At 41.3% G+C, this 288,358-nt stretch overlaps 10 protein-coding genes and 1 long non-coding RNA gene across 22 annotated transcripts; 4 read left to right on the top strand and 7 right to left on the bottom strand.

Moving 5' to 3' along the window:
• Positions 1-84,047: 84,047 nt before the first annotated feature.
• Positions 84,048-94,848, bottom strand: tmem200b (transmembrane protein 200B). Of its 2 annotated transcripts, XM_046418282.1 has the most exons (3): positions 94,811-94,848; positions 94,384-94,567; positions 84,048-88,407 (listed from the first exon to the last, which is right to left on the bottom strand). In XM_046418282.1, exon 3 carries the CDS (start codon positions 88,366-88,368, stop codon positions 87,133-87,135), a length of 1,236 nt encoding a protein of 411 aa, XP_046274238.1. In that variant the 5' UTR covers positions 88,369-88,407; positions 94,384-94,567; positions 94,811-94,848; the 3' UTR covers positions 84,048-87,132. The 2 variants fall into 2 exon arrangements, 1 of the variants encoding a protein (XP_046274238.1); XR_006845939.1 differs by lacking the exon at positions 84,048-88,407 and adding an exon at positions 92,227-92,659 and having other exon boundaries at positions 94,384-94,842.
• Positions 94,849-102,838: 7,990 nt separating this feature from the next.
• LOC124074986 (tRNA selenocysteine 1-associated protein 1-like) lies at positions 102,839-107,789 on the bottom strand. 2 transcript variants are annotated; one of them, XM_046418364.1, is made up of 9 exons: positions 107,619-107,789; positions 106,189-106,286; positions 106,014-106,113; positions 105,844-105,893; positions 105,611-105,742; positions 104,029-104,145; positions 103,738-103,933; positions 103,620-103,653; positions 102,839-103,285 (listed from the first exon to the last, which is right to left on the bottom strand). In XM_046418364.1, exons 1-9 carry the CDS (start codon positions 107,640-107,642, stop codon positions 103,125-103,127), a joined length of 912 nt encoding a protein of 303 aa, XP_046274320.1. In that variant the 5' UTR covers positions 107,643-107,789; the 3' UTR covers positions 102,839-103,124. The 2 variants fall into 2 exon arrangements, with proteins under 2 accessions (XP_046274320.1, XP_046274319.1); XM_046418363.1 differs by having other exon boundaries at positions 103,738-103,939; positions 107,619-107,788.
• A 6,251-nt stretch (positions 107,790-114,040) lies between these two features.
• On the bottom strand, positions 114,041-133,025 carry LOC124074702 (phosphatidylinositol-3-phosphatase SAC1-A-like). The gene is made up of 20 exons (XM_046417875.1): positions 132,877-133,025; positions 130,116-130,213; positions 127,394-127,468; positions 127,182-127,309; positions 124,458-124,607; positions 123,359-123,418; positions 123,213-123,246; positions 122,974-123,075; positions 119,814-119,899; positions 119,560-119,646; positions 119,400-119,468; positions 119,220-119,299; positions 118,398-118,496; positions 118,186-118,324; positions 117,186-117,255; positions 117,021-117,093; positions 116,817-116,910; positions 115,547-115,639; positions 115,386-115,443; positions 114,041-114,348 (listed from the first exon to the last, which is right to left on the bottom strand). Exons 1-20 carry the CDS (start codon positions 132,903-132,905, stop codon positions 114,212-114,214), a joined length of 1,761 nt encoding a protein of 586 aa, XP_046273831.1. The 5' UTR covers positions 132,906-133,025; the 3' UTR covers positions 114,041-114,211.
• Positions 133,026-135,764: 2,739 nt separating this feature from the next.
• Positions 135,765-141,804, bottom strand: chtopa (chromatin target of PRMT1a). The gene is made up of 6 exons (XM_046417580.1): positions 141,667-141,804; positions 140,577-140,666; positions 139,305-139,455; positions 138,082-138,256; positions 137,804-137,950; positions 135,765-137,624 (listed from the first exon to the last, which is right to left on the bottom strand). The coding sequence occupies exons 2-6, from the start codon at positions 140,639-140,641 to the stop codon at positions 137,422-137,424; spliced, it is 741 nt and encodes a 246-aa protein (XP_046273536.1). The 5' UTR covers positions 140,642-140,666; positions 141,667-141,804; the 3' UTR covers positions 135,765-137,421.
• A 187-nt stretch (positions 141,805-141,991) lies between these two features.
• On the top strand, positions 141,992-145,532 carry snapin (SNAP associated protein). The gene is made up of 4 exons (XM_046417581.1): positions 141,992-142,129; positions 142,542-142,588; positions 142,740-142,858; positions 144,007-145,532. The coding sequence occupies exons 1-4, from the start codon at positions 142,014-142,016 to the stop codon at positions 144,112-144,114; spliced, it is 390 nt and encodes a 129-aa protein (XP_046273537.1). The 5' UTR covers positions 141,992-142,013; the 3' UTR covers positions 144,115-145,532.
• A 2,543-nt stretch (positions 145,533-148,075) lies between these two features.
• smad10a (SMAD family member 10a) lies at positions 148,076-171,950 on the top strand. Of its 7 annotated transcripts, none has more exons than XM_046418030.1 (13): positions 148,076-148,511; positions 150,204-150,279; positions 152,855-153,095; positions 157,370-157,544; positions 157,761-157,784; positions 159,997-160,209; positions 160,616-160,864; positions 165,235-165,336; positions 166,297-166,350; positions 166,677-166,860; positions 167,236-167,404; positions 167,626-167,764; positions 170,845-171,950. In XM_046418030.1, the coding sequence occupies exons 1-13, from the start codon at positions 148,508-148,510 to the stop codon at positions 171,054-171,056; spliced, it is 1,842 nt and encodes a 613-aa protein (XP_046273986.1). In that variant the 5' UTR covers positions 148,076-148,507; the 3' UTR covers positions 171,057-171,950. The 7 variants fall into 7 exon arrangements, with proteins under 7 accessions (XP_046273986.1, XP_046273982.1, XP_046273981.1 ...); XM_046418026.1 differs by having other exon boundaries at positions 157,370-157,589; positions 159,994-160,209; XM_046418025.1 differs by having other exon boundaries at positions 152,852-153,095; positions 157,370-157,589.
• A 15,623-nt stretch (positions 171,951-187,573) lies between these two features.
• pex11b (peroxisomal biogenesis factor 11 beta) lies at positions 187,574-192,070 on the top strand. 2 transcript variants are annotated; one of them, XM_046417848.1, is made up of 4 exons: positions 187,574-187,913; positions 188,995-189,110; positions 189,192-189,393; positions 190,932-192,070. In XM_046417848.1, exons 1-4 carry the CDS (start codon positions 187,858-187,860, stop codon positions 191,344-191,346), a joined length of 789 nt encoding a protein of 262 aa, XP_046273804.1. In that variant the 5' UTR covers positions 187,574-187,857; the 3' UTR covers positions 191,347-192,070. The 2 variants fall into 2 exon arrangements, with proteins under 2 accessions (XP_046273804.1, XP_046273806.1); XM_046417850.1 differs by lacking the exon at positions 187,574-187,913 and adding an exon at positions 187,937-188,669.
• A 512-nt stretch (positions 192,071-192,582) lies between these two features.
• On the bottom strand, positions 192,583-204,106 carry ilf2 (interleukin enhancer binding factor 2). The gene is made up of 15 exons (XM_046417847.1): positions 203,965-204,106; positions 203,464-203,523; positions 203,063-203,105; positions 202,356-202,460; positions 201,945-202,022; positions 197,724-197,826; positions 196,666-196,731; positions 195,647-195,763; positions 194,678-194,756; positions 194,466-194,553; positions 194,224-194,285; positions 194,010-194,124; positions 193,630-193,720; positions 193,209-193,369; positions 192,583-192,804 (listed from the first exon to the last, which is right to left on the bottom strand). The coding sequence occupies exons 1-14, from the start codon at positions 203,967-203,969 to the stop codon at positions 193,218-193,220; spliced, it is 1,164 nt and encodes a 387-aa protein (XP_046273803.1). The 5' UTR covers positions 203,970-204,106; the 3' UTR covers positions 192,583-192,804; positions 193,209-193,217.
• Positions 204,107-213,105: 8,999 nt separating this feature from the next.
• Positions 213,106-215,672, top strand: LOC124074853. The gene is made up of 3 exons (XR_006845928.1): positions 213,106-213,305; positions 213,477-213,562; positions 215,228-215,672. It is a non-coding gene; the product is annotated as an uncharacterized LOC124074853 (long non-coding RNA).
• Positions 215,673-227,450: 11,778 nt separating this feature from the next.
• si:dkey-81h8.1 (uncharacterized protein LOC100034657 homolog) lies at positions 227,451-240,695 on the bottom strand. Of its 2 annotated transcripts, XM_046418376.1 has the most exons (9): positions 240,144-240,695; positions 238,893-238,995; positions 238,542-238,655; positions 238,297-238,353; positions 233,972-234,109; positions 230,665-230,712; positions 230,377-230,487; positions 229,446-229,535; positions 227,451-228,945 (listed from the first exon to the last, which is right to left on the bottom strand). In XM_046418376.1, the coding sequence occupies exons 2-9, from the start codon at positions 238,986-238,988 to the stop codon at positions 228,838-228,840; spliced, it is 762 nt and encodes a 253-aa protein (XP_046274332.1). In that variant the 5' UTR covers positions 238,989-238,995; positions 240,144-240,695; the 3' UTR covers positions 227,451-228,837. The 2 variants fall into 2 exon arrangements, with proteins under 2 accessions (XP_046274332.1, XP_046274333.1); XM_046418377.1 differs by lacking the exon at positions 230,665-230,712.
• An 8,492-nt stretch (positions 240,696-249,187) lies between these two features.
• sema4ab (sema domain, immunoglobulin domain (Ig), transmembrane domain (TM) and short cytoplasmic domain, (semaphorin) 4Ab) lies at positions 249,188-273,328 on the bottom strand. Of its 2 annotated transcripts, XM_046417981.1 has the most exons (16): positions 273,097-273,328; positions 272,943-273,010; positions 270,078-270,304; positions 268,116-268,276; positions 267,299-267,358; positions 266,849-266,947; positions 265,505-265,598; positions 262,584-262,706; positions 261,384-261,511; positions 260,143-260,324; positions 259,046-259,190; positions 257,669-257,858; positions 253,949-254,064; positions 253,075-253,238; positions 251,490-251,584; positions 249,188-250,692 (listed from the first exon to the last, which is right to left on the bottom strand). In XM_046417981.1, exons 3-16 carry the CDS (start codon positions 270,172-270,174, stop codon positions 249,863-249,865), a joined length of 2,484 nt encoding a protein of 827 aa, XP_046273937.1. In that variant the 5' UTR covers positions 270,175-270,304; positions 272,943-273,010; positions 273,097-273,328; the 3' UTR covers positions 249,188-249,862. The 2 variants fall into 2 exon arrangements, with proteins under 2 accessions (XP_046273937.1, XP_046273938.1); XM_046417982.1 differs by lacking the exon at positions 272,943-273,010.
• Positions 273,329-288,358: the final 15,030 nt, after the last annotated feature.

Raw genomic sequence — 288,358 nt, 5'->3', positions numbered from 1 at the left:
GAGGTCTAACAATGCAAGTACAGAGACAAGACCCTTGTCTGATGTAAGTAAAAGATCATTTGTGACTTAAACCAGTGCTGTCTCTTGTGTTGTGATGAGCTCTAAAACCAGGCCGGAAGTCCTCAAATAAAGTATTATTAAGTAGGACGTCCCATAGCTCATTAGCAACTGCTTTCTCAATGATCTTGGGGAGTAAGGGAAGAGGTTCGATTACAACTGCTTTAAACCACTGTTTATAGCCATCATGTCTCATAGAGTGGTGCTAAGTAGGGGTAAAATGTCTTTGAGTAACTTATTTGGGATGGAGTCTAAAAGGCATGTTGTTGGTTTAGATGAAGAGATCAGTGAATTTAGTTGATGAAGGTCAATGGGAGAAAAGCAGTTTGGATAATTATCTGGTTCTACAGCTGTTTCAAAGGCTTCTGCATTTGAAGGTAGGTCAGTACCAGTTGAAAATTTAAAAATGTTATCATTAAAAAGGTCATAAAATCATTACTCCTAAGGGTTACAGGAATACAAGGCTCAATATCACTATGACCCTCTGTCAGCCTGGCTACAGGGCTGAAGAGAAACCTGGGGTTGTTCTTGTTTTCTTCAATTAACGCTGAGTAATAGGCTGCTCTAATATCCTGTGGTGCCTTTTTGTATGATTTGACACCATCGTGCCAGATCAGGTGAAATTCTTCTAGTTTGGTGGAACGCCATTTCCTTTCATGCCATATGTCAGAACAAGGTCAAGAGTGTGATTAAAACCATGAGTTGATTAAAACAACATTTTTCTTCCTTCCTACCACACACCAAGGAGAGTTGTGGGTCTTTCTGTGTTTTGTACGTCGCTGAACAATTCCTTTCAGCGTGGTGAAGCAACTCCTCGTTGCCCGCGTTGTTTACACTTGGAATCAGCTGCTGGACCCGAAACCCACCACTGCACCAGAGAAAACACTTTCAACACTATACAGCCTGTGCTGCTGAGGGACAAGTTGGAGCACTTGGGGTGGACCAGCATCTTAATAATATGGCTACTGGACTTCCTCACCAGCCACCCACAGTATGTGAGGGCATGGAACTGTGTGTCTGATATGTTGGTCTGTAGGACAGGTGCTCCACAGGGAAAGATCCTGACTCCATTCCTTTTCACCATGTACACTGCAGACTTCAGACATAACTCAATTTCAATAAATCATTGTGCAATAATCCCCCATATCCAAGTGCAATATGGTGACATTTTTTTTTACTACCAATAATTTAAAAATCAAGAAATGCTCTAAATATCGTGGGGGTTTTTTGTTTGTTTGTTTTTCTTTTCTTTTCTTTTCTTTTTTTGTATAATTTCTTTTTAAAAAGTGTAAATATGCTCATAGTTTTTACTTTGTATGTTTTTACTCAACCTATCTGCACTTTTATCTTGCTATACTTGTGCAACTGCAACAATGAGAAATATTACATGAAATATTGGGAGTCATGAGAAAACATTTTGAAATCCCTAAGCATGGATTCAGAGCTCGACTCCACTGATGTGAGGGTCTTCTATGCTATGGGGCCAGCCCCCTCAAGCACCTTGTCCCAAGGGGAATATACTATCTAGAGAATGTAGTTATCCTGAAGCCCATTGACAGATATGTTAAGATGGATGAATACTCTAAATTCAGCAAACCACTTAATATGCAACAGTAGATCCACATAGAAGGGCCCAGACCAGGATTCGAACCTGGAACCCTCTTACTATGAGGCTACAGTGCTAACCACTGCACCACCCACACATAGGTCTGAACTCCTAAAATTCAAAATGAGAGAGAGCATCAGCTACACAAGTTTCATGAGCAAGCACTTAAGTAGCTCACAAGAAAAAATTATTCAGAACGTATGAGTAAGTAAAACATCGCTTGAGACTACTTATTAGTGGTATTTTTGAGCAGCCCTTATTGAATATTTCTACAGTAGCAGAATTGTCACAGAACACCATAATCTGTTTTCTGGTCCATTTGCTTCCCCGTAGCAAGCATGTGACAATGAATGGGTAAAGCTGTATTTCAGTTGGCCAGACATCTGCAAACCCCTCATTATTATAGACCTCCCCCCCAACACCAAAGCAAGGTACAGCATCTGTAGAAAAACTGGAGGAAATCATAAAAGAACAAAATATCGTTCTATTCGTTACAAAGCAAGGACTAGAACTGCACATCCTAGCGACAGCCTGCGTCAAATGAACAATACAATACGAGAACAAAACGATACGAATGAACGACTGTGGAAAATGATGCACATTGCAAGATTAAGGTGGTCTAACAGAGATAACAGATCTTTTTTAGATAGAATGGCAGCAATGGACACGGACTTGATGGCTGTTCTGATGCGAGGCTGCTTCCCTTGTGGCAGTGAAGCTTGCATCAACATGCTATCAAGAGTTATGCAGAGAAATTCCAAACATGTGGAAAGGCCTATTGTTTTTCTTCTGAAAGAGGTACACCTAACTCATGGAAAAGACTTTTGACCATGAAAATCCTGGGGATGGAGGAGATGAAGGAAAATCAACCACTAAAAAAATCATCAAAAAGATCCAAGACAAAAGGGAGCTTGCAGGTGTTTTAGAGAATGATTAGGTTATTATAGCTACGATAAAGAGGCAGATTGTATCAAAAACTTCCCGAAAGAGATGTGATGACATAATGTCTAAGGGACAATAGGTGGGATTCAAGTGTGAGACTAACTCAGACAGCTGAGAGGACAACACTGATAGAAGCTGCTGGAGGAGACCAACTGGATGACATTATTCTGAGGCATCAGAGTCTGGGGATGAGATATATTTAGTTCTCAGCTGGTAGTGGGAGCATTTAATAACATCAGCAGAGGAAGGGTTTGAGTAGTATTTTCATGCTGTGGGCATTTTTATTAATTTGCATTTTTCTTAATTAGTTTGGTCTAATACTGTGCCTTAACATAGAAGAGCTTAAGTTGGGGCAACTAGACTTCAGTTTAAAAGTGAAGACATTTCGCCTATAATCCAAAAGAGGTAAGATGGTGACGTTCTGAGTCACCACAGCCTTCCTTTCTTGTGGAGTAACATTGGATGGTGGCGATTTGGCACTGGAAAGCACTGCTGAGACTTCAAATGTCAGAGTTGTTTGGCTTCTGGTTGTGGGAGATTGTTCTTCTTGATGGCAGATTCTGTAGCTGTTCTGAGGTCAACAATTGGTAGTTGTTTCGGATATCCTTTTCCGGTTGGGTGAGAACCCTGTCAGAAAGGTTTCTGACCCATTTGATCTGATTGGACAGGGAAGACAGATGGCTAGAGAGTGGTGTTACAAGTCACATGATGAAAGGGTGGGTTGATGACCCATTTAAAGAGCCACACTATCGCTATGGGGGGCAAGCAAGTCATTCACACATGGACACATGAGACTCCACCAAGTCACATGATGGCTGTGTACAAAGACCCATTCAACACCCTTGCAGTCATATGTTGGCTAGGCAGGTCTCCCATCCAGGTTTAATACCTGGGACTCCTTTACAGTTAATCAGAACTGAAGAAGCCTTTTGGATGCGGGGTGAAACATCACTTTTAAACATCCAGTTACCCCAGCTTAAGCTCTTTTATGCAAGATGACCTGGATGACTGAGAATCTACACAGGCACATTGTTCCTTAACTGTCTTCAGAGACTTTTGATAGCTTTAAACAATCTCTAAAAATTCTGTATGAGACTGGGACTTTTTTCTGTCTGCGCTCTGTCCTTCCACAATCTTCGAGCACAGTCTGCAAGCACAGGTAAAGTCATTCAGTATGTACTTGCATAGCTGCTTTACCTGTATATTTAACCAGCCATCTGCAGCAGCAGTGTAACTAGTTATCCTTCACATTTGCTGTTTTAACTCCTGTTACATTTTTCTGCTCTGATGGCTTTCAAACACAGACTCCACCATTTCCTCTCCTCCTGCTAATTCACTGCATTGTTGATCTTCCTCCCTCCGTTCCCCTTTCGTCCTCAGGCTTTCCTTCCCCCTGGCTGCCACTATCCTCTGCTCTGATTAGGATTGACATATTCCCTGAAGATATGCTATTTGTCTCTGTAACTGAGATGCTGGCTGCTTCGTCCTAACCTGGCCATTTACACCAGTCAGGACAACCATTACAAAGCTTACTGATCACTGCCATGAGGAAATTGGTGTGCAAACCTCACGCCTTGGTGGCTTGGTGTGCAGTATCTTAATGTTTTGCATTGTCACACCCCCCCTTTTTAGAGATGGGCACGTGACCTGATTCAGAGAATGATATGACCCAAAATATCATGAATAAAGCATGCAGTCCCTGGCAGAAAGATCTTTAGTGTATGTTATTATGAGCTCCCCTGATGGTATGAATAAATTAAATCCATTTTCATAGCTTTCTGAGAAATTAAAAGACGCATTCAAAGATGCAATATATGGGCCACATGTTTAATGACCTCCCAGCAACACTGTCGCAATAGCTTTGAGAGCAATTAGTTAATTGCCAATGCAAAACCTCCCTATGGAAAACATCTGACTATAAAACCAGAATATGTATCAAGCATAAAGTGATTTATTCTAATTTATCGCACCTGTTTAACTCTGACTGCTTGATAGGTGGGGTTTTTAGTGCATTCATTCAGCACTATCAGTGACTATGTTTAGTATTCGCCTGTGTTTTCATTTATCCCCACCGTGCAGCTCAGGTAGCAGCAGGTGGTGTTTTCAAGTCTAAACAAAAGCATAACTGGCTCAAACCCTAATCTACAAAAAAAAACAGATGGTCTGATTTGTCTCAGAACAAGGCATATGTATGCCTTTTTGTAAAGGCTTATGAGTTCAAAAACTAAGTATTTCAAACATTCTATTTTTAGCTGTTGGTTAGAGAAGAGAGCAGTTTTATACTGTGCGTAGGCATGGCTGATGGTTCAAAGACAAATCCCTGTATACAGTATGCTGTCAGCTGCCAGACACACAAGCTAAAACTAGTGTAGTCTAATACAACAGTCCTGCAACCCAAATCCTCCCTCATGAAGGTTTGTAATGTTCAGTTTTTGTTGTTTTAGTCGTGATTGAACTTTAAGGAGAATAAGTTGGAGGATGTAGTTTGTGGTGCTGTTTAACTGTATGGCTTTACACAGAGAAGTATTTCTGTTATAAGATAAGATAAACCTTTATTAGTCCTGCAGTGGGGAAATTCCCATTGTTACAGCAGCACAAAGATAGCAAAATAAAGGTGCAGATAGGTTGAGTAAAGAATCTACAAATTAAAAAATACAGGGATATTTACACTTTTTAAAAAAAAGAAATTATACAAAAACACAATATTTATAGTATTTCACTATTTTTAAATTATTAGCAGTAGAAAAGTCATTGTATTGCACTAGGAGATGGGGGAGTATTGCACAATAATTTATTGAAATTCAGTTTGTGGTGTGTAAGGGTTCAGCCAGGAGCAGCACTGGTTGTACTGTCTTACAGCAGCAGGGAGGAAGGACCTGCGGCACACATCACTTAGGGTGAAGCAGCCTGCCTCTGAAAGAGGTGCTCAGTGCTTTCAGAGTCTCGTGCAGGGGTGAGAGTCGTTCTCCAGCAGTGAGGATAGCTTGGTTATCATCCATCTCCAGGTGAGAGAGAACCTTGTGCAGGAGGAATGTGACCAGAGAGGACCCTCAATGGGCTCTTCAAATGTACAAGGACCCACCTCTCCAGAGTCTTCATGAGGTGGGATGTCAGTGCCACCGACCTGTATCGGTTGAGGTCCTTAAGGCATGGCGTCTCTGGCACTGGTACCTTACAGGATGTTTTCCACAGCTGTGGCACTCTACCTTCAGGCTCATGGTGAAGATGTACTACACCACATGTGTCAAACTCAAGGCCTGCGGGACACATCCAGCATATAATTATATCCGGCCCGCGAACTCATTTCATATAGATCTATTATTGTTGTTACTAATGGCCCGCCAATATGAAGCACTGATAACACACAAACTACAGATCCCATAATGCAGCACAACTGCCGCCTTGTCTTACTATTAGCTACCTGGGAACATTCCCGCGTCAATCAAGTCAAGCTCTGCTGCTGTATACAACCGAGGCTGTTGATTTTGTTGGCCTAGCTTGCTCTTTTAGGATTCCTATCGGTACAACAACGTCTCTACTTGCGCAATTAGCGCACTGCTCCCTCCTGTTGGAAAGCGGTCACGACCCGCTCATCTGTGTCGCCCCAGACTCGAAAGGGTGATGTAACGGAGTGGGAAAACATTGCATTGTGGGCTTTTCGAGCAACTGAAAAGTGTGTTTACGCCGGCTGCTTGCATGATGCTATTCTTGTGTTCTGTTGTTTTGTTTCAGCAAGTTAAAACATGGTGCGAACGTACATTGGTGGCAGCAGTGGGATTTTCCCTTGCTCAGACAACTGTCGTACAAAAAACAAAAAAAAATTGCAAGAAACAAATGTGAAGACCGCCAAAGTTTTAGCCAATTAATTAGCAATGGACAGCAGGGGTTACCCTAGAAGCTAACATGTGGAAATATGAGGAAGACCCACCAGAGTACCGAGATCGTTTGCTAGCAGAGTCAGGATGGAACTGCTGCCACCCTTCACTGGCGAGGACAAACAAAGTTTCGCTGACTGGGCCGGACAGTACAAGGTGGCCATGAGAGCGCTGGTGGGAGGCACCAGCAGTGACTACGACTATGAGCTGGTGAGGATTTTGCCCAAACAGCTGACCAAGGCTGCTTTTTTTTAGAGCAAATATCTCTGTCTGCCCCCGTGCCCCAGGGGAGAGCTTGGATTTGTATGCTGCAGACCTAAGCAAGTTAGTGTAAAAAGCCTTCCTGGTCAAAGAGACTATGAAAATGGACTGTGTCAATGCTCAGGTACGCCACACTTGTGGTGCAGCTCCTTTGGTGAAAAACTGCCTTCCCGGGCATTCTACAAGGATAGAGCTGCTTCTCCGAATTGGTGGGACTCTGGACCTTCCCAAACCTCCTTCAATGAGGATACAATGCAACAACGAGGAGTGCGGTTCTTCTCCCCCAAGAGGGAGGACACAGCCAGCCAGTCAGGAAAAGAGATGTAGCTCATGTAGGGGCCCAGACATCAGCTACATTCCCCATGGGCCCCCTGGAGGAAGAAGTAATTATTCCCTCAGCAACTAATGCACTAATACAGGACGCTATAGAACCGACATGCACTTTCTATGTGAGGGGGAACATTGAGGGAACTGAAATCGACATATTAGTGGATTCAGGGGCAACAGAATTTTTCATCACTGCTGATTTTCGCAATTCTGTCCCAGTTTTGCACAGACAGCCCCTAAAGGCTGATTTTGTCGCTGTACGGGCAGTGAATAGACAGATGCTGGACAACAACCACTCTGCATCTAGGGAGTAACTCCTGCCAGCATGTCCTCCATGGACTTCCTTGTGCCTAACCATGCCCTCTTGGATTATGCTCTTGGTACCCTGCAGTTGTGGGATGCAGTCATCCCACTTCTGAGTAGCCAGCACTTAACCCTGTAAAGCCCACTGTTGCAGAATTACAACATCACTTTTAACAATTCTTTAAAAAGTTCTGCAAATGTTTTTTTTTTTTTTCAAGATCACATTTACATAGTTAGTGGGTCCTATTGTTTGTCCTCACAATGCTATTGGATCAAAGAAGTGTTCATAGGTCCGGTCTTCTGGCCATGAACTCACCTTACCTGCAAAGTTTGCGTTGTGCTTATCTCCCTTGTTTTGCATTACTGAATTTGTCAAGATTCAACTAAGTAAAATTCCTTAATTTTTTTTGTGTGTGTGTTTATTACAATGTTTAGAACACACATATTTAGTTGTTTTGAAAAACATTCATCAAATTTGATTTAGAGCTTGTTATGTCTATGTTATTCTACAACGTTGAGCCAGAGTGGTAGTCAAAATAGCCTGTGCTCCTTACACAATACATAAGGACACTGCACTTCTCACATGGTCACAAATTGAAAAAAAATGTAGCAGAAATTTAACGTGTTAGATGATGCATTGTAACTTGGTTTTAAATGTGTTTTTCTGTTAGTTTTTTACTTAGTTTAGCTTAGACCATAATTAAACACAGGAATAAATTGTATGTGGTATTTGAAACTACATCATCTATAACAGTATCTGAAACTCCCTGTATCTTTGTAGTTTCTCCTAAATGATCCTGAGATTTTTTTTATGAGTGTTGCCCGAGTAGCAGTTTGTAGCATTAGGAGATAGACAAACAGGCTCTGAATGTTCTGGATTTTTTGGGGGGATTCCATTTGCACCTGTAAGGGACAGGTGCGAATGATCTTGAATGTGAACCTATAAGTGCTCTGAGGGAATGCATGTGTTCTTTTTAGTATGTTAAGTAGAGAGCATAATAGGCCAGCCAGGCAGTATTGCTTGAATGTAGTAGAATTTTGATTAGCATTTGCATTGAAATGATTATATTTTGATGGATAATACTTAGATCTCTACCCTCGACACATGGTCTAACACCTAGTCTGTTCTTTCAGTTTATCTACTACAATATAAGACCCATATGTATTATTCACATATTTAATTTAATTTTTTTTTTTTTTTTTTTTTTTTTACTTTTGCCATTGCAGAATGCCACCAGTGCAAAAAGGTACAGGATGTGATTGCTGCAGTCTGAAATGGAGAGAACAATTATGAAATGGACTCAGATGACACTGATGCAAGTGAATCAGCAAGAATCAGCTTTATTGACAGTATATATATTTTTACATACATACACTGAATTCGGCTTCTGCATTTGACCCATCCTTAGTTGAACACACACATGCAACACCCGACCTTGATGTGCTCAAGAGCACATCAGCCGGGGGGAGCATTTTTTCACATTAATCACTCCACCACACCCAAATTTTTCCTGCCCGTCCGGTGGGGGAACCAAATCGGTGACCCTCCGATCACAAGCCACTTCTCACCTCTAGGCCACAGCTGCCCCCCAGAGAATGAAGATGCAGGTGACTGCCCAGCCAATGATGATGTGGACATCAAGCCCCAACCAAAAAAACACACCATGCCCCGTGACAGGTTTCGCTGTCAGAATTTCCCTTTGCACGCTCAGAATTGTGGCATGAATATAATTCCATAGAAAAAGGAGTTCTGTGACTTTGATGTGTACCAAGGGAGTGTAGATGGAATACGACAAGCCAAGCCATCTGAACTTGGACTGTCAGGTGATGTTGTGATGAAGCTCACCTCCACACTTCCAGAGGGTCAAAACTACAAGATCTACGCAGACAATACTTCACCTGTGTCCCATTGGTAGTCAAGCTCCTTGAGCATGGAATCCATTATGTGGGATACAATTTTTTTCGAATATTTTGATTAATAAATACTTATGGGGCTAAGTAAGCAATCAAGCCTGCAAATGAATGCTTAAATGTTGTGTATATCTGTTCAGACAAAGTCAGTACAAATACAGAAATGCTGCTCACAACTAGGCCCAACTTTGCAATATTAAAACATTTCCCTAAAAACTTACTAAAATGGAAAAAATTAGAAAAATCTTTCATTTCTACATCAAAGGCATGATGATATCTGAGAGGTAAAAAAAAAATGCACATTTTTTTCTATATTTGGGTCTTGCAGGGTTAATTCCAGAGTGTTGTAATGTGTCCATCACCACTGCCATGACACTGTCGTCCCTCAGTGAAATGCTGTGTAATGTGTATCACCGGCTGAGCCCATTGATCAGCCCCCAGACTTTGTGGGCTACCTAGAGCCTAACCTCCAAAACAAATGTGAGTGTTGTGGCTCACACAGTGACATCTGTGAAGAATGGTGTTACAGTGGCCTATGTGTTAAATCCTACACACAAAAACATTACATTGAGAGAAGGTGCACATCTGGGGGAGTTTTTCCTCTATGGATGAATCAGAGATTGTGCCACTCACATGTGCTCCAGTCAACACAGTCTCTACATCCACTGAACTGCCACTGGTATCCCTAGAAGACTCCCCTGCTAGTCCGCAACAAAAGACACAGTTGGCCGCCCTGCTGGTAGAACACCAGGAGATCTTCAACATGTCAAAGGTAGTAGCTGGTGTGGCAGTACGAGGGAGATACCATTTTATCATAACAATTTAAACTTGTGAAATCTGGAAGAAAAACCGACAAGGCCACTCTGGGAATTTCGCCCAGATTTTAAAGAAATATACGTGTCATTGTGAGGCATGCAGGTAAGTGTTACAAGGAAGGGCAGGGTTCAAAGTACCAAATATGTGGTTCAAAGTACCAAATATTTGAGACGTTTATTTAACTGCTGTTCATGAGGCAAAAGTTAAAAAATTATATTGACATAGCACCCAAAATACAAACTACTCCTGTGGCTGAGGCTTACGAACTGTGAGGGTAATATGGGGTGAGGGAATCCAAAATAACGAAAGCAAACCACTCCTACGTGACACACACACACATGCCAAAAAGGTGAAGTGCAAAAGAAATCAAACCCTGGGGACACGGCACATGAGGGAGAAACCACCACCTGCTCACAGCAGCTGTAGGGAGAGGGAGAACCACTAGTGGTTTTAGGCATGGGCGAACCCGAGGCGGCATTTTTCATGACACAAGGGGGGGCGGCACGAGCGCTTGGAAAAAAAACAAAAAAACATGGTTACATGGTTTTCTATTATTTGTGATATCACAGTGTGAATTGGCAAATTGGCGCCCCCTGCAGCTGCAGGTGTACCTGCATGCTGCGAAGGTGCCATGCACTGAAGCTGTGTGTGTGACAAAGGGAAAGGGGAGGGAGGTGGGGGACAGTTCACCTCTGGGTTTCTCCCAAATTGAATGGGCAGGGGGAATCCACTGTATGAAACAGCTAAAGTCAGTCACACCTTGACTTTTTTCCATATAACACATTTCATTCATAATATTATAAATACAGGCATATAATTCCTGCACATTTTTGTTTTTCTGAATTGTGTGCAATAGATGAACAAAAATAGGTAATACAAAACGATTATGTGGTCACCAAGGTGAATTGGTTTAGTCGACTCCTGGTCCTGAGTGACAGCGTTGGGAAATTTGTTGATTGTCGAGTGCCGAGTAAACGCAGAGATGGACAGAAAAAGGTCAAAGCCATCAGGTACCCATAGGGAAAAAAAGAAAAGAAGGAGAGGTGAAACGAGCAAAAGATGAAGGTTTGCTATGTTCTCTCTGTATGATTACAGTATCCATGTCATGTCAGGCATTACTATACAACAGTAATTCGTGTTAACGAACACCAGATCTAATTTCACCATAAGATTGTGCTTTGCAACAAAACTGTTACAAGTTGAGTTATTATTTATTTCCATCACGTTGGGTCCTGTAATTAGCTAATGGAATTTTCATATATGTAGGTAGTTTCAAAGATGAACATTTGCTACAACTCTGTTTTGTGACAAAACATAGTTTAACGAGTCATAACTCAAAGTGTGCCAAGCACAGACGTGGAGGATTGGAGAATTGGATTTGGGCGTGGGGGTGGGGGGCTCAGAGGGGGTCTCGCCCAGGGAGTAATTCAATGTAGAATGTAGAATGTAGAACCACCACTGGGGGAGAACACAGTTAAACCACCCACTAAACCCACTATTACTAATCCCTTAAAATGTACACAGTTATGAAAACAAAGAAGAAAGATATCAACAGCCTAGGATGAATGTTCAGATTATAAAAGATTAAAGATTATAAGACAAGAATCACTAAATCATTTCATCCCCAGCAACTTAACAAATGAACAAAACAAACAAAAAAAAAAAACAACCAATCACCCAACCCACTTGGTCCTCGCAACCACTCACACACACACACACACACAGTTGTGACTGGGCAACTGCCGCTAAAGCCAGCCACAAAGGGACAAGGCTGGGTGCCGGAAGACCAAGATCTGAACAGTAATGTGAAGAACACAGTCTCAATTTCAGCAAAGCAGGAGGCAGCAAGCAAAGCAGAGAGCAGTGAGCTAGGAAACTGCATGCACAGTGATTAAAGTCCATGGAGCAGGGTGACAGTGTCCCATACAAAACAGCCGCCGCACACTGAGGGTAAGCAAAGCAGCAGTGGTCCTACGTCCAGAGTTCAACCACAGGTCCCGATCAGCAGGCGTCCTCCTGGGGAGGATCAAGACGAGGAGGCTCTGCACGGTTCCGTGTTACCCAGGGCATTCGGGATGTGCCAATGATGCTTCCAGGATCCGCTATAAAAACCAGGCAGGTGAGCTGTTTAGTGCCTGAGCTAATAAAGCTACAGTTGGAACTGAACATAAACACTACGGTGTCTGTACCTTGTCCTTTTAGTGCCTATGGCGGACAAAGATAATCGCCGCCGTTTCCTGAACCACAATGGATGACTAAAAGAAAAAAACAAATTAAATCATTTAATACGATGGCTAATGGAAGCTAAAAACAATCTGCAGACAATGCAGCCGCATACCTATCTGCATGCAAAGAAGGAAGCGGAAGGCCGGGAAAGAGCATACAGCCACAGCAGCATGTCGTACTGCTACATCGGCAAGTGAAGCACCATATTGAGACTGACAGTCATCCCACCATAAGACAGTGGGCCTAATGTACCTTTCCAGAAAAGAAAGAAGAGATGGATAGGCGGTCGAAGCTGTATTGCCAAACGGGGTGATTGAGGACAGCTGCAGCTCATGGGCGTCACCTGTTGTGCTGGTGAGAAAGAAGAATGTGAAGTGTTGATCGCCGCATAAACAGTATCACGGTGAAGGACTGTCATCCCCTCCCCAGAGTTGATGACACCTTGGATGCACTAAGCGGCTCCCTTTGGTTTAGCACGTCAGACTTCTCGAATGGCTATTGGCTGCAGAGGCTGCAGAGGAAGTCAGAGAAGACAGCCTTCACAACCGGCAGGGGTCTCTACCAATGGTGTTCCATGCAAATGGGCCTCACCAACACACCTGCCACATTTCAGGGTATGATGGAGCTGGTGCTGAGGGGACTTCCCTGACAGGTGAACTATGTTCTTACTACCGCCATTTTGTTAAAGATTTTGCACTGTGAGCCCCTCCCCTGCACCGCTTAACTTGTAAGGATGCATCTTTTGAATGGTCGGCAGAGTGTAATGCAGGCTTTGAGTACTTAAAAGGGGTGCTCTCAGCTATGGGCTATTGTGTGGGCTGTGCAGCAGTTCAGGCATTATCTTGCTGCTGTTGCCTTCACTATTATAACTGACCATAAGCTTCTGTTGGGTTTGCATGGCATATCCATTGACAATGATCCCACAGGAAGGAGAGCAAGATGGATACTGGAACTTGACCCTTTTAAATGGGTCATTAAGCATAAACATGGACAACAGCATGCCAATGCCAACACCCTGTCCCTCTGATCGTCGGAGCCTGAGACAGAAGTCACCCTTGGCAGGTTGCAGGAAGTAACCACTCAAGTAAACACCATAGACTCAGCCCACAAGTCAAATGTTTTCCCATCAGACCCCCCTTTGTCTCAGTTGCCAGCTGAAAAACCCCAGGCCTCTGATATCTCCCTAGGGAAGCAGTGTATGGAGATGGACATCAAGTCGGATGATTTGTCTTTTATACATGCAGAGTTGCAGCGGGCTGGTCCTGATATTAGCTGGGTGCTGGACTGAATCAAGAAGACTAGATCGAGAAGAATGGCTCCCGGGGGGGTTTCTCAGGGGCTGCAGAAACTATGGACTGAATATCCTTGTCTTTCTGTTGAGGATGGGCTGCTTTGCTGGACTGTGACGTCTCCCATGGAGGGTGCTATATGTCAAGTAGTTGTACCCTCCTCACTTGTGCCTGATGTACTTCAACATTTTCACGGAGGGACCATCTCAGCCCATTTTGCAGTGGACAGAGTATGGGAACAAGCAAGACAGACTTGTTATTGGCCCTCTATGTTCAAAGATCTTCAGAAGCGCTGTGAGCAGTGCATCCCATGTCAAGCCCGAAGGGCCCATGTGCCTAAGCTTTGTGCGCCAATGGGGGTGTCTCTGGTAAGTCAACCCTTCCAGAGAGTTGCCACCGACATTCTAGAGCTATCCATGACTAGATATGTGTTAGTTGTTGAGGACTACACAAAGCCAGATCCTGGCTGTGTTGTGCTTACAGGGATATCCAGGACTTACCTTTCGTATTGGCTATCCCTCGGACACTAATGGACAAGGGCTAGTAGTCCATTATGACAGACTGAAACCCTACACCCTGCCTGTGCCTGCTGGTCCTTCGAGCAGCCTCCCAGATTCCACTCCACGTGCTCTCTCACTGCAGGACAACGAACTGTCATGTGAGGGGTTGATGGCTGAAGAATCTCTCCTCACTAGGAGTACAGGGACAGGCACCGCTGCAAACACTAATGAGTCACAGCAACTTGTGTCTCATTTTGGAAGGACTGTGAGACAGCCGGTTCATTTCAAGGACACTCAATATATGTGTTTAGTGTTGGCACTGTGTTGTATTGGTTTGTCTGGCGCACTGAGTCAGTGTTGCATTCTTTATCCCAGTTGGACCTTTGTGAAAACTGCAGCTGGTTCCAGGAAGAACACCACCAAGGTGGTTGAGGAGGAAAAACAGGACAAAAGAAATAACATAGTCATCCCATATGTATCTGGGATATCAGAAAAACTCAGGAGGATCTTCAGGAAGCACCGTATCCCTGTGTATTTCAAACCCAGCAACACACTCAGACAGAGACTGGTACATCCCAAAGACAGAACACCACACACTCAGAAAAGCAATCTGGTGTATGCTGTCCAATGCAATGAGGAATGCACCGCTACATTGGGGAGACAAAACAACCACTACACAAGCGCATGTATCAGCACAGGAGGCCCAACTCCTCAGGCCTAGATTCTGCCGTCTACCTACACCTGAAGGAGAAAACTCACTCCTTTGAGGATAACAATGTTCACATCCTGGACAGAGAGGATAGATGGTTTGAAAGAGGAGTAAAAGAAGCCATCTATATGAAATTAGAAAAACCATCTCTCAACAGAGGAGGAGGTCTGCGACACCACCTATCTCCAATTTACAATGCTGCCCTTTCATCCCTTCCCAGGAGATTCAACAACTTAGCTTCTAAGAACAACTGCCATTCACAAAGGACCACATGTGACTCTAACAACTGTCGTTATAACACAATAGAGCATTAACGAAGTCGAAACCAACTTCACCATCCCCAACGACTGTCTCTCAACGACTGTCGTTTGTCACAATGGGGCACTAAACGAGCCTATGACACCACTGGCCATGTGAATGCCTCCACAGAGGTTAAATACCTGGATCTCCACACCAGCTAGTTGGACTAGTCCCAGCCTACTCAAGCGAGCATGAACTGATGAAGCCTCTTGGATGAGAGGTGAAACATCTTCAAAGACAAATAACTAAGTCCAGTTGCATTCGATTGAATTTCCTTGAGATAACCATGACCTGGATGAATGAGAATGTTCACAGGCTTATTCTTTACGAGGATAATGGGCATATTGGTTGATTTTCATCTTCATTGTCATGTCAGTTCAGCATCTGTGTAGAATAGCTAGATGTCTGTGTGTTCGCAGTTTGGTGTGTTATTGCAGGCTCATCACAGTGCTATTGTGTATTGGGGAGACTGATATATTGTTTTTTTTTACTGTTATTCTTTACTGTATGAACGACACACCTGTTGCATCTCTACTGTCTATTGGTACTGTTTATGTTAGGAAACAAGGACGTTTCTTTTAGGAAGAGGGGAGGTATGTAATGTTGTGCACTAGTAGGAGCAATTTGGTTATTGGCAAGAAGATCAATGGTTATAGGGAATAATCATTGAAATCAATTGATCAGTTATTCAATAAATTGTATTATTTACACGTATAGAATCGGGGCACCACCCTGTCATCAGGGACCAATAGCCAAATTAACAAGTGGGGAAAAACAGTCTCTTAATCTTGGGAAGGGTAAACTCGAGCACTGTCATGAATCCAGCTGTTGTCATTAGTACCTTTCACAATAAACACAGACCACGACGGATTAAAATTATAATAGAATTTATTAAAAGCAACAAGCATCCAAAGATATATCACTTCACAACAAAAGCTATTATAATCCAAGTTAATGAGTGCACACTACTAGCTACAATAGGTATACAGGTACAGCAGCAAAAGATATTCGGTGTGTGTGTGTGTATGTGTGTGTATGTGTGCATAAGAGAGAGAGAGAATTAAAAATGATGGCAGACAACAAACAAGATGGAGGCTAACAAGCTAGCGAGATGGTGGCTAACAAGCTAGCGGCTAACAACAAACAAGATGGAGGCTAACAAGCTAGCGAGATGGCGGCTAACAAGCTAGCAGCTAATAACAAACAAGATGGTGGCAGACTACAACTAAGATGGTGGCTGACTACAATTAAGATGGCGACAGACTACAACCAAGATGGCAGCTGATCACGTGAGTGGGGAGACTACAAACAAAATACGTTTACGCTTACGTGTCCACAGAGGAGAACAATGGGCGAAAGCCTTTGGACGGTTCGTGATCGTGTGTCCGGGCTTTTCGCCTCACTGTTCAGAAAGAGGAGCGTGAGGAAGAAAGAAAGAAATAGAAGAACAAGAAACACACCCAAATAGAAAAATAATCCACTCCAATTCTTTGGAAACCCGTGTGTCACACAATAGCGTAGTCAGTAAACCGGAGTTTATCTGCTCAGCTGTTGGTCCTTGAACTGGTGACGCGCGGGCTCGCTGAGCTGGCGGAAGTCCCAACATTCCCCACTGATCTGAAGAATGGAAAAAGGGTCACAGTCTTTAGATCAACTCTGACATTGAATAGTCCATGTGTGCTAGAGGTGGTAATCCTTCCTGTTGGGTGAACAGAACATGGTGATCAACAGTCCAAAAGTTCACAGTCTCTAGAGCAGGGGTCTCAAACTCATTTGACCTGGGGGCCGCTGGAGGCAAAGCCTGGGTGAGGCTGGGCCGCATCAGGATTTCCACAAGAAAAGCGCTGATAAAACATTCCAATGTTCTCAAATACCTTTATTTTTAACACAAAATAATGAATTAAATAAATAAATGAAAATGATCATACAGCAAATACAGACGACTGAAGAAACCACATATTAACTGACTGACTGGCTGATTAGAGAAATTAATTATTTTTATTTAGTTTCAAATGTCTGTATTGATAGTTATTTAACCTTAAACTTTCTGAACATGAATATAACATTAAACCTGAACTGTTCTGAACAAGGCTTCTCTTGCCTACTTCTTGCTGCTAGAGACCTGGCAGCGCTTCTTCTCACATAGCCGAGCCACATTTGGCACTGCAAGTCAATGAGCTCCATTTGAAGCACAGGAGGGGCATCTTGCACATCAAAGGAGAAGGGGTCCGCAAAAAATTGAAATGTGGCTCTGTGTGTCTTGAAGTCTGCAAATCTGTGATCAAATTCCTCCTGTAGCTTCAAAATGGCCTCAACATACTTCTCTCCACTGAATAATGTGCCTGCATCCACAAGTGCCTTGCATGCTGGGAAATGGCAAAGGTTTGTCTGAGAGAGCTGGGCTTTCCATAACACAAGTTTTGTGCAGAATGCTCTCATGTTGTCATAGGCAGCACTGACAAGTTGCCCCTGGCCTTGTAGCTTCTTGTTCAGTACATTAAGCTCATGTGTGATATCAACAAGAAAAGCGAAGTCCATGAGCCATTTGGGATCACTTAGCACAGGAACAGCCATCCCTTCCTTCTCCATGATGTCTTTTATTTCTGCTCTCAACTCAAAAAATCTCTTCAGTACGTTTCCCCTGCTGAGCCAACGTACCTCTGTGAAGTAGAGCACATCCCCATATTCTGACTCCATTTCCTCTAAAAAAGCACGGAACATTCTGTGCTTTAAGCCCCTGGATCTGATTTGGTTGATGCATTTCACAACGACAGGCATCACATTGTCAAACTTAAGGCATCTGCTGCAAAGGGCCTGCTGATGGATAATGCAGTGCAGAGCTATGGCCTCCTCCACACCCTCCTCTTCCAGTTTTTTTTTAACAAGTGCTACCAGTCCATTTCTCCTCCCTGTCATTGATGGGGCTCCATCGATTGTTATTCCCACAAAACTCTTCCATGGCAAACCAGCATTCTCAATGGCATGACACAGCTGGTGAAATATTTCTTGAGCGGTGGTCTGGCCATGCATTGGAATTACTGTCAGCAACTCCTCAATCACTTCAAAATTGTCATCAACACCACGGACATATATTGCGAGCTGGGCAGTGTCTGATGTCTGTGGTCTCATCAAGGGCCACTGAATATACACTGAAACATTTTGCTTTTTCATGCAGTTGATCATAAATGTCACTTGACAGGTCAGAAATGCGCACTGCTACGGTGTCGGCAGAAAGGCTGATGTTTTTAAACTGCCCTTTCTTTTCTGGACAGACAATATGTGCAGCCTGTATTAAGCACATTTTGACAAATTCACCTTCTGTGAATGGCTTTCCTGCTTTAGCAATCATCTCACTAACGACGTAGCTAGCTTCGACTGCTGCATCATTCTCTTTGGTTGCTTTCTTAAAGAAATCTTCATGCCTCATTAAACATGTTTTAAGACTGGCAGCCTGGTTGACTCTCTCATCTCCCTGGTATTTTTCGTACTCCTCAGCATGTCTAGTTGTGTAATGACGTCTCAAATTGTATTCCTTGTGCACTGCAACTTTTTCAGTGCAAATAAGACATGTTGGGGCGCCCCTGTGCTCAACAAAGAAATATTGCGCTTCCCATTTCTCCTGAAATTGTCTGTGCTCATCACCGACCTTTGTCTTCACTGCAGGCTTTGAAAAAGACATCTTTGGGGCTCTGTAATATGTGATTCCACTTGGAGTCAGTCTCAAGTTTAACTTCGCGGGTTTAACTTCGCGCATGTCTGTATTGGTCCGGTTGAGTCCAGCATGTCCTGAGGAGCTGTCATGCTCATGTTCAAACACAGAGAACAAGACATGAAAGTCCGCTCCGTTTATTATTCACCACGTAGTTCAAGCATGCGCAAGTCGGATACTTTAACAGACAGGAGCATTTTCTGAGCGATTCACTCGTACAGTGTGAGCAGTAGCTTTTGCCGCGACTGAAAAAAATCGCACAGTGTATACCCGGCTTTACTGTTTCAGTTTGACTCGCGACGCGCCTACAATGAGTAGGTCGAAGTTTCTGAGAAGAACAAACACACAGCAGCTCTCTGAGCGCGATCGGCCATGATGGAGATGGCTACAGACACAGACGAAGGCTGGATCATAGATTACAGCGCCTCCTTCCTTTCTGAGCTGAGAGCAGCGTGGACTGAGGGCGCCGAGCGGAGTGAGGGGCTTCACGGCTTCTCCTCCGCGCAGCTGATTGGAGGAATGAATGAATGAGCGAGCGAGGCACCGGACAGCCCGGCCGATGTCCCGCCCACCAGAGCCATATACCTAACCGTGATTGGTTCATTCAGCTCCGCACACAACAGGTGTCATTCATATCAATTTTGCGGGCCGCACTAACATTAATCTTTCATATTAAGACGGGCCGCAAATTATCATCCCGGGGACCGCAGTTGGCCCGGTGGCTGCGAGTCTGAGACCCCTGCTCTAGAGGCTTTCATGTCTGGGCAGAGTTGAGGCACAGTCTGGGCAGAGACGACTAATAAACTAGCTAGCTATATTACAGTGGTTTGGCACTTCAACAACACATTCAAACATTTCTAATACATAGCTTTCATGAAGATACCCGAGACAGGAAAGGAGAGGAAAGAGGAGGAAGAGTGTGTCAGTGAACTGTTATACGCTGGAGCGTGGAGTGATGAAGAGGAGGGAGTCTAACTTAGCCTGCAGCTGTTGGATGTATTTATACATCATGTGGGCTACAAGGGCTGTGATAATCCAACCACCAAGCAAGAGCCCAAGAGTGACTAGACCGATGGGGATCTCTAAGTAAGAGTGTGACTGATCATCAGTGCGCATGCGTCGATACGTGTGCAGTCTGTTACAGACGCTCCCGATCTTTCTCACTGTTTTCTACTATTTTATTATTATTTCGTGACTCCTTTTACTTTCTTTTACTCTGGACTACACTGTTTTTCTATCTACCACACACCAGGAAAGTTGTGGGTCTTTTTGGTGTTTTTGTTCGTCGCTGAACTACACTTTTCGGAGCGGCGATGCAACTCCTCGCTGCCCACATTGTTTACACTCGGGATCAGCTGATGGACCTGAAGCCGGCCACCGCTCCAGGGAAAACACCGAGAGTAATCCCTGCTGAATGCTGGATTAAAACTCACAGGGGATGCAGGGGAAATAAAAAGTTACGGAGGAAGAGGGAAGCTTTGAAACAGCGGAGGCTTATGACTAGGAAGTTTAAGCCGTGTCTCCCCTCTATCGTCATGGGAAATGTGAGGTCACTCGGGAATAAGATGGACGAACTGACGGCACTGTCGCAGAGTCAGAGGGAATACCGGGAGTGCAGCTTGATGTGCTTTACAGAGACATGGCAGCACCAGGACATAACCGACGAGAATGTGACGGTAACGGGCTTCTATACGGTCCGTGCGGACAGAGACTGCGCTACCAGCGGTAAGCACAAAGGGGGGGGGGGGGGGCTTGCCGTGCTCGTTAACAACCGGTGGTGTAATCCAGCTCACATCACGGTGAAGGAGCGCATCTGCAGCCCGGATGTGGAACTGTGTGCCGTTGGACTACACAGGTTATGGGCCAAATAGCGGAGGAGTTGATGGGCAGAGTGGAACGGGCGAATGAGCTGAATCAGTTTTTTAACAGATTCGACACTGGGACCCCAATTCACGCTTCAAACGACTCCTCAGCAGTACGGTTGCAGCAACCAGCCACTCCAGCCTCTCTCCCTCCCCCCACATTCCATCTGGATGGCCTCGCTCACACCTCGTCCCCAGAAGCCTGGGTGGACCACTCTCACCTGGGTACCACATGCACTCCTCCCCCACCCATCACCCCAACGATGACCTTCACAGCTGATCAGGTGAGAAGACAGCTGCAGAGACTCCGTGCAGGCAAAGCTGCAGGCCCAGATGGCGTGAGCCCCAGGGTCCTGAAAGCCTGTGCCCCCCAGCTAAGCGGAGTACTTCATCATGTTTTCAACCTGAGTCTGAGTCTTCAGAGGGTTCCCGTGGTGTGGAAGACGTCATGCCTCGTTCCTGTCCCGAAGACGCCGCGTCCCAGCGACCCCAAGGACTACAGGCCTGTGGCCCTGACATCACACATCATGAAGACCCTAGAAAGACTCGTCCTGGAACAGCTCCGGCCCATGGTCCAAGCACTTCAGGATCCCCTTCAGTTCGCCTACCAGCCCCGCCTTGGAGTGGACGATGCCATCATCTACCTGCTGAGCAGAGTCTACACTCACCTGGACAAGCCGGCAAGCACTGTGAGAATCACGTTCTTTGATTTCTCGAGTGCGTTTGACACCATCAGGCCGGCTCTGCTGGCAGAGAAGCTGACAGCGATGCAGGTGGATGCCCCACTGGTGTCCTGGATCGCAGACTATCTAACTGAAGTGCTGCCTGTCAGATGAAGTGATCAGCAACACCGGGGCTCCACAGGGGACTGTCCTCTCTCCCTTCCTCTTCACAATCTAGACCACAGACTTTACGCACTGCACAGAGTCCTGCCATCTTCAGAAATTTTCTGATGACTCTGCAGTGGTTGGGTGTATTACTGGGGGGGATGAGAGAGAGTACAGGACGGTAGTGGACAACTTTGTCACATGGAGCGGGAAAAACCACCTACAGCTCAATGTGACAAAGACCAAGGAACTGGTGGTGGACCTGAGGAGGACTAAGGCTCCAGTGACCCCTATCAACATCAAAGGGGACACTGTGGAGGTGGTGGAGGAGTACAAATACCTGGGGGTGTACTTAGACCACAAACTGGACTGGTGCAAGAACGTGGACATGGTCTACAGAAAGGGAGGTGGCTGAGGTCCTTCAACATCTGCAGGACGATGCTGAGGATGTTCTACGAGTCGGTGGTGTCCAGTGCCATCACATATGCCGTTGCCTGCTGGGGCAGCTGCCTGAGGGTGAGGGACACCAACACAATGGGCCAATGGAATCATCAAGAAGGCCAGCCATGTTGTGGGAGAGGAACTGGACTCTCTGACAGTGGTGTCTGAGAGGAGGATGTTGTCCAAAATAAGGACGATACTGGACTTTCCCTCTAACCCTCTCCACAATGTGCTGATCGGCTACAGGAGCTCGTTCAGCAACAGACTCATACTGCCACGATGCACCACAGAGCGACACAGGAAATCATTCCTGCCTGTCGCCATCAAACTGTTAAACTCAGCACTGTGACGGACACACTCACTTATATATACAATGTACATATTGGCTTTTTTACACATGTACATACCTGTATTTTAAATTTTCTTAAAAATTTGAATACAGTTTTTGTAAATACCTGTACGTTGAGATTTTAGTTTTGTTTATCCTATCTTTATTAAGTTTATCCTATTTTTTATACTCTGCACTTTTCTCCTTTCTTGGTCGGGAATACTGCATGTGCAACATCTGTAAAAACAAGAATTTCCCTCCAGGGATAAATAAAGGAATTCTGATTCTGATTATCATGTCTGAAGAAAGTAGTCATAAGTCCCGTTGGCTTCACACTACACTTAACCAATTTAGTCCCTTCGGCCAATAGTTGTTGGTGCAGGGAGGTGCCAATTGTGAAATTTTGGCCCTTAAATGCATCCAGAATTTAAATCTCCACGTCGTGATGCTCTGAGTCGAGATAATGAAGGATGACATTGTCAATGTGTACTGTGGCTCCTTGTGGAACCGTCAAAAACATTGTTTGGTTTGGCAGGGTCAACTTAGTGGTTGTATCATTGCGGTCGTAGGCTAATAAAGCTTCCGTGGCGATCGTGTTCACGTGCCAACGGTGGCCAATGCGCTCCACTCGGGTCCCGATTTCTTCCGTTCTCGCAGACACATGGTACCCTGGCATTTTTGCTCGGGTGAGTCAGCTCTCAGACCGCATAGGTATCCACCTACATCCCTGATGAATGGGTTGCTAGAGCAGACCCAGTGAATATCTCTCATTCAAGTACATGCATTAAGATTTGGCACTAGATACAGTGAAGGGTCTTCATCGTGGTATGCTAGTATGGATGGTGTGTCAAGACGTACATGTGTTTTGTTCTGCCAAAACCCTACATTCAAAATGGACTTAAGTCTGTACACATTCTGTCTTTCTATGATAGGTAGATTTATAATAAAACCTATCTCTAGTTTCTGGGGATCTACGGCAATTGGAATGGCGCTGTCCAAGTTGTAGGCCAGGTGTACCTGAGCAGTACTTACTATAGTGGGGGTAGCGGATTGGAGGATCTGTTTCACTTGATCTAAAGAGACTAGGTAGGCTGGGATCTTTCCTCCACTCAAGCTATTGACAGAGGACCTCACTTCCCTGATCAGATCATGCATTAAGTCTCCAACTACTTGTACATATTTGATGTCATCTCTTACTACTTCAGTGAGGGTTTCTAAAGCGTGTAACGTATTGTTTAGGATAGCAGAATGGAGGTTAACTGTTAGTATGGTGCCTTGGATCGTCTGATCCAGGTTCTGCAATTGTTCTTGTTGAAGGAGTTTCTGTTGGATCTCCGGCATATCTCCCTCTATTTCATTCACATGTTTGCGTAACGTGCTGATGCTAACAGAATTAGCAGCAGATATGCCCACAGAGACCCTGTCCCTAACTTCGTACTCACGGCTGGAAGCTTTCTTGTCATAGTATGCCTTGGCTCCTTCGGCCTGGGCTTCAAGGCTTTTCTGGGCGAATGCAAAGGTGGCTCGGAGGTGCTCACGCAGGTCAGCCACATACTGGTGTGCTGTGTAAGCAGTCGCCATGCTGACATCCTCAGGGTGGTACAAGAGGTGCAGTGGGAGTGTCATTTTCCTCCTCAAAGGGTGTTATCCCCATGGTGCGATGTGGAGTGGCTCTAATGGCCATCAGGACTAATGGAAGCTTGACATCCCAATCTTTACAATTGTTACTCACATATTTCTTGAGCATGTGCACGATGGTGTGGTACTTGACCCGATGACTGGGGATGGTGAGAAATGTGAAATTTCACCTCAACACCCAGGATGTGATATAGGGTCGCTAGTTTAGCTCCTGCTCCAGAGAGTTGGGACAGGACATGGTGGAGCTCTTCCAGATGTTTTTCAAAAGTTTGGCTCCTCATGAGGATGTCGTCCACGTAGATGAGGTTATCGTGTGCCGCGGCATCGCTCATTGCCTTGTGAAGGAAGATGTTGAATTCGGCTGGGGAATTAGCATATCCAAATAGGCAACGGTTCCATGTGTATTGGGGGTTGCCGAAGGAGAAGGCTAATTTGTACTGATTGGTTGGATCAACTCTCATGGTCCAGAAGCCATTGGACACATCCACAGTTAAGAAGAAGCAAGCTCCTTTCACTTTAGCCAACTCTTGATCTAAGTGGATCATTGGCCAACGTGAGAGTGGGACCTGCTTATTTAACGACCGGTAATCAATGGTGAGGCGCCATTTGCCATTTGGCTTCAGCACTGGCCAGATCGGAGAGTTGTATGTGGAGATACACTCTCGGATGATCTCCTTTTTCAGGAGTGTGTCAAGGATCTCTTGGATGGAGTCATAAGCTGCCAGTGGGATTTTGTACTGGCGCACGAAGGTGGGTGGTGCTTTTGGATCCGTCGGGATACGCACCGTATGCAGATCTGTGACTCCACAGTCATTCGAGTCCTTTGAAAAAATGTGGTGGAATTCTCTGAACAAAGCCCGGACGGCGTCCCTCTGCTCATCCGTCGTGAGAGCATCGGCCTTTGTCAGTTGTTCTTCGACCTCTGATTCAAAGTTTAGCTGAGGCTCCTTTGGTGAGATGCGGTTATCTTCACCACTGTCAGGAGCGGTAGGCCCATCGTTAGTCGTGATTGAACATACGACCATATCACCTTGAGTCCTGAGGGAGGCGCTGCAGTAACCTACTTTTTGAAAGTAGTCAATTTATGTTCTTCTGGCATATGATGTATAGGTGGTGCTTTTATTTTGAAGGAAGAATCTGGTAATGCTGTTGCTGTTGTTATGCAGACGTTTTTGATTTTGACGTTGTTCCATACAATGAACCTGGTTTCTGGAGGACATCTGTTGTCTTCATTTCATTCACCTTGTATTTTAATGGGCTTTAATGGGTTCGGGAACTAGATAAGATAATGACCACAGTCAGGAAAAGATGTGCTGTACAATACAAAAGTGTGGTGGCTGAGTAGGAGTGTCGTCCTCCTACTCGATTTTTTGAGCTTCAGGAGGAAATAGCTCTTTTTATGCAAAATAAAAGGAAACTCTTGCTTGAACTATTTGCTCTGTGTGTGATTTTGCCATGTAGCGTGATATAATGGAGTATCTCACCCAGCTGAATCAGAGGCTGCGGAGCCGCAAACAAGTCATAACGGGGATGTACAATGAGATCACAGCTTTTTCACCTTAAATTCCATTTATGGAAGTTGCAGCTGGAACAGAAAAATCTCACTTTCCTGTCTGTCAGAGCACCTCGGCCTCTGAACCAGGTGCTTTTTCATGTACTCGATTGGCTATCAAAGTGAACCGGTTGAATTTGATCAGCACTTAACAGCACTTAACTAAGCTACTTAAGCTATCTTTACCAGTCCATACACCACCGACGTTGTGCGCCATATCAACTTTAGATGCAGTTAATAGAACTACAAAACAATAGTAGCCTCAGAGTGAAGTTCTTGCTTTGTTGCCACAGCTCTGGCTTCAAACTGCCCATGTTCTGTCCATGTGTGGAAGCACCTGTGCAAGCAGGTGTTTTCAGTCATGAATTCACCCGTCCGACTATCAGCAGGATAGTTCTCCTTTGCAAGCCGGGTCCTGCTCAAGGTTTCTTCCTGTTAAAAGGGAGTTTTTCCTTGCCACTGTCTGCTTGCTCGGGGGTTCAGGCTCTGGGTTTCTGTGAAGCATCTAGAGACAATTTTGATTGTATAAGGTGCTATATAAATAAATTGAAATTGAATTAAAAGTTAAGCATTTCTAAAAACCTCCAGGTACATACAACATAAAGACATTTATTTTAACCAAGAATAGATATGGTGTAATGTGTGTGCATTGCATTATGTTTGTGTTTGTTATATGCAGCGATTGATCAATGGATGGAGGATGGTGTGTGGTATGGTGTCTCAGGGTTAGGAGGGACCTTCTTGGTGTATTCAGGGCCAGGCTGCATCGACTCATCAATTTCAACCAGAACTTGGCCTGTGTGTAGTTATGAGCTGAAACAACCCATATTGTTATTTTGACTTTATTACGTATACTACTTTGTATATGTAATGATGTATTCAGTGTATGTGTAGGTGTATGTGTTCATACAGCCATATGCTGACTATAGTGAAAACCATTTTTCATTAGTTGGGGTTATGCCCACTGCAAGGCAATCTGTAGCCATTTGTTTCATAAAATGCAACACAACTGTTGGGATCTCTGGTCATGTGCTCTGGAGAACAATAGAGAGGCCTACATGTGACCCATAAAGCCTGACTTAGAGTGACTAACCATTAGAAATCTATTTTATGGCGTACGCCTAGTCATAAATTCCTGAGTTCGAACCCCGAACGAGCACAGACATTGGCTGTGTGCCAGCCATCCCTAAGGAATCTACGGTGACGTCACTCAGGTAATAAAAGGTCACTGCAACCATCACACGCCGCTTTTTCCCGTGCGTGCTGTGACAGTGAGAGCTTCTCCAGGCTCTCCAAATGTCCAAACCGCCAAAAGGGAGCAACAATCAAACATTTTGATTATCATCATTTTAGATCCCGGGTCACAGTTCTGCAACTCGCAGGCCGAGAAACAGACTGCTGTATTTTTTCTGTAACGTTTCCTTTTTTCCTTCATCCGACGTGGATCGCTGGGCAATCAGCTGATCGCACGTTAACGAGCCACGCGTGCCGACTTTGTTAACTTTTTCACCGGTGATTTTCTCCGCTGCCGGCGAGAGATCAACACTCCGCATCATCTGAGTAACGGACCGCCAGCATCCCGCCGAGGACGACGCGGCGAACGTTTAAGCGGATCATTATTTCAAACTCCGAAAGATCGGAGCTACGCAAAGTAAGAGGCTTATGTCTGGGCAGAGATAGCGTAAAATAGAGTTTGTTTACACATGCTTTGTAACTTTTAAGTGCTGCATTTATTGATTTTGGTTTCCGGTCGGTCATTTCCGCCGTTTCAGCGAGACCGCGCGTCACCAGTTAAAGGACCAATAGCTGAGTAGATTTGCTCCGGTTTACTGACTCCGCTATTGTGTGGTGACACGCGAGTTTCTAAAGAATTAGAGTGGATTATTTTATTGGGTTGTGTTTCTTGTATTTTCTTTTCTATCTTTCCTCACACTCTTCTTTCTGAACGGTGAGGCGAAAGTCCGAGCACGCGATCACGAACCGTGTCGCACAACACAACTATCGCACAACACAACTATCATCTATCAAACATGATCTTAGCAGGTTAGCAACAGCTAACAGTTAGCAACTGCTAACTTATTTTTGTACCACAGTTTGCCCCTCTCAACTGTGACAAAAGGTTAAACAAAATTGAAGTAATAAATAGAGTTTGATTATATTTGTCTGATGGTTAAAAAAAGAACTTTGTTATTCACTTGAAAATTGATTGTGCACTTGATCTTTGATAGATAAGTAAGGTTGAGGGTTGCTAAATCTGATAAATTAATAGGATTTATGTTGTAATATACATCGATATACACAATTCGATATGCACAAGCGTATGTATTTGTTACACAACTCATTTTTTAATAAACTGCACAATACTTCTTCACTTGAATATCTGCTTGCCATTACTTTTTCCCAGACTTCTACTTTCAAAGCTAGTTATTCATTATTTTTTTTTAAATCAATCAATATTAATCGAAGAGGAAATTGTGCAGTAATATGAGAAGGCACAGATACAGTTATATAGTCCTAAAGTTCAACCGGCCCTTTGAAATCAACCATAATGCTGACGTGGCCCACGATGAAAATGAGTTTGACATCCCTGCTTTAGATCTTCTTTCACCTGTACTCAGCCATATTATTATGTGTAGTTAGAAACAAAACAATTGTCTTGTAAACCTAAAGTAATTTAACAGTAATTCTACTAGCCATCCATGTGTTCTTAAATTTACCCTTTTTTCTGCCTTGTGAATTGTGAATATTACAGATCATGAAGAGTGTTAATCTACCACATAAGCTTCATAGTACATTACAAGGGTCAGATGTATTTGCTTTTTGCACTACAATTGCAAGATATAATAACATATATCCATTTTGTAAACATCATATATTTTAAAATAAAGTGCTTCATGAAGAATTCTGTTTTGTACCAATAAAACAGTCACATACAAATAATAACACAGCAGTTGTTCAATTCAGGTAAGAAAGGAAGACACACCTAAGCAACTGTTTAGCATACCGTAACTTATTATTCAAGATTGTTTGGTGTTTGGCCATGGTTGCCATCAGCGCTGCTGCATATTATCTTCACCTGACTTTCACACATATGCTACTTATATGTACCACTGGATGTCGAGTCAAACAAAGCTGTTTGACATCAGGCACACTTTTTGATACCAACTACAAGTGCCTACTCTTGTCTAGTTGCAAGACAAGAAAGACTATGACGATGCAGTGAGTCTGACAAAGCTGAGGTCTGAGCAAAAACGTCTTTATTTAAACGAGGCAAAAACTCAAAGAAAGCACACTTACTGTGGCATGGGATCTAAGAAAACTGTGGCACAAAAACTCCTGGGGCCCGTTTCATGAAGCAGGTTATGTGGAAACTCTGAGTATGTTAAGCCTGAAATCAGCGAAACCCTGAGTTAAGCGTTTCAATAAGCGAGGTAACTCATACTCAGAGTCTGTTACCGTGGCAACTTAGTCTGTGAACATAACCTGGTCGGGAGCAGGTTTTATCCAAGAAACCCCGAGTTTGTCTCTGACTCCTCCCCTTTACAGAACATAAGCCTGAACCGTTTCCTTATTCACTGAGTATCCGTCGAACCTGCTAAGTTTATGAAAATCGAATGTCCGTTTCTGGAGGACCCTTTGGACGAAGAAGCAATACTGATTCGCAGAGAAATGTGATTGCATTGGGCGAGGATTTTCCGAGCACGTCTGGATAATTTTTCATACTGTCCCGACCTTTTATTTGAGCGTTATCGTTTTTCGTTACAGTCACCGCAATACATTCACAACCTCATCCGTCCTCTCGTCATCCACCGTGGCCGTGAACTCACCACCGAACAAATACTTTGTGTTGCTCTACGTTTCTGCAAGCGGGAGTGTTTTATACAACACTGGAGATGCAGAGCACATAAGTAAAGCAACTGTTTGCAGAGCTGTCAGAAAGGTGAACCTCGCTCTGAAACGGTTGTCTTGTTTTTCCTGGCCACCAGCCTGTGAGAGCCATCAAATGGGACTGCGGGTAAATAATTTCGAAAGAATAATAATTTTTCTGTTAACATGTTGCTGTCACCTCTGGGAGCAAAAATTCGAATGTCTTTTAGAATTTCCAAATGTGATTGGCTGCATTGATGGCACTCACATTCCTATCACTGCTCCTTCACAAAATGAATATTATGTGAATAGGAAGTCCTCCCACAATATTAATGTGCAGGTACACACATTGACTACTACCTTCAAATGTCAGAGCACAAACATTTCAACTAACCTGTCTCATTTTCTGTACTGTTAAAATCATTTGTGATGCAGCATCACAAATGTAGAAGCCAAGTGGCCTGAATCTGTGCATGACTCCTGTATATATCGAGGGTCTACTCTGTGCAACATACTGAAATGTGGCACGTGGCCTGAAACATTGCACTGGTGGCTCTTTGTCACTGTAAAGATCTTTGTTTGGTTAGTCTGTGAAAAATATCAGTACTAAATAAATGTAACTTTACTTGCAGGAGAGATTGAAGGATTCCTTCTGGGTGACAGGGGTTACCCCTGCCAACCCACTCTCATAACCCCTTACCCAGACCCTCAACCAGGCCCCCAGCAGCACTTCAATGTGGCACACTGCAGGACAAGAGCCAGGGCAGAGATGACTACAGGTCTGTTGAAAGCCCGTTTCCAGTGCTTACATCATCTCAGAATAACCCCTGAGAGAGCCTGTGACGTGTGACAAGTGTGGCATGTGTTAGTCTCCATAATATTGCGACTATTAGAGGAGAGCAACACCCTGCCCTACAAATAGAAGACCATGAGGAAGACTCCATCCACCTCCCAGAAAACCAGGATGGAAGAGCAATCAGAGATCTCATATGCAATAATCATTTTCCAGGTTAAATTAATAAAGGCACAACCACACTGTCATACATTGATTTTATTTTATCCTACAGACAGACAGAGAGAGACAAAGAACATTTTTCTGTTAGTTTTTCATATTGTTCCAATTATAAATTAAATTTACCTGTGACTGCACACCCACCTCTACCTTGTATTTAAGTATCTCGATTTCTAGATCTGCCTTTTGTATCTGGAGGTCCAAGTATACCATTTCCTTGTCTGTTTTTTAAAATCAGTTTAAGGAGATGGATTCTGTATAACTGGTAACTGGAAGTCCAAAGAATGACATTAAGTCATATTGTTCTACATGTACAATTGTACCGAATTAAACTGTGTTGTTTATTGAAACTCTCACTGTGTTCATTGGTGCTGCAGAATTTGATGGGCCCTCTTCATGCTGTCCAGTTACGTTGTTAAAAAATAACAATGTCAGCTTCCATGTCAATGTAAATCCATACAAGAATGTCACATGTACATGTAAAGCTGATCTAATATGATGCCTCTGTAGGCCTTTCTGTGACAGCAGACACAGTGTCTTCATCTTCATTATCCTTTGAAGACAAGCATTTTATTCTGTGAACTTTATACCACTATTGGTTATGAGATTTGGTGTGTTGAGTTACATGCAACAAGTTGGAGTTGGGCTACGTGAAGCTCCAATAGGTGGAAACGTCCCTCAGAGTCTATATGATTCAAGAACAAACATCCTGTCTCTAAAAGAGGCTTCATAAATGAACAATATGGAGGTGTGGACTTCTTACATGTTATGAAGACACTTGTAAAGTAACAAGTTAAATAGTTTGACATGTCAAACGTTAGCAAAGTGAGATACAACCAGGCATGTTATGTTTCCGCCTCACCTGATTGAATTTTATTTCAATATATAGTTTCATTTTCAACTGCCTCCAAGTCCTTTTTTCACCCCCTGGGTTGCACCTACATGAACAGAATGTCAGTACCATTTTGTACATGCAATATTTTATGACAAAACTTACGCATTGACTCGAACAGTGATTTGTTACCACGCGTTTTGTCTTTCTTTGGCCACTGCTGCCGTGTTACTTTTTTTTTGGAATATATCTTCATATTCACCGTACGCCTCCATCAGAATTTCCAGCTCCACAGGTGTAAAATATGTTCTGCGCTTTCTTTCCCCTCCGGTATCCACGGTGAATCAGTGAATCAGGGCTCCATTGATGACACCATAATCTATTGCTATGGATCATCCCCTACCAAAGCTGTTGAATCACGCCAGAAGGCTTTTAATTCAATTCAATTCAATTCAGTTTATTTATATAGCACCAATTCACAACAAAAGTTATGTTATGACACTTTCCAATTTGAGCAGGTCTAGACCAAACCCAAATTGTAAATAGAGAGAGCCCAACATTCCCCCTTGAGCAAGCACTTGGCGACAGTGGTGAGGAAAAACTGCCTTTTAGAAGGCAGAAACCTCGGAGCAGACCCCGGCTCAAGATGGGCGGCCATCTGCCTTGACCGGTTGGGTTGAGAGAGAGAGAGAGCGAGAGCGAGAGCAAGCAGGAGAGCAAGGGAGAGAGGCAATGTATCAGAAATCCGATGTATCCGATTTCCGATGTATCGGAAATGTAGATAATGATAATGACAATGAAGTATACAGAAGGTATTATGGTGATTTTGATAACAATAGTAGTAACAATAATGGTAGTAGCTGTACTGAGTCGTAACAGATTTAAATCAGATTATGACTAAACAGTAGTAATTGCAGTAGGTTTTTAGCAGGATGACAGCAGGACCGCAGCAGGAGGTCCAGTCATGATCGATAGGAATCTGCAGGACAAGAAAGCACAGGGACTCCAGGGAAGAAGCTGTGTTAGTAATATGCATTAATGGGAAATTAATGTGTGCAGAAGGAGAGAGAGAGGAAGAAAGAGCTCAGTGCATCATGGGAGGGCCCACAGTAGTCTAAGCCTATAGCAGCATAACTAGGGGCCGGCCTAGGCCAGCCCTAACTATAAGCTTTATCAAAGAGGAAAGTTTTTAGTCTACTCTTAAATATAGAGAGGGTGTCCGCCTCCCGGACCGAAACCGGAAGATGGTTCCATAGTAGAGGAGCTTGATAACTAAAGGCTCTGGTTCCCAATCTACTTTTGAGGACTCTGGGAAAATGTCAGAGTAGCCCTGCATTTTGGGAACGCAAAGTTCTGGTGGGATAATAGGGTACTATTAACTCTTTAAGATAGGATGGTGCCTGACCGTTCAGGGCTTTATAAGTGAGGAGGAGAATTTTAAAATCTATCCTGAATTTTACAGGTAGCCAATGTAGAGAAGCCAGAACAGGAGAAATATGATCTCTCTGGCTGGAGAGTCTTTACGGATTTATTGGGGCAGCCTGATAGAAGGGAGTTACAGTAATCCAGTCTAGATGTAATGAATGCATGGACTAATTTTTCTGCATCTTTCTGACTCAGGATGTACCTAATCTTTGCGATATTGCGGAGGTGAAAGAATGCAGTCTTTGAAATATTTGCTATGTGCGAGTTAAAGGACATGTCCTGGTCAAAGATAACTCCTAAATTTCTTACAGTGGAACTTGAGGCCACGGCTAAGCCATCTGGCAATGCAGTATCACTGCATAATTTGTTTCTAAGGTGTTCGGGGCCCAGAACAATAACTTCAGTTTTGTCTGAATTTAGAAGTAGGAAGTTGCTGGTCATCCAGGTTTTTATGTCTTTAAGACATGCCTGAAGCTTGACTAGCTGATTTGTTTCATCTGGTTTCACTGATAAGTACAATTGTGTGTCATCCGCATAACAATGAAAATGTATGGAGTGTTTCCTAATATCACCAATGGGGAGCATATACAGGCTGAATAATATTAGCCCAAGGACAGAACCTTGGGGAACTCCATGACTAACTGTGTGGACGATGTATCATTAACATGAACAAATTGAAATCGATCTGATAAATAAGAGGGGATCAATAGGTGAAAAGCAGTCAAGATGATTATCTGTTTCTACTGTTGGTTCTAAGACACTAGTGTTTGATGTTACATCAGTATCAGCTGAGGTCAGCAGGTGCTGAATTTTGTCTCTAATGTTTAAGATCTTGTCTTTATAAAAGGTTATAAAGTCATTGCTGCTGAGGGTCACAGGGATACAAGGCTCGATAGCACTATGGCTCTCTGTCAGCCTGGCTACAGTGCTGAAGAGAAACCTGAGATTATGCTTGTTATCCTCAATTAATTTTGAGTAATAGGCTGCTCTGGCAGTCCATAGGGCCTTCCTATATAATCTAAGACTGTCTTGCCAGATTGAGCGAGATTCATTAAGTTTGGAGGAACGCCATTTCCTCTCAAGTTTTTGCACATTTTGCTTTAATTTGCGAACCTCTGTATTATACCAGGGTGCAAGTTTCTTTTGCTTTATGAGTTTCTTTTTTAGCGGAGCAACAGAGTCTAAAGTCGTCCTTAGTAAACTTGCAGCACTGGCCACGAAATGGTTGATTTGAGAGGGATTATTGTATTGTTCACTTGTATGGGGACATGATACTGAAGTTAATGACAATAGAACTGTTTCTTTAAATTTAGCCACAGCACTATCAGACAGGTACCTAGTGTAGGAGTTTTTTCTTGGTGGTATGAAGTCAAATAGTATAAACTCAAAAGTTATTAAACAATGGTCAGGCAGAAGAGGATTTTGTTCAGAGACAGTTAAATGTTCTACATCTATACCATATGTCAGAACAAGGTCAAGAGTGTGATTGAAGCAATGAGTGAGTTTATGTACACACTGACAGAAGCCGATTGAATCTAAATGAGATCCAGTATAAATTTCTACAGCTAAAATTAGTACTCAATGCTGGAAAGACTAAGCAAATGTTGTTCTCAAAGCCAAGAAAAGGACTGATAAACATCCCCAGTGTTCACCCTTGACGGAAATGAAATTGAGGTGGTACATCTGAATAAATATCTCTGTATTCTGCTTGATGACACCCTCACATTCAAAGCCCACATTGAAAACCTTGTCAAGAAACTTAAATTGAAACTGGGTTTTTTTATTTAGAAATAAATTTGGTTTTTCTTTTAATATCAAAAAGCGCCTTGTCTCAGCAACTCTTGTACCCATTTTAGACTATGGAGACCTGCTGTATATGAATGCTTCAGCTCAATGTTTGAATAAAATTATCATGCTGCCCTGAGGTTCATCACTAACTGTAGGGCTCTGACCCATCACTGTGAATTATACTCCAGAGTACAATGGCCCTCACTCGCTACCAGGAGACTGACTCACTGGTACACCTTCATATACAAGGCAATACTTGGACTACTGACCGCCTACATCTGCAGCCTCAACACACTGAGGAACGTTGACTCTTATGGTCTGCGCTCCAACAACCAACTGCTGCTCTCTGTCCCAACTGTTTGCACAGAGCAGGGAAAAAGGGCCTTTGTTTTCTCTGTTGCCACCTCATGGAACAAACTGCAAAAGAATATGAAGCTAACAGAACTGATTCCATTGAGCGATTTTAATTCCAGGATGAGAACACTTGAGACTGACTCCCCGATTTGCATCTGTTTTAATTGATTTGTTATTTTAATCAAATCAAAATTTTAAACTTTGTAACTTGTGCTGCCACTTAGCCAGGACACCCTTAGAAAAGAGATTTTTAATCTCAATGGGTCAATTCTCCTGCTAAAATAAAAATTAAATAAAAAAAAATAATGAAATAAAAAATTGATGAGGGCTTTTTTAGAGTCGTGCTTGAGTCAATATTCTCAGAGTTAACATACTCAGAGTCGACAAAACTAATGCGAATCTGCTTTGTTGAAACGGGAAACTCTGAGTTTTTCATCTCAAGGTTTGTCAACTCAGAGTTAACATACATACTAAGAGTTTGTTTAACCTGCTTCATGAAACGGACCCATGGCGATACATGGCATGGCAAGATAAACGGTTTCCTGACATGAACACGCAGACATACAAAAACACTCTGACAAAGGTGACTGGGAACACGAGGATTAAGTAGACAAGACAACGAGACACAGGTGACACACATTAGGAGGGAGAAAGCAATCAGGAAAACCAAAAGCAAAGCTACATGAAAACAGGACACACAGGGGAAGTGACACCTTCAAAATAAAACAGGACATGACAAAAACCTTGAATCTAATACATGGAAACACAAGACACATATGAAGCATGACACAAGGACTCAAGAACCAAAAGACAGAGAACCAGGACGTGACAGAAACCTGAACTTAAAACATGAAAACACATGAGAAACAAACATGAAACATGGCACGTGGACTCCAAAATCTAAAAACAGAACCAGGACATGACATTCTCATTGCCCACTGCCCATTGTAGTAAGTCAAACTCAGAGAACCGTGTGGTCAAGACAATTCACTTTTGCTGTTATAAATCAAAGGCATATTTCAGTGCACTGAAAATATGTCTATGTGTAAGTGTAATCTGTAAGTGCTCTCAGGCCTCTTAGCACTATGACACAATGAGCTACTAGTTACAGTAATTTGCATTTTCCTGCTTGTCAGCGTGAGTTATATAAGCCTTTCTCTCGCAATATGCCGATTCATACATCTGCTCTCCTTGCTTGCACTTAATTGGCTCTGTAAAGCCTTTATCAACCCCTCCAGCCAAATTCTTCATAATCATGACACTATGTTGTTTCCTGAAGCAGGCCTAGGAGAAATCCTGATGGCTGCTGAGGTAAACATCTGAATTGTCTTCATGTTTTGTAGTACAGCTCTGCTCTCTGTGAAGATAAATCACCCGTCTTATTTCATTATAGAGTGTGAAGTCGTTCCTATTGTCCATCTGTTTCTCCAAGAAGCAGCTCCATTTAAAAGCTTAACACCAAAACAGTCACTCAGACTGTCTTTGAAGTTTTTGAAGCTTCTGTTTCTCAAGAAGTTTCTAAATCTTCTGATTTTACTGAGAGCTTTGGAGAGGATGCATGGTAATTTATTCCCTGGAGAGTTGACACATGAAAGTATCAAGCTCTCAAGAGTCTTAAATAATATGTGCAATGTGTGAATGTCCTTTCTGTCTGTTGGACAGGTTAAACCAAGAAAGCATGGCAAATCAATTAGTCAACCTTTATTTGAATAGCACCTTTCATACAAGAGTAATGAAAAAAATACAGAAATAACGGATGGGATATCAAAAGGAAAATAAAGTTAAAGATAATGATAAAATACTACTAAAGAAAGGAGAGTGAGAAAAATCTGAAATAAATAGTTAGATATTAAAAGTAAAGCAGTCCAGAAAATAATAATAGAATCAAAATAAAAATAAAAAATAGACTCCCTCTGGAGGCTGGTAACATGGGTGGAATTGCCCAAAAGACTGGTGACAATTCTGGAGATCAGGGTAGGAAAAAGGTGACAGGGCAGCAGGACTGGAGGCCGACTCCAGGGCAGTAGGACTGGAGGCTGGCAACACAGCTTCTAGCAAGGAAACCAGTGAAGCCTGGACAACCAGACACTGCTGCTGCCCCTGCCCTGGAGCTGGTAGCTAGGCTGTCAACTGAGGACCGGGAGCAGAGGACGGTCAGGTTGCCAACTGAGGACCAGGAGCACGTGTTGGCTGGCCCACTGACTGAGGACCAAAACCAGACCACTGAGTGAAGACTAGAGGCAGATATCTGCAAAATGACAACCAGGGCAAGAAGATAGCTTCTTGATGGTACTGAGCAGCAGAAGCCAGCGACACAGCTCCCACCCTGGAAACCAGTGAAACCTGGACAACCAGAGACTGCTACTGGTGCTGCTGTCCTGGAGTGTTGGGGCTGTGGACTGAGGACCAGGAGCAGATGTCAGCTGGGCCACTGACTGAAGACCAGAAGCAAATGAATAACAGAAATTGAGCAAACATTCAAAGAATATATATTGAACTACTAGTCAACAATCACAGTGAGTGAGTGAGGATTATCAAATAAAGAAAAACACTTTGCCCTTAAATAAACAATATCTTGGCAAAGCAGATATTTTTATGCTATAACACAAAATGAGGTCACTTCTATGTAAAGATATCTGAAACAAAACCTAAATACCTCCATGCCAATGTGGCTGGGTGTGTCATCTCCTCCCCACCACTGTATGGCACTGTTTAGTGGTCCTAGTGTGCTGATTGCGGGGCGGTGCCGTGTCTATTTAAGCTGGCAAGTAGCTGCACTCCTGCCTCTCTTCTTCCTCCTTTGTGTGACAGTAGCCTGCAGCGGTAACTTACTGCGGTAGCTGTGGTGGACATGGGTGCCATGGTGTCCTTGCATCTCGGTATGCACTTTGTTCAGTTCTGTCTGTGCACCAAGGTACACTGAAGTCACTGCTGCTGTGATTTTTTTTCGCAGTGTGCATTGTGGCAGTGTGTGTGCGGTGGGGTCACTGTCTTCTTTTTTCTTGGATCTCGCCTGTGGTGTTGGCATGGTAGGTTGCTGCATTGGTGCGCTAGTTGGATCTCCCTGTGCTGACGCTTCTTTCTGATCTGAAAGCAGTGGTGGCGAATGGAACGGCTCACCTGATATTAGCGTGGCTGCACAGCGTGGTGTGGCATCCTCTCCTCTTCATCATTGTACCAAGGGAGTGCTGCTGTTCTGGTCCTGAGCTGTGTTTTTTGTGAGTTGATACTTTTACACGATCAACTCCTTCCGGGGATTCCGGGCCTGCTAGTTTTAATGCAGGAGCAGCCACATTTTAGTGAGACTGTGTTGATTTCGGTTTGGGTTGTTTTCTTGTATTTTGTTTATCTGACTACTTGTTATTTTGATTTATTGTGTAGGCTTAAGTCTAATTTTTGAAAACAACCCCATCAAGTATCTGGGAAGTGTTGTGTGGACTCAGAGCCGAGGCTCAAGGCCACAAAACATTACATTCTAAGTTTTAGCTGTGTCTAATTGTACAGGAAAAAATCTTCCCTTGAAGTCCAGTAGAATCATCAACAGGAGGCAGGATTCTGAGCAGCAAAGACTTTGTCGACAAAAAAAGGAAAACCGTTAACAGTATACACTGAGTACACATGAAGGGCTCTGAATAAAATGGCTGGTGGCTTCTCTTTATATACCTTAGGGTCTGGACCTTTCCACACCTATTGTCCATCCCTTTACCATCTTTTTCTTTTTACACCATTAAGTCACCTGCTTGCCCTGGGTCAGTTGGGGACTTTTTTACACCATTAGGTCATCTTGCCCTAAGTTACATGGGAACTTTCCACAGGCTCTATGTTGATTTATTTTGCACCTGCTTGTCTTATCCCAGGGAATCTTCCACTTATTTATTTATTTTTTAATTACTTCTTAAGCACAATTTACACCAATGTTTCTCTGAAGGAGAAGAGAAACATTGGTGAAGGAGACTGAAGGAGAAGCATTCTTGGATGTATGAAAATCACAATTTGTATTGGGGTTGGGTTATATTATTTTGTGTGACTTGTACTTACTTAGAGAATGTTGGGCTCTCTATATTACAATTTAATTAAAGAGTTTGGTCTACACCTGCTCTAATTGGAAAGTGTCATGAGATAACTTTTGTTGTGAATTGGCGCTATATAAATAAACTGAATTGAATTGAATTGAGTTTCCTTGGATTACTTTCATTTTCTAGGTTAAATTTAGAAACAAATTCAGGTAGTTATTGGTTTATTTCTTTATTTCCTTCTTCGGGTTGTTTGTGTTGGTGTTTTTTTTTATTTCTTTTTATTGTTTAGTTGGAGGGTGTGTGTGTGGGTGGATGTGTGTTTTTATGTTGCCACGTTGTTGATGTTGTGGGTCCCTGTGATCTGTGATTAGTTTTCTTTTGTTTTGCTGTGCAGGAACTGTGGCCCAGTGGTGGTGGTCCCCTAATGGCGGGTTTTCTTCACGTCCTTATTTCATTGGATTGTAGTGTCACGGGTGTGTAGGTTGCTCCCTTTTTGGTTTGGTCCTCCGCCCTTGGTAAGCCACAGCCTTATCAGTTGTTAGCAATGTTGTGTGTAACACGTTGACGTAACTGCTTTTTTCATGTAGAAACCAGTGTAACGCACTACTACTGAAAATTTGGTAACGAAATGTAGTTCCTTTTTTAATTCGACGCAACGTTAGCCTACGTTTCCCAGGGACATATTTGACAGTGACGCTGCCTTCTCAGCTGCGCGCTTGCACAATAGTCCAGAGCTCTCATTCTACACGGTATGTGACAGAGGCTGATAGCATGAAGAGAGATAGAAGCAGCTAGAAGGAGGTCCTCCGCAGTCCTGCTTGAAACCTACTGCAATTGCTATTGTTTAGTCATAATTTATTTTAATTCTCTTACTACTCTGTACAGCTACTACCATTATTATTGTTACTACTATTGTTATCGTAATCACCATGGTACCTCCTGTATTTCCCAGTGTGGCAGAAAGTAGTTAGTTGCCTCGGTAACGGTCAGCTGTGTGGCTCTCTTACAGCCAATCGCTGCAGAAGCCTGCCATATAAAGGCGGGCATAGAGCACCTGTCGGCCTGTTGCTGGCTGGAGGCTGGGTCACGTTACTCCCTGGTGTCCTCTACTTCCGCTTCCGTGGGGTGACAGGTAGGCTGTTGGCGGTGGCTGCACTTTTCTTGCTCGTGTCCAGCTTGTGCTAACTCCGGTGATTGTCTCAGGGTCCCGCTTGGGTGCTGCTGGTCCGTGCTGGTTTATCAGGTGGTGTCAAAACCTCTGCTTCCGCTGCATTGTCCCGGACTGCCTGATCGTTAGGTAGCGTAGTGGCCTCAGCTTCCTCCTCCCACCAGTATAAGCTGCTCATGCATATTTGCTTGTCTGTTTTGATTGTAGGGCAGGGGTGGGCAATTAATTTTTATCAGGGGCCGGATGAGAAACCTGAATTGTGTCAGAGGGCCACCAACTTTCTTTCATTGTAAAATGCTCAAATTAAATATTTTGAATAGCTGATACTGATAATCAGAAGAATAAAGCACTCTGTAAATATTTATATTAGGTTATGTGAAATTGTGGTGTATTGGTTAAATAAGAAAAACAATCATTGAACCAGTGCAATTTATTTTTAACTTGTTAATCTCCACAAACAATAACTTGTAATGTTTTCCACCTCATGTTACCTCTTCAGTGAGAATAATCCAGTCTGTTCTGGGCTTGAACAAGGGCATTGAAATCTGGCGGAATGTCTGAAGTGGCTATGCGAAGGACAGCTGAGAGGTGGTCATCAGTCATAGAGGATCTGTGTTTGGATTTGTTGAACTTCATAACTGAGAATGTCTGTTCACAATGATAGGTAGATCCAAAGAGGACTAGGATCCTCTGAGCATGCTTCCTCAGGTGTGGAAAGTTCTCCTCTTTGAGGGAGGAGTAAAAGTCCAGCAGTGAGACTGACTTGAAGTGATCTGCCAGAAGTGTGTCAGACTGCAGATCTATGAGTTCCATCTGAACTTCACTTGGCGCATCATCCACACTGCAGTTGAAGGGAGAAGAGACCATGTGCATTTCACTCTCAAGAGTTTTGAAATCTTGAAATCGCCTTGAAAACTCTGCATGCAATGTTTCTAACATGGTTGAGTACTTTTGGAGGTGATCGCCTGATCTTTTGGCTTCCTTAAGTGTTGGCAAGTGGGTCAGAATGTTGTCCTTCACTTGGCTTGAGAGAAGCTGCAGTTTTCTCATAAAAGCCTTCACTGCATTGTACATCTCATGCACAAAAAGGCCCTTGCACTGCAGTTTGACATTAAGTTCGTTCATTAGTGCAGTCACATCCACAGCGAATCCGAGGTCTGCCAACCAGTCTTCATCTGAAAGTTCTGAGACGTCATGACCTTTCTGAACACAGAACTCCTGAATCTGGCCTCTCAGGTCCCAGACACTTTTCAGAATCTTGCCAAGGCTGAGCCACCTAACAGTGCAGTGATAGCTTATGTCACCATGTTCAGCCTCATTTTCCTCCAACAAAGCAACAAACTGTCTGTGATTTAAAGCTCTCGCTCTGATGAAGTTAACTATTTTAGTGACAGAATCAACAACATGTTTCATTTTTAACACTGTCTTACACAACACTTCCTGATGTATGATACAATGCAAAAATGTCAATTTCTGATCAGGGTTCATTTCTGTCACTTTATCCTGCATTCTCTTTAAAAGTCCAACATTTTTCCCAGTCAGATTTGGACAACCATCTGTTGTCACACCTGCAAGCTTGTCCCATTTCAGTCCTAACTTGTCCATACATGCATTTACTTCTCTGAACAAGTCATTACCTGTGGTTGTCCCTTTTATTGACTGCATGGCTGCCAACTCCTCCGTGATTTGAAAGTCTGCGGTTATCCCACGTAAAAAGATGAGCAGCTGGGCGGTGTCACGTACATCGCAGCTCTCATCCAAAGCCAGAGAAAAAAAGTCAAAGTCGGCCACTCTGTTCTTCAGCTGAAGCTCTAAATTTCCCGCGATGTCCTCAATCCGCCTCGTTACAGTGCGTCGGGAGAGTGAAATGTTCTCAAACGCGCCCTTTTTCTCTGGGCACATCAGCGCAGCAGAGTCCAATAAACACTCCTTAATAAACTCTCCTTCGGAAAATGCCTTGCTTTTTCTGGCGATTTTATGAGAAATGACATAACTTGTCCTGACGGCTGCATCTCTGGGAGTGTGAAGTTTAGTGAAAAATCCTTGTTGGGTTTGTAGTTTTGCAAGCAATGCATCAGACTCCCTTGCACGCTCTTCACCAGACAGGTTTCTGTATTTATCTTCATGCTTGGTCGTGTAGTGGCGATTCAAATTATATTCTTTAAACACAGCAACCTGTGTACCACAGACTAAGCACACTGCTTTACCTTTAATTTCTGTAAAGAAATATTTGGCAGTCCATGTCTTGTTGAAAATACGGCATTCGTTATCAACTTTTCTTTTCATGGGGTGTGCCGACATCTTGAGGGTACCCTGGCGAACAGCATCACCTTCACTCACTCAGGTGTATACGCGCGTGAAGGCGCTACGTCTACGACGTGTATAGGTAGTCAAAATAAAATTTCAAAATAAAAGTTAAAAAAAAAAATGTTTAATTTATGGTGTTTATGATTGGCCTCACGCGGGCCGGACAGGGACGTACAAAGGGCCAGATGTGGCCCGCGGGCCGTAATTTGCCCAGGTCTGTTGTAGGGTGACTGCAACTGACTTTAGGCTAATCCTCCCATAAGAGTACATGTGTGTTTGTGTCCCCGTGTGTGACAGAGAACAGTGTGGAAATTTATTTTACTTTTGTTTTCTTGTTTTTCTTGTGTGTGTAATAATTGGTTTGGTTTACTCTAATTAGTTTTGATTATTTTGTACGCTTGATCCTTTTTTTCTTTTTGTTGTGTGTTTTTTGGAGTTATTGTTTGCTGTATTTCCTTAGGGTTGGGCTTAATTTGCCATTATATTTAAGTACCATATATTTTGTAGGTGATTTTGATTCTGTTATTGAAGATTATTTTGTTCATTATTTCCCTAACTGGTGGTTCTCTGGTTCTGTTCCTCCATTCAGGTGCTGAGCCTACGGTGGTGGATTGGTGTCCAGGTGGTGATGTCCCCTTTGTATTGCTCTGCACTTGGTTGATTTCTTTTGTTTGCTTTTACTTTTAATTGCTTCACGTTTGGTGTCCCTGGAATCCCCCTTCTTTTGGACCCTTCAGTCCCAGTAGGGCTCAGCCCTGTTTGGCTCCTCTTGTCTCTCCCCCCAGTGAGAGATTTTAGTTCCGGAGTATTTCCTGTAATATCGTATCTTGTTATTAATAAATCCTTATTTTTTGTGTAACTTCGAACCACGGTCTCTGTGTCTCTTGCAACAAACCTTATTGCCTTTCTTTCCTTGGTCTTCTGCTAGTGTACTTATAAGAAATCCCTGGGTGAAATTGTCAGGGTGGCATTGTCCGGCAACTGCTAAATTTAATTTAAAACTAATTCCCTCATATCATTCACATAGCCTCGTGCCGCCACACCAGTAATAGGACTAATAAAGGATTATCTTATCTTATACTTCATCATTATCATTATCTATAGTTCCAGTACTTCTGTTATTATTGCTGTTGTTATGCATCTCTGTTCATGTGCTCCCTCACTCGCCACTCCCACCCCTCTCTCTCTGTCTCTCTCTCAACCCAACCATTAAGGCAGATGGCCGCCCACCTAGAGCCGGGGTCTGCTCTAAGGTTTCTGCCTTCTGAAATGTGGTTTTTCCTCGCCACTGTTGCCAAGTGCCTGATCATGGGGGAATGTTGGGTTCGCTGTGTTACAGAATTTATTTGAAGAGCATGGTCTAGACCTCCAATTGGAAAGTGTCATGAGATAACTTTGATTGTGAATTGGCACTATTTAAATAATTGAATCTTTACCTTTAATGAGTATGTTGTCAACTGTTATTGCACAGGGATATCCAGCAAATGGCCCAGGTTCCATGGAGCACTGGAAGACCTCACTTGCTTAGTTGAGTCCAAAAGGCATGCATAGAAATCTCTATCGACCAAAACAAGTGCTGAAGGTGGTTAACACTGAAGATTTGTGGTAGAGTGGAACCTGCCAGAACGAGCTCTTTGCATCCAGAACTGAAAATACAGTTGCATTTGAAATGTGTGCAGCCACTTCTTCTACAGTGGGCATGGGCTGGTGTGGACTGGACAACTGGACTTCCATTCATCTGTACACTAACAAAAGCTTCATTATCTTCATCTACGAGTGCATCAATGTTATGCCATCAACATAGAATGTATCATCAGCAATGTTTTCAGCTTGGTCAGGTTCAATCTGATGAACAGTTCTCCTGGCATTTAGCCTGTTGTGGATCTGCTGCACAGACCTGCAACATCTTTTAAAGCAGGGGTCTCAAACTCATTTGACCTGAGGGCCGCTGGAGGCAAAGCCTGGGTGAGGCTGGGCCGCATCAGGATTTCCACTAGAAAAGCGCTGATAAAACATTCCAATGTTCTCAAATACCTTTATTTTTAACACAAAATAATGAATTAAATAAATAAATGAAAATGATCATACAGCAAATACAGACGACTGAAGAAACCACATATTAACTGACTGACTGGCTGATTAGAGAAATTAATTATTTTTATTCAGTTTCAAATGTCAGCATTTTCTGAGCGATTCACTCGTAGCCCGGCCGATGTCCCGCCCACCAGAGCCATATACCTAACCGTGATTGGTTCATTCAGCTCCGCACGCAACAGGTGTCATTCATATCAATTTTGCGGGCCGCACTAACATTAATCTTTCATATAAAGACGGGCCACAAATTATCGTCCCGGGGGCCGCAGTTGGCCCGGGGGCCGCGAGTCTGAGACCCCTGTTTTAAAGTGATTCAATTTTTTACAGGAGTTACACTGTTGACTAAAAGCTGGGCAGTTAGCAATGCTCTGTTTGCCATGTTTTTCCGACTGCTTGTCCACCGTATTTGTAGCATGTTTTGTTTTTTTGTTTTTTTTTTTTAAATCCTTAAGAACTTTGGTTGGACTGCATCAACATTTGGGTCATATTCCTGTTAAAAGATCCTCGAATTTTCACCGGGGTGGAGCAAGCAATGAAAATTGGAGGGAAAATAACAAACACAGGAAATGTAAAGCAAGAAACACTAAGATACCTGGAAGTCAACTTTATTTGTATAGCCCATTTTTACAAGCAGTTTGTCTCAAAGGGCTTAGCATAACATCAGCAACATCCTCTGCCCTTCGACCCTCACATCGACTAAGGAAAAACTCCCAGAAAAACCTTTAACAGGAAAAAATGGAAGAAACCTCAGGGTGAGCAACAGAGGAGGGATCCCTCACCCAGGACGGGCAGACGTGCAATGGATGTTGTACAGGCAGGAAAGCAATTAACAACATGAGAAATGACTTTACTAAAAAGACAAGTAAAACAAAATCTCAACTGTTTAGTTTCACTTTTTGCTACCACCTCAATATGATTTTAACATTTCACAAGTTATAAGAAAATTATAGTAATGAAAATTATAATGAACTGATGTAACATTCATGTATTCTTTTTTTATGTGATGTTGAGAATCACTATACTATCAGTTCGATTTCGACCCGTAGGGAGAACCACCCTGCCGATAGTCGGTACACAGAGGAATGACAGGCAGATGTCAACAATACACATTGGGTTGGTCATAGAGCCGGCTACAGTTCAACTTGAAGATCTGGATGGAGAGATACCTGCAGAAAGATGCAGAGAGAGAGAGAGAGAAAGGGAGGGAGACACACAAGACTACAAGGAGAACTGGACACACAGTTAGTGACATAAAATAATGAACTGCATGTTAATCTGACGAGGGGAGAGGATAGAAGAGGAAAAGGAGGAGGGGAAACTGCTTGGTGGATCATGTTTGTGTCCCCCGGCAGCATAGGTCTATAGCAGCTTAGCTATGATAGAGATTTAAAGATTAACAGTTAGTCAGACCTATTCTACCTGTGGCTATATAGCATGAGGTGAGTGAAACTATGCCTACTAGCCCTACACACTTTATTTGGTGCTAACCCTATGCTTTACTAAACAGAAAGGTTTTAAGTTTAGTCTTAAAAGTGAAGGTGGTGTCTGCCTGTCGAACCCAGATTGGCAACTGGTTCCACAGCAGGGGTGCCTGATAGCTAAAGGCTCGTCCTCCCGTTCTACTTTTATGAATTCTGGGAACTGTAAGTAAACCTGCACTCTGTGATCTGAGTGATCTATTGGGAATATATGGGACTATTAGATCCTGCAGGTATGATGGGGCTAGTCCATTTAGGGCCTTATATGTAAGTAGGGGAATTTTAAAGTCTATTCTGAATTTTACTGGAAGCCAGTGAAGAGAAGCTAAGATGGGGGAGATATGATCCCTTTTAGTGATTCCTGTTAAAACTCTAGCTGCTGCATTCTGGATCAGCTGCAGGTTATTAATAGAGTAATTTGGACATCCTGACAATAGTGAGTTGCAGTAGTCCAGCCTAGAAGTAATGAAAGCATGGACAAGTTTTTCAGCATCACTCTGAGAGAGGACACTCCTAATCTTAGCAATATTATGGAGGTGAAAGAAGGCGGTCTTAGAGGTCTGTTTAATGTGATGAATAAATGACACGTCCTGATCGAAGATAACGCCGAGGTTCCTCGCAGTCGTACTGGAGGCCAAAGTAATGCCGTCCAGAGAGAGAATATTATCAGCTATTTTATTTCTAAGGTGTTTGGGGCCTAGAACAATGATCTCAGTTTTGTCTGAGTTTAATAATAAAAAAATGGAGGTCATCCAGTCCTTTATGTCCTTAAGACATGCCTGGAGTCTGGCTAACAGCTCTGTTTCTTCAGGCTTTAAGGATAGGTACAGCTGAGTGTCATCAGCATAACAATGAAAGTTTATGCCATGTTTCTGAATAATATTTCCTAGAGGGAGCATGTATAAAGTGAACAGGATCGGCCCAAGCACTGAACCTTGTGGAACACCGAGGCTAACCCTTATATATGAAGAGGAAACATTATTAACTTGAGCAAAGTGAAATTTATCTGTTAAATATGATTTGAACCAGCGTAGCGCAGTCCCTGTGATCCTAGTCTCATGTTCTAATCTGTGTAATAATATGCTGTGATCTACAGTGTCGAAAGCAGCACTGAGATCTAGCAAAACAAGTATGGAGACAAGCCCGCGGTCTGATGCCATGAGGAGGTCATTTGTGACTTTAACCAGTGCTGTTTCTGTGCTGTGATGGGCTCTGAAACCAGACTGAAACATCTCAAAGAGACTTCCTGTGTAGGTGATCAATCAACTGATTTGCAACCACTCTTTCAAGTATTTTAGATAAGAACGGGAGGTTGGATATCGGCCTATAGTTTGCTAAGATGTCTGGGTCAAGTGAAGGTTTTTTAAGTAAAGGTCTAATGACAGCGGTTTTAAACGCCTGTGGTACATAACCTGTTGTTAAGGATAAGTTGATCTGATCTAAGAAGGAAACACCAATCGAGGGAAAGACGTCCTTGAGGAGCTTAGTTGGGATGGGGTCTAAGAGACATGTAGTTGGGTTAGATTTGTTAATGCTGGAGGTCAGCTCGGGGAGGTCTATGGGCAGGAACCTGTGGGAAAGAGCAAAAGTACACCAAATACACATACATACAGATAAATTTGTAATACCCTTGATGTTGAACTGTCCTAGAAGTGGCAATGTACCAGTGTAAGATAAACTAAATTGAGAAAATAAACCCCCTATCTCTAGGTTTGTGAGTCAAGGAGTCTGATAAAACTGAAGCCCAGGCAACACACGCACACACACATACACACTCTTACAATCTGTTGTGGTATAAAAAGGGATGTCATATTTTGAAACGTTGGAAGATTCTGTGACTACGCTGTCAGTAGAGCCGCTGTGAATAAAGAGATCTCCCCACTAAGGACACCTGTGTCTCCGTCATCTGATTTCTCTGATCCCTCTCTTCCTGCCACAGCAAAGATTGTACTTTATTAATCACAAGCTGGGAAATTACTTTTCTGCATTTAACCTATCACTGATTGAAACACACACACATGCAACATGCAGTGAAACACACAGGAGCAGTGGGCTGCATCAAGCACCCGGGGAGCATATTAGGAGTTAAGTGCTTTGCTCAAGGGCACATCAGTCGGCTAATGAGGGGTGGGGACATTATCACTCCACCACACTCAAATTTTTCCTGCCCGTCTGGTGGGGGAATTGCAACCTCTAGGCCACGGCTGCCCCAAAAGTAGACTCCCAAGCCGTATCAGGGATCTGTTTACTCACACTGTGTGCCACTTTACTTTGTCATGCTGTCATCTATGTCAGTTATATTTAAAGCAGAGAGTAGTTTTTCCCGAGGCTTAACTGAACAGTGGGATATGAGAAGGGCTGGCTGTGTGCAGCAATGGACTTTTTGAACAGTAACCACAGCTGAGCTCTCTGATCTATCCCCCACAGGGAAGCTGCTCTGCTCACAGCATTACAAAGTCATTCAGTTACTTCTATCAGGTCCCACGCCTGCAGCCCCAGCCTAACAGCAGCAATGCGGCATTCAGTCACATGTGAAACAATGTTATTTTGATTGATCCCATTGTGCTGCTCCCCAAAAAGTCAACATGTCACTGAACACACTGCTGTCTCTCTAAAATTTAACAAAAGCCTTCATTTGAATCATACATAATCATAGGTTATATCAATCCAGAAACCATTTGAGCACAGAAGTGCGGTGGAGTGGAGTGAGATATTACACAGCGTAGTGCAAAGCTATTGTGTATTCGTATACAGATTATATCCAAAGTTAATGTGAGTCACACTGGGAGTTAGAAATTTTCTAGTCTTTTTCATTTACTGCATTAAATCAGTTTCTTCTTCCATTTATACTCCTTATACATAAAGTATATCTATAAATGTAGTTGCCCTCAAAATATTTGAATGTGCACCTAGATGATCTAACAATAAAACATTATTTGTATCTTCGAAAATGAAAAAAAGTCTACGTTGAGTGTGAATAAATCTTGCTGTCCAGGTGGAAACCAGTGGTGAAGACAGAATGAGAGATTAGAGGAAAAATACTAATCAGAATCACACATACTGGATGATTTTACATATGAAATTGGAGGTGGTGTATATAATGGGTGGAGGCTCATGTAAAGTTTGTCAGAGGCAACACGTTATCACTGCCAGTTTTTCAATCAGATTTTTGTCCCTCCCCTCAGCATCTGCCAGAGAGCCTCTGTAACATAGTAAACATTATGAAACAGTCACAGCCATGGTTCATAGGCTCAAGAGTGAAACATCTGTGGATGAAGAAGGGTGTCTGTCAGTTTCAAAGATGGATAAGCAAAAAGAAGAAAGAGGGGTGGGGAGAAGTTAGAGAAAAAAAGAAAAAAACCTACATGTGCAAAAATGATGTTTGCTGCAGTGGCTGCAGTAGGGATGAAAGAGAAGAGTGTAGTTCAGGCAATGAACAGGACTCTCAGGGAGGGTGCAGGTGTGTGTGCTGTGCCATGACAGTGATGATGATGAATGATGATTAATGAAATTAGCGAAGATGAAATTAACGTAAAATGACATAATTGTAAAGCAAGTTCTATTTAAGTGATATACTCAGCTACTGCTGGCGCTTACTCAGTCATTCAGTTACGAAATAGCATAGCATAACCTAATAAGCATGTGTCACTTCCCTGATACTCAGCTGATCAAAATGGATTTAATGTGCAAAGTTATTGTTATACAGAAATAATTGCAGGACGAAACTTTCAGTTGATTGGCATCTGTCCAAAGCCAACAAGTCCTCTTAAATAAATAACAAGTGATTATACCGACTATCGGCGGGGTGGTTCTCCTTTGCGGACCGAAATTGAACTGAATTGAATAGAATTGATAGGATAGTGGTTTTCAACAGAACATGAAAAATACATGAATGATACAGCAGTTCATTATAATTTCATTATTATAATTTCAGTCTTGTGAAATGTTAAAGTTATATTGAGGTGGTATGGAAAGTGAAACTGAACGAATGAATGACATGAAAATTTTAAATCTTTATAAGTTGAGATTTTGTTTTATTTGTCTTTTTAGTAATGTTGTTCTCATGTTGTTAACTGCTTTCCTGCCTGTACAACATCCATTGCACGTCTGCCCATCCTGGGTGAGGGATCCCTCCTCTGTTGCTCACCCTGAGGTTTCTTCCATTTTTTCCTGGTAAAGGTTTTTCTGGGAGTTTTTCCTTAGTTGATGTGAGGCTCTGTCACCCGGGAGGAGCTCAGGGTAGAGCTGAGTAGAGCCGCTGCTCCTCCACATCGACAGGAGCCAGTTGAGGTGGCTCGGGCATCTGTTTCGGATACCTCCTGGACGCCTTCCTGGTGTTCCGGGCATGCCCCACTGGGAGGAGGCCCCAAGGAAGACCCAGGAGGGACTATGTCACTTGGCTGGCCTGGGAACACCCGGAAGAACTGGATGAAGTGTCTGGGGAGAGGGAAGTCTGGGCATCCCTGCTCAAGCTGCTGACCCCGCACCCCGGTTCCAGATGAAGCAGAAGAAGATGGATGGATGAATGGATGGAAAACGCAAGATCTGGTATGGACATTCATCTTCTTTTGCCTGTGTTAAACCACATCCCCGTGGTGCATCAGTAGCCTTTTGATTATGTTTGGTTTAAAATTTCATTTGTTTTTTCTGGACAAATGGCCTCTATATATAGATTTATTTATCCTGTCTAGCCAAAACCCGACTTCGTTCAGAAGAATATGTCAGCCTTAATGAATCCACACTCCCCAGTCATATTGATACTCACATTTCTCAAGACACCAGCCGAGGAGGTGGAGACGCGGCCATTTTTGACCCAAACCTATCATTTAAAGCCTAAACTCAACTATCATTCATTTGAGAGTCTTATTCTTAGTCTTTCATGCCCAACCTGGAAAACAGCACAACCCATTTTTATTGTTGACGTGTATCGTGCTCCTGGCCAATACTCTGAATTTCTGCTGGAGTTTCTATCGAGTCCAGTCCTTAAAACAAATAAAGTAATTATTATCAGTGATTTCAATATCCATGTGGAAGATGATAATGAAAGCCTTTGCACAGCATTTATCTCAGTATTAGATTCAATCGGCTTCTCTCAGTGTGTACATAAACCCACTCACTGTGCGCATGCGTCGATACGTGTGCAGCCTGTTACAGACGTTACAGACGCTGCCGATCTTTTTCACTGTTTTCTACTGTTTTTATTATATTTTCGCGACTCTTTTTACTTTCTTTTACTCTGAACTACACTGTTTTCTATCTACCACACACCAGGAAAGTTGTGGGTATTTTTGCTGTTTTTGTTCGTCGCTGAACTACACTTTTCGGAGCGGCGATGCAACTCCTCGCTGCCCGCATTGTTTACACTCAGGATCAGCTGATGGACCTGAAGCCGGTCACCGCTCCAGGGAAAACACAGAGAGTAATCCCTGCTGAATGCTGGACCAAAACTCACAGGGGATGCAGGGGAAATAAAAAGTTACAGAGGAAGAGGGAAGCTTTGAAACAACGGAGGCTTATGACTAGGAAGTTTAAGCCGTGTCTCCCCTCTATCATCATGGGAAATGTGATGTCACTCGCGAATAAGATGGACGAACTGACGGCACTGTCTCAGAGTCAGAGGGAATACCGGGAGTGCAGTTTGATGTGCTTTACGGAGACATGGCTGCACCAGGATATACCTGATGACAATGTGACAGTAACGGGCTTCCATACGGTCCGTGCGGACAGAGACTGCGCTACCAGCGGTAAGCACAAAGGGGGAGGGCTTGTCGTGCTCGTTAACAACTGGCGGTGTAATCCAGCTCACATCACAGAGAAGAAGCGCATCTGCAGCCCGGATGTGGAACTGTGTGCCGTTGGACTACGTCCATATTACCTGCCCAGGGAGTTTTCACAAGTTGGTGACTGTTTATGTTCCCCCCTCTGCAAACCCCAGCAGGACATGTGACACTATTCACTCTGCAATAGCCCGGATACAGACTCAGCACCCGAGTGCATTCATTGCAATCTCGGATGATTTCAACCACACTAACCTGGACAAAACACTGCCCACTTTCTCTCAGTTTGTGAACTGTCCTACCAGAGAGGGAAGAACAATAGACCTGCTGTATGCTAATGCAAGGGATTGCTACAGCTCTTCCCCCCTCCCCCCACTAGGCAGGTCAGATCACAACCTGATCCACCTCTCCCCCCTGCTATGTGCCTCTCGAAAAGCATCCCGCAACTTCAAGGACTGTGAGGAGATGGACAGACGAGGCCAATGAGACACTCCAGGGCTGTTTTGAGGTGACAGACTGGCAGGCACTCTGTGAGCCCCACGGCGAGGACATTGATGGGCTCACTGAGTGCATCACTGCCTACATAAACTTCTGTGTGGACACCAGGGGCAGTCGTGGATCAGCGGTTAGGGTGTCGGACCCGTAACCGGTGGATCGCTGGTTCGATTCGCCGTACCGGTGTCCATGGCTGAGGTACCCTTGAGCAAGGTACCTAAACCCCACTGCTCCCCGGGCGCTGCACGAGGTGTGTGTGTGTGTGTGCGTGTGCACGTCACTTGGGTGGGTTAAATGCAGAGCACGAATTTCGTTGGAGTAAGGCAAAGGAGAGGTACCGGAGGAAGCTGGAGTGGAAACTCCAGCAGAACAACACGAGAGAGGTGTGGAGTGGCATGAGGACCATCACAGGTTACGGGCCAAACAGCGGAGGAGTTGATGACGGTGTGAACGGGCGAATGAGCTGAATCAGTTTTTTAACAGATTCAACACTGGGACCCCAATTCACGCTTCAAACGACTCCTCAGCAGTACGGTTGCAGCAACCAGCCACTCCAGCCTCTCTCCCTCCCCCCACCTTCCATCTGGATGGACTCGCTCACACCTCGTCCCCAGAAGCCTGGGTGGACCACTCTCACCTGGGTACCACATGCACTCCTCCCTCACCCATCACCCCAACGATGACCTTCACAGCTGACCAGGTGAGAAGACAGCTGCAGAGACTCCGTGCAGGCAAAGCTGCAGGCCCAGATGGTGTGAGCCCCAGGGTCCTGAAAGCCTGTGCGCCCCAGCTAAGCGGAGTACTTCATCATGTCTTCAACCTGAGTCTGAGTCTTCAGAAGGTCCCCGTGGTGTGAAAGACGTCATGCCTCGTTCCTGTCCCAAAGACGCCGCATCCCAGCGACCCCAAGGACTACAGGCCTGTGGCCCTGACGTCACACATCATGAAGATCCTGGAAAGACTCGTCCTGGAACAGCTCCGGCCAATGGTCCAACCACTTCAGGATCCCCTTCAGTTTGCCTACCAGCCCCGCCTTGGAGTGGACGATGCCATCATCTACCTGCTGAACAGAGTCTACACTCACCTGGACAAGCCGGCAAGCACTGTGAGAATCACGTTCTTTGATTTCTCGAGTGCGTTTGACACCATCAGCCCGGCTCTGCTGGCGGAGCAGCTGACAGCGATGCAGGTGGATGCCCCACTGGTGTCCTGGATCTGACGGGCAGACCGCAGTACGTACGCCTGAAGTGCTGCCTGTCAGATGAAGTGATCAGCAACACCGGGGCTCCACAGGGGACCGTCCTCTCTCCCTTCCTCTTCACGATCTACACCACTGACTTTACGCACTGCACAGAGTCCTGCCATCTTCAGAAATTTTCTGATGACTCTGCAGTGGTTGGGTGTATTACTGGGGGGGATGAGAGAGAGTACAGGACGGTAGTGGACAACTTTGTCACATGGAGCAGGAAAAACCACCTACAGCTCAATATGACAAAGACCAAGGAACTGGTGGTGGACCTGAGGAGGACTAAGGCTCCAGTGACCCCTATCAACATCAAAGGGGCCACTGTGGAGGTGGTGGAAGAATACAAATACCTGGGGGTGTACTTAGACCACAAATTAGACTGGTGCAAGAACGTGAACATGGTCTACAGAAAGGGCCAGAGCCGTCTCTACTTTCTGAGGCGGCTGAGGTCCTTCAACATCTGCAGGACGATGCTGAGGATGTTCTCTGAGTCGGTGGTGTCCAGTGCCATCACATATGCTGTAGCCTGCTGGGGCAGCTGCCTGAGGGTGAGGGACACTAACAGACTCAACAGAGTCATTAAGAAGGCCAGCCATGTTGTGGGAGAGGAACTGGACTCTCTGACAGTGGTGTCTGAGAGGAAGATGTTGTCCAAAATAAGAACTATACTGGACTTTCCCTCTCACCCTCTCCACAATGTGCTGATCATCCACAGGAGCTCGTTCAGCAAAAGACTCTTACTGCCACGATGCACCACAGAGCAACACAGGAAATCATTCCTGCCTGTCGCCATCAAACTGTTAAACTCAGCACTGTGACGGACACACTCACTCACTTTATATATACAATGTATATATTGGTTTTTTGACACATGTACATACCTGTATTTTTAATTTTTTTAAATTTTCTTAAAAAAATTGAACACATTTGTCAATACCTGTACTTTGAGATTTTAGTTTTTGTTTATCCTATTTTTATTGTTTATCCTATTTTTATACTCCTCACTTTTCACCTTTCTTGGTCAGGAATACTGCATGTGCAATGTCTGTAAGAACAAGAATTTCCCTTCAGGGATAAATAAAGGAATTCTGATTCTGATTCTGATTCTGAATCACACTCTTGACCTTGTTTTGACACATGCCATTGACATTGAACAATTAATAGGCTTTCCACAAATTCCTCTTCTATTTGACCATTACTTAATAATGGAAAATGTTAATTCAAGCTGTAAGGATGACTTGCTGTGTATTGCAGCACATTTTAATACAACTGTGCAGAAGCATGGCCTTAAGAAGGAAATTAATTCAATTAATTTATTTCAACTTATTTATTTATATAGCACCTTATACAATCAAAATTTTCTCTAAATGCTTTACAGAGACCCAGAGCCTGAACCCTCAAGCAAGCAGGCAGTGGCAAGGAAAAACTCCCTTTTAACAGGAAGAAACCTTCAGCAGGACCTGGCTCACAAGAGAGAACTATCCTGTCCCGCGGTCTGATGCCATGAAGAGGTCATTTGTAACTTTAACCAGTGCTGTTTCTGTGCTGTGATGGGCTCTGAAACCAGACTGAAACACTTCAAACAGACTGTTCCTGTGTAGGTGATCAGTTAACTGACTTTCAACCACTCTTTCAAGTATTTTAGACAAAAATGGGAGGTTGGATATCGGTCTATAGTTTGCTAAGATGTCTGGGTCAAGTGAAGGTTTTTTAAGTAAGGGTATGATAACAGCAGTTTTAAAAGCCTGTTATTAAAGACAAGTTGATCTGAACTAAGAAGGAAACCCCAATCAAGGGAAAGACGTCCTTGAGGAGCTTAGTTGGGATGGGGTTTAAGAGACATGTAGTTGGGTTATATTTATTATGCTGGAAGTCAGCTCAGGGAGGTCTATGGGCGGGAAGCTGTCCAGAGATTAGGACTAAAAGAGGTTTCTAAAGATGGCAGTATATTAGCTATTCTGGGGAGATCTTTATTGATTTTTTTCTCTAATGTTTGTGATTTTATTGGTGAAGAAACTCATGAGGTCTTCTCTACTAAGAGCTGCATGAATACAAGGCTCAACAGAGCTGTGTGTATTTCAGCCTGGCTACGGCGTTAAAGAATTCTTGTTTTGCTCTATTAATGATGAATAATAATCTGTTCTGGCTTTACGAATGGACTTTTTATATGCCAATAGACTGTCTTTCCAAGCCCTCTGGGATTCAACTGATTTGGAGGAGTACCACTTCCTCTCCATCCATCTTGATATTTGCTTCAGTGTTCGTATATTTGAATTATACCAAGGAGCTAGTCTCCTATGATTTGTAACCTTCATTCTCAGTGGGGCAACCATATCTAAATCTGGTAGAGTAGACCTTTTAGTTGTGTACTGTAAAGTCTGTTAGAGTTAGCTCAAAAGTTAGAAGTGAATGGTCTGAAAGGAGAGGGTTTTGAGGGACAACTAACAGGTTTTAGTTTCTAGGCCATAGGTGAGAACCAGATCGAGGGTCTGATTATGACATTGTGTTGATTCATTTACTATCTGAAGGAAACCTATTGAATCTAAGAGTGAGTTAAAGGCTATCTTAAGTCAGAGTCAACATCCATACCATCCATCCATAACATCCAAACCCAATGTCTACTGTCAACATCTGCCCATGTCGTTCTTCTATGTAGTGCTATTATAACTAACTTATCAGATAAAAACAACATATCAGCTAAAAAACAAATACATACAATACATAGTCTTCAGAATTCCAATCATAACAACCTGTCATGTTTGTCCTTTGTAATTTATGATGTTTATTGCATGTATGTTTCTTTCTCTCTCTCTCTCTCTCTCTCTCTCTCTTTCATCCTCTCTGTCCTGTGTACCCCCTTTTACCCAGCAGACTATCAGCATGATAGTTCTCCCTTGCGAGTCGGGTCCTGCTCAAGGTTTATTCCTGTTAAAAGGAAGTTTTTCCTTGCCACTGTCTGCTTGCTCGGGATTCAGGCTCTGGGTCTCTGTAAAGCATTTAGAGACAATTTTGATTGTATAAGGTGCTATATAAATAAATTGAAAATAAAAATTGAATTAAATATGTGTGTTAAAGCCACCCACTGTAATGATTTTATCTGTACTGAGCACTAATCTAGATAAGAAGTCTGAAAGCTTAGGAACTCAGGAACAGGAACTCTGAGTAAGCAGCAGCAGCAACAAAGTGGTAGGAAATCAGAATCAGAATCAGAATCAGAATCAGAAAAGACTTTATTGCCATGTAAGTGAAGAGGTTTCACATTACTAGGAATTTGTCTTGGTGATTGGTGCATACATAGAACATAACAGTAACATATAATTGAAGAATAAAATAAAATAAAAAAAATAAAAATAAAAATAAAATAGAATAAGGTAACACAAAATCAAGTGATGATTGATGGTGATGATGGTCAGCTCCCACTTGATGTCCCTGGTGATGGTGGTACCCAGGAAGCGGAAGGAGTCCACTGTGGAGATGGGGGTGTCTGTCAGGGTGAGGGGGAGCGATGGAGCTGGCACTTTCCGAAAGTCAATGATCATCTCCACCATCTTCTGGACGTTCAGCTCCAGGTGGTTGTTACCGCACCAGGACACCAGACGGTCCACCTCCCTCCTGTAGGCGGACTCATCCCCGTCCGAGATGAGACCGATGACGGGGGTGTCGTCTGCAAACTTAATCAGCTTGACATACTGGTGGTCGGAGGTGCAGCAGTTGGTGTAGATGGAAAAGAGCAAAGGGGAAAGTACACAGCCCTGGGGGGTACCGGTGCTGATGGTCCGGGTGTCCGAGACATTCTTCCCCAGCCTCACATGCTGTTTCCTGTCTGTCAGGAAGTCAGTGATCCACCGGCAGATGGGGTCAGGCACATTCAGCAGGGACAGCTTGTCCTGGAGGAGAGCTGGGCGGATCGTGTTGAAGGCAGAGCTGAAGTCCACAAACAAGATCCTAACGTAGGTTCCCGGGGAGTGCAGATGCTGCAGGATGAAGTGTAGTGTCAGGTTGACTGCATCGTCTACAGACCTGTTGGCTCTGTAGGCAAACTGCAGGGGGTCCAGGAGGGGGGTTGTGATGGACTTGAGGTGGGACAGAACCAGGCGCTCAAATGACTTCATGACTACAGATGTCAGAGCCACAGGTCTGTAGTCATTAAGTCCAGTGATCCTTGACTTCTTGGGGACTGGGACTATGGTGGAGGCTTTGAAGCAGACTGGCACATGGCATGACTCCAGGGAGGTGTTGAAAATATCTGTGAAAACTGGAGTCAGCTCATCCGCACAGTGTCTCAGGGTGGAGGGGGACACACCGTCTGGTCCAGCCTTGTGAGGGTTCAGTTTCCTGAACAGCTTGTTAACGTCCTCCTTCTGGAGAAAGAGGGCTGTGGTGGAGGAGGGGGGGTCCGAGGTGGATACTGGTGGAATGACTTCAGATAGACCAAGAGTGGCGTGGGGCACTGCACGATATGCCCCGCTTATTGCGGTGTAACAATGATCCAGTGTGTTCTCCTCTCTGGTCGGGCATTTGATCAGCTGATTGTATTTGGGTAACTCTTGGCTCAGATTTCCTTTATTAAAGTTACCAAGGACAATAATTAAGGAGTCTGGGTATGTTTGCTCCACACACAGTACCTGATCCGCGAGTACGCGCTGAGCTTCGTGCATGTCCGCACTCGGCGGGATGTAAACAGCGGCCAGAATGAATGAAGCAAACTCACGCGGAGAGTAAAACGGCTTACAGTGTATGAACAAGTATTCCAGAGCAGGAGAACAGTGCTGGGAGATCACAGTCACATCGGTACACCAGCCGCTGTTGATGTGAAAACAGACACCTCCACCTTTAGTTTTGCCGGAAAGTTCCTTGTGACGATCCGCTCAGAGAAGTTGGAATCCCTCAAGCTGCAGCGCGCAGTCCGGTATCTGTTCACAAAGCCACGTCTCCATGAAGCACAAAACAAAAGATGCAGAAAAGTCCCTGTTATTTCTCATCAGCAGTGCCAGCTCATCCATTTTGTTGCAGAGTGAGCGTGCGTTAGAGAGAAAGATCCCAGGTAACGGTGTGCGCGTTCCGCGTCTGCGGAGGCACACGAGTGCACCCACTCGCTTTCCTCTGCGTCACTTTTTTTGACTAAAATGCGGATTAAATCCGCAGCAGATGCTAAAAAAACTGGAGATAAGTCAACGGGTGTGGAGTATCTGATGTTCATGAGCTCTTCTCTGGTGTAAGAGCATGCGGACACACAATAATTACACAAAAACAGACAAGACAGAGCGCACCAAAACACCAGGGCGTCCGTCCTTGGCGCAATCTTGGTTAAGATGTTACTAACTAGTTGAGTTAAAAGTCCTTACAGTTCCTTTTGACCATGTCCAGTTTGAAGCAGGGGAAAATATTGCTTTAGCTGTTTTAAGTGCTTCTGGTAGTAAAAGGGAAGGGATCACAGAGGCTACTACCCTTAGTGGCGCAGTTGACAGTGAGGGTCCACCTCCTACTCTGTTTTGACCCTTTTTCTCCTGGTTCATCTAGATCAAGTTGAGAAGCTTGGCTTAAGGTTGGTCTAGCTCGCCTGCAGCTTGAGGCACAGGAAAAAGAGAGAGCATATGAAGCAGATTATGATCTCAAGCTACAGGTGCGCAAGCTAGAGATAGAGACTGACAAGGAAATTAAGCTATGACAGGTTGATTTGGAGGCCATGAGGATCTCTTCTGGGCAGGGAGCAGCAAAAACCTTTGATAATTTTGCATCTTCTGTGGCCTCATTCAAACTAAGTTTTGATGTAAGTAAGCATATTGCCTTGGTGCCAACATTTAGGGAGTCAGAAATTGACTCCTACTTTAATACATTTGAGAGGATCGCTACTGCACTAAATTGGCCTAAGGATATGTGGCCTGTTCTGCTTCATTGTAACCTGGTAGGTAAAGCTCAGGAGGTTGTGTCCTCCCTTTAATTAGAGGAAAGCTTGCAGTATGATATACTTAAAGAGTCTATCCTTCGTGCTTATGAGCTTGTGCCAGAGGCCTACAGGCAAAGATTTAGGAGTCACAAAAAATCTAGTGGTCAAACATTTGTTGAGTTTGCACGAGAAAAAGGGGTTCCCTTTGACAAGTGGTGCACTTCTAGTGTTGTCAATGGTGACTGAATCTCTTTGTCAGTTAATGTTGTTGGAGGATTTTAAGAATGCTTTACCAGATAAAGTGGTAGTATTCCTCAATGAGCAGAAAGTGACTTCATTGCAAAAAGTGGCCGTATTGGCTGATGAATTTGTGTTGACACATAAAAATGTGCTTGTGTCTTCTTCACGCTCAGACTAAGGTGTTTAGGGCCCAGAACAGTATATTCAGTTTGAAGTAGAAATTGGGAATCATACAGGTTTTTCTGTCTTAAAGACATGCCTGAAGTTTGACTAGCAGATTTGTTTCATCTAGTTTCAATGACAAGTATATCAAGTGAGTCCTCCTGCTCCTCTCCATCCAATTCCTGTGATGGGGGAGTCATTCAAAAAAGTGATTGTTGATTGTGTTGGGCCATTGCCAAAGACTAAAGCTGGGAACCAGTTTCTGTTAACTGTTATATGTGCTTCCACTAGAAGCACTAGAAGCAGTGCCGCTACGGAAGATCACCACTCCAGTTGTCACCACAGCCTTGGTAAATTCCAATCTCTCTCTCCCAACATTGTGGAGAAGAAGCTCAGTGACACAAACTACGTTATTTAAACCCCTGATCGCAGACGAGGAACTAGCGTGTGTCATGTCAACGTGTTGAAGCCAATTCATAGCAGAGTTATCTCAAGACACTTTACAGGTGTGTAAACAACACTTTCAAAAAAAAAAAAAAAAAAAAAAAAAAAAAAAAAAAGAGAATCAGAAAAAACAGGTCCCAGCACAAGGGTTCTCTAATGTTGCTTCTTGTGATTAATGATGCAACAGCATTCTGGATTAGCTAGAGTCTTTAGATATTTATTGGGGCAACCTGATAAAAGGGAGTTACAATAATCCAGCCTGGAAGTAATAAATGCATGAACTAATATTTCTGTATCTTTCTGACTCAGAATGTGTCTAATGTTTGCAATATTGTGGAAGTGAAAGAATGCAGTCTTTGAAATGTGTGTTATGTGTGAGATAAAGGACATGTCCTGATCAAAAATAACTCCTAGATTCCTTACAGTGGAGCTTGAGGCCAAGGCCACCAAGAGTTGCTGAATCATTGAATAATTTATTTCTAAGGTGTTTAGGGCCCAGAACAGTATATTCAGTTTGAAGTAGAAGTTGGGAATCATACAGGTTTTTATGTCTTAAAGACATGCCTGAAGTTCTCTTGCCCCCCACCCACACCCTTCTCTCTCTATCTCTAAAAGGCAGTTTTTCCTCACCACTTTCTCAAAGTGCTTGCTCATGGGGAAATGTTGGGTTCTCTGTATTACAAAATTTAATTAACGACTGTTTACTGGTGTTTACAAACCTACTGGCACTTTACATACAGGGAACTATATAGTTTCACTTTAACTAACTTATAGTAAATCCAACATGAACATAAACACATTATTTTTTATCTTGACTGCTTTATGTAATTAGAGAATTAGAGAAATAATTAAGTACAGATTTTGCATTAAAATGTAACATTTTGACTTTTGATTTTTATGACTTTTATTTATTGACTTATAACCTACATATATGATATTGACCTATATATCTATATATATATATGTATGTATATGAATTGGAGAGAGATCCAAATTCATTATTCGACTGAATGTGTCACATCGCGGTGAGGTATTGCCTTGTTTGGGGTTTATGTCTCATCACTTCCTGTTTTATTTTGAAAAGTAACTCTCCTCTCGTTTCAGGTCACTTGCCCTTCCTCAATAAAGTCTTAATAAGACTTAATAAAGACTTCTTAATAAAGTCTGAACTTTTGACTGTCGAATCTCTGCATCTGAGTCCTGTTTTGAGCCCAGCGTGACATGCTCCAGATAACTCTATGACTGGCTTAAATATTAAATTAAAAATCCATATGAATTATTTATTCTAAAAAAGCGTTATGAAAACAGTTCACAAGCAGTTCACACACACACTGTGTTTGTGAAAATCTAGACAAATAAAATCTGAAATATGGTCATACACCATTGTTATTAGTGTGAATTTACCCTTAAACATTATGTGCTGAAAGCAGCTGTCTGCTTGAGTATGAATTGATGGCATTCCTGCATGTATGTGACTTTCCTTTTAATCTGGAGCTGGGTCAGGTCAGATCAGTGTTAGCCTCAGGAGGACTTCCTGCTGAGCATGTTCTTTATTCATACATTCATAAACCAGCCTCGGTGCTAGACCAGTCCACTGTGTCAGAGGTGCTCTCTGACTGAGTTCTTGTAAACATGCTGAAGTTGTATTGCTGAGAAAATTATGTGTTGAGCTGTGTTTATGTTTGCAATTGTTGAGCCAGAGTAGATGTTTACAGCTGAGCATATTTGTCCATTTATAGGTTTTCGTTTGTGGTGCATGTGTGAACTTTGTGAAGAAGCTGTGAGTGGCTCCCTGATTTGTTTACCAGTTGTCTGGTAAACAAATCAGGGAGGGAATCTACTCCAGAGCTGCCAATGCAGAATGGGCGTTTTTCTGCCATTGTGTCAGGTTCAGGCTCAAGCAGGACTCAGACGCAGAGATGATGGTAAAAAGTGCTGATTTATTAAACAATCTCAGCTTACTGAAACCTCACACAGAGTGATAAATCAAATGGCTATGAAATTACCTGGGCTCGTCTTCAAACGAAGGAGCACGGCTATGAAAGCTATAGGTCTCCGAAGAGAGAAAACAAAAGAGCTATGAAAGATTACCAAGGTAATATACTAAACTAACTACAACTAAAAATCACTCCAACAGGAGGAAAAATAATGAAGGAAGGAATATTAAACAAGAAACCAAAAATTTCAATCTACAAAATAAACTTACAATAGAACGAAAAATCTCTCCTACGGAGGAAGAAGAAAACAAAAGACCAAATCCTGACGCTATTCTAAGGGAAAAACCTGAACTATGAAACTACAACTGAAAATCACCCTGGATCAGAGGCAAGAAAAGAAAGAAGCTCAAGGTACAAATGCTAAGCTGTGGCTAGGAAAAAGACTTGAGCGCACGTTCACGGACGAAACACACTGGCACAAGACAAGGGAAACGCAGACTATTTGAACACATGAGGGTAATGGGAAACAGGTGGAAACAATCAGATAATCTGGAAGACAATCAGACTGGAGACACGAGGAAGGGCAAGTGGCCTGAAACGAGAGGAGAGTTACTCTTCAAAATAAAACAGGAAATGACGAGACAAAAAAAAAACAAAACAAGACAATACCTCACCGCGGTGTGACAAAACTATGCATGACAGCAGTTCTGTTGATATTTGACAGATAGTTGACAAGATTGATTCGGAAAATTGAGTCATCACTTTAAGTCTTTAAGTGCTCAGTCATCTGCTAGCTGGGAATCCTCCCTGCTGGAAGCTGGTTTATCAGCCATGAAGTCATAAGGGAACAGGAGCAGCTGCAAACTTCAGTATGAGAAGCCTGCAATTTTTTAAGCAGTCTGGCAAGCAAAAGATAAACACCCTGCGTTTATGTATAATGACCTGCAATAAAAATTCAACTTAGATAACAGTGTTATAGGAGGACACTGTGGTTAGCACTGTCACCTCTCAGCAAGAGGGTTGCAGGTTTGAGCCCAGGTCTGGGTCCTGCTGTACTGAGTTTGTATGTTCTCCCTGTGATTGCGGGTACTCTGGTTTCCTCCCACAGTCACAAAAACATGTACATTAGGTTAGTTGGGTACTGTATGTTGTCCCCAGGTGTCAGTATGTGAGTTTGTGTAATTGTCTGTCTTTGTGTGTTGGCCCTGTGTTTGCCCTGTGATCAACTGGTGAGTCCAGGGTGTACCCCACCTATATAATGGTGGGTGTAGAAAATAGACAGATGGAGAGAAGGAGCACACAAGCAGAGATGCATAGCAGCAGTATTGGAACTGTAGATAATGATAATGAAGTATACTGAAGGTACTATGGTGATTATGATAGCAATATTAGTAACAATAATAATGGTAGTAGCTATACAGAGTAGTAACAGAACTAAAATAGATTATGACTAAGCAGTAGTAATCGCAGTAAGTTTCGAGCAGGACCACAGCAGGAGGTCCAACCACGATCCATGGGAACCTGTGACACGAGAAAGCACAAGGACTCCAGGGAAGAAGTTGAATTAGTGATATGCATTAATGGGACATGAATGTGTGCAGAAGGAGAGGGAGAGGAAGAAAGAGCTCAGTGCATCATGGGAGGACCCCCGGTAGTCTAAGCCTATAGCAGCATAACTAGGGGCCGGCTCAGGCCAGCCCTAACTAGATAAGTAGTATACACTATACTTGCATGTATCGTGCATTACACTACTGCATCCCAAAAGTCAGTTAGAGGTGCAAATCATGTCACAAACAAATTCATAGCAATTCCTTGCTACTTAGGAAATCACTTAGAATTAGAGGTGTAAATCTTAAATCAATTTGAAGATTCAAATCATTTCATTCAATTCAACACAAGCTATGTAATTTCTGCCAATATGGAGTTTCTCAGGGCGGCACGGTCATGCAGTGGTTAGCACTGTCGCCTCATAGCAAGAGGGTTCCAGGTTCGAATCCCAGTCTGGGCCCTTCTATGTGGAGTTTGCATGTTCTCCCTGTGCCTGTGTGGGTTTTCTCCGGGGCAGAAGAAGGTCACTGAGTATGTGGTGTGTACAGTCCACACACCGTGTACGCTCCTGTTGACCTGTATTTTTCTGTTTTGCAGGTAAGCTGGGTTGTAAATAAAACATAAACACTAGATAACAGTAGTGATAGACCATAAGCGCCTTAGAGTGTAACCAATGTGGAGCTAAAGAGTAAATTTGCGAGTGTATGGGTTTTTAAAGGCAACCCGCCATACCGTGTATATAAAAGGGAAGACTCGTATTCCGCGGCGATCGCGTTGATAAACTAGAAAACTGTTGTATATCTATATGAGTTCTTATGAAATAAACTACAGACTAAGAGATGCACATAACGCTTGTGCAAGCATGAGTGTTCTGGCTTTGCCGGTTATTCAGTGTTCTCTAGCGACTCCTGTTGGTTATTTACTGTAGTGCAGTGTTTGAGCACTGACTTTTTTTTCTTTTTAAGTATTTCAAACATTACAAATTGCAATATTCCATAGTCAGAACAATGACCATGAACAGTACAAGGAGTCAGGCATCAAGAAAATATAAACATCTTATATAACATCCTCTTCAGGATGTCGGCGTTGCGTGATTCTCTCCAGATCTTGGTCCTGAAGGTCCGCATGTTGAACTGGGTGATGACTGGCCGCGGTTTGTTGTCATCCCTCGGGCGTCCCACTCTGTGTACCGTGTCAACCAGGAATCCCATTTTACTTTTTTCATCCGGTGCAATCTGGCTCAGTATTTTGAGGACTTCGTGTCTCGCATCTTCGTTTTCCTTTTCTGGGAGGTTGATGAGACGCAGATTCCATCTTCTGCTGTATCGTTCCCCTTCTTCATTTTTTTCCTTCAGTTCATCCATTCTTTTATCCAGCGTTGTCACTTTGTCCTCCGTTACTTTTTCTTGAAAACTGAGCCCTTTCGTTACTTCTTTTGCCTCTTTGATGTCCGCAGTATTTTGTTTCATTTGCTGTTCAAAGGCGGAAAAGCTCCATTTTAACTCACATATGGCTTGGAGGATGTTGGAATTAGAAACCGTGTCCTTCTCCTTGTTTTCTCCGCAGTTTCTTCGGGTTTGGACTTTTGCTGGGAGTCTCGGGAAGAGGAGAGCACAAGCCGTAGAAACCCTCCTCTGGCTCCATGTCCATCATGAGATTACCTTTACTAAACTTTTTTGCGTCCCTCTTAGTCATTTCGGTTCACTGAAGCAATGTTGATGTTAGCTTCGTAGGCTAGCTTGTAACTTTGTCGCACATGTCGAAGAGTTAATAAAGTTCGTAGGAAGTCAGAATCTTCAACTATTATCAAAACTCTCCTGTCCTTGTTCAGTTGGTGTCTAGCCTTTCAACGAACCGTTTAAACTGTTGGCCTCGTCAAATTATCATCAGATACTCGTTTAATGCTGCAGAGCTTAGCACTCAGACGTCTGCTACAGTCGCCATCTTGCGCGACCCCCCTATACTGACTTTGTACTTCCGGTGTAACAGGAAGTTAGTCCAAACAAACTGAAAATGGCCTGTGTTCTCTAGTGAAGCTGATGTGTGTTCATCTGTTGCCATCCTTCGTTCATAGCCCTTGAGAAGGCATTACCAGTTAGTTCATACATTGTGAGATGATGTATCTTTGAAATGAGCACATTTTCTTGACCATATTTATGTTACGATGTCTGTGAATTTAGTGATTTACTTGGGGTAGCCTTTTTTGGTTTATGTATATATTATGTATTAACAGATTAGTTAATTAATGCTCCATTAATCCTGTAACACTTATTTTGTTTAATACTTACCTGCTGGTCATGCTCATGTTATATGATATGATGTAAGTGAAATTTACCAATATTGTTGTTTATGTATTTTTCAGTTTCACACTGCTCATACAAGTAAAGCATCTCAACATCACTTCCTGGTCCTGAGAGTTAATGTATGGACGTGTTTAACTTGCTGGATAACTGAAAGGGAGAAAATTCAGTGAGGCCAGTAAAATGAGTTTATGGCCAAGACACATGTTAATTGTAGTAAATGTGTCATGTGTGTTGTTTGTGGAGACGGAAATACAGAGTTAAGCTAGGTGAAGAGTTAAGCTACAGAGCCCATGTGTGATCCTGTACTAGTGGTAGCTGCACTGAGCGATTTATTTGTAAACAGAGAAGGTGTACACTATGTTTGGGTCATTTCAATAATGGTGAATACAGTGAGAATACAGTAAAATGTTTCAGTTTAAAAATAGATTTTAATAAAGTGTGAGATAAGGAAAGTGAGACAGAGTTTAGTAAATTTAGTTCATAAGAGTAATAAATAACAGGTTAAAAACAGTGATTAAAAACTGGTTAAAAGAAGTAAAAAAAACTTTATTGTAAGTTCATTAAAGTATTGGTTCCCACATTAAAGGCATATGATGAATCGAATGATATAAATATTGAAATAGTCATAGTAATGTGTCTGACAGTACAAGTGTATTGTGTTCTGCTTATTATAAGATTGATAAGAAGTTCAGTGAGTAGATGATGCAGTTTCCAAAAAAATAAATATGTCACATGGGAGATGAGTTGGCCCATCATTTCCTGCAGTGTAACACAAGCAGTATGTCAGGGCAGGGCAGGTTGTACAGTCTCACAGCAGCAGGGAGGAAGGACCTACAGTAACATACTTGGGGTGAAGCTGCCTACCACTGAAGGAGCTTCCCAGCAGTGGAGTCTCATGCAGGGAGTGGGAGACATTCTCCATCAGAGAGGAGCTCAGCACATGCTTTTGAGGAGCACAGAGTAAGAGAAAAGCAGACTGGGGGGGGGGGGGGGGGGGGGGGGCAAGTGAAGAGGCAAGATAGAGGCAGTGAACCTGGGGCACAAGAGGATGATATTAGAAAGCAAATAAAAGAATACTAGGATTAAGCAATAGCTGGCCTGAACCATATACAAAAATGACTGTGTAATATGGAAGAGAAGTAATGAATGAACCTTTCCTTAAATAATGTTGGCTTGGGGTGGAGTTGATTGCGGTAGGTGAGTTGCAGCTGTACCGATGGGAAGAAAGTAAGTCAGCCTGGCCAAGCTCTGCTGAGCACATATAGAACACACAACCACACATATGGAGAACAAATGCAGACTAAACAAAGACAGGGAAAGGGGGAAAATACTGGAGGACATGAGGAGACATAACACAACACACAATTGGCTGAGAATTCAGGCTTATACTGAGATACATGGAAAGAGGGGTGAACCCTAGGTGGTAACTTGAATCTGACAACAGATGCAGAGAGCCAAACCCTTTGACTTACTGGATAGTTGGGTGCTGCTTTTCTGTGATGGTAAGCTTATCTCTGGTTGGTTTCTGTGGTCCAGAGTAGATCTAATCAGTGCTGAACAGAGGGCACAGCCAATCTGGACGCCTGGGAGGGAAACAGTGGAGGAGAGTATCCCAAGGATGCCACAAAAGGAATTAGTCCATTGGTGGAGGGGCTCAAGGAGTTGTGGGTACACTTGATCCAGTCCAGATGAGAGCTCCTGCAAGTGGGGTTGGAGGACAGACGGAGTGCAGACTCCTGGTGTGAGTGTCCCTCTCTCTGTGGCTGCTGGACTGGTGGTGGAAAGCGGAGGACAAATGGACTGTTACTCCAGGGGCTGTATAGCACAGTCTCCACACCTGAGAGGTGAATTGGGATCCCCTGTCAGACACAATATGTAACGGTATCCCATGTAAGTGGAAAAGGCACATCCAGAATACCAAGAAGATGCTGATGCTGGGCTTCCCAACCCACGGGCTTGATCTCACAGGAAATGGATGCCACCACTCTACCTGGGGACAAAAATAGCCTCCTGACTATTTGTAGAAGTCACTAAGTTTTGTGTTTGGTGTTTAAGAGTAATATGGAGGTTTATGTTCGACACTGAGGAAACGCCCGTAAACTCCGCTGTGAAGCTGAAAGAAAGGTAAAGGAGGTGCCTATGGATAAGCCGTGGTTTCTCTTGCCCAACGTTTCAATTTGAATGAAATGCGGAAGCCGTTTCAGGTACTAGAAAACCCGCGATATTTGTGAATGAATTAATTAATTAATGGGGAAAAAAACATAGGCCCCCCGTGACATAAAGGATCATGTGAAAACCCGTGCAAACCCCGTAAGATGATGAAGTCCGCTGATTAGTGCGAACATTCTGAAATTCAAAAGATTATAAACAATAAAATGTCAAAATGAGTATTCATGAAAAAGATGAAAATGTTGCTGTGGTGGAAAAGGAAATGAATGAAGAAATAGCGAAATGTAATACAGATGGAGAAACAGGCAAAAAGAAAAAAAGAGAACGTAAAATGACACCAAAGGGGGTTATGTATTTGACGAACATGCTGCAAAAAATCTGAAAATCCAAACTGAAACAAATAAAAGACATAGAACAAAAGGTGGAAAATGTTATGTCTTTGGAAACCGCAACAAAAACTTTTAAAGGATTATATTAACCTCTGTGATGATGTTGCTGATGCTCATTTTTCGTTCTTGGAAATACCTCTGCCTGAAGAGGAATATAAAAAGCAACAATTGTAGTATGAAAAGAAATGTCAAGGTCATGAAAAATTCAAACACTTTGCCACGACACCATGGCTCCTGGACATTGAACAATCTGCTCATCAAGAGGAAGATGTGGAGATGGCATTTGAATATGATGGAGTTGGACCAGAGGACTGTCACATCCTGGTTCTCTGTCTTTTTGTTTTTGAGTCAATGTGTCATGTCTCTTGTGTTTCCATGTTTTATGTTCAAGGGTTCTGCATGTCCTGGTTCTGTCTTTTGTTTTTGAGTCCATGTGTCATGTTTCTTGTGTTTTCATGTTTTATGTTCAAGGTGTCTGTCACGTCCTGGTTTTGAGTCTATGTGTCATGCTTCATGTGTGTCTTGTGTTTCCATGTGTTATGTTCAAGGTTTTTGTCATGTCCTGTTTTATTTTGAAAGTGTCACATCCCCTGTGTGTCCTGTTTCTTGTAGCTTTGCTTTTGTTATCCTGATAGCTTTCTCCCTCCTAATGTGTGTCACCTGCATCTCGTTGTCTTGTCTATTTAGTCCTTGTGTTCCCAGTCACCTTTGTCAGAGCATTTCTACATTGTCTTATGTTCCGTGCCAGGATTTATATTGTCTTTTGTCCATGCCAGGATTTATATATTTTGTTTTTTCATGCCAGGAATTTTTATTGAATTGCCTTGCCTTACCATGACACGATTCAAGCCACAGTTTTTGGTTGATCCCTTGCCACAGTAAGTGTGTGCTTTTTAAGTTTTGCTTTGTTTAAATAAAGACATTAGTTTAGACCTCTGCCTCGCCTGCCTGCCCATTTTGACGGAAGTGCAACCCCACAACTCTCGCAGAGACAAAATCATGATAAAATCATTGAATAAAGACAGAAGCTGTCCTACTGTGGCTGCAGTTAACACTTCAGAGAAGCAGTCTTCAGAGCAGCAGGCCAGCGCTTCCACCACTCCATTCAATGACACAGTTGGTTTTTGCTGTGCATGTTAAGGTAAGCATGCTCTGGAGCAGTGTTCAAAGCTCAAAATCATGACACATCGTGAAAAGATTAACCTCTTCAGAGAGAACGGAATTTGTTTTGGCTGTTTGAAATCTGGACACTTCAGCAAACATTGCAAAAACCAAATCACAAGTGCTGTGTGCAGCCTGAAACATCCCACAGTACTCCACATTACAGCTAAACCTCCAACATCCGAACAACCACCAGGAAACAGCGCTGTTATATCCAAGCAGATGTGTGGTCGTACTGGGGCCGGAAAACAAGACTATGTTCTTTCCATTGTGCCGGTGCAAGTTAAAGCAAAAGGTGGAAATAAACTCGTGAAAACGTATGCGTTTCTGGATCCTGGCAGTGATGCAACCTTCTGCACAGAACATTTTATGAGAAAGCTAAATCTAAATGGAAATAGAACCAGCATATTTCTTCACACCATGGGGCATGAGAACACAGTGAACATTGGTGCCTTGTCAGGGTTGGAGATCGCTAGTTATAGCGGTGAAAATTTTTATGATCTCCCTGACCTCTATACACAAAGAAGCCTGCCTGTCACTAAGAACAACATAGTGACTCAGGAAAACATTCAACGATGGCCTTATCTTGAAAGGATCTCAGCTCCCAGTCTAGATGCTGAGGTGGATTTATTGATTGGCACTGATGCACCAAAGTGTCACACCGCGGTGAGGTATTGTCTTGTTTTGGGTTTTTGTCTCGTCATTTCCTGTTTTATTTTGAAGTATAACTCTCCTCTCGTTTCAGGTCACTTGCCCTTCCTCGTGTCTCCAGTCTGATTGTCTTCCCGATTACCTGAGTGTTTCCACCTGTTTCCCATTACCCTCGTGTGTTCAAATAGTCTGCATTTCCCTTGTCTTGTGCCAGTGTGTTTCGTCTTCGTGTGATCACGCCAGCGTACCTTGCCACAGTCATAGAAATCGTGTTAAGAATCTCTTTGTTGAATCCTCTGCCTTGAGTGAGTTTTGTTCAACTAAGCCGTGGGTTCTCTTCTAGAGAGGATCTCACGACAGGTAATTTTTCATAGCCTCTCTGTTATTTCACTCTGCTTAGAGGATTTGTCACAGACATTCACATTAAAGATTGTTGTTGCTACACGAGTCTCTGCATCTGAGTCCTGTTCCGAGCCCCAGCCTGACAGTGGCCAGTGTGTACCTGTCGTGGGATCCTCTCTAGAAGAGAACCCACGGCTATGAAACGTAAACAAAACAACGAGAAAACGAAAGCAGGCTATAAGAATTAACGAACAGAAAACACTCCCTAAGGAGGAATAATATTACTTACAAGAACGAAAAATCACTCCAAAGGAGGAAAAACGAAATCACACTATAAAGATCTACAACAAAAAATCACTCAAAATAGAGGAATAGCTATGTCAAAATACTAACTAGAAACTAAGCTGTGCTATGAAAAGGTTAAACAAAACTCACTCAAGACAGAGGATTCAACAAAGAGATTCTTAACACGATTTCTATGACTGTGGCAAGGTACGCTGGCGTGATCATACGAAGACGAAACACACTGACACAAGACAAGGGAAACGCAGACTATTTGAACACACGAGGGTAATGGGAAACAGGTGGAAACACTCAGGTAATCGGGAAGACAATCAGACTGGAGACACGAGGAAGGGCAAGTGACCTGAAACGAGAGGAGAGTTATACTTCAAAATAAAACAGGAAATGACGAGACAAAAAACCCAAAACAAGACAATACCTCACCGCGGTGTGACACAAAGCTTCTTGCACCGTGGGAAATTATTAATAGCCGTTATGGTAATGGGCCGTACGCTGTTCGCACCCTATTGGGATGGGTTGTAAATGGTCCATTAAGAGGAAGGAAAGAATGGCTTTCCTGCAGTTACTGCTAACAGAATTTCGCTTTCCAGATTGGAGGATCTACTGATCACTCAGTATAACTTTAACGAGAAGTCTTCAGAAGAAACTGGAATGTCAAGGGAGGACTTAAGGTTCCTGCAAATTGTTGAAGAATCCATCCAACTCAAAGAAAATCACTATTGCTTTGACCTGCCATTCAAGACTGACAACAAAAAAAATCAAGCTGTAGTTGAACAGAGAGCCATGAGTTTGAAAAGGAAGTTCAAAGCAAAACAAAGAGTATCAACAGGAATATACACACTTCCTTGCTGATATCATTAAAAATGATTACGTTGAGCAGGTACCTCAGTATCAGCTGAAGCATGTTGATGGACAGGTATGGTAGATCATGGTACATCATCCTCATCATGGTGTGTATCACCTGAGAAAGAAAAAATTGAGAGTTGTGTTTCATTGTGGATCAAGTTTTAGAGGAATATCCCTGAACAATCAACTACTTCAAGGACCTGATTTAACCATTTCTTTGTTTGATGTCCTCACAAGGTTCAGGCAGAAACCAGTTGCCCTGATGGCAGACATCACAGCAATGTTCCACCAAGTACGAGTTTCGGAGAAACATGTCAACTTCCTGAGATTCCTCTGGTGGTGTAATGGTAATGTGACATAGAATCTGGTGGACTATAGGATGAAGGTTCATCTGTTTGGGGCGAGCGCTTCACCAAGCTGCACTAACTACACTCTGAGGAGAAACGGACAACAAGACTCACTTTCACCATGAAGTACTTAATACTATCCAACAGAATTTCTATGTCAATGCCTGTTTGAAGTCCGTACCCTCAGTCACAGATGCAATAAACCTGGTAAAAAACCTCACTGCTGCATGTGCCAAAGGGGGTTTTCAACTTGCTAAGTGGATGAGTAACAGCCGTGCAGTCCTTGCAAGCATGCCTGAGGAGCACAGGTCAAAAGCCACTAAAGACCTTGACTTGGACAAAGATCGCTTACCTGTCGAAAGAGCTCTTGGTCTCCACTGGTGTGCAGAAGCTGATGTCTTCATCTTCAAAATCACAGTGGAGGATCGCCCTTACACAAGAAGAACCACCATTAATTCTTCCTCCGAAGTGTAGGAACACTGCTGCTTCGCTTACCCTCAGTGTGCGGTGGCCGCTTTGTATATGACTGATCTGTCGCCGTGCTGCATGGATTCTAGCCACTGTGCATGTGGTCTTCTAGCTTGCTGCTTTCCGCTCTGCTTGTCGCCTCTGCTTCGCCGCTATTGAGACTGTTTTCTTTACGTTATTGTTTGGGCCTCGGTTTTCCGGCACCCGGCCTCGTCCCTTAGCGGCCGGTTTCAGCGGTAGTGGCTCAGTTCAGATTATGTGTGTGTGTGTGTGTGTGTCACATGGGGATCCGGTAATTGTGTTTTGGATGTATTGGCTTCTTTTTATGAATTGGTTGGTTATGTATTATTTAGTTTCTTGCGTTAATTAAACAACTTTGTTAACTTGTGGATTTAATAACTCTGGCCAGAGGTTTTCTTTTTTTTTTCTTTCTTTCTGTTTGTATGTTTATTTGTTAAGTTGCTGTGATGTACTGATTTAGTGACTTTTGTCCTATAATCCTTGTCAAACACCCACCCTGTCCTGTTAACATCTTTCTTTTTCTCCATTGTCTATATATATTTTCATGGCTTAGTGGTGGCAATTATTGGGTGGCTAAATTGGGTGTGAAAGTTGATAAAATGCTCAGGAAAGAGCTACAACTGGATTTACCACCATCCATTTTCTGGACTGACAGTATGACTGTGCTGAGCTATGTGGCAAATGAAACCTAGAGATTTCATACATTTGTAGCAAACAGAGTGGCTGTGATCCGGGAAGCTACAAATGTTGCTCAATGAAGGAACTAAGTTGAATCCAGCTGATGAGGCCTCAAGGGGATTATCAGTAAAGGACTTCATGGAGAATGCACGCTGGTTAAGTGGACCAGAACTTCTTCTTGATAAGGAAGAAGATTGGCCAAAGTCCAGCACAGACCAGCAGTTCGTTTAGGTGGATGATCCTGAGGTCAAGCGGGACTTTGTTGTTAATTTGACCATCTGCGAAGATGCACATTGTGCTACTAGCAAGTTGCTGCATTACTTCTTGGACTGGATGAAACTGAAAATTTCAGTGGCATGGTTTTTAAAACTTAAGAATATACTTCTGGAACTGAGAATGCAAAGAAAGTCTCTTCAAGTCTCTTTTTGCAAAGGCAAGAATAACAGTGCGCTGTCAGACAAAGTTGAAGAGGAGATGCAAAAAATAAGGTGAAGGTGCATGCATTGACTCCAGACGATCTTTCCAAGCCAGAGACAGCCATCATTCACTTTTGCCAACAGGAGAGATTTCAAAAGGAAATCTTCGCTCTTGAAAATGGGAAATCTGTGGAAACAAGCAGTGGGATTCCCAAGCTGGATCCAGTGCTCCAAGATGGATTGCTACAGGTTGGGAGGGCAACTAAGAAAATTATCTATGCCTGAGGAGGTTAAACATCCAATCATTTTCTCTAAAGAAACAGCCCATAGCTAAACTCATCTTACAGCACATTCATGAACAAACAGGACATGGAGGACGGAATTATATATCTGATCTTTGTAAGAAATACTGGATCACTAATGCCAACTCAGCCAGCAGAAAAAACATCTCCATGTGTGTCAGGTCCTCCAAGGAATGCCTGGGGAGCAAAAAATGGCTGATTTACCTGTAGAAAGGATTCTGCCAGATCTCCCACGGTTTACCATGGTAGGAGTGGATTACTTTGGACCAATCGAGATAAAACAAGGTCGCAGTCTGGTAAAAAGATATGGAGTGATTTTTCCATGCATGACCTGCAGGGCAGGACATCTGGAGGTAGCCTACTCTTGCATAAACACTATTCGTCGGTTTATGTTTTGCCATGGTCAAGTCACGCATCTAAGATCAGATAATGGAATGGATCTGAAAGAGAATTAAGAGAAGCATTTGAGAACTGAAACAACAGCAAAATACAAAAAACTCTGTTACACAAGGGGATAGAATTTATCCTTTTCTTATTGTATATAGTATCTTCTGTGTTCTTACTGCTAGGTGTCTGTTTTGTACTAACCGGAGTCAAACTCCTTGTTTGTACACACAAACTTGGCCAATAAAGTTGATTCTGATTCTGATTCAATCCTCCCGCGGCCTCCCACTTTGTTAAGAAGGTGCTATATTCAGTTCTCAAACAGCAATCTTTGGACGAGTCCATTCTGAATGGCCGTTGAGTCCATTCTGAATGGCCGTCAAATCACAAAACAGTCTGATCATCCAAACGATTTGGAAGCACTCACTCCCAGTCACATTCTTTTGTTAAAATCTAAGCCACTTTTTCCACCCAGACTTTTCCAGCAGAGTGATCTATATGTCAAAAGAAGATGGAGACAGGTCCAATACTTATCTGACTCATTCTGGAAGCAATGGGTCAGAGAGTATTTTCCTCTGCTTCAGGAGAGGCAGAAGTGGACAAGACCTCAAAGTAATTTCACTGAAGGTGATATTGTAATCATCATGGAACCCAGTGCGCCACATGGTTCGTGGCTGCTGGGAAAGGTAACTGCAACCTATCCTGACAAAAAGGGTCTGGTACGGTCAGTGCAACTTAAGATTAAAACAGGTTACTTGGCAAGGCCTGTAACAAAACTTTGCCTACTGGGAACACATGGGAAAAGGACACAGTTTTTACCGTGACGGCGATTCACAACTTTTTGGTTTTCCTTTATTTTTCGTAATTGATTTCACCACCAGTAGATATCATCCTTATCAATAAGATCAACTGTTTTTTTGTCATCTGCAATACTGAACACCTTCAATAAATGGAAACGGATCTAATCAAAGGCAAGTTTTTAGACTTTCTATTTAGATTATTGCTTAAACCCATGCTGCAGGTGACTCATTTTTTGTTTTGACAGTCACCATTCACCACCAGTCACTACTTTCCTTTTCTTTCAAAGAGAACTGACAAGACAGAGCAACTGGCTTGATCAGAGTCCGGACAGCAGGTAAGGGTGAACTTTAAACAACACTGAGCTAATAAACAAAAGTAGATATTTGTTCTTGATGGTGATGTGATTCAAACCCCGGAAGTCAATACAGGTTCTCAATGTCTTGTCCTTTTTGACCACGAAGAAAAAGTCTCCCTCTAGTGGCAAGGAGGATGAATGGATTATCTCCACCAGTAGGGAATCCCTTATATAACTCTCCATAGCTTCTCTTTTGTCATTGGAGAGATTATATAAATGACTAAACAGGAATGGCACACTGGGAAGCAAGCTGATAACACAGTCATATGGCCTATGTGGTGGCAAAAGGATTTCTCTTCACTGAACGCTTTGGCTAAATTGTGATATTCGGGGTGGGAATAGAGGCCGGATTTAATTCTACTACTGACTGATTTATGTGGGGATTGCATATTTTTAGCTACACATTGTCACGCCGTGTTGGTCTTGCTTGTGCCTGTTTTCTGAGGCTCCGGTCGTCCGCCATTTTGAGTTCCAGTGCTTCGATACCTTCACCACGGGCCAGGCCATTTGCCGCCGTGGTCCACAACCACTCCAGTGCCGACTCCAAGGGTTTGCCGTCTGCCGTCTCAGGTCTCCGCACCACAGTGGACGGGCCGCAGCTCATTGTTAAAGGGCTGGGTCTGCCTGTACTCCATGCCACAGCATTCCCTCACCACAGCAGACCTCCACGTCACAGCATTTTCTCGCCTTGGCAGACCTTTTTGCCATGCCTTGTCAGGATGCCTTGTCTCACTAGGCCTCCACACCATGTCTCGTCAGGTCTCGTCACATCTCATCAGGCCACCTCGTCACGCCAGGCTGCCACGCCACACCTGGCCACCTCACTAAGTCAGGCTGCCACAGAGCCCAGTCTTCAGCCTACAGGGGACCCAGCAGCGACTCTGGGATTGGTGGTTCACCCAGGCCCTGCACTCAGGCAGACCTCCTGAGACCTCATGTCGGGTTCAGGCCCAGTATTTGGGTAGACCGCCTGAGACGTCAAACCCCACTTTTTCCTTCTTGTTGCTCCTTGTTTTTCCCTCTTTCCTGGACCCCCTCCACTCGCCCAGGCTGGTTGATTTTGGGCTGAACATTTTATTTTGTAGGAACATTTTTGGTTATTTGTGAAGAGACATCTGGGATCTGTCCCTTAATGGGGGGTTCTGTCACACTGTGTTGGTCTCGGTTGTGCCTGTTTTCTGGTCCACATGTTGTGTTTCATGTTTGTCTCATCTTGTGTATTTGTTTCCATGTGTTATGTTCCAGATTTTTGTCATGTCCTGTTTTATTTTGAAAGCGTCACTGTGTGTCTCTGTTTCATGTAGTTTTACTTCAGTTTCCCTTGATTGCTTTCTCCTCCCTAATGTGTTTTACCTGTGTCTTGTTATATTGTCTATTTAGTCCTCATCTTCCCCATCACTGTTGTCAGTTCGTTACTTGTGTTTGGTGTTTGTCTTCATGCCAGGAATTCCTTTGTCTGATCATTCCATGTTTTTTCATCACCACAGTTTTCATGATCCCTTTTCCACAGTGTGTGATTTTGAGTTTTCTTTTTTTTTTTTAATCATTAAAAACATTATTCTGGACTCTTCCTCCCTGTCTCTCTTTGAGACTCGGCATCGGGGTTCAGCCCTCTGTGTTAGCGACCCGTCGTGACACATATAACCCTGAATCAGTGGAATCTCCTGAGCAAAGATGGTCTTCAGGGAGAGAGTCAGATACGATGGAACAATGCAATTAGACACCTTTGCCGACAGATGGCCATCTAAGGCTGTAGCTGAGAGCTGAGTGGGTGATTGAAGGGTGATTGAAGTTGAAGAGCCACCTCCCTATCTAAAAAGTTATCCTGAGCTCCAGAATCAATTAGGGCTAGTAAGGGTAGAGATAATCATTGCAATGTGGGGCAGATGACATATCAATGTCAGTTTGGCTCATTAGTATCCCCACCTTTACTGATGAGCCTGGACTTTTGGTCGAATAGGCTAGAAGTGTCCCTTCTGATCACAATTAATGCACTCGCTCACGGCATAGTGGCCTTCTCCCTCCTCTGGAGTTAAGCGAGATCTTACAAGTTGTATGGCTTTTTCTTAAGTCTGAGGGACAGTGGGGGAGGAAGCAGGTAACACCTGACAGCCGGACAGCAGAGGAACAGAAAGACAGGGAAGCCACAGGATGAGGATGTGGATATGCAGCCTTTTCTCTCTTCCACTGAAGAAGCCTATTATCTAGGCAAATGGCAAGAGAAACAAGAGAGTTTAAATTTCAGAGTCATCTTGGGTGAATAACTCATCCTTAAGCTGTTCACTCAGCCCTTTAAAGAATGCTCCTTGCAAAACTTTGTTCCAGCAGGAGTCAACATCCTAAGTCCAAAACTCAGTCTAAGTCCCCGCTGTATGATGATTATCCGAAAGCTGGCTACACAACTCATCCCCAACTCCGCTATGCAGCTAGTGGGCCACACTAGCTACTGGCAGAATAGGGGTAGTGAGTTTGAGTAAGAGCAAAGGAGAGGGACTCTGCATCTACATTCACAATGACAGACGCATGAACAGCAGGACTGTGACCAGACATGGTGTGAAGCCCTCTTTATGTTGTGTAGACCCTATTTGTTTCGAGATCTTCAAGAAGTGTTGTTACCATCACTGCTGTTTATATCCCTCCCAGTGCTAATGTCAGCATTGGACAGCTACTAGCCATGGTGAACAAACAGCAGCGAGCCTACCCTGATGGTATGCACATTTTAGCAAGGGAATTCAATCAAGCTAGTTTAAAAATGGTACTCCCCAAGTTTTTTTTAACATGTGACCTGTGTGACTAGGAGTAATACCCTGGACCATGTTTACTCCAACATCCAGCATACATACAGGACTGTGCTCAGGAGAAGTGGCCAGTTGCCCAGTTGCCCACTGGAACACCTTGACACACCATGTTACCTCTACCTATTTATTATGTCTTTGAGAACATCCTGACCTGAGTTTTTACGGTGGAATACACCACTTGAGTTGCTGCTAACAATTTCATTGTATGCACCTATACAATGACAATAAAGACTTCTGATTCTGATTTTGGTTATGTTCCTGTTTCCCTGCTTTGAACTTAAAAGTCAATTGGATGCATTACCAAGGTGATCAGGGTGGTAAAAAGGAACAAAACAATTTAAATCTCTCAAAAAAGGCATCAAATGAGTTAACATGTTAACTCAGACTTGAACAAACTACCTCTGCCGTATCCAAGGCCCTGCCTTTTAAAAGTCCAAAAATTCTGTTTACTTTTGACTGATTCCTGGGAAAGGTCAGCAGCTTTTACTTAAAAATCATAGAAAGTTATTGAAGGAATCCACGATAAGCCAGTTCCCCAGGAAACGGGATAGGTTAAGTGGTAATCACCAAGACCTGAGTGAGTTGTCACCTGATCAGATGTTGTCGGGGTTGGTCTCAACATGGCAGGAACTGGAAGACCTGCCAATGAGAGATAACTGCCTGGTTAGCTAAGATATTTGTGAAGCTATTACCTGAATATTTTCTAGAACATAATGAATTAACTGGTTATGCTTGCCTAATGTGGATCCCTGGGTGGAGAGACCCTTCTGAAAATTTGTTTGCTTGGGTAGAATGTCTTTGGGGTCCAGATCATTCTGTTATGATTACTATTGCTTAGAACATGTGAGCAGAATGACTCAAATGTGCAAGAAGGAGAAGCAGAGCTGGGCAGGGCCAGGAGAGACAGAGGCAGTCAAACTAAAGGAAGCAAAAATTTAGCTAAATGCTGGTCCGAACCACATAACCCAAAGGTGATTGTATGATCTGGTAGAGATGACTTGAATGAACTGGTCCTTAAATACTGATGCTTGGAGTGGAGTTGATTGTGGTGGAAGAGCTGCAGCTGTGTAGGTGAGTTGGTGGGAAAAAAGTAGGTCAGCAAGGCCCAGCTCTGCTCAACACAGATACAAACACACAAACACACACATCTGGAGAACAGATGGAGACAAAACAAAGACACGGGACAAAGGGAGAAACACAGAAGGACATAAGGAAATACAGGGGACAGTAACCACAACCCTGCAGCTGCTTGTGGTCTGTCATGGATGTACAAGAGCTTCAGGTCTGTTTGACAAAGGGCAATGTTTCATTACGCACACATGCAGTGTAGAGAGCCAGCAGACAGGATTAAGTATATGCTTCTTGTGCTTCAGAACAACAGAGAATAACATTTTATTTCTCTGATTCACTGCTGATGACACTCCCTCTCTTTGATCACTTTCAAACATTTCTGTCACTACTGCTCTTCTCTCTCTGTATCTTCCTCTATCTTTTTCTCATCTGTTGACCTGGGGAAGTATAGTTGACTTTGAATGGTGTGTTTGCAGACAGCAACTGATGTATCCTGCTTTGCATATCTTAAAATCATGATAGGTTTTTTTTTCCACAATAAAGACAACAATGGTAATTAAGTCCCTGCGTACCTTAAATTTAACATGGTCACTGGTATCAGCCTTCCATGTTTCAACGGCAGACAAGTTCTTAAACAGAGAAAATGTGAATGGAAAGTATATCTTATTGTAATGTTTGTCAGCATCGCTGAACATTTGATGATTCATCTTCATAATTGTAAATTCATACTGTATAAAGTCAATACTACACAGCAGTGGTCAGTTGCTGTTCGTACACACATCATTTGGCAGTTCTAGGGAAAGATAGTTGGTTGTTGAGCCTCGTTCCCAGGTTGTCAAATCACCACAAACCCAAAATGTCAGCATTTGACAACTGGGGAAATTACTGCATTACAACAGCAAGAACAAGAACAGCACTGGAAATATAAAAATACAAAAATACACATAAACATAAAATAGCATCTACCTACTTAACTCAACTAGAGCTCTGCATAAATAATAAATTCTTATGTACAGTGAATTCTAGTGTACAGTGATGACTGACAGTAAGTGACTAAAGTATTGCACAAGATGACTGCAGATGGACGACAGAGCTAACAATGTTCATTGTAGAGCCTGACAGCAGCAGGATGGAAAGGCCTGCGGAATCTCTCCTTCACACAGCGAGGGTGAATCAGTCTGTCACTGAAGCTGCTCTGCAGAGCAGACAGGGTGCCCTGCAGGGGGTGAGACTCATGGTCCAGGATAGATGTTAGTTTAGCCAGGAACCTTTTGTCCCCCACCTCCTGCACTGAGTCCAGAGGACCGCCCAGGACCAAGCTGGACTTTTTGATGATCTTGTCCAGCTTCTTCCTCTCCCTCTCTGTGATGCTGCTGCTCCAGCAGAAAACACCGTACATGGTGGCGGATGCCACCACAGAGGCATAGAAGATCTTCAGGAGTGGCCCTCTCACTCCAAAAGACCGCAGTTAGCATCATGTCCTGGTACTCCAGAGCATTCCAATACTGAAGAAGTCTTATGCCAATTGTAGTCACTCTCAAATTGACCAATTTGTTGATAGTGACTCTATTGCCCCGCTAAAAAAGAAACACTTAAAGCAAAAGAGACTAGGGCCATGGTATAATACTGAGGTTTGCATATTATATTAAAGCTAAATGCCCCCCCCCCACACACACACACACATTTCTGTTCAGCCCTGTAGCCAGGCTGACAGAGAGCCATAGTGCTGCCGAGCCTTGTATCCCTGTAACCCTCAGGAGCACTGACTTCATTAGAGACAAAATTCAACACCTGTTGACCTCAGTTGGTACAGATCTACCTTCAAACACAGAAGCCTTAGAAACAGCAGGAGAACACACTTGACCCAGAAGTTTTAAGCAACTATAGACCAATATCTAATCTTCCATTTTTCTCCAAGATCCTTGAGAGAACAGTTGCCAATCAGCTATGTGACTTTCTACATAGTAATAGTTTATTTGATTTAGATTTTCAATCTGACGTTAGAGTTCATCATAGTACAGAGGCAGCATTGGTCAAAGTCACAACTGACCTTCTACTGGCATCAAACGAGGGACTTATCTCTGTCCTGTTAGACCTTAGCGCTGCATTTGACCCCAATGACCATCCCATCTTATTATACAGATTGGAACACTTGGCAACTGGCATTAAAAGAACTGTGTTAAGCTGGTTCCAGTCCTATTTACCAGACTGATCTCAGTTTGTTCATGTTAATCATGCATTGTCCATACTCACAAAAGTTAGTCACGGAGTTCCCCAAGGTTCTGTGCTTGGGCCAATACTATTCATCCTTTATATGCTCCCCATCAGTGATTAGGTTATTAGGAAACACTCCATACATTTTCACTGTTGTGCAAATGACACACAATTGTACTTCAGGCATGTCTTAAAGACATAAAAATCTGTATGACAATTTTCTGCTTCTAAATTCAGACAAAACTGAAGTTGTTGTTCTGGGCCCTAAACACCTTAGAAACAAATTATCCAATGATATAGAAACTCTAGAGGGCTTAACCTTGGCCTCAAGCTCCACTGTAAGGAATCTAGGAGTTATTTTTCTGCACACATTTATATCCTATTAATGCATGTTGTGCTTTCTCGTCTCGCAGATTCCCATGGATCGTGGTTGGACCTCCTGCTGTGGTCCTGCTTGAAACCCACTGCAATTACTACTATTTAGTCAGAATTTATTTTAATTCCGTTACTGATTACTATGACTACAGCTGCTATCATTATTACTGTTACCACTATTGTCATCATAATCACCATAGTACTTTCTGTATACTTGATCATTATCATTATCTACAGTTCCAATACTTCTTTTATTATTGCTGCTACGCATCTCTAATTGTGTGCTCCTTCTCCCGCCCCCACCCTCACCCTTCTCTTTCTCTCTCTCAACCCAACCAGTCAAGGCAGATGGCCACCCACCTTGAGCCGCGGTCGCTCCAAGGTTTCTGCCTTCTAAAAGGCAGTTTTTCCTCGCCACTGTCGCCAAGTGCTTGCTCATGGGGGAATGTTGGGTTCTCTGTATTAGATAATTTAATTAAAGAGTTTGGTGTAGACCTGATCTAATTGGAAAGTGTCATGAGATAACTTTTGTTGTGAATTGGCGCTATATAAATAAACTGAATTGAATTGAATTAAGATATAGATTTTTCCAAACTGTGTCTGAGTCACCTAAATTTGCACCTGCCCATTATCTGATGGGAAATTACAATTGCAGACTACAGACTACTACCCCCAAATAATAAGCTTACCTACTATTAACACCATAATGTGTCAAATGTACTTGCCTCCTAAGTACTCTTATATTCTTGGATTAAAAATAATAATTGAATTTTAGCTTACAATTAATTTTAATTGAATGGAATCAATAACACAGCTCCAACACACTAATCTCACTCTTTTTCAACAACACTGTACTGCTATTCAAGATAACTTTCAAGATCTAAGATTAACAAATCCATCAGCTAACTTCATTCAAAGAACCAGGTTAGCTGGCTAACACATCAGCCTGGATAAACGGAACATCACCAAATTAGTGCTTAACCGTTGTTCAAAACATGATTATATTTTAAATGTTGGTTTGTGTTTCCTTTCCTTTTATGATGCAGCCATTGGTCTCACTGCAATTATCAGGAGCTTGACATTTCTTTGAATTACAGAAGGTAATCCTTCACTGTGAGTATCATATCTGCTTTTATTGTCTTCACGCTGGTGCAGTTGTAAATTCACACATCAACTTTGACAAATTGATTTCTGTAAGTGAAATAGATCACATTATGAACTATGTATTGTCTGTGCGCGTGTCTGTGTGTGTGCAAAATTTCTTGAATTCACAAATATTAATGATCACTCATAACTCATTCTGTCACTGTTTCACTAATCCGTGTTTGCGGGTTACTAATGTATTGGGTATATTAGCTAATGCACAACAGTCCAAATGATCCTGTATGCATTTCAGTCCATAGAACCATTCATTACAGTGACCTCTCATTCCTCATTTTACTCTGTTTTGATTGGCAGTGTGGTGTAATTTCAATCAGCTGAACAGATGGGAACAACAGCTCACATCTGGCAAAGAGGCTATAAGACAATCAGCAGTTTTTCACATCTGAACCCTCTAGCCATCCTGCATCCATCTAGCCATCTTCTGTCTTCCTGTGCTTTTGCAGCAGAGGGCAGAAGTCTTGCCTGCAAGCTTTATGAGCTGGTTAGAAAAGCAGAAGCCATCTTGTAAATTACCAGAGAAATGAAGAAGAAGGTCACCATGGGCTGCATACCAGCCCAGAAGGAATCATAAAATTTAATAAGACAGGGAAAAATTTGGAGGCTCTGCTGAGATTAATTGCAGCTGTGGAATTCCTGTCCACCTCTTCACCCCATCCTTGTTCAGGACTGCTTCAAAACATTAAGTTGATACTGTGCAGCAGGGGAGGAAAAATAAATCAATTTCTCACATTTTCATTCATGAGGCGATAAACTGAAAGTGGGCCTCACTGGTCCAGATCCCAGCTGTGTCCAGCCTGAAATATGTGGATATGGAATGAAAAGTCTCCTTTGCTGTGAGGAATGGGGTGGTGGAGAGACTATTACATGCCGCATACACATAACCAGATGCCAGTACTCTGAAATTGAATAAATGAGACAACAGCAAACAGGATCTGCTTTTGTTTCGGCTTATATTTACAACACAGGCATGACAATGCTGTTTCATTTGGTATTCGACACATTGATTGCTCTGTCAGATGACTCATATTGCTTGGTATACATTTAAAAGACACAGTGTCACCTATACACAACAGACAGCACAAACAAAAAGAAAGACCATCATCATCTCTCCTTCATTTTCTCCACAACACATATCCAACTCTGAGTTTAAATAATGATCACCAGCAGACCAACAGGAGGTGCCCCTGCTTTCATTACAAGCTAACAGTGGTGGAATGTAACTTAGTGCGTTTACTCAAGCACTGTACTTTTGAGTATTTCCATTTACTTCACACTTCTGCTACACTACGTCTCAGAGTCAAATGCTGTACTTTCCACTACCTTTAATACCTCTGTCTGACAGCTTTAGTTACTAGTTACTTTTCAGGTTACCTTTTCTCTTTCTATCCAATGAAAACCATGTATCTCCAAATTTGCGGAATGAGATTTTTTTGAAGTGTTACTTTATGTGTTCTTTAAATTTCCTACTCCTTAAGATAACTAAACTCTTTGAAAAGTCTCTTGATGAATGCATCATCATAATGCATCATCATAATTGCAGAATTTTTCATGAAAAGATGTGTGGTTCTCATGCTACAAACATATGATGATCTTATAGAATATGATGCATTGCTGTAGGCGAAACTACAAAACGGTGTATAAAATGGTTTTTATGAACTCAGCCTTCAACATCTACAGCGGTAAAATGCAACATACATGTTAAGGCAGCAGTAAAATTAATTCAAATTCACATGAGAAATACTGCAGTACCTTTACTTCTGATACTTTAAGTATATGCTTTTATTTAGGCAGGCTTTTGAATGCAGGATTTTTACTTGTGTTGGAGTAATTTCACAGTGTAGTATTAGTACCTCTACCTTAAGCAGAGGATCTGAATAATTCTTCCACCACTGCAAGCTGATTCTGTCATTATTTAGGATAATTAAAGTTTCTTACAACTTGGGTCTTGTTTTCATTGTTTTAGCAAAAATAATGTCACAAAACACAATCAGAAAATTGGACAAGTTTTTTGATACTTTGTTTACCAGTTATAAGCAAAATATAAACATTTAATAAATGCTTTATAATGTTATCATGTAGTAATAATACTGTTGTTATGTTTATTAACATACAGTATTTGTCATGAATCCCGACTTCTCCTGTGTAGATGTACTTTATAGTTTTCTAACAGCATTCTGTTGTTTTTCATTATTTGTTTACACAAGAGGTTGTAGCCATTGACAAATACATTACCAAAAACCAACATCTGCACACATCTACATTGTAGTGTATTATAAACCATTTATAAAAGACATAATATGTAGAATATTTCAATTGCTGTTTGTAAACACACAAGTCAAAGTTGGCTCCATACATGCGACTAATGTTACTTAGCTAGACAGTGAATGAAGAGACAGAGCAGTGGTTGTGTGTATCCACTCAGCCTGCTGGTGTATAGTGCACACACAGACAGATCTGCATGTCTTTATGACAGACGGAGATAGTGATGTTGTTCACTACATTTTTATAAAGTCTTTATAAACTTCACACTGTTATTCGCTGCGAGCTACATAGTGCTGCACAAAGGCTGAAACCCAAGAAACATCCCGACATGGCAAAGCACTACAAAAATAGAATACATTTTGTTTATAAATAATTAAGTGTGATTGTGTAAAATAAAACATAAGCATGATTGACATAATATACCAAAATAATAAACAAGGTTACTTGGCCATTTGCTGTTATGTTGTGTATGTACATGAGTGTGTATGTCTGTGTTGGTGAAAACACTGTAGCTTGTTAGTACAGAAGATGAATGTCCCAATTTGTCTTGCCCAAGTGCTTGCATGTCATCAACAGTTCGTGGGCACAGAAAGACCTGCACACAAGAATATAATAAATAAATGAAAACTTTCTTACAAAATGTCTGTTCTTACTGTTTTATAGTAAAGTGCTCAGTGCAGCAAGATTCTAGCAACATCATCTTTGGAGGAACGAATACAATTCATGCTGTGATGTGCTTTTTTGGCACATACTATGGTGATGTAAAGTATCAACAAGTAACATAAGCATATAGCACAAATTAATTCTGTACTGAGAGATTGAAAGGAAATATTAATTTGTTTGCAAAGTTCTGTTGTTGATGAAAATATTTACTAAAGTTTTTTTTAATGTTTTCAAGGCATGAGAACATTTTACATGCAAAATGTGTCATTTTGGCCAACAGTGCTCACTTTAGGCCTGTGTGTGTAGTGTTCTGAAAGTTTCACTTCTGAATGCACAAATGTAACCTGTAATGTAAACCTGTATTCAAAAAACCTTACATGACAAACTTCAATCACATTTTAGAGACAGCATTGAGTTCCCATATCTCAGTGATGAACATAGTGAAGACAATGGCATAGTAAAGGATACTGTAAAAATACAGGCCAGACCCAAGAAAATAAGACCCAAGTCAAACTAAACTGGAATTATCATTACTTCCTATACACATAACACCAACAATGACATAAATCTGCATATGTATTAAGATGTAACATACTGTACATCATTGCCATGCATTGCTTTTGGAATATGGTACCTCAGTTGAGGAAAAAAAAACCCAAAAAAAACAATTTAGTTGCCTTTGCAAAGAGCTGTCAACACTTTATGGGCTCAGCAGTCCAGGTAGTGTGGTTCAAAACTGATTGCACAGTGAAAACAGTCCCCTCTTCATCTTCCTGCACCCTTCTGTCGCTCCCTCACTGGAATCAGGCATACCCATTTTGGCAAAGAGCTGCAAGATGATTTCTTGCATTGCTTTGCTCATCAGTGACAGTGTAGGGTCTGTACGTTGTCTCTCTCCTCCTTCAGTTATATAAAATATGTGCCAACCCAGCCAATCAAAAATCATAACCTCAGTGTATCAATATTCTGCTTAAGATTGAGAAGAAAAATTTCGTACTCCTATTTTTCCTCTCCCCAAAAGAAAAACATAGTGCAGTTTTAGAATCCAGGTTAGAATATCATTACTCCTTGGATGTCATGGTGTTTCTTTCCATCACTGGAAAGGCCCAGAACCAAAGTTCTTATCCCACTGAGAGCACTGTTGCTCTAACTTGTCCAGCAGTTTGTCCACTGAGTCTTCTTTGTTCTCTAGTTTCAGATATCGTCTCCCACTGCCCAGGTCTAGCTGAGGCCAGCTTTGGTGAGTTTTCTCTTCCACAGCGTTCACAATCTGTCCGGGGATGTTCACACAAACCTGTGGACCAACCTCTCTCCTCATTGCTACCAGCTGATTTAAACGACCCTCCTCTCCAGCTGCATCGAATCCTTCCTTCAGACACACACCATTTCGGCCTATGTAATGGTTAGTCCTGTAGCTCATACTGTGGCAGCGCCTCGGCTGTGCAGATGAAACATCCACCTCATCCCCCAGGGTGGACATGGAGCTGGCAGACACCAGGCAGTTGTTGAGCTTGATGAATGGGGCGGGCTGTGAATTGAAGCTGGCACTACCGCTCTGCTCAACACCACTGTTAAAGTCTGTCTGACTGGAATTGCATGAGTTGGAGGTAGAGGAGTGGAGGGACGGTGGAGGCTCTGACTTCTGGTGGTGGAGAGCTTCTGTCTGATAGACACCCAGCACACTGTCCTCCTGGTCTCTGGGGTGCATGGTTTGAAGCAGGGGCTCAGAGCTGGCCAGCTGCTGCAGACACAGGATGTTGAGATGGGCAGCTGGTAAACTGCTCACCCACTGGTAATGTTTGGCAATCAAGCTGCTGGCTGCTGATACTTCTTTAATGTCGGCTGAGGGCACAGCTGTAGAGACAGAGCATATTACAGTACGCATCTGAGCAAGCAGCATCTGAGTTTCTCTGTCCCTGTTCTCATATAGGACTGTGTTGGCACATATGAGTATGAAGAGTCCAACCCCCATGATGACAGGTCCAAGCAGCTTCATCCGCTCACTGTGGATGAGGCTGGCTGTGGACAGCAGGCCCTTAGTTCCCAGACTCCAGCCAGAGGCCTGCGACTCAGACATACGTTCACCCTCTGCAGTTGTCAGGATAGATGATTTTGATATTTGATAGGGCCAGTATCCCGCCATAGCAAGAGCGGTGCCCACGACCACTACAATGACTCCTAACACTAAGAAAGCTCCAGGCATGGATCGGATGCGAAGCTTTCCTTGGATCACCCCATCCTTCTTCTTTCTGCCTCGTAAGGTGAAGCGAGACTTCCCTTGGCAGGAAGATAAAGTTGTTGTAACACCTCGGGCCTTCTGGGTCTTCATGGCACGGGTCAGTGCTCCTGGTTACACTCTGTCAAAAGACTTTGACAGTGAGGAAATTTCAAAAGTTAATGCTAGTATGAATACACATTTACAAGTCTTTCAGCTTTTCTTTTTTTTTTTAACTTTGCCTGATGTACCATACAAATTTGATGTGCCAATGAATACCTATGTGTAATTATGCATTTTTCTAGGTGTGCAAGATTTACTGGCATGTTGCGGTGAGTTTGCAGAGTGCAACAAACTGAACACCCCTTGTGTCACCCTTCTCTATGGTGGCCATTAAAACCATGAAAGTCCCATCTCTAGAGTCAGTGTTTGGTTTGTCTGTTCTTGGTTACTGTAGAAAGATGGCGGTACAATATGGCAGACTCCATGGAAGTGGTCCTGCTCTATCTGTAGATATGAAAGTTAAAAACAAAGCAATTTTGCACCAATAAAAGAATAATTATGATAATTATATCCATTTATGAATATAATATCCATTTCTCAAAAATAGGAGCTCCTAAATCCTACACACTGGACCTTATAAAGCCACTATCTGTACGGGTTGGTACCCACTGGTGTTAGTATCTAAAAAAGACAATGTGGCATACAGCAATACAAACCACTAACCGTCCTCCTCACGTATTCAAGCTGGAGACACATGGTCTGATATGTATTGCTCTGAGCTTGAGCTGAGCATATAAAAACCATGTTATCCTCACATAGAAATTAGACATATAGCAGCTGTAATATATACATTTATATAAATATAATCTCTGTCTCCTCCCCTCTCCCTCATTCATTCAAGCAAAGGCAGATGGCTGCCCACCTAGAGCTGGGGTCTGTTGTATGGTATGACTATTTTGAGATCATATCCAAGCTATTCAAGACGTAAATAAAAAACTGTCCCTTTATTGCGATATTTGGAGTCGCCAAGGACTGGAGAGCATTCATTTCAAAACCATTATACATTTTAGACTTTGTGTATTTATTACCATGAAGCCCAACCATCATCAGGGTGTCATGTTACCATATGTCATGTTTCATCTAAACTCCCTAGTATAACAGAAAAGAAGCATGCATATATATGTACAGTATACATTAAATACAGTATGAATTACTCCTGGCAGAGCTTGCAAACCTCTGAGCATGACCCAAACATCTGGCTTCAGAATAAGATTTTGTAGTAGGACCACATTTTTCCTTCTGAAATGCATTTTATCTGTCATCATGACAGACACATTACATGGATGTCTGTCATCCAGGCATATTTAGCCCTGCCCTAGTTCACTTTAGTCACCCCTTAGCCAGTGGTTGTTTACCACATACAGTCCTTTTTCAATGTAAATTATCACTGAAAATAATTAAGAGTGAAAGTCCATTCCAAATATTCTAAATCTTTCATGTCTGCCAGGAGCTTGTAAATTCAGTGTGCAAATAAAGGTAGTGAAAGACTTGCACATGCTTTTCCTCTGTTCCCACATGGTCATAAACAAAGTGGAGTGAAATGGAAAAACCGCCTCAAACACTGACTGCAATTACTGAGAGGTCCTGAGCATTTTAGAATGAAAGTAAAATGTTCCCACCATGCCGACTGTCAGACACCTCACAACCAAGCCATTTCTCCTTCTTCCTGGTGTAAATATTCATGTACAGATGGACCTCACAGCATTTAATAAAAAGCCTTTTACATAAGCTTTTGGTTCCCTGGCTTCAGATCGGTCAAACAACAGGAAAAAGTCAGGCCCCCACCTCACCCTTAAGCAAAAACAGATTTCATTTTGGTGAGGACACTACTAATATAATGAGCTAAATTTGATTTAATTAAAAGACAGGTTAGCAAGATCACCTTACTGGCATCAGAGCACTTTTGTTTATGTCACCACTTTGATAATATTCATGCAACTTCTGTTCAGCATTATTCCTAAGGTCATCCACACTCCCCGCAGTGGCGCTACTCCATGCCAGGTTGCCCTGCTGGGGAACCACTGGATGAGTTGATGAACAACTCACCAGCTTTCAAAATTCAAAACTTATCTCAGATTCATGTCTGTTGAAGGCTCATTGTCTGTATCTGTCTTTAACCCATTAATGTCCCAGGAGGAATTGTGTAATTTCCTTTACAATCCTTAAAGTCCCAGCTGAGCTGAACATAATTTTTTCAAATTATGAAGCTACAGTTCAAGTTTTTCATAACATCCTTCTTTGGTCATTAATAACCAATGGTTATTTTGGTTAATGGTTTTTTTTCCTGTATGTTTGTTTGTTTGTTTGTTTTTACACAAACTCACCTGTCCCCACAACTGCAAGAATACGCTTCCACGTAGAAACTCACACTCACTTACACACTTTCTCACTTACATTAATTTCCTGGAGACTTACCCTAATCAGATTTGTCTACCAATTAAGCTACAAAAAAATTTTGATTTTGTCATGTATAGCCACATGTCTTGCCAGCAAAATTTCAATCAATGCATTGAAAGGATTTAGTCTTAAATTGTCGAACTGTTTTTCTGTTATTCAAACCCATCCTTATGAATGAAATCATATCAAGTAGTATTGTGTCAAACTCATCATATTCTTCATGGGGACTGCTGTAGAGAATGTCATGAGATAACCTTTGTTGTGAATTGGCACTGTATAAATAAACTGAATTGAAACGAATTGAAAATCTATTGCTAATCACAGATGATGTAGCTATTATATTTCAGCAGCGACTAATAAGCAGTAAAAAAGTCACAATAAAGCCATAAAACCACAAAACGTTATTTAACCTATTATTCAACCTAATAAACTGATAATAAATTACATTTTAAATAATGGAACTAAATCCAGATTTACACAATCAGTGTTTACAAAGTCACACTGTGTATGGGGCTGGAGAGACTGTGAAAGATGTTGCTTGTAGAGACAAACCCTGACTGAAATAAATCCCAACTCTACAGTTCTCTTCCATTCTACAGAGCTTTGTAGCTGTTTTTCACCTGCTCTCATCATCCTTGTTTCAGAGGGAGGAAAATGACTGGTCTTTCTGGTTAATGAGTTCAGTTTCAGGCTACACACACCCACGCACACACACACACACACACACACACACACACCCTCCATGCCTGCCATTGTTCCTTAGCTTACACGTAATGTACAGTAGTGTATTCTGGCTGTTTGGGGTGAATAAACACAAGTTGTTCTGCAGTAAAGCTCACATGTGTGACCACATGCCAATTTTGAAGTGTATTAAAATGGAGCAATTCTGGAGAAAAGCATGTAATTTATTAATCTCATCCCCAGGTTGTCAGCACTGGTGATGCATGGAATCGGCAGTCTCCATGAATTGTTTTTAATATTTGAATAGAATTTCTTCCATTTGCCTGGGACATTGAAATTTTCCAGGACACATGCCATACTATGGCAAGACGCCTGGCATTTATTTAGACAGCTGGTTACTGTCGCAGTGAAATGCTGCATTCAATTTGTTAAGTGGTTTCCCGAGTTATTTTACCATTTCCAAAGCAGGAAGCGATAAATCGAACGCCACATGTAGTCAGAATTCCAACTCGTCAACTTTGACCTTAGAAGGTCACAGAGTTTGCGAACAAGATGGCTGTCCAGAGCATCAACTGTAAATAAAAGCTGTGGTTTTGTATGTTTTTAGTACTTTTGTCTTTCTTACGTCCAATGTAGTAAGCTGTATACAGAATACTGTCTTACTGCTGCCTATAGGCATACAGCTATGGTCTTTTAAGGTTTGAAATACCACATAACGTGTTGTTTATCAGCTGGTGCTGCTTGTAACCGTTCGATGTCGCTATAACAACAATGGCTGAATAAGGTTACAAACAAGCTGTCTTGTGTTGAGGCAAATAAAATGCATCCAGCTTTTTACGAACGTGATGTCACTCCAAGTCTAGAGTTACAACTTATGAGTACAAATGGAATGCAGGGTATGTCCCAGAACATGACTTCCTTTGCAGTAGTAGTTGAAACTGCACAGTCAAATTACTTGTGCCTATGTGTTACAGCATGTCCACTTCCTCCCACTGAACAAAGAAGAAGCTAAAATATCCCTGATAAGAGTGCTGCCATCCTGCTCTTGTTTGTGTCTGTGCAGCAGTGATGGAGCCGTGGAGCCAGGATAACAAGACGTCACCCTTTTATAGCCATTAAATCAGTGGTTCACAATAGCAGATTGCTGACTAGAGGTGAGAGCAGAGGTTCATCAATCCTGTCTTTATCCTGTGCCTCATTTGATTAACAGGTGCTGCTGGATGTGTATGTTACTCTACTGCTGGTACTGCTGGCAAACTCTGCTCTGTGAGAGAGACAGACAGACAGACAGACAGACAGACAGAGAGAGGGAGAGAGAGAAGGAAAGCAAATATTTTTCTTTTTGTCGAGGCATCAAAAGAGGTATTGAGTATTGTGTTGTTTTTAGACCAATATTGTAGTTTAAAATTCTGGAATAGTGACAACCTTTGATCTAACCAACAGTCGAAAACCCAAAGACTCTTCACTTCATCATAATGGACAAAGAAGAGCAGCAAATCCTTACATTTAAGTTGCTGGAACCAGCAAATGTTTGATATTTTTGGCTTAAATATTAATGAAAAAAATTGCTCATCAAATAGTGGATTCTTTTGATTGACCAACTGACTAATTGAGGCAGTTCTATGTGTCTTATGTAACATGCTCAACAGTGGCAGGCCACATGCGCACCAACAATAAAAGGCTCACAGTTACACCACCCTGCAACCATCCCAAACTGCAAATCCATTTTACAACTCAGTGTTTTACGACCTTGTTTGTCAGTAGCACAAATGGGGGATGGGAATGCCCATGCAATAGCTTTTAGCCCTGTAAGCTAGTTTAGCTGTTTGAAGGCTTGCTAATGAGCTTATAATTACCAGCTGATCTTATTCACATTTTCTCACTTCAATCGAAGTCAATATACTGAGCTCTGAAGGCCAGGAGTTTAAGTCTTACTATTTTCTCTCAGGTTAGAGTTAAGGTTACATACAGCATAATCAGGTTGCATGTAAAATGGCAAATTTTAGAAGAACTAACATCGTTCCATTATAGATGCCTACAGTTTTAGTTAATCAACCTTGTGAGCCAATACCAATTATCTCAAAATGTCAGAAAGTGGCCCAATTCATCAGCTGACTGATTAGTGGTCGACCACTTTTCCTAGCACTATTCCTAAATAATATAATGGTTGGTAGGGTTGACAAATGTAAAAGTTGTGCAGAGGGTTCCAGGTTCCTTTCTTTTTCCAGAGTTTTAAACCACATCTCCTGACTGGATCATAACCACTGGTTACACGATGACAAGTGACGCTTCACCATGGTGATGAAGACAGTGAGATGCATGTGATTAGATGCTCCAGAAAACTAGTGTGTCAACTTGAGCTAAGAATATAAGTCAAGCTGGTCCCAGGGTCAAAAATGAACTTTTACATTTAAAGAGGCTTAAAACAACGGGAAGGTGAAAAGGCAAACTATAATACTCAAAGGTCAATCTCAAATTCACATTGGACCATTTTCTAATTTCTGCAGTCATGTGTATAGAACACAAACAACATCAAGTACTCATACTCTCAGACACATTTTTATATTTTCCTGACATTTCACACACCAAATAACTGATCAGAAATCTTTGGACAATTCAGCAAAAATGAAAACAATAAAATGAAAAGAATTTGCTGCTCTTTCATGTTATGGTTAATCTGTATGTTATCTTATGCAGCTGCTGAGATGTTTGGCTCATCTTGTTACATATTTCTGCTTGTTGTTGACATCTGACTTTAAACTCATATCATGCTACATTATATCAAAATATATATAACAACTGTACAGGAAATGTTGAGAAACGCTGTGTTATTCATACAGCAGAATGTCATTTAACATGGCCCTTTCCTTTCTGGAGTATAGGACTGCAGTAACACAAACATGTCCACCCGGAGAACAAATGATAAGACTAGCTGATTCACAGCGGACAGCATTCACCAGCTCTGACACAAGTTACCGAAGGCTGTACCTTAATGTGGATACACATCTGATCCTCCAGCACGCCGACATCTCATTTCATTACACAGCACAAGTATGCGCTGGAATGCACTTCTTTCAAGACGCATCCTCATCACCCCGGTCATCTTCTGTTTTCCAGCCAGCACCGGAAGCTGAACTGTAGCCAATTCACTACTGGAGAGCCACAAGTTGTGCTTTATGAAGGGATTAAACAAAGTGTGTGGAGATAATGAGGGAAAAAAGCACGGTGTGGAAGGATGGAACCAGAAGCCTAAAACATCTGAGAGGATCTATTCTGTGATGCAAATGCAACAAAAGCGACCCGCGGTGAGAAGCTCTACTGAGGCAGGCGAAACCCGCTGAAACCATCTTTAAACATCCAGTTCTGAAAGCCCGAGCATACAGTGTCTTCAGACGACAGGAGCAAAGCGTTTTACCTTCACATTAACGATGGACAGCCGTGCCGTGCCGTGCCGTGCCGTGCTTGACTATCCCCCCTGAAATGAAGGCTGGAGACACAGCACAGTGTGTCTGACTGGCCGTGCTGCTGCATTCCTCTTGACAGCGCACACCAACTCGCCACACACACTGTCATTTATCAAACACACACACACACACACACTGTTAATTTAATTCAGCTGCTCCTAACTGATCCTCTACGGGCTTTTTTTGGTCTATACAATCTTACAGAAACTTGCCTACATTTCCCGGATGCTGTTGCAACTTGTTTATAGTTTTCTGAATGTGAATACACACAATATCCTGATTTGAAATGAATAGTCTCCAGGGTGTCCACAATCCCGGCTGTTAACTCCATTCAAACGTATTCACAGCAGGCAGACGACTGATGTCATCACCAACCCCTCCGTCTCGGAGAGCCTCACGGGGGGATAAGAAATCCAGACAAGCCGCTCCATTCCTCTCCGCTCGGCTCTAAGGGAAACAACACAGTCAAGTGAGCAGCAACTAAATAATAGTTGCTGCTCACACACACACACACACACACACACATTCATACACACATCACACACACACTCAGAACACCCTGTGCCTTTCAAAGTAAAAGCATTCCCAAGACCCCACATGACCAAAAAAACAACAACAACAAAAAACAAAACAAAACACCGAGTGCCTCCAGACAAAGTTAGAGAAAGTCTCTAAACTCTAGTAACTAACTATTCAAGTATCCTATAACCAAGATTTCTATTAATCAGAAGTCAAAGCATGGACTGAGGTCCACCCTCCTTACAAAACTAGGATCTGACACTAAAAAGATAGGTTACAATATAATTATGCTTAAGTATTGGTATTCTCCATATTCTGTTTGTAAGTTTCCTCCAGGCTGCTAAAACCCTCAGATTGTCAGAGGGAATACACCTATAGAAGATCTCACCTTGTCCGTAAAGGCAGACTGCCCTGCTCAGTTGCTCAGCTCAGCTGCTCTACAGTACAGTGCAATTTTCAGGGACCTTGCATCTACTTTATGTTCTTCCTCAGTAAAAATGTTGAATTTTCACTCCGCTACGTTTGTTCAACAGATGAAGTAACTGCTGGCTTTGCAGGGTCTCATGTAATTAAACTGCGTTATTAAACTTAGATTGTTTGTCATTTACTATATTGACTTAAATGTAACAGTACAAACATATAAAATAAGTTGACAACTTGTTCCAATAAACATATTAGCCTCAGTCCAAACAACATTCTTTACAATGCAGATCTGTTATCCGTTAATAAAATGACTAATCCTCGTAGTCAACATGCAGCAAAGCCCAGCACAGAGCAACAACACTGAGTGTTTTCTGGTGTTTCTTGTCTGTACCTGTAATGAACTATATCATTTGAGTACACACTTTATGTAAGGTTTGTAAGTCTCCCAGGTTACCAGAGCCACACAATATCACAATTTAAAAAAAAATTAGTACATATCCTCAGTGTCCATACTGCTGACAGTGCAGGATAGCATATTTAGTTCAGTGCGAGTCACTCGTGTAATTATCTTTTGTCACTGCCACAGACTATCAATACTAGTGCAAACAATGTCAAAAAATTACAATGTCAGTAAAACGTTTTAGTTACTCTTTGAGACTGGTGTTGTTTTCTTTTATTGTTCCATAGGATTTATATAACTGTAAGAGTTAGTCTAAACAAATGTAACTATTTGTCTCCACCTAGTGGATGATCAATGATGTCACAGAATGCAAATAAAGTCTTAGACTGACTTGATGTGAAATAAACCACCTATGATTTAATCTAGATTCAAAAAGTATTTTCTTAAATTTATCTATGCTCAAATTTGACAGAATCTGACAAAGGATATCCAAAAATTCACACCTGAACTTTTTCAGAAGAGGTTTCGGCGATGTTGCAGAGACTCTCTGAATGCTTGATTCGGTTTGTCTTTGCAGTCTTAAACCAAATAACAGTACAAACCAAAATGTGGTCCTGCATCACAACACAACACCAACTACTACCTTCTAACAACTACCCTACCTTGTTTGTTTGTATGTTGTTCACCTACAAGGTAGTAGGTAGATCTGTATATCGCTATAGAAAATTCAACAGGTAATTTGACTGAGGTATACTTACTGAGATCTTGCGGGTTCAGTATGTTTGAAACAAACTGATTTAAGACATGTTGTACAACCACATCCAAAGGTATAGTGTTTCTAACTGGCCATACTGGAAGCGTTGTATCAGTGAACAAAGTCATGGCCTTCTCTAGGCTCTGTCCCACTGATACACATGATATTGTACGTGTCTTGAATTATTTGTGCAAGCTGGCTTACATTTTGAACCAAGTCTTCTTTAAGACATTCTCATTCAGATAAGAGATGAAAGTTGTAGTAAATTCCCCCCCTTCACCCAGCTGACTATCAGCAGGATAGTTCTTCCTTGTGAGCTGGGTCCTGCTCAAGGTTTCTTCCTGTTAAAAGGGAGTTTTTCCTTGCCACTGTCTGCTTGCTCGAGGGTACGGGCTCTGGGTTCTGTAAAGCACCTAGAGACAATTTTGATTATAAAAGGTTGATATATAAATAAAATTGAATTGAATTGAACTGAATTAAATTGAATTGTTAGACCTTAGTGCTGCATTTGACACAATTGACCATTCTATCTTGTTGCACAGATTGGAACACTTAACTGGCATTGAAGGAACTGCATTAAGCTAGTCTCAGTCCTGTTTATAAGATCGATTTCAATTTGTTCATGTTAATCATGCATCGTCCATACTCACAAAAGTTAGTCACGGAGTTCCCCAAGGTTCTGTGCTCGGGTCAATACTATTCACATCCAATATATTTTCATTGTTATGCAGATGACACTCAATTGTAAAGCCTGCAATGTTTCACCTCCACAGTGTTGCAAAATTGGGCACATTCTGAGCCAGAAAGATGCAGAAAAATTAGTCCATACTTTAATTATTTCCACGCTGGATTATTGTAACCCCCTTTTATCAGTTTGCCCCAATAAGTTTCTTAAGACTCTCCAGCTAATCCAGAATGCTGCTACATGATTACTCACAAGAACCAGCATTCATATTTCTCCTGTACTGGCTTCTCTACATTGGCTGCCTGTAAAATCCAGGATAGAGTTTAAAATTCTTCTCCTCACATATTAAGTCTTGAATGGCCAGGCATCATATCTTAAAGAGTTGATAGTACGCTATTATCCCACCAGAGCTTTATGCTCCCAAGATGCAGGGTTACTTGTAGTTCCTAGAATCTTCAAAAGTAGATCGGGAACCAGGGCCTTTAGTTATCAAGCTCCTCTACTGTGGAACCATCTTCCGGTGTAGGTCAGAGAGGCGGACACCCTCTCTACATTAAAGAGTAGACTTAAAACTTTCCTTTTTGATAAAGCTTATAGTTAGGGCTGGCTTAGGCTAATCTGTAGTTATGCTGCTATAGACTTAGACTGCCGGGGGATCTCCCACGACACACTGATCTCTCTCTTCCTCTCCTTCTCCTTCTGCACACATGTCCTCTTAATGCATGTTACTAACTCTACTCCTTTCCTGGAATCCTAGTGCTTTCTCGTCCCGCAGGTACCCATAGTTGGACCTCCTGCTTGAAATCTGTTGTGATTACTACTGTTTAGTCATAATATACAGTATTTTAATTCTATTATTACTATGTACAGCTGCTACCATTATAATTGTTACCACTATTGTTATCATAATCACCATAGTACCTTCTGTATACTTCATCATTATCACTATCTACAGTTTCAATACTTCTTTTATTATTGCTGCTACGTATCTCTAATTGTGTGCTCCTTCTCCCGCCCCCACCCTCTCTCTCTCTCAACCCAACCGACCAAGGCAGATGGTTGCCCACCTTGAGCCGGGGTCTGCTCTTAAGTTTCTGCCTTGTAAAAGACAGTTTTTCCTCGCCACTGTCGCCAAGTGCTTGCTCATGGGGGAATATTGGGTTCTCTCTATATTACAAAATTTAATTAAAGAGTATGGTCTAGACCTGCTCTAATTGGAAAGTGTCCAGAGATAACTTTTGCCACTATATAAATAAATTGATGTGTCATGTGACATGTTAGATTAATGCCCTGTCACTAACTTTGTGTATGTTGTATTTCTACATTATTATTACTAGTACTACTTCCGCTACTACTATCATTATTATAATATATTGTTCCATTACTCTGTTATTATTGCTGTTACTACGCAAATCTGTCTCTGTGCATTCTCTCTCTCCCTCTTGTAAACAAGTTTGGTCCAGAACTGCTCTAACTGGAAAGCATCATGAGATAACTCTTGTTGTGGTTTGGAGCTATATAAATAAGTTCAAATGAAATGAATTTAATTGAACAATGGACATTACTGCTTGAGATGACCATAAGGATAATGTTGCCATGCTCAATGTTATCTTTTGCCTGAAAACAAAATTTCAGAAATGTTACATTAAAGGAGGAATAATCATGCTAGTGAGTTTCATACCTGAGGCTGCAGAATGATAAGAAAATGATTCATATTGCCTTCATGATAAGACAGGCAAGAGTTGCTCCAGTAAACAAAGTCCCTATCCCAAGGATTCGAGGCTATCCAACCCTCTGGACAGTTAGCACAACAGAGCAGAAGTGCATCAGGAAAATACAGGAATGCAGGAAAAATGCTTTCACAACTTCGTGGCCTATAGGATTTCAGCTGTAAGAGAAGCCACTGTTGTCTCATGATGGGCATACTCACAGGGTGAGAGGTGACAGTACTTTCTTATACGAAGCAGATGGATTCATGGCCCAGACATTGAAGAACAAAAATGTTCCCACAGAAACACTCAGCAGGAGAAGCTACAGTGCATACTGTTGTCATCAAAGATGAACCACAAGTACTGAATATGTGATCAACAAAGATGCACAGAAGTGGAAAAGCAGAAGCAAAGATTTAGAGCTGCACTGGGCAGTCAAACCTTGTCTCTTGAAGATATTGACGCTGGTCAAGCTGCCATAATTCAGAACTGTGTGCTAAACAAGTTCAGTGATGAAAAAACTGCTTTGAAAAGAGGAACTTCTAGAGTGGAGAAAGGCAGTAACACTTAGAAACTTGATCCACTGCTGCAAACCAGGCTCTTCAGAGTCAGAGGTATGGTCAGCAAGCAGCAATACATGAACAGCATACACCTGGTCATTCTTACTAAAGATCAGCATATCGCCACTCTCATTTTATGCCACATTCATGAGAAATTAAGACATTGTGGAAGAAATCACAGTAATGGATCCTGAGATCAAATAGTGCTGCTTGAGGGGGTCCCTCTTCCTGTGTCATTATTAAAGAGAAAAGTTGAACAAAAGATGGTAGACTTCAGATTTAGATTTAGATTTAAGACTTTCACCTGACCTCCCATCATTCACAAATGTAGGCGTTCACTAAGTGTTGGACATTTGACTTTCCCTAACTTCTAAATTCAGTTATATTCTCAGTCTTTTCAATGATTTAAGTCCCTGGTCTGGTGCATTTCCAGACAGAGGTCCTCCTTTTCATTCTTTTCTTTCTCCACCTGTTTTAGTCTGTTCCAGCTCTGCTCTTTCTCAGCCAGTTTTTTCACTTCTTCTTCCAACTATTTTACTTTTGATTCCCAGATCTGTTCTTCATTGGCCAGTTCTTTCATTTCTTCCTCCAACAATGTTACACCTGTCTCCTAGCTCTGTTCTTCATTTTCTTCATCTATACTTTTACCTTCATCTTCCAGCTCTGTTCTTTTTCAGACAGTTCTTTCCTTTCCTCTTCTAGCTCTTTTACTTTTGTCCTCCACCTCTGTTCTTATTGGTCATCTTCTCTCTGAAGTTCTCCTGCAGAAGTTCATATTTTGTCTGCCAATCGTTGTCACTGCAGAGAAATTCAGTTGTGCTAACTTCCACCAGGCTTGTGACCTTGTGGAGCCTGTGGTAGGCACTGTCCTCCTCCATTTATCATAAATTTTCTTTTATTCCACCTTTTCTCTGTCTAATCTTTACCCGCCCACAAAGACATCTTCACACCCTTCCTTCTTGGCTTTTTTTTCTTTCTTTTTCTGATCCATGGCGCTGTCTGTAATACACTGTAATATTCTGACAAAGATCATCATCATCAAGATCAAGGCACATGCAAGTCCCTCATTTTATATATAATATATATATGGATATGTACAAGAGATTGAAAAAGTTAATCTAATTCATTATGTGCTCTGTTATTAATTGATCGAAATTAATCGCATGAATCAATTTTTGCTGTGAAAGTATTTAAAAATATTTCAATTCAAATGAATTTTGGCAGATGGGGGAATCAGTGAATCAGTGAAACACTGACATAGACTTCAAAGTTCAGGGTCTTTTATTTCTCAGAACAGCCACCCTCCATTCAGAATACACAGACAACTCTCATCCTCACACAGAGAAATAAATCTCGCTGTTGGGGAAAACCTCAGACCCGGACTCAGAAGGGCTAGGGTTAGGGTTAGACTTATGATGAAGTATTTAGTGACACTCGGGGAGAAACAGCATAAATATAGAACCGAAGTTGCTCAGTGCATTGCCATGCAAATTCTCAAGTCTACTCTTCCTCTCAGGACACATATATACTAAACTTTAGATATTAGTTGTATATCAACATTGCATACCTGTGTTTCCATAGCAGATATCAGGGTCACGCTCTGTTCCGCCTGACGAGGTCACATAGGCAAAATAGACTATACTAAGACAGCTGGCGCCTCAATGAGATATTGCTACCCAAACAGTGGAAGATCAGTACCTCTTGGTACTTCCCAGTACCAATGTACAGCTGCAAGCAGTAAACTGATAACAATACATTGTTGACGCAACTCCCAAGTACCTGGCCTTGGGACGACCCTCTCTAACACCCTCAATTGGTCATTCCTGGTCAGTCAGTTTGAAACTGTTCGCACTCCTGCAGGAGCGTGACTCTGTATTAACCTGCGGTACTACATCGACACTAAATCAACTAAAAGACAACCAAATGTCTCTCTTCACCCGATTATTTATGCGTTTTTTTCCACCGAAACTGGCCTACAGTCCATTGCATTCTGCAAGGGAGTTAGTCACAGGTAAACTTGCTCAGTTTGCACCTGAATGCCTTGTGTAGGCTGATGAGACTGGCTGCTAGCGCCAGCATCAGGGGCTGTGCCATGTCAGGCCTTCAGGTTTGTTGTGAAATGTTCTACAGTGATATTTCAGGCTTTAAGTACTCAGATGATATGAAAATTCCTTACCGCAAAAATTGCAGAGAACGATGCACTTATTAACAGTGCCGTCTGCGATTTTTAAATGCAAATGTTCCACTCATTGGACCAACCAGCTCATTCTCCTGTACCTCTGCCTGTGGCCGGAACAGGTCAAAGGGCACCAGAGCATGATTAACCTGCTATATTTTTAATGTTTTTTTTTTGTTGTTTTTTTTATGGTCTAATACAGGCATGTCAAACTGGTCCACAGGAGGGCCACTGTGGCTGCAGGTTTTTGTGCCAACCAACCAAGAGCACACCGTTTGACCAATCAACTGTCTGAAGACGGAAATCAGTTGATTAAATGAGTCAAGTCTGGTGTGCTGCTACTTGGTTGGAAAGAAAACCTGCAGCCACGCCGGCCCTCCTGTGGACCAGTTTGACATGCCTGGTCTAATATGTACAAAAAAAATGCGACAATTTCGTAAGCTATTACAATGAATTTTTCAGTTTTTCACTGAAATGTTGTGACTGAATTAAATTCCTTCTGAGCAAATTTCTTCCAAGAAAACATGCATTTCATCTATGTGATACGTGCAGATGAGATCTTTCATATCTACATCAATGCCTTTATGTTTTAAGCGAAGCACTTCCTTAGATGAATGGTGTACCACAGGCCAGATGTTCAGTGAAACTTAATTATGCTTCAGCCAGAGCCTGCAGTGATTCAGCGAAGCACACACTCAGGAAGGAGGACACTACAGAGCGTGCTGGATCCATAAGGACTGAACAGACCATCCAGTCAATACCACAGACAACAGTCTTTTAATTTGTCATTGGCATTGTTATCCTTTGGATTTCAGTATGTTTGTGGTTCTATAAATAAATACTAAATATTTTCTTTTGTAACCAACAGCTGTTTACTCACTCTACATTTTCAGTGGGTTTATACACTTCAACAGATCCATTACCATGACTTATTTCCTTTATGTCTTTAGAAAAATAATCCATAGTCTCAAAATTTCAGCAGACAAGTGAAAATGAAAGACTGGGGACGCAAACTGTAGAAAAGAAAATGTGTTCAGTTTCAGCAGTAAATGGGCTCTGGTAGGCTGGATGTCATATAGTCCTGCTCTTTAGATAACTCTGCCAGTTGCCAATGACACTCCATCAGAGCATCATAGAGTTCCTCACTGAGCTCCATGAACTTGTTGTTGGCCTCCACCACATCCAACTCCACACTGGGATCTGCAATACATGGACAAAGCGTTAAATACGTGCTTCACAGACATGAGTCCAGCTAAAGCAATGGCAAAATACACAGAGCATAAACCACCCATAAATCACCCATTTAAAGAATTTAACTGTCAATGCTCTCATTGACGAATACAATACTGTGCTAAACAAGGGACTAAACCCAAATTTGCTGATTAATGTTTATTTATGCAATATTTCTTGTTAATCAGCAAAAATAAACAACCTGAAGTAACCACCCTGGAACTAAACAATCAAAATTCTAATAATGACATAAAATGAAAATTAATAACAAAAATAACTTGAAGTCGCAGATGCCAACACCAACCTTCAAGTCCATCGTCCTCAACAACTTCACTTCCCTAAAAAACATAATAGAACATAACAGAATGACTCATGTGTGATAACAATGACTGACTGGTAGCTGTAAAAAACACACAGCTTACCTGTGGTTGGGGATACTGTGTGTAATCATACTGCTGATAATTGTAGCCATAACCTCCACCAGTGTGATCGTAGCCCCAGGATGGGTAATAGCCAGGATAGGCCTGCTGCTGGTACTGGCTGTACTGGTCATACTGGTTTCTGTATCCTGAGCTGGACTGCAGCGATCTGTGTTCTGACTGCTGTTGCTGCCTGTTCCTTAAACTCACAAGGGAGAAAGAGACACGCTGCTAAAATCCACCATCATTTGGTCTTTGCTCCAGCAACCTTGGTGACAGCAGAACTGGACTCACTTGTTAGCAGCCAGGCTCAGTCTCAGAGGTTTACCACCCAGCCCCACAGCACCCTGACACTCTTCTAATGCCCGCTTCTGCAGCCGCTCATCTGGGAACTGAACAAAGCCACAGCCCCTACAATGAGACAGAGGTGAAAGTCAAATTACTGGTGATCTTCCAGAGAAACACATCAGTGCAACTGAACTAAACTTTTCTTTAAAATGCTGGAGAATTCAGAATATGGGCCTAGTGAGTAGGTTCTACGATGATTCTCAGTGACTGGACTGTGACCATGGTATTGTGATGGAAATTTTGTATGCTTTGTAGTAACAATTACATAATGTTTACTTTTACTTCATACTTAATGTATTTAATCTGTAGCTTTTAGTTGTGTAGTGTTATAGTGACCAAGTAATGACCTGGTGAACTGACTGTTATAGCCCTGTTATAAATAACATCCTGGGTAAAGCAGACATTCCTTCAACCTGTGAAGAACCAGAGACACATCAGAAAGAATAAAATGGGATGAAGTCTTCAACCAGTGGGGCACAACTCTGAACTGCTTGCTGCCGTGTGGTTCTGTGTGTTGCCTCCTCTCTGTAGAGGTTAAAACATTTTGGTCTTCTGGATTTGTTGTGTTTTCCTTTGCTTAACTCACTACAGGCAGAAATGAAATTGCCATAACAGTATCTAAATGAGTTTCAGTTTCACACTTCTGTCACAATCCTTCTGTCTCAATGTTTCCCCTATCATCAGCTATGGCAATATGACAGTTTTAGCCTCATTCTTTAATAAGCCAAGAGCCTTTATCAGTTTCTGACCACTGGCCCATCTGAGAGGCCCCCTCATGATCTGTGCATTGACTTCCAGGATCTTCTGTGAATGATGATGCCAGATCTGACCTGTCAGGGCAATGGACATGGGGGTATTTTGTGGTCACCAGCATCAGAATGTTGGATCCTTTGGGTGCTGTGTATTGAGGGTGGGCGCCCAGGTCCTGAGCACTTTTCTAGCATGGGGAGGGGGGGGGTTGTATTTGGTCTGGTCTGCAATGTTTAGGTGGGTGGTGAGTGTGAAAGAACATCCACATGACTGCCAGAACATTGCATTGTAAACAGACCATTAATGTTATTCACTTCACCTGTCAGTGGTTTTAATCTTGTGGCTGATCGGCATAATACCTGAATCTCCAACTGAACTGTTGGTGATCAAGTAGCTTTGTGGGAAATGTAGGTGCCATGTGCCAACAACAAGCAGAATTTGTGGAATATCAAAGAATATCATGTCTTAGCTTATGAGTTATTTATGTGCCTCAGTAAAAGTTGCTCTCAGCAGCTTTAGAACCTTTAGCCAGAACCTTTCAACAAGAATCAGTGCCTGACCTCACTATAGCTCTACTGCATGAATGGGTAAAAGTTCCCACAGAAACAGAATCTTGTGGAAAGCCATGTTAGAAGTTGTCATAAAAGCTGCACAGCTGTCTATGTATTTAGAATGTGATGTCATTGAAGTCCCTGTTGGTGTAATGGTCAGGTGTCCCAATGCTTTTGTCTATATAGTGTATTTTGTCCACAGTGTGTGGTGACATGTTAATACTCACTTAGAGTTGCCCATGCTGTCCAGCACCACTTTGCCACCACGACAGGAAGGGTAGCGATTGTAAAAGAACTCATAAAGCATTCCATCGTCCACCTCTGGAGTTAGATCTCCCACAAACAGAGAATACATCTGACTGCAACAAGAGGAAAAAAACCCATAAAGACATACGAAGAAAAAAGGAGGGACTAAGCTGACATCATAACTTCAAAGTGTGCTTTTTCCATTTAGACTCACACACTGTCTTGTTTCCCAAAGGTGGCTCTGTTCAACTTGAATCTTGTGGGCTGTGGAAACAGACATTATGAAGTTCCACTTTTCATGAGTCTTTATCAACAGCCATAAGAACTAATAATAATAATATTGTAACAAAAAAAACAAAGAAAAGAAAAAAGTGCTCTTCATACAGGACTGGCTCCTGGTAAGGCTTTTCCGTTGATTTTGCGCAGACACCGCTCAGCTGTGGCCTCATCTGTCATCTCCACGAAGCAGTAACCCAGAGCACCCCTGAGTGACAGTATATTATTTAATGTCAGAAGAAAACTACTGGAAAAAAGAACTGCTTTTGGATTTAGTTCTTACCCTGTCATCTTGTTGCGTATGATCCGCACATTATTCACCTGCTCACCCATTGTGGCAAAGGCTCTGGTGATAAACTTCTCATCCATGTAAGACTCCAACTACAAAGAAAGAGAAACACAAAGAGCTGAGGAAGCATGCTGGGGGCAGCCGTGGCCTTGTGATCGGAGGGTCATCGGTTCGATTCCCCCACCGGACGGGCAGGAAAAATTTGGGTGTGGTGGAGTGATTAATGCGAAAAATGCCCCCCCCCCCCGATTAGCCGGGTGATGTGCCCTTGAGCAGGCACTTAACCCCCCAATATGCTCCCCGGGCGCTTGATGCTGCCCACTGCTCCTGTGTGTGTTTCACTGCATGTAATTTGCAGGGTGTTGCATGTGTGTGTTCAACTAAGGATGGGTCAAATGCAGAAGACGAATTCAGTGTGTGTAAAAATATATATACTGTCAATAAAGCTGATTCTTCTTCTATTCAGTAATAGAAGAGGTTATACAAGGCTAAAGCTGGCTTTCAGTTCAGAAATTCTGATTTCCAGACTAAAGTTCTAAAACAGGCTGTACCACACATCATTTGGCCTTCTGTTAAAGCCCAGTTCGCATTTATAAACATTTATTGTGTGTGTTATAGAAAAAAAGGACATTTTCCATCATGTTTCCCCCATCCAGTTAATATCAAGCTGACCTACATTAAAACACTGTTTCAAGTTTTTAAGGGTTTTAAAGTTTTTCAGTGTTTTAAATGAATTGAACGTATTCGTGCTTACTTGCTCCAGGTTTGATAAATCTAAATACAGCCGCGTTGTATGTGCACCTGGTCTGCAGTGATCTGGATGGACAGCATGCATGCAAACTATGTGAAATCATCCTTTCATAAAGAGACTAAAAGGTGCACAAATCTGAAAGCGAAATGTTAATAGAACCCAGGCTTCACAAATGTAAACACAGTGCTTTGAAGAGGTTTAGTTAGGGAAAATAGTTACTGTGAGAGGTGAAAAACGGAACGAGTCTGTAATGCACAGCAAATGACGAGCGGAAGTGCGGGAGGGGGACAGAGCCTCGGTATGCTTTATGTTATTCTACAGGCACATTCCTTAAAGACGGTTACATTGTTTTCATAAATACACATCCCCATTTGAATCGATTTCATCCCTGAGTAGTTGATAGCAGACGGTATACCGTCACAGGCTGTAGTGGAGAGGAGTGTTTACCAGTTGAACATGTTACATGAACACAACAACAATGGAGTGCTCCGTTTCTTTTTCCTGGTGTAAAGAGTAACCCAAACTATCCAACAACGCAACGCCAAAGTGCTGTGTTTCTGTAGTTTTGAACTCTATTCATTCGCACAACGTTTAGAGCTCAACGTATGTGGAGACAGCTAACGTTAGCATGACAGTAAAAATACATGATTCATCGGAAAAGTTAACAACTCACGTTCCCCATCCACAACGTGCTCATGGCGCTGGAATGGATGTGAATATTCCGATGAAAATTTGCGCAGAATCTAAATTGTAAATTAAACTTAAAATTGAAAGACGCACACGCTAAGTAGCAAAGTACTAACAGAGGACGGAGCACCAGTAATACGTTCTTACGTCACTTAAAAGAGATACGTACGTTGTTACGTCAGCAGCGTCATCACTTAATGAATCTTTATTTTCTTTTAACTTTCAGTGAACAAATTTACCGACCAATCTCATATTTGAACATGTTGTTTTTTTTCCCATTGATCTGTTGGAGGATGAATCAGATTTTTTTCATCAAACTGATGGTAACCTAAATCAAACACATTACCTGAACTAATTTACTAATTTGCTTTAAGAACATATCTTTTATAACATAAACTCTCACCAGATTGCTACAGTGCACTTCACCACAGTATCCTCAATGGGAGATACGTGCCTGATTGTGGACCTGATGGCTTATGTCACTAATACTGTTATCACTGTAGTTTATTGACAAAGATGTCTGATTCTGAGCACAAAGACTACTGAGGGAAAACATTCACATGTTCCACCACAAACCAAGCCATGCTGGCTTCCCTTACCTTAAGATAAGACTTGAAGAATGTTGTCTACAGTTTTAAAATGATGATGCATTTACAGCTATACAATCCCATTGTTCTCCTGAAGTGTCTAAAACCCTAAAGTCCTTGAAAATATTTAAAAATAAAAAATAAATTTTTTCACCTTCTTGTATGTATCCTCAGATCCTCCTCTTAAATCTGTCTCACTGTCCCCCCTGTTCGCCTCACTACCACGGGTGGCAGAGCATTCACTCACTCTGCCCCCCAACTATGTCAAGTCAAGTCAAGTCAACTTTATTTGTATAGCCCATTTTTACAAGCAGTTTGTCTCAAAGGGCTTAACATAACATCAGCAACATCCTCTGCCCTTCGACCCTCACATCGACTAAGGAAAAACTCCCAGAAAAACCTTTAACAGGAAAAAATGGAAGAAACCTCAGGGTGAGCAACAGAGGAGGGATCCCTCACCCAGGACGGGCAGACGTGCAATGGATGTTGTACAGGCAGGAAAGCAATTTGCAACATGAGAAATGACATTACTAAAAAGATAAGCAAAACAAAATCTCAACTGTTTAGTTTCACTTTTTGCTACCACCTCAATATGATTTTAACATTTCACAAGTTATAGGAAATTTATAGTATTGAAAATTATAATGAACTGCTGTAACATTCATGTATTCTTTTTTTATGTGATGTTGAGAATCACTATCCTATCAGTTCGATTTCGGCCCGTAGGGAGAACCACCCCGCCCATAGTCGGTACACAGAGGAATGACAGGCAGATGTCAACACATTGGGTTGGTCATAGAGCCGGCTACAGTTCAACTTGAAGATCTGGATGGAGAGATACCTGCAGAAAGATACAGAGAGAGAGAGAGAGAAAGGGAGGGAGAGACACAAGACTACGAGGAGCACTGGACACACAGTTAGTGACATACAATAATGAACTGCATGTTAATCTGACGAGGGGAGAGGATAGAAGAGGAAAAGGAGGAGGGGAAACTGCTTGGTGGATCATGTTTGTGTCCCCCGGCAGCATAGGCCTATAGCAGCTTAGCTATGATAGAGATTTAAAGATTAACAGTTAGTCAGACCTATTCTACCTGCGGCTATATAGCATGAGGTGAGTGAAACTATGCCTACCAGCCCTACACACTTTATTTGGTGCTAACTATATGCTTTACTAAACAGAAAGGTTTTAAGTTTAGTCTTAAAAGTGGAGGTGGTGTCTGCCTGTCGAACCCAGATTGGCAACTGGTTCCACAGCAGGGGTGCCTGATAGCTAAAGGCTCGTCCTCCCGTTCTACTTTTATAAATTCTGGGAACTGTAAGTAAACCTGCACTCTGTGATCTGAGTGATCTATTGGGAATATATGGGACTATTAGATCCTGCAGGTATGATGGGGCGAGTCCATTTAGGGCCTTATATGTAAGTAGGAGAATTTTAAAGTCTATTCTGAATTTTACCGGAAGCCAGTGAAGAGAAGCTAAGATGGGGGAGACATGATCCCTTTTACTGATTCCTGTTAAAACTCTAGCTGCTGCATTTTGGATCAGCTGCAGGTTATTAATAGAATAATTTGGACATCCTGACAATAGTGAGTTGCAGTAGTCCAGCCTAGAAGTAACAAAAGCATGAACAAGTTTTTCAGCATCACTCTGAGAGAGGACACTCCTAATCTTAGCGATATTACGGAGGTGAAAGAAGGCGGTCTTAGAGGTCTGTTTAATGTGATGAATAAATGACACGTCTAGATCAAAGATAACGCCGAGGTTCCTTGCAGTCGTACTGGAGGCCAAAGTAATGCCGTCCAGAGAGAGAATATTATCAGCTATTCTATTTCTAAGGTGTTTGGGGCCTAGAACAATGATCTCAGTTTTGTCTGAGTTTAATAATAAAAAATTGGAGGTCATCCAGTCCTTTATGTCCTTAAGACATGCCTGGAGTCTGGCTAACGGCTCTGTTTCTTCAGGCTTTAAGGATAAGTACAGCTGAGTGTCATCAGCATAACAATGAAAGTTTATGCCATGTTTCTGAATAATATTTCCTAGAGGGAGCATGTATAAGGTGAACAGGATCGGCCCAAGCACTGAACCTTGTGGAACACCGAGGCTAACCCTTATATATGAAGAGGAAACATTATTAACTTGAGCAAAGTGAAATCTATCTGTTAAATATGATTTGAACCAGCGTAGCGCAGTCCCTGTGATCCTAGTCTCATGTTCTAATCTGTGTAATAAAATGCTGTGATCTACAGTGTCGAAAGCAGCACTGAGATCTAGCAAAACAAGTATGGAGACAAGCCCACGGTCTGATGCCATGAGGAGGTCATTTGTGACTTTAACCAGTGCTGTTTCTGTGCTGTGATGGGCTCTAAAACCAGACTGAAACATCTCAAAGAGACTGTTCCTGTGTAGGTGATCAATTAACTGATTTGCAACCACTCTTTCGAGTATTTTGGATAAGAACGGGAGGTTGGATATCGGCCTATAGTTTGCTAAGATGTCTGGGTCAAGTGAAGGTTTTTTAAGTAAAGGTCTAATAACAATAATTTTAAACGCCTGTGGTACATAACCTGTTGTTAAGGATAAGTTTATCTGATCTAAGAGGGAAACGCCAATCAAGGGAAAGACGTCCTTGAGGAGCTTAGTTGGGATGGGGTCTAAGAGACATGTAGTTGGGTTAGAATGGCTATGGCTTGGCTATGGAAATCATTTCCCCTGACCTCCGTAATCCCAAGTCAAAACTCATCTGTCCAGGCTTTCCTAGTCTCTATGAGTGGGGGGGCCTGAACACATGTCTGTACAGATGATGAGGGCATTTGATATTGCCACTACTGTCATTGTGTTATTTTATTTTTTAATTTATTTTTTTAAAAAAACTGTATTCTATTGTTTTTTTGTTGTATTTTACTGTATTTTATTGTGTGGCTTTTATCTGTACGGTGACCTTCAGTGTCAAGACAGACACCCATAAATAAAATGTATTATTATTATTATTATTATTAATAGTTCTTCAGCTTTGTTGCATTTGATTTTATTAATATATCCTTTTAAATTTTTTTGTAAACTGTTTTTGGAATTGGGTGTTAAAGAAATAAAAACAGAATGCAATGATTTGCAGGTCCTTCTTTTGACTTATGTTAAAGTAAATACAGCACAAAGATATTTAATGTTAACTGATAAACCTAATTGTCTTTTGTAAAAATACATTCATTCTAAATTTCAGGTGTTTACCGCTGTGTTTCATCACCACTCAGCAAGTGTTTAGGAACTCAGGACACTGTTTTGAAGGTGAAATGTGTGGGTATTACCTGTGTCATTGGTGGTAACACACCCCCATACCATCACAGAAGCTCGTTTAAAGTTTTTGCTGGTAACAATCTGGATGGTCCTTTTCCTCTTTAGCCTGGATCACATAATGTCCATGATTTCCCAAAACAAGTTAAAATATGCACTCATCACACCATAGCACACTTTTGTACTTTGGCAGTCCATTTCAGATGATCTCAGGCCCAGGGAAGTCAGTTTTTGTATGCTGATGATACATGGGTTTTGCTCTGCATGGCAGTCTTAACTTGCATTTGTAGAAGCAACAATGAACTGTGATTACTGACAATGGCGTTCCCATTCCCATGTAGCAACATCCTTTATACAGTCATGTCTGTTTTTAATGCTGTGGGGCCTGAGGGTTCAAAGGTCACAGATATTCAGTGTTGGGTTTTGGCCTTGCCCCTTACGTTCAGAGATTTCTCTGGATTCTCAAATCTTTTGATGCCATGATGGATTGTAGATGGTGAAATCACTAAGTTCTTTACAAATATGCGTTGAGGGAAGCTTTCTTAAACCGCTGGACTATTTGCCCATGCAGTTTTTCACAAAGAGGTGAACCTCGTTCCTTTCAAGGATGCCCCTTTCATAATGATACTATCACCTGTTACCAATGAACCTTCTTACCTGTTGAATGTTCTGTGTTTTTGAGCAGTACACAACTTTCCCAGTCTTTTGTTGCCCCTTTGTTTGACAGGTTTTGCTGGCATCAAATTCATAATTGGAAAAATATTTACAAAAATGAATGAAGCATATCAGTTAAAATATATTGTTTCTGATCTGTTTTCAATTGAGTATATTTCAAAAAGGATTAGCAAATTATCACATTCTGTTTAACGTGTCCCAACCTCTTTTTTTAGAATCTGGGTCAAAAATACATTGAGAGCAGCTTATACATACTTGACCAAGGAGGATGAGTCTGACCTGAATGACTGAATATAATGTGTGGCTGAATACAGTGAAGCCTGCACGTCATTATACACTATGCACATCTCATAAGACACCTTGATTGAGCAGGTTTATATGTCACAGTAACATGTCATTAGCTCCATTATTATGTTTACAAGCAAAACATATGTTACAAGCACAGCATAGATACAACAATCAAAAACAAACAAACAAAAAAACAAACTCTGGAACTTTCTGGGTGTTTCAAGCTGCAGTTGTACATGATAAAATGAAAGTATCTGATTTTAATTCAGATAGGGATATTAGGGTGCAATGCCCAATTTATTAACTGCTGGATTTAAAACGCTTTGACTTGGCCACTGCAAAATTATTTACAGTTCTCTACATACATTAACACACTATATTTTTGTGGTGCTTCTATAATTTTTAAGACTGCTATCACATAAAATCAAAAGAATTATCTTGTAACATAAAGAAATCAAAATTGTGGTCATAATAGTTACATTATGGTGTTGCAGAACAAAGAGAGTGATGAAACCAACATGGACAGGCGGTAAAGTAGAGAAGCCTGTTAGCACAACATAATGAGACACTGAAGTCCTGATGATCACAAAACCACATCAGATATGTCCAGACGGTACTGAAATTAAAGCCATGTTTCTAAAAATGTTTGGATACAGATTTAACTTGCAGAAACATTCTAATTCTGGCTTGCTCCAATCATCGTATGAAAAAAATATGGTTGGACAGGCTTTAAGCTCCACACAGACATGTCCAGTCAAAACTGGTCCAGTAGAAGGTTTTTTTTAACTGTTCCCAGACATCTGAATAAGTGCATATTTAGTTTGGTCAGAGACTCAAATACGTCTGGTGTGGTGCTCATTGACAGGTGAAGTAAACAATCATTTTCATCATTTCAATCATTTATGATGAACCCACAGACAATTATCTGAAGCACTATGGATTTTGTAGCTTCTTTCTGCACAAAAGAAACCTAATAACCACACTAGCTGCCCAACACCAAATGAACAAGGTTGGCAACAAATCAACTTTATGTAGCGACAGTAAGATACTGTGTTTCAGTTTGCTGGCTGGTCAAAAGAGGCAAAAATATTTAATGTGGCTATAAAGTTCAAGTACAAAAGTTTAAACTTTTGTTCCTTATTTAGGAGTTGTCTCAGGATGAGCTGAGCTGAACATCTCCTTGCTTTTATGTTGTACCTGTTTACCATTTTTATTATCAGAAAATGTTAGGTGATACGACGTAATTTCCAGCACAGCTCAATCCAAATGTAACCTGACTGGAGGTCTAATCAACCAGAGCCAAAACACCTGTGAAAACCACCTGTGTTTATGTTCATTTTGACAGATTTAAAATGTTAAGAATGGTCAGTGAGGAAAACGAGCAGCAGTGTTATTATATAGAAATTGTAATTTTGGTAGATACTCCAGACCACTGAAACAGCTGACAATAGGCAGCTTCACAGTTGAAAACATAAGACCAACTTACAGTCTGAGTAATGTAAGAAATTAAATTTATACCATGTGAAGGAGTGTGTGAAGTACAACAAAACAAGCAAAACAAATAAGCTGAAGACAAATGATAAACTGTGTTTAATAGGGCAGCAGATCTACTCCTCACTTCAATTTTCTCTCTCTCTCTCTCTCTCTCTCTCATACACACACACACACACACACACACACACACACACAAACAAAAGCCCTCAGTCCGTCTTCTCCTTGTGAACCAGACCAAGTCAAATCAGTCCATCTTCTCCTTGTGAACCAGTTTGGGGGCATCCACAAAGTCCTGACCATTGAACAGGATGATAGTGGCTGTAATGGCACTCGCAGCCCCCCAGAACATCACGTAAGCCAGGGTCTCTGTCCATGTGTCGCCTGGAAGACAAAGAGCAAACATTTATGATGTCCTTCCAAACACAGCAAGAACCTCTCAACTGAACCACAACCCCAGGGGGATTGCAGCTAGGTGCAGCCTCCCTTGTTCATAACTGGTAAAGGGATGCTTCAGGGGTGGCAGATCATTTCCAACTGGAAAAAAAAAATCTTGGGTGGAATGACTGAAATTTAAAAAAATAAAGTTCTGGATTGAGATTCTAAGATGTCAACCATTTGTAGACTGAGCTGATAACACTGAGAAAGCTCAAAGACACTGCATTTTCTGGAAATTATTCACAACAAAGGCATCAGAGTGGTTTACCAGTATAACGCTTTAGCAGATAAGCAGCAGTAGCAGATAATATTTGGTGTGCATCAGCAGTAACACTTAACCAGTAAAGCTGATGTGAGATGCAGGAAAGAAACTTTACTCTAAACTTCCGACTGTTCAGACTGTTTGCACTGCGGAGTTGGTTTTTAATCTCATTGTACATGTGTATAGTGACAATAAAGGAATTCTACATTCTACAAACTATTTGTCATATTGTTCAACAGCATGTAAAATCCCCTCTGTTCATGCCCCCTCACGATTTTGGCCACACCAGTCACCCAGCACATTTAGACTGCAAGATGTCGCCACCATTCAGAATGGTTAAAAACACTGCCATTTTTAGATATAGTTGGAAAACATGTAACACACAATACTGCACTTCTAGCATAATGAACAACTAAGTTGCTTCAGTTCTTAAGGTGAAGAATCTAACTGACAGGATTTGTCCAATAGTACTCCTTCTATTACCCAGGACTAACCCACATTCACAACTGATCACAACTTTTTAATGAGAAGATGAAGTAATATCAACAGGGAAGAGATTATTATTTATCAGTAAACGTATTGATTATTGATAACATTCCTTTAAGCTAATAGCAAAGCCACCAACACAGCTAAGGTCTATTCAATCAACAATAAGCTTTCAATAAGGTTTCAGCAGTACTGGCTTAAAGCGCCATAGATGACATGAGTGCACAGAACTTACCAGCCATGAGAAGACAGACGATGCACATGGAAAACGCCACCAACATAATGATGGGCAACTGCAGATCAACAACAACAAAAATTCAAAGGGTTAGACTGCGACCGGACCAACAGTTGGAGTGACTGCTAATGATGCTGCTGACAACAGGGAAATGAACTGACTGTGAGGAACTTCCAGTCCTTCTGCATGCGAAGGGGAGTTGGTCCATTTGACTCATCAACAGCAAAGTTACCCAGAAACAGGTCAATGGAGTCCTGAAAGCAACAGTTTTCATCACATACACTTTGACAAATCACATTCATTTCATTTATTGGGACTTTCCTTTCACAAACACTTTGATTACAGTGTTATAAATGAAAGTTTGCTATACATGCCTTAGAGTTTATAGAATGGTATGTGCATGGGATTTTACCACACTCCTACTTGAAGTGCTATTTACTGTATTTTCCAGACTATAAGCCGCTACTTTTTTCCCACGCCTTGAACTAATCTATAGATTTTTATGGGCTGACGGCCCGGTGATGCGAAGAGGAAGACGCTAGTTTTAAGCGTAACTTTTAACAGTCATTTTGCGTGTCATGCACATACCCTCATCATGGAAAACACTCGAAAAAATGCATATCATGCAGCTTTTAAGTTAAAAGCAATCGAACTGGCTGTCCAAGAAGGAAATAGAGCTGCTGCACGTAAGCTTGGCGTAAATGAATCAACGATGAGACGTTGGAGACGGCAGCGTGAAGAACTGACGCAGCTTTCAGAGGTAATAAAAGCAGATGGCCCGAACTTGAAAACGCATGTCATGTTACAATGTGGACACCTGCGGCTTATAGTCAAGTGCAGCCTATGTATGTACAAATATAATTTTTTTTTTTTTTAATTTGGTAGGTTTGACTTATACTCAGGTGCGTTCTATAGTCCAGAAAATACGGTATCTATCTAGATTGTTTTGTTATGAGTGTCCTGGTTTTAGAGCTACCAGCTGTAGAGATGTCTGCCTTCTCTCAAATACAATGTAACCAAATGGCACATCACTGGCAGTGCTAAATGTTCCATAAATCATGACCTGGTTAGCGAAGCTAGTCCTCAAACCCTGTCGTAAACAGTTTCACAAGAGGCTCATGCTCATGGCAGTAAACATTAATTGCATCCTCCTCGGCTGCACTGCACAGTGTCTCTCATCAGTGAGTAGATGCATGGTTTCTGTATGGTAGACCATGTAGTTTAGTATAGGAAAAATAGTTCCTCAAAACAAGGTCTGTGGATTAGCTTGAGTAACAGATATCTCTAGAACTTGACAACTCATACCAAAACAAATTATCTGTATAGATGGCATTGCAGGTAAAAGGGGGGATATGTGTTTTTCTTTTTGGGGTGAACTGTCCCTTTAAGATTGACAACCACTACAAACAAATCATGTCACAGACATCATACCTGTCTGAATCCATCAGAGAAGTTGTTTTTGTAGTAACGAATCATGGAGTTCCAACCATCCATCAGTAGCCCCCACCTGGTCCTTTTCCCTGTCCTGATGAAGACAAGAACTGTGACTAAACACCAGCCATTTAAGAAAACTGAAGAAATAAACAACATCCGTTAGTCAGCTGATGTGTGCTAAAGGGTGTTATGGTACTGTACCTTGTGAAGTCAGTTTTCAAGGCTCCAGTTCCGGCATACTGTATAGCGCATGCATTGGCATTGTCAGCCCATGCTGGTTAGAGATCACACACAGAGAACAGTGAGGACACACTTTCTACTAAACAAACAACACATGCCAGCAGTGGAGCAGACACACCACCGTACCATTCTTGTAGATCTTTTCAAACTCAGCCTGCTCCTCAATCCTCTGGCCCACATTCAGAACACCAATCCTCTGTAGATACACAGGCACAACACATACAGCATACACACATCAGTTAGAGTCACTTCTCTCAATGTGTGCATCATGTCAAATTACATCACATTTTTGTAAATGTATGACAGAAAGCACTGGAGAGAAAGAGAGAGAGAGAAAGAGGACCAAAAAAAAGTCTAAACTGGATGAACACTTTATTTACTCACACTATATGGACTAACGTATTGGGACACCATTACACCAAAGGGGACTTTAGCGACATTACATTCTAAATACACGAACAGCTTTGTAACAACTTCCACTCTTTTTGGAGTGTTTCTGTGGGAATTTTTTGCCCATTCATAAGTAGAGCATTTATGAGGTCAGACACTGATGCTGAATGGCTCGCAATCTCCATTCCAGTTTATCCCAGGGCTCTGTGCAGGAAAGATCTTCCACACCACACCCATCCAACCATGTCTTTATGGAGCTTTGCTTTGTGCACTGGGGCACAGTCATACTGGAATAGAAAAGGGCCTTCAACAAACTGTGGCCACAAAGTTGGAAGCATAGCATTGTCCAAAATGTCTTGGTATGCTGAAGCATTAAGATTTCCCTTCACTGGAAGTAAGGGCCTAGCCCAACCCCCAAAAAACATCCACATCACAATACTTTTGTCTATATAGTGTACATATTGTTAAGTACATTCTCCAATATAACCCTGATGTGAATTATTTGCAATCTTTTCTCAATGAACTACCTGGAGAATGTATCAAATGTCCCAACACTGGGAGTCTAAATTTTACTATCTGAATTCAAACATTTTACAGAAATTCAACAACCATCAGAAAAAAATGATGAAAAACTACAACTGTGAAGCATATAAGCATCACACAGGAGTTAAACGATGAAAATATTAGATGTTGTTTAGCTATTCTAAAAGGCTGAGCAGTAGTGAAGTTAAAACACCTGAAGCTGAGACTGTAGGGAGCGTCGGGCCAGGAGGCTCTGGATCACATTGGTCCTGTCTAGGCAGTCCATGCAGTTACTGCGGAAGACTCCTCTCTGCTGGGCCACCGTCTTCCCCTCTGAGTTCACCATGAAGTAACTACACAGGAGAAAGTTCTGTCTCAATGCTCCTTCACAGTGCATTAGCCCAGAACAGCTGCTGGATAACTTACCTGTATTCATCTTGTGTCTCAGCAACAGCATCCACCAAGATCTGCAGACGCTCCCATCTCATGTGGCTGCACTCTTTGTGGAAATCAAAGGCTATGTAGCTGAGGACAGATGCCACAATGTCAAAGTTCTATACTCACATTAAGAGGAGCTGTCTTTTTTGCTCAGACAGACATTCTTTGTTACAGAGATAGCACAAACAGATGTGGTCATTACAGTTCTTAAAGAGAGCTAAACACAGAATTCAAATTTTTGTCTAACACTGGATAGAGCTAAAAAATGGCTTTATAATCAGCTATGCATGTTAATGACAAAGTAATGTAGACAAGCAAAGTGTTAGGACTGTGGAGTTAGGCTAGTGTTTTTACTTGTGTGTCTCTCCTCCCCCCCCCCTCCCCTCCCCCCTCTCTGTGGATCACTGCCCTGCCTTGTCTTTTCTGCCCACTTGCTCCGGAAGTTTTCTCTTTGAATGATTTTTGTCGGACTTTCTGTCGTGACAGTCTGCCATAAACCTGAACATAACACATAACATTTGCTAGAATGTCTCCCCTCTGGAGCTCTGCCTTCCTGTGGCCGCAGACACACCAGCGGCTTCTGCGCTACAGCAGCCATCGATTCATCACCATATACAGTTTAGAATGACTTTTCATGTGACTGGATCACATGCAACTTGAAACATAGCAAAGTACAACAGCTGAGATAAAAAAAGCAAATAAGTACAAACAGTTATTTTTAAAAATATTAAAAATATTGCAACTAAATGCACTGAATAACATCATAAGAGACAGTATGCTCATCCCAAGAAGGAACTGAGTGACACTTACTTTAGCATACCACTGTTCATGCCTGACACCATCTTGGCAAAGGCCTGTTCCAGAGGCTTCTCTGAACCCTTTTGATTCACCTGAAAATAAAACAAAAAAACACACAAACTGGCCTCATAAGTCTTTGCTTATGTATGCTGATAAACTAATAATGAACAGAGCTTGAAACAGGGTCCTCACCAGGTTCAGAATAGTTTGCTTCCCATAGATGAGGAGCTGAGAGTCGAAATGCCTCTGGAAGCCATCCATCTTTAAAAAGTTAAACATGGTCAGCATCAGATTTTCATACCTATTACTACCTTAAAGTAGAAGGCAGAAATATTAAAAGGTCTGCTCTTACATGATCTGTGGTTTTGCTGATTATAGGCTTAGGTTTGTATTTCAGGTTGGGCCTCTGACTCCAGTAAAAGGGCATGGAGCCTCGTGTCTATGGATGAAAAAAAAGTTTGTCTTTTTAAGTCATTTCTGAAATCTTCCTCTTATCAAAGTCACATGTTTTAACATCTGAATGTTGCACAGAAAGATGTAGAGCCAGGTACAAATGAGCCACAGTTCAAATAATCTTTATATAATATGACTAGCCCTTTGACTTGCCTGTACAAATGAAGCCTTTGCTCCCTCATACAAAACTAACTGCTCAGTCTCCACAAAGTTAGCAGCATGGCCTTCAGAGTCAATGCCTGTGGACGCAGCAGAACAGAAAATCTCCATCAATGATCAGCAGATAAGATAAGATCATCAAAAGTGAGGTGGTGAATATATTGCACATGTTGGATATTATTGCATGTTTTCAGATTAGTTATTGCACATTGGGAGGAAATGTGAGGAAAGTGGAGCGTAGTTTGAAAGTTAAATGTCCTAAGAGTCCATGGATAAAAACTGTTTTTCAGTCTGTTTGTTCTGCTTTTGATACTCCTGTATCTCCTTCCCAAGGGCAGTAGGCTGAGCAGGTGGTATCCAGGGTGGCCAGAGAGGATTTTTCTTGTCCTGGAGAGGCATCGAGAACTGGCGATGTCAGTGAGGGAGAGCAGAAGGCTGCCAACTGTCTTTTCAGCAGATGTTATCACGCTCTGCTGCTTCTTCTTCTTGTCAGCTGCAGTGCAGTGCCTATTGTATTCGCTTTCCAGGTGGTGTCCGCTGAGATGCAAGTCCCCAGGAATTTAAAGGCAGAAACCCTCTCAACACAGTCACCATCGGTGGGGTGGGGCAGGGTCAGCTTTGTTCTTCCCGAAGTCCATGACCATCTCCTTAGTTTTTTTTGTTTTGAGAGTAAAGTTGCTCCTGCACTTGTCCCTGTAAGCCGTCTCATCTCCTCCTGTGATGAGCCCCTACAAGGTGGTGTTGTCCGGATTCGGCCTGGATTCAGCACACAGTCTTTTCAACCTGGCTTTAGAGCTCATCGCAGCACAGAGACGGTATTGGTCAAAGTAACAAATGACCTCCTATTTGCATCAGACAAGGGAATTATCTCTGTCCTTGTACTGTTACCTTAGTGCTGCATTTGACACCAATGACAATTTTATCTTATTACAAAGATTGGAACCCTTATCTGGCACTAAGGGAACTGCATTAAGATGGTTTCAGTCCTATTTATAAGATCGATCTTAATTTGTTCATGTTACTCACAAAAGTTAGTCACGGAATCCCCAAGGTTCTGTGCTCGGGTCAATACTATTCACCCTTTATATGCTCCCCATCAGTGATATTATTAGGAAACACTCCATACATTTTCACTGTTATGCAGATGACATACAATTGTACTTGTCAATGAAACCAGATGAGACAAAACAGCTAGCCAAACTTCAGGTATGTCTTAAACACATAAAAACCTGGATGACTTGCAATTTTCTACTTCTAAATTCAGACAGAACTGAAGTTATTGTTCTGGGCCCTAAATGCCTTAGAAACAAATTATTCAATGATATAGCAATGCTAGATGGCTTAGCCTTGGCCTCAAGTTCCACTGTAAGGAATCTAGGAGTTATTTTTGATCAGGACATGTCCTTTAACTCACGCATAACACACACTTCAAAGACTGCATTCTTTCACCTCCGCAATATTGCAAACATTAGGCACATTCTGAGTCAGAAAGATGCAGAAGTCCATCCATCCATTTTCTATACCGCTTATCCGTCAGGGTCGCGGGGGAGCTGGAGCCTATCCCAGCTGACTACGGGCGAGAGGCGGGGTACACCCTGGACTGGGCGCCAGTCAATCGCAGGGCCAACACACAAAGACAAACAACCACACACTCTCACACTCACACCTAGTAGGTTCGATTCCCCGTACCGGTGTCCATGGCTGAGGTACCCTTGAGCAAGGTACCTAACCCCCTCTGCTCCCTGGGTTTGCTGTGTGTGTGTGCACGTCACTTGGGTGGGTTAAATGCAGAGCACGAATTTCGTTGGAGTGAGTTCCCTCCAATGACAAAATATGTCACTTTCATAATTTGGAGTAGCCAATTAACCTAATGTGCATGTTTTTGGTATTGTGGGAGGAAGCCGGAGTACCTGGAGAAAACCCACGCAGGCACAGGGAGAACATGCAAACTCCACATAGAAGGGCCCAGACCGGGATTCGAACCTGGAACCCTCTTGCTATGAGGCGACAGTGCTAACCACTGCACCACCGTGCCGCCCCAAGATGCAGAAGTCTATGCTTTTATTACTTTCAGGATGGATTATTGTAACTTTCTTTTATCAGGTTGCCCCAGTAAGTCTCTAAAGACTCTCCAGTTAATCCAGAACACTGCTGCACAATTACTCATAAAAACCAGCATTAGAGATCTGGCTTTTCTACATTGGCTGCCTGTAAAATCCAGGACAGAGTTTAAAATTCTACTCCTCATATATAAAGTCCTGAATGCCCAGGCATCATATCTTAAAGAGCTGACATGTTTCTATCTGTAAAATTTGCCTTTAAATTGGAAATAGGTTGTGTTCAAGCACAAATCGAGTAGTTGGCATATCTGGTCTGGGTTGAGGTTTGTTCTATTGTGGAAGATGTCTTCATGTAGCAGTAGCCTTAAAGTTTCCTCTGCCTCCATGGTTGGAATACAAGTGAACAACGAGGTCATGTCATAGGATTCCACGGTTTCGTCTAGATCCAGTTTTAAAACTCGGACCTTATTCACAAATTCTATGGTTTTGTATACGGTGGGGAGTGTTCCCCACCAAGGCGGCCAAGATGTTTGCAACATGTTTTGCAATGTTGTAAGTAACCGAGTTGATGCTGCTGATGATGGGCTGGAGAGGGGTCCCGTCTTTGTGAATCTTGAGGAGTCAATACAAGTATGGGATAACGTCTTGGGGATACAGACGGTGATATTGTATACGATCAATAGTTCCTTCTCTCTGTGCCTTTTGCAGGCATTCTATTGTCGTTTTCTTGTGCTAATTGGGACTCTTCTCAGAGTTTCATAGGTGTTGGTGTCTTTGTAGTACTGTCAGTAATACTATCAACAGTCCTGTCAGTTGTCCTATCTGTAGTACCAGTGGTCCTGTCAATAGTGTCAGGTGTACTGTAAGTAGATTTTAGTACTCCTGTCAATGATGTCTGTAGTATAGTCAGTAGCGGTAAGTACAGTCAGTTGTCTTGTCAATAGTGATGTAGACAATGAGAATCCGATCCTACACACCACCAGGCTACACTGAAATGTGTTGCTATCAGCTCCTTTGCAAGTCACTAGTCAGGACGAACACTGTTTTGAGAAGTTCAACATAGACAAAACTTGCCATGCTTCAAAGGCTTTTACCTCTAACGTAGTATCTGACGCCAGCCCGGAAACAGCTTCTTCTGGATATGAGAATCCACTCAAAGATTTTTCCATTTATACGGCATGGCTTCATAATGATGACTAGACCAGGAGGGTAAAGGAAAAGCTTTGCTCAGGAATTTATCTACTCTTGTCTTATCTACAGGTTGTCATAGGTAAAATGAAATGCTGAATATTCCATTAAAAAATTTTAAAATATCATTGAGTGAAAAGGATACATCCATGGACAACAGGAAGTGCAAACTTGTGAAGCTATGAGGACATAGTGACAGTTATTCTAATTAAATTGTAATTCTGTACAAGAACACACACCATCATGACTGAAACACAAATGGGTCAACACATTAACAGTCATTTGTGTTACCTCAGGTTGTGCAGCCAGTTCTCTCAGGAGGTTCCCATTCCACACAAACCTCTGATCTGCCTGAAATAACATGATTCACTGAGTCAACACATTATTCATCATCTACAGAAGCAAAAGTATACAGTAGCACCATTTTTAAGTCAGTCAGTGATTAATAACTATGATAAAAAAAAATACTTACATTATAATTAAATTATTTGTGGATAAAATTACTATTACATGTTAATAACTTTAAAAGAAATTAAGGCAAGGTAACGCATTGTCGGGTATTAGTAATTTTAAAAATTATCTATAGAAATTACGTCCTATACAAACCATTTTTAACTTAAGAGAACTGTGAACACCTGATTTTTTTTTCTTACAGTCAAGAGATTTCAAGAAAAGACCAAAACCACTAAAATGTCAGTCTGTCTGTCAGTACACCAACTTCCTGCACTGTCTGTGATTCTGTTGTAAAACCATTGTTCCTCATGACACAAATATTTAAAGACACTGATAAAATGTGGTGTCCAATATGATGGAAGCTCCTGTCAGTATAATTCAATACAACTCAACAGTACCAGAATGCTCATTCAGGTGAATCAATGGTATATACATATTCCTGACTTGTAACTTATCCCCTGATAACCTGTTAAGAGTTTTCAGCCCTAGACATCCAGCAGTGCTCCTGTAAAGAAGACTCCTCATCACACTGGCTCTGTCTTTTCTTTTACACGGAAGCAAACAACACCAGCATTATGCCACCACATAATGTGATTTGAGGTAGCATGCTGGCACTCTGTGTAAAAAGGGTGAGACAGTAGGGTGGGACACACACTGTTATATGCACTGTTGTGTTACGCATCACCCCTCTTCTTCTTTCAGACATTGATTCAGCTCTATTACTACTTCCACTGCCAGCTTAACGGCAGAACAACAATATCCTCCCTTTACCTGCTTGTGCTATTTATCCAGAACAATGATTTGGAATAAAGGCACAATAATCCCTCCTTGAACATATTGTGTGAAATAGAGTAGTAGTAGAGGGCTTGTATTTATGGCCTTATTTATGGTGAGTACATGAATATAGTGTGGGCAGGCAACTTGTTAGATATCTCACCCTCTCCAGCAGACTCATCTCCTGGAAGTCAGGGCTGGTGTTGGCCAGCCGCTGCAGAGTGTGTGTCAGGTCATAGTCAGTGCAGAAGTAGAAGCCATCTGTAGTCAGCACATTGTTAATCATGGACAGGAAAGTCTTATTCTCCTGAGACTAGAACAGGAAAGAAAAACACTTTTGGTTTTCAAGGAAACTCATGACAATGCAGTTTGCAGAATACAGAGTAGTCATGTGTTGTACTGGTAATGTATATGTTAGGGATGCACCAATCAAGCTTTTCCTCTCCTGTGTATGAGTTAGAAGAAGACTGTCATGAGTTTTTTTTTCTTACAGTGACCACAGACTGTCCTTCTCCTTTATTTTTATGTCTTGAAATAAATGATCAATTGGTCACGATGCTGACATTTTACCTACAATCTGTTGGCAATAGCTTCAGCCTTTTAGTATGATATTGTGTAACTAATCTAAGCCATCATGGACACATTTAAGAACTTCTAAGTTTTTACTTTTAAAACAAGTTAGCTGGAAACTTTACAGTAGGCCAAAAGCTGTATTTTACCTGTGTCTCAAACTATGGACCCGTTGCTTTAAACATAACTGTAATTTCAATAGTAAATCTGTCAATATCACTTTAAGCTACAGTGGTAAGTTTGACAGGCATAGCAACAGTAACTACAGAGATTAATGTAGGGTCAGTTTAAGTCTTGTTCAGATTTTTAATTATGAAACTACTGATTGACTGTGCTGCTTTGGAAGCAAAGTGCACCCTTTCAACATCTCATTCTGCCTCATGAAGACAAAACTGACTTTCATGCTTTCTGAGCTTAGTGCACCTCTACTGAGCTAATAGGATCTGGCTGCTAAGCCATTTACCATAAAGAGTGAAGTCTGATGTGACACCTTCATCCTTCCACTTACTTCACTTACTCCATCTGCTTTCTTATATTTTTCTCATTGGCTCAGCCCTTTGTGTCCTGTTTTATAGTGATTACACTTATAGTGTAGTTTGCACTTGCTAATACCACAAAGGAAGTAAAAACAACCACTATGTGTAATTTAATCTACATCTTTGATTCCAAGTGGGATGCTGTGTACAAAGTAAATAAAAACAAAATGCAATCATTTACGAAGAAACTGTTTACCGACAGCAGTTTCACAAAACTTTCCTGAGCCCATGTAATAATATCATAAGATCACGTGATTCATAAAGTGGTGAACCTCAACACATCCTTGCTTGTGAACAACCGAGCCTTTCAAGGATATCCCTTTGAAAATCAATTATGAAACCATCACCTGTTATCATATGAACCTGTTTACCTGTGGAACGTTCCAAACATTCAACAACTTTCCCAGTCTTTTGTTGCCCCTATCCCAATTTGTTTGAAATGTGTTGCTGGCTTCAAATTCACCATAAGCATATATTTAGAAAAATCAATTTTGGATTTTCCCACTGCTATTTCTACACGGTTTACAGTGTTTTACCGTTAACCACAGTTTTCAGCCAACGCTGCCCGTACAATTACTTTAGCAAGAATAGAAGCAGCAGCAGACCAATAATGCAGTAATAATGCCTGCTAGCACAGTGTGATACCACAGAGCAAAGAATGAGCTGAATCACCTTGAAACATAAGGTTTCTCTCAGAGAGACTGGATGCCTATCAGACACGCACAGAAGACAGGCGATGTCTGACGAGTGTGACAGTCTGCTGAACTACTGGCTTAGTATTCATAGACTTCTTTTGCAAATACTTAATCAGGCAGTCATGGATGGCAGGCTCAATAATGCGCCATCTGGCCCTTCTTTTTGTATTTGTTTATTTGGTTTATTTTCAGCTCTCTTTCAGACTATCTAAAAATCAGACTACACTGCGCAAAGTTTTACTTAGTTTTTGGATTGAGGAGCAGCAGATTTCTAATCTCCCATCTCTTCTCACACTATATAAATAAATACGCCTGACATAAAGTGCAGCAACAGGTCAATTCACAGTAGTCTGGCTGTATACACACACTTGTTTCTGTTACCAGAATGCTGTAAGCCAAATCTGATGAAACCATACCAGCACAGACCTGATGAAGTAGATTAATTTCTGACTTAGAGTTTCTGTTTTAGAGTTTCTGGTTTGCTTGCTTAGCCGTAAATATTATATAGTCGTAAATATTTTATGTTGCAGAGATTTGGAGTCAGCTTTTTAGTAGCTGGTCACTGGACACTAGTCGCTTCTCAAAATTAGGCACCAAGTTTTATCAGTTTTAATCTGATAAATCTGGGAATCTGCAGCTTGTTTAAAAGCATACCGTTGTTAACATGTGTATTTTTCTACAAAATTTCTAGCCAGTTTTCAAATCAACTATAAATCACCAGAAGAAAACGCATATTAATGTGCATTTTCATCCACTACTGTTATGTGAATATTGAAAGTTGGTTCATCAAGATAAGCAGTAGATGGTGCCAACACTCCAGTAAGGTGCCATATACCATTGTAGGTGCATCAAGATGACATAACGAGAAGGGTGGCGCATGAGTATTCATGTGTACATATTTTTCACCTCTCCAGTAAAGACTTCAGAGGACATTTAAGGCTGTTTTCATTGCTCTTCATCCCATTTTACACCTTATTCAAGCACTGTAATATTTGCAAACTTTTGTTTTTTGGGGGATTTTCATCATTTCCGTTCTTTTTTGAATGCACAAACAACAAATGACTTTGAGAAAGTGGTCTTTCTGACCTGGATCTCTGAAAGATGCAGCACTGTCTTTTTATAAGAGATTATGTCAAAATCGACGGCTTTCCACACAGCATGGCCCAGGAGACTGCCGACATTCCTCTTCCTGGTGATGACAATCAGGTACATCCCTGTGTGGTGCAAGCAGTTAGTCACTGCTTCAAAAATATGCTGAACAGAGTCCTGACATGATGCTGTTTCACCGTGGTACCTACCTGCTACTAGGCGGATGGTTCCCATGATGCCACATATAGGCCTGGTGACAGCTGAGGGAGGAACATCTTTTTTAACTGTGAAAACAACACAATGGTTGAAAAATTAGATAGCTTCTAAAAAAAAGTAATAATAAAGCTTTCTATTTCATAAAGAAATTTCATCCAATGTGATTCAGCTATTAAATCTAAGGGAAACTGATATGAGAAAAAATGTATATCTCACATGCTAATATGGTCACCTAGGTAATAACTGAGGATTTTTTATAAAAAGAACAATAATAATAATAATCAAGTTTCATGACAACAAAATTGCATGATACAATCTGCTGAAAGATTATGTTGTTCCAGCAGCACTCATGCACACAAAGACAGTGTAAGGAGGAAGTACTGTCTGTTGGCCTTCTTATGGGGAAATGTTTGTTTTCTGTATATTTAAGACCATAGTCTAGTTCTGCTGGTGATCAATCTTCATTTCATTAGCTTTGTCTGGGTTGTTACACTATTAGTTCAGTTCTTGGCAGTACTAATACCCAGTATGTCCCATGAATATGGTTCTTATTTCCCTGAAGCACCGACACTCCTCTGTCCCCACAGATATTTACTAGATGTGAAAAAGCTGTGGACATACTGGCAAAAACCTCTTTTAACTTAGTGGCAGTTGATAGCCAGCTGCAAGGTACATTTTTCTTTTCTTTTCTTTATTTTTCTATTTATTCTGGGAATAAAAATATACAGTACTGTGCAAAAGTTTTAGGCAGGTGTGAAAAAAATGCTGTAAACTAAGAATGCTGTCAAAAACAGAAATCATAATTATAAATAATAATTATTATAAATCAAATCAATATTTGGCGTTACTACCCTTTGCCTTCAAAACAGCATCAATGCTTATAGGTACACTTGCACACAGTCAGGGATTTTGTAGGATTATAGTCAGGTGTATGATCAACCAAAATACCAAACAGGTGCTAATGATCATCAAATGCATACGTAGGTTGAAACACAGTCCCTAAAGTGAGGCTGGGAAAGATAGTTTCATGTCACAGGTCATACACAATGGCAAGACTGAGCACAGCAACAAGACACAAGGTAGTTACACTGCATCATCAAGGTCTCTCCCAGACAAAGATTTCAAAGCAGGCTGGGGTTTCAAGATGTGCTCTTCAAGTTTTTTTGAAGAAGCACAAAGAAACGGGCATTGCTGAGGATCGTAGATGCAGTGGTCAGCCAAGGAAACTTAGTATAGCAGATGAAACAGATCAAGTTTATTTCCCTTTGAAATCTAAAGATGTGCAGCAGTGCCATCAGCTCAGAACTGGCAGAAACCAGTGAGACCCCGGTACACCTACACCCACTGTCTGGAGAAATCTGGCCAGAAGTGGTCTTCATGGAAAGGCTGCAGGCAAAAAGCCACACCTCTGACATGAAAGCAGGGCCAAGCGAATCAACTATGCACAAAAACAAAGGAACTGGGGTGCAAAAAAAATGGCAGCAGGTGCTCTGGATAGATGGATCAAAATTTGAAACATTTGGTTGCAGCAGAAGGCAGTTTGTTCGCCAAAGGGCTGGAGAGCAGTACAATAGTGAGTGTCTGCAGGCAACAATGAAGCATGGTCCTTGCTAGCACAGAAGATGTCTGGAACAACCTACCAGCCGAGCTCCTTCAAAAACTGTGTGTAAGTGTACCTAGAAGAGCTGATGCTGTTTTAAAGGCAAAGGGTGGTGACACCAAATATTGATTTGATTTTAGATTTCTCTTCTGTCCATTCACTGTATTTTGTTAATTGATGAAAATAGACTATTAACACTTCCATTTTTGAAAGCATTCTTAGTTTACAGCATTTTTCACACCTGCTTAAAACTTTTCAGTTCAATTCAATTCGATTCAATTCAATTTATTTATATAGCACCTTATACAATCAAAATTGTCTCTAGATGCTTTGCAGAGACCCAGAGCCTGAACCCCCAAGCAAGCAGACAGTGGCAGGAAAAACTCCCTTTTAACAGGAAGAAACCTTGAGCGGCTTGCAAGGGAGAACTATCCTGCTGATAGTCGGCCGGGTGAAGGAGAAGAAGAGGTAGACAGGACAGAGAGGATGAAAGAGAGAGAAAGGGAGAGAAAGAAACATATATGCAATAATCATCACACATTACAAAGGACAAACATGACAGGTTGTTATAATTGGAATTCTGAAGACTACATATTGTATGTATTTGTATTTAACTTTTGCACAGTACTGTATGTGGCATAGTTTATGCACAGCCCAGGACAGGAAGGCTCTACAGCAGGTGATGAAAACCACACTGAACATCATTATTAGCCATCTACTGAGCAAGCGAGGTGACGTGTATGCAGAGAGCCCAAAGGATGCTAAAAGACAACATACAGCTCAGATACAGCCTGTTCACGGTACTGCTGTCCATCAATACAGAGGCATCCTGTTTCTTTCCTCAGGCTGTGAGAATCATAAACACATCCTCCACTCCTCACTTGAAAAGTTAATTTTTGTATTATCATCATTATTATTACTAGTAGTACCAGTAGCAGTAGTAGTTGTAGTCAAGCTAATACATGCAGAGATTGAAAAAAAGCTAAATAGTCAAGAGTTCAGAGATGGTGAGAGCTGAGGAATCCATCTCTTGGGGAACGTCAACCATAGCTAAAGCTATTTTGTATTTACAGTGTCAGTAATGCACAGCCACTGAACCTTCAAAGCTTTTCTACCTGTGAGGGTCATCTCATTTGAGACCCTGTCGATCACTAGCACAGCATCAGCCCCTTCATCACAGGCCTCGATGAAGAACCTCTCTGGAGTAGTGTGTCTGGGAGAGAACAGAGGACATGTTAAAGGTTTTTTCATTCAGGGCTAAAATTACAGCATGGAAATGTTTAATCAGGTTCACCAAACATCCCAGTCTTCGCGATGCTAATGTTCTCCTCCAAAACAAGAGTTTTCTGTCAACTACCTTTTGATGTACACGTTTTTGGTGCTTGTGGCATCTCCATGGGTCAGGCTCATAATACTTCAACTGATCTCTTCACAAACAAGGCCTGGTGATGTTAATGAGTTAAGTCAATTTTCATACTAAGCCCTGCCCCTAATAATAAAAATAATATTAATAACAACAACAATATGGCAAAAACATAATAAGGGTTGTGCCCCCTCCAGGCTTGTACCCTAAATGGAAAGAGAAATTGGTTAAAAAAACAAAAAACAAAGGCACTTATCTAGTCAGAGCACAAAAGGGGAGGTGGCTGAGCACCAGCTGGGGTCTACCTGCGAAAGGATGCAGGTTCTAAAGCTACATCATGCTGAGATGGTATGGAGCAAGGAACTAAACGTGGTTTCAAAAAACCTTTTTGGCAAGGAGGGATCCTATTTGAGTGACATGACCAAAAGCATGATGTTTTTCACTGAGGTCACAGAGAACTGATTATCAAATGAAATGGGCTGTATTTATTTTTATAGCTTTTTTTTAGAATACTGAGGTGCAGGCAGAATTCCCACTGAGTCTCGTTCCCTTGAGGGAAACTATTACATATTACATAAAACCAACGGTCATCTCCGTCTAGGAATCAAAATTTAACTCAAGGAAGTAGTGAAATTTGCCATGCCTTCTGTGATTTGGCCTGAGGGCCATAGCACGTCATCACATGCAAGCACAACAGCCCCAATATAATTCCACTGGAATTTTCTTATTCTTCTTGCTCTTTCCATGTGTTTCTTGTCTGTTCCTGCTGCCAAAACTAAGAAAACAAAGCTAGAATGAGGAAAAAGAAGTATAAAGATAATAATAAAAATGTATATAAATGTAATGTATATGTAATGTAATGTAATAAAATGTTAATTATTAATCTAAAACCTACTATGCCTGCAGGTTTCCTATAAAGCGCTCTATCTTAAAAGATATCATAGCAACTGCTTGGGTAATAGGTTAGCACTGTTGCCTCATAGCAAGAGGGTTCCAGGTTCAAATCCCGGTCTGGGCCCTTCTATGTGGAGTTTGCATGTTCTCCCTGTGCCTGCGTGGGTTTTCTCCGGGTACTCCGGCTTCCTCCCACAATACCAAAAACATGCACATTAGGTTAATTGGCTACTCTAAATTGCCCCTAGGTGTGAGTGTGAGAGTGTGTGGTTGTTTGTCTTTGTGTGTTGGCCCTGCGATTGACTGGCGACCAGTCCAGGGTGTACCCCGCCTCTCGCCCGTAGTCAGCTGGGATAGGCTCCAGCTCCCCCTGACGGATAAGCGGTATAGAAAATGGATGGATGCTTGGGTAATACACAGCCTTAAATCCCTGAAGTAGAAAAATGTGAAATCCTGTTTAGCTGCGGTGACGTGTGGAGCTCAGGAAATGATGAAAAATGAGCTGCTGTAATGACACAACCACTCCATTGTTGTCCCTCCATAATCTTCATCACAGTAAACATGTCTGTGCTACCCCAGTATGAAGTAAACTGAGACACCGACTGTTTATGGACAAACGCAAACCTTTTGCAAGGTTCAGCTCATCTAATGTGTATGTGTGCTTTACATTACAGCTGTACTGACCATTTTCCAAAGCACGCAGACCGTTTTGGGACAGGAAACTGGACAAATGGAACAGTTTAAGAGAGAAACATGAATCTTAAGCTGAACCGGCTGTAACTTTTAAGCCACTTACAACATGGGGTTGTGAGTATACATTCTTGTTCTTTCCCTTTCTTACCCCACGTAAAAGACTCTCAAGCAGAAGTTTTTTTTTGTCACATTTCATTTCTAAGTATATCAATTCAATTCTTAAACGATATGCTCCTTTCTGGTCTCTGCTGAAACGCCTAAAACGCTGAATGGTCCACTGACAGTAGGAAAGACTGGTCGGACTAGGTGGCTTGCACTTTGAATGAAAGGTGTGACCTGTTTGAACTGGTGTCTGTGTGGAAAAGTACAGACAATACTGTCAACTTTTCGAATAGTTACAGACGGCTATGGCTAACGTTCCATTCCACCAAATGTCCATGTTCGGTTCGTTAGTGCATAAAAACCGGACAAGCTATGCTTCAAAGAAATATGTGTCATAAAGTAGGCCTGTCACATTGGTACCCCACAACGGAACTGACAAATCTGACGACAAACCCATAAATGAACCTTCTGCTGCTAGCAACCCTTTGCTTCCGTACAGAACGACAAAAACTCTGATCAGGTCGTTTGGCGATCACATGAGGCATTTGCCAGCCCGTCACATCTCATACCAAGTCTGGTTAATGATACCAAGATACCGTGGGCTGTAGTCTTTATAATGAATGAGTGTCGAGTTAAACTTGACTGGTTCCGGCTCTACAGCCGAGCCTCTGAGCGAACTTCAGCCGCTGTGTCATGTACCCTAATGCTGAACTCCAGCTCCTGTTTCATCTCAGTCACGAGCTTCGCCTCTCGTTTGTCTTTGAACAGATTTGGAAATGAGAAAACGGATTATAAACACGACTGAATATATTTTATTTACTTACAAATTGTATCTCTCGTAGGCGGTCGCCATCTTCACTCCGTCTACTCCCGTATACCTGACCTCAGTGACGACAACACTGAGAGACTGCGGTCAGCCGGCCTGCGCGTCGAGACAGCCCCTATGTTATTTTGCTGTACGTCTATATACTAGGTATTACGGTAAAAGCGTGTAATAAATGACTTCAAAAAGAACTGTCTTCCGGTCTGCCTAATACTTGTGGGTTGAATAAGAGAAAGAAAAATAATTACTGTAAATATAATTTACCGAACGCCGCGTGTAGGAAATGGGTTAAATTGATGAACAGGCCAGCAGTGTTTTTTACATGTTTGTCCCGGGCAGTTATTTTGGCCACAAGCTGTTAAGCCTTATCATTTTCTATATTTGGCAAACTCGTAAAAGCAAATGAAAAAATAAAGACAGTGTGAATGTGTTTTTAACCTTTGCAGTACAAGCACAGGTTCTCCATGAGGGATTAAATGACTGATGCCTTCTCCCACAACTGGCCCAGAGCTCTCCTCTATGCTTTCTCCTGATTCCTCACCTTTTAGCTGGGGTTGCCGTGGTAATGATTTTTTTTTTTCATTCTGGTGGCTCCGGAACACATTGTGCATTGTTTCTGACATTGATACAGCTGTATTTGGGGAATCCATGGCAACTCTCGATGGCATACAGACACTCTCCCAGCTGGACAGCTCAGTCCTACACTTTCCACCGATGCCAGCATTTATGGGCTTGGCCCCCGAACAGAACACTTGGAAAGGTTAGGTTTGCCCTTGCACAGTTCTGTCTACTGCCTCTTACACAGCAATTGGTGTGTGGAGAGGGGTACGGACCCTACATCATGCCCTCTATGTCTCTTGTGAACTTTCTTCAAACTGTTGTGGATGAAACTCTGCCCGTTAAGACATACGTTGCAGCCATTTCACCCTGTCATGAAAGCTATTGAGAGAGATCTGTCTTTGTGCATCCACAGAATAAGCACTTTTTAAAATTAGTCAGACAGAGCTCCATCATGCGTTCCTTAACACAACAGTAGGATTTACCCCTGCTTTTACACGCTCTGGGACTCTCTTCTTACTTATTTGATTGAGTTTTCAGGACTGGCACAGTGTGTAATGACAGTCCCTGTTGCTTTTCCAACATGTTTACTGTGTAAATGGCTGTGAACATGAACACTCTGAACGCATGTTACCATCAGGGCCACAGTTGCTAGATAAAGAACCAAGAGGACACACAGCTCTGATCAATCTGCAGTCACAGTACATACAAGAAAAGGGTGATGAATATCATTACACTTTAACATGAACAGATGCTCTCAGTCCTAGGCCTGAACTCACATTATGTATACATCACCGTAGTTGAAAGCATACGGCAGCCACCCAGTCATGTTACATTAACTACAGTGTGTATTTCACAATGTAGTTGACAGTATTCCCTGTCATGTTATGCTTATATACTATATAAAAATCATTTGGTTGGAATCAACATACCTGCAATCACAGTATACACAGGACAAGGGTGATGAACACTATGAGGCTGTCACATGAGCAGCTTTCTGTCTGCGAATGCGTAGTGCAATTCACTTAGGGCCTTGTCACCATTCTCTTTCTTATGCAGGTTAAGGAAAATGTAGAACCAGTCTGTTTGACCAGTCTTCCCGTTAGCACAAAAGCAAAATGCTATGTTTCCCATGATGCCATGACCGACATGCAGAATAGCAGCTTCAAACACCATCTTGCACCACAAGCTTGCAGTCTATAGTGAAAAGTGCCCCTATGGTAACGGGTATTCCCCTCAGTAGCAGGGTTCCCCATCACAGCTCAAAAACATCTCAAGGACCATGACAACAATCTTCAGACCTAACTGAGAATCTTTCGGATGCATTGAAATCTATCTATGTCTCTCTCTCTCTCAACTCTCTGAACCCAACCGGTCAAGGCAGATGGCCGCCCATCTTGAGCCGGGGTCTGCTCTGAGGTTTCTGCCTTCTAAAAGGCAGTTTTTCCTCGCCACTGTCGCCAAGTGCTTGCTCAAGGGGGAATGTTTGGTTCTCTGTATTACAGTTTAATTAAAGAGTTTGGTCTAGACCTGCTCTAACTGGAAAGTGTCATGAGAAAACTTTTGCTGTGAATTGGTGCTATAGTAAACTGAATTGAAATTGAAATAAACTGCATCCATTCTCCCACCCTCAAAGCACAGGACCCAAGGGATCGTCCCTTAGCCCGACAGGTCAATTCCCCTCCAACCTGGAGCCCCCACCTGATCACTTTGTTGAGAAAAACAGGTTGATGGACTTCATAATGCCTTCATGATGCCCGCCAGCTCAAGACAGCTGAATATTTCTGCTCAATTATTCCCTCCTACTGTGGTCCTGCTTGTCACTGACTGCTATTATTATTGTTTAGTCATATTTCTATTGTTAATATTTGTACAAACACTACTACTACTATTATTACTTACTGTACACAAACATTACTATTATTATTCCCTACAATTTCAGAACTCTGGTATTATTGCTGTTGCTACACATCTCTGCAGTCATAGCAGTTTTTTGTTAACACAGATATAAAATAGAGAACTTTATAACAGGGGCCTATATTATTGTTGGGCTGATTTAATTATTGAAGTGATTAGCTACACAAATGTGGGATGGGAGGATTCTTAAAATAGCAACTATATAGGAGTTATGTCCTGAAAATCTGATCAACCATTAATTAAAGCTATGGCCTTTCATTTCTTGCCTCCGTGCTTGACTTTTAATGTTTTTAATACAGGCTATTTATGTAGTCTCAGGACACGTCCGATCAGCCGATTTATATACAGCACCAAACCGATGAATCTGATTTACTTAAATGTAAAATTGAGTTTAAACAATGAACAGGATCAAAATCACAAGTTGTCTGTGTAGCTTTAATAGGCTACCTTGTCACGATTAAAACTAGAAAATGCATACAAAGTGATAGCAATAGCACAACTTTGACTGTTACCAGGACTTCCTGAACACACTGAAGGCTGCTGGAAGCTGTCCAACAGCTGTTTGTCTCAGCCCACTCCTGCCGCCAGCTCCTCTCAAGGACTGAGGAAATGTCTAATAAGGGAATTGTGATGTACTTAATATGATCATCCCTGCTTGATATTTGAGTGAGGGGGGGTGAATATGGAGCTCTTTGGTTGAACTCTTCTTCTTTTGCTTTTTGGCAGGCTACAAGCTGCTGCCGTCTGCTGTTAGACTTGAGTACTACACATATACAATTAAACTCACTGGTGTAGTTCTGTGACAAATCGTATCACAAGTACATTGATGACAACTAGAAAATCCTGGTTTAATCTGATATCTAGGTTTTATGAAAACAGTCATCACATACGACTCAAAAGGTGAGTAACAGTACCAGCGGTTGTAACAAAATAAGGTATGTCATGTATGGAACCTAAGCCCACACATACGTGTGAATTAGGGAACAATCCCAGATTTTGTTCTCTCACAAACTAGTCTCTGAAACCCTAATTTGACTGATAATAGTTATTTAGGACCTCAGTCACAAAACATATACAAAGAGGTTAGTTTTGCTGACATTTAAGACAGTTGGATCAGATACCCACAAACTGTGTGATTTTTATCAAGGATGAAGGCGCACACAACTCATTTGTGGTACAAAATTTACACACGCCTGAAATAGTTTTTTGCTTGTAAATTACTGGCATTACTGCTACCTATTAAGCCTAAAAAAACTGCTTCATCATCAGACATATGCAACTGATGGTAACAACAGATCACTGGTACAGACCGTTTCAGTTTTAAGGAGTCAATAACATCATTACTGGGAAATTTAGTTATTGATTCTGAGAAACAACATTCCAATGTCCTAATCTGATTTCTGGCCAATATTTCACTGAAGGACGCATAACTTATTTACTTGCTTGATAATGTCATATAAATGCTCTCAAGAACAAAGAAAGCCAGCACTCCACTGAAGAATGCTGACAGCTGGAAGATTCTTCATTGTACTACAACTTACAAATATGAAGACAAAAATATACTTGGCTTAAAAACTTACATTCTTTTTTCAGCAAATAAATTTCAGAAGGTTTTGCATTGTAAAGAAAATTAATCAATCTCCAAAGGTCTGAGTACAGCAACACTAAAATCTTATTTAAAAAGAAATATATATATAAAAAAAAAGATGGACTACAACATAAGCTAAGGTTAATGCAACATCTGCTGGATGACTTATCAGTTTTAAGTAATTACAGATATCCGTTTTTCATGACATATATAATACTTTAAAAAGGTCCCTTCAGTTATTCTAGAATTAAAAGGGTTTTGCAGGAGCAGATCAATACAGAATTTAGTAGCGGCTGAGCACAATCAGGTGACACCTTGATTTCCTGCTGTTCCAGAGCTAAGAGTTCTGGACTGTCCCCACTTATCTTAATTATTAACAATTTGTCAGCACTGGTGTAAAATACACTACACTGTATGTGTGTATTCAGCTGTACAGTTCTGTAGTTGACTCAACATGTCCTTCTGCTTCTGAATCCATCAGCATCACTCCATACTGTCTGGATCTGCCTGGGCCATGTAGGCATCCAGTTCAGCATCCAGATGACCTTTGGTCTTTGACATGTAGGCATCCAGCTGATTGTCAAGTTGTTCACGGGTCACAGCTGGTCGGCCAATGCCTCGGCCCCGTCCACGGCCGCGACCGCCTCGACCAGCAAAGCCACCACGACCACGCAGCCCACCGCGGCCTGTCCACCAAAACAAACACTGACTGTGAATGCATAGCACTGAACGAGAGTCAGCAATTCAACTCAGTAAGTTCACACTGGTCAGACTTGTCTATATACACTAAATTTAGTTTAAGTGAAAAGAACAACCTTTTTCATGCTTAAATAATGGAAAAAACAAAGCACTGTAATTTCCCCACCTCTGGCTACTCCCCCTCGTGCTGCTCCTCGGGACAGAGCTCCTCCTCTGCCAGAAGCTCCTCCGCGGTGACGGCCTCCTCTGCGCATCGTCAGACGGCCAGCAGCGCCACGGCCTCGCATGGGAACACCTGTAAGCACACGCTTCCCTGTGCAACAAAAGTAACATCATGACTTGATGCAAAACCAGGACAAATAGTAAACGACAAAAAAAATCTAGAGCCTGAGAGTGGAGCCCTGACCGAGCACAGGAATGATACTGTGTAAGGGGGATGCACACCTCTCAGGGACAGAGCTCCCCTCAATGCACCTCCTCTGGCTCGTCCTCTAAGACCTCCCCTGGTCATCCCCCGCATTCCTCCTCTGCCTCCAGGAGCTCCTCCACGCAGCAGAGCCCCAACAGGCCGACCCAGCCTGGCCTGGATGTTGCTCTTCCCCAGACGCTGCTTCAGGCTCTACCACAGAGATATTTAGGGATGCAATTAGGATTACTTCTAACAAACAAGGTGGGCATTTCTGAATTAAAATCATTCTACAGGTGGTGGTTATAGGCACTCAGTGATCACCTAAGGCTAGGTTTAGGTAACCGTAGCCTTGTATGGAAAAAAACCTCAGTCCCTTATCCATTAACCCAGTACTGGTGGCAATGCTCCAGCTAAAAATTTGCACCAACTTCAACTTTTGCTGTAAGACAACACAACAGCATCACCTGCAAAACAGCTGCTCTGGATATTCATATATACAGAGCATATCCCTGAATGACGTATTTCTACTGTTTAACTTGCCCTCTGTTGTTTTTAGTCTGAATTTTTAATTTTTCCAACAGCAGCCCCAGTCTAACAAAGGACCTGACAGAGCTGCATTTTGGGAAGCACACACACAGCAGGAACCAATAATCAAGCTATAATGGTCTCGTCTTTAATACATCTCTCTTAAGCTCTAAACTTTGTGGAAATGTAATAGTAAACTCACTCCAATACTTTTAATTCTACCCTTTGTTCCCAATGGTCTTAACTCTTAGAAACAATTAGTCTTTACGTGCTGAATTACACATGTTCACCACCTTTTGGAACAGAGGAGGTCATGGGTTTATAGAAGTTTTTTTTTTTATGCAAACTGCTCCCTTTCACCTTATTCAATTTATTTTAAATATCAAAAACACAGATTCCTTAAGGATCTAGTAGCTATAGTCACTCACCAAATAAACGTTCCTACTTTAACACATTGGCTGATGTGATTGCATGTTAACAAAACATATTCACATAAGAAGACGGTGGAGACTGATTTCATGTCATGTGATCATATCAAACCAGATTCTCATCCCTAATCAAAGCATTACTGACAAGTCCTGGATTAGACAGGCAAGCAAAAAGCTTAAGTTATTGGAACCCCCTTTTGCATTACTTCTTAAATAAATGCATTCTTGGGCAGGTCAGTTTACAAAATGGCCCTGCATGGTAAAAAGGGCCCGCTGACACCCACCTTGTTTGACCTTTGTCTTACCTGCTTGTGATTTAGAGCAGCTTGCACTGAGGGTCGGTTCTCCATCTGCTGGGCCAGCCGGCGATTACGGGCACTGGCCAAATGCTGCTGTTGCATGGTGGCTCGAATGCTTACCGCAGTGGGCTGCTTATTCTTCAGCATGTTAGTGAAGCTTTAGAGGTGGGAGGGGAAAAAGAGGGAGGAAGTAAAAGACGGGGACAGGGGATATACAGAGGAGGAGGAGGAAGCAGGGTTCCACATCAAGTCATTTCTCATATTATGGATGTGGCCACACAGACTGTCGTGGCTCTTTTGTCATGTAAGACTTTTGTTCCACTTGCTGGCACTCACTTTCTCTCTCAATCATATCAATATCCAGAATGATTTATAGTTGCATTTAGCATGTGTTCAAACAAGCACAAGAAGGGAGGCAAACTAAGACAAAAAAAACAAAACAAAGAAACAGAAGAATACAGAGACAGACTGAGTGATGGAAGCAGAGAGAAGATGCCAGAAGAAGAGCACAATTTGCCACTTACAGGCCTCCAGCTGACTGGCTGTGGTGTCATCATGGTGCAGTAGCAGAGGCCCTGGACATGAGCAGTGCTTTGCTACCCAGCCTCTTACAGCAAGGACCGTGACTTGTGGAAAAACCACAGAGTGACTCAGAGCAGGGAAGGAGAGACGGCTGGGGAAAGGGGAGCTCATTGTCACGTCCAAGCTTGGACTGAGTACCTGGTCTTTAATAGAGTTGGAGGTGAAAGACAATGACAGAACAGGATAAGAGTGTGTGCTTCACTTCCATTGGTTTGAGAGAGAAATGTCTGAGAGGCAGAGAGGATTAAGAGGTGCCCCATGTTCCTGGTTAAGCATAAGCCTTCCTCTCCCCTTTAAAACACGTATACTTCATGTATACTGTATTGTATAAGTAAAAGGGAGCAGGAGTGCCAAGGTATTTGTAGGACAGTGGTCGTGTCCAGCATAGGTTTATCAAGGCTTACCAAGAATGACCACTAACCTACCCCCTTGTCTACATGTGTGCACGGCTCACACAAGATATTTGGTCCAGGCAAGCCCCCTCTGCTCCACAAAACTACATTTAACTCTGCTGGTGCACTACCAAATGCTGACAAGACCAAAAAAGTTGAGTAAGCAGTGCACACACTGGGGACAGTTAGGACAGCATCCATGTTGGGTCTGGTCCCCTTCCATGGGGAGCACTAGGACCTTCACAAGCCAAGGCTGGCCTTTGCATCTGGTGTCTAACTGCTGACAGGGTGCGTGGCGCCTCACCGCTCATTTAGGGACACTTTGGTGGTGCTTTTCAGGACAACTTTTTGGGAGGAGGCTGCGCTCATTTTGACAGACTTCACGTGCAGGCTCCTGGAAACAGATGGGACAGAAAATAGAGGTCATAAGGGAGCGGTAGACAAAATCCAGACTGCAATAACAGGGTATCACAGTAGACATTTGACTCAACATTACATAAAGATTTAAGAAAGATGTTCTTACAGCTGATATTAATTATTCTACGTTTAACTTGCTGCTCTCTAAAAGAGTTTTCAGTGTGGTTGCAGGTTGGAAAAATATCCAGATTTCTATCCAGCTTCACTGTTTTTATTAACAAAAAACAGACTTGTAGCTCTGTAGTAGTAATAAAGTAAATAGGATAAACATTTTCGTGATGTGTAATACATGACTTCAACATCATCTATGTTCTGCTGCACATATAATAGCCAAGTAGCTTCATATTGTCTGACACCCAAAACTATTTGATTTCAGAAAACAAAACGCATAATAGAGCTTCCAGGTGCACTTATTTTTTTTTGGTAATGTGCAAATGCTGGATGCAAAACTTAATTAAATTTGACTGGAAATTGGAAAGAATTCTGAGTCAGTCAATTGCTGGGTTAAAGATAATTAATAAATAAAATTCCTTTTAAAAGTGAAACACAACATTGTGTAGTTTTGCCACTGTCCATTTATATGGAACTTTAAAAAGCACATTGAATTAAACTTACATTAACCAACTAAAACTAATACCAAACAAGCAATGTGAATCTAATCACAAGATGGTGGAGACTGTGCAGTGACCATTACAAGCTAGGTTGGAAAAAAATCAACAGCTGGCAGGCCATCATTCATTTGTTCCACCATTTGTTTAAATGTCCTCCCCTCTACATGCATTAGTTATTTTAGAAAATACTATTACTATTTTCGAACTTAACAGGACCATTTAGCTCGTCGGGCTTAGACTTAAAAAAGGGCACACATCAGACGCCCAATCTGTCCACTCTAGATGCAGTTATTTGTGTTTTTTATTGTTTAAGATGCTCAATTGGAATTCAAATGCCGATAATCATTTTTAAGCCTTTTTACTTACAGTGAATGTTGAGTCGTTGAAAGCCTCACAGGATTAGCTTTAGCAGTTAGCTAGTGCCAGCACGGTGTGGCCGCTGCCGTTTGGTGAATATTCTTGTGTATATATATGTAACCTATGATATGCTTCCTAACTAAGCGTTGTAAAATAAATTAAGAAACTACAGTCTAGTGTCGGTCTTTCCTCAATGATTTTAAAACGCCAGAGACCGAAACCTGCAACTCGTCTCCAGAAAATGGTGCTGATAGCTAGACTGACTGATCTAGGGAAGAAAATGGAGAGGTTCTTATGACTCCGACGTCACGATGACGTATTTCCTGTCTGGCGGTGTGTGTTGATAGTTTAGTAAAATGGCCGCAGCTGCTGTTGTAGAGACTTCTGTAGGTAAAGATGCTATCGCCGAGGGACTGCTGGACCTCCTGAAGCCAGCTGTCCAACAGCTCGACTTGCATGTACACTCAGTCAGGTAAATTTGGTTCCTTATGGAATCCTTATTTGATGTTATTTAATCACACATAGCTGCTGCCGTAGGTACGTCTGCCGGTCCCGTGACTGACTCGTGACTTTGCAGAATATGATGTTTACTAACTTATATTTCATAATCGGATGTTATTTTTATACACATTAGCCAACTCTCCCATAAGTTTCATTAGCCTTTAGCTTTTCAAGCACGGACATGGTATTTTGTCCATTATGTTCTTAGCTGCTATGTGTGATGTGGGTCTTGATTTAACTCGAGACTATTGTTGACATTTTGAGGAATCTGTTGGTCTGTTTTCAAACGGCAACTGTCTTGCACTTGAACTGTTATGCTGCCCTGCATTCTTTGTATTATCTGTCCTCCCTCTGGATTAATGTGATTCATTTATTCTTTGCAGAGAAAGCCAAGTAGAATTAAGAGAACACATAGACAATCTGGCTACAGGTAATATACTTTATAATGTTATATCCCTTACTCGTGAGTTTTGTTAATTTCTTATTATTTTATTTTTTAGTTTTATAGAAAAAATGAATGTATGGAGTTCTTTGGATAACATATTTGCTAACTGTTGGTTTGGTCTTGTGCGTCTTTGCAGAGTTATGCAGGATAAATGAACATCAGAAGGTTGCCCTAGATCTGGACCCTTATGTAAAGAAGCTGCTGAATGCAAGGCGCAGAGTAGTGCTGGTAAACAACATACTGCAGAATGCACAGGTCAGTGGTAATCCTTTGACATGGGACTTCTTTTGACTGTGCTTAAAGCTGCACAAGTCACAATGTTTTTGACAATAACAATGACAAAACAAAGCCACAGAGAATTAGCGCTAAATCTGCAGTTCTATGGACCTTCTTAGCAATTTCAACTTGTTCTTTGGTCAGTAAATTCTGCTTCCATCACTGTTGTTTGTAGTGAAGAGGCTCTGATAAATCCACTCTGTACTGCCAGCAGCAAACAGCACACAGTCACAGACTTAGATTCATCAGGCATACACAAATTCAGCTAAAACTTTTGGTTAATGCAGCTTTAAATTTTCTATACAGCTTGCTTGTATATTATGATTCTTTTGTATATGCATAAGTGTATACTGTCTTTTTTTGTCTTTGCACTGATGCTACCGGATACTGAATTTTTCTTGGGATCAAAAAGGATCTATCTCTCTATATTACCAGTACCACCAATATCAATCAACTTTATTGACAGTATATATATTTTTACATACACACACTGAATTCGTCTTCTGCATTTGACCCATCCTTAGTTGAACACACACATACAACACCCGGCAAATTACATGCAGTGAAACACACACAGGAGCAGTGGGCAGCATCAAGCGCCCGGGGAGCATATTGGGGGGTTAAGTGCCTTGCTCAAGGGCACATCAGCCAGCTAATGAAGGGGGGGGAGCATTTTTTCGCATTAATCACTCCACCACACCCAAATTTTTCCTGCCCGCCCGGTGGGGGAATCGAACCGGTGACCCTCCGATCACAAGCCGCTTTTCCAACGGCTGCCCCCAGAGATACTGCTACAACTACTCATCACCACAGTAATTGCTGGTACTATTTAATCTGGTCTACTTTAAGCAGAAAAGCACACACACAGACGGTGAGACGATAAGATAAAATAAGATAAGATGAGATAGGCCCTTATTGATCCTGTATTGGGGCACTTTGCATTGTGTTTTGAAAGAAACTATCAAAACGCACAATACATCCACACAATATTTGCAGAATTTCACGATTTTTAAATAGTTAGCAGTAAAATAAACATTACTGTAATGCACTAGGAGATGGGGGAACAAACTGTAAACAAACAGTAAAATTATACAAGCAACAATGTGACTTAAATATTCTTTGTCCAGGAACGTCTGAGGCGCCTAAACCACAACGTGGCTAAGGAGACAGCACGAAGAAAGACCATGCTGGAGGCTTCAGCAGTATTCGCCTCCCGCTCCCCCAGTAAACCCTGAGTCACCTCCTCCTTCTGCTCTGCACAGTAAATACTGTAAACTGTCCTGGCCAGGAGAGACACAGCAGTATGGAAATCTTTAACACAAGGACAAGTCTTCCTTTCACTTTTAATTGATTGTCTAAAGCCCGAATGTTGTCTTGCACTGCTTTGATCGATGTTGTGTCATAATAAAAATCCATGCTCCTATCTTCTTAGCATTTGGTAGCTGCAAATAGTTTATTACCTAACCCAAAATAGGACAGAATTAAATTCACAATGCCAAATACTGGGGCATTTATTTATTAATTCATATACATTATTTCTTCTGATAAGATAATTCCAATGAGCAAAATGTTGGAAAAAAGACACACATGGTAGATGATGACACGTGGCCTCACAATTTTCATTCCAGTTCATCCCAAAGGTGTTTGGTGGGGTTGAGGTCAGGGCTCTGCATGGGCCAGAAAAGTCCTTCCACACCAAATTAATTCAACCATGTCTTCATGGAGCTTTGCTTTGTGCACTGGGGCACAGACATGCTGGAATAGAAAAGGGCCTTCTCCATACTGTTGCCACGATGTTGGAAGCATAGCATTGTCCAAAATATCTTGGTATGCTGAAGCATTAAGATTTTGGAGGTAAAGGGCCTAGCTGAAAAACAGTCCTGTAAGAAGGTGTCTGGATACTTTTTTCTATTTAATCTTTGTCAAATACACACTAGCTGAGGTGGCTGGTCTCACAAAACACGTACAGTAATTTACATTATGCCTACATTATGTCAAAGTGACCCCATGTTCCCCAGCAGACACTGGACTTATGGCGGTGCATTTTTGTATTTTTCATAAGAACTAGTTGTTATGTTTGCCAGTTAACCACTAATCCTGTGGGAAGAAGTGACATCTTCAATCATAATTACACAATTCTGTGAGTTTCACGTGATTATAGTGTTGCCCTACCTGTTGGCAATCTGAGTCTGCAGCAGGTTTAATCTGAACGTCAGACACAGTGACCTCTTCAGGGGGGTGATTTCTGCAGGACACAGCAGTTCAGACTAAGCCTCAAGTGCAGATGAAACCTCAACTTCTGAGAAAGCAATGGGTTTGTATGTGATCACATGACTATGACTCAGATAGTACAGATTTAAACGTGTTTTGACTTTAATTCACAACATGTCTAGTGACAGAACAGCAGCTCTTAACGGTTTAGTTGGCTCTTAATTTATTTTATGCTTTTTTAACTACAGATATGTACCCATTTATGTTTACTGTGTTTGCTGTGAAACTCTGCTGACGTGTCACAAAGTATATTGATGTTAAAGAGGTCCAAGTGATGAAAATGGACCTTATTGTGTAAACATAATAATCCGTACATAATGCTTATGATTTCCATTTTTATGTCATATTCATTTCTTTTTTAAATTAATGTTTCTAAAATATACATTACCTTTATGATCTCATGTTTTTGAGCTTGTGCGTAAATGAAATGATGAAATTAAGGCAAAGTCTGTAATGTTTCTTCCACTGCACACCATATAGGTGTTGGACAGCATGTAAAACAGATTCATTATTTTCTTCTTCTTAGCTCCTTAATGGGGTGAGTAGCATGGTTTATAAAAGGAAGGAATATGGAATGTGCTCTCTTCATTAATGTTTGTTGAATTTTAGTAGGTTAAGGCCAATTTTCATGGAAAGCACAGATAAAATTCTAAGACATTTGTTGTTATCTGAGGGTTAGGGGGCAAAAAAAACCAAAAAATTAAAATTGCACCAACTGTATATGGTGGGGCATTAGTGTGCAGACAGCTGTGATGCATTCATGGTGAAATAGTTCTTAACTTAAAAAGTATTTCACTATTGAAAGGCACATGGAAGCTGACAAATTTTGTAGCTCATACAGAGCGTATGAAACAATGCTTTCCCTTTTATTGGATTCACAATAATTGGCTTTTTTTTGCCAAAATTGCAAATAAATAAATTATGACAAAATGAAAACAGATTTTTACAAATTAGTAGTAGAAATGTCAATGAATTAAAAGTATTTAATGTAAGCCATTGCATAATTATTCACTCCAGGAGACTCCAGGGTCAAGAGGCTTCTTTGGTCTGATGAGACCAAATGGACAAAATGGAGCTTTTTGGCTGTCAGACTTAACACTGTGTTTGGTGGACCCCAAGCATTGTGGGGAGTAGCAGGTCCTGGAAAAGGCCCTGGTAAAGGGTAAAATGAAAGCAAAATAAAGGGAAATCCTGGAGGACCATCCAATTCAGTCTGCAAGAGAACTATGACTTAGGAGAGGATTTATTTTCCAGCAAGACAGTGATCCAAAACATACAGCAAAAGCTACACAGAAATGGTTTAAAGACAACAAGGCCAAACCAAAGCCCAAATCTCAAGCTCTACTCAAAAACTGCCGCTCACACCGATCCCTGTGCAACCTGACAGGACTTGAGCAGTTTTGCAGTGAAGAACGGAGTAAAATTGCAGTGTCCAGATGTGCAAGCCTGATTGAGACCTATACACACAGACTCAGTGCTGTGATTGTGGCCAAAGGTGCATCTGCTAAATACCGACTTGAAGGGGGTAAATACTTAGAAATAGAAATCTGTTTTCACTTTGACATTAAAGAGTTTTTAGGGAGTTGTTTTTGTCACAAAAAACGAAGTTATAACAATTGTGTTTCCGTTTATGAAAGCAATAAAAAGGGAATGAACACCTTATAGGCCCTGTAGAGCAGCTTGTGTACTGCAGTGCATTTCGCCTTTAGAAGAGAACCCTAGAGAGAACTGTATCATATTTTCTCTATATTTTTCACATTCTCACCTCTGGAAGGGCAAAAAACCATTTGGACTCTATTACTGCTAATTCATTGCAGGGTCAAAGGGATATGGAGGCTGGAGCCTCTCCCAAATGAGCAAGAGGCAAGGTACACCAGATTACTAGTTCTTCACTGCAGCTGACACAGAGATGAGCACACATTCACACCTATAGGCAAATTAAACCTACCTGCAACCTAAGGGAACCCATGGGGGGAACATAATAACTCCCCATAGAAAGCTGGCAGGTTTGAAGCCAGCCATGCCACCCTGTGTTTATGTGTTGTGACTAAAATACTTTAGGCAGTTCCAGCATAGCAATTAATTGGAATTAATTGGATATGTACCAATGGGACATTCTATTTTACCTTTGATTATTACCAAATTACAGATTATTTGGACACAGTGGAGAAATTAGGAGATAACAGAGCACAACAGAGAGCTACCATCAGCTCATCACAGTATGAGAGATAATTTATTTGTTATGTTTTGTCCTTTTGCTCAGCAAAATCTTTCCTCTGGGGACCACAAATGTTGCTATTTCAAAGCCAGCCATTAGTCTGTATGGTCCAAAGTGTTGGTCAACGGAAATATTTAAAAAGTTGCACTAGAGGAATCATTTTGTTACAGTCTTGTGGACTCTGGCTAGAACCCTGCATGGCATCTTTTGTACTTTTGTACAACACTTTTCTTTTGTGGAACTTAAAAAGGTGATCACAAAATAGCGGAATTTAATTTTTTTTCAAATACTGGCATATCAGTGTTACCTATTACATGGAGCTCATTTCATCGTTTTGAAAGTCACTATATTCAATTAGAATTAGAATTATTGTCAATTAGATTACAGAACCCGAGAAAGGCGCTGTGCAAAACGACTCAGAGTTTGGTAAATTATGTAAAATTGAACTCATAGCCTACATTATACAATTAACATTTTAATTGAGGACGAGAGGTCACAGTCCAGTAAATCAGAGATAACCGCTAATAGTTTTCTTAAGCGTTTAAACTCTGACCATAGAAGAGCAGAGAGTTGCTCAAATAACAGTTGCAGCGTGCGTGCCTGCGTGCGTGTGTGTGTTTGGGGGGGGCGCTAATCTCAGCGGCGCCACCTTAAAAAAACAGTCTCGTGGACCTGTCAATCTAGAAGAACCAGACAGAGCCTAGATCTCGGCCCTGTTGTGAGAATCGCTACGCGATTGGCCGAGAGCGCTAGACCCTATGAAACCTGACAGTCGATTGGCTACAACATGTCGAGACACTGACGAGCACGACGTCTCGGCTCTATTGTTATTGTGGCGTGCACGAGAAGAACGGGTAGGATGCACGAGGAGACAGTGAGGCTGATAAAAGGATAAAACAACTCAGAAACACTAAGCTGACGCTGTACAACATTTGAGAAATAAATATTAGCTCAACATATATATACAGGGATTCGCAAAACGTCACGCCTGTGCGTACAGAGCCAAACACAGGGCTAATACAAAGGGGTATAAACCATATACCAGCTCTGGTCAACACATACAACACGTAAAGCTATCTGAGCACGAATTGTCGGATAGCTCAGCGATCCTCCTGTCCAAGTTCTCCCCACTCCGGCCAATGTGTAAGTAGAAACAATTTATCTCAATTTTGTGTTTCTTCTTCTCTCGCCTGTACTGCAGCCAGACCAAATAACGGAGAATACGAGGGGGAAGTCAGTCAGTTAGCTTGCTGAATTGTTGATTACTGTAACCTCTTAACCGTAACGTTACTGTAATGCTGTCTCGGTCTTTCAGTGTTACTGTTCACACTGACCGATCATGTAGTCTGTACTCTGCAGTCTAGTTTTGGATTCTTTTCACTCACATTTCCTTCTATTCGTTAACTTGAAGCAGTCCGATAAAATTGTGTGCATAGAAATGAATTATGTGTTGTTACGTATGTTTCTGTATTAGATGATGTGGTTCTTTAACATGTTGGTCCCGCGGACTTCGTGACGCATGTTAAGCAGCATGGGATGTCAGTGAAGTGTATGTATGGCCTGGAAACTGCTTAGGTCGTTTTAGGCTGATATTTAACAGCCACTTCTTTGTTTTCCTGACAAATCACATTGACGGAAGTTTTCATTTGAAGTGTGGTGCTCTCCGGGGATCGGATTGCTTTTTGGTTTAAGACGCTGGGGCCTACATAATGAACCGTATGTTTTAGAGGAGTCATGGAGGGAAGGTGTGTGTGTGTGTGTGTGTGTGTGTGTGTATAGCTGTGAGGGGATGTATATAGGCTGCTTATATAGTGCATGAGTTATGCTGTCATAAATGATCGTGTTGTATCTTGTTCATGGTTTAGGCATGATTCAAAGTTACCTTCTACCGAGCTTACTGTACAGTATTTTTGGTTGCAAATGTGCAAAGTAAATGAGTACATTTATTTATATACTGTGAAGACTTTTGAGGTACTTGATAAACACTTCTGATTCTAATACTACACTTTCTTTACTCTGCTTCATTCATTTGACAACTTAAGGCTATTAGGCTCTGCTGTTTATTTAAAGCGACTGCAGGTAACAATTGTTTGATCAATCATTATTCTTTAAAATTCATTATTTATCATAATGTAGGAGAACCAATGAATATGCATTTTTAGCAATTTAAAATCAGAATATTTACAGCATTTCTGCTTAAAAATAATTTCAAATGACTCCAGGGACTGATTATCACCAGTGATGTCCAACACTTTGCTGTTGGTTACATGGGTAATTGACTAATGGTTTGTGCTACTTAGTTTCTTTGGAGACGAAGCTTTGACATTTTTAATTTTATAATTTGTACCCCCAGCAATTTATAAAGAAGTTGAAATGAAAGTAGAAGAACATTAAAGGGAAATTCCACTATATTTAAACCTGACGTATTTCCCGTAAATGTGGCCATTGTGATTCTGGGTCGTGCTAATTATGTATTCTCGACTACAGTCGTTGAGTTTCAGATATGTGAGGACTTGTTCAAAACAATGCACATCAAGACAAGCTGCACGAGCCCAAATAAACTAGATTTTTACATTGATCATTTCATTTTATAGAAATTTTTATTTTCTTCTGTCATGGTGTGTCACACATAATGTGTCACGCTCAAGTGCAGTACTAATTTGCTGAAATAAACATTTTGAATGACAGATTTTTATTTGTAGTGGTGAGTATTACTACTTTTACTTTAGTAAGAGATGTGATACTTCTTCTACCAATGATAACTCTTTAATAACTGTTGGATATACACATGCAACTGGCATCCACTAATTGCTGGTCTCCCTGTTCTACTAACAGGGACTGATTCAGAGCTGGGTCATCATGATGCCAATGAACTTTCTGGTCACTCATTGGCTGACCAACTTAATACCAGGTAAGCAAGTCAGTCCGTCTGATGGGAAATACAAAGAGTTTTGGCTCTCACTGACAGTTAAATTACTTAAACTAATAGCAACACATTTACCAACACTGTGAGCTTTGGCTTGAATGGGTGAATCAAATTGACTGTCCCGGCATCACAACTTTGTTCCCAACCAGGCTAAAATGTGACTTGGACAAATATGGGTTTTTGTTTTAACCGTAGTGTAACTGGAGAATAAGTGTATAGAATAATTAATATTGCTGTGGACTTGTAGGCTCCTCAGTCAGCTTACACCCACTGATGGTTTCCATCAGTGAAACAGCAGAAATTATGATGTCAGCTTGATGGATTGAAATGTTCTTGACAGTAACATAAAATTCTCATCCCATACCTTGATCTTTCTCAAGAAATGTAGTTGTCCAGTTGCCATGGAGTTATAGATGTTCATATTTCCATTTTAAGGACTGTAGAATTAAAGATACAATTTACAGCAGTGGATACAGGAGGGTAAACAGGATGCAGCTGGAGTGGATGTTGTCTCTTAGTATTTTTTGGGTTCTGCTCAGGCCATTTCTGAGCTTTCTTTACCGGGGGTATTAATTGTACAGTTGCACTGGGCTGCAGTTGCAGTGTACGTGTCATTGTTGCGTGCAGTGTGTGTTTCTGCCTGCAGTGCAATGGGTGGATGATGACTATATATTCTGATGGATTTACTTAAATCCCACATTTTTTGTTGTGGCAATGAAAAATAACATTCATTAAATATATGGGTTAGGGAGGATATGTGTGAGGATATATTCAACAAATGTGAAGAGGAAACTGACCATCAGTCAATCCGTCTGTCTGTCTGTTTCTTCATCACCAGTTGGTATCATAAAGATGTTTTGTAGGACTATGCTTGTCATATGGATGTATTATTCCAAAAAAAAGTCATAAATAAAAAAAACACACTCACACAAAAAAACCTCACAAAAACCATGAAACAAAAAAAATTAAATAAAGTGGGCTCTCAGAGTCTGTTAACAAAAACTGAACTTGGAAAAATTCGATAATTTGGAATTTGATATTTTGTCCCCTTGTCCCCTCAGTTTCTCACAAAGGTAATGCTGCATTTTCTTTTCTTAAAGTTTGACACAGTCACAGCTGTGTCATAGGTAGTGACATGGCAGATGAGAAGCTTGTGCTAAGCTTGTGCTTTGACTATGCTATATAGACAAACATATCCAGACACACCTCTTAATTGGGCTGGTTTTCAGGGGTTGTGCTCGGCCCCTGGCTTCCAGTGAAGGGAAATGATAATGCCTCAGCATACCAAAACATTTTGGACAATGTTATGCTTCTAACTTTGTGGCAACATTTTGGGGAAGACCCTTTTTTATTTCAGCCTGACTGTGCCCCAGTGCACAAAGCAAGGTCCATAAAAACATGGCTGGTTGAGGTAGGTGGAGCTTGCCTGTCACACTCCAAAATCTTGTGAAAGGCCAGAAGAGTGGAGGCTGTTATAGCTGTAAAGCTGTGTTGAGAATGCAGTGTCATTGAAGTTCCTGTGTGGGTAATGGTAAGGTACCCCAGTACTTTTACATATATTGTGTATCTTCAATGCACTATTGGATTTTAAAGGTACAAATTGAGAAATTAATTGGTTTTTTGAAGTCAATTCAAAACTGAGAAAACAGATCATAATTTATATTGTGGATGATGATGATTGCAATTAAACAGATAATGTTATTGTTTTTTGTCCAAATTACCTACCTCTGTTGTTTACAATAAACCACCCAAAGATGAACCATTTGATTCATTCGTTCATTCATTCATTCATCAATGAGCATAAGCAATGATTTCATTAGATGTAAACTGGATCTTTTCAAGATTGAATATTTGTATGGCTCACACATCTGAGCTCACATTGAGTATCATGGTCCCTTCAAAGACACCAAAAGACTGAGTTTATAATTGCAAATATATAATTGCCTGTGTTACAAATGCATGGTCCCAGTCAATTTGTTCAGAGATGCACAAATGCATGTTAGAGAAACATTGCCAGTTTTCCCAGAAAATGTTTTCCACCACGGGCGGCACGGTGGTGCAGTGGTTAGCACTGTCACCTCATAGCAAGAGGGTTCCAGGTTCGAATCCCGGTCTGGGCCCTTCTATGTGGAGTTTGCATGTTCTCCCTGTGCCTGCGTGGGTTTTCTCCGGGTTCTCCGGCTTCCTCCCACAATACCAAAAACATGCACATTAGGTTAATTGACTACTCTACATTGTCCCTAGGTGTGAGTGTGAGAGTGTGTGGTTGTCTGTCTTTGTGTGTTGGCCCTGCGATTGACTGGCGACCAGTCCAGGATGTACCCCGCCTCTCGCCCGTAGTCAGCTGGGATAGGCTCCAGCTCCCCCGCGACCCTGACGGATAAAGCGGTATAGAAAATGGATGGATGGATGTTTTCCACCACATTTCCAACAGCAAAGGAGGTTTACACCTAGATACTATCTATGGAGCATATATCAGGGACCAGTATGAGTTGACCACAGTGGACAATATACATTCATTAAGTCTAACAAGCCTTGTTTTTGCGTCCCATTTCAGCAGCATCATGTCGGTGAATCCTCCAAGCAGCAATGATGCTTGTCTCAGCATTGTCCACAGCCTTATGTGCCATCGGCAAGGTGGAGAGAACGAGGGCTTTGCCAAGCGGGCCATTGAGAGCCTAGTGAAGAAGCTGAAGGAGAAGAAGGATGAGCTAGACTCACTCATCACTGCCATCACCACCAATGGTGTCCATCCCAGCAAGTGTGTCACCATCCAGAGGACGCTAGATGGACGGCTACAGGTCAGTCTACTGCTAACACGCAGGGTTACACCTTTCAAGTAAATATAGTGACTTAATATCAGTTCACCTCACTACTTATCTGCTTTACAGGGTTCATTATTCCAGAATATTTGCTAACCTGATAATGTTATGCATGTTCGATTTATTTCAGAACATATCCAGTGTGTGACAACATTATATCATATATCATATATAGTTAAGTAGGCATACAATGTGATGGCACAGATCAAATAAAATATGGGCTACAGCAATAAAGAATTCAGCCAAAACCCAACCCTGGGCCTAAAGTCGTTGTCTATAACTCTTAAGTCTATAACATCTCATTTCCTCTCCCTCCCTGCACTGTGGGTGTTACTCTCCCTGGTTCAATGACGACTTGTGAATTCTTTTTATTAACACTTTACTGAAGTATGCACAACATAGATAATGTCCCAATTGCAGTTTGCCGTGAGAACTAAAAGACATAAAACAAACAAATTTACATACTATACAGAGAAACACATAATCTTAGTAGGAACTTAAATGACACTTGTGCATACCTTATTGGCCGCATAACCAAAGGGAGCAGGTAAAATTTGGAATAAACTTCTTGGCTTACATGACATTAAATGTCCTTTGAGCTACTAAATGACCACGAGTGGTCCCGATGCTGCTTCACAGGAACGGTGTGGCTACCTCATAGGGTGCGTCGTTGATAAAATTCCCCAGTGCAACACATTCACATGCAGCACACAAGCCCTACTTGAGATTCTAGTAATAATTCCAAAAATGTATATTACTTAAACAATGAGCACAAAATAAAATATTAAGCGTGTATATGAAAATTAATGAACACAAAAACTGTCTGGCAGTGGGGATTCATTATGTTTTAGCTGTCAAACACCCAAACTGAAGACCCTTGAATAGAAGGGTCTCAGTCAACTTCTGATCACAATTTAGTTATTGCAAAGCAGACCAATCACAGGATTTTTTGATAGGAGATGTATTGGTTTAGTGTCAATTCAAGCAAACAGTGATCTCGAACCTGGATATCTAATATACATATACACTGCTCAGCCACAACAATACCACCCCTGACAGTTGAAGTGAATAACATTAATCATCTCTTCTGCGGGGAAACCTTGGGTTCCAGCATTGCTTAGTGCAGAAATACATATTCAATACGCATGTGTGTGTGTGTGTGTTTGTGTGTGTATGTGTGTATAATATCCCCCTGTTTCCCCTCTGGGGTGCTGTGTGTCTTCTTCAAGCTCAGGTCCTCTAACAGAGGACAGTATCTTAGCTTTTGCTATGACTGATCTTTTCTGGACAGAGATCACAGATGTTGTACCTGGAATCTGCTAGAGTCACTCTTCCAATTAGAGGGTCACAGCCCACAGTGCCCCAGTTACCACTGGCACCACTGTTGCTTTCACTCGCCACATCTTTTCTAGCTCCTCTTTCAGCCTTTGATATTTTTTGGGCTTCTCGTGTTCCTTCTTCTGGGTGGTGCTACCACCACTGACTTCTTCTGTTGTGTGTTGACCACCACAATGTCTGGCTGGTTCGCCATCACCGTTTTGCCAGTCTGGATCTTTAGTCCCATGGGACTGTAGCTTGATCATTCTCAACCACTTTGGTAGTTGGTGGGGTTTCTAGATATCAGCTACTTCTTGTATCGGTCAATGGTGCCTGCCGTGCAAGGGCTTGTCCCTTGACGATGGTTCGTCATCCTCCTCCTCATCATTGCCAGGTTTCTGCTGCCATAGGTATTCGCTTAGCAGCATCTCTTGGTGGCCATCTTCTTGATATATTCCTGGATCTTTGTTGTTCCATCCTGGACAGTGGCTCTCACACTCACCAGTCCACTGCCTCCCTTGTTCCACTTAATGTACAGTCTCAGGGTGCTGGACTTGGGGTGAAACCCTCCGTGCATCGTGAGGAGTTCCTTGTCTTGATATCAATGGTGTCTGTCTCATCCTTTGGCCAACTTATTATGTCAACAGGTATCAGACGACTGGCAGGGTGTATGTGTTGATGGCCTCGACCTCTTCTCAGGACCTGGATCACTCTATGCAGGTATTTGACTGCAGCTGACTTCCTTGCGGTCTCCTCATGGTTTCCATCTGCCTGTATATCTTGTCTCGTCCATCCACTGTGTCCTGGGCCAGCCCTGGGACCTCCATCCCAGATGGACATACCTGAAACAATTCCCCGGGGATATGCCCAGGAGGCATAGCCAGATGCCTGAACCAACTCAACTGGCTCCTCTTGCTGTGGAGGAGCAGCAGCTCTACTTTGAGCTCCTCCTAGATGTGTCTCACCCTATCTCTAAAGTTGAGCCCAGCCGCCCTGCGGAGGAAACTCATTTCGGTCGCTTGTGATCTTGTTCTTTCGGTCACTAGCCATAGCTTATGACCATAGGTTAGGCTTGGAACATAGATTGACTGGTAAATTGAAAGCCTTGCATTTTTGGCTCAGCTCTCTCTTCACCACAACAGAGTGGTATGGTGTCTGCATTACAGTGGTCAGTCTTCCGCTCCATTTTTCCCTCTCTTGTGAAGAAAACCACAAGATACTTGAAGTCCCCCACATGGGGCAGCAACTGTCCTCTGATCTGGAGTGGGTAATCCACCCTTTTCCGGCTAAGAACCATGGCCTTGGACTTAGAGGTGCTGATCTTCATCCTGGCCTTTTCACACTTGGCTGCAAACTGCCCCAGTGTGAACTGGAGGTCACCGTTTGATGATGCCAATAGGACCACCTCATCTGCAAAAATCTATGCTCATGTCATGATCCACCTGCTGACCATTTGCACTGTTTACCTCACTTACTTGCACTACCTCCACTCTGCACTACCTCACTATTGCACTACCTCTAGAACCATATTTATTTTACTTATCTTATTTTATTTTGTTTTTCTTTATTCTGTTTTATCTTATTTTATTCTATTATTATATGTTGCTCGTTCTTACGTTTTTGTGTATGCACCAATCGCTAAGACAAATTTCTAGTAATGTGAAACCTCTTCACTTACATGACAATAAAGACAATTGTGATTCTGATTCTGCAAAAGTAGACACAGAATCCCAAGGTAACTGAACCTGAGACCCTCTGCTACTTGGCTGTACCTAGAAATCCTGTCCATAAAGATTATCAACAGAACTGGTGACAAAGGGCAACCCCGACGGAGTCCAACCCTTCCCGGGAACGAGTTTGACTTATTGCCAGAAACGTGAACCAACCTCTCATTCCAACAATACAGAGATCGGATTCCCTGTAGCAACAGGCGATCCACCCCGTATTCCTAGAGAACCCCCCACAAGATGCCTCTGACTCCTGCGGGTGGTTGGCCCACTAGAGGACAAATCCATGTCCCTGCTCTGGGCTGTGCTCGGCTGGGCTCCATGGGTGAAAGCCCAGCCACCAGGTGCTCACCAATGGGCCCCTTCCTCAGGCCTGGCTCTAGGGCTGGGTCCCGGTAACTCTCCAGAGAGGGTACACTTGTCTTTTACTCTTTATCTTGTCTTCTTGAGCTGCGCTTCGTCTTCGTCTTTAGCCCCTACCCCGGATCAATTTGCCTTGGGACACCTAGCTCCTAGGATCACTGAAGTGCTCAAACCCATCCACTACATATATATATATACACACACATATAGATATTTATATATATGTATATAATATATATTGGATACAAGCTAAAGCTGCTGCCCCCGCTACCTGGTTCCAGATAAGCGGAAGAAGATGGATGGATGGATAGATGGATATATCCTCAAACTCCCAGGTCTCTGGTAGGAGACCCCAGCTCGAGGAAGACACACACCACCTCAGAGTGGGGTGTAGGTCATGTTTTTTCAGCTCTTGATTTGTGTCTTTGTGTCTTGGAAGAGTGAATTATCATCACTAGCAAAATGTCATACATCATTCATCATTGAGCAATGTACAAATGACTCTTCATGTATGTGAAATGACTCTTTCATTTTCTTGTCAGTCTACAAACCTGCAGTTATATCAGTATCACCTTTGTTTTAGACAAGCAGTGCAAAATACAAGTAGGCCTCATTTAGAGACAGAAGTAAAGTTCATGTACAGTTAATGTTCATTTAGTTCATTTAATAAACAATGCCCCAGATCAGTCTGAAGGACACCAGTGTATACACTTTACAAACAGTCAGTTCGTGCTAAGAACACAGATGGGTGTTCTTAGTACAAGGCTGTAGTAGCATTAAAAAGAGTGAGCATGACAGAGAGGATGAGTTAATGACAGAGGTAATGATGCTGTACTCTCTCCTCAGGTGGCGGGGAGGAAAGGTTTCCCTCATGTGATTTATGCACGGCTGTGGCGCTGGCCTGACCTCCACAAAAATGAGCTCAAGCATGTCAAGTTCTGCCAGTATGCCTTTGACTTGAAGTATGACAATGTTTGCGTCAACCCATACCATTATGAGAGGGTGGTGTCTCCAGGCATCGGTAGGCCAGCTTCATACTTCAGCAACTCTAACTTGGACTTGACAGGTGTTTTAATCACTGTGCTAAAAGTGTCCCATTTCATCAGTGATAAATATTTCGATTTACACAAACTTTATAAATTCAGTCCTGTTGTAGTGAACATGTTACTGATGCTTCATTTTCTGTTTGATGTCTGATGAAGTTTTAATTTCATGTTCTTTCTTTGTTACTTCGCAGTTGGTCTCAGCCTTCAAAATACTGGTGAGTTCCATTCTATAGCACCACATCATTATTTGAAGGATATGTGTGCAATGCTTGTATATTGTCAGATATTATTAAATAGGCTCTGGAACTGATGAGAATCTCTTAACAGATGTGAAAAGATGGGGCAGTTTTTTACATTGCCAATGACCAGTTTTATATAGTGACATCTGTATAGTGGGATGGTTACTGGTCTGATTGACTGACTTTCTCTCACACTTTCCACACTAACAACAACATCACTTCAGTTTCCACATCAAGCAAGTTTAGGACATGCTGTGTTGAATTTGGTGCAACTGGGACATGCAGTATGTCCAACATTAATAAACTTTGAATAGCTTGCACTCTGTAAAGCAGCGGTCGCAGGGTTTAATGGTTCCACTCAACTCAGTAAGGGAGATAAAAATAAAGACAAGATGACAGACAGTCAGAGACATAAGTCACACCATGCATCATCTGATGTTGTTATTCGGTTGTTTTATGTTTAAACTAAATTCATGTCATAAGTCAAGTAAGCCAAGTACTTAAGTTAAAATACTGATTCTCCCAGTGATTAAATTATTCTATGTGTCAGCAGTCCTTTTGAATTTGAGGTCCAGTATTTTTATGACTAGGCATGATTTTTAAAAAAAATATATATATTAGGGTATTTTGTCTAAATAAATTGCTATATTAAGGGAGTACAAAACAACAACACAATCTTTAGATTGACTGATAAATTAGTCATTAGATTAATCCAGTGGAATTCAAAGTGGGACCCAGGGTCCTTGATGGGGTTCTAGGTTATCCCCAGTAAAAGGATTATTCTCACTATACTTTTATTCATTAGTAACACAATGACAGAATGTATGACTATGACAAAGGTAAACTGGCAGAAGCAGATGACTGCACATGTCCTGAGTTTTAATTTATTAGTGAAATAACTTCATGTGTACAGACAAGCTTGAAAGTGCTGTGAATTGTGAATACTGTCAGTTATTTACAGGCATACAGTTGGTATACAATTGCTTTACACATAGTAAACCATATTATTTCTTACATTTGTCTAGTACATAAAAACATAAACTATGATTGTTTTTTTTTTAAACTTTGACCTTCTATGTTTTAATATCTTGGTGATAAAGGATTTATACATTTTTATGGATGCCCGTGTCAGCCTTGATCTCAGGCTTGGCTGAGTTGTGCTGAGACACAGAATACCATGCATTTGGGTAAACAGAGTTTAAAAGATAAACAAAAACCAGTGTCTGCGCAGATGGTGAAAATGAACCTCTTGGGTTAGTCTTAATGGAATGCACAGTTCCTGACTTGATTACAAACAAATAATAATGGCCTTTTTTGATTGTTGGTTGTTTGCTTGAGCATCAGTGATATTTTATGAACATCCACTGGTGATATTTAGGCTGTCTTTTTATCTTTGTCTGATGACCTGATTAGTTTGGGCATTAGCTCTGTGTGCCACTGTAATAGTGAAAAACAGCTTTTACCCCAGTGCTGTGTCCTCCGTCACACCTGTCCTACGTATCTGGACACACAGCAGATCCCACGATCTGTGAACATATTGTTATGCAAATATCAGACCCTGAAACACCCAAACAGAGTCTGCAGATCCACACATGCACACTGTGCTGAACTACCTCAGCTGCTATACAAGTACACAAAGTGAAAACTGTCTGCACACAGTGACTTCTAATTCCATGCATCTGTGAAAACCTCATAGCAAGAGGGTTCCAGGTTCGAATCCTGATCTGGGCCCTTCTATATGGAGTTTGCATGTTCTCCCTGTGCCTGCGTGGGTTTTCTCCGGGTACTCCGGCTTCCTCCCACAATACCAAAAACATGCACATTAGGTTAATTGGCTACTCTACATTGTCCCTAGGTGTGAGTGTGAGAGTGTGTGGTTGTTTGTCTTTGTGTGTTGGCCCTGCGATTGACTGGCGATCAGTCCAGGGTGAACCCCGCCTCTCGCCTGTAGTGAGCTGGGATAGGCTCCAGCTCCCCCGCGACCCTGACGGATAAGCGTTATAGAAAATGGATGGATGGATGTACAGTTAAAATTGTATCTATATCTTGTATGGAGAGAAGCCACACAGAATTTCAGTGTGCTTGTGGTGTAATGACAATAAAGCTTATTCTGATTCTGATATCACTGCTTTTAGAGGCAATACACTGTTACTGTCTACATTCCATAACCTCCTTCTGTCTGTAGCAGCAGCATCGGGTGGGCTGATCAAAGAGGAATACATCCATGACTGTATTCAGATGGATCTGCCACCTGGCATGCCTCTGTCTGACCACCAGGCGGCCCTGAAGCTGCCTCCTCCCGACCACTATAGCCAGCCATTGCCTCCTCAACAGCTGTCTTCTGAGCAACATGGACCCCCACCTGTTACCAGATATACTAACTTGCCTGTCTCCCCGAAAGGTAAATTCTTCATTACTGAATTGAACTCATTATGTAATGAGCTTATTTTGCATGATCAGTATACATTATTTTAGACGGGTAAGAGCTAAATAGACTATACAATTTCCACAGAAACACTTCCCAGGGGAGTGGAAAAGCTGCAAAGCTGTCCATGTTTTTAGAATGCAATGTCATTTAAGTCCCTGTTGGTGTAATGGTCAGGTGCCCCAATACTTTTATCTGTATAGTGTAACTTGTGTGAGAAAGGAGAAGCTGCTTACACATTTATATTAAGTAGTTGGTGAAAGTTTTGTGACAAAAGTAATAAGCTGAAAATTGCTGACATCTGCAGTTAGATTCATTTAGATTTAGTCTTTCAAACACAAGACTGTTGAAGGCAGACTGTGTTCCTCTGTTCCCCTTCCAGTGTCCAGCTCTGGTGCCATGCTACCACTGCATGGTGATGCCCGCATCCAAACTGCATCTCCACAGGCTCATGTCATGACCCCAGCGCCGCGTCCTCCAACCCCAACCCAACCCCCTCCACAGCAACAGGCTGCCCAGCAATCCTCGCAGCCCCCCCACCCACAACAACCCTCCATACCTCCTTCTCACTCGCATGGACAGAATGGATACAGCAGCAATAAACACTCTCAGAGTCAGACTGCCTTCCACAGTGAGTTCACACAGTCACTAGATACATATATAGTTTGATATTAGTATTTTGTTTTGCTTTTCAGGGATATTTCCTTTTGCTTTGCAGGTGAGGGGAATGATAAATAACTGCTTAACAGTGGATGATAATTCATAATGAAAAATAAAAGAATATAAGATATAAACAAAAATAAATACATGTATTTTTAAATACAAATATGTGTTACAATTTAATGAAACTAAGGGGCCCAAAAAGGCAGAACACTCCCTTCAACAAGGTTAGGTTTCTTAAGAAGAAGAAGTTTATCACAACAAGGGATTACTCAAAACTGGTGTTTTCAGATTAAATTAGCTACAGAGTCTCTCTAGGCATCCAGAGGTCCAAAGGCAAGTGGCTGAATGAGTGCAAGTAATCAAACCAGCAAACAGGAATCCAAAGATGTAGGGACATAAACAGGAGTCCAGGTGATGAATCAAACTGGCTGGAGGACACATGTGGTGGGAAACGTGAAAGAAAGGGTGAATTCTCAGGAACTCAGCTTTTACCTGACTACTGATGAGTTGATAATATTTTCAGTGGGAAAGGGACCCAGAATCTGAGGAGACAGTTTAGACCCTGTCTTTAAACAGACATCCTTCAGACAGACAGCCAAACCTTCTGACCTACTTGATATTTAGGTGCGGGAATTCTTCTGACTGGCCTCCACCATTCAAAGATGAGCCACTCGAGTATCCTTCCAAACCCTGCGGCAGCAATATCAGATTGGTCTCTTCATTGGTCCAGTGTCTCGACTTTTAAGAGCCAACAGTTCGCAGTTGCCCACATCATAGTTCTGTTCGGGGGAGTCAGGCGATGGGAGAAGCAGGCACATGGGTGTAACTTTTGTTGAAGGCGAGAGCGTTGAGACAGGATAGCTCCAACCCCCAAATCTGAGACGTCCACAAATTGTGGGCTGGGGTCCGGTTGAAACAGTATTGGTCCCATAGTGAGCAGGTTCTTCAGGCTCTGAAAGGCGTGGTCTGCCACCTGGATCCAATGAAAAGCCTATTTAGCGAAGGTTAACTTAGTTAATTAAGCTGCAACTCTGCTATAGTCTCTGATAAATCCAAGGTAAAAGTTAGCAAAACCCAAAAATCTCGTGGCCAATGTGGCCAATTAACCACTGCTTGAACCTTTTATTGGGTTGATTCTGACTTACCCATGCTTGATGACGTACCAGAGGAAAGTCAGGGTATGCATGAAACTCACATTTCTTGTCTTTTACAAAAAGTTTGTTCTCGAGTAATCTTTACAACACAGCACAAACGTGAGTTATATGACAAAAAAAAAAAAAAAAGAATTTAACCTTGGGGATAAATAAAGGAATTCTGATTCTGATGTTCTTTGGGATACTTGGAAAAGAGGAGTATATCATCTAGGTTGACAAAAACAACCTGCTTAATGAAGTCGCAAAGCACGTAATTTACTAGAGTTTGAAAAACTGCAGGCATGTTGGTCAATCTGAATGGCACAACAAGGTACTCAAAATGTCCCAGGGGAGTGCTGAATGCTATTTTTCACTCATCACCCTTCTTAACTCAGACTAGGTCAAGGGCATTTCTTAGGTTGAATTTTGTAAAGATTACTTCTGGAGTGGCTCAAATGCAGATCTTATTGGTGGAAGTTGTTATTTGTTTTTGACAGTAATGTCACTGAGACTCCAGAAGTCAATACAGGGTCTAAGGGTTTGTCTTTCTTAGCCATAAAGAAGAAGCCTGCCCCTAGAGGTGAGGAGGAGGGATGAATTATACTGGCAGCTAAAGAATCTTTAATATATTTTTCCATGGCCTCACACTCCCCTTGGACAGATTGTACAAGCCACTAGTAGGTAGTGGAGCCCCAGGAAGAAGCTCAGTAGCACTTAGGATCTGGGGGAAGGTAATGATAGGGTATTACTTTTGCTAAATATCTCCCACAAGTCGTGGTAATCTGGTGGTATTTTGGACAAATCAGTTTCTTCAAGAACTGGACTAGAAGAAGCTAACATAGTGGGCTCGGGGGAGATAGCGGAACACAGACAGAGCTCCAAGCCAAGATTTTGCCAGGGGTCAAATCTATGTATGAGCTGTGCCGATCTAACCAGGGATAACCTAACACCAGGGGTGTATTGCGAGTGGTAATCACTTTAAAGGAAATTACCTCATTGTGGTTTCCTGAGGGAGAGATAATGGGACCGTGGATTGAGTAATTCTGGCCAACAGATGGCCATCTAAGGCCATGGCTGGAAGGACAGAAGGTATCTGTTTGAGAGAAAAAGCAAACTGTTGAGCTACCTCCATCTATGTCTCCATGTATCATCTGCGCTAGAGTTAGTGAGAGCCATTAGGTGCAGAGATAAGTACTGCTAGGCCAAATTAACTGGAATCTTGGAAATGAAGATGGGACTAAATCAGCATGGCTCATCAGTATCCCCACCTCTACTGATGAACCCGACCGTTTAGATGTATGGGACAGACTGCAAGAAAATGTCTCGTCTGACCACAATACAGGCACTCACCCACCACTCTGTGGCACTCTCACTCCTCTGGAGTCAAAAGAGATCGGCCAAATTGGCAATCGGCCAATTGGTGGGATAGTCAGAGGGTAAGGTTCTGGACAATCGGTAACACCAGGCAGCCAGGGAGTGGGTGAAACTTGAGACAGGGACACAGGAGCCAGTGCAGAGGCTTTGTCCTTCCACCATTGTCACATACATCCATTGTCTATACAAATAGCGAGAGAAACAAGATCATGTAGAGTTTCTGGATCATCTCAAGTAGTCAGTTCATTTTTTAATTACTCACTTAACCTTTTGATGAAGGCTCCCCTTAACGCTTCCTCATTTCATTGGGAGTCTGCTGCATAGGTCCAAAAATTAATCAAATACTTGGCCACACTCTGGTTTCCCTGTCTCAGAATCAGGAGTCTGCTGGAGGCTGACCCCAAGTAATCAGGATAACCGTAAACAGTCTTTAATCTTTCCACAAAAGAGTCAGAAAAGTTGTGATATCAGGTTCATTAGAACAGACTATCTCCGCCCAATCTAGAGCTCTGCCTTTTAACAGACCCAAAATGTGATTCATTTTGGTCTGATCAGTCTGAGGTTTTTGGTTGAAGACCATTGAACATTGTAACAAAAGCCAATGCAGCTTTCAGAGTTGAGGGTGGTGAATGAGGTGAATGAACCTGAGGCAAAAGAGATCAAAATTAGCAAAAACTAGATTCAATAGCCGGAGCAAGTTGCAGAAATGATCCAGAAGTGTATACCATGTAACAGGACTGTATGATCCAGTGGAGATGGCAGGGATGAACCGGAGTATAAGTAGAGCAGGTTAGGGGTGGAGTTGATTGTAGAGGATTGGTAGAAGGTGTGCAGGAGAAAGTGGTGGGATGAAAGTAGGTCAACCCTACCCAGCTTTGCTAAAAAAAAACAGAGACCACCACAACTACAGACAAAAACAAAAGGGAGAGGGAGAACACAGGGAGAACACTAGGTAGCTGGGGAAAAAAGTCCAAAATCCCGACAATATGTTGCTCTACTTGTTGTTCATACCTGTGTAGATTAAATATTGTGTGATAACATAGAATCTACTGACTAAGTTTTTACATCCTTTCCAACTAAGCTCTAAAAAGAGCTGCAGTACTTGACTGCTTAAGATTGCGTAATTGTGTTTTTACTTTAATAGAATAATTAATTCGTTCTCATCAACCTTTTTAGTAACCAGCAGTGGAAATATGTTAACCTTTTAAAGGGCGCTAATTGAAATACTTGTAAATTAAAAATTTCAACCCTTGGAGTGTTGTTGAAGCAAATAACATGACCATTTTACTTTTGTAACATTTTGAAGAAAAAAATATTTTCATGTAGAAAATCAAGTTGAACAAAGTGACTATATATTGTTCCTTGCCCATTAGAGGTAAAAAAATAAATGCATATCAAAATATAAACAACAATAACATTAACAATAACATTAGGCCTGTCCTTCATGCCACTCAATAACAATAATAATAGCATTAGGCCTTCCTTGTGTGGTACCAAATAACAGTAACAATAACATGAGGCCTTTACGCCTTTACTTTAAGTGCTCAAATATGGTCACTTGCCCGATAAAGGGTTAAGGTGTGCAAGACACATAAACATATCCAGTTATTCAGAGGATATTTCTTTTTTTTTAGTGGCAATGCGCAAGACTACAGGTACATTTGATTTATCTGGAGGCATCTGCATTTCATATCCAGTCTGCTCTTATGTCTGGCACAGTCACACCAAAATGCAAAGACTTTCTTGTTTATTTTCAGTAAGTAAATTGTTACACTGTACTTTAATGAACACTGCACATGGTCAATCTGATCATCCTTTACCTGTAACTCAGCAGTGTGGACAGGCAGCAGCACAGCCTCCTACACTCCCATAGGACCCCAGCAGAACGGACGTGGTCACCAACAGCCTCCCCTCCATCACCCAAACCATCACTGTAAGATATGTTTCAACAACTGTGTCTTGTAAACTGAGCAGTTCCACATGTTTGCCACTTAAATCCTGTTATTCCCAGACCAAACAACATTGTTCTCTCTGCTTCTTTTTGAGTGATTTTAGAATGCTTAAGATCTTATGAAATGTTTTTCATTTTTAGAAAATTGACCTCACTATGTTATCATCAAATAGCTTTCATCAGAGGGATTGCTGTGGTATGAAATAGGTACATTCTATTTGTTGTACTCAGTAAATTGACTATATAGGGAATGATTTGGATTTCATCATCTTGTGGGAATAAGCAGGAACATCACTGAGAAAGACAATGTCTGGATGACAGCATATGATGCTCCAAAACCCATATGTACCTTTCAATATTAATGGTACCTTCACAGATGTGCAAGTTTCCCATGACAACACACCATCACAGATTCTGGCTCTTTGAATCAGTCCATTTCAGACAAGTCTGGGCCGAGAGAAGCCCACGGTTTCTGAATGTGGTTCATTTTGCGTTCTAGAAGCATAGCTTGATATCATGTCCTGATGAGGAGTTAATCAGTAATGCTTGACTTATTTATCATAGACCAAAGTCGAAGTCTAACCTCTCTCTTATCTTTCTTGATTTTATAATTATGACCTGTTACCAATGAATGTGTTTCCGAACATGTTGTTTCATGAATCCACCATCAGGAGTTACCAAACTTTAAACTCTCTAAGTCCTATGTGTACTGTAATGGCTTATACTTTATTTCAAAGCAGCACTATCCAGTGGTAATGCTATGCATCAAAATGCTGTTGCAAAGATAGGAAAAATGCTTGTAGAACTCTTAAAGCCTACACTATTCTTAGAGAACCTACTTGCTCACTTCCTTCAAATAGCCACATGAGTTAAGCTTGTAATTATAAACTATTGGTTTGTTTTTCTGCCTCAGACTAACTCTCTCATACCTCTGCTTTTCAGGGTCTCAGCATCATGGCTCAACTTCTTTCTCTGTTTCTGTGTCCAATCATCCAGGTTAGAGACGAACACACCATTGATTTTAACTGTATTGTGAATACCAAGAAATTTGACACAGAATTTTATTAACTGCCAACCCATCTCTCTCTCTCTCTCTCTCTCTCTCTCACACACACACACACACACACACACACAAGGGTATTCGACTTGGGGGTAAAAGGGAGCACTCTTGTGAGGAAGAACCACAAAGACACTAAAATGAATACCCAAATGGGCCCGTAGAGAATGTTTGTGTGTATGTGTGTGTGTGTGTGTGTGTGTGTGTGTATTTATTTATTTTTGTACTATGCCCCTGATCACACAGTTCCTCTGTTTCATTCCAGGACCAGAATTTTGGTGCTCTATCTCCTACTTTGAAATGGACGTTCAAGTGGGTGAGATGTTCAAGGTGCCCTCCAGCTGCCCTGTAGTGACTGTAGACGGTTATGTTGACCCATCAGGAGGTGATCGCTTCTGCCTCGGGCAGCTGAGCAATGTCCACCGCACAGATGCCAGTGAGAGAGCCAGGTGAGTGGATGTTGCTGTTCCTCTTTAATGGATTTAACGTAGCTTCCTTTTTTTATGAGAAACACCTTTAATACTAAAGAAGTTAGTACTACTAGTTGCTCTCAGAGGGCGCAGTGTGAGCTGGCGTGTCAATGACAGACATCACAACTACAAGTTTCCCCACTGTGGGACTAATAAGGGCAGTACATAAGTTAGAACAACAGAGTCACTGCACATCTTATCTTAAAACTACACCTCCACCCCCTTTGCCAGCACTTCTTTTCATAAGGCAATGCCAAGTAAAACTGTCAACATTTTTTTTACAATAAATGAAGGGAAATATAGCAATTTGTTCCGCCTCTGTTTATTCTGATGTTATTTTCCTGTGTATTGCAGGTTACACATAGGTAAAGGCGTGCAGCTGGAGTGCCGTGGTGAGGGTGATGTGTGGATGCGTTGTATGAGTGACCATGCTGTATTTGTACAGAGCTACTACCTCGACAGGGAGGCAGGCCGTGCACCAGGCGATGCTGTGCACAAGATATACCCCGGAGCCTACATCAAGGTGTGAATTCAGCTCATACACATGAATCACATTTTCTCTATTTTTAAACTATTTTGCTTAAGTCTTAACTGTAAAATGTCTTGAGATAACTGTTATGAATTGGCACTTTAAATAAAATTGAATTGAATTGAATTGAAAATGGTGCCATGCTTCTTCAGATTGTCTGTCCATCAGAGTTACAGTGCTGCTGCTGTAACGTAAGCTTCTTGTGTTTTGGTCAGGTGTTTGACCTGCGGCAATGCCACAGACAGATGCAGCAGCAAGCGGCGACAGCTCAAGCTGCAGCCGCTGCACAGGCCGCTGCTGTGGCAGGAAATATTCCAGGTCCCGGCAGCGTCGGAGGCATCGCACCTGCAGTTAGTGAGTGTTGTTGAGACTTCTTGTTCGTGTGACACTGACATCCTAGCCAGTTTGAAATGCAAAAATACAGTGAAGTGTTTAAGGTTCACGGTAGAAGTTAGTATCATTTTCGAGTGATTCAGAAAAGCAACACTGCAGACATGATACAGTCGCTATAAAAAAAGAGAAAACAAGTACAAAGACAACTAAGTGTAAGTACTAAAGCTTGCTGATCGAGGAAGATAGACTGTTATTTGAAAGGAAGACAAATGTAACATAATAAAAACTAGCATAAATATTAATTACTGTATCCCTGAAACTTCCCGTAATGACAAAGTAATATAAGCTACTTATATTACTTTGTCACTACAAAGTAACATAAAGTTTTGGTAGATCAGCCCACTCTGGATCTCCCTGCAGCTTGGAGCAGCTTTCACATTTCTTGGTCGGTACTTATTTGCAGTCTATCATATCAGAATCAGAATCAGAATTCCTTTATTTATCCCTGAAGGGAAATTCTTTTTCATACAGACATTGCACTTGCAGTATTCCCGACCAAGAAAGAAAAGTGAAAGGTATAAAAATAGGATAAACAAAACAAGATAAGTACAATGTGTTCAAATTTTTTTAAAAAATTAAAAATACAGGTATGTACATGTGTAAAAAAACAGCATATACATTGTATATATAAAATGAGTGAGTGTGTCCGTCACAGTGTTGAATTTATGTTTCTTGGGTTTTATGTTTTGTGTACAATATTGTGTGACTATTGTGTGGATATACCTAAAGTTTTTTATCATAGTCAGGATTGAATTCTATGCATGCATAAAACATGCATAAAATACATAGAGAGATTAATTGCGTGTGTAGTATCTTTTATATGGTAGTAGACCTGGCTAAAGGTTTCTAAAAGAGCTATATTTTTTTTTATCTCAGTTTCTTCTTTCCTGAGAAGAAAGAAGAAAAATCCTTTTTTTTCTCTCTCACTTGTACATTCTCAGTTTGATATGATCATTCACTTATAGACCACTATATCAGATTGGAGAAGCTCTGAATTTATTACAGTGTTTAAATGCTCGTATGAGTGTCCTTCACATCACTGTGCACTAGTGATAAGAGCTCAGCTATGTGTTCGCCTGAAGCTACATCTACTAATAAATCACCCAACCATCACCCACCTGCACAGATTTCTGCCATTTAGAGACCCGCCCCCTCACGGATATTTCAGTGCACATCTGTTTGTCCCAGTAGGCTAATTTGTCTTTAAAATTATGTTGAGCGAGGTCATTTCTGTATTGTCTGTTGTATTGATTTATGGGTGTTTTCAATAGTGATTTACTTCATCGATTCAAGAGAAAGCTTTCAGTCATTTTAAACAGTGTGTGTGCAGCATGTCACTGCATGAAATACAATGGGACGTTTAACCAGCAAAACTAATAGCTGTAGTTATAAATATTAGCTACATCACTATTAGTTCTAAACTTGATAGGGCAGTGGAGACTCTTCAGAGGAAAGTTTGAAGTTAAGAGTCAATTTTTTTTATCTTGGACATCTGGTGGAGCTCAGGATTTATCAGGAGAATGGCTGCTTTACTCCATACAATGTCACTATATGAGGAAAACATAACACTGACTAACATGAGATCCTACCTGATCCTGAGACAAAAACAAATCAATGAAGTTGAGCTGCATTGTGCACAAATGCGCACAGTGTCTCTCATATGGGGAGGGGTCTGTTATTAATCAGAGAGTTAAGTGTTAAAACCTGACCCACCCAATACACAGATAAAATCACTACTCTGCACTAACAGCTTTTAAATCTACAGTATGTAATTTCTGCTTCTAAGGGTTTCAGAACAAGACAAAAGACTAAATAGTGTGGGATCATGATCTTCACTGCTGAACAATAACTCAGGTAGTAATGTTCATGGAAACGGTTTAGTCACGTTTGCTGATTTCCTTCCTCACTCTCTGTGTTGACAAGTAAAGTAAATCTCTGTTATTAGTCCTTAGTGGAGATATTCAGCAAAAGTCTAAACACAAAGTCCGAAAAGAAAAAGTCCGAAACACAAAGGCAAACTCCAAAAGCTGGGGGACATCAGGTCCAGTCCAGAGACAGAGCTGAGCAGGACATGACAGCAGCCAGACGTTGAATATGTGAAATCCGTAACACCTAGAGCACTTCAGATGAAATGGGGAGAAGCTGTTCAGACATACGGAACACGATGAGATGTGATGTGATTCTCCTTAGTGCTGAGAGAACAATGAGGCAGATTTCAAGAATTTCCCTCCAGGGATTAATAAAGGAATTCTGATTCTGATTCTGATTCTGATTAGCCACCTACGAGAACTGCAAACGAACTACACAGCATTCCAGCTGTGCCTGTGGAGAAGCGATGTTGTTTACCTGAACAGATAGAGGTGTTGCATGGAGGTGAACCTGAACAAGGAGAACAAAATTAGTCTTCTCAAGACAAGCAACAACGAAATTCAAAAAGTGAGCCTGATACCACTAGAGTAGACAGTATAATCTGGCGAAGAGGGAGAGGGAGAGCTGCTCTTAAATATCCACGGGCGGTGAGGTGAGGAACAGGTGTGCAGGCAGGTGACTGATAGGACATAGGAACGGCTCCACCTAACTCTGCTCCGGATTGGCAGTTTTAGCACATCTCTGTGAATCTCTAACTTCATTGTACCCCCAAGTTACGAAGCCATTATCCCATAATCATTTTTCACCCCTGTCCCACTTCTAAACATTTCACAGATCTCAGGGCTGTCTTTGTATGTGATTAGTTACATTTTGCTTATGAAATATCTGAAAATATGTTGATATCATGTGAACTTATCACACATGAAATGTCTGTTCCCACATGTAGCTGAATGGTGTTCCACATTTAGTGAACCTGTGTTTTAGGTCAGCCTTATCAACCTTATTGTTGTTGTAAGCGTCATCAAACAATTAATTTTCCAATGTCAGCAACAGCAGGTGTCTGAGCTAACTTTTCTGTGTGATTTTTATTTTTTGCTCTGTGATGGGGCAGTGCGCTGATAGTGAGCACCATCAGATGCTGTTATTTCTCATTTGGCTGTGTTCACCGACAGGTCTGTCTGCAGCAGCAGGGATTGGTGTGGATGACCTGAGGCGGCTGTGTATCCTTAGGCTCAGCTTTGTGAAGGGATGGGGGCCCGACTACCCTCGGCAGAGCATCAAACACACACCCTGCTGGGTGGAAGTTCACCTGCACCGTGCCCTGCAGCTTCTGGATGAGGTGCTGCACACTATGCCTTTGGCAGATCCAGGGCCTGCTAACTGAGGACCAAAACCAAGTTCAAATTCCAATCTGGATTCTATGAATGTGCACACAGACATATGTTTGGTTATTTTTGCTTCAGGCCAAATATGCTATCTAATTGATACATACAGGAAAAACACACAGAAAACATAAATGTTCTGTCATTTATGTAACAATCAACACACACATCACACTAGCTCTGTTTACAGCTGGCACTGAAATGCATCTTGGGCAATCTGATTACAAGTGGACAGCTCTAAGCACAGGAGTGAAATGCACACAACACACATTAAGGACACATTGGAATCTGGATCTGGACAAAATGCTTGTACTGTGCCACAGTATGCCTGTGTGTGCCAGTGTGCTCCGTGTCTTATTTCACAATTACACCACATTTATGAAGGAAAACAACATTTTATTGATGTGATGTAAACGTCAAATTTCATGCCTCAAGTTTGTGAGTTCTTGCATTCAGAGAGACTTTGTTTAAACTTTTTTAAACAATCTGGCAAATGTTACCTCAGATCATTTCTTTGTTTGTGTAAAAAATTGGGTCTGTCTGTTAACTACTACAATTGGTCTGCCAGTTAAAATGTGGTCCTTCTAAAAGGGATGTAGGCCTTTATTTGTGCATAGGGCGAGAAAGTGAAATCGGCCTCACGAGATGCACTTGCAGATGCGTTCTAATAAGGTACTCTGTCCACTTGTGATTGGATCACCCAAGACGATTGTTAATGCTAGGTGTTAACAGGGCCACTGTCTGACAGACATACTCACACACACACTGCACACACACTGTAACCAAAAGGTCTGTCTCCAGACAGACATAAAAATGCTGATGTCTTTGGGATTTCTTATGGCTTTACTCTGTACAATCTAAACTCAAATACAAGGAGTTGGATCTCTGAAAGTTAAGATTTTGAGTTTGTGTTTTGGCCAATTTGTCTGTGTCCTAAAGACATTAGTATGCACTGTAGAAATCCAGGGATATGTTTTAGAAATCCAGTTCATCTATATGCAATGTGGATTTATTCTAATCGTAGGAGCATTCTGCAATTCATTCATGGAATACACACAGACATGTAAAAATCATGCATGATTCAGTTGTTTAAAATGCTCCAGACAAATAGCTGCATACCTCTGGAACATGCTGTGACTAAATTCACACTGGATACAAACAGCATTACCATTATCTTTACGTCTTATCAAACTTACAACACAACTGATGTAGAAGTTTGGACAAAGGAAACCAGTGTTATGTCATCTCCGTGCTTGTACTGTGCTCTTCACTAAATGTTGATCTAAACTCAAACTGTTAGCATTGGTAGCTGGTAAGCCCTCATATTACGCTGAGCTCAAGTTATATTATTTTTGTACCAAAAAGACTAAAAAGCCAAAAATATTTAGCTTTAAAGTAGTGTTGTTGTTCTTTGTAATGAAACAGTGCTACCCTGTATGTAACCAAATGGTTGGTGGAAGTCACCACAGCCAGAATACCTCATAACTACAGTGCAAAGTCACAGCTTAGTTTTCCACCTAAACTGCACATACTTTATTCATCATCTGTGAGGGGTACCAAAACTAACAGAAAGTGCTAACAATGAATCCCTCTGACAGGATCTTAATACAACACTCTGTTTAGTAAGCTTTGTATTTATTTACGGTTATAATGTACCATTCTGTAAACCATGCCGACAGTACTGCTTGACTGGTATGTGTTACTGTGGAACATTAGTTATGCTCTACAGTTTTACAGGAGAACTAGGGTTACAGTAAGTCTAATGGTTAATGGAAAATAACCATTAGCTACTCCAGAGACCTGAGTGCTTGTATTGTCAGTACAAACTTCAGGCTCCAACATGTGCATGTAACACCAGTGCCTTTCTGTTCTCTGGTTAGGTTTGGACATCATCTCTTACATTTTATTTGAACTCTGGGTTGTTGTCTCCAATACCTCCAGATTTGTATGTTTGACCCTGAAAGAATAGCAGGTTTAAAACAATGACTTTATCATTTTCAGTCTCAGTCAGGTTGTGGGGCTGCCTCCTGTATTCTTCTTTGTGATAATTAATTTTAAAGTGGAAATAGACCACTTTTTACCTTAAACTTATTATTATCAAATAAATATTGACTATACAGTAATGGTTATAGAAAAATGGCAATATTTGCTTTTATATAATTTCCTGTAAGCCTCATTTTCACTGTGCTATACTGTCTGCCTCCTGGCAGGATGTTTCCCAGAAAAATGGAGGTTCGATTTACAGCACAAAGGAATCATGGCTGCCACTGTGCAACCAAAACAGCAACAGGTGTTGTTTCCCGTGGTAGCCACTCTCCAGGTAATGGTGGAACAAACAGAGTACCCCATTGACAGAGGAGCCAAGGAAGGTGGGAGAGTGAAAGAAGCCAAGGTAAAACAAGAGTGAACGGACAGGCGTTCACTCAGTACAGAGTTGTGTCAAGTTTGTTCCCTCATCAACGTATTTCCTCTTACCACTGGCTCTTGGGAGGGTTCATAATAATATTGAGCTGTCATTCTCTCTAAACCATTGCTAAGTAACAAAACCTGCCCACATAACCAGGTGTTTTACTCTGCCTTAATCATAATAGTACTAGTTCCAGTTGGGATTCTTATGGTTTTTTCTTGCTTTGGATAGTAGCCAGGCGGCATTAGCCATGTTGCTAAAGCTGATGCTAATAATTACTAGCAGTCTGAAAACAAACCAGGAGCTCAACGGTCAGTCAGAAATGTTGGGTTGAAAAGTTGTCCATTTCCACTGTAAAGACAACATAGCTGATGACACAACATGGCTCTTGTCATTAAACTGTACTTATTCTGATTTTGTCTCTGTGATCTTACAATGGGGATTTTTGTCTTAGGAGATAATTTCCAAGCAAAGAGTTTCCTTATATAGGAGCTCATCACAAAGCTACTGAGGGACGCTTCTGATGATTAGAGCAGTGGTAGGTTTGTGATTTTTGCATTATTTTGACAGGTAAACTCCTAATAAATTTGCTAATCATGAAATCTGTTCAGAAGCTATACTGTAATCAATTTGTATAAACCAAATTTATGCAAATCATTTGGTATTCATGGTAACACATTTAATAGTAATGCTTATAATTATTTATTTCTTTGTGTGCACTTTGTGAAACCAAAGAAATCAGCATACACACCAGAAGAATTTGATTTACTTATGATGTAAGGCTGATAATGGCTAAAACTGTCCAGTCAACATGTTACATGTCAGTCTCTATAACTTTATGTTTACTGCTCTGATTTGTTTGTAAAAAAGTCAGTGTGTGAACCTGAGAACTAAAATACAACACTGTATAATTTTCTCCCTTGGTCTGGGCTAAATGAAGCAAACCACAGGTGTGAAAGCATCCTGTCATGTGCTATTGTGGAGCTGCTGTGTAAATGTCCTCCTCTAGCATTCTCATGATCAGCACTCAGCTCACTCACTCATTAGTGCTTACTTATTTTGAAATAAGAGTCCACTAGAATCAAAGATGACCTTCATCCCAGAGCATGTTGGATGAGGACGAACTGGATCATGATGGCCTGAATTAGTGGACCTGGACACATGAAAAATGGGCCCAGAGCGAGCATGGTCAGACATTCAATTCAATTCAATTCAGTTTATTTATATAGCGCCAATTCACAACTAAAGTTATCTCATGACACTTTCCAATTAGAGCAGGTCTAGACCAAACTCTTTAATTCTGTAATACAAAGAACCCAACATCCCCCCTTGAGCAAGCACTTGGCGAGGAAAAACTGCCTTTTAGAAGGCAGAAACCTCGGAGCAGACCCCGACTCAAGATGGGCGGCCATCTGCCTTGACCGGTTGGGTTGTGAGAGAAGGAGCAACATGCGTATTTGTGCCACCATAATCTCACAGAGTCAGATGTGATTCTGCCACTTTTTGACAACAGTTGATGTCTGAAGAAAGCTAGTTTAAAATGCAGTTGCGGATTGGAGAAAAATTCAACACAAGGTTTTCTTCCATTTCTGTTGCAGTGTCTGTCAGGGGCTGAAATCCATAAACAGAAAATGAATGAGCTGAAATGAGCTACTGCTCACCTGGCACGCACACTGACATGCACATTATATAATCACATTTTCCCTCCAGCTATTTGGAGCAGGACTTTATCTGTTTATGTTGACCATTCACTCTGAAGGAGGATACACACCAGAGTTCAAATAAACTGCTCCAAACAGGCTTGTGAACTTAGTCTTAGATACCATGTAGGTTGTGTTTACCATATAGAAAGAGATCTGTTCTCCTTTGGCATACACCGCACTTAACTCATTCAAAGAGTACAACATAATCAGTGTCAAAAGGCACAATGGAAAAATTGGAAAAATGAAACAGTGTTATACTGGGAATATTGTTTGTTGATCCAAATGTATAAAAAAAGTTTACCTGTGGAGCCAGGATTTATCAGATGAGAGGTGTAGTTTGACTGTGGAGTCACTTGTCACCTGATTCAGCTGCTTTACAGAGGTCACTCATTAACATATGCATATTTTGGTTTGTGCCTTTTGTTGTAAACAGTAGATGCACCAACACTGGATTGTAAGACACAAGTTTGTCTTTCTATACATGAAGATTCGTGTTGCACATTGTATTTTTTGTTTTTAGCTCTTCAAAATCATGTAATGGTATTCTGTGGTTCCCTCAGGTATCTGTATAGCTCAGTGAAGGTATCACAATGTGTCAAACTGCTTCATAGATCTAGAAAGACTATTAACAAAGCACTCATCATACCTGAATAGTATTATTTATTGCCTTAGTCTTTTGTGAGTGTAAACTATGAATGAATACGCTTGGCACTATTTTAATCTTAGCATGGACATCACAAATAGATGTCATATTTATCTGTTGACCTCTGCCCACATTCAGGGAAGTACAATTGTTCAAGTAGGCTTTCTCAGATAATGAGCAAACTCATCATCATCAGAGGATTATCCCGATCTCTCTACAATCAAACCACATCACGTCACTTCCATAATGTGACCACAAATGCTCTGCAGTTAGCACCTGTACATTGCCACTGTCTATTTGTGCATGTCTAAATATGCAGGAAAAAAAAAGAAAACTTAGCAACTAAAGCCAAGCTTTGTCTAGTGGTGATCTAGTAGTTTTAATCAACATTTGATGAGATTGGTACCATCCCATCTAAAAGGATTTGTCAGGGTTTTCCATGTGAGCTGCAGAGCTCCTTATCTTACTGCTGTCTGATGGCCTTTTCACATTTGGGCCACTTGAGTTTTTTTTTGTTTTGTTTTTTTTTTTTTTTCCTAACATTTTGTTTTATGGGTCTCTCATTTTGTCCAATAATTTCCATGGAAGTCCCTTTGAAATTAATAATTCCCAGCCCAAGAGTTCAGAATGTTAACTAAAACTGCTGTCAGACTTGAGCATTGATACAAAAACAGCATTCTCTAGTCCTCCAGAAATCTGTCTTCTGAAGTTTTCTTCTTTTGAGTCTACAGGGCGGCACGGTGGTGCAGTGGTTAGCGCTGTCGCCTCATAGCAAGAGGGTTCCAGGTCCCTTCTATGTGGAGTTTGCATGTTCTCCCTGTGCCTGCGTGGGTTTTCTCCGGGTACTCCAGCTTCCTCCCACAATCCCAAAAACATGCACATCAGGTTAATTGGCTACTCTACATTGCCCCTAGGTGTGAGTGTGAGAGTGTGTCTTTGTGTGTTGGCCCTGTGATTGACTTGCGACCAGTCCAGGGTGTACCCCGCCTCTCGCCCGTAGTCAGCTGGGATAGGCTTCAGCCCTAACCCTGATGGATAAGCGGTATAGAAAATGGATGGATGGATGGAGTCTACACAAAATGTGAAACCCAGCTTCTCACATTAGGTGATGAATAGCTTTGGTTGTCATAATTATGCTTAGATAGTATGAGTACAGTACACTATTTATCAGTATAGAAAACACTTTGTAATGAAAACACTTCAAAATTATAGTAATAGTTTTATTGGTGAATGCAATAATTTTAGCCTGATGGTGCCCATGTTGGTAGTGGAAAAAATGTGATGAAAGTCATTGTTCTGAGCCTTGTCAAACAGGACCGTGCCTTGTGGGAATGTGCTGCTACTTTATTTCTCTTCACATCAACCAAAGTAACTGCATAAGGAGGAGAACGCAGACGATTGCTTCTCCTCATTTAAGTGACTTGTGATGGAGATGGTGTACAGTGGATGTGGAACACTGAATGAAGCTTTTGACCAATATGATGTTTTGATTTTGCCACTGGTTCTTCAACCTTGTATGTGGCCAAAATGATAAGATCATAACAATAGTAGAGTAGGAACAACATCTTTATTCAGCATAGGGAGATGAATTTGATTGATCAACTTGAGTGAATTTGAAAAAGTTTACCAGTTGAATTAATATTCCAATGTACGTTTTGATCATTAAATTGAAAATTTAATTTGATTTATAAAATTTTTTTGTAGGTTTGAAATGTGTCTCTGAAAAGTTTTTGGCTCTGACAATGGCAACTGTAATCAGAAAGGATGCTTCCACACATCCAATAAAAAGCAGTGCATGCAGTGGATACGATGTTCTAAACAAGGCTAACAGCCGGGGTCACCTGCATCATCCTTTCACTCCTTTTTGACTGGAGTCCCAGGGTGTTTAAATGTTGGTCAGGGTGTGTTGGAAAAAAGACAAATCATATTTTACACATTGAAAAAAATTCAATGGAACTACAGTTTTAAAAACAGGTTATATTCAGTTGATGTTCAAATATTTAATTCATTTATATATATATACACTGATCAGTCACAACATTAAAACCACTGACAGGTGAAGTGAATAAAATTAATCATATGTTTGCAATGTTCTACAACCTGTAGGCCCCACCTGACCTGTCAGGGGAATGGACACAGGACCTCTAGGGGTATTTTGTGGTCATCATGTTGGATCCTTTGGGTCCTGAGCATTGAGGATGGGCCTCCCACCTGGCGGCCTGTTAGTTGAAGGTGGGCAGGGTTATAAGGTATTAATGATATGTATCACAGAACATCCAAATGATTTCATTTGCATATCATTAGATGTCTATCCGTTACATTAAACATGTTTATTCTTAACCAATGTTGAAATATATGTACTAAAGAACTGAATTTGGCTAATTTAGAATACTGTTATATTTATTTTGTAGTCATTTTATTGTAAAGATGTGCTGCTCTTGTACTGTTGACTGTATATTAAAATAAAATAAACAAATGGCATTTCCATACTTATACAACTGTGTTGATGAATTCAATTCAATTCAATTCAGTTTATTTATATAGCGCCAATTCACAACAAAAGTTATCTCATGACACTTTCCAATTAGAGCAGGTCTAGACACTCTTTAATTAAATTGTAAATAGAGAGAGCCCAACATTCCCCCTTGAGCAAACACTTGGTGACAGTGGTGAGGAAAAACTGCCTTTTAGAAGGCAGAAACCTCGGAGCAGACCCCGGCTCAAGATGGGCGGCCATCTGCCTTGACCGGTTGGGTTGAGAGAGAGAGAGAGAGAGAGAGAGAGAGAGAGAGAGCAGGAGAGCAAGAGAGAGAGAGGCAGAGGGGGTGGGGTGTGAGAGAAGGAGCACACAAGCAGAGATGCATAGCAGCAGTAATAATACCAGAAGTATCGGAAATGTAGATAATGATAATGACAATGAAGTATACAGAAGGTATTATGGTGATTTTGATAACAATAGTAGTAACAATAATGGTAGTAGCTGTACTGAGTCGTAACAGATTTAAATCAGATTATGACTAAACAGTAGTAATCGCAGTAGGTTTTGAGCAGGACGACAGCAGGACCGCAGCAGGAGGTCCAGCCAGTCATGATCGATAGGAATCCGCGGGACAAGGAAGCACAATATGCATTAATGGGACATGAATGTGTGCAGAAGGAGAGGGAGAGGAAGAAAGAGCTCGGTGAGTCATGGGGGGGCCCCTGGTAGTCTAAGCCTATAGCAGCATAACTAGGGGCCGGCCTAGGCCAGCCCCAACTATAAGCTTTATCAAAGAAGAAAGTTTTTAGTCTATAAAACTTACAGACAAAATTTCTTACAGTGGAGCTTGAGGCCACGGCTAAGCCATCTATCAATGCAATATCACTGCATAATTTGTTTCTAAGGTGTTCGGGGCCCAGAACAATAACTTCAGTTTTGTCTGAATTTAGAAGTAGGAAGTTGCTGGTCATCCAGGTTTTTATGTCTTTAAGACATGCCTGAAGCTTGACTAGCTGATTTGTTTCATCTGGTTTCATTGATAAGTACAATTGTGTGTCATCCGCATAACAATGAAAATGTATGGAGTGTTTCCTAATAATATCACCAATGGGGAGCATATACAGGCTGAATAATATTGGCCCAAGGACAGAACGTTGGGAAACTCCACGACTAACTTTTGTGAGTGTGGACGATGTATCATTAACATGAACAAATTGAAATCGATCTGATAAATAAGACTGAAACCAGCTTAATGCAGTTCCTTTGATGCCAATCAGGTGTTCCAATCTGTGCAGTAATATAGAGTGGTCAATGGTGTCAAATGCAGCACTAAGGTCTAACAGTACAAGGACAGAGATAAATCCCTTGTCTGATGCTAGGAGGAGGTCATTTGTGACTTTGACCAATGCTGTTTCTGTGCTATGATGAGCTCTAAAGTCAGATTGAAAATTTTCAAATAAGTTATTATTTTGAAGAAAGTTATATAACTGATTGGCGACTGTTCTTTCAAGGATCTTCTTTCAAGGATCATTGCTTCTCGGCCTTTTGGCTAAGACAGCGGTCGCCTCCTTTTGGTGGTATCTCATTTGCCTTCCAGTGGCATTTAGTTAATACCAGCTTTTTGGAGGATATTCCCTTGGGCAATCGTGGATCAGCGGTTAGGGTGTCGGACCTGTAACCGGTGGATCGCTGGTTCGATTCCCCGTCCCGGTGTCCATGGCTGAGGTACCCTTGAGCAAGGTACCTAACCCCCACTGCTCCCTGGGCGCTGCATGCGGTCGCCCACTGCCCCGGGTTTGCTGTGTGTGTGTGCACGTCACTTGGGTGGGTTAAATGCAGAGAACAAATTTCGTTGGAGTGAGTTCCCTCCAATGACAAAATATGTCACTTTAATCTTTAATCTTTAATCTTGGAAAGAAATGGAGGGTTAGATATTGGTCTACAGTTGCTTAAAACCTCTGGGTCAAGTGTGTGTTTTTTAAGGAGAGGTTTGACTACAGCTACTTTAAAGGACTGGGGTACATAGCCTGTTATCAGGGACAGGGATCATGTCTAATAGACAGGTGCTAAGTAAGGGTAAAGCTTCTTTGAGAAAATTGGTAGGGATGGGGTCTAAGAGGCATGTTGTTGATGAAGTATTGCTACCGGTTGATAATTCAATATTTTTCCAGGAAACTTTCAAACAGTCTTAAAATGCTTTGTCTCCCTCCATGAAAATTTGCAAGATTGATGTAAATATATACACAGTAAATACTGTATAACCATTACATATTTAGATATAAATACCATTATATTTCATACATAATATCATTCACATAGATTCAGTTTTTTCAAGTTGTAGAAATATAAAACTACAATCTTGACTTGATCGTCTTTTCTTTCCTCTGAAGCCCAAATTTCAAGCCTCACATAAAGACATTCATTCTGTATGTTAGCATGACGGCAAAACACTTTAGAGGAAAAAGAATTGAAACACCTTATACTTACTGCTTGCAATAAAAAGAGACAGGTCGTGGACATGCAGTGTGGCTATTTTGCCTGAAGAGGAGATTACAAACAATGCTCATGCACTAAATAGACCAAAGTTTTTGACTGGACTAGGCCCCTTAATGAAGGGAAATCTTAATGCTTCAGCATACCAAGACATTTTGGACAATGCTATGCTTCCAACTTTGTAGCAACAGTTTGTTGAAGGCCCTTTTCTATTCCAGCATGACTGTGCCCCAGTGCACAAAGCAAAGCTCCATAAAGACATGGTTGGATGAGTTTGGTGTGGAAGGACTTAGCGTGCCCACACAGAGCCCTTATGTGAAAACACATCCAACACCTTTGGAATGAACAGAAATTGCAAGCCAGGCCTTTTCTTCTATCATTGGTGCCTGGCCTCATAAATGTTTTCCGGCATGAATGGGCAAAAATTCCAACAGAAACACTTCAAAGTCTCGTGGAAAGTTCCCCCATAAGAGTAGAAGCTGTTATAGCTGCAAAGCTGTCTATGTATTTAGAATATGATGTCATAAAAGTTCTGTTGCTGTCATGGTCCATCTTTACATACAGTCGTGACAGCTGTGGAGAACACCATAACAAAACACATAATATCCGCTGGGACGGTCCAGGATCTTCATCTGGACCTCCTCCTTTTTCTGAAGAAGACCTTGAGATGTGGTTGAAAGCTTACACATGTAGGTATGATTTAGTGTTCTCTCCTCTTTCATGTCTTTTGTTGGGGAAAATAACTTCTTTAAATATGCTTGAGGTACATATTCATTATTCATCCATCCTTCCATCCATTATCTATACCACTTTATCCATGCAGGGTCGCGGGGGACTGGAGCCAGTCTGGTTGCCAGTCAGCTGCAGGGCTGACACAGAAAGACAGACAATCACACACAAGTGCCCACACTCATACCTAGGGGCAATGTAGAGTAGCCAATTGACCTAATGTGCATGTTTTTGGGACCTTAGGAGAAAGCCAGAGCACCCAGAGACATGTTTGGTGAATCTTGATAACGTTACAGTCCTGCGGTGGGATGCACTCAAGATGTCAAGTTTCCATCTGGCTATGCAAAGCTAACCTGATGCTGTAACCTTCCTGTGGCCTACTTGGGGCAAGGCATTGCAAGAGGTCAGTCGCAAGAGGACTGACCTTGTCATCATACCAGTGAAGAAATGGACAGAGGAAGGATGAAGAGCCTGGGCTGATCGAGGAACTGGAACCATATAGTTAAGAAATTACAAGAAGGAATTATTCAGTGTATGATATGGGGGAAATGTGGTTTTACATTTTCAGTGGAAAAGACTGATGTAATGATCTTCACAAAGAGGAAAATTAGCAGAAATACTCTTAAGGTGCAATGATTACATCATGTGTCCCAGTTACCCAGGTGAAATGAATTCATGCATAGCATTTGTTTGGCACTATAAAAGACAAGATTTGCTCTGTTGTCCGTTTCCTGCTTAAAGCCTGTATGCAATAGGTCCACATTTTCAGAATTGTCTGAAAAATAATTTTCAACCAGATTTGACACAGAACTTCCCTCAGCTATGCCTCGTCCGATGCCACTGGCAATACGGCAAAGAGTGCTTGCACTCCGACAGGGTGGACACAAACAGGTTTTATATATTATATTGCTGATTTGCTTGGCATATCCCAGGGCACGGTCTGTAAAATCCTCAAAGTTCATCGAGAGGAGGGTCATTTGAGGCCACGAAAATCTCCAGGACAACCACGACTGACTACCAGAACAGATGATCGGCAACTGCTTAATCTGTGCCGTAGAAACCGGAAAATGCCAGCAAGCCGCCTTCGTCGTTTGTGGAGAAGACACCATGGAATCAACGTTTCCCGCCAAAATGTAAATCGAAGGTTGCTTCAGCATGGTTACCGAGCAAGACGAATGACCAAGTGTCCACGCCTAACTGTTCAACACAGAGTTGCTGGACTTCGCTGGGCTAGGGAGCACAGAAGATTACAGCTCAGGCACTGGCGACATGTTATCTTTATGGACGAGAGCCACTATATCCTTAACCAGACAGAGGGAAGAGAACGGGTTTGACGATTACGTGGCGACAACCTTGGCGATGACTGCATCCAGAAAACCACTCAAGCTGGTGGCGACTCAGTGATGGTATGGGCTAGCATTCATTATGGAGGAAATACACCATTGGTGGTGCTGGATGGAAACGTCAATGCCATTGTGTACAGGGACATCCTGGAAAACCATTGCCTCCCATATGCAAGATGGGTCTATGGGAACAACTTTCGTTTGCAAGACGCTAGAGCACATAGGGTGACATAGGGTCAGCTGCAGTGAGAGAGTATCTTGATGCAGAGGGGGTGCAGCAGATGTCATGGCCCACTTGCTCCGCTGATATGAACCCTATTAAGCATCCCTGGAATGCCTTAGGCCGAGTCATCAATGAGAGGGACAATATTCCTCAAACTCTACAGGAGTTGGCCCAGGCTCTGATCGAAGAGTGGGACACCCTGCCCACTGACAACATCGACAGGCTTGTGGACAGTATGCCACGACGTCTTAATGCACTGATCCGTGTCAGGGGTGGCCATACTCGATATTAGTGACTGTATGACATTTGAAAGAGTAATACTGGACATTAATATGCATGAAATCTCCTCGAATATGTGTTTCCTGTTAAACTGACTTTGATTTGAGAATTGGAGGTGATTCAGGCTGTGATTTGGATGGCTTTATAGTGGACTAAACAAGCCAAACCAAGCAAACTTCTGATTAGCAGTAACTTAGAATCTGCCCTTTGCAGCCTAAAGCTTGGTATATCCAGTAATTGTGAAGACCTGCTATTTAATATAATTGAAATACACTCACAAGAATTAATTATTCAGTGTATGATATGGGGGAAATGTGGTTTTACATTTTCAGTGGAAAAGACTGTGGATGGTAGAAGTGTGGATGGAGAGGAAGTGGTACTCCTCCAAATCAGCTGAATCCCAGAGGGACTGAAAAGACAGTCTATTGGCATACAAAAAGGCCCTTCGTGAAGCCAGAACTGCCTATTATTCAACATTAATAGAGAAAAACACGAACAACCCACGTTTTCTCTTTAACACTGTAGCCAGGCTGACCAAGAGTCACAGCTCTGTTGAGCCTTGTATTCCTGCAGCTCTTAGCAGTGAAGACTTCATGAGTTTCTTCACCAATAAAATCAATAACATTAGAGAAAAATTCAATAAAGATCTCCTCAGAATAGCTGATATAGTGCCATCTCTAGAAACCTCTTTTAATCCTACTCCATCTCTGGACAGGTTCCTGCCCATAGACCTCCCCGAGCTGACCTCCAGCATTAACAAATCTAACCCAACTACATGTCTCTTAGACCCCATCCCAACTAAGCTCTTCAAGGACGTCTTTCCTTTAATTGGCGTTTCCTTCTTAGATCAGATCAACTTATCCTTAACAACAGGTTATGTACCACTGGCGTTTAAAACCGCTGTCATTAGACCTTTGCTTAAAAAAACCTTCACTTGACCCAGACATCATAGCAAACTATAGGCCGATATCCAACCTCCCGTTTTTATTTAAAATACTTGAAAGAGTGGTTGCAAATCAGTTAATTGGTCACCTACACAGGAAGTCTCTTTGAGATGTTTCAGTCTGGTTTCAGAGCCCATCACAGCACAGAAACAGCACTGGTTAAAGTCACAAATGACCTCCTCATGGCATCAGACCGCGGGCTTGTCTCCATACTCGTTTTACTGGATCTCAGTGCTGCTTTCGACTCAGTAGACCACAACATTTTATTACACAGATTAGAACATGAGACTAGGATCACAGGGACTGCGCTACGCTGGTTCAAATGATATTGTCAAGTTTAGTCGGTGTCGCCGACGCAAAAAGAGCTGAACCCCGATGCAGAGTCAAAAGAGCAGGCAGGCAGGCAGGCAGATCCAAGCAAAAGTCTTTAATTAAACGAAACTGAACTCAAAAAACACACACACTTACTGTGGCTTAGGCAGAACAAAAGATCATGGCAAAAACTCCAGACAAATACAAAGCATAGCATGGCAAGGCAAGGCAAAAAAGATCCTGACATGACGTGGGGGGGGAAAAACACAGACGCTCTGACAACAGTGACTGGGAAGACAAGGACTAAATAGACAAGACAACGAGACACAGGTGACACACATCAGGAGGGAGAAAGTAATCAGGAAAACTAAAAGCAAAGCTACAAGAAAACGGGACACACAGGGGAAGTGACGCTTTCAAAATAAAACAGGACATGACAAAAACCTTGAACATAATACATGGAAGCACAAGACAAACATGGAACATGGTACATGGACAGAAATCAAAAGACAAAGCATAACCAAAAAACACCAGGCATGACAGATATTAACAGATAGATTTCACTTTGGTAACGTTAATAATGTTTCCTCTTCATATATAAGGGTTAGCCTCGGTGTTCCACAAGGTTCAGTGCTTGGGCCGATCCTGTTCACCTTATACATGCTCCCTCTAGGAAATATTATTCAGAAACATGGCATAAACTTTCATTGTTATGCTGATGACACTCAGCTGTACTTATCCTTAAAACCTGAAGAAACAGAGCCATTAGCCAGACTCCAGGCATGTCTTAAGGACATAAAGGACTGGATGACCTCCACTTTTTTATTATTAAACTCAGACAAAACTGAGATCATTGTTCTAGGCCCCAAACACCTTAGAAATAGAATAGCTGATAATATTCTCTCTCTGGACGGCATTACTTCCATTACGACTGCAAGGAACCTCGGCGTTATCTTTGATCTAGACGTGTCATTTATTCATCACATTAAACAGACCTCTAAGACCACCTTCTTTCACCTCCGTAATATTGCTAAGATTAGGAGCGTCCTCTCTCAGAGTGATGCTGAAAAACTTGTCCATGCTTTCGTTACTTCTAGGCTGGACTACTGCAACTCACTATTGTCAGGATGTCCAAATTACTCTATTAATAGCCTGCAGCTGATCCAGAATGCAGCAGCTAGAGTTTTAACAGGAATCAGTAAAAGGGATCACATCTCCCCCATCTTAGCTTCTCTTCACTGGCTTCCGGTAAAACTCAGAATAGACTTTAAAATTCTCCTACTTACATATAAGGCCCTAAATGGACTCGCCCCATCATACCTGCAGGATCTAATAGTCCCATATATTCCCAATAGATCACTCAGATCACAGAGTGCAGGTTTACTTGCAGTTCCCAGAATTCATAAAAGTAGAACGGGAGGACGAGCCTTTAGCTATCAGGCACCCCTGCTGTGGAACCAGTTGCCAATCTGGGTTCGACAGGCAGACACCACCTCCACTTTTAAGACTAAACTTAAAACCTTTCTGTTTAGTAAAGCATATAGTTAGCACCAAATAAAGTGTGTAGGGCTGGTAGGCATAGTTTCACTCACCTCATGCTATATAGCCACAGGTAGAATAGATCTGACTATTAATCTTTAAATCTCTATCATAGCTAAGCTGCTATAGGCCTATGCTGCCGGGGGACACAAACATGATCCACCAAGCAGTTTCCCCTCCTCCTTTTCCTCTTCTATCCTCTCCCCTCGTCAGATTAACATGCAGTTCATTATTTTATGTCACTAACTGTGTGTCCAGTGCTCCTCGTAGTCTTGTGTCTCTCCCTCCCTCTCTCTCTCTCTCTCTCTGTATCTTTCTGCAGGTATCTCTCCATCCAGATCTTCATGTTGAACTGTAGCCGGCTCTATGACCAACCCAATGTCTACTGTTGACATCTGCCTGTCATTCATTCTTTTTTGCACTGACTATCAGCGGGGTGGTTCTCCCTGCGGGCCGAAATTGGACTGATTAGAATTGATAGGATAGTGATTTTCAACAGCACATAAAACATACATGAATGATACAGCAGTTCATTATAATTTCAGTCTTGTGAAATGCTAAAACCATCTTGAGGTGGTATCAAAAATGAAACTAAACAGTTGAAATTTTGTTTTACTTATCTTTTTAGTAATGTCATTTCTCATGTTGTTAATTGCCTTCCTGCCTGTACAACATCCATTGCACGTCTGCCCGTCCTGGGTGAGGGATCCCTCCTCTGTTGCTCACCCTGAGGTTTCTTCCATTTTTTCCTGTTAAAGGTTTTTCTGGGAGTTTTTCCTTAGTCGATGTGAGGGTCGAAGGGCAGAGGATGTTGCTGATGTTATGTTAAGCCCTTTGAGACAAATTGCTTGTAAAAATGGGCTATACAAATCAAGTTGACTTGACTTGACTTGACAAGTAATTAAACAAGGTGCTATGGAAACATTCATGAGTGTAGGTGTCATGGGTAATAAGAGAGTGGACAAACTAGGTTAGCAAATGGTTGAAAAAGAAAATACAGACATTGCAATTAAACTTTCAAACTTGTAAGGAATGGGTATTGTATGGAAAAAATCAATAGAATGGCAACATCACTGGGATCAAGAGGCAAAACAACAACAAACAACTACAGTGCATGAGGCTGCATTGGAATAAAGGCTGTAATGGCCAGACTAAGAATAGGATATGGTAACCTGAACCTGAGTCTCCACGTTAGGAAAGCATGCAACTCGTGACTTTGTGACTGTACCGCCAACAGTATCACCAACATGTACTTCTAACTGCAGGAAATATCCTGTAAAAAGAAAGGACAAGGAGGAGGGAGATTGGTAAGGTCAGGGATAACAGAGGCAGGTGTGGAGGTGAAATGTTGTCAAGGCAGGACGTGTCTGGTGGGCTTTCTTAAATGACTCCAGAAGATGGCAGTAATGCAACAGTAAGGACGCAAGCTGCCGTTGAACCTCACAGAAGAAGAAGAAGAAGCTGTGAAAGGTGTCATATCTGTGTGCGACGAAAGCGAAATTGTAAATCGATGCATGAGCTTTGATGTTATTGAAAACTCCTCAAACTTTAAGATTGGAAAACACTGGACATTACCCATAGAATAGTAGCATCTAGCTACTAACTAGCAGCTCATGAGTGACTAACATAAAGAGGTAACGGTGAACGGGTTGGAAGATAACTAAGTTAACTACCGAGCAGCTGCTACAGGCCAAGAACATCAAGCTAGTATGGACTCTTGGGTTCGGTTTAACGCTCAAAGCCAAGCCAAGGAGAGGATTTTTAGGTAATGTCACGAATTTTATTAACACTAGGTTAACAGTGTTCTTTGAAATCACACTTTAACTAAAATTGTTATAGTTAACGCACATTACTCCAAGTTCACTCTTTAGCTAGCTAACTCGCCTGTTTTCTGGGTTAATGAACTGACGATCGGCTGAACTGAATATGTTTTATTTGACAGATGAGGTGGCAGGTGCTCCACACCAGTCTGTTCCATCATTGATTTGTGGGACTGTTTTGATTGTCGGGTGTAGAAGTAGTCTGAAGTAGTATACTTCAGGTGATGTTAACACTTAAAAAACAATGATGAATGCACTGTAGACCACTTTAGTGACGTTTTTTATTCTTCGTCCAGCTTTGTTGCCAGAGTCTGCTTTACCGGAATGCGATTCGTGTATATAATGTTTAAATGTATTTGATAAAGTTTAAGAGCTCTATAATGCGCTGGTATTAGTCAAAGGCAGCGCTGTTTAGCCATTTTAATCTGCAACTTTGAAAATAACCTCCATCGGACTAGTTCAGGTGCGCAGTATAGCTTGCCATGGTGATCTAGCCAGGTTAAAAAAAGGCCACCTTCATGACATGGGAAACCCTTGCGTTCGGCTCCACATACCTTGCTAACACTGTCGTATTGCTTGGTAATACACCGTTCAGTTTGTTATTCTCATTCAAGTCAGGTGTTTCACTGTTACCTGATGATACAGGAGTCATGAGCCCGATACTGATGTTGATTCTATGGAGTTCTATAAATCTGAAAATGGTATGTCAGCATCTTAATATAAATCATATAAGCAACAATTTCGATACAGATCCTTTTTTAAAATGATTTTTAAAGTAGCTAAGATGCATACTCTGCAGGACATTTTACAATGTAAAAATCGATTTGTCAGCGTTCTCTTTCTGGTCAGTGGTATGCAGTGCAGATGCTGTTTCTTTGTGTATTGACATTTCTTACTGGCTCTTACACATACACAGAGATATGGATAGATCTGCATCAAGCTGGAGTATCGGAGACTGCTCTCCTGAGCCCCCTTATGAATTCACCCGTCTGGCCAGCTTAATAAGCATGTCTTCTGCTCTCACAGGGCCGCTCAGTATGCCTGCAGCTTGCTGGGCTACACTCTTCAGAAGGGCGGGGCAGCAGCTGAACTTCGCAAAACTGTCAGTCAGTTGGAAGCACACATGAGCCTGACAAGAAAGTGTGAGTGAAGCAACCAGCTTGAGTTTATTTCCGAGCACCAGAGCTGAAGGATTGTGGCTGATATGTGTTTGTGTCTCACAGTGCTGCGTCTGGGAAACTCTGTGGAGGCGCTAGAGGCTGCCAAGAGGGCCATACACCTCTCTGACAGTGTACTGAGGCTCTGCCTGACCATCAGCCACCTCAACAGAGCCATGTACTTTGCCTGTGACAATGTCTTGTGGGCTGGGAAAACAGGTGTCATATCCAGACTGGACCAGCACAAATGGAGTCAAAGATCTTTCAGGTAAGAGTTTGTCTTTTTTTTCCTTCAAATTCTTCACTATGCACATTTTAATGACAGTTGCATCCAAAGCAACAATCTGTGCAATCAAACATAAAAGTAGGTTGCGAACTTTAATTACACAGCGACATGCGCTCACTGAGGAACACCTAGACTAAATTCTTCGTGGCGTAGATTTCCCAAGGTGTTGGAAACATTTCTTTGAGATCCTGATCCAAGTTGACATGATTGTCTGACATCATTTCTGCAGAACTTTCAAGTTGCATAGCTTTCATTCTACAACATTCCAAACGTGTACTACAGGATTCAGATCAGGTGACTGTGGAGGCCACTGAAGAACACTGAACTCATTGTCTGGAAGTAGTCATTAGAACGTGGCTAAATACCATTATACTACCCCCACCAGCCTGAACTGTTGACACATGGCAGGATGGATCCATGGATTTGTGCTGTTGGTGCCAAATTCTGACCTTACCATCACTGGTCCTCAACAGAAATTGGGATTCATCAGAGCAAACTACATTTTTCCAGTCTTTTACTGTTAAGTTTTTCATGAGCCTGTACCTACTGTAGCTTCAGCTTTCGGTTCTTGGCTGACAGAAGTGGAATATGATGTGGTCTCCACAAGGCGTTTTTGTATGCAGAACTGCCATACACTGTTTTTTTGTGGGTTTTTGGCACCATTCTGAGTACACTCAAAAGACTGTTGTGCGTGAAAATCCCTGGAGATCAACAGTTAAAGAAATACTCAAACCACTCTGTCTGGCACCAACAATCATGCCATGGTCAAACCCTCTACGATCACTAAGACATTTTTGCCCCATTCTGATGGGTGATGTAATCATTACCTGAAACTCATGACCTTTGTTGGCATGGTTTTATGCATTGCGCTGCTGCCACCTGATTGGCTGATTAGATAACTGCATGAATAAATAGGTGTAAGTGCCCAGTGAGTGTCAGTTTGATAGCATTGTCTTCATAAGATTACCATTGTAAAGGCAGGCTAAACCAGCTCAACATGTTTGTGCTTTGTAATTTATGATGTTTATTGCATGTATGTTTCTCTCTCTCTCTCTCTTTCATCCTCTCTGTCCTGTCTACCTCTTCTTCTCCTTCACCCAGCCGACTATCAGCAGGATAGTTCTCCCTTGCAAGCTGGGTCCTGCTCAAGGTTTCTTCCTGTTAAAAGGGAGTTTTTCCTTGCCACTGTCTGCTTGCTCGGGGGTTCAGGTTCTGGTTCTCTGTAAAGCACCTAGGGACAATTTTGATTGTATAAGGTGCTATATAAATAAATAAATTGAAATAAATTAAATTGAAAAGCTACATTTGCTCTCAGAGCATAGTATTGACTCAGAATGAAAGCTATTCATTTTCATGTCAGTGAAATTTCTGGACTACAGCGTTATACCCATTGTTATAACCCTCTCATGTCCATCTTTGTACTTCTTGAAAATTAACATTGGTTGACCATTTAATTTTCATATGATTGTATTCTGGGGCCAGACTTTAGTTAATACAAACTATGTGGTTGACATCTGCAGGTACTACCTATTTGCCTTGATCCTCAACCTGACTCGAGATGTGTACGAGCTCCACCTTCTCATTGAAAATGAAGAGCGTTGCAGAGCGGCCAAATCTACATCCCCACCGCAGCCCAGCACCACCTTGCTTGCTGGCCACTTGTCCTCTCCTTCCTCACCTGCCGCCTCAGCTACCAACGCCTTGCCAGTCATGTTCGTGTGGCTCCGTAGACGGCTCCACCTGCTGGTGACAGTGTTGTACAGCAACCCACCACTGCTATTGGACCTGCTGAAGAACAGTTGTGATATCTTCATTCCACTAGACCGGCTGAGCATTTACTCTACAGGGTCAGGTTTTGTCGGGGCCTGCGGTCTGACCTCCTCTGTCCTCTCCATCCTCACCATGGTCCACCCTTGGCTGAAACTCAAACCATGATCCCAGATACATGCTGGAAGGAAGAGCCTTAAGGAGGGCTGAAATCAGACACTAACAGGGTTAACGAAATGATCATTTTGTTGAAAGAGCAGCTGCTGATGTACTGCGATTACATTTTGGAAAAGCGGCAGGGAATCCAAATACTTCAGATATCCTCAGAATAAGTGGGTTATTGATACCCTGAAAAGGTATGACCCATGTCTAGACAGAGCTTCAGTGTAGTGATGCTGCACAGACCCTACTGCGTCCTCATCGTTTCCCACTCAGATAAAGCTAGCCTTCATCCATGCATATCACATCCCTGCAGCAAAATCTTGCGACAGACTGAAACTTCAGTCTGAGAAGTACGTACAGTTCTTTACAGGAAGAACGTTAAAAAATGCGAACTTACCAGATAGTCAGGTGGTCTTCTTCAGTGGGTCAGTATAAAAAGAATTTCAGCTTGACCAAGAAGGGCCTCCCATAGTAAGGTTAGCAGTGACTTCCCCCTTTCTTTTGACAGTTTTGTGTCACAGCATAGACCTTAGCTCATATTTAAGAATACCTGCTGTCTTGAAAGCTTGGCAGCCACTCGGAATGAGAGCCATGATGTGGAACTTTAAAATAAGCATCTCTATCTGCAAAGATACAGCAGCTACAGGACGTGCTTACTATAAGATACATACTAGAAATGGTTAGGTTTAGGAACCAATTAAATAATAATAAAACTGATCAAAGTAAATCATGTTGGGGTTTTTGTTGTTGTTGATTTGCACCTGCTTGACCTCTTTACACCCAGCAAGTTAATATTGTCAACATTACATTTTTTTGAACTTACTAAAGGTATATATTTTATAAATAGAGCATAAGACATATTTTCTAACCTGGAATCACTGCCTGTATTTTTGTTACCATTCTGACTGTACTTTTCATCATTACATACAACAAATTGAGAGCCAAGACATTTCCTTAACCATTAGTAAAACTATTCCTATCACCCATATCACTTTTCAGCAGTAAAAAATGTTTTGTTTTGTTTTGTTTGGGAACCTTAATCTAAATATTTACACAGTATAAACCAAAATGTACACCCATTTACATACTGTGTCTTCAAATCTAACTTAATGTTTCACAAAATTGATTTTGTGGACCATTGCTGCCTATAATAAAGAGCATATCTGTGACAGGACTTTTTGAACAACTTTCAGCTTTGACTCATCTGTCTGCTTTATTCTGGTATAAATAATGGACCAAAGCTAAATTAAAAACAAAAAAGGTTTAATTCAAGACGTTAGTTACAAATGGAAAAGTAAAAACCAAAGAGAAGTTGAAAACACAATGAAAGCGACAACAAATGAGGCCAGGGGAGCAGTGACTGTCAGGTGGAACAGAGCTGCTGGTGTTTCTGTTGAGGTAACATCTAATGTACACATCGTGGCCCAGCTGAGAGGACTTCTTCGATAAGCTTACCATCATTCTCTGTAAAAGGAGAGAACAAGTACAATATGGATCCAAGATAGTCTTACACAAACTACTGTACAGTGATGACTGAACTCAGCCTCAGCCACACAACAAAAAGAAAAAAATAGTATTTATGCCTAAATACCATAAGGGGAAGTTTTTCCTTTGTGAACTGATCTTTATAAAGACATTGTTTCTTCCATACAATTTTGATCACACTGACTATTTGATAGCCACAAAACTGATTGTTGTCCTCTTTGTATTTGTAACTGATTAACACAATAACAAACTGACAGCTGTAATGTGGCTTGTCAAAGATAAATCAAGGTTTACTTTATTCATGGAAACGTAATATATCTGTAAAAATATCTGAATCGTTAAACTTCTGTGTTGTTGACAGTACAATGTGGAGATGCTCCAACCTGAACTCATCACTCCTGGGTCTCCATGCTCTCATCCTCTCCATCTCCTCCTTCCTCCAGAGCTTCATCGTCTTCCTCTTTCCTCTCTGGGGGTTTCTCATAAGCCTTTTCTGATGGAGTGACGATCACACCATCCCACGTAGACATCTCTGTTGCCAGGTCTGCAACAGTACAATAAATATTATTTATTCGTTTTATATAATATAAATTTGTAAATGTCCAACTCAATGTCCTGTGTGGACACAAAAATGCAGAGAGAAAAAGTTGAGGCTACTGCTGTCTACATATTCGTCTATTCTATAAACCTTATGCTCAAGAGTTTTCATTGTCCGAGCATGTTACCAAGCGGAGTTTTCCATCTGTCTGCTATAATTAGGAAAGCTGTCTTTATTTATTGTATTGAAGAATGAAAGTAGCTCACAGCTGGCATCTCCTTCAAGGCCAAGGATCTTCCTGTAACCTCCATGAGAGAGCACCCTCACCAGAGTCTGAGCTGTGAAACACACCATGTCCTGCACACACAACACACAAACTCAACACTATCGCATGCCACCTGCTTCATGCAACACTTGATTTTTTTTTTTTTTTTTTTTTTTTTTTTTTAAATCAAACTGGTATGATACATTATAGATTTTTTGACAGGACATAATTGTCTAGATGTGTGATATATTTTCCAGTGTGCACTGCCTCTTACACCATTGCAAACAGAACTTCAGGATCCCCCCCCCCCCAGATAAGCATCATAAAAGAGTAGAAAAGCTCTCTGTAAGGCTTGCAGTAAATTGACAGGAGCAGACATACCTGCTGTTCCAGAGTCATGACAGTGTGTACTCTGAAGTTTCCACTCTCACAGGGGTCAGTGATCCCCACAGAGCCAGGCAGAAAGAGGCCAGCAGCCAGCATCTGCAGGCAACGTCTTCAAAACACAAACATGCAGTCCAACATTAGGCTTAGAGAAAATATCCCATCTATAGAGACTGTCTCAAAATGAAAAAGAAGCTGAGTGGGAACAAACCTGTAGGCCACATTCAGGGACAGGGGCTGCCTGGATGGGTTGTTCATTACTGCAGAGTGGCCCTGGAACAGAGTAGACACCAGTCCATCAGTGATGGTGTACATGTACCAGTATACAACACTTACCTAGTATGCCATTCAAGGCTTGATGTATATGCAGTCACAGGTACAGGTGTTCATTTTTATCTGGCCAAATGACAGGACTTCGCTCACTTGTGTGAAGCAGTAGACTTGTGTTCTTACCAGCAGGTCCAGGATCCAGGGAGTGAGGGGTTCAAAGCCAGGGAAGCGCAGTCTCAGGTCCTTCAACAGGCGGATCAGCACTTTCACCCTGAATATTATCAACATCAAAGAAGTTAAGAAATTCAGGTGAGCATGTTGTGTGGTGGTGAATACACATGGATCAACTCTGGTAACAGAACCCAGCATAGGGCAGTTAAAGGACATTTCCTCACGTTGACTGAGAGGCGTTCTCCTCAAACCAGCGGGCATGGCGGATGGCAGCAAGGGCACTCTGCAGTACCTTGATGTCCACTAAAGAAACAACAATAATAAAATTAGCCTGCGCAATGCCATCCAGTGCAGAGCCAGACAACTGTTGTCTTTCATTTTTACAGGCTGGACTACAAACACAACAGAGTTGCGTGAATTAACACAGTGGAAAGATGACATAGTTTCATCAGGTTTGATTACATATTTGGTGCAGGACAAGCAATTTTATCCTATAGCACATGCACCAATCAGCCGCAGCGTTAAAACCACCTGCTTAAAATTTTTTTAGGCCCACTTGACTTGACTTGTGCTGTCAAAACAGCTGTGACGTGTCAGGGGAAAGGACAGAGGACCTCTGGGTGTATTTTGTGGTCACTGGCATTGGAATGTTTGATCTTTTGGGTCCTGTCAAACATCATTCACTTTACCTGTCAGTGGTTTTAATGCTGTGGCTGATCAGTGGTTGTGGTGCCCCCTTGAGGCTGAATGTTTTGCAGTGAACCTCAAAGCCAGAAATTTTGAATTTTCTAAGCAGGGAAAACTTTATTCAAAACAGAAGGAAACAGTGGGTGTAAATAGCTGCAGCTTACGTGGCAAGACACTGACACACTGCGAGCAAACCTGAAGCTCTGGTGGCTTCAGCTACCCATGCATGGGTAGTTTGTTTCCCATTTAAACAGAACATAATGGTCTGAGTTTTCCTGCTAAGAACAAGTATTTAAGTATTTTGGGCATCTTCATGCTTTCATCACAGACGGTAGAGAGAGGACAGTTAATAAGGGAGAACAGAAAGCAACCAAGGTCCCTGGCTAGACTCAGTCTGGGGACTTTGTAGATCATGCTCAGTGCTGTTACTCCTAAATGAATCCAGGGAGATGCCTTCTCCATGGCTAGTGTAAGTGTGCGTGTATGTGTTATGTGTAAACCCATACAGTGCAACTCAGGGTCCAGCTTGCGCAGGTTGGGAGGAACAGTGGTAATGAGGATCTTGACGGTAGCATCAGCTGAACTGATCTCAAAGCCTGTCTCATTGGTCAACATGGACAGCACTGAAACCAGAAGATACAGACAGTCAGCCGCCTATCGAATCGCATCAGACACATTACATCAGGTACAATGCTATGTCGCCAGCTGATTGAACAACATTGTTCAAAATTAACTTTCTGAAGGTGAGTGGTAGATAAAAAAATTCCACAGGCCAACATTTTACCATCCAGTTCCTAAAGATGCTGTGATGAAAGAACAAGAAACTAATGACAAAAGTGTCCTCTGTATTTCAACAAAGGAAAATAGAGAAAAAATAGAAACCTTCCAGCTTTAAACAACCCTTGTGGCCATTGGAGTATTGATTTCTGAGTTTACATGGTATACATGAATGTGCCATGAAGTCCTATTCAGCACCATTGACTGTATATAAAGGAGGATAACAGTGATAAACGTTCAAGTGTTTCTTTTACTGATAAGTTTGGTTTTAATTAGTTACCTGATGTTATAAAAGAGGGAATCAACATGATGACTGACAGCTGAGAAAATGTCTACATTGATTTGTTTTTGTGCTGGTTTATTATTGTTCTTTGTAGGTAATGCTGGAATGAGCTAGAAGCGTGTGTGTAATATTTGAAAACGATGTGCAGGCGCTTCCCAAGAAATATGAACCCAATCAACTCGACACTGACAATGTATTACAGCCAAAAAAATACAATTTTCAAAAGGCCACATCTGTCACACCGTAAATCCAATTGATTTGAAATGTCACACTGAAGTCTAGTTCAATGTGCTCTACAAAAAAGCCTTTAGACCATACCTGCAATGTGCTTGTTTTCAAAAGATTGGCTTGGGTTATTTTCAGTTTCAATTCTGAAATTCATGTCACTCAGATTCCCATGTTAAATTTAAAGCATGCACTTATGTTAGGCCATCTTTTATGAATGCAACACCCTGACTGTGTTACCTTCAGTAGGGTCCTGTGTGCGAAGGGTCTCCACTACTTTGTTGCCAAGAGCAGCAACTGCCTCCACTGTTTTAAAAGAGAGAGAGAAAAAAAAAGATGAAACTGCAAAGGCCTGTGGATAAAGCACGTTGTTGTTTTAGCCAGCCAGGTGTTTGTCTAATTCACAGAAGTCTTTAATCTGACCAGCAGGCACTGTGACCTTTGGCAATGGGGTATTGTATTAAACCTTAATACATTTTTGATACATAAATGGAATGTGTCAATTGCAGCGGGTATTGAAACCTGTTATATCTTGTCAGGTTTACAGTCTTGTTTAATTATTTTGCCAGTTTTGGATTTATTTCTGCAAAACTGCTTATGTTGCTGCTTATGTTTTGACATTCAGAAGCGGAGTGAGGGATTATAGTTAATTGTTAAGTCTCATTGCAAGCTTGTGAAATAGACACACTATGGGTGGTGGCTTGGTCCGCTCATCACATCTTTAAGACTGCTGGCTTCTTTTAGGTAAAAAGAAGCTGGTAGAAAAATGTTCGTATTGTATTTCACACAGTGAGGCTTAATTTTGGTACTGTACTAAAACTCAGGTATCACAGTATTTTAAACTTTACCCAACCCTGGTATGTGATTGACATGCTATTATATAGAGGTTAAAAAGAAAAATCAACTTAAAACTTCAAAAATAAAACTTTGGGATTCAGTGACATAGAGGAGAACACTTTGGTTTCAGTTTTTTTGTTTGATTAAACAAAAATCCACATCATATGGAAGAATGTACAGTTGTGGAGCCTTCAGAATATGAGGTTCTCAACATAACAAGTATTGCCAGTCCCATCACTGATATAATCCTGCTAGTTTTATCAGTTGCTAACAATATGAAATAATAATAATAATAATATGAAATCACATCTGAGGGACAAGAAAATAAAAAAGACATCCAAAAGCCTTAAAGACATATCATCAGTAGTGATTTTATAAACAAGGCTGCAGTTTGCATTATTGCATTGCTATCCTTTACTTAGTTTTTTCGCAGATGACATTACTTCCTACTTATCACTCACATGTAGGGAGAATCTTGAGAATTACAACCAGGTCAGCAACGTTGTGTCCTGTTGTCATGGTGCCCTTCTTGTAAGAGCCCACCTGGCGCACCTCCTCAATTTGCTATAAACAAACATAGGGTAAAACATTAACATGTAATATACTATATTATCAACTAATTTCAATTTCAATTTATTTTATATAGCACCTTATACAATCAAAATTGTCTCTAGATGCTTTACAGAGAACCAGAGCCTGAACCCCCGAGCAAGCAGACAGTGGCAAGGAAAAACTCCCTTTTAACAGGAAGAAACCTTGAGCAGGACCCGGCTTGCAAGGGAGAACTATCCTGCTGATAGTCGGCCGGGTGAAGGGGGGGAAAGAAGAGGTAGACAGGACAGAGAGGATGAAAGAGAGAGAGGGAGAAACATACATGCAATAAACATAAATAGCTCGTACTATTACCAGGCTCCACATCTCGTTTACTGATTTTGATTCCAGTTGGCAAATACTTAAACTAGACTATGACTCTACCCAAATTGTTTCTAAATACCTAAAGCTGTGTACTTCACAGTTTCAAAAACATTCCTGATAATGTTTCAGTTCACACTGACCCCTTGTTAAGCTGAGAGTTTCATATGTTCAAGCACGGTGTTTTTCAATACTGATCTTGCATCTTCTAAATGTTTCTCTGCTTCTACAGCCCTAATTCAAATAAATGGGTCCTTATTGAGTTTCTGCAGAGCTTGATGATGAATTGATCATTTGAATCAGGCGTGCTAGGGAAACATCTAAAACATGCTGAGCAGGGGAGATCCAGGACCTGAGGCCGGTATTACAAAGTTCAACCTAGGATATCCTGTCATTATTTGATCTTATGCATCCATTCAAATAACAGAACCGGTCTTTACAGCATATGAGCAATTGCAAACATGGACAAGCAGATCTTTTACAAAGAGCAAACAAACATGGAGACATAATCCAGGCTCAAAGCAAGACAGTGACAGTTGGCAAAACAGACTGTATAAATGTGTAAATTAAAACTGCATACATGTATACTTGTGGCATGTAGGCTAGGACAACTTAGCCTTATATAGACTATATTGTCAAAAGTATTCGCTCATCTGCCTTTAGTGACATCCCATTCTTAATCCATAGGGTTTAATATGATGTCGGCCCACCCTTTGCAGCTATAACAGCTTCAACTCTTCAGGAAAGGCTTTCCACAAGGAGGTTTAGGACTGTGTTTATGGGAATTTTTGACCATTCTTCCAGAAGCGCATTTGTGAGGTCAGACACTGATGTTGTACGAGAAAGCCTGGAACACAGTCTTCGCTCTAATTCATCCCAAAGGTGTTCTATCTGGTTGAGGTCAGGACTCTGTGCAGGCTAGTAAAGTTCTTCCACACCAAACTCGCTCATCCATTATCCATCCATTATGGACCTTGCTTTGTGCACTGGTGCACAGTCATGTGAAGAGGCCATCCCCAAACTGTTCCCACAAAGTTGGGAGCGTGGAATTGTCCAAAATTTCCTGGTATGCTGAAGTATTCAGAGTTCCTTTCAGTGGAACTAAGGGGCCAAGTCCAGCTCCTAAAAAACAAGCCCACACCATAATCCCCCCTCCACCAAACTTCACACTTGGCACAGTGCAGTCAGACAAGTACCGTTCTCCTGGCTACCGCCAAACCCAGACTCATCCATCAGATTGCCAGATGGAGAAGCTTGGTTCGTCACTCCAGAGACTACTTGGTGATGTATGACTTGGATGCACCTGCATCCAAAACCCATTCCATGAAGCTCTCCACACACTGTTCTTGAGCTAATCTAAAGGTCATATGAAGTCTGAAGGTCTGTAACGATTGACTCTGCAGAAAGCTGGCGACCTCTGCGCACTATGCACCTCAGCATCCGCTGACCCCACTCTGAATTCAATTATTTGGATGGGTGAGTGAATACTTTTGGCAATACAGTGTATACAGATATCTTGGGACAAGTACAAGCTTTTTTGGCATTTAAACCCGGTAAACACTTCAGAATTCATCTTGCTACTTCTATCAGCAGTCAGGTCATCAATAAACACCAGTCACCCAGTTCCCCTGGCATCCTTATGTGCCTGTTCCATAACACTGGCTCCACCACATTTGAAAGATGATGTGTAATGTTTCGGATCATGAGCTGTTCCGTTCCTTCTCCATACTTTCCTCTTCCCATCATTCTGGTACAAGTTAATCTTGGTTTCATCACTCCAAAGTAGGGCTGGGCGATATTAGAAAAAATGATCATACGATTTTTTTTGTTCAAAATGTTCGATAACGATATATAAAACGATATACATGAAATCACTATTTTTTCATTCTTTTTTAATCGGATTGCTGTCTGTGAGAAGTGCTTGCGGCCTGGGAGTTGATAACGAGGATCGATCACTTTCATTAGATTTTTAAACCCGGCTGTTTCGACAGTGCAAATTGGCTGCATGCCTTTTGCGATGAATTGTGTGATGGCATGTGTGATGTCTTTGTGTCGTTTCGATGTTTTTTCATACACCATGGCGCTGGAAAGAGCGGACTGTATGGTTTGTTGATCAGCCTTCCTCTTATTGCTGGTCGAGGGGGCTTTACCGACCTGGCAGCACTCTGTGTGCTCTAATGGGTGATATTGTTTTAAATGCTGAAATAAGTTGCGGGTGTTTCCTGTTTTAGTAGGGACGTGACTTCTACACATTTTACACAGGACTTTGCTCTGTTGTTTATCCGATTTCAAATAGCCAAAGTACCTCCAGACAGCCGAGCCCTTCTGACCCTTCTTCTCAACGATTTCCTCCTGGGAAGAACTGAGGCTTAAATGCTGTGCAGAACTCTGCCCAGCCGAGTTTTCGCTCATTTTTATACAGTCTTGCCTGTTTGGTTGGAGACACGCCGTAGTGGCTGCAACCACTACGCTATAGAATCTTTGCCGCAAACTTTGATGAGATGCTTCTGTTCTGTTAGCCACCACAGCGGGCCGTGTGTGTATGTTTGTACACACAACCTGGTGGCTCTCTTCAAAAACTGATGGGCTACGTGCGTCAATTTTTTGATTGGCTACTCGCGTGCCCGTGAAAACGTTGGAGATTTTTTTTGTGAAGGCGTGCGCTATCGAATGTTATCGAATGTGTCTTAATTTCTAATCGTATTAATTATAAATCGCGATTAAAATCGAAATCGAAAAATCGCCCAAGCCTACTCCAAAGAATCCTTTCTGTTCTTGAGCATTACTAGTGGGTTGCATCTTGTTGTGAAGCATCCATATTTACATTCATGAAGCTGTCTCTTGACTGTAGACTTTGAAAGTGAAACGCCTACCTCTTCAAGAGTGTTCTTGACTTGCCTTGATGTTGTGAAAGGATTTTTCTTCAGCAGTGACAGAATTTTGCAGTCATCCACTTTAGTTGTCTTCTGTGGTTTTCTAAGCCTTTTGGTGTTGCTGATCTTTTCTGTTAAACTGTTGCTATCTCTCTGATGGGTTTATTTTGTTTTTTCATCCTAATGATGGCCTCTTTCATTTGCGTAGACACCTCTTCAGAGCTCACGTTGAGTGTTCCAGTAAACAGCTACCAAACACAAATGTAACACTCAGAACCAATGCCAGAACTTTATCTGCTTGATTTGTCATGGGCTAAAGAGGGAACAGGCCATACCTGGCCATGAAACACCTTGTCAGCCATTTGTCCCATCATTTATGAGCTGCCAAAAATAGGTGGGTGTATAAAAATGGCTGTAAATGATTAACACTACACTTTTGTCCTTGAATTAAATCTGAAAATCTTCACTTCGCTCACATCCAGTGTTTTATTTCAAATTCAATGTGATGGTGTACAGAGGCCAAATACCAAAAAAAATTTTTACTTATCCCAATATATATGAACCTAACTATACTATCAAATGTGGTTACTGACATATGGCTCAAGAAGGTGTCACAGATAAGTGAGCCACACAGCAAGTTTCACTGGACCTTCTATTAATGAATAAATGACGTCATTTTCCGGGAAATTGATGGCCAAGGAGTCATTGGTTAATTTAGCATGAGAACCTGTCTGATCATCTAGGAAACGATTCAAATCAATCTTTTGTCATATACAGCGTTATTTAAATACAATGTGTAATGACATGGTACACTGCACACACTGATCTCGACGACAATGATGCGTACATTCCCGAGTCACATAGGGTTTTAGCTACAGTTAAAGAAAAATGACTCACCACTTCAAAGTTGCCAGGTGCAACAATCAGATTGTCAATGACGTTGTTGATCTTTGTGACCAGGGACAAGATGGAGGACTAAATGGAAGAAGAGACCAATAAACAGGGTTTCTGTCAGTAACCATACACAACACACTTCATGAACAAAACCTGGTGAGACTGAATGTTATCAGTCAGTACCTGCACTACATGCACTAGATGTAAATACTATTCATGTAAATACTGCACATTTTCACTTTTTTTTATTTTATTATTTTTTTTATAAGCATTCTTTTTTTACAATATTCAAATTTTTTTACTTACCTATTTTCTGGTAGCAGGGACATAAAGAATTTCACTGCACATTGTACCGTGTATGATTGTGTGTGTGATAAATAAACCTATCTTGTATCTTGTATCTTGTGAACTGACCTGCTCTGCAGGTGTGGGGCTCAGGTCCTGGTTTCTCTTCAGCAGACACTCACTGAAAGCCGTCTCATCAGGTGCAGGCTTCACTCGGGGGAAGGCCATCTCACACTAGTAATAAAGAACAGTCTGTTTCTGTACACACACTACGGCTCAGTACTTCACCTGTTTTACTACTAGCTTACTCACACCAGGAGACTATTGTAGCAGTTTTTTGGGGGAACACAAAATGTAATTTATTTTCCTGCATTGATGAATAATAGTAATCCAGGCACCCGAGACAGCACTGCTGGTAGTGGCTGCAGTTGCAACAAGAGCACACTTGTGGCTATAAACAACCACATCCAAAAGTGATGCTGGCTACACTCAAGGTGAAACTGACTTAAAGTTTGAACCACACAGCAGTGAAACGCTGCTTTTCAGTGTTGTGTTAAGTTTTTCTTTAAAGTATCCAGAATTAATAAAATGGCTTCTTTATGTCCAAGTTGTGCCTGCTCAGTGAAAACAAGGACAACCTGCAGCTCCTCATGAATTATCAAAAGGTCACAGTAGCAATACTGACATTTGAGTTACTTATTTTAAGAGTTATATCCCTGAATGGGTAGAATCGTATTGTGTTTATGCTGACTTTTTATTATTAATATTTGTATAACACAGAAGTGAAAATTCCTATAAGCTGGAAGGCCCCCCCACCCCAACCCACATAAACTCACCACATAAAAATCAAATGGAATATGTGGGACAAATGGCCGGTACCTAGACAGGAAAGAAGAAAAAACACACATTACATATTTTATATATTTTATATTGGCAATGGCTGTTCCCCTCAACAGCCGGCCCCTCACATTTCGAAAATATCTCAGCAATTTCTCAAGAGCCACAACAATTGCCTGCACATGACACACATGGCTGCCAGAACCCAACGCAGAACACTGCACTGATCCAATTCATTTTATTCACTTCACCTGTCAGTGGTGTTAATGTTGTGGCCGATCGATGTATATGAGCATGATGAGAATGATGACCCTGACCAAACTGCCTTAGGCTGTTTTATGTGAATGAATGTTAATGATGATAATGAACAAGCGAAAAGGAGCTCGGCAGCTGAACTCACCCCTGGACCAATCCTCCACGGGACCCGAAGCGGCCTCCCCGGCCCCTGCCGCGGTCCCCTCTGAACACAAACACAGTAACGTTAACATGTCGCGACTGCTCACATACAGATGCTAGTCAAAGCTGATGTTATGATTAACACTATCGCACCCATACACATCGGTAGGTTACAGGCTCATTCATTGACTTCGCTCCTTAGCTACGCGATGTGAGTTACGTTAGTCCACTGGACAGATGATGAATTACCTGTGTAGAAGTACACATTCATCTGCAGCTCAGAAATGATGCCGTTAACACGCTTCGTGGCCAAGACACACTTGGAATAAAGCTGAATTCGCTACTTTGCTATCAGGTTAGTTAGCCAGTGTTCAAACAATGCACACCACTAGCTTCATGTTAAGCTAACATAACGCAGAAACTAACGACTACAATCAACATTTTCTTGTATTTAACTGTAAAACACCTAGGCATTTAATGTTGAAGCGTACTGAAATACAATTACCTCATTGCGTACGACGTTTTGATCGTTTAATGTGAAAATCCTGTAAGAACTGTAAACCGTTCCACCCGGCTTCCCTGCTGCTGCTTCTTCTTCTTTCAGTTTCATGGCACTTATGGTGCATTACCGCCCCCAATTGGTCCAAGTATGGATGGGGAATTTTACATTTACTACTTCTGATGATAAATAAAATTAAACAAATGAACAAATTATAGGTATATACCCCGATCAGCCGTAACATTATGACCACTGACAGCTGAAGTGACATTGATTGTCTTGTTACAATGGCACCTGGCATATATTAGATATATTATACAGCAAATAAACATTTTGTCCTTCAAGTTGATGTGTTGGAAGCAGAAAGCATATTGCAAGTATAAGGATTTGAGCAACTTTCTCAAGAGACAAATAGTGGTCAGGACCTACCAGAAGTGGGCCAAGGAAAGAAAAGCTGAATAGAAGAGCTATTCTAATCCAGTAGAAGAGCTGCTGTAGCTGAATTTGCTGAAAAAGGTCAGGTTGATTCCGACAGAAAGGCGTCAGAACATACAGTGCATCACTGTGTGTTGCATCTGGGGCTGTATAGCCGCAGAACAGTCAGAATTCCATACTGACCCGTGTCCACTGCCAAAAGTGTCTACAATGGGCTTGTGAGCATCAGAACTGGTGCTTGCTACAGAGTGGCTCTGTGGCTCCTCTCCTCCCTCTAATGTCCAGCGCTGGATCAAATCCTGTGACAACCTTTGCCACTTCAGTCCTGCCAAGCTACTCTTACAGTGACTGGAGCTGCACAGGGACCAGACAAAAGAAGGCTGTCATACCTGAGCGAAGTGAGAGAAAAGCGTTAGGATGACTGGGTGCTTACCTGAGGAAGACAGCACACTAGGATGCACTATGGGCAGGCTGGCAGAGGCAATGTGATGCTTTGGGCAATTTTCCATTCTGCCATTTGTGTGGATGTTACTTTGACACTTACCACCTACCTAAACATTGTTGCTGACTGGTCATGGAAACCATATTCCCTGATGGGATAATACACCCTGTCATACTGCAATGGTTCAAGAATGGTTTGAAGAACACAAGAACTTCAGGGTGTTGACTGGGTCTCCAATTTCTCTAGATCTCAATTCATTTGCGCATCTGTGGGATGTGCTGGAAAAACAAATCCGATCCATGGAGGCCCTGTCTCATAATTTAGAGGACTTAAAGGATCTGCTACTGACAGCTTGTTGCTGGACACCACAGCATACCTTCAGAAGTCTAGTGGAGTTCATGCTGCTCAGTGGGTTAGGGGGTGGGTTAGGGCTGATTGGTGGATATTATATTCTTTCTGTCAGAATCATTTTCCTAACATATTGGAACAGAGATAAACTGGAACTTCTCCCCAGAACTTCATTGTAATAGATCTCATAAATCAAAGCCCAACTTATTTCTTTAAGGTTCAATATAAGTTAGCTTCTCTCAGCATATTTTGGGCAGTTAACTATAGCGTGTTGCCTATGTTTGCTAACTAACTCAAAATTCATACCATCTCTAAATTCAATGAAATGAAATGAATCATGAACATCAATGAACTGCAACCATTCTAAAGCTATCAAAAGCCTACAGCACAACAGAATACACACTAAAGATTGTGAGGTTTGTTTGTTTGAGGTTTGTTTGTATATGTCAACTCTGTGGCTAGAAAGTGTTACTGCAGTCAGTATATTTACATTTCTTTTAGCCTTAAAACTCTCTATTGAAGTAAATCAAAATCTAACATCAGAGTTTTGATAATCACACAGGAATTATGGGTCATATTCAAGAATTTCCCTCCAGGGATAAATAAAGGAATTCTGATTCTGATTCTGATTCTGATTCTGATATCACTGTTGGAAAAAAACTCCCTTTTATATGGTCCCGAATTACTTGCTGCTGCAAGATCTACTTATGCTGATTAGGACCTGTTTTCTGAGTTAGTACCTAGACATTTGTACTTTCTCAACTTTACGAACACACACAGGTGAAGTTTGTCGGGTCCAATACGCGATCTGAGAGCCCAGGCCTGAATCACATCCCATCTTCCAACAGTTTTTGACATGGATCCATAACCTAACTTTGGCCTAATTAGAGACACATACATATATTTCATAGATGAAGTACCCCAGTCCAAACTTACACAGCATCTCAGCAACATTTAAAACTTATTTACAGTATTTTTAATATGATATTTGATTCTCATGAGGGTAACTGGGAGTCAAAATATATTCCCAAGAACCAAAATGTCTCAAATGTCTCTGAATCATGTACACACAGTTTCAATGACCATTTGTTCTAATTTTCTTGGGAAAATATTACCTTTGTAATGTGCATTACTTTGGTAATGCTATAGTTATGCATGTATAGGTATGTATGCTCATTTTTTTTTTTTTTGAAAAATATTTTTATTACATTTTCTCAAAATACAAAACACACAGAATTGCTCAGACATGAGAGAAAAGGAAAACGCAACAGAATGTGGGCATGTGGGTACAGCAAATAGAAAATAATTACGAAAATGAAAATAACTGACAGTGGGCACATGTTCCATCCAGCCTCCTCCCTTTCAATCTCCTGCAGCAAGACGAGGCAGCATCCAGACGAAAATGCAAGAGGGTTCCAGGTTCGAATCCCGGTCTGGGCCTTTCTGTGTGGATTCTGCATGTTCTCCCTGTGCCTGCGTGGGTTTTCTCCGGGTACTCCAGCTTATTATGCTGGGTTCAATCAGCAGAGCAAAGATCAGCAAAGATCAATTCAAAGGCATCCATCCAATGTAATTTGAGACAGGTGCAGTCAAGAGTGTCCATGAATGTTATTCTTAAGCATATAATACATACAGTAACATAGATCAAATAAATCTACCATAGCAAGTAGCTGAGGTAGAGAGAGAGCAACGATGTTCATGCCAATGAAAAGAGTTTACTATAGAAAGATGAAGAATTCAAACATCTAGTAACCAATAAACAGTAATACACCTGCCATACACAAACCAGAAGCAGAGACTGGCAAGAAATCATTCATTGGTTCAAAGCATAGTTGGTAACTAAATTGAAATATCATGATTTATTTGGGTTGTTTAGATAGCTTAACTCATAATTTGGCTATTGCATATATGAGGGGGCAGCATGGTGGTGCACAGCAAAATGGTTGCAGATTCGAATCCCGGTGTGGGCCCTTCTATGTGGAGTTTGCATGTTCTCCCTGTGCCTGCGTGGGTTTTCTCTGGGTTCTCCGGCTTCCTCCCACAATACCAAAAACATGCACATTAGGTTAATTGGCTACTCTACATTGCCCCTAGGTGTGAGTGTGAGAGTGTGTGGTTGTCTGTCTTTGTGTGTTAGCCCTGAGATTGACTGGCGACCAGTCCAGGATGTACCCCGCCTCTCACCTGTATTCAGCTGGGATAGGCTCCAGAACACCCCTTGGCTGTTTAATAGCCAAAGTAAACTCTGAGGGTGTGCAGATTTGCCATTAAAAGTCTGAATCATCAAATAAGTGATGTAGATGAGATATGATTCATTTGTGGACCAGCCTCTAATCCCTGCCCATTCTTATCCTGAATGAATAAAACCCTTGACACGAAAGACTACAGCACCATTTATGTAATCAAGCAAGACTATCCCAGACATCAGCAGAGCAACATTGGAAAAGGTTTCCAGGACACATCATGCTACAACTAAGGTGGCTGTGGGCCTACACTTTATGTTTAGTGACCATGGCTATGCCAGGTAAGAAATGCTTGTGTATTAGTAGCTTGTCAGATGAATGAAATGATTGTTGTGGCTTGTGGCAGGGTTGTTGTTACAGTATTTGCATCCTTTACAGCTCATGGAAATAAGACTCAGCAGTTAACTATCTTTCTCACTTAATGCACATTTGACTGAAGAATCTACAAACAGCAACTTGCATACTCTGCACTGTATACCTTTAAACACTGGCATGGTTCTCTCAAATGAGGTATTTGATATAAGAATGTGATCTCAAGACAACAGATTTTAAAAATCCTATTGGCAAAATGAACATACAGGCATAAATCACGTTTCAGAATTGACTCTCTGAGGCTCCATTTGGAAAGGTGTTGTTTTTGGCAAAACATTCTCACCGCAAGGTTCACAAAGTGGCAGCGATACAGCTTTCAACCATATTCCACAACCCTCCTCAGCTGAAGGAACTGTGCAATTGTCGTGGAATTGTAGATGCTCAAATTTCCACATTAATAACTTTCCATTTTGGCTTAAAAGTTAAAACTGAAAGTTCATTTTCAACCTAGCATTTACTATTTAGTGACTCCTTATAATTCACAAATAAACACCCACCACTAACTTATTTCCTGGAGACCTGAATCCATATGTAAATATATGTAAAGTTATGCTTTCTCAACCTGTGGGTTAACATTATGTGAAACTGCTTGATATCCATACAAGATCACAGATGTCTATGACTGATATTTTGTTTGATACATTTTAGACTGCTTTTCAGTCCATCTGCAGTTCTCTCCATTCTACTGAAAATAGAACCATAATGAAAAATAACTAACCATAATGAAAAATAACCTAATTAGAGCTACGTGTGTATATATATACAATGTCAGCTCAAAGCTATACAGCATCTCTCATCTAGATCTTTTTTTACACTTATTTTTCTGATTTTTGCATGATAAACATTATTGTAGTGGCGTATGTGAGTAGCATGTATGCCCATTTTTTTGAGGTTATGCTTAAAAAAATAATAAAATGTTCATTTTGTTCTTAATTTAATCGGCCATCAAGGCATTCTATGTTCAGTATCACCATGTCTTTATAAATCTGTTAAGTAATAGGCATAGCGGTGCCTGATACACATAGAGCTGGATACAGATACACTTTGTTACTGTACTCAAATTTTGTACTAAAATCCAAGACAATTTGACAACTATGACCCAGGAAATATGGAATACTGGAAGCTACAAACCAGGTGAAAAATATGCTGAAAGACACTGCAGTAGTTCTAATGTGTTTACAGATCAGTGTAGGAAAAAATCTCACTTTTTTGACTGTGCCATTAAATTTCCTGTCATTCTTTTCGACATTTTGCTACACTAATGTCCAATCAAGCAGTTTTGAGGGTGTGAGGCTGTGGCCTTATCCAGGGCTTAGAAGTAACAAATCAGATTGGAAACACTAAGATAAGATAATAATTTACTGATCCCCAAAGGAGAAATTCAAGTATTACAGCATCTCAGGGCAGAATAAGTATAGGAATAAGTACTGAAGGCAAAATATGCAATAAAAATAAAATATTCACACATACCGTACAGATAAGTAGGCTGTAACGTATTAATACCACCAACAGAATACTGTATATGTGCAAAGGGGATAGTGCAGTGTGTATATATTAATACTTTGGTACATGATTCTCTCTGAAGTTGATCGATAATGTGTCACACTGAAACCTGCAGGGCTCCAGACTGCTGAGTCACTTCAGTTGCATCAAGAACTCGTCAGTGCTCCTTACATAGCCTACTTTGTGCCGATTGAGATCACCAACAGAGTCTTCACTGACGCTCTGAACAACAAAACATCTGAGGCGTATCTCACCTTGTATAAAGAAGTCACAGACTTGGTAAGATGAATAACTATAGATGATAACCAGTTAGTGCCACCATGGCTGTATGTACCATTAAGGTCAGTGATTTCTTGTCCTGCAACATAGAATATGTTTTCATTCCACAATTAACAAGACCAGGTCAAAACCTAGTGTGTGACTGGACTGTATATTGTACCCCTGAGGACATACATTGATTGAAGCATCCGCACCTTGCCGTAAGATTTTGTTTGCGCTCAACATAATGTTCCAGACTTGAGGATGTGCAAGTCAAAAGTGAGGTCTTCATGTCTCTTTTGTCTTAGCGCATTCTTGAGCAGTAGCATTTCTGAAAAAATGATTGTATGTATATGTAGTCCATATGCGGTTAGAAACTTTGGACCCACAAAGCCAGGAAAACCATGTAGCCATTAGAGATACTAGTTCAATACTAAAGGGAAAGCTAGCCACCCACTGGCCAGCATTGCTTTGGGATCAGAGTTTTTCATAGTATGGATGGAATCCAGCTGCAGTCAGTACACACGGTAGGACCAACACTTAGTATATGTGTTTTCCATGCATAAGGTGTTCATCAGATTGTTTTTTATTTTTGGTTGCAGTTTGAAAGCATCTATGACTGCCCTGACGACAGCATATGTCCAACAAATACGTTCTATGGAGGTGTTACGTCAATAACTTTCAGGTATCTTCAATATCACTGATCTTTCAACCAAACAGGAACTGTATTTGGCTGTATAGGTTATGCCAGATGATAATGCTTAATTTCATATTTATTCTTAATTTCAACTATAAATGAAACTCCACTGAAGTGTTGTTGACATCCATGTTGCCTGACAGATTTTTGATCAAAAGGCTCAACAGCCAGAAAACCACACTATAAGAATAAACAATGGTAGTAGATGTAGTTATTTTCAAAAAGTATTGATATTGTTCTTGGATCAAAATTCTAATAATAGTAATTATGCTTTCTTTCACAGCAATGGATCAGTGATCGCAAATGCAGTTGTAGGTTTCAATACCTTCTTTATAAATCCATCTATTATCCATTATTACTTTGTTCAGAATGCCAACAATGTGGAACCCAAAATTCTCCAACTTAATATGGACTATACAGCCGGTAAGGTTTTATTAAGATAATTCGGTAACACTTCACTTGTAGGGGTGTGCACAAAGCTGGCATGACACTGTCATAACAATGATATGACACCTGTCATTAACATGAACAGGTCTTTATGAATGTCTATGACTGTTGTCACTAAGTGTCACCTTGTCATTTAGGTCGCTTTTATTGCAAAACTTTGTCATGACAACTTGACATGAATCAACATAAAATGTCATCAAATTCTTATTTATGAAATTTTAACAAATTTGTTTTTATTACAGGAGAGGGTGTCTTACTGAGTAATCGACTAATCATGTACATCCATAGTAGAAATACTGAGAAGTAAAAATCATACATAAATTAAGTTTTGTCTTAAACTATAAAATTGCATTACAGTTTATTTGTTGATTATATTTTGTGTTATTAAACTAAATCTACAAAGTACCTAAAGTAGTAAACTTGTTAATATCAGTGTAATGCACACCCTTTCAAATAGTGTCACCTGTAATTCAAATGTACATGTTGCGTTTTGAAGTGATGTTGTACATATGTAACCTGTACTTTTTCTTTTCTTTTTTCTATAGAAGACAAAATAATATTAGCTAGAACAACCACAACTACTACTACCACCACAACACCCAGAACTACTGTAACCACAACTTCAACTACAACAACACCTACTACTACAACAACATCCACAACTACAGTTACAACTACCACAACAAAAACACCTACAAGCACCTCAACTACAACACGCGCAACTACAACTACGACAGTACCCACAACTACCACAATCACAGTTACAACTACCACAACGAAAACACCTACAAGTACCTCAACTACAGCTATAACAACACCTACGACTACTATAGAACCTACATCTACCACAGCAACAGTTACCACTATCACATCCAAAACACCTACAAGTACCCCAGTCATGATACCCACAAGTACCAGAACCACAGTTGTGGGAACTGCAACCAGAACCACAACTACAAAACATGCAACTACCACAACATCTACAACCACCTCAAGCACAACACCCCCAACTACAACAACACGTACAACTACAACAACACCTACAACTACAACAACATCCATAACTAATGCAACTACAGAACTCACAACTACCACAACAACAGTTACAACTACCACAACAAAAACACCTACAAATACGTCAACCACAGCACCCACAACTACCGCAGCACCCACAACTACCGCAGCACCTACAACTACAATAACACCCACAACTACTCCAACCAGAAGTACAACCACAACTACAACACCTACAACTACTTCGACACCTACCCCTACAACATCCACAACCACAGCACCTAGAACTACAACACATGTAACTACCACAACAACTACAACACTTCCACCTACTAGGAGAAACACAACCCCTTCAAACAGCAGTACAGCCACAACTCCAGCACTTACATTTACTACTGCTGCAATTCAAGATTCTACAATATCTTCGAACACAACAAAACACTCTTCTGAGAACAGCACAGCGGATTCAACTACCAAGACAAATCATGGGAGCAGTATTGACAGTTACACAACAGGTGGAAGGGAAAACCCAGCAGCAAACAACATGACAACTGTGAATCCACATGACAAACACACAGATTCTCACGATGTTTCAACTGGAATCCCAAGTGCCCCCCTGACATCAGGTGGTGGCAGCAGCAGCAGTAACGGGAGCAGTGACAGGGTACCTGGATGGGCTATTGCCCTCTTAGTATTAGCTGCTGCCATCTTGTTGCTACTCATAATCATCTTCATCATGATGGTGAGTTATAAAGCAGATTGAATACAGTATGCTTTTTTAATGCACAGTTTTATTGCTTGGCTCTTGGCTATTATGTACTACAGCAACTGCTTACTAGCTAGGTATGAAAGGGGCATCCTCAAACGTAACTCACAAGCAGTGGTAGGGTGAGGTTCTTAAATTCTCTGTTGATAAACACAGTTCACTTGTAAATAATCACATTCAATTTTAATTCATGTTTTACACATCATCCCAACTTTTTTTGGAACCAGCCATTAATATGCCATTCTGATGGTGAATGGCATATTAATGCATTGGCTTACCTGTTTTGTGTGCTGAGGAAGAGGGAGAAGAAGTAGATCAGGCAGGCAAAAAATGTGCAAAAAATGTACAAAAAAGGAATCATCTGCCAAAAACTGATTACCACCTGCTTTTAAGATAATTAAACTGATGAGACATACCAAACAAATATTAACATCGACAATACTATTGCCTGTAGTCACTTAAATGTCAGTTGGCAGAGTCGACAGCTGAAGGTGAGCACTTCACGTAGGAGACTAGTTGGGTCTCTGTTGTAATGATCAAGGTCTAGCTGCACTGGGTGGCTCCGAAAAGCCTGTAGCCCCAGGGTCTAAAGTAATGTTAAGGTGCTTATGCTGATGGATGCTACACGTATGACAGAAATTTAGCCCTGTTGCTCTGTTGTTTCAGTTGGTTCAGCTGTGTATGAAAACAGAAACTGGTGGCATGGATTCAACTGCCAATCCCTTTGACAGTGAAATAAATCAGCGTTCCCATGACCCTCTGCCAGTGTACACACCTCAAAATTCAGTGACGCAGGACCCAGGGTCCATCCCAGTCATTACTGTAAGTACTGCAAAGTTACAGCATGACCAGTGTAGTGTTCATACAGTATACATTTCTTACCTTGTATGTGTAAAAATGCACATTTGACATGTTTACATGGATATGAACATGATGGCATTCATAATAGCCTGATTGGATGTTTGAACTTGGTCTTCTCATGTTTTTCATCAGGGAGACATGCCTAAGAAGAACAGGACAGGGTTCTATGCTGTGAACCCCTGAGATTCTCTGGATGAAAATGCACCATCATGCTACAGGTAGCCTACTTCATTCATGCAAGTATACTGAAAATTGCCAAAATATATAAGAATAGACCCTCTTGATTCTAATGAATCAGTGGCCTGCTGTAAACAGTCTGATGAATTTTTTGAGACGGAACAAACAAACAATAAAACCCCACAAGCTTCTGTCTAAAAGTTGAAAAGAAAAGGAAAAGACTGCCTTTGCACTTGGTTAACCTTTTAACACTCAAGCTGATTTTTGATTAATGTTACCCTTTGAAAAGTAATCTGACAGTGATAAATACACTGGAATGAGTCACATCCTGTGTTCAGGAGAGCTATAATTAGTTCTGCTGGGAGGCGAACAGTAAGCTCAGTACACCGATCTTTTGAACTTGCATTTTAATTGACAGGATACGATAAACATGGTATGGATACTGATTATCACTATGAAGTGAAAAAACACATAGGTTAATCATTTTAATATTTTTAAGCTTGATTTGAAGGATTACATGCTTATAAAAAAAAACACTTGAAATTGGTGGGTTTCATATCGTCAGATTTGAGTTAAAACTGTTTAAAATTTTAAAGCATTACATTCTCTTTGATTGGTTTACGATTTTCTCCTCCTACCTATTTGACTCATAGAAACTCTGTGTTATCTGAAATATGCTTTGTCACCAAACCCAACTTAAGGGTAGGTCCTGAAGAGCTGGCATGTTGGTGATACAGCTGCTTTTATCTACAGCAACAAGGTGATAAATGACTAAGTAAATAAATACAGTTGAATTTGGACTTAACATTTTGTAACTGATAGTTATCTAATACTGTGTTGTAATGTGGAGTGAGTGAAATGCCTATGACCTCTCCCAATCTCTCAACAGTAGATCGTAATCAGCTTACTCATTAGAAGATTTGTCTTGTCAACAAAATAGGAAAAAGCTGGGCTTTGTGTGTATTAATGTGTCAGTTGATTAAAAGAAACTTTTCAAATGACTGTATGTTTAAATGTAATAACTCTGTATTTAAATCACACAATTCAACAAACAAATCCACAACCCAAAAGACTCATTGTGGCTTAAAAAGACAAAATTGTGAGCGGTTATACCTGTAGGTTTTGAATTTACACAGCTGGATTTTGCTACAGCTTCTATGATACCACAGAAGATAATCATCTATGATAAGCTGGCAGATTTAATTTGGAATCTGAACCTGAAAAATGACTCAGTAGTTTAATTATCATTTAAAATCAGGATGCAGGTGTGTAGAATATTGCTATTTACCCACTATTTATATTATATTCAACAGTCAATATGATTAATTAGACACAGGCGTTTTTCTTTGTGATATTAATGCCAGTGGTTCCCATTACTTTTCTCTCATGCCCTCATTTGAAAGTTAGCATTTATCTCAAACAGCAATTGCAGTGGGGAAATTTATAACAAATAGAGCCAAGTTACATAGTATTGAAATAACATTATTGTAATGTTATAATTTCATTGCCCAATCTGCCAGTTTTTACACACAAATGATTGTGTCCTGTGCTGATAGTGAACGAAAGAGCAAGATATTTTAGATTTATGTGTGCTTTCTATGAGGAGACTATACAGACCAGATAATGATTTAAATGTTGAATGAAGTTCAGCACATTTTTTTAAGTTCATTTTAAAACAGCTTTTTTGTGCTTAATGTTCCAAACAGACCTGTCAGAGCTCGACACTCCCACTGAACCAGATCTATGCTGGTCCTTTGAGCCAGACTGCAGTGAGCAGAGGCAGAGTGAAGAAACATGAACCCCATCAGCAGTGGAAAACAGCGTGGATAGTGTACAGCATGGATTAACTAATATCAACAGATGCTATTTATTACACAGTTGTTTTCAGTGGCAACATAAGTTAATATATATGTCAATATAGACTATGATAACATTATTTATCTACATAGCTATTGTTTAATGCAAACCAGTGATAATTTGCTGAGCTTTTTCTTGAATAATGTCTAGTAATGTATGCTTTTAGGAACACTAATCTAAGATATAAAAAAAATAGTAAAGTAATTCTGTCTATAATCTGATTAAAGGGATATGGTCTTGTTTATGCATGTGTGGTCTTTTGTGTAATTCTTGTGTATTTCTGCCTTTCATACAGTTAGATTTTCATTCATTTTATCCACATTTCATTTCAATTCAGACAAAACTGAAGTTATTGTTCTGGGTCCTAAACATCTTAGAAACAATTTATCCAATGATATAACAATGCTAGATGGCTTAGCCTTGGCCTCAAGCTCCACTGTAAGGAATTTAGGAGTTATCTTTGACCAGGACATGTCCTTTAATTCACACAAATCGAATATTTCAAAGACTGCATTCTTTCACCTCACCTTTCCGAGTCAGAAAGATGCAGGAAAATTAGTCCATGCATTCATTACTTCTGGGCTTCTAGTAGGTTGCCCCAGTAAAACTATAAAGACTCTCCAGCTAATCCAGAACACTGCTGCACGATTACGGTACTCACAAGAACCAGCGTGAGAGATCATATTTCTCCTGTTCTGGCTTCTCTACATTGGCTACCTGTAAAATTCAGGATAGATTTTAAAATTCTTCACCTCACATATAAAGCCCTGAACGGTCAGGCACCATCATATGTTAAAGAGTTGATAGTTCCCTATAATCCCATCAGAGCTTTGTGTTCCCAAAATGCAGGGCTACTTGTGGTTCCTAGAGTAGTCAAAAGTAGATTGGGAACCAGAGCCTTTAGTTATCAAGCTCCTCTACTATGGAACCATCTTCTGGTTTTGGTCCGGGAGGCAGACACCTTCTCTACGTTTAAGAGTAGACTAAAAACTTTCCTCTTTGATAAAGCTTATAGTTAGGGCTGGCCTAGGCCGGCCCCTAGTTATGCTGCTATAGGCTTAGACTGCCGGGGGCCCTCCCATGACGCACTGAGCTCTTTCTTCCTCTCCCTCTCCTTCTGCACACATCTATGTCCTATTAATGCATATCAATAACTCAACTTCTTCCCTGGAGTCCTTGTGCTTTCTCGTCTCACAGGTTCCCATGGATCATGGTTGGACCTCCTGCTGACCCCCAGCATTAACAAATCTAACCCAACTACATGTCTCTTAGACCCCATCCCAACTAAGCTCCTCAAGGACGTCTTTCCCTTGATTGGCGTTTCCTTCTTAGATCAGATCAACTTATCCTTAAAAACAGGTTATGTACCACAGGCGTTTAAAACCGCTGTCATTAGACCTTTACTTAAAAAACCTTCACTTGACCCAGACATCTTAGCAAACTATAGGCCGATATCCAACCTCCCGTTTTTATCTAAAATACTTGAAAGAGTGGTTGCAAATCAGTTAATTGTTCACCTACACAGGAACAGTCTCTTTGAGATGTTTCAGTCTGGTTTCAGAGCCCATCACAGCACAGAAACAGCACTGGTTAAAGTCACAAATGACCTCCTCATGGCATCAGACCGCGGGCTTGTCTCCATACTTGTTTTGCTAGATCTCAGTGCTGCTTTCGACTCAGTAGACCACAACATTTTATTACACAGATTAGAACATGAGACTAGGATCACAGGGGCTGCGCTACGCTGGTTCAAATCATATTTAACAGATAGATTTCACTTTGTTCACGTTAATGATGTTTCCTCTTCATATATAAAGGTTAGCCTCGGTGTTCCACAAGGTTCAGTGCTTGGGCCGATCCTGTTCACCTTATACATGCTCCCTCTAGGAAATATTATTCAGAAACATGGCATAAACTTTCATTGTTATGCTGATGACACTCAGCTGTACTTATCCTTAAAGCCTGAAGAAACAGAGCTGTTAGCCAGACTCCAGGCATGTCTTAAGGACATAAAGGACTGGATGACCTCCAATGTTTTATTATTAAACTCAGACAAAACTGAGATCATTGTTCTAGGCCCCAAACACCTTAGAACTAGAATAGCTGATAATATTGTCTCTGGACGACATTACTTTGGCCCCCAGTACGACTGCAAGGAACCTCTGCGTTATCTTTGATCAGGACGTGTCATTTATCCATCACATTAAACAGACCTCTAAGACCGCCTTCTTTCACCTCCGTAATATCGCTAAGATTAGGAGTGTCCTCTCTCAGAGTGATGCTGAAAAACTTTCGTTACTTCTAGGCTGGACTACTGCAACTATTGTCACTATTGTCAGGATGTCCAAATTACTCTATTAATAGCCTGCAGCTGATCCAAAATGCAGCAGCTAGAATTTTAACAGGAATCAGTAAAAGGGATCATATCTCCCCCATCTTAGCTTCTCTTCACTGGCTTCCGGTAAAACTCAGAATAGACTTTAAAATTCTCCTACTTACATATAAGGCCCTAAATGGACTAGCCCCATCATACCTGCAGGATCTAATAGTCCCATATATTCCCAATAGAACACTCAGATCACAGGGTGCAGGTTTACTTGCAGTTCCCAGAATTCATAAAAGTAGAACGGGAGGACGAGCCTTTAGCTATCAGGCACCCCTGCTGTGGAACCAGTTGCCAATCTGGGTTCGACAGGCAGACACCACCTCCACTTTTAAGACTAGACTTAAAACCTTTCTGTTTAGTAAAGCATATAGTTAGCACCAAATAAAGTGTGTAGGGCTGGTAGGCATAGTTTCACTCACCTCATGATATATAGCCACAGGTAGAATAGGTCTGACTAACTGTTAATCTTTAAATCTCTATCATAGCTAAGCTGCTATAGGCCTATGCTGCCGGGGGACACAAACATGATCCACCAAGCAGTTTCCCCTCCTCCTTCTCCTCTTCTATCCTCTCCCCTCGTCAGATTAACATGCAGTTCATTATTTTATGTCACTAACTGTGTATCCAGTGCTCCTCGTAGTCTTGTGTGTCTCCCTCCCTTTCTCTCTCTCTCTCTCTGTATCTTTCTGCAGGTATCTCTCCATCCAGATCTTCATGTTGAACTGTAGCCGGCTCTATGACCAACCCAATGTCTACTGTTGACATCTGCCTGTCATTCCTCTGTGCACCGACTATCAGCGGGGTGGTTCTCCCTGCGGGCTGAAATTGAACTGAATAGAATTGATAGGATAGTGGTTTTCAACAGCACATAAAAAATACATGAATGATACAGCAGTTCATTATAATTTCATTATTCTAATTTCAGTCTTATGAAATGTTAAAATCATATTGAGGTGGTATCAAAAGTGAAACTAAACAGTTGGGATTTTGTTTTACTTGTCTTTTTAGTAATGTTGTTCTCATGTTGTTAACTGCTTTCCTGCCTGTACAACATCCATTGCACGTCTGCCCGTCCTGGGTGAGGGATCCCTCCTCTGTTGCTCACCCTGAGGTTTCTTCCATTTTTTCCTGTTAAAGGTTTTTCTGGGAGTTTTTCCTTAGTCGATGTGAGGGTCGAAGGGCAGAGGATGTTGCTGATGTTATGTTAAGCCCTTTGAGACAAACTGCTTGTAAAAATGGGCTATACAAATAAAGTTGACTTGACTTGACTTGTCTTGCTGCAGTCCTGCTCGAAACCTACTGTGATTACTACTGTTTAGTCATAATCTATTTTAATCACCATAGTACCTTCTGTATACTTCATTGTCATTATCATTATCTACAGTTCCAATACTTCTGGTATTATTACTGCTGCTGTTCGTCTCTGCTTGTGTGCTCCTTCTCTCACGCCCCACCCCCCTCCCTCCTCTCTCTTTGTCCGTCTATCTTTCTCTCTCTCTCTCTCTCTCTCTCTCTCTCTCAACCCAACCGGTCAAGGCAGATGGCCGCCCATCTTGAGCTGGGGTCTGCTCCGAGGTTTCTGCCTTCTAAAAGGCAGTTTTTCCTCGCCACAGTCGCCAAGTGCTTGCTCAAGGGGGAATGTTGGGTTCTGGATTACAATTTAATTAAAGAGTTTAGAGTTTAGACCTGCTCTAAAATTCATGAGATGACTTTTGTTGTGAATTGGCGCTATATAAATAAACTGAATTGAATTGAATTGAATATATGAGAACATAGCCAGATTAAGTTAAAAAAAGAAGCACATGAACAGTCACAATCTTAAGACAAGCAAAGTTGACTAAAGAACAACACAATGGTGTAGAGGTTAGCACCTTTGCTTCACAGCAAGAATTTGAACATGGCCACAGCCTTGCATTTTCTCCCTGTGTCTGAAAAATGGATGGAGCAAAGTACTGTCAAATTCTTGAGGAAAACCTACTGCCCTCTGCCAGAAAGTTGTCAGTGGTAAGGAGGTTCATCTTGTAATATGACGATGATTCAAAGCACGCAGCAAAACTGAGCCCACAATGATTGAAGGAGAAAAAGGTGAATGTCCTTGAATGACATAATCCAAGTTCAGGCTTAAACTCCATTGAAAATCTGTGGAATGACTTGAAGATCGCACCTTATCCTGTTTATACTGTTTACAATAACTGTCCTACCTGCCCTTCATGGCTGTCTCACACACTCCTCATAGAACTGTGTTCTGGTCGGTGCTGCTCCTTTTGTGTTCGCTGTTATAGTCTCTGTGCAGCATGTATAGTCTGTATAGTCTTGTGCATTATGTGTGGTCTGTACAGTTTTGTGCACTGTGTAGTCTTTGTGCGCTGTATATAGTCCTTGTGATTCATGTATAGTCTGGGTTGTTTGCGATACAGTTATGTACAGGTTGTATCCAATCTAGTGTAGTGTAGAGTGTAATCTCTGTAGTGTTAGTGTAGCACTTGGTCCCCAGAGGAGCTTTCGTTTCACTGTTCAGCATACTACTGTAAACAACTGAAATGACAATAAAAATCACTTGACTTGACATGACTTGAAAAGACAGCAGTCCACCAATGATCACCATTCAATTAAATTGAGCTTGAACAGCTAGTTTAGAAGAGTGGGCAAATACTGCACAGCGCAAAGTTGGTAGAGACATATCCACAGACTAGAGGCTGTAATTATAGCAAAAGGCGCTTCAACAAAGTACTGAAACAGGGTTGGGGCTGGAGGATCCTTTTTCCATCTTGGTAATTCTGTTTTTTATTTTGTAATTTGTTTTCTGAACTGTTGCTGTTATGTCTTTCACTTGGATGTTTTAAGTTAAACTTAGTGTCTTCTTCATTTCAGGCTGCAAAGCAACAAAATGCAATTATTTGAAGGAGGTGATTCTTTCCTGTATTTACTGTGCACATGGAATGGTCCAAAGAGGTGTTTTTTGAGCATTACACAACTTTCCCATTCTTTTGTTGCTCCTCTCCCAAGTTTTTTGCATTGCAGACATTAAATTCTTAATGAGTGTATAAAACATTTAAGTTTATCAGTTTGAACATGAAATATCTTGATTTTTTTTACTATGTTAAAATTGAGGATGAAAAGGATTTGAAAATTATCCAGTCATCATCCAACATCCGCCTGACTGACTGCTTAATCCGCGTTACTGTGGCAAATGTGAGGCTTCTGTTCTTCCCAATGTGTCAGCCTTTAACTGATCCTAGTTATACACCAGTCTTCACAACATTTTTGAAAAAAGAAAATGTTATGTAAGGAGTGAAAAGGTGCATCCTGCTTTCAGGAATGTAAATATTTGGTGGTGATGCATTTCACAGGGTTATGAAGGGATTTGTGACGACAGTATCCAAACACTTACTGTCCAATTGCAACTTTTGTTAAATGGTATTGTGGTGCCACAGTACTGGGCAGGAACACTAATGACAACTTTGCTCTCAGCTCTTTTAACAGATCAGTCATATCAGAGTGTAAACCACAATGATAAAACACTGAGTGTTGTGTATACAATTAACTCCTACTCTTTCCTCCTGAGCTTGAGAAGCAACATTTACACAAAGCAACCAATAGAAAGATTAATGGCTTCTGCATTGTCGGCGTAATAGTAGGCATAAAGGAACAAATACAATGGTACTGTTAAAAGGCAACCACACAATGCAGGGAGTAACCAAATATAATGTTAATGTGGCCACATGAATGTACCATGACCACACACACACATACACAGAAACACACACACACACACACACACACACACACACACAGAGATAGAGAGAGAGAGAACTTGCATACTTATGTCTCTTTATTATGTATGTTTTTCTTATTCTAGCATTTGTCTGTTTCTGTGCTAAAGTAAGATTTCAGAATCAGAATCCTTTATTGATCCCTGGGGGAAATTGAGTATTTTCAGTACAAGGTTGCTGTTGAGGTGGAGCAGGTTGACAACACTAAGTTCAAAGAGAAGTCCCTTTACTAATATGAACACCAATTAGTCACAACATTAACATCACTGGTGACGGGTGAAGTAAATGACATTAATCATCTGTTTATGATGCAGTGTTCAGCAGGGAAACCATTGGTTATGGCACTCATGTGGATGTTTTTGATACACAACACCCTGTTTGAGATAAATGCTAGCTTTCATCTCCCCGAGGCAGACGTGTTTGCACGCTCCACTCTAGAATGCCGACTTCTTGAATCTATCACCTCCATCTAGCGTGATTATTCCAGTTTGTTTGTTTTTTCTGACCTTTTGGGTATGTCATTATCATTTTATCCTCTTAGACACTTTGAGTTATGGTTAAAAATATGATTTGTGAAGTCATAGTGATCTTTGACCACCAAAATCTAATTGGTTCATCTTTAAGTCCAAGTGGATGTTTGTGTCAGATTTGAAGAAATTTCTTGAGGGCATTTATGAGGTATTGTGTTCATGAGAATGGGACGAACAGACATATATATGTACTAACTTTGGGGTGGACAGCCCTGCTTTTTTTTCTCCCTTTATGCCCATATGGTAGTTCCTGGACATGCTTGAGGAAGTGGCAATGAGGCTGGAGGAAGAGACTGAGAGGCAGAATGTGACACATGGGTTTTATGGAAGAAATGGAACCACCTTGGCCCATTACTGAGCTTACCTCTTCAGCTTACTGGGGAATAATTGTGTCTGTAATGCATTTCTTGTTAGACTGACCTACCAACCATACATGAAATATGGCTCAGCTAATTGCAGGCGCAACATAAAAACTTGAGGAGATATAAAGAATTGTCTATCCTATATGTGGCCTGGTCATAGGATCACAGGACATCCAACAACATTTGATGTGGGTTTGTGAAAATAAGAACAGCGTTAACTCTTGATGATGATGATGTGGCTAGATGATCACAGTTGAAATGGTACAGAAGGGTTCTCTTTTCTCTCGTTTCCCATATAAACTCAAAAGATCAGAGAGCTCTAGTCTGTACATATACGAGACTGTACCTGAACAGACAATAGTAGTGGCTAACCAAACAAAGAAAACAAAAATTCTATACAAATAAATCTTGAGCCACAGCATTTCTCAGTATCCTCACTAAGATGCATTTAGGAGAGAAGTAATGCAACAAATAATGTGCAAACCTTTTATCAGAGTCTTGAATAAAGCTCACTGGAAAAATAACAGTAATAAACTCACTTTCACTCCAGCGTGGAGCCACACCTGACACACACCTGGAACTAAACGCAGCATCACTATGGAGCCAAATCAGGGCCAAAAGTTTTATTCATTTGAAAAAAAGATTTGAACTTGAAATGAGCCGAATACTTCTTCCACTACTGAAAGTCTCACAATAGCACTGACTAACCAATCGAAGCAGGGATATCGCAGCGACTCCTGTGTCCTGCTCAGAAAAATGACAGTTTTCGTTAATGGAGCCTCATTGCAATTGCCAAGTACTCGTGTTCTCGATCAATAATTCACCAAAGATTTTAGTTCCTATCAATCATTTACATGGGACAATAAGGTCCTGGTTATCCTTTCAGTAGTGAAAATATTTTATTTGTTACAATAACCTGTTTATGTGGCATGTTATCCACTGGACATTGTGGCCGTTTGATGTATTCATCTGCTGGACAACAATGCATGACACTGGCCAGTAGCCGCAAATGCTGGCTAACGTACACTTTGTTAGTCCTATGCTTAAATTTCCAGCTTTAACAAGTGAATCTTTTCTTAAACCAATTACCCTTAAGGTATGCCCCATGTTGCAAAAATTACCGTACTCATCATCGTAGCACTTTGGATAATTTCCCAGACCAAACATGAAAGTGTAGCTGTTGAACTGCACAAACAGGCATAATTTATCGCTCTTATGCTGCGATTGGTGCAAAGTTCGGTTTAAAACGGCTTGCTAAACAGAACCTTATCAATGGTGTCAGTTTTTTTTCACTGCCCATAATCACAGTACCTATGTTCCCTGATGGCAAGATGATAGAGGAAGGTCCTCAGCCTTCTTTGTTATGCTGTCACTCGATGATTCCACGCACCTCTACGCTGATGCCACAACTCACCAAAAGTTTGAAAAGGTGAGACCCGAAAGTGAACAAAAAAAAACCTGAAGATCTGAAACCAAACAAAAAGGTTTGAACCCTGATTTGGCTCCATATATTTGATGTGGACACAGGCCCCAGCAGTTAAAGTGTGGAAATGCTAAATTATTTACTTAAACTGCTGGGGCCTGTGTCCACACCAAATACCTGGACAATTTCAGATAAGGTATTTGAAAGGAAGAAACCTTGTCCGTTTCAAATACCTTATCACTGAAGGCAGGGTGCTCGAATTTGACAGTGTCCAGTGGCAATAACTTATTTACACACTTAAACCACTGGGGCCTATGTCAATAGCAGAACTTCCTGCAACTTGTTGTGTGACACCATGGAGTGGACTGCTATCATCCTCAAGTGAAATTGATGGGTAGCAACAGGAAATTTCCTTTTAACAGCGCTCTGAAAACAGAAGGAAGTTTTTAGAGGACTTTTATTTTGTAATGCTACTTCAGAACTCCCTGTAAGTTATTGTGTGACCCCGTGGGGTGGACTACTGTCATCCAGAAGTGAAATTCATCAGTGGCAACAGGAAACTTCCTTGAAATAGCACTCTGCTATTTACTTATCATATTCACTTTGTTTGCATTTTATTTGTTTATTTATTTATTTATTATATTAATTTGATCATGTATTATTGAGCGATTGGCTGAAAGATAAGTTGATTTAATGAATGAATGTATCTTTGCCTAGTTGCCCAGACACTGTTTTTATTATGAAATCAGTTCAAACTCTCATATATGGAGGCACTTGAAAACATTGTGGAGGCTGGCTTGACTGCGTTTTCAAACTGCAGGCTGGCTTGACCCTAGTAAAAATATTTACACAATATATTTATTCTTGTTTATCAATACATAAGTGAAAAGTGACACATATTTTGTCATTGGAGGGAACTCACTCCAACGAAATTTGTTCTCTGCATTTAACCCACCCAAGTGACGTGCACACACACACAGCAAACCCGGGGCAGTGGGCGACCGCGTGCAGCGCCCGGGGAGCAGTGGGGGTTAGGTACCTTGCTCAAGGGTACCTCAGCCATGGACACCAGGACGGGGAATCGAACCAGCGATCCACCGGTTACGGGTCCGACACCCTAACCGCTGATCCACGACTGCCCCGACATATCACTCTCTTCTAAAGTTTAGCATGTAAAAAATGATTTATGAAGGAATGTCCCATGGCTTAGACTTAGACTTAGACTTAGACTTTCTTTATTTGTCATTTGGATTTTCATCACAAACGAAATTTCGGTACAGTGGCTCAAGCATAGCAGGAATTACAGACATATTCTTTTTAAAAGAAAAAAAGTAAAAAATATAATATATACACACAATAAATATGCAGTAAAAAGTACTTGAAAGTGAGGTATTTTGTATAAAAAGTCAGTCAGCATATATACATATGTAATTATTATTGCACAGTGAGTATTAGTAATAAATAGTACTTTTGTAGATGTACAGAATATAAATATATTGCACAGTAAATAAATGGGCTGTAGTCCTGAGTGGTGTTTGTGTGGTTGAGGAGGGGAAGTGATCATGTAGAGTTAAGTAGTCTTATGGCATATGGAAAGAAGCTGTTTGCGAGTCTGGTTGTTCTGCACCGCATGCTGCGGAATCTTCTGCCAGACTTCAGCAGTGAGAACAGACCATGGTGAGGGTGGGAGGGGTCACTGGTGATGTTGTGGGCCCTGGTCAGGCAGCGTTTCCTTGCAATGTCCTGGAGAGGAGGGAGTGGGGTCCCAATGATTTTCTCCGCTGTCCTCACCACCCTCTGTAGTGATTTCCAGTCAGAGGCACTACAGGCCGCTGACCAGACTGAGATGCAGCTGGTCAGGATGCTCTCTATAGTTCCTCTGTAGAAGGTGGTGAGGAATTTAATCCACTTTGGAATGAGACTGTGACATAACAAAATGTACAAAAAACGAAGCGGTGTGAATACTTTCCGGATGCACTGTGTAGTGCAATAACATGGGATCATGGGAGTTGCTGTTCTCATGGTTAAATATAAAAATCTATCTGACATGATTCAGCCAGAAATGTTTCTAGGTCTGGTGATGTTTTGAAGTCATGTACGCTGACTTCCTTCCTCACTCTCTCAAATACGACTTCAATTTCATCCTCTGAAAATGAGGCTGAAATTTTACTGCTGCTTTCTGCTGACACCTACTGCTCTCAGCAGTGAGCAGTGACTCAAACAGAAATTAAAAGCATTTTTCCTTCGAAGAGCAGAACAAATAAATGCAATATTTGACCTTTGATCTTTAAATACACACAAGACAGAAATTTGCACATGCAATACTTTACACATTTATAAAGCTGCTTGTAATGCCAAGGACTGTTTTATAGATCTCTAATGCACGTACACAAACATCTTTTCTACTGACACAGTTGGCCATAAATTGATATGATTATAAAATGAAGTCCTAAGTGTATTTACTGCAACTGCCCTGAGGGGCTAAACACAAGCAAATTCAGAATTCATCTTCACCAATTTGACAACACAAGTGGCAATTACAAGTAGTAAGTTATTGATATTAGCCATCCTTTTTTCATTTCTGTATTGTGATTAGTGAATATTGTAAATGTATTTCTCTGAATTTGCTTGTTTTGTCTAGTTGTACTGCATTGAGCTTGTACTTGAATCCATCACACGTATCTGTATCAATTAATCATGGATGGTGATAACTTGGTAATCATTAGGCATCAGAAATGATTCATTGGTAGTGCTAATATTGAAACAGACTTTACAAGATGCATTACAAATTAATCAAATAAATCAAAAGTAGATTGGGAACCAGAGCCTTTAGTTATCAAGCTCCTCTACTATAGAATCATGTTCCAGTTTCGGTCCAGGAGGCGGACACCCTCTCTATATTTAAGAGTAGACTAAAAACTTTCCTGATAAAGCTTATAGTTGGGCTGGCCTAGGCCGGCCCCTAGTTATGCTGCTATAGACTTAGACTACCAGGGGTCCACCCATGACGCACTGAGCTCTTTCTTCCTCTCCCTCTCCTTCTGCACACATTCATGTCCCATTAAAGCATATCACTAACCCAACTTCTTCCCTGGAATCCTTTTTCTCACGATTTTCCTCACCACTGTCGCCAAGTGCTTGCTCAAGGGAGAATGTTGGGCTCTCTGTATTACAATTTAATTAAATTTCAATTTTAATTTCAATTGATTTATATAGCACCTTATACAATCAAAATTGTCTCTAGATGCTTTACAGAGACCCAGAGCCTGAACCCCCGAGCAAGCAGACAGTGGCAAGGAAAAACTCCCTTTTAACAGGAAGAAACCTTGAGCAGAACCCAGCTTGCAAGGAAGAACTATCCTGGGTGAAGGGGGAGGGGGGGGGATTAGACAGGAAAGAGTTTGGTCTGCTCTAATTGGAAAGTGTCATGAGATAACTTTTGTTGTGAATTGGAGCTATATAAATAAACTGAACTGAATTTAATTAAAATAAAATTAAAAGCTCATTAACATAGGACAATGTTGACTCCAAGTAATATCGGTAATGCAACACAGTGTTCCCAGCATGTAACAAGCAAGTGTTCTATTGAGATCTATTGTTCATTTTTTAGTAACTTTATTTTCACTGTGATTGAAACGGTCATACATTCATTTACAGCTAATCATGCCACCCTGTGGTTTCCACAAAGAATTCTAACAGTACTAACAAGTCAGTACATTAAAAGAGTGTTAAATGTCTGAATAGATCAACTTTTTCAAGACATCCTTACATCCTACTGACATCACGAGTCCCAACTTATGATATTATTTTAAAAAAAATGTGAACATTTGATGAAGAATAAGTGCATTTGTCTCGTTTATTTAGCACAGTGAGCGACTACAATGAATATACTGTAGTTACAACAACCTTTTTCAGACACATTTCTCTCAAAGATCTTCATAATCCATGATGAACTAATATTTTGTGTTCACAACATATGGTATTTGTCACATTGTCTCCAGATAACAAATGGTGGACATATCCATTCATTCATTTTACAGTGCTTATCCAGGTAGTGGACATGCAGGATCTCAGCTACAGATGAGATATATAACCAGTCCAGTTAACAAAACAAAGCTATTGAGATTATCAGCATTATGGAACATATAGGATACTTGGGAGTAACAGTCAGAATATCATCTCTGCCTCTGCTGCCTCCCAATGGAAATTGTATTAATATTGTAGACCTCAAGTTAAGAGGTCTAAAATGGGCTGCGGCATTCCTCTTTCATGAGTTAATTCTGGAATGGCTTTAAGTTTTGAAATAGTATAATATACAGGTTAAGGTTAATTTTATAATAGCAAAATTTTAAACAGTCATGTATGTTTTAGGCAAGAGAGGTTTAAGACCTTGGAAAGCCAGAATAGTTTCGTTATTATTAACACAAAATGTGCACATAGTATTGTGTGAAGTGAACATACGACCCACTCTAATAGTGACCAAGATCTTTGCTCTCTCCTAGTTGTCCTTACCTATCATTTTTATTTTTTATTTCTCTGACTATGCTTATGTTAGCGGTTGATTTAAGGATTTGAAGAATGAATCAACACTGTCAATAACACTGATCCATATCATAACCACGTCATGTTGTACTGCAGGTAGAGTAGTGCTGACAATAGTGATTCTGTATTCATGTCAGGCCAGAAGTAAAAGGACAGGATGACAACCTGCTAATTATATGTAAAACTTGTTTGGACCGTTTACATTTACTTTTACCGATTCATATTATTATTTTTTATGTTATTTTATTTTTTGGACTGCTGCCAATAACAGATTTGTTGTCACTTTGAGTTGGTACATGAGTCATTAAGATAAAAGGGAGTTATCTGATTCCCAATTACAATGATCACCAGCAGTTTGAAAGGAACAATATTTCTCAGTTAATATCCATATTTACACTTTGACAAACATGGCGCGACACCATGGAACCAGTGTGTGTTTTAGATCAGGATTCTGTGGTCCCGGCTTCTATCGGCTCCACCTGTGGTTCAGTGGGTGGGGTGGAGATGTCCTCCACCTGTTCCGACTCTGGTTCAGTCACAACTACAGCCACCTATTAATACACAGAGAGCAGTAAAATGTGAACATGACTTTCAGAAAATATATCTGTAGTTTCAGGGTGTGGTCACACTTGTACTGATTGGTTTGATTAAAAGTGATTGATTAAAAGAGAACTCTAGACACAGGGCAATTCATGAAACATCATGGGCTGGTCAAACACATCAGCTTCTTTGATTCAATTACAGGTACTGCCTTGCACTCCTTGATGCACCAACAGTGCTTATATAAAGAAGTGCCAGACTGGCTCACGCTTAAAATGCAGGCTTAAGATGCAAACTGGCAGCCCAAATACATCGCACCAGAGATATGCCACCAAGTCATACCTGATCCTCTTATTGTGGCAAACAGTCAGTCAGCAAAATACCAAATGAAGCAACCAAGGAAATAACTCAGAATAACTAGGTTAGGTGCCACCTCGCTGGTGAGATGGGGCATCCTGCACCCTGCACCTACATAAAAATAGGATGCCAACAATAAGTGTGTTTGTTGTACCTGAGATGGCTCAGCTGCAGCTGGAACTGTCTGCACTGCTGGAACAGGTGGGGGACGGGTCTGTGGATAGACAGGTCTCTGACTGGGAGCCTGCAGGCACACACACACGCACACACACACACACACACACACACATTTAACAGCTTTCGTAGCTCGGTAAGCAGTAGTTTCAAATCAGACTTCTGCCAAACTACTTACAATAACAAGGCAACTTTTGATGGTACAGTTCAATTTGTATTCATTTTACAATTTTTAAACATACGCGGCTGATTCTGAACCTGATGATGGATAAAGTGAGCACAAAGTCCCAAAGATAGTTTGGAGCTGCCCAATACAAGCATAGTCTGGTCTGTAAGTCACTGAGTGACTCCGCTGGAGCCAGTGGAGGACTTGCTAAAGGGAAGCTCAGAATCAATTTTGTGAAAGTTTGTGGAATTTCATTTTAGCACAATAACAGCTGCTGCCCAGAACGACCCCATTCATCACTGTCTGTAGCCACTTTCTAATCAGAGCCATCTCTCCACTTTCTCACGTATCTATCTTCTCATCCTATCTTTCACCACCTAATTAGTGTTTATTTATTTATTTTAATAATTTACCACCTCATCTGAAGTTCCAAGCTTCCAGTTTCAGTTCCAGTTTTTACCACAATGTAAAACTTCTTCTCTCACTTCTTATTCAACATCAGCCAGAGGACGTCATATGATTTCCCACATCTTACATCTTGCCTCTATGTTACCTAACCACCTATGACTTATGACTAATTCAGCTTACTATGCATTCAAGCCATTAATTGAATTTAACAAGTCAAAGAAAAATCTGCTGAACTCATTCACCACTATCTAATGTGTTACCACTTGTCACTTTGTAAGGTGATAGTATATAGCCTCTACAGGTCAAATATCGCATGATGAAAGGTATCAGAGTTCACCTGGGAGCCAGCAGCAAGGACACTGAGTCCGAACAACATGGCAGTGATACAGATCAACAGCTCCAGCACAAGGAAGATCACCAGTGTCCCCAGGATCCCGTCAATCAATAGCTAGGCAGAGAAATCCAACAGCACACTTGGTAAGAAAACAGAGACATTATGTCATTTTTGAAATTTCTTGCTGGGACACTGGGACACACAGTACAATGTTTTACATGCACTTTTCAAGACAACAGAACTTAACCCATCTGGCCAAAGTATTACCTGTAACAGTAGTCAATCACTTACTTTACACTTTTGCTCGATCAGCCCGGTGCATTTCCTGAAACAATGTTGCTGCAGTGGACAGTAAAGACAAAGAAACATGGAGTCTGCTTTTTCATAACATTTAGTGTCAACATTTAGTGTGATTCTACCAAGCGAAATATACAGTCATTCATCAGTGATGGCTCTGCTAGATAGCATGCCTCCTCTACTATATGGAAAGCATATCCATGTATACAGACTAAGAGAGTAACAGATGAAATCTGTCTTTGATATTGTAATGCAAGGCAACAATTTATTATTTCAGCTTCCATCATTAATATTTTTATTTTTTAAGAAATGTTACAGTTGTGGCTACTGTGACCAACTGTTGAAACAAAACTACATAACTCTTTTGGAATCATGATTCTGACACTAAAATGCCAATTCTCACAATGGTATAGTTTTGTTATAGTATTCAATAGTGTTCATATACACCTTGAAACTAACTGATCTGAAACTCAACACAGTCTGCAGGTATCATCAACAGTGAACTAGGAATGAATGTCTTAAGTAATGAATGTTAAGTGGTTACATCTGATATTTTTATAACAATAATGCTGTTCATTAAATGACAATGTGAAGACAATTTGTGAAATGTCTCTCTGGTTGTGATGAGCCTACAGTCATCAGATGAATTTGCAGCTGCCCTTGATTTAACAGAGCTTGCCAGAGTTTCAGAACATTGTTTATCAGTTTGTTCACTCTCACAGCCACAGCAGGCATCTGTTTCCTGTGAAAAGGCACTAAAAACCCACAGTGCACTACCTTTTTGCCAACTAAAGAGCTAGCTATCTCCCTCAGGAGGTGATGGAGATCAGAGCTAAAAAGACAGCAATTATTGCACTAACATGAGGTGAACAAGCGATAATGTTAGTCCATTATTGCTAGATGTGGAAATAAGCAACTTTTTGCAGACAAGTTGAAAATACCAGCTAAAAGGTCATGTTCAGTGTAATTATGAGGGCAGCCGTGGCCTAGAGGTTTGAGAAGCGGGTCACCTGTCCGATTCCACCCCAGACTGGCAGGAAAAATTTGGGTGTGGTGGAGTGATTGATCAATGCTCAATGCTCCTCCCCCTCTATCAGTCGGCTGATGTGCCCTTGAGCAAGGCACTTAACCCCCCCCCCCCCCCAAACTGCTCCCCGGACACCTGACATGGCAGCCCACTGCTCCTGTGTGTTTCACTGCATGTTGCATGTGTGTGTGTGTGTGTTTCAATCAGTGATAGATTAAATGCAGAGAAAAGAATTTTGGTGTATGTAAAAAATATACTGACAAAAAATAAAGTTTGAATTATTTCAATCAGAAGAAGAGCAATATTATTATGTATCTGATTTCAACTTAAAACAGTTTGTTTCAAGAATCTTCCAAGCTCTTCCACTGCAACATTTGCAGAGAACCAAACCTTCATCAATTAAACTGCTGGCTGCTGTGGTTTAATTAACTCCACAACACCTAAACAAAAGAAGTATCATTTGCTCTAATTCGAAATTGTTTCCACATGTACAGCTTGTGTGAGCATATTTTAGCTCTCTAAAAACATATATATAAAACATATATCATTCAACCCTCTTAAAGGACCCCTAGGATCAACAGAACAAAATGCAACATTGCCCTGCTACATATCATAAGGAGAGGAGATAGTATTTACATACGTACTGACCCCAATATAATGTCGCACTCAGGTTTAATAACACAATGCCGTATGTGTCGTCTCATATCTCAGTACAGCTGAGAACAACTGAATAACACGAACTGTAGTAAACATGTTCTCCAATAATAGTAAAAATTGAGATAAACAGATGGAGTTCAATTTATTTGTTTATTCTTTGATTGGCTTTTCCCATGGTTGCTCAGCCTTTTCAATGATCCCTGTCTATGGGTGATAGTACTAAAGGGGCATCCTCAAAAGGTTGGCCAGGCAATGATGGGAGTGAGGCTTTGCTAAAAACTCTATGGGCACATAGTGCAACAGTTTAAGTTTATTTTATATGTGCACAGTGTGTTGACTGTATAACTTGCTTCATTGGTTTGGTACTACATCACTGTCCTGCAAACATTGTTTCAGTCTTGCACCAGGTAAGACTCTTTCAAAAGCAAACGACACAGAAAGCAAATCCAACCAGCGTGATCGCTTTTAGCCCACAACTGAATTTTCTGGCAGCAATTTTGTGAAGCTTATTTTTTCTTCTGCCTGTCACTTTCAATTGCAATAACTATCCCGAGTTCATGTGCTGTGAATGGTAGCACAGAAATTCTCATGAGAATGAGGAAGAATTTCTACCTGCAATTTTGAAATGTAATTTCCACCCTCTTGAACTACCGGTTATATAGGAAGTGCTTGCAAGGTAGGCCAAAATGAATGGGGGCTTATGGAGCTGTAGCCCAAAAATGAAACTTTTATGATGTAAAAACAAAATTCTGCCAGTTTTCTTTATGTTTTCAGCATAAGCAGTAGACAACAATAGACATAGTTCCGTTATATAAGATTTTTCCAGCTTTTTTGTAATGAAATACCTTTCTATGGTATTATTAAAATATTTGGGGGTTGCACAGCAGTTTATAGCATTCACCATTTTGGTTTCACACATCAATCAAGCAACAAGTTTGTGTTTTGTTTTAACGAAGCTTCCTACGTCTGCTGTAGCTATCGTTAGGAAAACACTTAAGGAATATAATACATAACACTGAAACCATATTATTGTGGTTATAGTCACATGATGGTGATTGAAGTTAACCTACCATAACGTAACGACGCTAGTCGCAAATCTTTAACGGACCGATCAGTATACATTAGCAGAATGCTATCGCTTTATGGGCAAAACTGCATGCCCTGTAAGAAAAACGAACAGGTATTAGTGGTTTTTCTTTTCAATTCCAATATATAAAAGATAGTATATTTGCAAAAACTAAGATAAAATTTGAGCCTTTTTGTCTAGAGGTAGGTGTAAATAATTATTTTAACCACTTAGCTCCATTCACTAGCCCCATTCATTGAGGACTGCCTCTCAAGTGCCCCCTAGGTGAATTGCAGCCAATTTTTGGTAAAAGTTGGTTTTAACCGGGAGTGGACAAGCTTAGAAGGGCTGTGATGTTAGTCCTAATCAGGCTGTAACATGACCTGCCAATATACTACATTTGTACAGCAGAAAACTTTTGTTACAGTAGTAGCTACTGATATATTGAAACATATATTCTGTTTTTGTCACAGATAGTTTTATTGTAATAAGCCTTTAATCTCACGAATTTCAAATCGTGCTCTGGCCTGTGTTGGTTTTAAAGACAATACCACGGCATGTAGCTCCAGTCTGCGGCAGTGTTCACAGTGATAAGAGTCCTGGCGGTAGGGGAGGTGTTTGGACATTAGACCCAGGGCAGCAGTTGCGAACGCAGCACTGATGAGATGCAGCACCAGGACACATTTCACCTGTAGATGACAGCAGTAGGGCCTCAAGTGCAATTACAATCACACACACGAAATAAATATACAACCAACATTTTGCAGCTATACAAATAATATTCACAAACAAACACATATATAAGATACTGTACTCATGTGAACGTTGGAGCTCAGAATACCAAACTGCACAATAATAAACTGCGTCACTCTACCAGCCTTCTCAGCTACTGTTATCATCAGAGTTTAATGTTATTAGTAAATATATACTATACTTACCACAGAATGTTTTTGTCTATGTAGATGTTCATTTCACCACTGAAATCCAACAGTCTCCAGATAAATTAATATTATATAATACTATATACCTCCAGCTCAGGAGAAACACTCACTGCCGCAGTTAAGAATAAGAATAAGGAAATATGTATCTTAGGCAATTATCTCAAGGAAATTCAATCGAATGCAACTGGACTTAGTTATTTGTCTTTGAAGACGTTTCACCTCTCATCCAAGAGGCTTCATCAGTTCATGCTCGCTTGACTAGGCTGGGACTAGTCCAACTAGCTGGTGTGGAGACCCAGGTATTTAACCTCTGTGGAGGCATTCACATGACCAGTGGTGTCATAAGCTCGTTTAGTGTTCCATTGTGACAAACGACAGTCGTTGAGACAGTCGTTGGGGATGGTAAAGTTGGTTTCGACTTCGTTACTGCTCTGTTGTGTTGTAACGACAGTCGTTAGAGTCACATGGGGTCCTTTGTGAATGCCAGTTTTCCTTAGAGGCTAAGTTGTGGAATCTCCTGGGAAGAGATGAAAGGGCAGCATTGTAAATTGGAGATAGGTGGTGTCGCAGACCTCCTCCTCTGTTGAGAGATGGTTTTTCTAATTTCACATAGATGGCTTCTTTTACTCCTCTTTCAAACCATCTATCCTCTCTGTCCAAGATGTGGACATTGTTGTCCTCAAAGGAGTGAGCTTTCTCCTTCAGGTGTAGGTATACAGCAGAATCTAGGCCTGAGGAGTTGGGCCTCCTGTGCTGATACATGCGCTTGTGTAGTGGTTGTTTAGTTTCACCAATGTAGAGGTCTTTGCATTCCTCATTGCATTGGACAGCATACACCAGATTGCTTTTTTGAGTGTGTGGTGTTCTGTCTTTGGGATGTACCAGTTTCTGTCTGAGTGTGTTGCTGGGTTTGAAATACACAGGGATCCGGTGCTTGCTGAAGATCCTCCTGAGTTTTTCTGATACCCCAGATACATATGGGATGACTATGTTGTTTCTTTTGTTCTGTTTTTCCTCCTCAACCACCTTGGTGGTGTTCTTCCTGGAACCAGCTGCAGTTTTCACAAAGGTCCAACTGGGATAACCACACGTTTTGAGGGCATCCCTCAGGTGTTCATGTTCTTCCCCTTGGGCCTGTGAGCTGGTGGGTACCTTATCAGCTCTGTGTTGCAGAGTTCTGATAACACCAAGTTTGTGTTCCAAAGGGTGGTGTGAGTCGAAAAGGAGGTATTGGTCTGTGTGTGTGGGTTTTCTGTATACCCCAATGTGGAGGCTCCTGTCCTTTTCTATATGGACGTCACAGTCTAAGAAGGGCAAACTATTATCTTTAACATCTTCTCTGGTGAACTTGATGTTCCTGTCCACTGAGTTGATATGTTCAGTAAAGGCTTGCACTTCTTTCGTTTTGATTTTGACCCACGTGTCATCCACATATCTGAACCAGTGGCTCGGTGTTGCTCCCTCAAAGGAGTTCAGGGCCCTGCGTTCCACTTCCTCCATGTATAAGTTGGCCACAATGGGAGATACTGGTGAACCCATGGCACAGCCATGTTTTTGTCTGTAAAATTTGCCATTGAACTGGAAATATGTGGTGTTTAGGCACAAATCCAGGAGTTGGCATATGTGTTCTGGTCTGAGTTTTGTTCTGTCCTGGAGAGAGTCGTCCTGTGTAAGACGCTCTCTTACTGTTTCCAAAGCTTCCATGGTTGGTATACAAGTGAACAGAGAAGTCACGTCGTAGGATACCATGGTTTCATCTGGATCCATTTTTAAGTTCCGGACTTTGTTCACAAATTCAATGGAATTTTGTATATGGTGGGGGGTGTTGCCCACCAAGGGAGCCAGGATGTTCGCCACGTGTTTGGCAATGTGGTAGGTGACCGAGTTAATGCTGCTGACAATGGGTCTGAGTGGAGCCCCTTCTTTGTGGATTTTTGGAAGTCCATATAAGCAAGGGATAGAATCTTGCGGATAAAGACGGTGATATTGTGCTTTGTCAATAATCCCTTCTTTCTGTAGTTTTTGTAGACATTCTATTGCTTTCTTTTTGTAGCCACTAGTCGGGTCTCTTTTCAGGGTTTCATACGTTTCTGAGTCGCTGAGTAGTGTAGAGACTTTGGCATGGTAGTCAGTTGTATTGAGCACAACTGTGCATCGTCCTTTATCTGCTGGAAGAATTGTGATTCTGGGGTCTTTGCTGAGTGTTGTGACCGCTTTCCTTTCCTCAAAGGTGAGGTTGGGAGGGGGAGCCTTGGCGTTGGACAGAGCTGCTGACACTTTTAACCTAAGCTGTTCGGCTTCGGTTTCTGTTAAGTTGTTTTTCTTTATAGCTGATTCTGTAGCTGTAATCAAATCAACTATAGGTAACTGTTTTGGTGCAGGCCCAAGGGGAAGAACATGAACACCTGAGGGATGCCCTCAAAACGTGTGGTTATCCCAGTTGGACCTTTGTGAAAACTGCAGCTGGTTCCAGGAAGAACACCACCAAGGTGGTTGAGGAGGAAAAACAGAACAAAAGAAACAACATAGTCATCCCATATGTATCTGGGGTATCAGAAAAACTCAGGAGGATCTTCAGCAAGCACCGGATCCCTGTGTATTTCAAACCCAGCAACACACTCAGACAGAAACTGGTACATCCCAAAGACAGAACACCACACACTCAAAAAAGCAATCTGGTGTATGCTGTCCAATGCAATGAGGAATGCAAAGACCTCTACATTGGTGAAACTAAACAACCACTACACAAGCGCATGTATCAGCACAGGAGGCCCAACTCCTCAGGCCTAGATTCTGCTGTATACCTACACCTGAAGGAGAAAGCTCACTCCTTTGAGGACAACAATGTCCACATCTTGGACAGAGAGGATAGATGGTTTGAAAGAGGAGTAAAAGAAGCCATCTATGTGAAATTAGAAAAACCATCTCTCAACAGAGGAGGAGGTCTGCGACACCACCTATCTCCAATTTACAATGCTGCCCTTTCATCTCTTCCCAGGAGATTCCACAACTTAGCCTCTAAGGAAAACTGGCATTCACAAAGGACCCCATGTGACTCTAACGACTGTCGTTACAACACAACAGAGCAGTAACGAAGTCGAAACCAACTTTACCATCCCCAACGACTGTCTCAACGACTGTCGTTTGTCACAATGGAACACTAAACGAGCTTATGACACCACTGGTCATGTGAATGCCTCCACAGAGGTTAAATACCTGGGTCTCCACACCAGCTAGTTGGACTAGTCCCAGCCTAGTCAAGCGAGCATGAACTGATGAAGCCTCTTGGATGAGAGGTGAAACGTCTTCAAAGACAAATAACTAAGTCCAGTTGCATTCGATTGAATTTCCTTGAGATAACCATGACCTGGATGAATGAGAATATTCACAGGCTTATCTTAGGCAATTAAGATTTTGTTTAAGTGGCATTTTTAGTCAATTCCATCAAGGTGGACAAGAAAATAATAACAAAATAACATCTAGCTAAATGTGAGCTTTGTTTGTCTCCATTACGTTTCTGTGTCATGCATTAGATGTATTATATTTTTCAACATGTATGTACCAAATTGGGTCAAGTAACACAGGTTTTGTTAAAGTTTTAAAGTGTGAGTTTAAGGTATTTTTATTGCATTGCCTCAGTAAAATATTTTAGGAACCGTTAGTACTCTGTTTCCGCTCCAAAGTCTCTCAAGATAAAGAAAGACAGTAGCTAGAACATCCGTGACACACTCACATAAGGATCCACAAGGATTATGTTAGGACTGCTAAGAAAACATACTGGTGCACACTTGTCGGCTGTTACCACCCGTTTACCACTGTGACACAAGAGGCCCTAAGCGTTACAGCGTGTTTCAGGATGGAATGCTCCTTTAAATTAATCCTGAATGTATCTATGTAAGAGATGCTCAACACACAGAAGTCTGGTTCTGACTCACCCAAAACAGAGTAGGTCTCCTCCCACTGTGGACCAACACTGAACCAGACAAGGTCACCTGTTGGATTACAATATTACTTACTTAGATAGACTATTTGGAATAAGTGTTAAAAGGTTGCAGTATGAAATATTCAAGTCCATCAGTTAGAACTCTATATAGAATAAGAAAGAATGGAAAAACGATGTGACCTGACTGAATGTACCCACTGTTGAACAAATCTTTCCACTCAGTGGCCTCAAACTGACCTGTATGACAACGATCAAGAAGAGAGCCACGTCCCCTGTAAAGTGGACTTCATGGATCTGGAGCACAGAGGCGCTCAGACAAAGAATCAAAGCCCCGATCACAATCTGGATTGCCTGTGGTATTGGGGGGGTTAAGAGTAGGTAGAAGAGGTGATGAGCAGGTCAAACATTTAGAACATCAAAAACAGTCAGAAGACCTCTTTATTTGGAATAGCCCTTTAAATCATAATCCAAAAGCCAATATTTCCTCGTACCCTTTTTCTGGATTATGAGAGGTCATAATTAAAGTGTGCATAAAAAATAGGGTATATTGTATGTAGTTTGATTTACATAGCGATTGCTTTTGCTCACCCCCAGAGTTTTAGGCTCCATCTTGAGGTGAGAATGGAGTTGGCTTGGGGAGAGGTTCCCCACAGCAAGCGTCGTATCTTTGTCATTAAGAGCCATCCTGCAGCTGATGGAGAAATGACAAGTTTAACAGTATGCAGAAAAAGATGGAAGGAAGAAGGACGACTGTGCTATAACTGCCTGTTAGTTACGCTACGGGAATGTAAGTGGCCATTAGTGGTGCTCTTAGTGGAACAATATGACTGAACTCAGAACAACTCCAGGTCCTTTTTGTGTATCGTAAGGTTTATATGTTGACTGACTGCCTACGGCCTGGAGCCATTGGGAGGCCCTTCAGTGGCAAATCTCTCATCATTCCGTCGTTATTTATTAAAGTATCACTATGTGTGCTTGTTATTAAAGTATCACTATGTGTGCTTGTGTGCTTTTTTTTGATAAAACAGGTGACAAGATGTCCCTCTCTCTCCTATTCATATAATCATCCTGAGAATGGTGTGCCTGTCACATGGAAGCTTCAGCTTAACATCACTGTATTCACTGGTAGATGTTCACTAGACTGCATTCACTTAAGAGCAAAACATGCAAAACAAATGGGATGTCTCTCATCTGTCCCTGTCCCGGCCAAAGCCTAAAGGCTGACTTTCCAAGATGGCAGCATGCAGCAACAATCTCGATAACCAAACAAAATGCTTCTGCTGGGCTATACTAAAAAAAAAAAAAAAAAAAAAAATCATTATCATCATCATTAGTGGCTGAGAATTGTGATGAAGAATAATTATAAAGATTAATGAGCTGTGTAGTCGAGCTTAAATTAGAGACTGCACCAGCCAAAGCACAGCACAGCACAGCACAGCACAGCACTGTTTTTAAACATACACTTCAATGAACCCTTCATGGCATAAGAACAGCACACAGAGTTTTACAGTATGCTGAGTCAGAGGACTGACGGTGGTCCGCAGCACCCCCGAAGCTGATGGGACTGCAGTGGGATTTGGCACAGCTCCAGGAGCCGCCGCCCTCAGCACAAGTCAAGCCGTTCTATGCAGGACTCCTGAATATTTTTGGACCCCCCTCCCCCCCTTCTTAGTACTGTAGTTGCTAACCTCAGAGATGTGCTCTTACGAACAACTGCAATACCAAATGAACAGTGACGCTCCGCTTTCTCATCGCCGTTTTCAATGACAGTCCGTCCTGTCCTGGGTCACCTGTCCTTGTGTCTCCTGTGGGACAACATGCATTAAGAGCTGATCTTACCTTAAGTCTCTTCCTCTTCCTTCAGTGAAGATGTCCAGGTGAGCGTGCAGTCAGTGTTGTGAGGCGGCTCTGCAGGCTGCAGCGGGGTGCGTTCAGGAGCTGGATTTCACTGCAGTATACTGATGCTGCGACTTGTTTCACAGACTTCCTGTCTGAAGCAGCTCACATGCACGACTGCAGACGGGCCAGCCTACAGCAGGGTCCGTTGCCATTACGCAACACTGTACCTTTATAAAAGTGCAACACCGCTAACTTTAAATCATTACTAAACTATGCTTCATTTCAACAAATTTAGAGTCACTGCTGGGTTTCAGGGGTGTGCGGGTAACTAACAGGGCCGCCCCAGCGGGTTTTAACCCTCAACCATATTTGTAATTTTTCCTTTTAGGGCCCCCCTAGCGGTGATGAAAGACTATGACTTGTCACTTCTTCTACTTTTGCCTCCAGCTGCTGGGGGGCATCATGCAAACCCTGCACAGCTAATATCCAACCCATGATGATTTACCTGCAACAGTGCTAACAACAGAAGACACATTGCACACAGTAAATTCTGATCTTTGGAAAAACCTCTCTGTGACTTCAAATCAAGTCAGTTTGAGTGTACAGGTGAGACCGCTCTTTTCTGGGAGTTGAGCTTTCAACCCTTTTTAGGAGTTAAAACATAGTTTATGGGAGTTAAAACATTAATACTGTGTAATACTTCTCAGATGACGGAGCTACCTCTCAGAAGGACTGAACTTCATCTGGCACATGGACTCGTGATAAACTATATGGCATCTGTGTCAATGGAACTACTGATGGTTTTGTTTCATAAGACTCATCCAGGTGAGTAAATGGACTATAGTGTTTTCAAATGTGTGAGTGTGTGTATGATAACTAGAGAAGAATTGTAGGAACAGAAGGGAGAAAGGAGAAGGGGATAGAGTAGGGTGAGAGACAGAGGGGAGGGGGCAGAGGGACAGAGGGGAGAAAGAGACTGAAAGAGGAGAGAAGCGGGGGAGACAGACAGAGACAGAGAGGATGGAATGGAAGGAATCCTTCAGGAATGGTCTCCTTCTCACATCCATGAGGGTTGCCCTAATCTCATTGCTTCCAAAACCGAAAATATGCAAATATGCAGCCAATTAGCTTCCTAAACTCAGATACAGAAATATTATGCAAAGTTCTTGCAAGAAGATTAGAAGGTCAGCTTCCTCAGCTGGTGGGAGGGGATCAAAATAGATTCATCCATAGTAGACAAGGGCTTCGTAATGTCAGGCGAGTACTGAATATTTTACATAGCCAAAGTGTGGCGAAAGACACAGCCTTGCTTTCACTCGATGAGGAGAAGGCCTTCGACAGAGTCGAATGGTCTTATCTGTTCGAGGTGCTCACCCACTTTGGTTTTGGAGATAGATTTTGTAAATGGGTTAGATTGCTTTGTATGGGACTTACTGCAGAAGTTTTAACCAATGATGTGGTCTCTAAACCCTTTAATATTTCTAGAACTTGTCCGCAAGGAAGCCCGCTATCCTCACTACTGTTTATTCTTGCAATAGCACCACTTGTCATAGCAATTAGGACACAAACAGATATCTATGGAATTTTGGAGGGTGAAGTGGAACGTAAGATAGCACTTTTCGCCGTTGGTGTAATTTTGTTCCTAAAAAAACTAAACAGCTCCATTCCAGCACTTATAGGTCTTACTGAAACCTTTGGGAAAATATCTGGATACAAGATCAATTACTCAAAATCCTCTATAATGTTTCTTAATGAGTCAGATAGGATAAATGCTCATGTCTGTCTTTTTAACTCTATAGACAATTTCATATATTTGGGCATAAAAATGATCCCTGAGGTGAACAAAATTTCCCAAATACATATTAATGATTAGTAGGATAAATATCCTAAAAATGAACATTCTTCCTAAATTCCTTCATTTATTTCAAAATATCCCCCTACCTCCTCCCCCTTCCTTGTTTACTAGGACAAGAAAATTGTTTACCAACTTTATTTGGCAAAATAAATCCAAGATTACATTTATCTTTAGTACTAGGCAGTTCAACTGCAGTGCATCATGTTTTACTTTTCTTTTGAAAATACCCCTGCTTGGATAGACTCCTGCTAGGTGAGGACTAGCTTATCCCTTCACTTGTTTTTGTATTCAGCGGGTCGGAAAAGTTTGTGGAAGAATACAGACAACCCTATTGTATTAAATATGACTGACATTTGGTTTGATACTTGTAAATATCTGAACATTAATCAGTCTTGGTTACTTTTTAGTCCTATTTGGGGTAATACCAATTTTAAACCAGGGAGTGATTACCCAGGATTTCGAACATGGGCTGAAAAGGGATTAAGGACAGTGCAAGATATGTAGAGAAAAGACAACTTATTTATGTCTTTTTCAGAAATATCAACCAAATATAACGTTCCAAAAAAGCATTTCTTACCTTCGGTACCTTCAAATCAGGAATTTTATATGGTTATCTCAAAACTATTCATTGGACATCCCTATTATTTCCTCATTAGAGACAGCAGTTACAGGTCATTGTTATGGTAAAGGCTTAATCTCATCCCTATATGATTTGCTCATGTCTGGGTCTGATGACTCTTCAGAACATAAGTTGAGATTGTGGACGGAAGATATAGGTGATGGAACATCACTACAAGACTGGAAAGGGGCAAGTATGAAAGCTCAGAAACAAACAATTAACAGTAATCTAAAACTTATTCAGTATACATGGTTGATGTGTACATACATAACCCTAATTAAATTGCATAAGTTTAATAGGAACATCCCTGATACTTGTATTAAATGCAATGAAGCGAGAGGAACAATGTATTACTGTATATGGGAATGTGTGAAATTGAAATCCTTCTGGCAAGATATTATTAATATGACTGATCAAATATTAGCTAATAAATTACCATTGGACTCCAAGCTTTTCCTTCTGGGCATATATCCAACTATCCCACACCTACAGAGTGAAGAATCTAGATTTGTGGATATGTGTATATTACAAGCTAAACGCATCATTTCCCTTAACTGGAAAAATGTTGATGGACCAAGAATTGGAAGGTGGATTAAAGAGATGGCATCAAACATGACAATGGAAAGGATACCATATATTATTAGATGGAAAAAACATGTTTTTGATGACATCTGGAGACCTTTTATAAAGTGCTTAAGACATAATGACAATGTTGGTAACTTGCTTCAGCAGGAGGAAGATCTGAAGGAGTAGAATGTTCATGTGGTGTGATATAATGATATAGTGTTATGAGGAACACCATTGAAATTCATAGTTCAAGTTATGATCTCAGTAATGTCTATAATGTCTATATAATTAAACTGAGAATGTGCATATATGTGTGTATATGTGTCCATGTGGACATGTACATACTGTATACTTTATTTTATTTTTTTTATTTATTTTCTTGTATTTTCATCTTGTTTTATTGTTATAAAATGTTTTTCTTATACTGTTTGGATGAGGGGAAGAGTGTGGGAGGGAGAAGGAAAAAAAAAGTTTGCTTGGTCGCATGTAAATAATATCTTGTTGTTTTATTTATTGTAAATTGCAAATAAAAACTGATAAACACGTGTAAAGAAAAATAGGGAACGCAGTAGGTTTCGAGCAGGACCGCAGCAGGAGGTCCGACCATAATCCATGGGAACCTGTGAGATGAGAAAGCACAAGGACTCCAGGGAAGAAGTTGAGTTAGTAATATGCATTAATGGGACATAAATGTGCGCAGAAGGAGACGGAGAGGAAGAGAGAGCTCAAATCATCATCATGAGAGGGCCCCCGGTAGTCTAAGCCTATAGCAGCATAACTGGGGGCCGGCCTAGGCCAGCCCTAACTATAAGCTTCATCAAAGAGGAAAGTTTTTAGTCTACTCTTAAATATAGAGAGGGTGTCCGCCTCCCGGACCGAAACCGGAAGATGGTTCCATAGTAGAGGAGCTTGATAATTAAATCTACTCCCAATCTACTTTTGAGGACTCTAGGAACCACAAGTAGTCCTGCATTTTGGGAACACAAAGCTCTGGTGGGATAATACGGAACTATCAACTCTTTAAGATATGATAGTGTCTGGCTGTTCAGGGCTTTATATGTGAGGTGAAGAATTTCAAACTCTATCCCGGATTTTACAGGTAGTCACTGTAGAGAAGCCAGTGCGGGAGACATATGATCTCTCATGCTGGTTCTGGTGAGTAATCGTGCAGCAGCGTTCCGGATTAGCTGGAGAGTCTTTAGAGACTTACTGGGGCAACCTGATAGAAGAGAGTGATAAATGCATGGAACTGAAAGCCCTCAGTTGAAGCCTGGTACCGCTGCTGGATCCTGAGCCCTCTATGGCCCTGCCTACTGCACTGATAGTGCTACTGGATCCAGAACCCTCTCCATGGCCCTGCCTGGATCCTGCTGTTCCTGCTCTGCACTGTTCTCTCTATCCTCCCTGTCTCTCAGAATCAGAATCAGAATCAGAAAAGACTTTATTGCCATGTAAGTGAAGAGGTTTCACATTACTGGGAACATTACTCTCGATCTCCCCCTCTCCTGTCTCTCTCCATCTCCCTGTCTCTCCTCTCTCTCCTCTCTCTCCTCTCCCTCCCAGCCGATCACAGCAGAAGGTCGTCTATACTGAGTCTGGTTCTGCTCGAGGTTTCTGCCTGTTAAAAGGAAGATTTTCCTCGCCACTCTCGCCAAATGCTTACTCAGTGTGGAGTTTTGTTTCTCCTTTTTCTCTTCTTTTTTGAATGTGTTGTTAACACACCTGTAAAGTGTCTTGAGATAACTCTGTTGTGAATTGGCAGTTTAAATAAAATTGAAGTGAACTGAATTGAGATTCTTTTAACTCACAGTCAGTATGAAAGTGGAAATCCAGTTTGCTGACAGTAGGGCCAAAAACACTGCAGTGAACCGTAAATGCAGGATTTTAACTTGTAACCTTTTTTTTGCCTTAAAATATGAAAATAAATACTCATACATTTTGGAGATTTATCATTCCCAATTACTATGAGAGAGTATTGTGTGATTTTACATGTAGCACTGCAAGATTTAGTGTACTGTAAAATTTAAGAAATACAAATCCTAATATTATTAAGTCAAAGGAAACTGGACTTGCTATGCAGTGTTGTATGTTCTGAATGTAGTCATATAAACCAGAAACAAAAAAGCACAAAATATGACATTACATATAAAAAGTTACCTGCATGACGCAACCTCTAAAGTTTTAATATCACAATCTTCATGCTGCCTTGCAAGCTTAGGCTTCAATATGAAACCGATTTTGGCCATGAGGTGGTGCTAACAGATGACCAGGTTTTCTATGGCCATGACAGCGTATGCAGCTACAGCAAAGTCAGCAGTACTTCTTTTGGCAGTCCAGCTGTAGTATGGAGTCTAGTAGCTTTTTGACTTATAGTGCTCTTCCTCACTCCACACAATGTGGAAGTGCGTACTCCTCTATTAACAAAATATTGTCAACATTTGGACGCTTAATTTCTTATATTGCAGTAATTTTATGGAACTGTGTCTTCTGCATTTGACCTGTAGTGGACAGCTATAGCACCTTGTCAAGAGTCAGCCTTAGAGCTACTACAAATTGTTTACATGTTGCATGTATTCAAGTGGCACAAAAAATGGTTGTAAATCTCACATTAAAAAAGCGGGCCTCTCCTTTTTAGACACAACTGAGCCCAGGAGTTTGTTTGTGTTGTTGTGACAGCTGCGTTCAATGTCCTGTTGTGGAACTAAAAAAATGCATTTTTTTTCCCCAGTTCACAACTTTGAGGGCGCAGCTGGTGGGAGTCATTTCAAAATATCACATTCCACAACATGTCACATTCCTATGAGGAATATTCATAAAGGTCAGCAGTAGGTGGACTGATTCTGATTCATCAGGACCTTATCCTGCATTACTGATTACTTCCTATTCAAATTTAATTTATGAAGATGTAGTTCCACCCTTGCCTCTCTGAGGGAACAGCTCTGCCCAGGTGAAACAGACAAAAAGTTATATAAAATGACAGACATAGAACCTAACACATGCACACAGACATATTCTTTCATTTTCCCCAATAATTATATCCGAATCAGAAACACTTTATTGATCCCTGGAGGAAATTGTGTAATAACAGTTAGATCGTACAGGAATATTTCAACATTAAAAAAAATATCCCAACCAAAGACCTTTCCTTGCACCTCAATACACATGTAGTGACAGGGAGAATGACAAAGCAGAACAGCTGGATGGAAAGCCAACTATGGAACATAAGTCTGAACAACATCTAAAACACATTTTAAAAGTGCAGAATTCAGGCAAATCGACAGCCACTTTCAGTGCTTATGCATGTATGGGTTTGACATCATTGCACGCAGATGACACCACAGTCACCCCCCGTATTTGAGGACCACGCAGCAAATGCCACTGTTTATTCACATTTCACAATATACTTCGATGAACTGTGTAATCAACTGCATGCGTTGATGTAGAAAAGGGGCTGTGTAGTAGTGACTATCCAAACACAGTTTTATAAATGACACATGTAATGAGGCCTCATTGGTCATACATTTCGCATTAAAACGGGAGCATATGTCTATGTTTGCTTCCCAGTGTGCAGCTGTATATATTGTATGTACCAGAAACCTGCATTTTGAGCCATATTTCCGTACACAGTGCAGGTCAGAAGGTTTTTTTTGTCTTCCCCTTCCCATTCATAGCACCTATACAGGCCAAGCATCTTTGATTTGAGCAGCAATATGGTTTTACTATCTGGAGTTGTTTGGGCCATACTGACGTTTAAAAATGAGTAAGCATGGACTCAAAGTTGAGTGACGTTCAGGCTTTTTCTAGCCCTCAGCACAGTCAGAAAATCTGACCGAGACAATGAAAGCTACCTGGACAAAAACACAGCTCCTCAATCGATAGGAGGCGTGCTTTTCATCTTTTACAAATGTACTACAAAATCACATCAGTGCAAGAATAAGTAAATGGACAAAATATGCAAAAAAAAAAAGTGGTTGTAAAGGGGAAACACTATAAAGAGGACTTAATTCCTTTCCATTTTTTCAGCTTTCCAAATTTGCAATCAATAAGTGTTGGTGATGTTAGGTTATAACATGTATGAGGGACCTGAGGCAACGATCTACAGGTAAATCCATTAATGCAAATGCACATAAGTACCATGTAGTTTGCCCAAGAACAGAACTGAGTAACACTTGGAATTTATTTATTTGTTCATATGACAGAAGGCTTTTATTCTTTCTGTATTTTCAAAGTATCAAAAAATGGTGCAGGGCTTCTGAATAAGCACTTACCCCAGTGTTTTTTGGTTATGGTTATGGTCATCATGCTTCCCAATGGCATTAGGGATGTCATTTAAGAATACAGAATCCAAAACTGAAAATGTTGTCAGTGTAGTTACTTAACTGTTGTTACTTTTTATTGGCTTGTCAACTAGAAAATGAGATTTACATAACAGTCCAATTCTGTCATACATGTTAAAAGTATTCAGGGCAGTGGAAAAACATTTGTAAGAATGTTTGGCATAATTCATCACCATTATGGAATAATTATATTATATTAATGGAGTGGATTCAATCCTGAGCCACCAAGAAATTGTGTCAAAAGTTGACAAACATTCCTTTTTTTTTTTTCTATTTCAGGATAAGATCAGCTTTTAAAGCCTATGGGATCCACTGGGGGTGAGCAGTGGGTTGAGGTGTTGTTTAAATCCTGCTGTCAATCTTATGTCATTTAATTCAGTTTTGTTTACGGAGGCTGTTAAAACTTCAATTAAAAAAAAAGAGCGAGAAAAACACCCATTAACTAAGACCTCTGTTAATGAAACATCACAGAGTAAAAAAATCTGTCCGGAATGAAAACAACTCAACAGCGATGCATATTTAGTCCTGATTTTCCAGTGACAAGTTCAAGAATTTGGAGAACTTTCGTTACCCAAGAAAGTCAATATGAGATGGTTTGGACTGTTCACAGCTAAGTGTCTAAAGATGAGGTTATAAACCAGTGGATCTGGGTTGGCATTTGAATGGTTCTTCAGCACAAATATCCAACAGCAGATACAACACTAAGAGATTTGTAAAAAAAACAAAAATGACTTGCATTGGTGTCCACTAGATGAATACTACCAAACAAACCAAATAATAATAGAACAGCACAGTCTCCATTGGCGTAGTACCACCCATGACAAAACTAAAATGACAAAAGTGAATGTGAAATATCTCTGAAATATCCTACATGAAACTTCGTTTACATCTGAATTTATTGATGTTTGTATATTCATTATGTAGGCTAATAATGTATGTTATGGTGAGCATGTCTCATAATTTGTAGAAATGATTTAGTAGTGTAGCTACACATTTGAGGGAAAGTGGACATTTTAATTTAATTATTCAACTGAATTGATTTTGCTGTCACCAGCCTCTCCTCTCCCTGATGACATCTGTGTCAGGGGTTCTATCTTGTGGTTGTTTTTGGTCTTTATTGCTTTTGCCATTTGTGTTCTTCCTGTCTTTCAGTCAGTCGTTATTTTCTCTTGAATGAATGTGTCTGGTCCAATCTGCCGATCTGCACACCTGAACCTCGTCGGCAGCCTGCCTCTGACGTTGGACCTCTGGTTTGTTTTTTGGACTGTGATTACCGTTTTGGATTTGTGGCACCTTTTGTGCACTCACTCGTCGCTTGGATCAGGGTTATTTTCTGTTCGGCTGTCCTGCTTGTGTTAATGAGTTATTACTTCATACTCCATTACTTCACTTATTACTTCTCCTATTTATAACTTGTAATCTGTTTACTGAAGTTCAAATGAACATACTGAGTGACTGCATCGTATCATCCCGTCAGAGGTTACGGCTTCACGTCCACTGATGTTGTGTTCGAATGACACACAGAAATCAGTGGGAGTGGACCAGCACCAAAGCATCACCATAACCATAGCCAAGGCACATTCACATTCTGCGCATAACACATCTCCCAAACGCATGATAAACAAGCTTACTGGCCTGACATCTGTGGCCTTTTTTTGTTTATGACTGTGTGTATGGGTTACCACCCAAACGCCTACTTACGACGCCTCTGTGTGACAGGAACATTCTTACTGGACTGGGGAAAACATTGCCAGTGATCATCATCTGGGCATCAGTGATGTTTCTTTTAAAATGTGTTCTGATTGTGAGATATTTGAAGACCACGAGCCCAGATGCTTCTCTTTCCAAAACAAGAGAGGCAGTTTTACAAACCTAATATATCAGTTCATGTGTGTTTTAGATGAGCTCTTGAAAACATCATTAAAAAAGATACATAACTTGGAGGTCACTGGCTTTGCATCAAAAAGGACTATTCTATAAAAATCAGATAATAATAATAACATTGATAATGACAACAATTATAAAAAACTAGCTGTACTAGAACAGCTTGTACCTTTCTGTCTCAGTCTATGTAATACACATAGAAAATGACAATGTGTTTAGTGTCTGTCAACAACAAAAGAAGCACAGTTCTCTGTCTTCACTTAAATTCCACAGGAAGATTGTCTTTCAAGCTTTTACATCCAAATCTTATCACTCAGGATGGTAGGATTCCACAGTATTCACTGGCTGTGCAAACAGAACACACCCTCACTTATCACCCTGCTCACTCTGGTACCTCGGATGGCCTCCCCTGCCCTCTGGTCTCATCTGTAACATCTGTTAAAATGTCTGGAACTGTTCAGATGGGTGTGTTGGGCAAATGCCCATTATAGCTTGCAAGTTCCCCATTACAAATTAACCCACTTGCTTGTCCACCATGTAACGCTTGTCCATTACGTTTGCTCAAAAACTGGTTCCCCCTGAGAGTCTCCTGCTCCACAGGGGTTCTTCTGTCAGATTCTCTGGTTGAAGTTCCTGCCTGTGGAGCCGTTCGGCTGTGACAGTGCTGTCTTATGACATACAGAAGCATGGTCATCAGCAGACTGAGGCAGAGCACCAGTAGGACTGACACAACTATCAGCTCCTTTAGGTAGCAGGGGCCTCGTGCTGATAACCAGGGCTCACCGTTTGGAAACCCTGACTCTTTCTGTCCAGATTCCTCTGGCCACACTGTCAAGTTCCTGCCAAGCTGTCCAGTAGTGACCTCAACATCCCTGCTGGACAGTGTTGGCTCAGTCTCTCCTTGTTTTGTTTCTGTTGTTTCAGGCCAAGTCCCCACAGACGTATGCTGTCCAACCCCAGGTCCCAGCCTGGATGCAGCCTGTGTGGTGTGTATGGGGTGTATCTGAGGCCATGTGTAGCTTGATGGAGTTTGAGCGATGGGGCTGCTCTTCTGTTTGACATGATAGATGGCCATGGTCTGTTGGTGACCATTCTCAGTGGACAGGCAGAGGTAGTGGCCCAGTGTGGTGGGGGTGGCCACAAAACTCAGACTCCCATCCTCCAGGTGCAGGTACAGGTCTGGGGACAGCCGACTGTTGGGACGTTCCCACAGCTGCTGGGACAGCCGTGACACTGCCGGACACTGCAGCCGCACCACTTCATTCAGAGACACTGACACAAGCTCACCTACAAGACAAGAGGCAGATATTCAGATTTCAGTGCACCAAATCCCCCAACACAGTCTCTATCCTCTACACACTGTCGTCAGATATCTGATATGAAAACTGCTAACAGCATTCTAAAACCTGTCAAAGAATCTCCAGACCAGTAAGGATGCATTTGCATGTAACATGAGCATGTCCAAACCATATTATTGAAGTCAAAGAGAGCAAACAAAGAAATTTTCTTTACTTGCTAGATACATACTCCACACAAAGTGTGCCAACTTTAACACAGATGTGTGATATAAGCTAAGTCTGAGCTTTTGTTAATAGATGCATACACCGTTGCCTTCGGCCCAATGTGAGGCAGAACCCAGAAATGTAAAACTGGCCACTGTGGCAGAATGCGTGGTACAAGGCAGTGATTCTCAATCTCCAGAGGACACCAAGTTCAACTTTATCAGATTAGGGCAGGTGTGTTCAAGAGATGGTGAACACAACTGATTTAACTAATCAGGTATGGGCAACCAGTTGGGGAATGGGCAGGCTCAGGATCATCAGGACCAGGACTGAAATCACTTATCAGTTCACTAAATTCTTCCTAGCTTCGTTAGATTCATAAATGTATCTCCTTTTAAAAATTCTCTTTTTAATGTGATTCTTACTTGGTATTGATTCATTTTTCTTTTAGTACACATTAAAGCTTGGGAAACACCTTCATCACAATGTAGAACACATCTAGCATCAATCCTATTGCGTTTCTTACATGGAACATGTAACCAGCTTTAGTAAAGCATTGCAGTTACTTTAGGAGACACTTACCTGCAGGCAGTTTGTCTGGACCAAATATGGCTCGATGCGTCAGTGAAACACTGCTGCATGCCTCTTCAACATTCCCTCTGTCCACATCCTGGCCTCTGAGGAAGAAAATGACAGTGAACACACAAGGCTGGCACAGCCTTCATAGATTTACTGCTGGTGAACATCATCTGTAATGACTGAAGTCTCAGCTGTGGAGAGATATCACTAAGGGCTCAGTGAGAAGCTGATCTCACGGCTCAGTCTGATAATCTGCTTTATACATTTGGATAGCAAACAAAAGCCCAAAGAGACACACATTATTCACATTATCACAAGGCAATTTACATGTAGTACAATGATACTGTCATGTCACAGCTCAGGTAGTACTGGCAGAATTATTAGCACTAAGGATTGTCAGTTACTAACAGGCCATAATACAATGATTGCTTGGACAATGAGAAAGGATGCGACCCTTACCTGTACCTGAGCCTGAACCTCACTCATAATCCCCTCCACTGCCTTCTCTGACCATTCAGGTTAACATATACATGCATACAAAAACTACACTAAAATACTTCCAGGATGAGGGTTATTATACACTGTCTATCACCGTCTTAACAAAAATAGTTACTGTTAGTTAGTTAGTTATGAGGCTGTTTACCTGTGGAATGTACCAAACAGGTGGTGTTTGAGCATTTCCAGTGCCCCAACTTGTTGGTGGCATCACATTCAGCATAAGCACATATTTACAGATATCAATGAAGTTGATGAGGTAGAACACTTATATGTATGTCAGAAAGAATTAGCAAATGATCAAATTCCGTTTTCTTCGTTTTCTTTTCATTTTCATTCTCTCCAAAAAAGTATCTGGAAGCTGGAGCAACATCAGCCATAATCCTACCAAACACTGACCTGCACTTGGAAATCTCTCAGCCTCTATGCTTGGCATTGGATACCACATTGTTCTTTTCTTAAAACTGCTTGAAATCAGTGTCATGGTTGGGTTGCAACACCAGGCTCTGTCTCAACACTAGGGATCTGGCACACTGGAACCGAAACTTCAAATTACTTCATAGCCAAAACTAAGTTTAAAGCTATTTTCTCTATGGCTGAATATGCTTGCTGCCTGTTGCCAACCATGCCCTGAGTGTGGTACTTGCTTCAGTTTGTTTAGGTTACCAAATAACACATCACAGTCTTAAGTAAAAAAGTTACAGGCTACCAGCAGCATATAACTCACATGCATTTGCAAATGACAACTGACAAGCTGTCACGGTGACAGTCAAAAAAGACAGTCAAAAGACTCATTCGGTGTCATTCACTCCATCATCCAGGTCAAAACTGGACTTGCTTTAGATTCTAGAGGATTACTCTTGTTAAGCATTTCTGGATACGTCAAGCATGAAAATTCTATTATTCTGGAGTAAGTAAAGATGTTGACAAGATGAAAACAACCAACTGTGCAGTGCCCACAAGAACCTGAGGACCCAATAATTAGGCCACTGGTGTAATTTCCATGTTATTCCTAAAATGACTGACTAAACGTCATTGTTTCTACATAATATGAGACATTTTCAACATAACATCAACATCTTATGATACCCACAGACTGGTCTGGGCGTTGGAGACCTCCACACAGGCCCTGCTGGCAGAGTCCCAACCACAGAAGGGATCTCGGGCAAGAACACATTGAGGACAGGTCCAGTAGAAAGAGCAGTTGGCTGTTGGAACCCTCACCACCCCCTCTGATGTGCCAACATATACCATACGCTGCAGTAGGACAGAATGAGATAAAAGCAGTTCAAATAATTATAACAGTAGTCTGACATGATTTCACATGAAGCTTTTCGTGAACACTAACTAACTTCTACATCAAGTGGAACGGCATAAAATAAGAAAAATAATTACACTGATTCGCTTGGATGAGTCACTCACCTTCCATAAATAATCCATAAGAAAAATAATCAGCTTAAATACTGTTACATCACTTGCACTAATAACTGTCACCATCTAACCATCTTTTATTGGCATTTAGAACTGTCTCCTGTCATCTGTGACACTTCACTGAAGTGCACGCTTGGAGTAGGCCTACTGCTTTATTCAGATCATGCCTCACTTTGTTCTACACATCTTGTGGCCCTGGATGTGCACGGAAGGCTCGAGACCACCATGAACGGGATAAACAGTTTAGCAAACGGGTGGATCATCCTACAAAGCCCATAGACCTGACATTATACTCAGCAAATAGCACAGACACATTTTAAAGGATAGAGGAGACATGCTGTTCATTGTTAATACCATCATCATTAATAAAATTTGTATTTATTCTGACAGTCAAATCCACTGATGTTGCGCTGACTTGGCTGGTGAATGAGGTTGCTAATGACCAGCCAACAGGCTTTGGATTGGTATTGTGAAGGTGCCTAGTTTAAACGTGACTTGAACTAAATTGTGAATTTAATGTCTGTCTCACTGTGTACCTTAGATACGGAGAGCTTCAGGCTCTTGATAGGCTGAGGATGCTCAAAAACCTGGACCTCCTCTATGATGTGGGCTCCACTCTGCAGTAGCACTGCTTTGTGTATGTAACCAGACTCTGAAACAAAGTTAGCAACAAAACACAGTTCATGTTTAAACAGCTGTTGTTCATAAACTGGATGATCATTCCATTACCTTCTTCAGCTGCATTATCATCTAAGAGCAGCCAGATGGACTGCACGTAATACACTATATTGCCAAAAGTATTCACTCACCCATCCCAATAATTGAATTCAGGTGTTCCAATCACTTCCATGGCCACAGATGTATAAAATCAAGCACCTAGGCATGCAGACTGCTTCTACAGGCTGTTTCACATTTGTGAAAGAATGGGCCGCTCTCAGGAGCTCAGTGAATTCCAGCGTGGTACTGTGATGGGATGCCACCTGTGCAACAAGTCCAGTCGTGAAATTTCCTTGCTACTAAAGATTCCACAGTCAACTGTCAGTGGTATTATAACAACGTGGAAGTGAATGGGAACATAAAATGACAGAGCGGAGTCAGCGGATGCTGAGGTGCATAGTGCGCAGAGCTCGCCAACTTTCTGCAGAGTCAATCGCTACAGACCTCCAAACTTCATGTGGCCTTCAGATTAGCTCAAGAACACTGCATTGAGAGCTTCATGGAATGGCTGAGCAGCTGCAACCAAGCCATACATCACCAAGTGCAATGCAAAGCGTCGCATGCAGTGGTGTAAAGCACGCCACCACTGGACTCTAGAGCAGAGACGCGTTCTCTGGAGTGACGAATCAAGCTTCTCCATCTGGCAATCTGATGGACGAGTCTGGGTTTGGCGGTTGGCAGGAAAACAGTACTTGTCTGACTGCATTGTGCCAAGTGTGAAGTTTGGTGGAGGGGGGATTATGGTGTGGCCTTGTTTTTCAGGAGCTGGACTTGGCCCCGTAGTTCCAGTGAAAGAATGCTTCAGCATACCAAGAGATTTTGGACAATTCCATGCTCCCGACTTTGTGGGAACAGTTTGGGGATGGCCTCTTCCTGTTCCAACATGACCGTGCACCAGTGCATAAAGCAAGGTCCATAAAGACATGGATGAGCGAGTTTGGTGTGGAAGAACTTGACTGGCCTGCACAGAGTCCTGACCTCAACCAGATAGAACACCTATGGGATGAATTACAGCGAAGACTGCGAGCCAGGCTTTCTCGTACAACATCAGTGTCTGAACTCACAAATGCGCTTCTGGAAGAATGGTCAAAAATTCCCATAAACACACTCCTAAACCTTGAGGGAAGCCTTCCCAGAAGAGTTGAAGCTGTTATAGCTGCAAAGGGTGGGCCGGCGTCATATTAAACCCTAAAGATTAAGAATGAGATTCATTGCATTCATATGCGTGTAAAGGCAGGTGAGCGAATACTTTTGGCAATATAGTGTAGATGGTTTGAACAACCAAAAAATGTATGCATAAACTGTTACGAACTTCTCAGGAAAGCTCATCTGTGTGCTCACCATCCTCATCAGGGTCTTGACGTGACTCTAGTTCATCATTTTAACCAACTTGACTGGGGAAATGCTCACCTTTGATGGCATCTGGCACTCTGGAGAAGTGTTCTCTTCACAGATGAATATTGGTTTACACTGTACTAGGCAGAGAGCAGACAGCATCTATGGTGGGGATGTTGTGGGGATGAGGAGTTCGCTATGGGCAACGTAAACTGAGTACCTCACGGTGGCAGTGGGGTTACGTTATGGACAGGTATAAGCTATGGACAACGACCAGATGCATTTTACTGATGGTAGTCCAAATGGACAAAGATCCAGAGGCCCATTGTTGAGCCATTCATCTGCTGCCATCACTTTATCTTGCATCCTGATAATGAACGTTCCCATGTTACAAGGATCCGCACACAATTCTTGAAACATGACTGAAAACTGAAAACATCCCAGTTCTTGCATGGGCTGCTTTGGGATTCTCTGTATCAACAGTGTGTTTTCCAGTTCCTTCCAAAATCCAGCAACTGCACACGACCACTGAAGAAGAGTGAACCAACATTCCACAGATCACAAAATACAGCCTGATAACCTCTATATGAGGGAGATGTATAGCGCTGCATATGGCAAATGGTGGCCACACCAAATTCTGACTGGTTTTCTGATCAATGCCAGAGATTTCAAAGTCATGAAGATGGCTCTATTTTAACATATGTTTCACACCTAACCTTGCCCAGTGGAAGTTATGCTTTTGACCTAAGCATTAAACAGCACTGCCCTTTCACTAAATCTCTTCCAGATATTATTCTCCATGGGCAATACAGATTCTCAACTGAGAGAAAGTGTTATATATAAAAACTTGCTGAACTAATGTGACCAAATGAAGCTGTGTAATTAAAGCAGGGCATCTATGCATATCTATATGCATGTCTAATATGTTTTAATTTTTGCTAAGTCTGTTTTACACTGTTGTTGATTACATTGACATTACATTAGACTCTTGGTATTATTATAAATAAAACCAATTTCACTTTAAATAAATAAACTTAGAAATTTACTTGAAAAGCATTCCTCTCTCGCCTTATTTGCAGTGCTACAGTATTGCTTTTTTGCTGCAATCATTTTTTATTTTCTTTTTATAACAACTTTATATAACAACTGGTTTGTCTTGACTGATATAGGCGGCACTGATTGGACCTTTTCATGCGCAAAGGTCAAATGACAGTCCACATGCTGCTTTTTATGAAAATACGGACAGCCTGAAGCAGAAAGTGTGGGTTAACAAAGAAAGTCGATAACCACCGTCATGATACTCATTATCTCTGATCTCTCTGGTGCGTCAGGGTTTGTTTAATACTATAAAAGCCCATCCGAGTGAGCACTAACCCTGGAATATCCGATTAAAAGAGTACACTATGATGCAAGTTCTGATAGGACTGGTAAATTGAGACCTTCACCTTATGGATCAGCTCCCTCTTTACCACGACGGACCGATACAACAACCGTATTACTGCTGTCGCTGCACCGATCCGCCTGTCAATCTCACGCTCCCATCTTCCCTCACTTGTGAACAAGACCCCGAGATAAACTCCTCCACTTGAGGCAGAAACTCTCCTCTGACCTGGAGGGGGCAGACCACCTTTTTCCGGTCAAGAACCATGGCCTCGGATTTGGAGGTGCTGATTCTCAGCTGCTTCGCACTCGGCTGCAAACCTCCCCAGCGCGTGCTACAGGTCCTAACAAACTATTGAGTAAAACCCAACCCAAACCTGAATCCAGCGTTTTAACACCAAAACTCCCCCATTCCACAAATATAGCCACGATTGGTGATATGTGTGGTCCAAGTACATTGTGCTGACAAATATGTATTAGACATCTTTTAGCCCAAAAGACAATGTGTGAGAGAAAAGTTCGTAACAGAAAACAAAAAGAAACAGGGAGGTGCACCCCGAGGTACCTGAGCTGGACTGGATCTAGTGACCCTGCCATTACAGTGTATGTGTCTTAGAAGAACTAGACCATCAGGAGAACACAGTTCATTTGTTGGACAGCAATGGATATTAAACACTGACTGAGTTCGACATAGTCAAACCAGTCACTACAGGCATTTCCATCAGTTAGTTGGATTGTGCAAAACAGGAAGTTAGTTGTGAAAAATGGATACTTTTCATGTGTCAATGTTGACTAGAAGAACATTTGTGTCACAGTTGTCTCACCTGTCAGCAGAAACAGGACAGTGTAGTCTTTCTTGTTAAAGGCCTGGACTCTCTGGACAGTCAGATGGCTGTAGTTGTGCTCAGTGGACACCAAGGTTAGACTTCTTCCAACTGGCCGCACACTGTCGTCAGTCAGGAAGTTTTCTTTGACAAAGCGCAAGGCATTGTCTGATGCGTTGTGCAGGCCACACTACCACGCAAACAGTAAAAAACAAAAATAACAGTAATAAAAAAACAATTAAAAAACAACAAAAATCCCACTATGTTCCCGATTTAATTGCACTCTTAAATATTAAGGGAAATATTAATTAAATTAAAAAACATTAATTCATTCCATGGTTTTGCTCATCATTTATAGTTTATTACTAGAATAAAGCTTCCATGATGTTTATTTCCCTCACAGTACTTAGTGATGCTTGTTTGAGAAGAAAAAACATGGTGTTTATATAAAATTGTACATTATATTACTTCATTGATTTATTCAGCGGAAGAAGTGGACTTTCTTATACTGATCATCCTGTGCATATTTCATCTCCCTGACAAGACATGACTTGACAGCAGTTTGTAGTGCAGGCAGAGTTGGTGATGGAGGAGTCATGTGTCAGACATTTACGGCACCAACACAGACAGCAGAGCTTATATATTATTCTATTTTATATATATATGTTTATTTTATATGTATAATTTACTACTATATACATACACACATTTAAGAAGCTTATTTTCAGCAGATTGACTTGATTGACTTGCACTCCACAACAAATGAGTCATCATAAAAATGACATGGGACACGGATAATTAACCATCATCTCTTCAACCATCATTACAGTAGTCATAATGTTCAGTAAGCGCAAGCCCAGCTTGTATACAGCTACAGTAAGCAGAGTAGGTCAAAACTGAAGCAGGATGTGTAATCTCTGACAGATGTTTACAAGAGACTGTTTGGATCATAGTTTAACTGTTCAAGACTGTTTTCTTCTCTAAGTAACTTGTCTAACCTGGAGATGTCTTTCCAACATGTCTGATTGTCTGTCTGTTCCTGTTTCTGGACCTGTTTTTGGCTTCTTTTTAGTAATGCTACTGTGTTTCCTATATCTAAGCTATTTTCTTGGCTCAATGTTTTTGCTGATATAAACAGACATAAACGGAGGCAAGGTGGTAAAAAAATAAAGCCCAAGTCGTAATAAACTGGTCTGAGGCAAGATGGATGGATGGATGGAAATTTAAAACTTTCTCAGGTAAGCTAGAAGCTTGTTAGCATCAGAGCCTTATATCTTCCTGTATTTCTTCTTGATTTACAGTCTTTCTTCCTTTAAGGACCAAATGAGTCTTGCCACAGTTCCTTTGTAATTTTTATATCAAGAAGTGATGATTTACCTCTCCTGGATTTGCAACCTTCTCTTGAACCCGTGTGCTCCACTGTAATGTGTCCCGGTTCAGGACTTTGTAATTGCCAGAGAAAACTGATTTGATGTCAGTCAAGCGGAATGAACACACAGCTGACTGTCCAGAGTTGACAGACCTAGTTATTGGAAAAAAAAAATTATTAAATATGCTATAAATGAGAGCTATAGACAAAATCCCCATGATCATGTTATTTAAATCTCATATCCTCTTGTCTCTAAAGAACAAGAATTTTCACAGTGAGAGCAGTATGAAGATACAGTGCTGATACCAATTAACAGTAATCAAGAAGAATGATGAAAGACATTTGGAACCAATATACCTGTGCAGTAAAAAGTGGATCATATGGTTCTGGTCTCCATGTTGATGGACATTATCCCACTTATACCATGGTCACTTACCAAAGAAAAAAAATTAAGACTACTCATTTATATTTTCATGGATTTGGCAATCAAAATTTAAAGTTTTTCAATAGCTATAACTCTGTACCAAATGTTCTCATACATTGGAGAGGTTTTTCAATACTCATGTAAACAGGACAAACTTTAGATATGACTTGAGAGGAAATATTTCCAGTCTGCTCCACTCTGACTCAGCTATGAACCACAATAAAGTTACGACTAGCAAGATTCAAAGTCAATAACACTGAGTGTGGTTGACAAAAAGTAAATGTAATTTGACTGTATGTATGTTAACAAGACCATATAGCTATCTACCCTTATCACTGGCCCCAACTCAGTCTCAAAATTTTCACGAACATATGACCAGCCACTGCCTGAAGTAGAAAGTTAAATAGTGAATGGGATGTGGGATCCCTAACATATATCCTCATAGGCTCTTTTAAACTGCCCGTCTTCTCAATTCAAATTGTGTAAGTTGTCCTCAAAAGGGGGCTATATGTTAGATGTAGTCATCTAAGAGCACTGTCTTGAACAGCTGGTCCTCTTACAAATGGCCATGTGCTAATTCAAAGGTTATTTCATCAGTTTTCCAAATTGAGGCTACAACAGTTTCAGGGTATATAGATTAAGCACTGTATCGTTCATACCATAGCCCTTTAGCTTACTGACCACTGGGAGGTGAAGATGCCATAAAAGAGCGTGTCATCTGCAGGAGCTCCCTCTGCTGGTGGGAGGGTGTCTATGTCCTGGATCACATTGTAGGGAAGCTCATTGTCAGCCTGACACAGGAGCTGAGCTTTGGCAAACGTGGTCCAGCGTCGCTGCAGGGTCCGCTGACCTCCAACATCACTCTAACACATGGGAGGAGAAGAAGGCGTCAAACACAATTCAGCACTGCAATCTGTTGGTGGCATTAACTGATACAGGATTTCAGCACATCCCTGTATGTATTGTTTTTGTTATTATTAAGACTGGCTGGAAAAATTAACCTATTTTAATGCATGCTACAATGCATTGTACAATTCATGATGGTTAAAGGTGTTATAGCTCAAAATATATCCACTGACCTTTCCTTAATCCTTACATATTAATTAAGCATTAATAAGGACAAGACTTACACAGTATCTGAATGCTAAACAGCTCTGGTTGGTGGATTATCATTATTATGTGCAGCATAACAATGTGCAGCAGCAATGTTAGAGCATTCTAATGTCGTTTCTGACAAAGATTATTAGTCTGTGCTCTCTGCAGTTTAGTTGTTATAAAGATTAACAACTTAAACTGAAAATCTTTCATTTCAAAGGTGAGATTCATGCCTTTATAATAAGCATTCTGCCCGTTTATTAAGCCATGCACTCAATAATTTCACATTTCTGCTTTTTTTTTTTTTCACCTATGTGACTTCAGTACAGTAGGTCGAGTTTAAGTTATTAAAGAGATTTTGGGTGAAGTATCTACCTGGTAAGTTATGCAACAGCTGGATTGCATGAGACTCCATACGTGTAGCCAATAAATTGGAAACTGAGTGCATATGTTCTTTATGATATTAAATATATACATTGAATGTATGTATATGAGAATGCAAATATATGACCGTATGAGTAAAACATTTAGGAATAGTGAAAAGAAAAGTGAAAAACAAAATAATACCAGAATGTCAATATAGGTTCACAAATGTATGTAATTGCAAGAAAATAAGATGTATGTGAGAAATCAACAAAGTATTTTAGCCAAAATATCACCTCATATCCCTGCAGTGAAAGACAGACTACACATCTATATTTGAGCCACTACCAAGGAGAAAATTCTCATTGGTGAATTGCACAAATTGTTTTAAATTGCTTGTGGTGACACTTGAGAACAACTTTGTATGAGTGGTTCTTGTAGAAGGGCCATTGTTTCAGCCTTACCACGCAGATCTGAGAAACACGAGAGACAATAAATTTGTCGATGAACTCATACTCTCTGCCCACTTCACTGAAGAAGAAGTAGATTTTCTCCTCATCAGGAATGAAACTGGAACTGATGAAGGTTGGATCTACAACAAACACATGGTAAAGTATGCCAAAACTGTAAAATGTGGAAATATGTCTGAGGGACTACATCATAGCTGTATATATACACATATATATATATATATATATATATATATATATATATATATCTACACACACACACACACATTCCCCACTACAGTCAGGGGAGAATGAAGAATTATTACAATCACTGTGGATGTGTCACATCTGAGCTCAGTTGCAGATATGTGGATATTAAATGGCACTAGGGATGCACAATAACTGCTTTTTAGAACCGATACCAATAACCGATAACTTCCTGTTTCTTGTAACCAATACCTATACCGATAACCGATGCCAAACGGCAACAGAAAACACTTCCGGCGCTGCTACGAACAGCTTTGTGTTTTGTTAATTTCTTTCATTAGAATTCTCTCTTTTTAAACAACTTATTTGCACAGCATAGCGTGTTTTCTTGTAGAAAACTATGCAATTTTTCTGCACTTTTAACCTGGTTTTAATCCTGTTTGGAGTACTTTTATCATGCCGGTCCCCTGCCCTGGCAGAGGTGCGCCGGCGCCCCATTGCTTACACGAAGGATCAGCTGATCAGCCTCCAACACAGTGGTGTCTTTGGCCGAAAAAATGAAATCCCCAGGGAGCTCAGAAGGAAACGTTGGGGATGCAGAGCAGGGAAGAGACGGCGACTGGCGAGGAGGAGGTATAGACCGTACCTTCCATCTATTATTATGGGGAATGTTCGGTCAGCGGCAAATAAAATTTACGAGCTAGCGGCACTCATGAGGAGTCAGCTGGACTCTACTGTGAGTTTACCCAGCTTTCACTGTGTGCGGGTGGAAAGGAGCTACAGATAGCTTCAATATCGGATCGTTAATTATCGGCGCCGATAGTTATTGTGCATCCCTAAATAGGACAGCAAAATTAATTCCATTAAAATCATGATAGCAACAACTGTGGTAAAATAAAAGGACTGCCATTTCAAGGCATTGGAACCATCAAGACAATTGACAAGTGTTCCAAACATCTCAACTGCTATGACTACCATATATTTCATTTTGAGAGACAACACACTCACCCTCCAGCCATCCTAATGTATCATCCAACTTCAGGTCAACACGAGTGCCATCACTGAGATGCCGGGAGATGACTGGTCGGTTCCCCCTGTAGTCTGCCACCGTCCCGGTATAAAGCTCTCCATCTGAGAAAAAGAAAAACATTTAACACATTTAACGCTGCAGAGCAACAGGGAATAGGACAAAAATAATAGGTCATGAATAATTAAAATGAGCAATTATTGGTTTGTTGCAATTTAACCCAATCAGAGGCGATTTAAGATTAAAGGCTGAATTAACTGCATAATGCTGTTCTCCCAAGGTTCAACTTTATCTGCAAAACCGATATTAACTGGTTAAGAGTACAATTTCGTTTCATTTACCCTTGATAACGCGTGTCGTTTATGTTAGTAAATCAGTCTTCCATCATTGCGTTTTATAATGTTGTTCCTCTTTTTATAATTCTACTTTAATGATTCCTATTGCATTAATAATTAAGAATAAAGGTTAAATGTTAAGCTAAACTTCTGTTTGTGTTTGGTGGTCTCAGATGAATCACTGAACTCCACTCAGAGCTTGCACCCACCGGTCCACAGGACAGTCCAGGCTCTTACTGCCTCCTTAGTAAATCAAACACAAATCTCATGTACATTGTGAGAACAAGTTAAATTAGGTAAAGGAGCAGTATAAACTGGGCCTTCACTTTCATGTCAGTGAACCAGACCATCTGTGTTTATTTGCACAAAAGCATGAACAGGCTGCTTGCTGAGTTGATGATTGCACCCACACTACCATAATAACATTTCTGTTAAGTTAGCCTCTTTGAACGAGACTCATGTTTACCTGTTTAGGTCAAGTACAAAGTACATTTATGCATTATAAGAGTCCACAGGTTTCACTTGGAATATATACATGGTATATTGTCCTTATTAATTCAATTCAATTTATTTAGGTAGTGCCAAATCACAACAAAAGTTAGTTCACGACAAATCAGCTGCCACACAATGGTCAAGTTTATAATTTTTGATGTCCTTGAATAAAAAAGTTGTTCAGTCATAATGACAGGTTCAGGTTGTCATCAATTGTTTTCTAAAGACAAAGAGATAGGGTTAAGATTAGGGTATAAGTTCAACTAACTGTGATAATAGAGCATCCTACGGTTTTGACATTGCATAAGTAAAGTGAAAGGAGTTCAAACAGTCTAAAGCAGTGCTTCTCAAATAGTGGGGCGCGCCCCCCTGGGGGGGCGCGGTGCGATGCCAGGGGGGGCGCGTGTGACCTGGGGAACATGCTTTTTTTGCCGTACTAGAATAAAGTGTAATTGCACATCCACTACAGTAGTTGGCAGTGGCGCTCTCATTGTCAGAGTGTGCGCAGGGAGTATTAGCTCTATGGTGTAGCGGCTTTTTTGCACCGAGCAGGCGATATGAAGTGCAGTAAGCGAACCTTAAGAGACAACATGAAGAATTTTTTAACAGGGATGAGAAGAAAGGCGGAGAGAGACGAAGATAATGAGACAAAAGTAACTCACCCGAAAGCTAAGACGAGGAAATATGACGAAGCATATGCAGCGCTTGGCTTCACTGTGACTACAGTGGGAGACGAAAGACCGGTGTGTTTACTGTCTAAAAATGTTGGCAGCGGACAGCATGAAGCCAAATAAATTAAGGCCCCACTTGAAGACATTACATCCCAATCATGCTGATAAGCCGCTGGAGTTTTTTCAGCCAAAACGTGCCGAATATTGCCAACAATCATCCCGCTTTGTGAATGCTACTTCAGTAAACCAGCGAGAATTGTTAGCATCCTATTATTACATATTATTACATATTATTATTATTACTATTATTTATAGTCGCGGGGGGGGGGGGGGGGGGGGGCGCGAATTGTTTTCTACTTGCTGGGGGGGGGGCGCAACAGAAAATAATTGAGAAGCACTGGTCTAAAGGATAAGCATCGCAGCTAGCCATTTTTTGCTGTTTCAGGCCTTGTTGTTCCCTCCATAAATAAAGGAAAAATTTTACACTGTTATAAATGTTTTCATGCTGCTTATGAGACAGTAAAACAGCATGTCCATCGTCAAAGAGGAGCTGGACTGGAACAAACACAAAGTGTTACAAGTTGATAACAGTCTACTAAACAAACGCAAAATGAAAAGTTGAATAAAATAGAATATATAAGCTAAGCACAAGTACAAATACAATATAAAAACTAAACATTAACACAGAAAAAGAAATAAATAAATAAGAAGCCAGTTTAGCATGTGCAGCATAAATATGCATGTGCAAGTGTGTGCTAGTATGAGGTAGTCCAGGAAGTAGTCCTTAATATCGCACTTGTGGTATTGCACTTGTAGGTGTAAAGTGATTGTAGTGCAGGTCTGTGTTGTCGAGGGTGGGGGGTGGGGGGTTTACAGGGTATGGCTACAGTTCAGAAGTCTGACAGCTTCAGGGAAGAAGCTGTTTCTGAGCCTGGTGGTCTTGCTCTGGATGCTCCTCAGCCGCCTGCCTGAGGGGAGGGGTTGGAAGAGTCCATGTGCAGGTGCAGAGGACGCTCTCCACCGCGCAGTGGTAGAAACTCCTCAGTACTGAGCTCCCAAGCCCAGCTCGAAGCAGCTTCCTGTGGCAGTAGAGACGCTGGTGGGCCTTCCTGACCAGCCAGGAAGTGTTGGTGTTCCAGGTGAGGTCCTCGGTTAGGTGTACACCAAGGTACCTGTAGCTGGAGACCACTTCCACAGCTACTCCTCCGATGTGTAGGGGAGGGGTAGGAAGAAGCTCTCAGTTCTTGTTTTGTACCATCGTTGCAGCCCATTAACAAATACTGGGACTAGTTCAATTTGAAATTAGACCGGTTCTTTTCACAGTCCCACCACAGGTGCTCTATATTATTATATATTCTTTCAACTTTCTTCTGCTAACATTTTAATCTACCATCACTTACTCACCTACAGTGACAGCAGTGTTGCGTTGGTAGGGGTCATAGGGGCAGCGGCCTCTACCTTCATCAGGCTTGAGGCTAGTCGTCAATGTCTCTGAGTTCTACGCAGAAAAGAGGAGAAAGTCAAGCTGATGACGAACTGACTAAAAAATGAATGGAAAAGTCAAACCAAATTACATCTGATGTGATCCACTGCTTTTAAACAATCAAAACAATGAGAAACAAAAGGCGAAACAAAAGACTTAACACTTGCGAGCCAAACGTTAACTCTTAGACTAGTCGATCAGTTCGAACGCCTCTGTAGACATTAGTCATCAGAAATTAGTCGTTAAGAACATCCCTGGTTTAAAGTCAGTGGTGCAGCGTTTTGTTTTGTTTTTTTTCTGTTTAAAGGGTTTATTATTCAGATACCAAGATGCACATACATGGGCATCTTCACAACACTTGCACACTCATCATGATTTCAAGATGTGCAAAAGATGTTTTGCTCCTCCTATATAGTTGCCTCAGTATTTATCAGGATGACAGCTGCTTTACTTCAAACAATGTCATTGTACGAACCATAGATATTGATAACGATGGACGATGTGCCTCCGCTCCCTCCCAAGCCACAAAGGTGAAGCCAAAATATCCCAGATACTTGATACTAGATACTGTTCTTCTACTAGGTAGAAGAACACACAGCATTAGTTAGCATTAAATTTAGACGTTGTGTGGGGTCATCAGTAAGTTGCTGTTTCCCGTGCATAAATGGGCAGACAGCGGCAACCCACTCTATTGTTTCTGCTGCTGCAGGATTACTATATCAATGTAATTAATATTTTCCTCATTACTGATGTCACCCACCTGCATCCCATCTGCTATTAAACAAAATTCTCATTTCTATGACTTTATGGCCTGTCTGATCCGTGAACATCATTAGTTCTATTGCACACACAGCCGCAGCCCTCCTCCTCCTTAAATGTCAGTCCATTAGCTAGTAAATAGTCAAATGGAGTTAATTAATGGTACAGAAGATTGGAAAACATTGGAGGTAGAGGGACCATCAGCCAAGGACCACATACCTGTCCCACAGCAACATAAGTGCTGTTGTTTAAATATCAGTGCTTTTAAGGGTAACAAGAAATGACACTCTGATAAGAACATTTGGAATAATGTAAGTACACAACTCAACAAAAACATATAACTAAGATCTAGTTGCTTTTAGACAATTTAAAGTGGAAACATCACATATTACATCTTTAAATAAAAGTTTTCCTTTGTGTAAATTATCAAAAGACAGTGAGCAATATCATACTTTCACAATGTTAAAGAAAACAATCAGCTTAAATATGTGTGCAAATAAACTTACTATGTAGATGCAGCGTGGACTGAAGGCAAATGTTCCACAGGCATAGAGGTGGGTGGTATTCAAAAACTGCAGCACACGTATGAAATTAGGACAATCAGCCTAGGAAAACAAATACAAAAAGGATATCAAGTTAGAAGTTTCAGTGAAACTAAAAGTATCTCAAGTAGTATCTCTCTTTTACTTACAGAAAAGAGATACAATAGGCACATTGAGATATCTTGATTCACCCAATAAGAATTCACATTAAAGACTGAGATATTTTCCTATAGTTTATCATTCATTTTTGAAAACAGTTGAACTATAACGGACAAAAACGTGTCTGTTCTGCTAAAGGAAACACAAACGGTAGCTGTATGTTACTTAAAGCCACACCTTGTTTGGCTGGAGTCAAGAAGAAACATTTTGAGCTTTAAAGTCGAACCAGTTGACAGTATTTGTACAACTACTTGCCCTTTTCTTGCCTTTCATGGAACATTGTTCAAGGTCTTTCTCTGAAGGGCTCCAGGCCAGCTGAAAGAAGAGAGTCAAATTCATCAGAGCAGCATCAATGAAACCTAAGAACTCACAAGTATCTTCACGTCATATTACAAAGCTATAGTTACAGTGTAGGGCTGGGGAATTATATCAGAAGAACGTCACAGCTAAACGCAGCAGGTCTTCATTTTGTAATTGATTTTTTTGTGAAATCACATCGAAAGGGACCCTACTGACTTTATCCATGCAACACTTCAGTTTTATTAGTTTAAAAAAGCTACATACTCTAACACACGCATATCTTTATTCTTTGTTTAGACAGTGAACTTCATCAAGACTTCTCAACTGGGATGACAGCCTAAAATTGTGCCTTTTCTGCTGAAGATTTAGCTCTCATTTGAACTTTGACAACAACTGCTTGAAGACCATCTTCCCATCTGATTTTGTTAGTTCACAACAAATCTGAGACAATGTCTGCATGAGCATGTGATTGTTGTGTTGATGTCCATGCAGACAACGTATAACTACAAATCCACTGTTACAATTATTCAATCACGCTTCTTTCAGTGGGAATGCAGTCTGGCATTCAGTGTGCTATTTTTCAGTTTTTAACTTTAGTGCGTGTTGTGCAGAATGTTCAAACTCCCTGCTTTCTCCCACAGTTCTCATACCATTAGTGTGAGCGAAAACGTTTATTCATTACATGTCCACAGATTCTTAAGCTTTATTTATTCTTAAAAATTACTTTCTTATCTATTCCCTTCGAAAACTATGTCAGTGGTTGCTCCCCCACCTTGTTCCTTAGTATGATGGCATCCTTGTGGCCAACGTCCAGTGCTAACACAGCATCCCGGGCTCCCACATACAGCATGTTTCCATCTTCACCAAGCAGCAGTGTGGTGGTGTTGCTGACATCATGCCTACTGAAGTGGGTGAGACGTCTCCCAGGACTACCTGTGGTTTCATAGTGGGTAACACTGGGATTAGGCGTTTTCATTTAATTACCACATACAGTTAGAAGCATCCACATGTAAGTAGGCTGAGCATCCATTGCTCAAATGACAAACATCCGTGAATATCTCATCCCATGTTACATCACAAAGTAGTTTTTGTCCATGGTAACCCACACGGAAAGGAGATATATGAACATATATTCAAATATATGCAGAACATATTAAGAATATATGTTATATGTATGCCATATTTATGGTCATATATGTGCATGTATGTGGATATATAGGAGATATATGTGTCATACGACTTATATATATCCACATATATGCCACAGTCAGGTGCATATATGTCATACATAATGCCTTATGTATAGCTCATATATGTCTGACATTTTGCATATATGCCATACATAATGCCTATATCTCACTTTATTTGCAAATGATGTAAAGTGCATATATGTTCAAACAAAATGTATTTATGATTGTACTTATTTTAATTCAATGCAGGTTGAGGTTTGCAGAAGAAAATTTAATGTATAAGACAATAGCTTTTGATTGTTTTATTGCATGCAGCAATTTTTAAAGTGGCCTCACGCTCTATCATCTATCACCAACTCGATCCACATTGCGGCGACGGGCGAACTACCGACTCATAAAGCCAAACCGAGACACCTGGTTTAGAAGGCTATAGGGCTCGAAAGTGTGACGTAGCAGAGTGGGAAAACCTCAATGCATTGTGGGCTTTGCAGTCAATTGAAAACTGTGTTTACGCCGACTGCATACGTGACGCTGCTCTTGTGCTCTGTTGTTTTGTTTAAACAAGTTAAAACACGGTGCAAACGTGTTGTGTTGTTAACTGCCACAATCGTTCACATGATCACTTCGGCAAAAAAAAGGATGGGGTGAAATTTTTCTCATTTCTAACGTGGAAGCAAAGCCAAGGACCTCGGCTGATCCTGGTACCTCCATGCAACTGGCCACTGTTTACATTCAGATTAAATAATCAAACAACCTAATGTCTGTATCTTATTCAGTCCCCTGAAAATGGAAACTTAGTCTTGCAGCTTATCAGACTGGATGGATAGATGTACATAATGCAACAGCAGAGCAGCACTTTTGTTGCATCATTTGCTGTTTACACCTTTTTCACTATACAGTCCCACATGGAAAGAAAATATGAATGTGTATGTGTATGTATACACACATATATTTACATATATATATGTACATATAGTTGAAAAACATATATGCAGGGCGCCAATTTCGAATATGTGCGTATATGTTGGAAAATAAATGTGGCATAGGGTAAAAAACATATATGTTCATATATTTTCTTTCCGTGTGGGAAAACGTTATCATTCAACAAGCTATAACACACACAATAAATAACAATAAACAAATGCACTTTGTAGTTTATATATATATACCCTGCAGTATTCAGATTATAGCACTGATTCTACTCTTTAACAACTGAGTATTGATGAAAAATAACATTCCTGCCACAAACTGAATTGTTTCTGGATTTGTGAAATCTTCTTTCATTAGGATCAGATCTGACGTGTTGTATTGGTATCTGGTGCCTTCAAACTGTCCACATATGATGATAAAGGCATACAGTTTATCTTTTTATTATACACAGTGCTACCATTATTCTAAAAATGACAAACACAATGCACTGGCTACCTCATAAAATATCTGTACTGACTTTTTTCTTTTTTTTTTTAAAACTTACCTTGTTAACTATGGCTTCTCATTTTTAACTGCCAGATTTAAAAGAAAACCATTCTCGAAGAGTTACTTACCCAAAGGGAAGGAGACTCTAGGGATTAGTCTTGTCAGGCATGGACACAGAAACCCCAGCAAGGCCACAATGAGGGACAGTAGGATGTGATTCTCCATTACAGCAGAAGTGAGGGAGTCTGACCTTAATTAAATTTAAGGTCAGAGGATGAGCACTGAGTGTGATGTTCATCCAGAGCGTCTAGGACTTATCAGAAGGGGTGGAATCTGTAGCTGACCATCACGGCATCTGAGAGAGGCACACAGACAGAGACATAACATGAGTGACAGTTTCTGGGCAGCAGCAAATCATTGGCAAAAGACAAGGTTAACAAGTAGGAAGTAAGAGATCTTTATATTTATTTGTATTACTCAAATCATTACTTAAAGTCACAGTGATCCTCAGGTAGAGTGTTCACTGCGTGCTCCCAAGTTTCATTTAGAAAACCTCAAATTTAAGTACTATGTTCAGACTTAATGTTTTTATATCAGCACATCCTAACTATATCAACTGTTCATTTCTGATCAAAGTGAACACATGTGCACAGCCATAAGTTGTTCAATCAGTTCAGAAATCAAATCACATGCAGTTTTACTTATTGTTTCTGATATCAGTGTAAGTTCATTTAAATTGTTAAAATCAAGCCTCATAAAATTCCTAAAACCAGGATTTGACAGAAAAAGAACAATGAGAAATTCAGCATGGTTAGAGCATTCAGTCCAAAATGTGTTACTTCTGCTGGCCTATGCAACAAGGCAGTAATTATAATGTCTCCCACAATGTATTATTGTCGTGGATGGGCAGTCGTGGATCAGCGGTGTCGGACCCGTAACCGGTGGATCGCTGGTTCGATTCCCCATACCGGTGTCCATGGCTGAAGTACCCTTGAGCAAGGTACCTAACCCCCACTGCTCCCCGGGCGCTGCACGTGGTCGCCCACTGCCCCGGGTTTGCTGTGTGTGTGTGCACGTCACTTGGGTGGGTTAAATGCAGAGCACGAATCTCGTTGGAGTGAGTTCCCTCCAATGACAAAATATGTCACTTTCATCTTTCTTTCATCTTTCTTTAAAAATATAAATAAAAAAAACTATGACATGCAACCATGCACCATGGTCAGAAATAATCATTAACAAATATATATAGTAAGGCCACTCAATGAGCACTTTACCCACTCTCTACCCCCCAACCAACCTCTCACACCACATCTTCCATTCAACTACAATAACTGTGAACTATCATGTTTCATCTGAGCTTTGTTTTTTTTTTTAAATGAGATATATCTCATTAATTTCTAGATATCGACTATATTGACTCACTACACATACCTCAGCCACAGCAGTCTGGTTTTCACCCTGGTCACAGCACAATGACAATTGCAGTCTCAGTCACTGACAACAATGTCTCCTACCTGGCTTCAAACAGTTCTGTGCATCTCTATTTACTGACTTCTCTGAAGCTTTTGATACTGTTCATCACAAAATCCTTCTCCATAAACGGTGGTCTATAGGTCTAGATAATCTCACTGTTAGTTGGTTCTGTTCTTACCTCACAGAGAGAACTCAGACTGTTGCTGATGGTAATCAATCAAGCTCCATTAAAATCAGAAATAGGTTGCCACAGCTGTTTATCATTGAGCCAGTGCTGTTTACCTTATACATAAATAACATAACTGTTCCTGATCAATACTTCAAAGTCAACTTCTTTGCTGATAACACAGTTTTATATGGCTCTGGTTCCACACAAGCCCAAGACCTGACTTGTCTTTAATCTTCCTTCAATGAGTTCAATTCTCACTACTCCATCACAGACTAATGTTAAATGCAGAGAAGACCAGTTATTCTCAACGTGATTACCCAGTCATTGAAACTATCCTAGCAAACTATCCTTCAAAATTCATATTCAGCATATTCAACACAAAATTTAAAATTCAACTTGGTTTTCTGTACAGAATTAAAGGATGTCTGTCTTCTTCCATCTGCAAAACCAATGAACTGTGAACTTTCATGTCTGATCTTCATTATGGCGATATTGTGTACTGACACACAGCACCATCAGCTGTTAAAGCCCGTACACCACAGTGCACTACGACTTACAACAAACGACAGATTTCGCACTGTATCAGTTGGTAGGTTGCTCATCATTACAAACAAAAAGAAACAGTCATCTCATGCTATCTTCCAAACTACCTCACATTCTCTCATTTAAAAACAGTAACAGTACAGGCTCCAGTAACTACTCAACTCTGGATGTTCACACAAATGATGGCAGATCTGGCTTCAGCTATTACGCACTCTTTAAATGGAATGAATTACAGACCGCACTCAAACTAAACTCGACTCTTGCATTCCCCTTGGTCGTTTAAAATCTCCACTTTCTGATGTTTTTAAATGATATGTGTAATTGTTTTAACTAACGCTTTGCTGTTCTGTGTTTGCTGACTGTGTTCTAATCAATGTCTATTTAGTTCAATTATTTATTTTTATTTTTGTTCTCAGGCCTCTCTTGAAAATGAGATACTATTCTCAATGAGACTGCCTGATTAAATAAAGATTAAATAAAACAAATAAATAAAATTCAGATTTGCTGTGCCACTGAGAGCAGACTACAATGTCTAAGTACACAACTGCGTAGTAGACATTAGCTTGGGTGTCCGTTTTGTTTAGGGTAAAACAGAGCGCCAACAGACAGGCAGCTAACAGGTTCTACCTACAAAGTACGTGAATGCTGCTGAGACACGTGTTACCAGGAGTTCAGCTCAACGGTCAGTCTCAAACCCTAACACTAACACTAACACTAACACTAACACTACCTTAACACACAATAGTCCACTGTGATGACGTTAGAAAGATGCGTGCTGTGATGTTTATGTGTTCCACTGTTGCTTCACCTTGACGGTGCTCTTAGCCTGCTCACACGGAGTCCCTTTTCTTGGTTGTTCAACAGGACGCCGTACAACTTAAACAGAAAGTATTTTCGGTAAATCTCAAGTGACCGACAACACAAATCACACTGATGTAGAAAATGTGAAACAGTCGTCTTACATCTCTTAGAATGGTTTCCTTCACCGCGTCCTTTCCTCGCTGCATTCCTTTCAGCGTTCTAAAATCCGCATTATTCTGTCCAACTGTGTTTGCACCGGTGAAAAAAGAACTTCACAGAAGAAACGTGACTCGGTCAGAGAAAACGCTGACCGCGGCTGAGTCTTCACTATAACAACAAAGCCCATGAGCCTCCTCCCATCTGAAGGTCCAGCAGGCTCCAGACTCCACCTACAGGACAGCCCCGCATATTACAGCCTTCTAGAACACATGAGGTCCTAAGCAGAATCAGAATCAGAATCAACTTTATTTGCCAAGTACATGTGACCATACAAGGAATTTGACTCCGGATTTTCTCTCTCCTGTGCACCATACAAATGCAAGATAACAAATACTAATAATAAAAAATGAAGAATAAAGTATTTACAAGAAGAAAAAAAAACAAACAAAACAAAAAAGAGATAAATATATATATACATGTAGTGCAAACAGTGGAATGATGTAGTGCAAGCAGTGTGATGGTTCATACAATGGCAGGTGGATTAAGGGGAGATCAGGGAGACAGCCTGGGGGAAGAAACTGTTTTTGTGTCGAGCAGAAACTGTTGAAGAGCGAAGTCTGGCTGAATAGTTCACTTTGTGATAGAAGCACCAAATTTTGCATAGGGTCTCATAAAATATTTGATAATAAATGATATTGGCCACATGAAAATCAGCCTGTAATGGTAATTACACAGTCTGAGTGAATGTCATGCATTACCAGGACACAAGATACAAGGTAAGTTTATTTGTCACACATACACGGTACAATGTGTAGTGAAATTCTTTTTGCCCCTGCTACCAAAAAATAGGTACGTAAAATAGAATGAGTAAAATTAAATACTATAAAATGGAAACTTTATAAAAATAATAAAATTAAAAATGTGAAAATGTGCAGGATTTACATCTAGTGTAGGTGGGAGTAGGATTGTCCAGATTAACGCTCGCTGTTGAGCAGACGGATGGCCTGGGGGAAGAAGCTTCTCCTCATTCTAGCCGTGTTGGTTCTCAGGCAGCGGAACCAACGGCCTGATGGCAACAGGGAGAAGAGTGAGTGTCCGGGGTGATGGGGCTGCCTGAGGATCTTCTTGGCTCTCGACCTGCATCGTTTGATGTAAATGTCCTGCAGGTCGGGTAAAGTTGTTCTGATTGTCCACTCAGCTGAGCGGACTACCCTCCTAAGGGCCGAGAGGTCCTCCTTTGTGCAGCTGCCCATCCATGTGGTGATGCTCCCACGCAAGATGCTCTCAGTGGTGCAGGTGTAAAAGTTCCTGAGCACCTTGAGGGGGAGCCTGAAGTCTCTGAGGCGTCTGAGGTGGAAGAGACGCTGCCTGGCCTTCTTAACAGTCCTGTTAATGTGCAGTGACCAGGACAGGTCCCGTGTGATGGTCACACCGAAACTAAGCACGAAGTTCAGCGTCAGTAGAGTCAGTACTTCTGTAGAGTAATACAGGTATGTGTACCAAATGATCTAATTAGCCCCCATGTCAGTTGAAGCTGCACCTGACTGCAGGAAAGCAAAGCTAAATTTACTCAAATGATGTCCTTATGAACAATTTTGAGGGACTTACTTGAATGGAAATACTCCATCCATCCATCCATTTTCTATACCGCTTATCCGTCAGGGTCGCGGAGGAGCGAATGGAAATACTCAAGTAAAGATAAAGAATGAAGGGTTGCTTTATTTAAAAAATGTCCTAAATAAAAAAACAAACAAACAAAAAAACTCTTGGATTATCTGGAAAATGCATTTCCACAAACTGAAAACAGGGTTGAGCACATTAAAAGTTGACTTTTTAAAGATGTGTGGTTTTCTCGACTGTTGCTACAAATATATGACAGAAGAAGGTGGTGGTGAACGATGTCGCAAACCCAAGTGAATGCAACATCAAAAGAAAGAACACACATAGCTCAAAAAATATCAAGTGCTCAAAGGGGAGCTTGAAAAGATGTGACGAGTAAAGGCAACAGTGGTGCCACTGGTTATTGGAGCACTAATGTACGCAGTAGAGGAGCTGTTCAAGATAATCTTATTAAAATTAGCCGCTCTGCTATTATTGTGCCGGGTAGGAGAATTAAATGTGGATTGTTGAATATCCGCTCCCTGTCCTCAAAAGCTGTACTTATTAATAAGCTCATATCAGATAAAACTATTGATTTGTTTTGTCTAACTGAAATCTGGCTGTCTGAGGATGATTACGTCTCTTTGAATGAGACTACTTCACCTGGCCATATTAACACTAATGCTCCTCAATGTTCTGGTCAAGGAGGTGAGGTTGCATCGATCTTTGATTCTTATTTATCCATCTTTACTAGACCAAACACAGGTTATAATTCATTTGAAAGCCTTGTTCTTAGTCTGTCTCATCCCACAGGTCAGCCAGTCTTATTTGTATTGTACCGTCCTCCAGGCCCATACTCTGAATTCTTATCTGAATTTCCAGAGTTCCTGTCAAGCCTGGTCCTTAAATCAGATAAAGTTATAATTATTGGTGACTTTAACATCCACGTAGATGTGGTTAATGATAGCCATCATTTAATATCTTTTGATTTTATTTTAGCTGATTGCATACAACCGAGCAGAAGCACTCTCACTGGATTTCTGTCTAATAATGCCAAAGCCAAATTTAAGGAAGCAGTTCCATCAATTCTTAGTACAATACCCAGGCCCAGTGTGTCAGGGGACTCATGCACTACCCCTAGTTGCCATGACATTGGTAATTTTGTTGATAGCATTACAGGCTCATTGCACAGCATGCTTAACCTAACTGTGCCTCTATCTAAAAATAGTATAACTAGAAGAAGCTCTGCTCCATGGTACACTCAGAAAACACGCAAGTTTGATCGGAGGGTCACAGGTTCGATTCCCCCACCGGACGGGCAGGAAAAATTTGGGTGTGGTGGAGTGATTAACGCGAAAAATGCCCCCCCCACCCCCATTAGCCGGGTGATGTGCCCTTGAGCAAGGCACTAAACCCCCCAATATGCTCCCCGGGCGCTTGATGCTGCCCACTGCTCCTGTGTGTGTTTCACTGCATGCAATTTGGCAGGTGTTGCATGTGTGTGTTCAACTAAGGATGGGTCAAATGCAGAAGACGAATTCAGTGTGTGTATATAACAATATATATATACTGTCAATAAAGCTGATTCTTCCTCTTCTTCTTCAAAGATCACAACACATAGAGAAGAAATGGCGTTCAACAAAAAAGGATGAATTCTATCAGGCCTGGCAAGATCGTCTTAAAACATACAGGGCAGCACTACATACAGCCACAGCCAGTTATTACTCATCACTCATAGAAGAAAATAAGAACTGCCCCAGGTTTCTATTCAGCACTGTAGCCAGAGTCATAACTCTATTGAGCAATAGCAGTGATTTCATGATTCTTTAATGAAAAAATTGTAACCATTAGAGATAACAGTCAAGACCTCCTAGCATCACCTACCACAAATTTGTCCTTCAATGCAGCCGCATTAGAGATAACCACTAAGTCAGATACTTACCTGGACTCATTTCTTCCTGTCAGTCCTCAACAATTGGCTTCTATCGTTTCCTCCTCTAAATCCACAACCTGTCTCTTAGATCCTGTTCCTACTGGGCTACTTAAGGAAGTGTTCCCTTTACTTGGAACCTCCTTACTAGACATTATTAATTTGTCCCTGACATCAGGCTATGTCCCACAGCCTTTTAAAGTTGCTGTAATCAAACCCCTGCTAAAAATGCCCACTCTTGATCCAGTGGTTTTAGCTTTAGCTTTAGCGTAGGCTTTACTATAGGCCTATCTCCAACCTGGTCTTTATTACTAAACTTTTGGAGAAAGTCATCGCCAGTCAGCTGTGCGAGTATCTCCATAATAACAGCCTATATGAAGTCTTTTAGTCAGTTTTTAGGGAACAGCACAGAGACAGCACGACACAGAGACCGCACTGGTAAAGATCACCAACTTGTCCATGCACACTAAGGTAAGCCATGGTGTTCAATTCAATTCAGTTCAATTCAGTTTATTTATATAGCGCCAATTCACAACAAAAGTTATCTCATGACACTTTCCAATTTGAGCAGGTCTAGACCAAACTCTTTAATTAAATTGTAAAATAGAGAGAGCCCAACATTCCCCCTTGAGCAAGGTCCCACAAGGTTCTGTGCTTGGCCTGTTCCTATTCACAATCTATATGCTCCCACTAGGCAATGTGATCAGAAAGCACTCCATAAATTTTCACTGTTACGCTGACAACACCCAACTGTAACCTGTGTTGCAGATATTAAGTCCTGGATGACCCACAACTTTCTTCTGTTGAACTCAGACTCAGGTTCTACTAGTTGGTCCACAACATCTTAGACAACCTTTAGCTAATGATATAGCTTTTCATAACGGACTAGCTCCTGCCTCTGGCACCATTGTAAAGAACCTGGGTGTTAGCTTTGATCAGGACTTGTCTTTCAACACGCACATAAAACAAATCTCAAAGACTGCCTACTTCCACCTTCGTAACATTGCAAAAATCAGGCATGTCCTTTCCTTAGATGCTGCTGAGAAGCTCAACCATACTTCTGTTAAGTCCAGGCTGGATTACTGTAACTCTCTTTTGTCAGGATGTCTCATTGAACCATATAGGCTCTCTAGGATGGTGTGTTGCTTAGATTCAGACATGCTGGTAATACCACAAATCTCCAAATATAGATATGGAGCCAGATTATCAGTTATCAAGCTCCTCTGCTGTGGAACCAATTACCAGCATCAGTCCGGGCAGCAGACACCCTGTCTATGTTTAAGAGTTTAAGATTGTTGGGGGAGATCCTTAGACACCGAGCTTTCAGAGCAGGGGGACTCACTCATCATGTCCCATCACCGGTACAGTACTAACTCGCCCTCTCCCCCAGAGCTTTTGTGCTCCATCTTTTCTCAGCACTTCCAGAGCATGTTGCTGGATCCAGAATCTCCTACCCCGCCCTCCTGAGGCCTGGTACTGCTGCTGGATCCAGATCCCTTTCCATGGCCCTGCCTGGATCCTACTGTGCACTGTTCTCTCTATCCTCCCTGTCTCTCGTCTCTCCCTCTCTTTTTTCTCTCCATCTCCCCCTCTCCTTTCTCTCTCATCCCCCTGTCAGTCGCAGCAGAATGCTGTCTGCACTGAGTCTGGTTGCGCTCAAGGTTTCTGCCTGTTAAAAAGAAGATTTTCCTCACCACCATCACCAAATGCTCACTCAGTGTCCCAGGCCTTAGGGGACCCAGGCTTGAGGACTCTTCATATAGAGAGGGAATATATAATGATTGTTGCTTGGATGTGCTGCTTGTAGTGATTCCAAACTTCTGCATTGTGGAGTCATAGTTTAATTTTTGTGTGGGGAAGATGACTGCCTAAGCCATTGTACCTAATTTTGAATTTAATGTGTGTTATGGCTACTGAAATCATGAGCTGTACCATCTCCAATATCTGCCCTCAATAAAACAGCTAAAGTCTGAACATTTTTGTTCATTTTGGTTTAAATTTAACACAGCTCTGTGGAGACCTCCTGGATCACTACAGCAGGCATGTGTTCAGTCATAATTCCAAATATGGTGTCTTTGTTAGGGTTTTCAGTTGTTTTCCTATTATTTCCTTGTGTTTTCCTTTGTTTTCGCTTGCCTTGTGTTTGGTCTAAGTTTCTCTTTTTTCCCTGTATCTGTATCCGTGTCCGTGTGCATGTATGTCCAGAGCTGGTTCTAGTTCACCAATTGTATTTCCTGTCCACCCTGCTGCACAGCTGTTTCTCATCTTCTCATCGAAGTTACCTCCTTAGTACACTTCTTTAAAATGGGTTTATTCATCCACTCTATGCCAGATTGTTCAGTGCCTTTACCAAGTACTGTGACTCGACCCATAGTTGTGTGTATGCTCTTGTACTTTGAACTTCCAGTAATCTGGAAGTGGTTTGTGCTTCAGGATTAGACCCTCTCCCTGTTTTAAGGATCCAAGCTCAATCCCAGTGCTGTGTTCAGTCTATCTACTCTGCCTGGATTTTGCCATCTCCATTCAACCTGCCTGCCAACCTTCAGCTCCACTTCATTCTAAATCAATCTGCTGATTATTTTTCATGATTTCATGATGATGATTCATTAATTCTTTAACTCTAAAAAAAAAAATATCAATAACACTCCAAAAACTCACCATTTACTTTCATAAGCAAATCTTTACATTTAAGAAGCTGGAACCACTTAACCACTTTATCATTTAACATTGCTGAAAAAAATTATTGAAACGATTACTGAATGATTATTGAAAATTCCTTTTTCTTTCAGTCAGCTAATTAATTAATCGACCTATTGTCAATACACAGGTCAGCAACAGATTAAAGGGGAAACAGAGTAAATAAGGTATAAATGCATGAAAAAGTTTTGCATAATATTTCAAAACAGGTGAACTGAATGGTACTATAAAGTAATTAACAACCAATCATGCTCTGTGATGTTCATTGTGAAGATTGCTCCCCTAACGACTCTGAGATCCACAAATTAAAGCGAAACACTCAAAATCTCGAAATTAGACAAATTTCGCCTGATCTGGCACGATAGTCTCAAATCATCAGAAGGGCCCTACAGAATACCAGAGCAGCTCATTGCTCAGTGTTAATTGAAGAAAATAAGAACAACCCCAGGTTTCTCTTGAGCCATGTAGCCAGGCTGACAGAGAATCATAGCACTATTGAGCCTTGTATTCCTGCAACCCTTAGGAGTTTTTTTAATGATAAAATTTTACTCATCCATCCATCCATTTTCTATACCGCTTATCCGTCAGGGTCGCGGGGGAGCTGGAGCCTATCCCAGCTGACTACGGGCGAGAGGCGGGGTTCACCCTGGACTGGTCGCCAGTCAATCGCAGGGCCAACACACAAAGACAAACAACCACACACTCTCACACTCACACCTAGGGGCAATTTAAAGTAGCCAATTAACCTAATGTGCATGTTTTTGGTATTGTGGGAGGAAGCCGGAGTACTCGCAGAAAAACCGCGCAGGCACAGGGAGAACATGCAAACTCCACATAGAAGGGCCCAGACCGGGATTCGAACCTGGAAAAAAATCCAACACTTCCCAACCTCAACTGGTACTGACCTACCTTCAAATGCAGAAGCCTTGGAAACAGCAGTAGCACCAGATAATTATCTAGACTGCTTTTCTCCCATTGACCTTCATCAACTAAATTCACTGATCTCTTCATCTAAACCAACAACATGCCTCTTAGACCCTATCCCAACTAAGCTGCTCAAAGTTTTACTCCGACTTAGCACTTCCCTACTAGACCTGATAAATCTGTCTCGAATAACAGGCTACGCACCACAGTCCTTTAAAGTAGCTGTAATCAAACCTCTCCTTAAAAATCCTACTCTACTCTACACTCTCCAGCATTCCCTTTCTCTCTAAGATCCTTGAGAAAGCAGTTGCTAATCAGCTACGTGACTTCCTACATAATGATAGTTTATTTGACGATTTCCAGTCTGGTTTTAGAGCTCATCACAGCACAAAGACAACAGTGGACAAAGTCACAACTAACTTTTTACTAGCATCAGATAAGGGTCTTGTCTCTGTACTTCTATTGTTGGACCTCAGTGCTGCATTTAATACTGTTGACCATTATATTTTATTACACAGATTGGAACACTTAATTGGCATTAAAGGAACTGCATTAAGCTGGTTTCAGTCTTATTTATGAGATAGAAATCAGTCCATTCATGTTAATGATGAATCCACCTTACATACAAAAGTTAGTCATGGAGTCCCTCAAGGTTCTGTGCTTGGACCAGTATTAATTTAATTCCCCCCATATATGCTCCCCATTTGTGACATTATTAGGAATCACTCAATACATTTCACGCAGATGACACACAATTATATTTATCAATGAAACCAGATGAAGCCAATCAGCTAACCAAATTTCAGGCATGTCTTAGAGACATAAAAACCTAGCTGACTGGCAATTTTCTACTTCTAAACTCAAACAAAACTTATTATTGTTACTTATTATTGTGCTGGGCCCTAAACATCTTAGAAACAAATAATTTAGTGATATAGCAACCTTGGATGGCATTACCTTGTTGTTCAGCCCCACCATAAGAAAGGTAGGGAAGTGACAGGAGTTATTTTTGATCAGGATATGTCCTTTAACTCACACATAGCTCAAATTTCAAGGAATGTATTTTTTCACCTTTGCAACATTGCAAAAATTAGGCACATTCTGTCTCAAAAAGATGCAGAAAAACTAGTCCATGCATTTAATACCTAGAGCTGGACTATTGCAATCCTGTTATCAGGCTGCCCCAATAGGACCATAAAGACTCCAACTAATCCAGAATGCCGCAGGATGTGTAGTGACAACAACTTGTATTAGAGAGCATATTTCTCTTGTATTAGTTTCTCTACACTGGCTGCCTATAAAATTCAGAATAGACTTTATATACTCCTCCTCACATACAAAGCCCTAAATGGTCAAGCGCCATCTTATTGACAAAGAGCTCATAGTACCTTATTATCCAATGAGATCTCTACACTGCAGGGTTACTTGTGGTTCCTTAAGTCAGCCAGAGTTAAATGGGAACCAAAGTCTTTAGTCATCAAGCTCCCTTCCGATGGAATCATCTTCCAGCTTCGGTCCAGGAGGCAGACACCCCCTCTAAGTTCAAGAGTACACTTAAAACCTTCCTTTTTGATAAAATGTATAGTTAGGGCTGGCTTAGGCCGCCCGCTAGTTATGCTGTTATAGGCTTAGCCTGCTGGGGATCTCCCATGATGTACTGAGCTTCTTTCTCCTCCTCTAACTCCTTCGACACATATTCATGTCTCATCAATGTATGTCACTAACTTGACTTCTTCCCCGGAGTCTTTGAGCTTTCTCGTCTCTCAGGTTCCCATGGATCATGTCTGGACACCCTGCTGTGGTCCTGCTTAACACTGACAAATGTTATTACCATTGTTATGCATCGCGCTCTGTCTCTCCTTCTTTCTCTTTCTCTTTCTCTTTCTCTGTCTCTTTCTCTCTCTCTCTCTCTCTCTTTCTCTCTCTCTCTCCCTCTCTCTCACATAACCCAACCAGTCAAGGCAGACAGCCACCCACATTGAGCCGGGGTCTGTTCCGAGGTTTCTGCCTTCTAAAAGACAGTTTTTCCTCGCCACTGTCGCCAAGTGCTTGCTCATGGGGGTTTTGTTTGGTCTCTCTAAATATCAAATTAAAGAGCTTGGTCTAGACCTGCTCTAATTGAAAAGTGTCATGAAACAACTTTTGTTGTGATTTGGTGCTATATTAATAAACTGAACTGAACTGAATTGAACTGAATTGAATTGAATTGAATTGAATTGATTTATAAAAATACTGAGTAGGACCAGTTGATTCTGATTTTGTATCATGATGGCAAGAAGAAAATATCTAAGCAACTATGAAAGAGTGCTCATTGTTGATGTACAGACGGCAAGGGCTCCAGTCACAAATACTGTTCAGCAGATTAGTTTTCAGTAGGAATAGTGACTAAAGTGATATCTGAATTTATATGTATGGGATTGACTTCAGTAAGCATGGTTGGAAATAGTGGTCCAAAGTGAAATGTGTACAACCAAAGTCTGTCGACAATTACATGGAAAGGGATATTTTAGGAGTTCATTATAAAGATGAATGCGCATGCAAACACGGATAATTATTAATTGTGCACTCAAAGCCATGTTGCTGTTTTATTAAAGTTGATTTTTTTCCATCAAAACGATATACACAACTATCATATGAATATGTTTTACAGAGTATCAATTTAAGCTCTGGGGTGATAAATTACCACGATGCATATTCAAAGGTATAGATTTGTGTAACAATGTTTCCTTTTAATCTGTCATTAATGTTTAGGGTCAAAAAATAGGTTCGAGTTTCATGGTTTTAATGTCTACACAAAGCATGATTAGTAAAAATAAATTACATTATACATTTAAATTTACTCTGTAACAAGTGAAAGGAAATTCTTAGCTATACATTTATACATAATGAATACTTAAACTATAGGTTATGGGGATGCAGAAAAGTCACTGCTCAAAAAACTAAAGGGAACACTTAAACAACACAATGTAACTCCAAGTCAATCACACTTCTGTGAAATCAAACTGTCCACTTAGGAAGCAACACTGATTGACAATCAGTTTCACATGCTGTTGTGCAAATGGAATAGACAACAGGTGGAAATTATAGGCAATTAGCAAGACACCCCCAATAAAGGAGTGGTTCTGCAGGTGGTGACCACAGACCACTTCTCAGTTGCTATGCTTTCTGTTGCTTTCTGATGTTTTGGTTACTTTTGAATGCTGGCGGTGCTTTCACTCTAGTGATACAGTGGTATGAAAAAGTTTGGACACCCCTGATCATTTTCAGGATTTTTCTTTATAAATCATTGGTTGTTCGGATCAGCAATTTCAGTTAAATATATCATATAGCAGACAAACACAGTGATATTTCAGAAGTGAAATGAAGTTTATAGGATTAACAGAAAGTGTGCAATAATTACTTAAACAACATTAGGCAGGTGCATAAATTTGGGCACCACAACAGAAAAATGACATCAATATTTCGTAGATCCTCCTTTTGCAGAAATAACAGCCTCTAAACGCTTCCTATAGCTTCCAATGAGGGTCTGGAGTCTGGTTGAAGGTATTTTTGACCATTCTTCTTTACAAAAAATCTCCAGTTCAGTCAGGTTTGATGGTTTCCGAGCATGGACAGCCCGCTTTAAATCACACCACAGATTTTCAATAATGTTCAGGTCTGGGGACTGAGATGGCCATTCCAGAACGTTGTAGTTGTTCCTCTGCATGAATGCCTTTGTAGAGTTTGAGCAGTGTTTGGGGTCGTTGTCTTGTTGAAGTATCCAGCCCAGGCGCAACTTCAACTTTGTCACTGATTCTTGAACATTGTTGGCAAGAATCTGCTGATACTGACTGGAATCCATGCGACCTTCAACTTTTACAAGATTGCCAGTACCTGCACTGGCCACACAGCCCCACAGCATGATGGAACCACCACCAAATTTTACTGTGGGTAGCAAGTGTTTGTCTTGGAATGCTGTGTGCTTCTTCTGCCATGCATACCGCCCCTTGTTATGTCCAAATAACTCAATTTTACATTCATCAGTCCACAGCACCTTATTCCAAAAGGAAGCTGGCTTGTCCAAATGTGCTTTAGCATACCTCAAGCGACTCTGTTTGTGGCATGTGCGTAGAAAAGGCTTCCGCCGCATTACTCTCCCATACAGCATCTCCTTGTGCAAAGTGCGCTGAATAGTTGAACGATGCACAGTGACACCATCTGCAGCAAGATCATGTTGTAGGTCTTTGGAGCTGGTCTGTGGGTTGAGTTTGACCGTTCTCACCATTCCTCGCCTCTGCTTATCAGAGATTTTTCTTGGCCTGCCACTCCGGGCCTTAACTAGGACTGCCTGTGGTCTTCCATTTCCTCACTATGTTCCTCACAGTGGAAACTGACAGCTTAAATCTCTGAGCCAGCTTTTTGTATCCTTCCCCTAAACCATGATGTTGGACAATCTTTGTTTTCAGGTCATTTGAGAGTTGTTTTGAGGCTCCCATGTTGCCACTCCTCAGAGAAGATGCGAAAGGGAGAACAACTTGCTACTGGCCACCTGAAATACCCTTTCTCATGATCGGTTTCACCTGTGTATGTAGGTCAAGGGTCAATGAGCTTACCAAACAAACTTTGTGTTCCAATAATTAGTGCTAAAGGTACTCAAATCAATAAAACAACAAGGGTGCCCAAATTTATGCACCTGCCTAATGTTGTTTAAGTAATTGTTGCACACTTTCTGTTAATCCTATAAACTTCATTTCACTTCTGAAATATCACTGTGTTTGTCTGCTATATGATATATTTAACTGAAATTGCTGATCCGAACAACCAATGATTTATAAAGGAAAATCCTGAAAATGATCAGGGGTGTCCAAACTTTTTCATACCACTGTAGCATGAGTCAGAGTCTACAACCAACACAAGTGGCTCAGGTAGTGCAGCTCATCCAGGATGGAACATCAATGCGAGCTGTGGCAAGAAGGTTTGCTGTGTCTGTCAGCGTAGCGTCCAGAGCATAGAGGCGCTACCAGGAGACAGGCCAGTACATCAGGAGACGTGGAGGAGGCCGTAAGAGGGCAACAACCCAGCAGCAGGACCGCTACCTCCGCCTTTGTGCAAAGAGGAACAGGAGGAGCACTGCCAGAGCTCTGCAAAATGACCTCCAGCAGGCCACAAATGTGCATGTGTCTGCTCAAACGGTCAGGAACAGACTCCATGAGGGTGGTATGAGGGCCCGACGTCCACAGATGAGGGTTGTGCTTACAGCCCAACACCGTGCAGGACGTTTGCCATGTGCCAGAGAACACCAATATTGGCAAATTTGCCCCTGGCACCCTGTGGTCTTCACAGATGAAAGCAGGTTCACACTGAGCACATGTGACAGATGTGACAGGGTCTGGAGACGCCATGGAGAATGTTCTGCTGCCTGCAACATCCTCCAGCATGACCGGTTTGGCAGTGAGTCAGTAATGGTGTGGAGTGGCATTTCTTTGGGGGGCCGCACAGCCCTCCATGTGCTCACCAGAGGTAGCCTGACTGCCATTAGGTACTGAGATGAGATCCTCAGACCCCTTGTGAGACCATATGCTGGTGCAGTTGGCCCTGGGTTCCTCCTAATGCAAGACAATGCTAGACCTCATGTGGCTGGAGTGTGTCAGTAGTTCCTGCAAGACGAAGGCATCGATGCTATGGACTGGCCCACCCGTTCCTCAAACCTGAATCCAATTGAGCACATCTGGGACATCATGTCTCGCTCCATCCACCAACGCCACGTTGCACCACAGACAGGAGTTGGCGGATGCTTTAGTCCAGGTCTGGGAGGAGATCCCTTAGGAGACCATTTGCCACCTCATCAGGAGCATGCCCAGGCGTTGTAGGGAGGTCATGCAGGCACGTGGAGGCCACACACACTACTGAGCCTCATTTTAACTTGTTTTAAGGACATTACATCAAAGTTGGATCAGCCTGTATTGTGTTTTTCCACTTTTTTGATTTTTTGAGTGTGACTCCAAGTCCAGACCTCCATGGGTTAATAAATTTGATTTCCATTGATAATTTTTGTGCGATTTTGTTGTCAGCGCATTCAACTATGTAAAGAACAAAGTATTTAATAAGAATATTTCATTCATTCAGATCTGGGATGTGTTATTTTAGTGTTCCATTTATTTTTTTGAGCAGTGTATATTTTTACATACACACACTGAATATATCTTCTGCATCTAACCCATTCTTAGTTGAACACACATGCAACACCCAGGAAATTACACGCAGTGAAACAATTAGCATTTGAATTGCAATGAGTTCACTTTCTGAAATAGATACCGAAGTGCATTTGATTGGTGATGAGACCACTTAGCTTGTGGGGGAAAAACTGTTTTCTACCTTTAATAGTAACTTTAGTATCTTTGTGAACTGATGTAAAATGTCGTCTGTGGTTGTGGAAGAGGTTTGTCTGAGAAAATAAACCTGATGATGTCATAGCACTGTGTCAGAAACCCTGCATTATACATGGAGTTATGCACAGGTGAGGGTCTAATGAAAGGTGCTATACAAGAGCATTATGGGAAGTAGAGGATTCAGCATTTATGGAACCTGTAGTATAGGGGAACTAAATGTCAAGAGGATATTGCAGCCTCCAAGGTTGTTTTTCACTGCTCTGTTATATGTCGGGAGTATGTCTTTTGCAAGCCCGTCAACTTTATAAAAGTGCAATAGTAATTTACAGAAATACCAATTTGATAAACATAGTGAAGGTAAGTCCAGCTGTGGTTGTGTGTGGTGTATGTATTAGTAACGCATAATAAAACTGTGATCAATAAACAGTCCTGCAGCTTTATCGCTACAACCCCAATGAAATAACAGTGATCCTTCTTACAACTTCATGATGAGTGGACATGATTTCAGAATATGTTGTAACATGTTAGTTGAACAATTATCTGCGATGCTATACTGGCCCAATATGTTATACAGCAAAGAGGAACTAGTAGTTACAAATATTGAAACCATTTCATTTTGTTCTATCGTGTGGAAACTGTGTATGTACCTGTTTGGTATCTGGTTGTTCTTCTTGATTTCCATCTTGATATTTTCCTTGAGAATCCTCTTTTGTTTGGCTCCACAGTTTGTCTTCCATCAGGTTATGTCATTTGCTCACACTCCTCCGCACAATTATTGCTGCAGAATTGGTCAAACCATATTGACAGGCACGACAACTTTATGAACACAGAGGGTTTTGCTTGTACGGACAATTCATTCTTGGTTCGGCTTGAAGTCACCTGTTTATGCTCCATCCAGATTCATCTTTCCCCTGGTCAAAATGCCTGTTTTGCCAATCATGTCACACAATTACAGATTAGAATCCAGCAGTAATTCTAGTGCCAAACTTAGGTCCAAAGTATGGTGTCTAAATTAGACCTCTAGTCATAAACAGGCTTCATTGTGAGTGCAGCAGGAAAAGTAGTGGGTAAGATGACTAATGAGGAGAAAAGAAGATTGGAGGGGATTAGCAGTGACCTGGAAACAGCCATGTGGTAACAGGCTGTACGCCTCCCAGCGTCAAATATGAAGCTGCTGGCGCACAAGTCAATGTTGAGCAATGAACACATCATGAGACAAGTATGATGCTTTCTGTTATCTGCTCTATGACCACAGATTCAAAAAACATAGCAGTGACACTACGAACAAGTTTCAGAAGGTGATTTAATGAGCCTTTCTCAATTTCTGTCAACTTCTAAAGAAATGGGCATGTGTGTGCATTGTGTCTGAATATCAGTACTGTATGTGGATACAGAATGTATGTACAGTATGCACTATTTGTCTGTACATTATGTAGAGTATGTATGCACATACAATACATACTATACATAGGGATGTATAGTATGTATTGTCAAACAAACAGCTCAAACTGCTCAGATAATGGGACAAGTAGGAAGTGTATGTAACAGACATAAAACAGGAGTGACTTATTAAAGCCAAAAGTCAAAACAAACCAAAAGATGCAAACGCAGGATGAATGTAAGCTGTATGTGGGGAGGGTGAACACGCCCTTTATAGCCTAAGGACCCAGGTGAGTTTTATCAGCTCATTACCCTAACATGTCAGCCAGTTGCCTGCAGAGGGAGTCAGGACAGCCTCTCAGACAG

The sequence above is a fragment of the Scatophagus argus genome, chromosome 17, assembly GCF_020382885.2.
Source record: "Scatophagus argus isolate fScaArg1 chromosome 17, fScaArg1.pri, whole genome shotgun sequence".
NCBI classification, from domain to species: Eukaryota; Metazoa; Chordata; class Actinopteri; family Scatophagidae; genus Scatophagus; species Scatophagus argus.
This window is presented reverse-complemented; position numbering and strand designations above follow the sequence as displayed.

Excerpts from the sequence above, each read along its gene's own strand:
- tmem200b (XM_046418282.1), bottom strand. The coding sequence starts at position 88,368 with ATGAAGACCCAGAAGGCCCGAGGTGTTACAACAACTTTATCTTCCTGC.
- LOC124074986 (XM_046418363.1), bottom strand. The coding sequence starts at position 107,642 with ATGAGCACGTTGTGGATGGGGAAC. Across the intron at positions 106,114-106,188 it reads ATACGCAACAAGATGACAGG|GGGTGCTCTGGGTTACTGCT; the intron begins GTAAGAACTAAA and ends ACTGTCACTCAG. Across the intron at positions 103,286-103,619 it reads TGAGGACGATGGACTTGAAG|ATCCCAGTGTGGAGTTGGAT; the intron begins GTTGGTGTTGGC and ends CATGTATTGCAG.
- LOC124074702 (XM_046417875.1), bottom strand. The coding sequence starts at position 132,905 with ATGGCGACCGCCTACGAGAGATACAATTT. Across the intron at positions 127,310-127,393 it reads AACCATCCGCCTAGTAGCAG|GGATGTACCTGATTGTCATC; the intron begins GTAGGTACCACG and ends TGCACCACACAG. Across the intron at positions 117,094-117,185 it reads TGAAAAGATCTACAAGAATG|CATGGGCTGACAATGCCAAT; the intron begins GTACGGTGGTGT and ends ATCTCTAACCAG.
- chtopa (XM_046417580.1), bottom strand. The coding sequence starts at position 140,641 with ATGAGCGCAGCCTCCTCCCAAAAAGTTGTCCTGAAAAGCACCACCAAA. Across the intron at positions 138,257-139,304 it reads CTGCTCTAAATCACAAGCAG|AGCCTGAAGCAGCGTCTGGG; the intron begins GTAAGACAAAGG and ends TCTCTGTGGTAG. Across the intron at positions 137,951-138,081 it reads GGGAGCTCTGTCCCTGAGAG|GGAAGCGTGTGCTTACAGGT; the intron begins GTGTGCATCCCC and ends TTTGTTGCACAG.
- snapin (XM_046417581.1), top strand. The coding sequence starts at position 142,014 with ATGGCCGCAGCTGCTGTTGTAGAGACTTCTGTAGGTAAAGATGCTATC. Across the intron at positions 142,130-142,541 it reads TTGCATGTACACTCAGTCAG|AGAAAGCCAAGTAGAATTAA; the intron begins GTAAATTTGGTT and ends TATTCTTTGCAG. Across the intron at positions 142,859-144,006 it reads ACATACTGCAGAATGCACAG|GAACGTCTGAGGCGCCTAAA; the intron begins GTCAGTGGTAAT and ends TTCTTTGTCCAG.
- smad10a (XM_046418023.1), top strand. Across the intron at positions 157,590-157,760 it reads CTCTAACTTGGACTTGACAG|TTGGTCTCAGCCTTCAAAAT; the intron begins GTGTTTTAATCA and ends GTTACTTCGCAG. Across the intron at positions 160,865-165,234 it reads GAGTCAGACTGCCTTCCACA|CAGTGTGGACAGGCAGCAGC; the intron begins GTGAGTTCACAC and ends CCTGTAACTCAG.
- pex11b (XM_046417848.1), top strand. The coding sequence starts at position 187,858 with ATGGACTCTTGGGTTCGGTTTAACGCTCAAAGCCAAGCCAAGGAGAGG. Across the intron at positions 187,914-188,994 it reads GCCAAGGAGAGGATTTTTAG|GGCCGCTCAGTATGCCTGCA; the intron begins GTAATGTCACGA and ends CTGCTCTCACAG. Across the intron at positions 189,111-189,191 it reads CATGAGCCTGACAAGAAAGT|TGCTGCGTCTGGGAAACTCT; the intron begins GTGAGTGAAGCA and ends TGTGTCTCACAG.
- ilf2 (XM_046417847.1), bottom strand. Across the intron at positions 203,106-203,463 it reads CGTGGAGGATTGGTCCAGGG|GTACCGGCCATTTGTCCCAC; the intron begins GTGAGTTCAGCT and ends TTTCCTGTCTAG. Across the intron at positions 193,370-193,629 it reads CCTTGAAGGAGATGCCAGCT|ACCTGGCAACAGAGATGTCT; the intron begins GTGAGCTACTTT and ends GTACTGTTGCAG.
- si:dkey-81h8.1 (XM_046418376.1), bottom strand. The coding sequence starts at position 238,988 with ATGGCTCTTAATGACAAAGATACGACGCTTGCTGTGGGGAACCTCTCC. Across the intron at positions 238,656-238,892 it reads TGGAGCCTAAAACTCTGGGG|GCAATCCAGATTGTGATCGG; the intron begins GTGAGCAAAAGC and ends CCAATACCACAG. Across the intron at positions 228,946-229,445 it reads CTGCAGCTGAGCCATCTCAG|GTGGCTGTAGTTGTGACTGA; the intron begins GTACAACAAACA and ends GTGTATTAATAG.
- sema4ab (XM_046417981.1), bottom strand. The coding sequence starts at position 270,174 with ATGGAGAATCACATCCTACTGTCCCTCATTGTGGCCTTGCTGGGGTTT. Across the intron at positions 267,359-268,115 it reads CCATCATACTAAGGAACAAG|CTGGCCTGGAGCCCTTCAGA; the intron begins GTGGGGGAGCAA and ends CTCTTCTTTCAG. Across the intron at positions 254,065-257,668 it reads TGTCCTGTTTCTGCTGACAG|AGTCTGGTTACATACACAAA; the intron begins GTGAGACAACTG and ends ACTTTGTTTCAG.